The sequence below is a fragment of the Falco cherrug genome, chromosome 5, assembly GCF_023634085.1.
Source record: "Falco cherrug isolate bFalChe1 chromosome 5, bFalChe1.pri, whole genome shotgun sequence".
In the NCBI taxonomy this organism is placed as follows: Eukaryota; Metazoa; Chordata; class Aves; order Falconiformes; family Falconidae; genus Falco; species Falco cherrug.
Genome location: NC_073701.1, coordinates 22434183 through 22677975, shown reverse-complemented (window position 1 = coordinate 22677975; position 243793 = coordinate 22434183). Strand labels below are relative to the sequence as shown.

Genomic DNA, 243793 nt, shown 5'->3' with positions numbered 1-243793 from the left:
CTGCAGGCTTAGGTCTCCAAGAACGCAGTAACAGCCCAGCACACACAAGCACTTTGGCTCTCATCACAAGCAGTCCCACCCTCGTCCCGAGTTATCGAGCTCAGGAGCTTAGCAATGAGCACTTGCAGGGCCCTTACTTACAATGATAAGATATCAATATTAAAATTGTGCTTGGTTTGGGGGTTGTATTTCTGTATATGTTGTTTTTTCTATGTCCTGTATGTGCGATCATAAACCAGGAGTTGGGTTATTCAGCTCCCCAAAAGGTTTTTAGCTCTGTGGTATGACACAAAGCGTCTCTGATCGTTAAAGCAAAGGGGGTAGGAAGGCATGGCTGAAGTGATGGCCCTGGTGGTGAGGGCCAGGGCTACCGTGATAGTTCCCTAAATTCCTACAATCGTGGATTTAGACATATTATAATCATTTATTCACAGCAGGCATTTACAGGTGGCTCCTAGTCATAGGACGAAAAAGGCCCCCCGCTAGAATTCAACTCTGCGTTCTTCATAGCTCAGATTTCCAGTAGTATCTCCAGGAAAACTATGGTATTTGTGCCAGTTTGTTGGCTTCAAAGTTTCAAGTCATGGAATTCAAAAGTTTCTCTTAAGTGAAATTCAGCAAGAAGGAAGCAAACTTTACTTTTCATGATGTCATTTCCCCAAAGCAAAATCAGTCTTTTTGAAGAATTTAAATGGAAAAATTACTTGGAACACTGAGTCTGGGATGCTTTGATGAGGGCGCATCAAATTTATGGTAAGTCTCTAAAAAAAATATTTGCTTTCAGCTTTAGGTAGTGTATACCTGCTAGCTCCCTGTTGCACTGAGATTGCAGGGGCTGGTGGCTACGCTGGAACGAGAACCTTCTAACATTCAGTTTTCTGTTCTGACCATCAGCATTCCTTAATCCTGTTTACTTCTCCGCCTGGATTCTTCAGTGCTTTATGTTCTGAAAATCTAGGGGATGGTAAGATCCAGTAGAGATTTGTCGTTTCTTCCTAAAAAGTGTCACTGCCTCTTTTTATTTAGTAATTGATATATAGGCTAATAAATTCTATAGTTAATGGAATGACCAAACAAGGATCTTGTTCTCCTTTGCTTAGTAAATCCTGCAAAACAAAGTTACATACATGTTGTATGTATTACTTTTAACATTTAAAACCATCACAGCCATACCATGGAAGATATCTGGCATTAGAAGTTTTTGAAGGGTTGCTACAACAAAGAAAAAAGGTGCCTTCCAAAAACAAAGGCCACTTTTTACTTCATCACATAAAGCTATGAAATTTATAACGGCACTAAAATAATTATGATTGCTTGCTGTAAACCTGCATAGATTTGGTGCTCTTTTTTTCCACCCCTCTCATGCTATAAAGATTAGTTTACTGTCTGTGGACTGAATCCTTCTTGCATTACACATGTGACTAAATCTGTGGGGCCCAGTGGCCAGAAAAAAAGACCCAGAAAGGCATTAAAATAGTTCAGCCCATTCAGAGGCAAAGTCATCTTACACATATTTTCCCCCTAACTGGTTTTGTTTATATTATTGTCAAATATGAATCTGCAGAATATCTCTGGATCTGGAATCCTGTCCCCTTAGAGGAAGTCAGCAGTCCTCCTGAAGCCTTGCTTAGTGGCTCGTACATGCACATGTGCTCCTAGGCAATAATTTTCGTGTTTATTTTCACACTTTCTTAATTAGTTTATGTAGCTCATTTGTTTTCAGCCTCAGTCTGCATCTGTTCTTTCATTTTTTAAGCTGTCTGCATAATTGGGGAAGTTATCAATAGTGTGCAATCACTAAAGCAAAAAAGAGATTAAGCTTAGATTAATTTTTATCATGGTATTCAAAGACAGTGAAAAGTATTGGTCATAATATGTAGACGTAGATGCTTTTCATAGTAAATGAAACAGTTTTAATGTCTAGATAATTAGCTGTATACCTATAAACTAAACCTGTGTATGCAACTAGTCCAACTTGCTAAGGATCATCATCAAAGTTCTGAATGCCTTTAGAAGTTATTTTTCAGAACACGGATATTCTATATGTAACTCCTGTTGTGCTATTTGAAATGGAAATGGGCTGTGAAGCCTGCCAACTCATCTTTCATGTGCCTTTCCTACTGGTGTCTCTGCAGAATCAAGCTTGCACAGCAGAGTGTTTCTGTTCCCTTTTACATGTGGTCCTCGTTAAAAAAAATACAATGATGTTTAGCTGTGGTGAAATTATTTATTTGATTTTTTTTTTTTTAACTGGTGCAAAAAGTAAATATGTTTACTGTGTCCCTTTCCATTCAGTGTATTTCCTTTTTTAAGCTTCATTTGTGTTCAACAAGACAGCCTCTTTCTCCAAGATTAACATTTCTTATGATTGTTCCTGACAGAGGATTTACTTTCAGAGGCCCTGCTAAGGATAACCAAAAAAGGGCATGTAGCAAGACAGTTTTGGCAGCTTGCACGAATTTTCGGAGCTTTTTAGGTCTTGGTTTTCTGATGAGTGGCTTCCTGAGCATGCCTAGGGAATGACAGGCATCTCTGCAGGCAGGCTGAACCCACCTTGGCTTATGCGTAGCCATTGGCTGCCTATTAGAATAAATTGAGGACAATGCATACCGCTGCCTGCCAATTGTAAACATAAGGGATATGTATTCACTTAGCATTGACTTTTGGGAGGGGCCAAGGAAAAGCTGTAGTTTTATTGAATAGGGCTGTGTGTGAGGCTGCTGGTGTGCCTTTCTTGCTGTGCTCCTGCCCAGGCAGCTAGTTATTCATTTCCTTCCTACTAGTTGAAAACTTTTCAGCCAGAGGTAAGGACTTAAGATACGTATTTGTTTGGGAGTAAGCTGGTCTGACTGCATTCGCGTTATGACTAGAGATTAAGTAGCATGCAAAATCTAACGAGCTGTGGAAATAGTGCGAAAGTGTCGGATGCTATTTTTATTCCCCTCCTCTCTCTGTGCCCCCCCTCCTTTCCAGATGTTTGTGGTGAACTAAGGGAAATATCTGTGCTGGGCGGGTGGAGGGGGTGCATGCTTGCCCACCCCAGTGGACCCTAATGAGGAGATGCGGCAGAAAGCTTTGGGTGCAGAGCAGGATCTGTGCTGGTCCCACTCCATTTGAGATCCTGTAGCAGGCTTGTTAGTGGAGCAATCTAGCTGTCCTTTTCTTTTTTCTCCTTCTTTTTTTTTTTTTTTTTTTTTTTTTTTTTTTAAAGGAGTTGCAGTGAAAAAGTTTTTAGTATGGTAATGGCTGGTGAATTGCTTTTAGTTTTGCAACTTAATACCTGGCTTTCAGGGCAGCCTGACTATAAAGGCAGTCTCCCTGCGTAATTGATACAGATACAGTAAAGCTCTGGTTAATGTAACTGATCTGATACTTGCTGAAGCAGATGTCCGTCATGGCAGCCTTTCACAGAAGTATTGTTGACAATAGATGGCATCCGTTTTTGTCTTCAGCCTTCAACTTGCACAGCAGCATATTGCCAGAATGTTTCTTGTGAAGTTGTCTTTCCTGTTAAAACGGGGAGGAAAAAAAAAAGAAAAAAAAAAAAAAAGAAAAATGCACTTGGGTGGGACCGGAGCTGTTAAAAGTCTGGGTCTGTGTTTGTGTCATTCAGAGGGCTGCTGGGGAGAGCCAGCAAGCAGGCTCTGCTTCCCGGCTCCTTTGACATGCTCGGGCAGTTTGGAAGCATTGTGCAAGGCTGGCTGCTGATAGCATGATATTCTGCATAGCAGGGAATTTCTCAGAGAAGGAGCCGGGAAAATGAAGGGAGGGATCAAGTTAGCTGCAGATGGGTACTTGGGAGCCCCAGACACTGACCAAACTGCTAACCTCTGGCCAGACCTGCTGCAGCAGAACTGATTTTTCTCATATATCATGTATTGTTTGGAAGAGTGGGCAAGATAACTGTTTTAAAACGACTTTTTGTGGGGTGTTTGTTTTCAGAGGAGTATTTGTTTTCAGAGTATGCAGTTTTTATGAGATTTTGCCTAGCTGAAAAGGCTTCTCTTGCTAAAAGGCGTACAGGAGAATAATTTGTGAAAATAACACATTCTGTCCTTGGCAGCAGCTCAAAGAAAATAAGGAGGCGGAGTGTTTCTTTTGTGAGAACTGTGTATTTATTACAATTTGTCTATTTTAGATACCATACTGTGAATGATTGTGCTTGTATGGTTTGCCATCAAAGCACCCTGGGACCCTGCCTCCATTCTTTCTTTCTGTCGTTAAATGTAGCCGTAGGTTCTCTGTGAGCACGTGCATCTGCAGACGAGTTTCATACCTTTTTTCCCTGCCATTGAGAGAGAATGGGATCCTAAAACTACATGCACCAAAACCTATGAAATGGACTGTTTCAACATAAATTATGAATGAAGTGATGCTTCAAGGAAGTAAGCAGTCCACTTGTTTAATTAAATTGCTTTAAAGTGGGGCTGAACTTTTCTCAATATATTTGAAGAAGTATAGGTCTGCCTTTCTTTGGGAGGCTTTTTTAATAGGTAAGTATCTTAGTCAATAAACCCTACACACATCAGTGTAATATGTAAATTGTGATGGCAGGGGAGAAACATTAGATAAGATGCCTGTGAACAAGAGACTAAATTGAAATAATTTGTATTTCCTGAAAACTCCTCTTTGTTGCAGCACGCAATGACAAGAGGATCAATTCCACAGCCTTCATTCACAGGATTAGTCTTGGTGAAATCAATACCATCATTAATGGATGCAGGATCTGATGCAAGGGGAGTCCTGTGTACTCTGAATACGCTTTGACAGTGAGTGATGTAAGCATGTATTAGGAGAATAAGGGATTTTCCACAATTGCTACTTCATATGCTCACAGCATTATTCTGACATGCAGCAGCCTGAGAAAGGGGTAACTTCCCTTGTGCTTTTATTTCTTGTCCAGCACTGATACGCAATGCAATAGTGGCACTGGAGGCTAGGTGATTTGAAAGGAAAGGGTGGCTGGAAGTTCCTCTGGCTGGCATTAGAGGGAAAATCAAAGTGCATTAAGACAGGAAGATTTCTTATTCCTGAAAGCCTCATTTATGTGGTCACACGTGGCATGGAGGCATGCTGGTCAGCATTGATCCAGATCAGTGCAGGGTTAGGGTGTAGTGCTACTTATTCCAGGTGCAGAGACTAGAAAGATAGGGCAGGGCTTTTCTGTTGGCTGCCTGCTGGGAGGTGGCTTCTGTCATATAGAGAAAAAGATGTCAGGAAGGGTCTGTCCAGAGCCTGGATACAAATCCTCTGCGTTTCACCCTTCCCTGCATGCAGCTGGAGTGGCCCTGCCTATGGAGGTGATCTTTTCATTGCAGAACAGTGAGAGCCTGCAACTTTTCCTTCCTGTGGAACAAATAGGATTTGAATGCCCTGGGACACTTTAAAATACTCTGGTTTCTCAGTAGTTGCTTACATGAGACCTACTCTGTTGGCTGCCTGAGTGTCGTGGTTTGTAATTTGTATTAAGGATCAGTGGAGCTGTTAACCTGCCAAAGGCACATCTTGGTACATTTGATCGCCGTGTGTGAACAAAGAGGGACAGGAATCCATATATGCCTAAGGAAGAGAGGGCCAAGAGAGCAGTGTTAGCTGCCCATCTGCAGTGCTTGTCTGGACTCTCCTGGCTATCAGAGAAAGCGCCAAAAAAGGTAACAGGGCAGAATGGGAAGCGCAATCCAGTGAACCTTTCGTTGCCTTTGAGAGGAGCTTTATGGGGAGTTTGCAGGATTGGGCTCCAGGTGTACAAAGCCTGAGGCACAGAGGCCTTTGACTGCAAGGAGTGGGAGTCTATCTTCAAAGCAAGTTTTCATTCTTTAAAAATTGTCTCTTCTTAGTAACTACCCCCTGGCAGCCAGTTAATAAGAAAGCTGCTTCCTTGCTAGAGCTCTCACTTTCAGAAATGTGCATGTGCAGGGGCTGGTTTGCTGGTCTGCAGTTCCTGGGTGGTTTAAAGCCCCATGACCTGGTGAGAATGGATTTTGGGGGCAACTGTACTGGAAACAAGACACCTACCTATGTGTTGGCACTTACCCTTTGGTCACTGGTGCTCTCTGGGAAGCTGTGGCTGTTGTATGCCTCCAAACGTTTTGCGGAGGATTTGGCTAAGGTTGAAATTTGACTCGGAGGCATTTGAAGATCAGATTAGATCTGACCTTTCTGGATGAAACGCTGAGGTCATAGGACAGTTGAACTATGTAACAGTTTCTTTTTGCCCTTCCTGATGCTTTTGTGCAGTTCAGCTAGCCCAGCGGGGAAGGATGCTCAGTACATTGTAATTTGGGATCCCTCCCACCCCCGCGGGAGCTTGCTTCTACTTTTCTTGAAATGGATTTGATTAACCAAAAAGGTTAGGGCATGTAACACTCTTACTTAGCTGCTAGCCCTGGTATGTTAGCTGTATGGTTTACATCCAGTGTAAGAAAGTGCTTCTTTTCATGTGCTTTTTTTCTTTGGAACCGTGCTCCGCGGTGTGGGGCTGGCAGCCAAGTAGATACCAGCATTAGCAGGGTGGTCCCTAGTGCGTCCCTCTCCCCAAGCATCACTAGCTGCCTCTGCAAGGAATGCAGCCTTCTGGACTTTCTCACTTGCACTCACTCTTGGCTACTGCTTTGTCTTGCAGCAACTGCAGCAGTGCCAGTCGTGCTGGGCTCCCCAGCGGTGAGGCCAGTCAGCTCTGAGCTGGGGCACCCACCTCCTCTACTTGTGGTCAGGAACTGCCACCACTAACTGATGCGTCTTGCCTCTCCCTGCCCCTTGCGCCTGCCCTTCGAGAGGGGAACGCTCTGTCCATGAAGCATAGGACATCTCTTGACAAGAAGATTTCTGCCTATATCAGTGCTTATACGGCTTTGGGTTGAAGTCAGGAAGAAGTGCTTGTGGGGACGGTCCTGCTGGCTTGCGACAGGAGAAAATAACTGAGGAAGCAGGGGGAAGAGAGAAAGGGAAAAGGCGGCTATATCTTAAGCTACTGGAGTGATTTCTCCTTTGAATTTTTTCCTGTCATAAATACCTGGTGAGTCACTTCATGGCTGTGTGTCTGTTTCTATATTTTCAAGTAAAGGATAATCTGTGCCTTTTTGTATTTACTCCATGGAGCTCCTGGGGCTTAATTCATTAGTGTTTATAAAGAATTTGTAATACCAAAATGCCAAGTTTAAGCACTGGCTAAAACCTTGTTTTTGACTGATTTCCCAGCAAGAACATACACATCTCTTTGTTTGCTTGTTTGTTCACACTATTCTGATCTACTAAAAAGTAACTTCTAGACTCTTGGGTTTAGAACTGCTAAAGCCCCGTGAATGAGGTGGAAGGTGGGCCAGGCTCAGCAGTGACACTGCACTGACATGTCTGGAGGGAATTTCTTGGGTGCTTGCAGATTTAACTGCTCCTGCTGCATCTGAGGCAGAGCCCTGCTGTGAAGTTGTCAAGCACGTACCAAAAATGCTGGATGACAGCTTTTGCTTACAGACTCGCCATAGTGTCATAATCTGGAAGAGAAACTACTATGCAAGCTGCTGAACCTTATCTGCTTGTCCAGTTTCATGTTGATGAGAACATTTGAAATTGTAACTCCTGGGGCCAGGCCAGGCTGCAGTGGGGAAAATATTAGGGAAAGATTTCAGGCAATGGAAACAACATTACATGTTTCCACACCCTTTTGTGTACAGAATACAAATAAAAAGCATTTTCCCTTGAGACTTGCTGTGGAGGGTGTGAAGCAAAGTGGAACCCACCCGTTTGCACATTTTCTGGTTTATGTCCTTAAATGGCAAAAAAAATCTTTGGAATTTAGCTCATAGAAGGGTTATAAATAGATTTGTGGAGATAAAGTTTTGCTGTAAGTGCTTTGGTTTTGGACCTATTCAGAAGAGTAACTCTGTTGGCAACAAATATGAAAAGGGGGGTATTGCTAAGTGCAAGAAGACAGTTTCGTTGCACATCAATGTGCATGTACGTGCGTGTGGGTGCATGCACGCCTCTCTCCACCTTCACTGACCTTCCCACTGTTCCTTTAAGTGTGTGGAGATCTAAGGGGCATGGAAATGGCTGTGTGCACTTCTCAAAGTTAAATAACTTGGGGTGAGGGGGAACGAGCATTCATGATTCATCAGATAGGTTCCGGCTCCCGTAGCAATGTCAGCTTTGTAAACAAAGGTCCTGAGATTTGTTGGCAGCTTGTTTTATGTCATTCTCCGAAGCAGCTGGCTCTGGCTAGGCTGAAGCTGTGTGGGGCTGGACGAATCCTTGCAGAGTGAGTGCAGGAGCAGAGCAGTGGTTCCTGTGCTCCTTCAGAAGTAAAGGTTCTGTCCTGTAGACTCGTGCCGGTTGGATTCCAGTCATCTTCAAAGGGAGCTCTGCCCAAGTGAAGGAGCCTGTGATCAGGCCCTTGTTTGTTTCTTATTTGCAAGGCTTTGATGTTCCCCTTGCTTTGACTGCCACAGGGCTCGTTACTACCCTTTTCCCACTTCATTCTTTTCTTTGACAGTGAGCTCTCTAATGGTGAGTGGTCCTCCTCCCTTCCCCATTTTTTTTTGTTTGTTTGGGTTTTTTTGTTTTGAGCCACAGTGTTCACCCTGGTAAAATAGCTCTCATCCCAGAAGCAAAGGCAAAATTTTTTAATTCTTCGTTGTTCCAGAGGAGCTAGCAGTGCTTGTTTGATAGCCTAGGTCACTGCTTTCTAATACAAGCTGTTGTACGGAGGACAATTCCTGCTCAGTCTTCTGGGATCAGCTGCAGATGGAGCAAAGGCTAAGGACATTCTGTCTGCGTCTTCCTAATGACCTAGTGATAACCTACTTTCAGCAATTTCAAAAGCTGTTGAGCTGGGGAGAATTTGGCTTTGCTCTGGCCTAGTTAAAGTTCCTAGGTTTGGAAAATAAATTCCTAGATCTTGGCTAGAATGTTTGGGAATGGGAGCGGGTGGGGTTAGCTCTGAGCTCTGGGAGTTTGGTCAGCTCTTACCTGCGTAGCTTACCCTGCTGGTGCTGCAGGATGCCTCTTGTCAGCATCCTTCATGGGAGGCTTTGAGTGCTGCACCCCAGGGTCCTCAGAAAGGAGAGTTTGCTGCTTTGTGTGGCTTTGGGAACAGCCTACCCCCATACACAGAGCCACACCCCGGTTATGAAAATGAGGAGTTTCATTCAGATGTCTGATAAGCCACAGCTGTTGCTTTGCCACTTCAAACAAAACTTGGATTATAAAGACTGAAGTGCAGCATTTTAATTGCTATAAATATGAATAAGAGTGTTTAGGCAATCCAGATGATACTGAGCCAAGCATTTCTGTGGCTAATGTATATTACACCAACAAAAGCAAGCCAGCTGAGAATTTCCCTACCACTGTCCCAGTATTTAAAACATCAGTTGTCTGTTTGCTGCTGCATTGGTGAAAATGAGGGAGAAGTGTTAACCTGGGCATCAGCTGGCCTGAATCTGATCTTGCTTTTAGCAGCTGTGCAGTGATGTAAACTGTATTGTTAAGTTAAAAAAAAAAAAATTGAGTCTAATCTCAGTTATCTTGGTGCAAATCTGTTTGATTTCCTCGAGTTATTCAGAATTCACAGTGGGCTGCTTGCTATCAGAAGCTGGCCCTTTTTATTTGGCTTTCTACACATCCCCTAAAGGACAACAGCAGCAGGAAATTGGGTCAAAATCCCAGTAATGAGCATTCACTGGGAAATGATATTTCATACAAGAGAGGGCACTGCAAACCCAGAAAGCCAGTAAAATTCCACTGCTCGTTCGCTCCCTGGTGATTAAAAGGCCCGGCCATATATGGGAAAGGTCTGAGCTTCATTCACTCCGACCACAATAGTAAATGGCTTGTTCGCTGGACACAGTATGCACTCAAGGAGCAATGACTTACGACAATAAAAAGGAAAAGCAGCAACTGTTTCTTGCAGTTTGTTTGCAGTTTTCTCTAAATGCTCTGTAACTATTTTTCCCTTGTTCCTTTATTTATATCCCTGTAGACTGCAGTCAGTTTGGTTTGCCACTTAACCCTCCCCCATAAAACCAGACACACCAGCTTATTTCCTCTCCTTCCCCCTATACAACCCAAACAAGAAAAAGACATTTCCTCTACTAGTATATATAAATGTAGCTCCTCTGTCTTTCAGTGCATCTATTGTGGATTTATGTGACTAAATGCTGGGATTAGCAGATAATCTTATTCTCACCCGGTATAAAGCATGAACTCTAACAAAAGCAATGATTAAATGCCAGTATTTCAGAGAGTGATGGGACCACAGGAGTGAAGCAAATAGGAAATGTGTGTGTATATGAATAGGCATGAGTTTTGGGAGATGAAGGGAACAATGTGGTTTGGATGGGAGTTGCAGAAGGGGTCTCCAGTGCTCCACACACCCTTCAGGGATTTTCCTTCCACCACATCAATTTCTGCAGTGAAACCCTACACAGATGACATTAAGACACAAAGTCATTGGAGCACAGTTGTGTTTACATTCTTGCTTTTCAGTTTATTTTCTTTAGGGATTAGTACTCTCTCTACCATCAAAATTAGGGGGACAAAGCAGTTGATCTAGTTGCATTTTATTTCATAAGGAGAAGGACGGTTAAGTGACTGCAGCAATGGAGCTACGTAAGGTTCTCTGCTTGCTGGAGATTTTCTGGAGTTTTAACTGTTTGTTTGGTTACATCGAGTACCTTAGAAATAGAATGTTTGTGTCATATTGGTAGATTTAGAGATTGTGTCTGGGATTCTACCCCTATGTAATTTTGATGAAAGCGTACATCTCTGTGGCCAGGAGGGCTGACTGATCCGTCTGATCTCCCAGACTAGATGCCTCATTGCACACCATCCAGTTACTTATATTTTGAGGCCACTTAAGCTGATGCAATTAAAATGGATGTTGTAGTCAGCTGCAGGACTGACTGGTTGGCTGGATTTGAAGCCAGTCTTCTGCTCCTCCAAAATGTTATGCCTCCCAGGAAGGACCACAGCTCTGACAGAGTTGTGGTTCAGCTTCTATTTTCAGTCACATCTGGGTGTCTCTGCAATTTTCAACAAGTATAACTGGTAATACGAATTTTTGTCCATGTCAGGAAAGCAGAATTTCTTGCAGGTGACCTGTCATGAGGTGATAGTAGATTTACCTGGCAGTTTAGGCTAGCTATTGACTGGCAGCCTTCAAGTGGGTTGGCTTCTCAGTACCAGAAAATTGCTCTTTGACACATGGCACTGCTTCTCTTTTCTAGTGTTGAGGAAAACTGACCTTTCTGTTTGGTACTCCTTCATGTCTGATACCTTTCTTCAATGAGAAGAGGTGTGGCTTTGGGTTTTTAATTATTTTGCTAAAGGTGAAACTGGGTACCTTAACTGCACCTGAAAGGTCAAGATCTTTTAAGTCAAAGAGTGGGATAATGTAAATTAGGCCTGCTTTAAGATGTTGCTGCTTTTAATCTCTGGATAGCAGTACTTCTGTGGAGATGCCATTTGACCATTATCATGAAGTCACACTAAGACCTGCCCACTGAGGAACCCTAATGTGGCCAAAAGCAGCACTGTCAGGTTGTGACAGCTGGGTAATGCAATAGTAACACATACAAATGCTTCTGCTTTCCAGCTCTTAGAAGGATCAGGGATAGCCAATTTGGAGACCAAAATAACTGGATATCTAATCTCCTTCATATTTCTTCATTCAGGATTTTGATTGTGAGAAATGTTGCATTATAATATTGGCTTCTTAAATGGCATCTGGAGCCTCTGGAAAAAGCCCTTCAATAAGCAGCATGTTGAATGTAATAAATATTATTGCATGGTTAAAAAACCTTTTTTATTTCTTCTATTTTTACCATCTTTAGTCTTCTTGAGCCTAAATGCAAGATGTGAGACTGCTTTGGTTTTCCTCTTAAATGAGGAAAGCGTGAACGATGCATGCACTGAGTAATTCCCTGCCCCACTCCCATCTTTCCTTTTTCCAAGTGTTTTGTGGCCAAGCTTGGTGCTTGTGCAATCTTGTTCTGGCTACTGGTAGAGAAGCTTTGCAGAAGTTCATGTTCAGCTCTGCCACTCCACGCTGGCCGCAACTGGGAGTTGCCCTTCCCTTTGTTTGTTGGGGTCCTTCAGCAGAGGCCGCCCAAGTAATTTTTCAAGATAAGTTTTTTGATTTGCCTTAATGTTCTTTCGAACACCACCCTTCCCTGTGAACTGCCTTCAAGCTTCAGTCCACTGTCTAATAAAGAACTTCCATGGTCGGTAAAGATGTTTATTGCTTTACTTATCAAACCAAAAAGTTAGTTTATCATTCTTGGGCCATCTGCTCTAAAAACCCAATTGATTTTGAAAGTAGGCAATATTATTTTTTTCCTGTTCACTACCTTCTGTAATAGAGGTGAGCTCCTTTCTTGGAGTCAATATATCGCAAGCTTAACAAGAGGGCAGGGAGTAATGGTGTGTTCGCTTTCTGAATTAGGGTATCTGATAAAAATCAGTTCATCTTAGTAAAAAATGAAAGGAATTTACTCTGTATAGGAAATATGTTTTGTTATAAATGAACAGGTTGAAGCAGTGACAGGCTATGAATCTGACTTATATGACAAAATACAGTTATACAGTTCTGAAAGCCTGGAGACTGGTGTGATGAACTGGAAAAAACATTATAATCTGAGTACATTATTTCTGTCTCTCCTGTGACCCTTCAAGGCAATGGAAAGTCACTGATGGAAAGGCTGTGTTGGCATTAGTAGGCATAGAACTGTTCTCATCAATCTTGGTTCAGCGCTTACAGGTCACTGAGGCTGAATTTAAATATTTAGATTGAAGGTTTTTCCCTGATTTAGAATTAAATACCAGGAGCTATAGGCATAAAGGAAAAAAAAACCCTACAAAACCCCACAACAGCAAATACAAAACTAAAAACGAAAACCTGGGAAAGACATATTAGGTCATCTTGTCCCTTTCCTCTAGGCAGTGCAGGATGATTCCCTAAAGTATTTTCACACGTGTTTTGTCCATAAACACCTCTGTTTATTAACAAAATACAATAAGCTGTAATTTTTCAGTGAGGATTGGGATAGTTTGCTGCACTTTCTAGTTTTTAGCAAGGGGAAATAGCTATCATTCTAAAATGTGTTTCTTGGCCCACGGATATTGCTCATGTGAATTCAAGCAAAAAAACTCTAATGAATGGAAACTTGTAGAAGTTAACAGCAGCTGGTTTTATTATGGACCATGGCTCTGACATGATCTCACGCAAGTTTAATACGAGTGTTACCTCACTGACTTCAATGGAACTGCTTTTCGTTTGCAAGGGAGTAAATGAGGCCAAAATTAGACAGAGACCTAAGGAGACTCTTTGGGAGAGGATTTTAGTTTGGGGAATGTGCTTTACATACATATAAAATATATGAGCATATCTGCACATTGCAGTAAATGTGTCGGGCCACCTGGGAGAAAGGGGCCAAATTCTGGTTTGAATAGCACCTGTGTAAATCCAAAATGAACTGTAGGAGTAATGTGCCAGGGAGGGCCAAAGAAGTATCTAATTTTTCTGAGTGCTGGGCTGAGTTTCTTTCTCATTGGATTTCTGATTTTTCCTTGGTAAAGTGGTTAGGAAATATGGCAGAATAAGACTGTTCTACAGGGAGCTTCAGGTTTTTTTGCTGAATAACCATATCAAGTTAAAAGAGAAGTTGTGTTGACTATTGTGAAGCCATCTCAGACAAAAGCAACCACATGTGCGGTGACTCTGCCTCAAAACTATCAGAGGAAGCAGTGAAGTAAGAGCCGTATATTTCTTGACTCAAACCTCTCTTTAGAATTGTGCAATATTAGATCTTCCTTCAAGCCCAGCCTTCAGCCTAACTAAATCTCACAAAATTGTGGGAAAGTGGCTGTACTCTATTGAAAGTGTAGCTTTGGTCTCAAAAAGGGAAAGGAGCTTTAAAACTTCTTGAAGTCCAGCAGTGTTATTTAAAGTAGGGTACTTGCATGCTACAGCAATAGTTTGCAGCCGTGAGATGGGCTTTGCAGTTGTTCTGGGTATGAGCAAATACAGTTGAAGACATGACAAGTATCGATTAAGAGTGAAGAAAGGTCAGGGAGAGAGGTTTTGTCATCTTGGTTTCTTGCTGCTTGTGTTTTGGTGGTCCTGCTTGCTGCTCTCCCGTACAGCAGCACCTGAGATACAGGCACATCTGGAACCAGAGCCTGCAACCTCTTCAGTGTAAGCTTTGAAATACGTTTTGGGCCTACAGTTTAACACAGCTCCCTTGATTTTAGCAGGATTTCCCACTGGTGTAAACACCGGTTTCAGATGCTTTTTGCTTTGCTCAGTCTTTGAAATGGTGATGTTTATGGGTGTGTGGTGTAAAGGTTCATTGTAATGTGGTTTGCAGTGTGATGCTGTGCACTCCCAGTGATGGAAGGAAAACATTTTAAGACTACGGGGTTATGTAGTGTTAACTTTCATTTTTACTTTACTTGAGGTCTTGAAGGAAAGCAGAATGATGGTAATTAAGGTTGATCTGTAGGCCAAAATTGAGGGGAGGGGGAAGGCAGTAAAGTATGGGGAATGTTTTAAATGGCCCTATCCACTTGTTCTAAAGGGAGCTCTTATGGAGTGGGCTTACAAGTTTCTTCTCACTGTTCACCATCTGAGCCAAAGCCAATTATATTGTCCCCAGAAAAAGTGCAGCAGAAGCTAGTGCCCCTGTGGTTCATACAATTGCTGATTATTCCTAGTGGTGGTGCAAAAACCTGTTCTTACAGACATGGTCTGAAATCACCAACTTGTTTCACGTGGGATGCTGTCCTGCCATCAGACAGAAATAACTACTTCTAGCTGCAGTGCTTTGCCAGATTCACAGTGGTGAGCATGATGTAGAGGCCCTGTTGACCAGAGGATTTGTGATGAAAGTTTTAGTCCTCTCTGGATCTTCCTCCTTAGTGAATCAAGTGCTGCTGAGAGAGATGACTTCCAGTGGGAGAGCTCTTGTTTGAATACAGCACAGAAAAGTTTTCTCCTGCTTGTCTCCAGTGTGCTTCTGTCCTATAAAACCCCTGCATCCTATTTGCAGCTTTCCTATGAACACAGACTGAGCTCAGAGTTGGGTTTTTTCAGCCTGGAGAAGAGGAGGCTCTGGGGAGACCTTAGAGCAGCCTTCCAGTATATAAAGAGGGGTTATAAGAAAGGGGACAGATTTTTAGTAGGGTCTGTAGCGATAGGACAAGGGCTACTGGTTTTAAACTAAGAGGGTAGATTTAGATTAGATATTAGGAAGAAATTCTTTACTGTGAGGGTGGTGAGGCACAGGAACAGGTTGCCCAGAGAAGCTGTGGGTGCCCCATCCCTGGAAGTGTTGAAGGCCAGGCTGGATGGGGCTCTGAGCAACCTGGTCTGGTGGAATGTGTTCCTGCTCATGGCAGGAATGACAGAACTAAATGATCTTTAAGGTCGCTTCCAAGCCAAACCATTCTATGTTTTTAATACTGTCTTTAGCTGAACATAGCTTGCCAAATTCAACCTGGCCTGTATATGCTAAATAACATTGTACGTATTGTAAGTGCCTTCAAAAAGGGGAAAAATGGCCAAGGTTGTATGAAAAGTCAGTGAAAAAGAGGTAGGGACAGAGACCAGGACTCCTGTCTCCTACAGCAATATGCACACCTCTAAACTATACTGTTATCCCAGGGCATAATATTCATAGGTCTACTATTTGCTTTTTTTTCACATAGCTCTTGGTACTACTGTATTGACCACAAAGGATGAGACAAGTAGGCAGGGGAATTTTTGCCTGTGAAGAATGATTAAAATTTTAGAGCAATTTAAACAAATTTAAACACATTTAGAGTGTTTAAAGAAAGAGGAAGAAGAAAAAAAAAAAGCCCAAAATACTAGTACGGGGTTATCTGCTGAGCATTCTTCTGTGTGAAGAGGACCTAAATAGATGTTGCCTAGTGACTTGGATGTCATGACATCATAGAAATATAAAATCATTTAGGTTGGAAAAGACCTTTAAGATCATCAAGTCCAACTGTTAACCCAGGACTGCATTTTAATATATGCTGAATTTCTCCTTTGCTATTTAGTTAAGTATAAAATTATTATGGAGTGTTATGGTATTCTGTCCAAAGTAGCCAGGTCCTCCTTGATCAATTTTATTTTTGATCAATAAAAGTACAGGGTAAGAGATGCTGAACCAGATTTCTGCTGCTGGACACTTGCTGCTGCCAACAGTACTAAGATGGTCTGTAACAATGGAGTCATATTAGTACATGCTTATTGTATTGGACTACTTTAAAATATTTTCTTTTTTTCATAATTTCCTGGAGATATTCTCAGTAAATGGGCAATAAAATCTGTAGGCAGTGCATCTGTCATGCTGGTTTTGGAAAGCATAGGTGGCACAAAATTCTCTGGCGCTAGAACTGGACTTCAGTGTAGCAATGAAAACTGTGGATTGCAGAAGCTCAGATAGATGGTGTTTCATCCATTTTTGCCATGCCTAGAAGTGTTGTTTTAGTAGAAATTAGTCTGGCAGAAATTAACAATTGTGATTTTATGCTGAAATGTATCTAAGATGGAGGACAGGAGGCTACATGAAATAGCTGCGTTCCTCATGCAATGTTTGTGCTGCCTGCTTCACAAGCAGCATAAAAGTATCTCTCTGAAATACCAGAAAGAAAAGTGTTATGTACCACATGTGACTTTCAATTTATACAGGTGCAACTGGCTTCAACTGAAGGGCCATTTTGATGAGAGATGGAATGTCTCATTTATCATCAACATAAATTACATTTTGAGATTTACATGAGTGGCAGAAAACAAACACACTCTGCTTGTGTTGGTGTTCTAGTTGTGTGCATAAAAGAAGACCTGTCCTCCTTACCCGTATGCATTTTCTGTAAGGTCATAATGCCCCTATTCAGTATTCATAAAGACGGTAGCGGCTACCCAACTTGGCTGCTCGATGAAGAGAGGCAGTTGCAGAATTCCACCCAGCTGAAATCACTGGTTTTTGCAAATGGAAATTGTTTATACATTTTTTTACTTCATTAAAAAGAAATGCAATTAGTGGTTTACAATGTTTATATGGATAGCATCAGCTGAATCTTGTTCCAGTCCATTGCATGCTGTTCTAACGTGACCTACAATATGCATTATGCAAAAAATCAGACTGGGATGCCCAATGTTAAGTGTAAGTTCCCAATGCAAATATGGAGCTTTGAATTAAGCTTCTTAAGTGATATCAGGGTTTTTCTTTAGTTTGTTTCTTTCTTTTTTTGCAAGGAATGGGTAGGGATGGAGGAGACTGAATGGAAGTAAAATGGTATGCTGTAACTCTAAAGGATCAGGTCTTGAATTAGAGTTGTATTAAATCTATTGACTTCAGTCAAATCACTGCCCAACATTCACCTTTTCAATTCAGTGATCCCTAGAAACTGTGGGGAGCCAGCTGTACTGTCAGCAAATTTCTTCCTAACAAGGCAAGGGTGTCAGGTCAAAACTTTTGGGTGTGCCAGCAGTACCAAGAGGGCATCAAGCCTCAAACATGCTGGTTTGTATGAAACTGAGTCACAACACTATCCCAGATTGCTTTATTTTGTATGTGTTTTGCTTCGCTTGAGCTTTATTGATCAGATGTTAATTCTGGTTTATCAGCAATTTTCTATTTATACAGCAATAAAAAGCTTCTGTGCAATTGAAGTCGCTTTTGGGCAATTGTACTGTGGTGTTTTATTGCTTATTGCATTTGAAACCTGAGCAGTCTCAGGCCAGGTTTGCATCTGAAGTTTATCTCATTTCTAACCACTTGTCATACTACAGAATACATCTTGAAGTGATGCAAAAAGAGCAATTGGTTCCCCTCTCCCTTGAGATTAAAACAAGCTATTGTGTTCACTAGAGTACTAAAGAAAGAGTTTACTAGAGAAAAATGCCTCTGAAAATCCCCAGCATATTATTCAGAGATGATCCATCCAGACTGTGAAATACCTTATCAGAGTTGTTACATATCTGAAGTGGTAGGTACTTTCCTGTTTATGCTCTGAGGCATGGTATTTCCAACAGCGTTGGTAAGCAATCATTCCAGTTTTGGGGTGTCCCATGACACGTGCACAACAGAATCTGAATTGTCCCAACACAATGCTTTAGGAACTTTTAATTGTTATAGTTTGGATTGGGGCCTACTCTCTTAAAAGAGTGGTTCCTTGGTGGTTGCAGGGTTTTTTGTCAATGGCTGTTCAATTCTGTTTCAGCGTTTTTTCTACTACTATCTGATGTTGACCACTCAAAGAAATGCATGCTGCCTTTGACTTCTACCCATCTGAATGTGGTCAGTGGCTTTACAGTTCCTAGTTTGCAGCTGTGCTCACCACTGGTGACTGAGAGGAACAGAACCTGCAATTTTGATTTGAATGCTGCTTTGCCATCAAGAGTTCAGTCACTGCTTTATTGCCAGAAGTACCAGATTTTGTTAGGAACCTCAGGTGTTGACTCAGAATAATGTCATTGCTTGTGCATAAAATTATGTGGATTGAAAAAACCTTAATTTAAAGGAGACCAAAGATTTAGACGGTTAGGTAATTGCTGTGTAATTATCATAGCCTTGTTAATGTGATGAGAAAAGAGAAAGGAATATAAAGTACTTTGAGCTAGCAGATAAGAAATATAGATCCTGTACTAGATGCTATTTCATTTTTTAAAATGTGCGTATGGTTAGCAGCTTTAAGCATGGGATGCTGTCTTTGATTATAACAGTGCTGAACTTTATCTGCAAAATTGAAACCTCTGATTTTCTACTGCATCAGTCAGTGAAACCTAAGCACATGTAATCTGTAAAAATAAATGTAATTACTTTAGCAAATGTGTTACAGCTGGCCAGGTTTAACATTAAGATACCTGTTTCTTATGGCTGACTAGTGTCAGAAGACAGAGGTGATGGCTTCAGCTGTGCTATGCAGACAGAATGGAGGATAAAAATTATTGCCTTGCATTCTTCTGTGTGTACATTAAAGTGAATTAAACTGAGTTGCAGTTCTGACCTTTGACATTTCTTCCCACAATTTTCTTCTGTTTAAAGCATCTTGGTGTGAGAGTAGCTTTTTTTTTTTTTTTTTTTAAATTTCAAAAGCTCTGGTAAAATTGTAGCTAAGTGGACTGCTTCAAAATTGAACACTTGATAAAAATCTTGAAAAACGCCTCAGGCATCTGAAAGCTGTCACCGATCTCTTTCAAGGTGGTGGTGTGCTAGGGCAGGAGATGGGACTCTGTTGCACTCCATTTCTAGTGCTGCTTTGGTTTTGCTTAGGCAGGCTTACAGGCCTTGTTTACTTAGCTATAAAATGCTGTTTCAGGTTTCTGTAGTAGCACGGGGTAAAGGGCTGGCTGCAGCAAAGCACTTCAGTGTTGGTCAGTGATTGTTATGGTGATAACAATAAGCCCATGAAAGACTCAGGAAGCTCGTTTTCTGGTCAGGCGGCTGGCACAAAGCACAGCCTGCATGGGTGTAGCTCTTTTAGTTATTCTCCAGATTCTCCCCAACAAACTTTGGTGTTTCCTATTGTGGGTAGTACCTTATTCTCTGCTACAAAGGTATACTTATTTCCTGATCTTTTGGAAAATTCAGCAGCTAGAAATCCTGTTTTTCACAGGAATGTTTCGACTTGAGTCTTAATTAGTGTCTACAAACTGTTTAGAGGTCCTTTAATGAAAAATGCCCTGGAAGTGATAAGTAGGTTGTGATACTGTTAACTAAAGTGATGCCCACAAGACTCAGGGGCTAGATAAGGCTATCATCAACTGCTAAGCTTTTTCTGTTCCTGCTCTTTGATCTTGCAGGTTTCTAATTGCTTGTTTTCAGCAGTTTTAAATTCCCCTTTGCAAGGAATGCCTGTTGGTGAAGTAAGGTGGACCAACTGATTTTGGGCCACCAATCCAAACAATTGGAGCAAATTATTAGGTTTACAATTTCAGTCTCAACTTAGACCACTGCGGTTGTGGTTTTTTTATTTTTTTTAGAATTGCACTCTGGGAGGTTTAATATGTAGAAATTACTACCTTGAGTAGCCAGTGTAGGTTACAGGACAAGACTACTAATAAAATAAGTAAGTTACTCCATCGATCAACTAAAATATCACCACCACCCTAGAAAAACAGTATCAGATTTAAACCAGTCAAGGATCTTGGTACTACAGCCAGGTCCAGCTGTGGTGTGACAGCTATAGGAAAAGAGGGCTCAGAGGAACTTCCTATGCATTTCAGACCACTGCAAGAAGCAGCTTAATGTTTGTACTCCTGTGGAGGGGGAAGCATCACTCCTGGTGTGTGGTCCATTCTGAGGCCTGGGTGCAAGGAGTTGCAGCCAGTTCACTTCCTACCCCTACAGTAATTCTGTCCCCTGAGGAGGTTTTTGTGGCAGTAACGTAAGCAATAACAGTCCTTAGGGGGCCCTCTGTCTCCCATTCAGGGGTGCGTAAGTTGCTACCTCTCTGTCTTTGCTCCAGTCTTGGCTCTAGGACCAATATGAACTTGGCCTCTAGTCTGTTAAAGTTGAGGCGTGTTTGGCTCATCCCTCTTTGGGCTACTCTGTGTGGGGAGTCAGCAGAGAGAGAGTACACATGGGACCTTGCTGGGAGGCCACCTCATTCTTGTACTCACATATTCTGGTCTTTCCAAGAGTCGTTTTCCTCTGGTGAGATGTTACTGGGAGTGTTTTGTGGCATTAGTAGCAGCTCTGTGTCTTGATCTTGACCCCTCTGCCTCTCATGCAGCATCTGGAAAAAAGAGCTGCAGTGGAGGCTTAAACTTCATGGGTGTGTGGGGTTTTTTTGGTATTGTTTTGGGATTTTTTTTGCTTTGCATTGCCTTTTTTTTTTTTTTTGAAGAAAAATTGTAGTTTTTGAATGACCTGCAGACATTATGTGGCATAATTCCTGCTTCAAATGTTTCCCATGGTACTCTGCATTGTATATGGCCCCTAACGCCAAGCAACTTGTAGCTGAGATCTGTTTTGTTTGCTTGCAAAAGAAAATTAATGTATCATGATGGGCAATGCATGGCACATAAGTCAAACTACACAAACAACTGAGGATTTTCATGTTCTTATAACTGTCCATGGATAATATTTAGAAAACAAAGTCTTTTGAAAACCTTAAGGAATTTTGGCTGCCTTTCAGAAATGGTAGAGTTAAGTCAATAAAATGCTTAGTAGAGATTGTATGTCCCCAAACATATTTTATCTTGACAGGTTATATACTATTGAGAGCTGCAGCCATGACTTGAAGCCAAGTTAGCAAAAGAACACTTCTGTTACAGAGCTGCATTTGATGGGAATCTGAGGAGGGGAAGGGAGAGAATAGTGTGTGCTCTGAGGACGCCAAATGCAGAAAGCTTCTCTAAGCTGAACTCCCAGGTTGTATAAATAATTGTAACTCCACTGGCATCAGTAGGTCTTTTCTGATTTACATCTCTTGGGCATCTGGTTTGCTTTTGATTTTACACAAATCTAACTGCTCTGGATGCACGAAAGCATGGGTTTCAGTAGAAGTTATATTGATGGGTAGTAGCTTGGCGTTGAAGTATTGAAGCTTCTAATCGGTATCTTTTGCCTTAAAAAAGAAGAAAAAAAGAATTAATAAAATGGGCAAATGGGGTAATGTCTAGCTTCCAAGACCTCTGCCTGAATCAAATTAATATACTCTCTTTCTCTGCACTGATGTGGCTTTATGAAGTTTGCTCATCAAAAAGCTTGCTTTTATGCAAGAGTATGACTGGAAAAAATAGGCTTTCTGGGTAGGAAACAGGGAGTTACTAGTTCTGTGACTTTAGAACAGATAGTTTATTGCCCTTTGGGTCCTCCTGTCTGAGAGCAACATGGAAGAATTCATTCTAATAGCAGGAATCCCCATAATAGCAGATCCCCATTGAATTAAGCTCAATACGTCTAGTCACACTATTGCATGGTTATAACTCTTTGGGTGTATAGAGTCAGAAGAGTGATGTCTGTAGCAACAAATTGCCTAATCTCTGTTTCGGTATATCTAACCTGCAAATTAGTAACGTGAAGGCTTGCTCTTTTTTCCCCAATGAGAGATTTTAATGTAAGGGTTGTAGTCTGACACTGGGTGTTGTATCTATTGATGGGAAAGTGTTTACTCATCTCTCTCTCATTTAATTATTTATGTATTTATTTTTTAGGAAGATGGAATTAACTTTGCAGGTACTATAGGAAAATTATATGCAGGCACCTTAGAATGCATATAGGTTACAACAGCTTACTGTTGAGGGTAGGGAAGTGTAACTCTGAAGTGAATTTGGATGGTACCTTTGACCCACTTAATTAGCAGAAAATGGAATGGTTTTGGGTTAAAATAGTGAAAGAATTACAGAAGATTTAAATTTATTTCTCGGTCATCCTATCTAAGTGCTGGCAGGGCTTCAAAGAAGGGAGTTTAAAAAGTGTAATTTTAAGAGACTGTGCTCCTGAAACCCTTTGGTGCTTTGGGGAATCTTTAGCATTTTTAGGTCTTGTAAGAAGACACAGTGGACCACTGATGGCTGGTGACTTCTCCTTTTGCCTGTCCCCTCAGAAGCCTGACTTCTAAAAGACCCTGAGCACTTACTGTAAGGAGGGGTTACAATGGGAATGTTTATTAAGTTGAGTGTCTTAAAAACAAGTATGACCGTAAGTCACACAGCACTATGTGCTGCCTTATAGAGTTATGTGGAGAAGTTTGTATTTAAAAATTAACCAAATGATAATTACATGTGTAGGCTGAATTGGTTTTCCTTCATGGAGATACCTAGAGATAATGTGGTTTTGTGTCGCTACTATTAAAATAGGTATTTTTTACTTTTATACTTCATTTGAGTTAAAAAAAAGTTGGAGAACTGTTTATTTTTTCCTCCTTAGATGTTCTGTCCTTGAGGCAATGAACAGTGGTTTGAAGCTGATAGGGGATGCAGCTGAAAATGCAGCTGTTAGCTGCAGTAAGGAAGCAGCTGTTCAGAACTAAACACCTTCGAGGTCTAACACTTCAGCTGGGGTAGGATGGCAATAGATTTTGGTGGCTTTGCAGTGTAAGTCCAGTGCTCGGTAGAAATCCCTTCATTTTCAGTTCTCTCACTTCCATTTAAGGTTATATTATGATTTATATAGTTAGAGGAACTTGGTCTCTTGGAAATCTGCTGCTGAGAAAGGCCATAAGTGACAAGCACCTTCTCTCTCTGCTGCAAGTTTCCCAACAAGTGACCTGAAGAACTACCAGTGTCGTCTTTTTTTTTTTTTATTTATTTTCTTTTTTTCCTCCCACACCCTTCCCCACCATGGCTATGTGTGTTGGGCTGATAGAAGATTTTATCTTTCCCTAGCAGTCTTCCTTTACTCACCTCAGTTCAGTCAGATAAATTATATTGGGGGGGAAGTTTGCACATAGTGAGATTGACCACTGTGAAATAATTTCTCCCCTATGCAAGAGGATAAAGCAACACATATGACTTGGAAATGCATCTGAATTAAATATAACACATACTCATTCATTTTTTTGGGGATGGGAGGCATTCCCAAAATTGATTCAAAGCAGGATCAATTCCTTAAGATCCAGGAGTAGCAATTATAAAGCATAGCATGTTCAACAAGGTGAAAGCTACCTTTTTTAACTTCAAGGTCCTACATTTGAATTAAGAACCTCTCACTAGCCAAACACTTTATTGAGTCTTCATGGGGGGTTTTTTTGTTGTTTTTTTTTTTCTTCTGATGAGTCTCAATCTTGAAAAATATTTGAGTTGGGTAAATAAAAGATATTAAAACATGCCAGCAGCTTGTAATTAGATACTAGTTTTGATTTGTGTTCCTGACCTCTACTTGGAATGGCTCATTTTTAGAGAGACATCTGCTGAATGAGACTACATGATGTTGAAGTTTTGGGGACTGAATGGCACGATGTGGTGCAGAATTGTAAGGTCAGATCCAGCTGATGTCGGAACAATTACCAAAAGTTGTTGCTGTGTGACAGCTTCACAGTAATTTAAGGCATGCAGAACAATATATTCCAGCAATGTTCAGGAAATGCTTTTCAGTTGAGTTCTTGGGACATATTCTTCCACTACACCTATTTATAGTCATTCTAGTTATAAGTAGATTATAGTTTAGGATTTAGTTTTGTCTTTAGGGAAGCATAATGAAATCTGCATTGCTTAGCCTCTGCCATAAGTTCTTCTAAATAGGGGACTTCACCTTCAGGGCTGTCTATCCAGCACCTTTCACCAGCACTGAATTCACTTCGTTTGTCATGCTGCAGTAACCTCTGAAGCATGCATGTTCAATGAAGTTGTTTTGAACATTGTGCTGAAAGAGTGAAACATGCAGTGCTATGACACAGTGATAGAAAGTCAGGCAGGTCCCCCAGAGAGAAAGTAATTTATTATAATGTGTATACTTAAATAGACATACATACAACATGACTGGCTGCTTTGCTTTTGAAGCAATTTACTGGTTTTTTGTTTTCACAGTGCCATTTGGACTAATTCCTCTGAATGCAGAATCTTCCATTGTTTGACAAATTTTGCACTCAGCTAAAAATGTACAAATATTATCTGAGGCTTTCATTCCTTCATTTTTCTTCTCCCTAGTTGTTGAGAAATTGCATGATGTAGACTGGCTGGATAAAGAAAGTCTGAAGTAAAAAGGCTGCAGTGAATGATTGACACATGATTGGTACAACATGAAAATTGCCACTATGAACCAGCTGAAGGTAGTGCTGGTATTGCAAGTACTACTGAAATCAAGAACCAGTTCAAGTGAAGTGGCATTTTGGGTGTGGAGTCAGGTTTTCCAGAAGTCACACCTCACCAAAAGTAGACATTCTTTTTTTGCTTTCACTGGTAGAAATCCAGATACATGTTTTAAAACTGGGTTTACTCTGGATCTGTACTCAAATAAACAAAGAGAGAATATTGGTCCAGACGGGGATGCTTAAATCACCAGCCCATATCTTCAATTCTCTTCTTTGCCTTCAGTTCATCCTCCCTTCGAAATCTTGGCCATCCAAGAAAGTTTCTCAGTGCTGTGATCTGGAATATTCTTTTGAAACAATACCTGCAAAGTTATTTTAGATTGCTGATTCATTGCCATCCTTCCTAGGGTTTTTAGTTTTTCAGTTCTTTCTGCAATGATTCTTGATTGTTGGCAAGCCCAAGGTAGTAATAAAAAGCAGCAGCTACTCTTTTGCTCAGTACTTGGTTGTCCTATATCCTCTAATTTCCCTCATGGCAGAACATGCTAATGGTAAGGTATCTTTGTATTCATTCATATCATGTTTCTTTAAAAATGTAATTTTATGGAAGCATGCTTATAAGAAGTGCTGGATGAGCTTTGCTGAAATTAAATTAATTTTCTTTCTAGAAGAAGATAGTCTAAACAGCAGCTTTTATCAGAATTCTCTCCTGCACTGAAAAAGCCCAGCTGTTAGGAAGAAGGGATGTGTGCAGACTTCATACTCATGCAATGGTTGACTTTTTTTTATGTTGACTGTCAGTAGGGCTGCTCGTTTTTAAAAACGATAGTTGTTTTTCTAGTCAAGTAAAAAACCTGTCAGGGTTGTGTCTAAGGAAACGAGGTTCCATTGGTGCAAAGCATCATCAGGTGTCATGAGGTAGATTAGAAAAAATAAATTTGCAAATTTTTCCAGCTATTTAGCCCTTGACTGTTATTTTAAAAAGACTACAGATACTGAAAATACACATTCTGTTGGGTTCTCTTTCTAAATCTGAAAAAACAAATAGTCTATCTAAAGCCTCTTTAATGGAAAATGATTCCCAAGGGAATAGAGAGCTCCTGGTTCTTTTCCAGTAACTAAGAAGTTAACATTGAAACAGGAAGTATATATAAATATCTACTCGGCAAATAGGCTATGCATTTATATAGTTAAGTGTAGAGGTTAAGAGTGTCCAGTTGGCACTGGGAATGCTCCAAGTTCTCCAGGCTTACAGTTTCATTATTGTGTTTGAAACCTTAGGGGAAAAACATAAGTACATACCAAATATTTGCATTTATCCAGCCTCTTGCAAATCACTTGCAAGAATGATATTTTAAAGATTTCCTTGAGCTTACTTGGTGGTTGTGGAAATTCTGTGGTCTGCCCTGTCCCATGCCTACAGCTTTTGGGGTTTGCTTAGTTGTTACTTTCTTGATTTCCAAAATAATTCTTTAGAAAAAGAAGAAAAACTAACACGCTGGTGCAAGGAGAGAAGCAATCTTGCCATGTTCCTTACTGAAAAAGGTTTTTATAGAGCGGGGGTGGTAAGAGAAGTGGGTCTTGGAAGCTTTGTACAAAAAATCGGTGGTGGGATATATTCCAAGGTCAACAAAACATACTGTGGATCTACTTCTGTACCCAGTAACTTCCATAAACACACCCTTCCTATGAGAAAAGTACCACAGCTCTGGTGGGATTATTCAAGTGAAATGGGTTAGCAAGGGAGGTTTGGCTCTTTCTGACAGTAGTTCTGTTTGGTAATCTTAAAGCAGATGGTCCCTCTGGAATTCAGACGTGATTTGGGGAAACATGCATCAGACATGCTAGTCTTTCTTGAACATTTATTATGATAACACACCAGAATTGGAAACCTCAGGAAAAAGTGAAGTGAGGAGCAAAAGTTAAGGAGAGCTACTACTGGGAGATATTACAGCTGCTGCTACTTATAATTCAGATAAAAAGCACAGATGATACCAGGATCGGGGTGGTGGGGGGATAGTGAGCAGTGATGAAGATAAGGCAAATGTATGGTGCAATCTGTATCACTCAATAAAGTGAGTCTATTCAGATAAATTGTTGTAATGCAGCCAAAAGCAAAATCATATATCCAGGAACAAGAAAAACAGAATGAGGGATTGTACCTTCTGTGTATGAACAATATAGAAGACTCTAATAAAAATCAAATATTGGTACCTCCTTGGGGAGAGATATTGGCTACTAAGGGGCTCTCTGATTCTAGCAGGGAAAATCCTATCTAATAGTTGCAATCTGAAGCCAGACAAGTAAATTAGACACACATTTTTACACTCAAGATGATGAACCACTGGAAGGATAAGGTTTGTTTGATTCTTTGTCTCAGAGTTGTTAACAAAATGCGACATCTGCTTTATGTTTCAGTGTCCCACAGCTGGTTTTTTTCTTCTTTCTTTCGGTTCAGTAGTCCCCTCAAGTGTGCTATGTAAAGGTTGATTTGGGGGCTACATGTACACTAGGGTCATGAGTCCTGCTAGACAAGTTAGAATCTTTGTGATTGCACCTGAAGTGTGAGTGTGTTGTAACAGGAGTGTTGAGCTTGTTTAATTAAAACTCTGATAGGAATACTTTCTTACAGTGATTAATAAACTGTTCTATAGAGGCGATCTGGAGGATATCTTTTTCTCACAGAAAAGGTGTCCAGAGACATGTGGAAAAGCAAGAAACACGCAAAATGGAAAACAGCCACTTCTTACAGAATGAGCATGAAGGCTGATACTGGCCTATTGCAAAATGGCTGAGGGGTCCTGTGCATTAGGGAACCAGCAATTAGGAGCAACCAGCAAGGTACATGCTGGAGGTTTTTGTGAATGGGTGCTCTCATGGGAGTTTTTTAGACTGGAATTTACTCTAGATTTAACTTCACATTAATGACTCAAGTAAATTTAACAAAGTTAATGTGAGATGTGCTGCTCTGCTGCACCTCCAGAATGAGAGCAAGCCAATTTAATAACTAATAGTGATATAATACCTAATTACAAAACACTTCAGTAGACTTCAGGTACCTCAGTGACATAATAGAACAAGAAAATGTCATTTAAAACTTTAATCTACAGCTTATACAGTGTGAAATGAATTCACTTTGAGCTATCTGTGCCTTTCATATTAATTTTGCTTTTAGGAATAAAGTATTACTGTCTCATACTTTGTATTTATCACTAGACCCAATTAGTGACTGCTGATGAACAGTTCTATAGCACAATGTGGGCATGACTTAAAAAAACCAAAACAAACAACCAAAACCAAATCACATTCCTTTTAGAATCTTTATATACTGTCCAACTTTTCTGCAAAAATTGGGGCAGATGAGGTTTTTTGTAGGTTTTCATGTGTGATATGGTAGAAAATGGCAGGGTGTGTGTGAAAAGGAAGGCTAGTTCTGCTGTGACATTTACTACAAAGTAATTGGGAAGGTTGCAAAGGAAAGTAGCTATTCAGAAGAGCTGGCAAAGTTCGTGGGTTTTTTTTTTTGTTTGTGGGTTTTTTTTAATATTTATTTAAGTTTACATTCATACTCATGAGGAAGGCTAAGAGAAAAGAAATGAGGGAAATGGCAGTGGAATTTAGCAAGAGGCTGTTGAATTTGGGAGGAAAGGTGAGGAAAAAATGAAGATAGTATTGAATCTGCAAGTTTAGGAGAGAGGAGGGAGGACAAAACTGTCAAGAGTTGATTAAGAAGACAGGCAGAAACAAAGGTTGGTGTGTTTTTTTAAAGAATCAGTCTGAGACGGTGCTGTGTAAAAGAGGGTAGGAAGGAATGAACCGAACATGAGCAGGTGATTGGAATGATACAGTTAATAGAGCTGAGATCAGAAATACCAGCTCTAGGCACTACTAGAGGTGACAAACTACAACAGATTTTTGAAGGCTGTTGTATTTCTATTTAGGTGTGACACTATTTAGTGAGTTGTAGCCTAATTGTGACAATTTTGTTAATTGTGGCACTGTTCCATCTGGTAGAAAAATATTTTTCTTGTTTAGTGTGGACACATCACATATCTGATGGTAAAAAGTGATTCTGAACGGAAAAAACCAAACCACCCATATTTTATTGGACCAAAAGTGAATAATACTTTCCAGTCCTGGAAAAAAAACACTGTGCAAGACACCTATGTGATATTAGATATACGTTTTTATATAAATTCCCTGCTCTCTACTCCAAAAGGTTTTGATGGTTATACACACTATCTTCTTACTCATCATCAGTCTTTTGTAATGTACATTTGTGTCTTGTACTTTTCTGCAAACTCATGTTGTTTGCCAGTGCATTATAGCTACATGGTTTGGAAGGAGCAGAAGCAATCACATTTTGTAAGTCTGGAACAGCCTTTGTCCAGTGGAGCAAGTTATTATTTGAATGTTAGAATTTCCTTTGGTGTCATTTACCTGGTTACAACTTGAGTGTGGCACAGTGGGCTTGCATTGCAATATCATCTGTGGTTTGTGGTTGGTGATAACTTGCTGTGCACAAGAAGTTGGAACAGATAGGCTTCTGATGAGAGAAACTGGATACCATCAGTTTTGTCCTTATATCTCCTTAGTATGATGGAGCTAATCCTTGTGTTCAGTGTTATCTGTTATTGCATGCTTGGTGTATGTAGGCAGCAGTAAGACTTGCTATCTTCTGTGTCCGGTTTGTTTGTAGTGCCAGTGTTTGTTTAAGCTCAGAAAAAAATTATTGCTAACGCTCTCGTTACAAAATTTTAGGGCTTCCAGCTTTTTCTTCCCTTGAAAAGCACTAAAAGATGTACAGGCTGAAATGTAGGTTAAATCTATTTCTATGAATCTGGCCCCAGGTCAATGTTCCACTTGATGTACTGGGCAGGACACATCACGACAGAGTATGTCTCCTACTCTAACTGGCTGAATGTGGACCTCATGCAAAGTGACAGAAGGTGGATCTGCCATCACATGAGACTTCAGAAGTAGGTTCTCATCAGAGGTGTTTTGGGTTAGCTTGAGATAGACGGGCCCATGTTTAATGTATAATTTGTTATCATCTTTGTATTTTTCAAATTTTTGCTTCTATTCTCTGCCCACGAATTTGAGGCTTGACTTCTCAATAAGACTCTATGACACATTTTTAAATTGTTCTCATGACTCGACTCTGTATTTTGAAATGAGTGCTTGTATAGGCTTCTCTGTTGCATCTCTCATCACCTTTTCTTGATGCCTCCCTGTAAATGTCAGGCACTTCATCTCTTCTATGACTTCATGTACCTTCCTGCAAGGCTGGTGACCCAGGATGTTCTGCAAGTCTGCATATATCTTGTCAACACCAGTTGTGCTTTGGACCGGGCCTGCTCCTAAGTAATGTAGACAGATGGTTGGGATCGATTTCAACAGAGCCCTTGTTCTGTGCCACCCCTCTGCCTAAACTTGCCTTGTTTGTTTTACCTGCTGTTGGATCTGATAGTGCTAGTGTCCCAGAAACAAGGGCAAGGGGAATATTAGCCTCCTGTGAATGTTAATTGGTTTCCGTGTTTCTGAAGAAGTTTCTGGCTGCTTCAAGTGTATCACCTCAACATCTTTGCAAGACCTGTCACTCTCTTGAAACTTGCAATGCATTCAGGTTTCTGTTTGGCCATCCTGCTGTAATCTCTCTGTTTATGAGGATTTTTTATCAAGATGATTCATCTTGAATTCATTGTGTGCCCTCCTCTGTGGGGTTTCAGTAGGCCATCGCACAACGATTGGCAGGACTACCTGAGCGGTAACAGTGTGATAAGATCCATCTGATCAGCACTGCTCAGGTTCATGTGGTCACTCTTGGCATTTCACAGAAAGCTTGGATGTCACTGTGCTCTCTTTGAGTCTTAGGTAGCTATATGGCCAGTTGTACTGTCAAATTCTCCTCGTTCTGTTCACGTATGGCCAAGCAATAGTAGAATTTCATTGCCTTCTCCTAGTTTATGTAATATTTCTGGGTCTATATATTATGTTACATTGTAGTATATATTACAGATATATACCTTTCCAAGCCTTGTAGGCTGGCAGAAGCATTACTGCAATGTGGATTGGATGGTGGTTTATTGGGTTGGATGTAGTGAATAGAGTGATCATGTGAGGCAGTGTTCTTCCCTATAGTTTGTTAGTCAGTTTTGGCAGTGTTGTCTCAACTTAAAGTAGTTGGCAAGTATTTAATCATAGAATCATTTAGGTTGGAAAAGACCTTTAAGATCATGAAGTCCAACTGTTAACCCAGGACTGCCAAGTTCATCACTAAACCATTGGGCCGGACTTTGGGGTGAATGACTGACATGCCCATTTTTAGTGGACATTTAATTATAAGGGGTGAAATGGAGAAAGTAGTAAGGTAAAAGATGTGATTTCCCTCTGCAGTGGTGTTTTTCCATTCACATAGTTGATGCTGACTGGAATTAAGCCTGGATTAAAATTTGGATGCTAACTGCAGTCTACATGCATGGAAAAAAATAGAGAAATAAATTCCTTCATGATAGCTGATTTTTGCAGAAATGCCTTTAGGTTGAAGTACTACATGCATTTTACAAAGTTCATGTACCTCTGCAGTTTATTTTAAGAGATCTGAATTTATTTGGTGTAGATTTATTTCAATTATCTAATCAGAAGCAGACACATAACTTCTTAGGCTGTCAAAGGTATTCAGGAATGTATGACAAACTTCAAAGGAATGCATAAGATCTCGCTACACATCTTACCATACATTTTTATAGAAAAGAGTTAATTAAATTTTCTCTTTCTGCCCAGAAATTACTTTTAGGCTAAATTAAGTATGTGGGGTTGTAAGGCTTTCGAGTGTTCTCTTTCTGCTTTAACTTTGTGACTGATTAAGCAGCCAAATGCTTATCTGGATCAAAGAAGTAATAAGCAAAGGGGCATCCTTAGGCCAGTTATCAGTTGCAAACAATCTTAACTGTCACGTATCCAAGTTCTAAAGTGCATACTCAACTGAACGGATAAAGCAATGGGGACTGTGTGTAATACTGTTCACTTGTAATGAAGAAACTTCCAGGGGGAAAGGAGTGCTGTTTCCTAGTGTATGTTTCTGCAGGCATGGGTTTGCTGGAGAACAAAGTGACTGTACCACCCTTGTGAATCCTGCCTGGTGTGGCATGTGGTCCCAGTCAGATGAGGCATGAGTTTCCTTGTTACAGTACAGTCTTTCCCCCTGCCGCCAGATTGGGAATGCAGCTTATTCTTGGGTTATTTCCTGTGGAGGCTTAATTTATGTTCACTTGCTGGGAGGGAAGAAAAAAAGAGGTCTAGTTATCTGAATATACAGCATTCAAGTATGTTTGCAGGGACAGTATTTCAAGTTATTAGTCTCAGCAATTTAGATAAGAACATGTACTTTCCTATGAAAGACAAGGCACAGTGTCTTAATATTAATACCTGACACAGAGTAGCCCTATGTGATAAAGTACCTAGATAACTCAACAAGGGGTGAATTAAAAATGCCTGGGAAGATATATGATGCCATTAGTAAAACATACAGATTTATGTGTGACGTTAACATCTCTAAGGCAGCAGAAGCAGAATTGTACTACGGAAGCTGCATAAATGTTTTGCTTCCCTGCAGATGCAACAACAAAGAGATCTCAGAGAAAGTATTATCTAATGAGTAAAGCAGTGCCTATGATTTGACTGACTTAGTATTCCCTTCAAGTTTTCCTGTGTCTCCTCTGGCAAATGCCAAGGATTCAAATTTTTGAAATTATGGCTGATGGCCGTAATGATAGTGGCATTTTGGGTGTGGTTGAACACAAGAGTTGGGTTGCCCTTTCTTGATGTTTAGGTATCTCAGGATCTGATGGGAATGCCTATGCACATCATGGGGGAAACTTAGTCAGAAAATACGACCCCACAGGAACAGGACAAGCCAACAGCAAGCACCAAGAAGTAGAGGTCTCCTGAAGTCCACTTCTTGAGCTCTTCCACACCGGTGCCAGGAAGCAGATGAATCTAAGTCTGCTAGTTGGCTGTGTGGCACGCTTTATCTCTGATGGCTGCAGGATCAGGGGGATGAGAGAATTGCCGAGTCCTCTCTGGCTGAGCCCTTTGCTGTTTTATGTTGACTGCTGTGGCTGTGAATTACGCATGTTCTTTTTGTCAGGCCCAGTCAGGCTCTGTTTTGCATAAGCGTAGAGTGGGTCAGCGTGACGCATCCTCATTCAGCCGCGGGGCAATCCTGTACCTCCTGCCCAGAGGGAGGTTTCATTGTCTTATAATATATAGAGATGGAGCCACAATTATAATACTCCCACAGCCCTGGAGTTTGAAACTGTTCTCATTCCTGTTGGGAATTTCTGGCCGTACAAAGTAAATTCAGTTGAGCAACAACTTATTTTTTAATAGATAACTTTTCTACAATGCAGAGAAGGAATTAATGATCAAGGATTGTAGTTCTTACTTGTTGAGAGCCAGTGTGAAAGTCAGCAGTCTGTATTGCCTTAAAAACAGAGATAAGAAAAGCTGTCATGATGCCTTGAGTACAGAAAATTTAAGGAACAGCTTTGTTTCCCAGTAGAGAAGGCAGGTTTCTTTTGAGCAGACCATCAGTGTGTAGTAAACTGAGGCATAATTATCCATTGAAAATTTTTATTCCTCCTCTTTGAATCAAATGTTAGCATTTATATATAGATAGAAGTTCTGCTGTTTTTGAGGTAACAGAGTTTAGTTTTGATACAAAGTATTGTTCGTTTGGGGGAAGTAGGTGTTGTGGTAGGTGTGCAGCATAGTGAAGAGTTTTGTTGAAGCAGTTGGTTAATGTCCCCAGAAATGTGGGGATCAGAAGTTAAAGCTGACCACACCTTTTCAATCCGACAGTTAGCTGAAGGTAAAAGAACAAAAAAATGCTGCTTGTAATAAATAAGAATAATCTCCTGGTGCTGAAATGCAGAATCCTTTTACATTTGGTCAAATGTCATTAATAATACATTACATGTAAAATCATTTTTCATCTGAAAGGTCTCAAAGATCTTTACAAAAGTGTATTTTGTGCCAAACTTCATTGAAAGTATCAGAAGAGACTGTGGCATAGTGAGCCTGAGGATTTTGTCTTAATTTACACATGAAATGGGAAAGGGAAAACTAGAAACCTGACGCAGAGCTAGTAGGCTAGATACATGACAATCTTTTGTGTTTTTTTCTGTCAGCTGGAGAACCCCAATATATGCAACTGCTGCATATAGAAAGGCTACAGATACTGACAAATATCAGAAGTGCTTTGTTAATTTCTGATGCATTTTTCATTTTTTGATGAGGAATGTTGACCAGAAACATCTCCATGGTGCAGAACCCTTTATTGTTTAGGTGTTAATTTGTTCCATTTTATTGTTCGTGGCATATTTTTTTTTATCTTGTAGTCTAAAATGGATCAAAACCTCACTTTTATGATGTGTAAGCATGTTTTTTACATTTATTTTCATAACTTCCAATGTAAAGAATCACTCCAAGGAGCTTTACTCACGTTAATAAAGCTGGAGTCTGAGGATCCATGGAGCAGGGAGGTCCTTTAGCTCTCTTCCGTAGCATGGACGGTCCTGGCTGCTTTACAGAAACAAAGATGTAAGGGTGTAATTTGGCAGCACTTGTTCTCAGTAGTTGCAGGATGAAGGGCCTGGTGGAAGGTCTTCAGTGAGTTTTGGATCAGATCGTGAAATAGTTTGCCTATGAAACATCACAGAATTCAGATTTAAAAATAGATTTTATTGGAGACCAAGCTTCTTACATAAAAGAAAGCCTTCAAAACTATAGTTGGAATAAGTGGTTGTGATTCCTTTAAAATCGAGAAATGAAACTGTTCTAGTGATTTCTAAGAAAAGTGAAAGTTAGCATGTAAGAAACAGATGCTGAGCTTTTGGCCTTGTTGAAATTGATGACGAAGCTTCTCTCCTATCCAGTTGTAGTCCGTTCTCAGATTTGGCAGTCTCACTGGTTTTTGGCTGTTGACTGTTTTTAGCAATAATCTCCGGGTTTCTGGAAGTCTAGTACCCTAGGCTACTAGATGTATGTAAATCCTCTACAAATGTTTAGTGCGTAAATGCAGAGCATTTTGATTTCTTACCCTAGTAAGCCTGGTGCTTCAGATTGATTCCAATTGACTGCAGTGTCAATCAGTGCAGTAGATGGTAATTCCAATACAGAAAAATTTCAGATCTACTTATTTTGACTTGTCATTGTTGGAAGTTTAGAGAACTCTGCACAGCAATTGCAATGGTTTAATCAACAGTCACCATTCTTCTAGAGTAAAATGGATGAGCTGAACAAAGACCCCATATAAAAATCTTGACCCCACCAGAATGAGTGTGCATGCATAATTTAAAGCTCCCAAACAGTCTTGCTAAATTCACATTTTATACTGTCACAGACAGTCATGGGATGTAAAACAATAGTCTGGCTCTTGCGATAGGTCAAAGGTCTGTTTGCTCGTTCATATTTCTCCTTACTTAATTTGGCAAGTGGGCACTCTTTCTGTCAAAGAGAAGAGGCTAAAACAAAGGGCATTTTTTTTCCCAAGTTATTTTTGAAATGCCTTGATTCTTGGATGCCCAGTTAGGATATTTTAGACCTGGCTGTCATTACCCTGGAAATCAAATGCTCTTACAGCAGCCTAACACAGGCAGCCAAAATCATTAAAAGCTTTTGGAAAAAAAATCATCTAAACATACTGAGGTTTATGTTCAACTGCACAAAACAGCAAAGCACTAGTTATAAGCTTAACAGAGGATTCATATCTTCTTTCTTACATATCAATTTTTAACCAAAATTTAAAAGTATGACCTTTAAAGAGCTAAAGATGAGGTATAGTGTTTTCTCCTTTCTGTTGTCCTCACGCACATCCATACATTTTTTTCTATACAAGGAATCTTTCTGTGCTTGGGTTATTTCCTCTTTTATGTATATATATAATAAGCCAAATAATGAGGAGCTGTGTATTACGCTTAGCTGACATTCACACAAGACAGGAATTAAATTCTGTGGGAGCTTGAGCAGCTGCAGGATCTAGCTCACTCTAACAAGCTGGACTGTGTCCTTCCCCCGCTTCCCAATGATAAGGAGTGTTCCACTGCGTGGAAGTACCTTATTTGGTGTAAATCTCATCAGCATTGTCAGGACCCTAACAGAAGAAGCTCCTGTGAGCTTAGGTCTGTCTGCTTGCAACATGGATCCTGTGTGACCCATCAGCAACATTGCTGTATTCAAAGAAGGAGACTTGCAGCAGTTCATTCACTTTTCTTTTTTTTTTGTGCTGGTCCTCAAATGTCAGCCTGGGATTATTCATGATTTGTCACAGACCTGGCAGCACAATCCCTTCCTGTGTTTTCAAGTAAAGGTGATTCTTTGAATATATTGTTCCACAGACATTTTTTTTCCTCAGTATTTCTGCAACATTTTGCTTTCTTTATCTGCCCTTGGCATAAAAACATGAAACTGAACAACTCTAATCAGAATTATTTGTTGGGGAACTGACAAAGCAACAATTTATTTGAGATGCTATATCAAACTCTTGTAGACCCAAACCAAATGATACAGTGAATCTTTGGGTTAGAAAAATTCCTATACACTAGTGCCAGTTTATCTCACTTCAGACTCCAGTAGGTAATCTTTCCTGGACTCATGTTATCTACCTGCAGAGAACAGATGGTTATTCTCAATAACTTTCAACAGTATGTAGCAGTAAGATGTTAAATAGCTTTCTTATTATTTATTTTGAAAGAAATCTTTAAAAGATGCCTTCCTTCTACAGTGTAAAATGGCATTAAGATCACGCTGTCAGACATTCCTTTTTCTCTGTTGATTTCAAAGTTCTTTACGAAGGAGCTTGGCATTGTTTTCCCTTTTGTCAGTCTGAGAAACTGAAGCACAAGAAAAAAAAATTACTCCTGCGACAGCACCAGACTGGAGTTGATGCCAGCCGAGTGCTTTGTCCACTGTGTTATGCTGTGCTCTGAAGGGCACTAATCTCACAGTCCAACTAGTATCAAACATGCTACTAAAACCATTGAAATATTATCCATGAAGGAGATGGGTGGGATACAAAAACAGGAAAAATTCTTTTTTCAATAGTCCATGGCATCATAGAGCTGTAGCAAATGACAAATCTTTTGAAGAGTCCAGCAAAGGGCAGAATTAGATTAACTTTTTAAAAGAAATTCAAGTAACAGCATAACTTGTGCTCTGTCACACAACATTTTAGCGTGCACAAGTGAGCCAGACAAGTATGTTGTTTTAACCCACATTCAACATTCCTATCAGTAAATCTGCACAAAGGGCCCCATATCCATATCTTGTGCAGTACTATCATTAAATCTCTTTTTTTGCTACTGCCTGGAATTTCATTATGAACCATTAGTGATGTAATGCTAAACCTATGGAATCTTAAACGTGTCTTAAAATCTGTGGAATAAACTAGGCTCGTACCAAATAAAAAAGGCAGTACCAACAAAAAATGCTGCATCTTTTTCAAATGGCTCATTAATATTTTTCCCCAAACACGTTTCAACTAAAATGTCTCAAACTTGCTTCATTAGTTCTGTTTTCCAGTAAAAGTTGTCACTCTTTTCTCCCATCCCCTGTTCCCAAGACACTATTTGCTGGTTCATTTAAATACAAAATGTCTGTTGTATGCTGCCCTCTTTTGCATGAAGAGTGTTTGAGTTGCTTCTGGTTGCTGTAGGAGCCTGCCTTTGAATTTTTCCTGGCATTGTGGGATTCTGTGAGACTCTTTCTCACCTTTATATTCTGAGATCTCCCAACATTTCATTAATCAGTTATGTGAACCATACCGGTCTGAAATGAATAGAGTGAAATTTGCATCATTTGGGAAGATCCTTCGTTCATAAAGGAGGGTGTGATTTACACTGTGGCCACTGGTAAAAAGAAGAAAAAAAATCTTTAAACTCTAAAACTGTACCTTTAATCATATGGAGAATGATTCAGGGATGATCAGGCTTCTCTGTGAGATGTTTAACTGGCTTAGAATCATGCTTCTATCAGAAATAGGAGTAAAAACTGAAGCATGTGCTTTAAAAGAAGCAGATCTTCAGCAGCCAAACAAGGAAAGAACTGTCTGCTTCTGAGTTTTAGTCTGTAGAAAGGCATGTGCTTGTGTTTTGCTGGAAGTGCTGCAGAAGCTGTTCTGCTGGAGTTGATGTTTAGCTTTGAACCAGTGCTGCCTAGAGGTAGAAAAGCAGGATGGGGGGATACTGGCAGCAGTGCAGTATGCTCGGAGGGTGTCACAGTCCTGCTGACTGTGGGGAGACACTGCCCCATGGGCCTTCCTTGTACTGTGCAAAGATGTGACCAAGGACGGACCATCGGGCAAGGGAGTGCGTCCTGCATGCTCATGCGTATGCTTGGCTGCTAGGATTGATCAGGAGCTATGCTAAGGAGAAATGACTCACTGCTGGCTCCCTTACTTGTAATGTGTGGGAATCAGCTGAGGGCCAAAGCGTGTTCAGCTAGAGTGTGATCCATTAGCACTCAGTCTTCAGTGTGCTCGCTGCCATATCTGCTTGTCTAGCTGTCCTCCTCACTCTGGAGCAGCAAGTTGTAAGGCTTTGCTATCAGTCTGCTGCCTTATCTTGGGATGTGCTTTTATGGCTAGATGCATGGCTTTGACAGCTTTGTGACAGTGTTGTACCTTCGTATTGCAGACACAGCCTTCAGTCCCATCCAGCTCTTTGCCTGTCCTGCAGCTATGCTGGGTGCCTGCTGTCAACACAGCATTTGTTAGAATTGTTTGATGCTCAGTGCATTTTCCACTTGTAGAACTATAATTGTTTTACTGATGCCTGTAAGACAACCTTTGCTTCAAAAACCTCGTATTTTTATGAACAAAGGCTAAATTTCAGCACTGTAACAAAGTCTCAGCCTGGGCAAAATGTTGTTTGGCTTGTATTTTATTCCTTACATCAGCACAGATTGAAACTCAGAGAACTAAGTTAAGAAAATAAGGGATGAAGTAAAAATTGTGTTTTATAATCAAGACTACCAATGGTCAGTTTAAATGCGCAGGGAGCACTCATTAGGTCAGCCAGTGTGTACCAAAGAAGGAATAACCCCAGGGACAGGAGCTGTAGTATGCGTGAGGTGTTTCATCGTGGTGTGACTGGGTGCTAGAGATCCTTCAGAGCAGATGATGCTTTAAATTCCACTCTTCCTTTGTGAGCCTGATGACAAACTTGTCGAAAACAGCTTTACAGATTTAAACAACAAAACCAAACAAAACCTCCCTCCCATAAACCCCTGTCTCTTCAGAGTTTTCTTTTCTTTGAGCTCTAAATTCACTGCTGATACTGGCTTAGGAATTGGCTGGCTGCCCAATACAGTTGTCCCACAAAAATGTATAGAATCTCTATCTTTCAGTCTTCTATAAAGAAAAACATGGAACAAAAATGTCAAGGGAAAAATGTGTAAAATAGGACACGACCTTCTTTGGAGTAAATATGTAAAAAACTTTAAGGATCCTCAAAAAAGCCATTCTTTTCTAAAATTCAAATATTTCTGTTGATGACTGATACCAGAATTGATAGAGGCAGTAGGATAAATGGGTGAATGGTGGGAGTTTTAACCAAAAATGTCTGATCAGAAATTTTAGAACAGGGTTCTGCCTATATGTGTAGCAATCACGCATGTGCTATGTTTTTTGTAGGCTGACAAGGAAACAACATAACTTGCATTGCTTTTTTTCCTACTGAGGATCACACATTGAGTTGTCATCAAATTATTAACAGAAATTGCCAGAAATTCAGCTTTGTTTTTGAGTTATGAAACAGACTACAAGCTGTACTTCTAGCAAGGTTATGGCTACCTGTACTTTTTCCCATCAGTGGTGAAAAATACTGTGAAAAAAGAAGTGCTACTCTTAGTTCAACCAACAGGGAAAACTACTTTAGTTCTTTTTTACATGCTATTAGAGGAGAAATTAAAGCACTTATTTTAATTGGTAAGATAAAATTGTAAAAGAAGTTACCTTGCTGTGGCAGGGAGAATTATTGTTTTGCTATTTTAACTATGTCCCTTTAACTAGTCACACACACACACATACATATATATATATATATATAAACCTTGTGAAAAATGGTATCTTAAGGGAGATTTGCAAAAGCATTCAAGAGGCCTATAAGCTGCAACTATTGCACATTACTGCCACGTTTCTGTCTTCAACCTGATCAGGTGTAAGAGTTGGGGATTTGCATCTGAGGATGGCTACCCTACTGAGCATTTCAGATGTGGTTCTGTATAGGTGTGATTCTGCACTGTGGGTTGCTTGCTATTAGGACATCAAAGAGGAGCTGCTGTCTGTGATGGGTAGTGGTTTTCGTGTTGTCTCTTCAGGTGATCATAATTGGAAGGTGGTGTTGCTGATTGCACTGAAAGATATTTTTGCCATTTGTTTCCTTTAAAATGTCTGTAGCCCAGATCCATTGGGTTGTGATGTCTTTTGATCTCAGGAGCGGAATAGAACTAGGCCAAGTAATCCCTGGGAACTTCTGCAGCCAGAATTGCTGAAAAGCAGGGTAATTCAGTACCTATAATGCTTTCCGCTGAATCAGTGCCATACCTGATATGGTTTCAATGAGTTGCTTGGCTGTTTTTCATGCCTCCTGCTTTAATAGCCCTGAGACAGAGCTCTGAAGATGTTCAGAAATCAAAGTTTGATTTCTGTAGGTATTTAGATGTTTGTGCCATAATGGGTGGGGTTGTCCTCAGCATTTTGGCCAAACAAAAATTCAAAGTGTATGGCATTTCATGGGTGTGGCCATGAAGTAAGGTGTTTTGTTTCATTATTTAGCTTGTAGAAAAGAGGAACAAGCCCCTTCTAGGAGAATGGAAGTAGGTAGCCTGCGGTGCCATGGTTTTCTTTGCTAATGGAAGCTTTACCATCTAAGTGCTCCCACAGTTAATACCACGGAACAGGCCCACCAGGATTGCCCTGCTGTGAGAGACTGTGATGCCTAAACCCAATTCTCAATCTGCCTGTAACATCCGGACCTTACTACTTACTGATGTGGGAAAGGACTGGTCCATAGGCCCCCACCTTTGTGAAATGGGATGTGTGTGAAGCCCTGCAGCTCATCTTCCTCAGCTCAGGCCTGATTCTACAGCTCCCGTGCCCACATCACTTGGGTTGACCTGATCTCAAATAAGTGTAATAGCAGTGTAACAGTGAGTGAGATCTCACGTTATTTCATGTCATGAAAATGGCCTAAACCATGAAAAAGTTGCACTTTATGTCAATCTGGACAATTTACAGGCACTCCAGGTTTTAAGGACTAGCTCAGAAAACTTACAAATTCTTTTGTAGTGTACCATTAATTTTATTTTGAGGAAGGAGAGAGATAGACAATGTATACTTGGTCATTTTGCTTGACCTACAAAGAATATAGTGCTATACCGTGTTTACATAAAGCTTGCTCCAGTATGCAAAAGTAACCCACAGAATCCAGCTTGCTTATTGTAGTGGTCAAGTTAAATTGCAGGGAAGGGATTTCTCAAAAATGTTAGACTAATGCCTTGTGATCTAAGCTGTAATGACTTTTTTCTGAAAATGATTGTTTTCCCCTTCCTACAGAGAACAGTTTCATCCTGGAAAAGAGCAATGGAAAAACATGCTTTAGTTTGTTTATAAAAATGTAAATGGCCTGTTTCTCAGTTTAGAAGTAGCTATCTCTACCTATAAAATTAAGAAAGTATGTATTGACAACTTTAAGAGGAAGCTTATATTTCCACAGCTGTTTGGGTCTGGTACCCATACCTCCATTTCCCCAATCTGGTGATTAGTTGATCAGTATGTAAGTAAATATATTAATGAGATGATCGATAGGAAAGACTAAAGAAATAATAAGGTAATCCATTTGTATCGTACTTTGACCTCCTTTAGGAAAGAAGTGCAAAATAATTGTTTCAATTTTTCTTTGTGTGTCATCCAGAGATTGCTTGAGAATGAAACAAATAAATTAGTTTTATACAATCTTTTTAGTTGTTGGTGTCCCTTGACTTTGATGTTTTGCAGGCTATATGATATAAACCAGTATAAAAGTATATCAACAAGTGGATAAAACACTTCTTTGCCTCAAATCCTGCCTAGTCCTTAGTGTTCACTCAACAAATTTGTACCTCAACAAATGTGTGCCTAACTTCAAGAGGGCAAGTAATCTTGTTTGGTTGGTGAGGAGCATGCTGAAGTACCTTGTGAATGTGAGCACTTAAGAATGGCTTGTTAGTGTATGCCAGGAAAGAAAGCTAAGTGAAAGCCTTAGAATGGAAATGAGATGTTCTTCTGATTAAACTAATGCCCACCTTTGCCGGAGCTTTATCTCTGAAATATTTCAGCAGTCAGGATGTTACAAAATTTAATGCTGTTTACTATATTGTACCTTTGAATTTTTGTTATTTTCCTCCTCATACGTAAATCATAGTGTATTTATTTTTTTCATGGCTACAGTAAGTTATGTAGGGTGAGCAGTGTAAAAGCTGAATCCCTAATTGAAAGAACTGGATCACCTCACATAGCTACATGACTTCTGGATGGCATGTCAGTCATTGGATTTTATTAATGATTGGAGCAGTTTTGCATTATACTGATAGAAGGATAGATTTAGTTTTTTCTCTGCATTAGAACATTCAACTGCTATTGGCTTTAATGGGAATTTTATTGAGGCTGTGATAGCCCAGAAACCTGGATCTCTGCAATGCTCAGGAGAATCTGTATTCCTTTCACTAGATCTCCTGGATTTGGCAGACCTCAGAAAAAGCAGAGCTCTTCAGCCCTGCTGAAGAGTAAGCTGTGATGCTTTCTTAGGAAGGTCCAGAGTAGAGTTTCCTGTAGGAACTGCCACCTCAGCTGGACACAGCTGTGGTTTTCCATCATGGTACTTCTTGGGCCAGCAAAGGTGTGTGTTGTTTTTGTAAAATGGGATAAAAGTTGTGTTTAGCCGTAGTGGGGCACAGCACTATATGTGTTGTGGAGACTTTGACTTCCCCACCATCCCATCACATTTTGTCTTTGTAAGACCTTGTTTGACAGGCAGTATAAAATTAAACAAACCCCTCAAAATTCCCTGAGATAAGCATCACTACCCTTCAACATTACTGCTTAAAGATTTAGAAGAAATGGTGCAAAAATGCAGTGCCACTTGTGAAAGCATGATATATTTTTCCAGAGCTTGGTCAAATCACCTCCTCAAGCCAGTTATTCTAATGAATATTCTTAATCACATCTGCTGATTGTGTTGATTAGATGGACAACATGGAAGGTAAGCTGTATTTGTGTAATTAAAGGCTGATTGTGAAGCCAGCTCCTTTTTGAGATGTACTACTTCACCTGACTTAACAGATAAATAACATTTCTCTGTAACTTGTGATACCAGCCTTTTGTCTTTTGAGTATATAGACATTCGGAAGTTTTGTCTTTTTACTGCCTCTGTAGATGAAAGGGGATAGGAGCCACCAGGGCCCCTGAACATCTTCCCAGTGGGCTTATTTTACTCCAAGTATTCCCCCAGGAATTCCCTCCAGTTCTTCTGCTGAGACATCACTTGGAGGCAATTTCCAGTCTTCACTGCACACCACCCAAGCTGTTATCACTTATTCTGGCTATTACTCAGAGGTGGCTGTTCTACCACTGTAACAGTCACGAAGCGGCTAACTACATGTCGAGGCAGACAAACAACCTGTCACCAAAACCTGTGTAAATGCACTCCAGCAGCTATGCAGAAATAGCCAAGTGTTTTTGCATCTTTGACTGGCATCAGCCAGCAAGCAAGGAACCATGCTGGTCTACAGCCAAAACAAATAGGGAATTCCCTCAGATACTTTTTGTGAAGTGAATAACGGGGGCATGATCAGGTTTGGCTCCATATTAATCAGTGCAGTTTGGCTATTAAAATTCTCACTTCTGTGGCTGATGCTTCCGAGGCTGTTCTCAGGATTGTATTACATTGTGATTGGGTTACAGTCGCAGCAGCAGGATCAGGTGAATGGAGCAGTTTTCCCTGCAAGTGGAAGCAACTCTTTTCCCTTAATGTGACTTCGGATGCATAGTGCGGTCTGCCCCATTTCACTTGAGATTTTCTACTTCCTCACCAAGTCGTCACTGGAAAAAGAAAAGGAGCTGTAAGTCAGCTTGGTCACGAGTGCAATAGCACCTAGCAACTGCAGCAGGGAGTCACGATCTGGTCTGCTTTCTAGATCACCCTTACTGTAAAGTTCTGCCTTTGCCCTCTTCATTCCCACCTATAAACACTTCTGTCTTTCCAGCGCCTGTGATAACCATTTGGTTACTCAGAGAATCCCTTGGGAGCTGAAGAGGCAGCATCGTGCAGGCTCAGGGGCATCGTAACTGGTGAGATATGCTATTAATGCTTATATATATATATTTTTTTTTTTCCTGGAGGTATTTTGTATTCAGTTGAGACAATTGCTCTCATGACCAGCACTTTAATGTTAACTTAGTTTGCTTTCCACATCAGATCTTGAGTTTCGAAGAGGCCATTCTGGTGGTTAGTATTCAGTTTAATTTAACACTGTTGTCCCTGGATATTACCTGAATGGGGAGGGAGCATTTCTTCCTTTGAGAAGGCCTAACTCTTAATAGTCTTTGTCATTAAACTTTCGCGTGGTCATCTTTGCACACACACATCAGTTGTACACACAGGGTAGAGACTGAGGTGATTATTTCAGCTCAACAGCCATACTAGTTTTTATCCTGGTGAAAGGTTATGAATATGGAGACTATTATATGTCATTAAGATAATAATGTTGCTGAGTATGTTAGTAAAGTCAATTACTATATTCCCTAGGTGTTCTGGTTTTAGTTTGATAGGGACATGTAAACCAATTCTGCTTGCCAGGTGGGAGGAAATTTGCCTTTCAAAAGGCTGTTGCTTCAGCACTTGATAGGAGTCTTGCTAAGCAGTGGTAATAATAATAAATGTTCCCAGGCTACGCTTGTTTTATAATTGCTGTTCAGCACAAATTGCTTCAAGTGAGGGAACTCCATCATTCTGACTACACAGGTGGAGGTTATGATGTCATGCGTAGCAAACTCACTGATCCAAAAGGATGGGACGTTTTTTGTAAAATACTAATTAATGTAGACTTACGGTAACGAAGACTAAGGAAAACAATTAAAACGGATTTAAAACTTAAGTGAAGAAGCCAACCTCGATGAGAAAGTTAGGAAAAGACTTGCATTGACTTGTTACCCTGTTTGCTGAACACCTCTCTGAAATGACTGGCCACTATCAAGGGCTGTGTCTTGGAGGAGGGATATCACAGATCTGATCTTGACTTTTCCCATGAGGGTAGTGTTTTGTAAGTGTCCCAAGAAGTCATGGTCATATACATGGCAGAACTGACGGCTATTGTGTCTGCGTTAACTTTTAGCAAGTGAACAGCAGATAACGGCTTGCCTTTGAGTCATGTTGCCAGTCTTGCACCATTTTTCTACTCTGTCTCTTATAATGACTGGTGTTCATCAGGCAGATCCAAGAGTCCCAAGCAGGGCAGGGTCCGGAGCACACACTGAGTCTGTGTGGTCAGCTGTAGCTTGCCTGCTTTTCTGGGCTCTGGCTATCACAGCTTGTATCAGGACATAAGGGGAAAGAGAGGCAGGGTAAGCTGGAGCTAAGGCTAGGAGTAATAGAAAGCTAAAAGTCATAGTTTGTTGGACAGTGTTATCTCCAAACACTTTTCATTTGCAGTGTAAAGGCTCCAGTTTCAGTCCTTGGGATTAATTATTCTTTAAGAAGTAGAAAACAATGCAATATGCAATTGGTGAGCCGTCCTGACCAAAGGCATGCCAGAGTAAAATTATTTTTTGAGGCTGTTAACTATGCTGACTAACAGAGAGTTGGTTAATTCTGTAAGGATAATGTTTTGGGCAAATTCCCAGCCTCCAAATGCCTGCAGGCAAACTTGCCCATGTTTGTGGTATATTTGAGGTCTAAGTGTCCCTCCTTTGGGCCCTGTATTTTGAGAGGAAATTTTAATGGAAGGAAACATTGTTGCAGAGCAGCAGCCTTTTGCACTTTCCAAAGAAATATTAAGGCCAAAGGTCTTGTTTTTTCAGGGCAGAAGATGTGAATCATCTAATATTTACTTGGCTATAAATAGTGATGGGCAAGGCTCTAAGGATGGATTCCTGGGAGATTGCATCAGGATGGTTGTTCCCCAAACTGAGCAAAGGCAACAGTTGTCTTTACCTGTCACGTCCTCTTTGACACAGAGAACAGCATTATTGTTAAACAGACTAGCAAATAATTGTAATAAATTTGTGAGTTTTGCATTCCTCTGCTCAGGTGCCTCTTATTTCTCTTCAGTCCTGACAAGAACAAAAATGTGTCTTATTTCTAATAAGAGATGGCAGTTTTACACTGGGGAATCTTCATTCCAAATGTTCTGATTCTCCAGCCTCAGCAGCAGTGATGCAGATTATATTAGCTTTAGGACTGTGCAGATATTAGGAGAAAGTGCAACCCAGTAGGAGAAAGCACTTAACTGGGATGCAAGAAGTGCTGCTCTTGAAATGACCAACTGGACTTGGGCAGGTAACTGCATTTATCCGTGCCTCTCTTGCCCCATCTGTAAACAGAAGGGAAGAGTATTACTTTTCTTGGAGAGCTGCTGTTTCAAAATGTGTTACTTTCAACTGAGAACAAAATCTGCTAATATCATTGCTAATAAATAGAAAATGCCAGCTAATGCAATTAACAGATTAGTTTGCCTCCCACAGTGAAATTCAGCTTCTGACAGTGCACGTCTAATAAAGCTCAGCATGCAATTTATGCATCACTAAAGAGTTAACGTGAAACCCAAGGGATGCATAAGCCTTGCTTAAAGAGGCTGAAGGCCAGATCCTCCATAATGCCTTGACACTTCCAGACAGAGTTACAGCATTTGAGTTGTGTTTATAGACTCATGGGTCTGCCTGGAACCATGTGGTAGTCCTGGTGCATGTGAAGCATCTGCCTCTTTCATATGTATCACCAGGAAAATAACACATAGATGTAAAATTCTGAAAAATAAGAAAATACATAGCATTAATTCTTAGAAAAGGAGTGCAGTTGCTGGGTTTTTTTCCTTATTTTCTGTATCAAGAATGAATTTATGGTAACTAAACTAACTGGAAAATGAGTCTTCCAGTAAATGCATTAGCTAAGACATCAAGTAGCAAAAAAGCCACCACTGAATAAGTATTTTTCAGGCACTGAGGTCATTTTGTGTAGTTGTATGTTTTCCTGTTAGTACTTATAGGAGAGGAAAAATCAAAATTGGCTCCCTAGTAGTTACCAGGTATCATTCCAAAGTCTTGCAATGAAGCATTTTTTTCCCCTTACCTATGTAAGACAGGTATTTAACTTTGTGCAAAGTTGTGGCTAAACTCTGTAGGATGCTTTAAAGTTTAGGGAACCTAACAGAGATCCCATTGTAGCCTGTTGTGTGCTATCTACACCAAGAAAATTACCATTAATACTTGTACTCAAAAAAACCCCAAAACAAAAGTCGTAGGGATTATATGACAGAATTGCTGCTTTGTTTTTGGTTGTTGTTGGTACTATCATATATGCTAAAGGAATTTCAACTAAGAGCATGTGGCTGTAATGGAATTTGATGTACAATCAGTTTTAGGGAACAGCCTGTGCCTTGTTAATATAATCCATAAAAGGCTTCCAAGCTTCCTGAAACCAGTCCCTTCTGTTTTCAAGTCTGCGTATGATCTCATAGGAAATGATCTGGGAGAGGCTGGCTAACCCTTTTGCATAATCAAGGTATCATTGTTCTTTTAATGCCTAAAGTGACTTGTTTCACTGATACAAGCTCAACAATCCATTTTTCTCTGTCACCAAATCCCTGTTATCAGCCTTCACAATGATTTCAGTGGCATTAGGTTAAAGAGTGAGAGGACTGAAGTGTGACTTAAAGGCTGGCCTTGATAATATAATTCATTTGCTTTGTCACCCTTTTAAAACTGTTTTAAAAATCCTAAACAACTTGTTGCCCAGCGAATGCAAATACATAACGTGAGTGGGCAAGGTTTATTTTGCAGTGGGCTCAGAGGCAGGGAAGCAATCTGCGCCTTGCCAAGTTTTGTAAATGGCAGGAACAGCAAGACAGATAGTGAGGAAAATACTGCCCTGCATATAGATATGATATTGTAAAACCTCCCACACGTACATTAGCAATAGATATAAAAAGAGTTTTCTTGTATCGGAGCCCTTTAAAACCTTCACTTTCTGGGATGTTTACACAAACACAGAGTGCCTTGTACAGTGCATGTTCTTTTATATCCTCGGGATACCCAGGATTTCCTTAATATATCTAGCCCAAGAAGGGAAACACTCCAGTGAGCTTCTATCTCTGAAAGCCGTGTACAGCAGCTAGAATTAATCTTCATTGGCAAGGGAGAGAGAAGAAAAGCATCTGGGTTTTGTAACTGTGCAGAAGTACAATTATGGTGTAGTTCATGTGAAGGGGTAGTAACTGCACGGAGCTGAAGTTACAGTGAGCCTAAGCAGAGGGCTCTGTGGCACCCTGCTTAGGGCAGAGCTGTGAAGTTTGGCACTCTGCTCTGGGCTCCAGTCAAACATTTTCTTGTCCATATTAGGATATATGGAACTTGGCCAACCAGCAATAGACTTTTGATGTACTTATTGTTTGTGCTCATATTTTATGGAGTAGACAGCCACTGCTTTTCTCATGAACTAGCAGGTTTAATAAAACAGGACAAATAGAAACCCTTCAAAAATTGTCATTAAAATTTGGTAGCAAATAGAAAATAAATAATCATTTCCCAAGACAAACGTTCCCAAAGCTAACATTGTTATGACACAAGTTAGTGGTTCCCTTGTGATTTTCATCCATAGAATTTGATCACTCTGTAAATCAAATCCCAGTAAAAGCCCAGTAGTTAAATAATATGCTGTTACTCAGGTGAAAAACAGGAGTGCAGTGAACCTGACTGGCTGAGGCACAAGTATACCTATTCCCTTTGGTAGCTCCCAGCAGAGGTTCCAGGTGAACGAGTGGATTGGTGACTCTAAACTGTTGCAACAAGGTTAGCTTGAGTTTGGGAGAGGGAGCCTTTTGTGTCCAGATGGACTGTCAACAAGGTCCACATGTGCCAGTCCTGTTTCCTGGAGAAAACAAAGAGGAGAAACAGAAGATAATAGATACTGAGTTGCTTAGTTCCATCATAATTGCAAGTTATCCCAAAGTCAAATAGAACAAGATCTGGCATTTATTTTCATGGTCGTTCTTCAGGATGGTTAGATGAGAGACAGGAGCCACTGGTGAATGCCCCATTTGGGATGTTGATCATCCGTACATGCAGGCTGGTCTACTTGTGTCAGGGAGTTTCTAGTCAGAGCTGTAGCTTATACCTGGGGTAGTGCAAAAGCAATGAGCCCGTTTTTGCAGAACAACACAGAATAACAGGTCTGTGTTGCTTCAGGGTTAAGGATATCTGCAATTTCCCCAACCAAGGATAGAATATTCCACTGGGGAAATATTAAAACTTGCTTTCAACTTGAAATTTCAAAACAGAGTGTTTTCAGGATTTAGCCAACAATTTTTGTGTTTGCAAAGGACAAAAAGTTGAGAAGCGGTAGTGTTGGTTAAGCACATTATGACTTTTTTAATCAATAAATGTTCTCATAATTTTTAATTTGCTACTAGTGTCTGTATCTGTAAACTCCTGTTTCACTAAAATGATTCTTTGCTCTTGCTGATGCTCTTCTAATACTTGTAGACATTTGTCACGTCACCTTCTTAGGATTTAGTCATCCTTAGCTCTTTTAATCTCTCTTTGTAAGTTAGCCCCTCTCTGCTTGCTTAACATTTTTATGGCTCTCTCGTGATCTTCCTCTGGGTTGTTATTGTCATTCAGGAAATGAGTTCTCCAGAGCTGAATGAAGTATTCCAGGTGTGATCACCACAGAGCTGTGTAGGGGTTATTACCTTTCTGCCCTGTAAAGTTGCCTTTTGTATTTCATTTAATATTATTTGGACTCTTTCTGCTACCACTTTATGCATTATTTGACTTGTACTCCCAAGAAACAGGATTAAACAAGGCCAACTTTAACCCCTGTGAGCCTTTTGATTGTGAAAAGTTTGGCAACATCTATCAAAGATGCAAAAATGCCTGAAGTCGTGCCCGTGGTTTGTAGCTAAAGACAGGACTGTACTGCCAGGAGGCTGGAATCATCTCCTGAGTTCTGACCCTGCTTTTTGCTGGTGATATGTCTGATCTTACACAAGTCATTTGACTTTTTAAACCCTATGTCTGTATGTGTTAGAGGAGGATAACACTACAGTAGCTGCATTTGGTAAGGCTGCTGTGAGGGTCGGTTCAAGTTTGTACATGGTCTGGAAAATATAAAGTGGAAATGTAAAAATATTTGGGCAAAAGGCTGCAGCAAACACATTAAATGACCTGTAAGCTTATGTTGTCCAGGCTTGTGGAAATTGAGGAGGACTATCATTAAAAACTCTTTTTGAGCATAATCATTTGTCACCTTGTTTGCTAAAAGAAGAGGGGAACTAAATCAAATGAAAAGGGTGAACTTTATATTGAGTGTAACCTCTGCAAAGTTCACTTAGAAATCCATTGAGAATATGGTTTTAACATGTCCAGATTTGCTTTGTTGTTTTGCCCAGCTGTTGACTTTCATACTGAGACCTGAACAAGCAAGTATACAATCAGCTGAAAATACTTGGAAAAGGAAGTGAGCCTGTCTTTTGTTTAGATGTGTTTATATCAGTGCAAAATGAATGCCATATCATAAAAAAAAAAAAAAAAAAAAAAGTAGCAGAGCTAGGTGTGGAGCATGGAGAAAATAAAATGGTATTTTTACATGTACTCTGAACTCATGTAGATGGTAAATCACAAATTCTTCTTCTGAACCCAGGCTGGTAATTCCCTCACTGGTACAGTATATGGATTTACTGGACTAAAGAAAAATGCATCATACCGTGCTGCATGAAGCAGATGCAGCTGGAGGTAGATTTGTCCAACTCTCCTGTGCCTATTATCTTTGTGAGATAAAAGCTGGTAACAGTTTCACTGCAGAAACATCAGTTGATGTTAATTTGTGAGGAGCTGGTGATTATTGGTGTTGTATACCTGGTGAGGGGTTCTCTGAGTATTGTAGCATATCTGAGACCCAGGGTGACTTACAGTCTCTTTAATCCGGTCTAGTACTGCTTATGTGAGTTGAGAAATTTGCAGTCATAGTCTCTGAGGTTTACAAATACATCCGTGATTTATAGTTTTAGTAAGCTAAGTTTATATTTGGAAGCGAATGCTCTGAGGTGGCTGAGGATAAACGTAGTTGAAAAAAGATGTCTTAGTGTTAGTTGAATTTTTCACTGTATGTAGCTGTTTATAGAATTTGGTGATTGAAAGATCACAAAATCATTTGTGTAAAAGTTACTGCCCCGGTGAAGGATTTTGCCATAGACTGGAGCCATGGATGAGGACCGAAAGGTGTGCAGAAGGTTTGAAAAGTGCAAGGAAGGTGTGCAAAGGTGTATGAGCTCTTGGAGCAAGAGTAAGGAGGTTCTTGGTGACTATTTGTGTTCTGCATTCCCACAACACATCAGACTAGGGCAAAATGGATTGAAATGCAGCCTCAGCACTGCATTCACTCTAGAGAAATGGGGAATGGGTAGTTCCCATTTTAGATCCAGTATAGAAAGGAGCTCTGCTGTAGGGTTGTAGTTCAGTTCTTGCAAGAAACATTTCTATGGAATTTTGGCCTTGGGTGGACTTCCCAAGAACAGCTACTGTCCAGAAGATATTCCAGCTAAAGTCTTCTGAGAGCAGTTTTAAAATGTTGGCACTGTTTCATCTGAACTCTGATCCAACTTTAACTATGAGAAGAACATAATAGGTTGTGATTTGGATCTAAATGCCTCCTCTTGACACTCTCCAGCTTGCACACAAAATGTGCAAACAGAAGAACACCACAACCAAGCAACCGTACAAATGGCAACATATAAAGAATATGAAAGTTAAAAAGTTGTACAGAATTTGTATTTGACTAGACTAAGGCATAGTTTTAACCACAGATAGTTACAAGCAAAGACAGCGTCTTCTCAGCAACGAGAGGGGAGGTTGTGGCAGGCTAATGTGGCACAGAAACCAAAGTGACCCACGCTGCACTTGCTGAAAGTGTAGCCTGTGTTTTTGCTGGCTTTGAGCAGCCTTAGCAGACATCCTTGCTGCCATAGGATTGTTGTTGTCAGCACCACAACTAATTCAGTTGTTGCTGGCATCTGCATGTGGACCTTTCCTCAGTTTAATCCTAAACCACCAGGACAGGGCTAGTGGATGAAGCTGTGTGAGAAGACACGGGAATTCAGCAAGATGCCTTGTTTTTTCTATACTTGTTTTCCTATAGGGAAGAATCTGACATGGCAGAAACAGATTAGGCAACATATGCTTGATCGGGAGTTGTGATTGTATGTCAGTGCCACTATACAGCTCCATTTATGTGAATATTTAGTGAGATGAAATTCCTTCCTGAAGTGTTTCCAAGTTAAAATAGACAAAAATAGGCATGTGCAGAGAGGGAACAGAGATGTGAACTGGCTTGTGTAGGGATCATAGCTTGTTTAGAAGAGGACAGAGTTTGGAGCCTGGTCCCAGAAAGGTCTTCCAGTGGCTGTCCCAGTAAACCCCACTGTGGCCTAAATATTAACTACCCTGATACAGGCAAAAGACAGTTCTGGTTTGAGCTAAGGGGGTCTCGAACCCTCAGAGCTGGTTCCTTTTAAGGACAGGTGACTTTGCTAAAAGAATTCACTGGTACGAAATGAATAGCCCTGTGACATCAGGAAGGCTGGGTTGGATGGGCTTACAGAGAATTCAAGTCTTTCCCAAGCCTGAGCGTCAGTCTGGATGAGCTGGTTACAGCCTGGACCCAAACTTCAAAGCTTTCCATGAACTTCTAAATAACCCAGAAAGAGACTTTTGCATTTGATTTTTTTCCCTAGAGGTGAGCCAGCAGTATGAAGCTGAGATCTGGTTGTGTTCTGGATCCAGCCTCCTGTCTTACGTGTATAAAAGGCAACTGTTTTGAAGCACTGATAGATTATGACCCACCTGTGTTCTTCTTGGGACAGAATTATGGTGTTGCTTTGTGTGTTGCTTTTTCTGTATGCTTCCTTCCATATGCCTGCGGCACGTAACAGAGTGAGCTAATGTTACTGATATATTTACTTGTGTTTTGGGGAGAAAAGTCTTCCTATTACTAATTTTTTTCTCCCTCCTATCTGTTCCAGAATTTTAGTTAATCATCTTGCCAAAAATTTGATTAAGTAGCTTGGATATAAAAAAAGATTTTGTTTTATGACTCTTAATAAAATGTGTAGATGTGCCTGTGACGTTAAAAGTAAGCAGATCTCATGTTCCAGAGTGTAAGCTGAATGCTGAGGGATTCAGAAAAAAAATTCACCTGTCTTATCCTGCTTGTTATTGCAAGATTTGATTGGAGACTTGTGGATTTGTACATCTTCTTATGAATATCTCATAGCTACTGCTGGGGGCAGAATGCTGATGTTGGTGGATTAGCAGCTACAGCTGGTTTCACTGGTACTATGCTTATGATCCACACAAAAATACAAGTTCAGAGGTCTATAATAATAGGAAAAGGAATTTTATAAGCAAATGAAATATGTGGGGAAATTAAAGTGAAAATAATAGTGATTAGAGGGAGCGTTTCAAGGATGGGAAATAGGCACTCAGTGAAAGTCAAAGCTAGTAACTGTCCGTTGTATCTCTTTAAAATCTCTCTTTAAATTCTCAGGTTCAGATTTTTTTGCTTTAAGCAAAAGAAATTGAATTAATGGACTTTAAAACCGTATGCTTGGCAAAAAGTATTCGGCATCTTGAGCTCGTTATACTTATTCAGCTATCCCATTCTGGCTTTAGATTTGGGGTTTGTATGTTGATATGATTGTTATCTATGGTTAACAGAATGTCCATAGTCAAAAGCATCTTGGGTTCTGGTTTTGTTACATCTGTCATCGATTTTTGATACCTTTTGGCTATGAGGATATGCTGACTTGCCAGTTGAATCCTTAGGAATCTTTCTCTGCAAGTGCTTCTGTGGAGAAGGTAATGACTGTGCACCTCCTCCTCCTTCCTGTGGTCTTTTGATGAGCCCCCGCTTACTGCTGTTCTTGTTGAAGACACACATAGAGCACTTATGCTGAAACCGGCAGGTAGTATTACAAAATATAGAAGGTAGGCCAGAAAAAATGTTGGCAAGTAATCCAGTCCATTCTATTGGCTGAAACCAGAGGTTACTACTTTAAATAATTTTTGAGTGGTGTATTCTGTTCTGGAAGTGTCCCATGCAGAGCTTTACAGTTTGCCTCAGTTGACCTGTAACAGTGCTTAATTATCCTTCTCTTTACACAGTTTCCCCAAGTGTCTTAACTGGCAGGGAAATAGCTAGTGTCAAGGGAGAAAATCAGTTCCATTGCTCCATCTTAAGCACATTATATCTTGTCCTGCCCTCAGTGAATATGAAGAGTTTGTCATCTCTTCTTTAATAGATGCCAAAGAGAATTACCATGTCTTTTAGGCTTAGCAAACCTGACCCTCCAACTTCTCCATGGAGACCATGTTTCCCAAAACTCTGAAAACTTTCACTGACTCCTTTTGGGCCCTCTTGTAATTGGTCTGCATCTTTCCTGAAGTGATGTATACCTGCAGATGGACATGGAATTCCAGCCAGGAACTGACCAGTACTTGAGAGGAACAGGGTTCTGTTTGTAATTGCTCTGTTCCCGTCCATATGACATTGTTCCTACATCGATTCATTATCAGCCCTGGGTGTTGGTTTTTTTTTCCTTTTTTATTTTTAAGAACTAAGAATTACTGCCTCATTTAGTAAATCACTATCTAGCATTTGTGAAAGCAATTACCAAACCACTATCATGATTTTTTGAGAGATCGAGCCTGCAAGTTTAGAATGATCAAAGCTGAAAATAGCCTGGTTTTTGCATATTGATGTTAGTCAATAGTGCCTTCACTTGCATTTCCAACTTTTATGTTATGTTTAAGCTATTAATATCAAAACCTACATCAATGAAGAATCTCGATCTTTTTGATCGATGACTTGGGCTACCTAATATGTTCAGTCACATTATGACCAGGTGGCTTCACAGGATAGGTCAGGCTGAAAAACAGTAGGCTGAAATGAGGCAAGTTCTAGAGCAATGAGGAAAATAGAAACGCATGTGTGAAATGCTTCAATGAGACTTTGCAAGTGATTAGAACAGCAGTTAGAGAAACACTTTAGGGAGAGCAGGATGGATCTGGAGCCGAGTTTCTTCAACACCTATGGGTGTGCTTCATATTAATTTTTAATATCTGGTTTTAGAAATCTTGAGAATGAAGAGGCAGCACTATGACAGAAGAGCAAACACGTTTTGTTGAAAGTGGAATGAGTCCTGTGGAAGATGTCGTGTTGTTAGGGTGGAAGCCACATGCCTTCCATATAAGATGAACAGCTTAAGGTGAGGTGCTTGTTCCTCTAATCCTCCTTGCTACCCCATGACTGAAAGACTTTGGAGTCTTTGAAGTGAATTTACAATAGCACTGGGACAATCATCCAGAGCTTCTCAAGCCTGGTCTTCTGAAGGTTTTCTAGGTGCTCCGATGATTGTTAATGAAGAGGACAGCTCTTATCACATTCATCCCCTAAAGTAGTAAATTGAGAACATCTACGTTAGTAGTAAAGAGATTATCTGTTCCTAGCATCCATCTGCCATGGTTTGAATATGCTGAATTCAGAATAACAGCCTTGCAGGGAAAGGTTCATGTATGTTCTTTAATGCTACAGAGCCATTCATTCAATTCAAGCCAGCTTTTTCTACTTTGTAAAAGAGAGGTGCAATGAAACAGAGTGTCTGTCAGTATAACTGCAGTAGGGAAAAAAGCTTTGGAAATGCAAAGCTAAAGAAATATAAAATTGAGCTTGTTATTGTAATGAACCATAATGGTAAGAGTTCACAATGGGTCTGTTACTATAATCAAGCAGAGAAAAGGCTCTAATCCTTTGAAGAATACAAGTTTTTTACATTATTTGCCCAGGTGTGGTGGTTGTGATGGATGGGGCCAGATGTCTCTGGTGCAACTCTGTGGGGTTGGTGTGGGTCAAGCTGAATCTGGCCAATATTCTCAGAAGAGACTTAGTAAAGTGATAAACTTTCTTGTGTTGGTGACTACCTAGCTACAGTATTCACCTTTAGAAATACCAAAATTTACCTCTTAGGGTGATAACTGATACGCTGTGGATTTTTGCTGTCCTAGGAATAGGAAATAACTGCTGTTTCAAACTTTCCCATGCACTGAATGAATAAGGACATATGTTTTAAGCTCATCACCTTGTCTGTCTTTTTTGAAATTGCTTTGAAAGTTTTCTGTCTGAACCTAGAAGTATCTTGTGCACATTACTGTGGTAGGGACATAGACCTCAACCGAGTGCTAGGTATTGTTAATAAAATTCCATTTGTGTATTATGCATATTTACAAATTCTTAATTGAAATTCATGGGAACATGAAATGGGCTTTCAAGTAGGTTTTGGGACAGGCTCTGAATTAGAATAAACGTATTGGTAACAGTCTGTTGTGCAAAGGTAAATACTTTTTCTCCTCTCCACAGTGTAACAGGAGTGGAAACACTTTGAGCATTTATTTAGTAATGTAATATCTTATTTGTGTAGACTTATGAAGAAAAATCAAGTGTTTTCCTTTTCCCTCCCCGCCCTTTCCTCTGGGGCAACATTCAAGCATATTTGATCTGATCCAAACGTAGGGAACTGAAACAATTTCTTTCCACTGACTCGATAGGTTTTGATCATTCCTCCAAGGCTCAGGCACATTAGTTGTGTCACTTCTGTTCTCAGAGATGCCTTTTTAAGAGTTTGTTTCTTACAAAAAGACCACAATGGATATTCAAGAAACATTTAAATAAAATTATGGAAGCTGAAGTCCCCATCTCACAAGTCATGTGTTCAGTGATAAAGTAAATTGTGTATTAGGGCTCCTAGTAATCGATAACAAATATTGTATGCAACTGTGATACAAAATCTCTCTGCTGATTCCTGTTACTAGCAAACAAACTGACAGGTTAACTTTATACTGGCAGGATTTTTGGTGTATTAGGTATTGCCTTTGCTCGCAAAGCAGTCACAGAACAGGCACAAAGGTGTAATGCTAGTGCAAACTCCATAAGCTAATAGGACAAAAATGTGATCACAGATGATCAGATCTGCAGGCTTTGGTCGTATGTTTGTGCACAAACCTAGTGATTGTGAAAACTCAGTCTAAGTGTAACTGGTCAGCCAGATATGAATTCAAAGCTACCTTAGTTATCCTTAGAATTACAGGTTAACCAGTGCACTTTCAAGAAAGAATGTGTGAAAGAAAGAAACTGCTTGCACTTCACATTTTTTATGAAGGCCGCTTCCATCTCTGTCCTTCAAGCACTGTAAACACCTGTTTAAAGTCTTGCTGTGTGGCACCAATAGTATATTTTTAATGTTATTTTTCATTATATAGCAGATGTCTACTCTTGAAATCTGGTTCAGATGACTAAAATATACATGTAAAAATGGAAAAAAGGAGAATCATTTTAGGTATCTGAGGTCTCACTGTTATAATTCATAAGATATTAGTATTCTTGTTTTGTAATTTATGATCTTAAAGTTGCTAACTTTATCTGTTAGAACAGGACCTCACTGTGCTAACGTTAAGGGATTGCTTTTGTCAAACTGGAAGTGTTGTCTGTGCTCTTCAATAGCAATGGTGCTAGGATAAAAAAGATGAGTAGTTTAATGATGTTTAGGTAAGGTTGACATTAGACCTGAATATTACAGCTCCTATGGATGTGCCTTGGCCACAGGATTTTCCTGTCTCTAAATACAAATAAAGTGAAGTCAGCTGAAACACATGGCCAGTTAGAACACTTCCATGATGGAGTGTATCTTGGCAAATAGAGAACTGGTTTGCATCTTAGAGGACCAAGGTTATCCTCTTGATGTTTTGTACCTTTTCCATCTCTCATGTGGGAGGGCTTGAGTAACTTGTGTTAATTCCCTGGGACCTGCTCCTGTAACGTGTCTCAGCAAGAAGCAGGTTTCAGCATGTCGTGTTACCAAACTCTTAATTTCTAGGTGGATCGTACAGTGCTGGTGTGATTAATCCCGAAGTTTGTTGCAGTCAGGCAATCTTTTGGTTAGTATGTTGGATGTTGCATATTTCATGGTTGATTTAGCTGGGTTCACAGAGCTTTCCATAAACCATGCAGTTCTAGAAAGAAATTTATGGGTTTGAATGAGTAACCAGTTACACAGGGCAAATGGCACTGTCTCCGATTACCATACGAAAGGAAGTTTGGGTTTACCGCTAAATGCAGATAAAAATTAATATTTGCAAAGGAGACATGTATGATTTATTTATAAGTGTTTTCTGTTTCCATAATGAAATTTCCTTTGGGTTTAAGTACCGTCATTTGGAGGAAAAAGTGGAGGTCTGTGGCTCATTAGTTTCTGGTGGTTGTCAGAAGCCATTAATCAATTGCCCCTTTTACCAACATAGGTCCTAATTCAGCAAAGCATTTAGGCACATGCTTAACTGTAAGCATGTGTTTCAAAGCACTTTGCTAAATCAGGTCTTTAATGTGGTTCAAGCTTGCTGCATTTCTTTCCAAGTCTAAGGTTACCCTGAAATGACAGTAGCTAATACATCAGCTAAGGTGCCATGTACCTTCCTCACCTGTCTGTCTTAAAAAGTCATATGCAAGGGGAAAAAATGGGTCAGTTTTTTCCCCTGTCCCCTTTCCATCGCCCTCTCCACATCCTACCTCAAATGGAGGCTTCTGTACTGGATAGCAGGACATGTGAAATAGTAGCAAGTCAGGAGCAAGGAGAGCAAAATGAGGGGAAAGCATTTTCCACTTGATTGTCTTGAACTCTCCAGTCTGTTTTTAGTAAAGCCCTCTTGACTATGTGGAGGAACGGGGAAGGCAGCAGAGTTATGTTCTGATATGGCCAGGTGAATCCTGGTGTGCAGGATCTCATAAGCCTAGGTAGGGTACGCATGCATCATCTATAGAGCAGATGTAGAGTGAGGGGAACTTGAATTTCATTTTCCCAAGCACTTCTACTCTTGTGAAAATTACAGTGGGACTTTCAGCAGTGATGAAAGGTCAAGACTGAGCATTATGTTCTCAGTCCCAGTCTTGTCCACTTTGGTGCAAAAAAGGATGAAATCCAACCACAGCTGTCCTGCAGAGAAATTCCCTGGCACAAGCAACATCCCAACTGGCACAATGCCAGCATAACTGGACCTCATGCCCACCCTTCCCATTTTTACTCCAGTAAGAGAATGCAAGGGACCTAAGGGCTGTTTTTCTTTCTTTATTCATTCATGATTCATAATTTAGTAGATATGATTAAGAGCTGTCAGAAATTACAGCAGTTACTAGACCAATATGATTTTTATGTATCAGCAGGATGCTGGATGCCTTGAGAGTAAGGGAACCCGTCATATAGTCCCTTCAGGATTTGTTTGGCATGGGAGAGAGTATAGCCCTTATGCACTCTTCCCCCTGTTCTATGAAAGTCAAAGCTCCCCAGCAGCCATGTGTCACACAAAGACCTTGATTCATTATGGCTTTTGCAGTAGGGATGCTGCCTGTTGAATCATCAGCACCGCTGAACATCATTTCCTTTGGATTTCCTCCTCTCAAATGTTGCTGCCACTCAAACTTGTTTTGCTTGTGAAATCTGACATCACCCCAGCCTGAGGTTTTATGTGGGAAGGAAAATGACTTAATTGAATCATGTTTCCATTTTCTTCCCTTTCCGTATTTGACAGCAACAAGAACAATATGATGGAACATTGCATGTAAACCTTTGCTATGTGCATTACATAGATTACACTGAAGCAAAGCCTCATTTGCTCATAATGGACCTTGACTCTGCAACATGCAGGCGGTAGATTAGTGTGGAAAATTTTGCATGCTTCCTTTGACTTTCTATTGACATTTAATCTATCCCAGAGAAAAGAAACCAAACCACTTTCTATTATCTGTATTAACAGTTTCGTACCACACTTGTGAGGAGCTCAAGCACTGTTTATGTTGAAAAGCATTCCAAGACCTCCAGACTTAAAATCTCACCAGCTGGGAATCAAAGGGCAGCAGGGGAAGGAGCAGCACTGAGGCAAACTCCTGCCTCCAACCTCACCTTAAAACCTTTCCCCAAATAATGTGACAGAGTTAGGTAGATGAGTCTTGTCTTGAGTCTTAGGTAACAGCTTTTCTGGTAAAAGGATGTCTTTTAAAGGTTCAAACTGTTTTCTGTAGCTTGACTGATAACTGTGAAATGGCTGTCTCTTCCTCTGGGACCCTAAATATAATTGTTACCCATGGCAGTGGTGGAATCTTTTTGATAAAGGTTGTTCTGCGACTCTAAGCATGAGTTACTGAGGAAGGTAAAAGTAGAGACTCTTTCTATGGTGCTTTTTAAAATTTGGAGTCTGTTCCTTTGAATGATTTTAGTTTTGGAAAGCCAAAGCAACACTTATGGAACTTTTAAGATCATTCTCAGTTTTTCTTCATGCTTTGATTATGTCATTGCTTAGAATTCTTAGTTGCCTTCTAGTTTTCTAATGTGCAAGAGGTTTAGGGGGCTTCACATCTGATACCTCTGCTTTATGGTTTGCTGAGCACTGTGTGTTTGGGTCTTGCAGATCTGATGGAGCAGAAGCTGTGGGCCCTGTGCAAAACTGTGCACAGGGCAAGTCAGTCCTTTAGCCTATGTGCGTATACAACTTTGAATCAATCACTTGTTGCTGCTCGATAATCCTTGCTCTAGAGAAAGTGGCACATATGAGGAAAAGGATCATTAATAGTAAATTGATTAATTATTTGTCAAGATAAATCATCCAGTCCTGACAGATGCTGAGCAGTTATAGGTGGCCCTGGAAAATGTAAATCCTTAGTCATCCATAGAAGATACTCAGCAACAGTAGAGATGTGATCTTGAATAATTACATAAAATGTCTGTATTTCTTTCTAGGCCATGAAGTTTAGCAAAAAAAGAAAAGGGAAAGGATGGACAGGGAACAAAAGGAGAAATAGTGGATTATGTGTGATTAATACAGATTTAACTTTGTTGCCTGTGATGACAGTATGCAGTGATGAAGTGCATGTGTTCTGTGATTTATTTTCTTCTACTTTAAAGTAGTGGAGCTCTAAAAATGACTAATGAACCCCCTTTCAAGGTTCATATCTATGACCTAATTCATATGTGCAGGAATCTTGTCTTCCACTTAACTGCAGCAGAAAGTTGAGGGCTGCTCATCCAAAGAGCGTTAGAGGCCAAAGCAGAGACCCTGGACAAGATCCAGCACAAATAGCTGCATTCCAGCAAAAACAGGAATCAGATGTACAGTGCACATGATAGTATAATTGGCAGATGCTATTTACCATATGTTAATTGCAAGCTGTATTGTAAGTTATGATGTTGATTAAGGCAATAATTAGAGCAGTTCCATGTAGGATGCTGAGTTGCAAAAAATAGTTGTTCTGACAAGTATTTTTGTCAGGGTACCATCAAGACTTATTCTTTAGAACAAAACCTTGTTAGTGTGCATTGTTCATAACCTCAGTTGATGCAGATTGGAATATGTAGGACTAGTTTCCACAGAGAAGTTACTATCTAAGGAACTGGCCTGTTGTACTTTATGCTATGGAAGATAGTATGTTTTGTATGTTTGCACATTGTGTTTTTGTGTTACATATATTGTAACATGTATGAGTTTATAGTTATCGTGAAACTGTACTGTAAATGCAGAATCACAGAACTGCTGAGGTTTGAAGGGACGTCTGGAGATTTTGTAGTCCACCCCTGTCTGGTCAAAGTAGGGTCAGCTATAGTAAGTTCCCCATGCTTGTGTACAGTTGGATTTCGGATGGAGACTCCTTGACCTCTCTTTGCTGAACTTCTTGAGGTTCCTGTTGAATCATTTCTTCAGCTTGTTGGGGTCCATCTGAATAGCAGCACAATCATCTGGTGTATCAACCACTCTGTCCAGTTTTATGTTGTCTGCAGACTTGCTGAGGGTGGACTCTTCCATCGTCTAGGTCACTAATGATGATGTTACACATTATTGGTCCCGGTGTTGACCCTGGTGTACACCACTAGTGACTGGCCTCCCACTGGGTTTCATAAGGCTAATCTCAACCCTCTGGGCCTGACAGTTCTTCTGTCTGAATCTCTTAATAAAGAGATTAATTTTTAATCTCTTTGTTTGTCTATACAGATGTTATATGATGAGAGACAAGTATCAAAAACCTTATTAGAGTTGAGATAAACAACATCCATTGCTCTCATGATCTCAAAATAACCTCCAAAAAATTAGTCTACTTTGTCCATGCTTGGAGTGTTATGTCATCTTTAAATGCAAGCGGGTGTAACTGGGAATAAAAATTAAGTTATCCAAACCTGATTCTTTTCAGTCTTTGCTGAAGGCAATAGACAGTCTCAAAGAAATTTTCAAAGATACAAGGTACATAAATCCTATTAAAACTTAACAGGCTAGGGCACTTAACTGTTATTTATGGCTTTTCTTTTTTTGTATTTATGGCATTATTATGGCCAAATATTATGGTGAAAACCAGAAATCTGTATTTTGTGTCTCCCTAGGAACATGCATGTTGGCCAAGCCAAATACTTGTTTGTCAGAACTCATTTTGGAGCTCGAGCGCAAGGCATGAGTGGGCTGCAATCTTGAAGAACCTCTTCCAGGGCTCTGTGATCAAAGCTTGTCCATTAAAACCACTTTAGTACTTTATTTCCAATTTTTTTTTTTAAAGGGCTAGGAGGTGATCACAGGAAGTTACAGTCCAGTTACTAATATGTATGATATATCTTACAGGTACCAGTGGAAAATAGTGTTGCTTATTAGTCATGGTAACTAAACCCATTACCATGCTGATTTCTGTTTAAAGAATATGTTCTATCCCATTATAAACAGTTTATGACTAGAACCCTGATAATTCTTAGTAGCTTGTTTATTAATTTTTAATATTAGCGTTACCTGTGTTTTGCTTTCTATTGCATTTCTGCATCCAGAACAAAACTCTTGAGAGTTTGTCCATATTTACTCTGGTGAAGTAGGTTGAACTCAATCATCTTAAAGGTCCTTTCCAACCTACATGATTCTATGAATGGTTACCTGTAGGGAGGAGAGTCTGCCGGAGTCAAGAAACTACTCAATATAAGTTATGCATCTTGCTCAATTTTATTAGCTTCCAACATTTCTTATATAGCCTAAATACACTATCATGCTTTCAAAGCTTAATCATGATTGGAACAAGCATTCTATTCATGCAGCTATTTGCGTCAGCTATGTCTCGGCCTTGTGGTTTGTTACTTCTTCTATCTACCTCCTGTTCTTGGTTTTGCAACAGGATTCAAGAATAGATCAAAGTTACTTTCTTGTTAACTTCAGCACACTTCTAATTCCAGGCCTGGATTGTGCAGACCCTCAGGGGTTCTGTGGCCACGCTTCTGCAGCCATTCTTCTACAGTTACCCTGGTTTTGGTCTCCTTTAAAATGTCTGATTATTTGATGCAGCCATCTATAAGCATAAACAGGGATTGTTCTCTTAGTTACTAGGAGTGAATATTATAATACGTAGATCACTATACCCCCAGTGGGGATGCTAGTATATAAACGGAGTTTCAGATTGTCTTGTTGACAAATTTCAGTTATGATCTGGCGGTTGAAAATCAATCTTTGGATTGTGCAAAGCATGTGACAAGCCTCTTCTGTTGTATTGTCTGTGTGGTGCTGGGAATTTCATAGTAGAGGAAATAATAGGGGGGAACTGTTGCAACAAGAGAATCAAAATGGGTTCTTATGCTTCATGCCAATCCAACAGGAGCAGTGCTGTAGTTCCTTTCTAGTACAGAGTGGTCCCAGGATTTCTTCTTCTGGGAGGTCCAGCTGCAGCTATGGCCATGGTAGTTTGTATTGTTCAGGCTGAGTGGTGCTTCAGCTATACCTCACTACCTACATTCTTAAAATGACTTCTGTTCAAGTAGCTGGGCTGGCCACCTTCACATGGGACACATAAAGATATCCCAAAGGGAACAGAGCTAATCTTCTGATGCACTAATGAGCACGGTGGGGGAGGTAGCAGAAAGTGCAGAGGCAGAATTCTCACATGACTTTTATTTTAGTGTACAGTCTTATTACCAAACGTACTGAAAATCCCACTGTTGGCATATGCTTGTGGGTACAAGAGTACTTGTCATGTGTCACCGCACATTCCTTATACCACAGTGCTGTGGTTTCCCTTTGCGTTGAAATTAAAAAGAAGCGGACTTTCTATGTTCTGTAGGCAAGTAGTCACCCAGCACCATGTCATTATAACAAGTTTTTAAGCTATACCAGCAGACGTGAGGAAAAAAAGCTCGTTTTTCTCTACTTAAAAAACCCAACAAAACCAAACAGTGCTTCACACGATCTAGTGAACAGTGTGCATTGCTTTGGGAGGCTGGTTTATATCCATTCTCTCAAAGTGGAAGGAACTCCAAGTAGGGAAAGTTGCCATGTTGAAGGGTAGGCTACTTTGATTTAGGTCATCTTCAAAGTGTTTGGACTTCCAGTCACACTCTGAGCTCTCAAACTGAAATAACTATGTCTACCCAGGGATTTGTAAAGGCTTAGCTGCATCTGTTCAGAATTGTACCTCTCATTGAAGTAGCGCAGCTTTTTCTTCCTAGAAGAAGCTGTTTGCATCAGCCAAAGGCTGCAGTTGTAAAGGCGAGATTGAACTTTGAACTGGTGAAATTTTTTGCAGTGCTTTTTTCGGTTTGTTTGGGTTTTTTTTTTTTTTGGTGTGTTTTTGTTTTGTTTTTTTTTTCTCTTGCTTTCTTTTCTATTCTAGGAAGAAAGTTTACTTGGTGTGGTCCATGATTACTTGGCTGTGGACATGTTATCAGAGAGGTGATGCGTGCGACAGCAGGAGAGAGCAAACAAAGCTGCTGTGTTCAACCAAACGGTCTTTGTATTGAGGCAGTTTGAAAACAGTGACAGCTCAGTCCACAGATATCTGCACCCCTGAGAATTCAGTCATTTTTGAGTGTTTGTCCTAAAAATGGGAGAGCTTGGTTTGCAAGTGGTTGGTCTGCTTATGAGTCTTAGGCCATGGACACCTTGTGGAAGAGGTGCAAATACTTCAAGAAGACTCGAGATTTCGTGTCAGAGCATAGATGTACATACCACATACTGCTTCTGAATGCACTCGAGGAATACCTTCCTCTTTAAAAGAATGAAGAAAGTAGATAAGAGGATACTTTTTAAGTCTTGTGTCCTGATTTCAAGAATCCCAGTGAGGCAAGAACCCTTAAGACTGTGGTATATAAGTAGAAATTTTTTATTATACACAATTTTTCAGCTTTCTCATGAATGCTTGTCTGAAATTTTACCTGCTGTATCTTGAAGTGAGAAAGCTGCACAGTTTGCAGGTTGATAAATCGGTCTTTACATTAACCATCTAGAAATTTTTTACCATGTATGATCTTCACAGATGTTTGGTCAATTATCAAGCACAGGGGATCCCACTTGCAGTTCTAATAGGGCACCAAAGATACTGTTGCTGTTTTGTATGCTTAGAACAAGACAATACTTGGGGCTTGTCTGAAACTTCCTCTCTTCTCCTTCTTCCTCCCATTATTTTTAATGGTTTGGATGTCATTTATGAATGTATAAAGAGGCCCTTCAATCTGCGTGTGTGCTTTGCTCCTGGCGCAAACAAGGAAGTCGACAGCAACAGAACTGCTATTTCTAGGGAAGGCAGCAGTTTAGCGCCCTCTGCCACATTTCTTACTTCCCTCTCTCCCTTTTCAGAGAATACTACTGAAAGAATTTGACAGAAACCAGTTTTGTGTTTTTAGGAAATGAAGAATTTGTTTCTTTCAGGGAAAGTTGCCACCTGCACCCCATCCCCACCCCCCGAAAGGAAACCAAATGGAAAAGGAAAAAAAAAAAAAAAAGCTGGTTCACTGTTTGATACACTGGGAGGCCCCCCACATAAGGTTACAGTCAGCCTATTGTAAAATGAGAAATGAGAACAGAAATTACTCATTTCTTCATAGGTCTGTTGTGAGACTGAAAACTGTGGGAAATCATATGCATGCCATAGAAACAAAAACTTTACTGTGGTTGAATGTTGACTAAAAGTGATTAGGGATGTATTTGTGCTTGTGTATTGCAAAAAGCCATACAAACCTAGCCAGGGGAAGAGATAGTGTATTGCCTGAAGCCTTCCCTGTGTGGAGTTTCAACCATGTTCCTCTCATGCTGGGATGTAGTTCTTTTGATTTCCCATAGACATATAGAGGGCAATGGCATGGAATGGAATGGCATGGAATCAGTGGCTTGTTACTAGAGGGATCACTAAAGCTACTGTCCCACTCTGTCCCCCCGGATGGAAAATCAAAAGTAGGCAGACCTTAACTGGAAGTTAGTTTGTGCCTAACTGGGCTGATACAGCTGCCACTGCTGTCACCAGTACTCTTTTAGCTTTGTAGATCAGTGAAAGACTCCATTCTATGAGACTGCTATCCAACACCCCTTAGAAAACCTCATAATTACTTACTTGGTTGCCCCCCTCCCCTTTAAATTCATCTTAGAAACATGTTATTGCTCACATACAGAAGTGGGACTATACTATTAGTTTTCATAGCCTTGCTGTCACGTGATTGAATTTGGCATTGTGGCTCAGAAGGCTAATTTCTGCAGCATGGAGCTGGCATTCCAGGCATTGCTGTGCAATAGCAAGGTCTATGGGAAAAAGTCGAGGAGCACTATCTGGAGGAATTATGTAGGCCAGTCCAAATTCCAGCTAAGGAATCCCTAGATGATAATTATTTAGAAGGTTTCTGTTCTCTAGTGGGTAGAAGTCAAAATTAGAAAAATATCTGAGATGATGAATGGCTTGGAGGAGAACAATCTAATTGTTTTGACAAAAGCTGTTTTGTAGATCAGACTCAGAGCTACAGCACAAGCCATCTAACTTCTCAAACCCGTGTTCTTTCTCTCTCTCTCTCATGTCTCCTTCTTTGATTATCTATTTTTAATCTCCTGTTTCTGGAAAGATAGATAGAACAAGCCCAGCTGCACAAAGTATTTGTTATCATAAGGCTTTTTGTGCAGTCCTATCTGACAGTAAATCAAGACAGATTCCTTCTCCATTGGTGTGTGGGCCGCTTTTCTAGATGCAGAATCAAGCAATGCAGATCATCTGTCTTTTTGGTGTCTGTAGAGGGGACAAGCACCACTGAGGATACCATAAATATAAAAGAATAACGTGATAATGTCTTGAATGTCATACCATGTAGCTGCAACAAACCCCAACCTTAAACTGGAGGACCTGTAAGAGTTGCTTTGAGCCTCTAGTGTAACGGACCTTGCACAAGCCTATTGCTAAACTTGTACCTGCTTCTCAGGTTGGTCTCATTCTTTCTGTGCCAACCATTCTCCCATCTTTTTAATCTTCTTTGCTTCTGTATCACTGCTGCGTTTCCTTTGTTTTTAACATTCTCTTTCCCATCGCTTTAGTTTTCCATGTCCCCTTTTCTTCCCTGTGTTTTTTCTTTGGGTGTATTTTTCATCTAAAACATAGGGCAGACTTCTTTCTATAGCTATCCCTTCTGTCAGCTCCTTTCACTCAACTACCAGTGGTAATGTTATTTTTAGTCTGCATGAAGTAGATGCAAATTGTAATAGATAGGGTGGCCTAATAGTTTAGAAAGAATTGGGACTGTAGAGATAAGAGTTCATCTCTTTGACTTAGGTCAAAACAAATGAAACTAAACTGGTGCTAACTTAATGTCATTGTCATGATGTGACACTTATTCTGATGGAGTAGGGCTCTGCCATTCCAGCTAAATAAGTCAGGCTTGGCATCCATTGAATGGATGTAGATAGGCATAATTTCATATATATATGAATATAAACTACTCATTCCCAGATGTTCAACAGGACCAGGAAAGGAAGATGGAGCATATTCAAATGGGAATGTTCTTTGGACTGTGGTTTTTGTATATTATATGATAGGAAAAATTAGTGGAGTGTGAGACTATTGTTTAGGTTTGTATATTTCTACATTTTTAACATCAAGGAAATCCTGAGGCTGATGAGGGGTTTGTTTTGAAATAAGAAATACATAAAATTTAAACATCAGTCATCTTGAATTCCACTAGTGAACGAATCTTATTGTCTATATGATATTTTGCTGTTTATTAGTCTAATGTGACCCTTATAGGAAAGTTGCTTCGGACAAATGGCATCAAGACATAAAATTAATAAACTCTACATGAGTGTTGTTAACAATGAGAGCTGACAATAGACAACATCAACTAGTTTCCCATGAGAAACAAAGAAATATCAAAGGGCTGTGAATAGCATTCCATTTTCTGCTTGCCAGATGAAGATGGGACATGTGGATGGTCTTAAATGTTTTGCCCATTTTGGCACACGCTTGCATTTTTAGTGCCCTAGCTTCTTGGTCTAGGATTTAAAAGACAAAATAGTGCTATTATCATGTGACAAGAAGAGGCTCCCAGCCTTTTAAAACACAGCAGAATCATTGAGTGGTTCTTCACTGATATGACTGCTTTTCTGAATAAAAAGGCTGATGTCATTTTTAAGTGATTTATTACAACTCTTTCCTACTAGGCAGGTTTTCTTATCTTCCATTTGTGTTTTTGAGTTTTATTTTGGTTTCCCTATCCTCCTCGGTATTTCTGTGATAATACATACCCACCTGCCATTATACAGGCAATAGAATAAACCTCCTAAAGCTTTTGCTTTGTTTTGGTTTTTAGATTCAGCTGTTGCAGATCTTGAAGAAAGCAAAAATACCGTGGGAAGTATAGTAGAATCCCCTTCAGTAGTCAGAATTAGGAAGTTCCTGTTTTGATAGTCAAATTGTCACCCTATCTGGAAAAGGAAGAGTTCAACTGAGAAGCCTCTCTGTCTTCTCTATTTTCATGCAACTCAGACTGAAGCAGCAAGTGACCATCTGAAAGATAAAACCAAGACTCCAACCATGTTTAATTCAGCTAAGTTCTATTCCTACATGGAATTCAGTGTACAACTCAAGGAGGCTGAAGCATAACATTTTTAGGTTCTGCTAGTGCCAAGCTGTTCTTCTCCAGCCCTTATTTTCTAATGCTGAATCCAATTTTGTGTTGCTACAAAAGCAAATTAATGTTTATGGAATGTTTCAGCTCTGCTTCGATGCTTAATTAACCAGAAAAGTCATTCTCTGTTGTGTACTGTTGGTCACTGAGCTGTTGAATTATTTACATTTGGTTGGGATGAGGAATAACATTTGAGTTTCAAAGGCTTTTTAATGTTGTGTGGTTGTTTGGTTGGGTTTTTTTTTGTTGGTTTTTTTTTTTTTTATATGGTTTGGGCAACAATGGCTTGAACTCTCACTAGTTGCAGCAACATTTCTTTGTAAGCCAATGTCCTTGAGAAAAAACAAATACATTGCTTTGCCTAATGCGGTTTTCTTTCCTCTTCCAAAAAATATGCAAAGCATAAAGAAAAATGTTTTGCAACCCAGTATTCTTTCTCCTGTGCTTACTGTTGCATCACAAATAATATGCATTATGCTATTTAGTTAGCTAACCTTATATTCCGTGGTAAACCACAAATTTTTTCTGGAGTCAATGGAAGATTCAAATACTAGAGGAATCTGGATGTGAGTCAGCAGATACTGACCAGAGCTGGGTAAAAAATTATTTCTGTCTTGGTCGCAGCTTATTATTTCACAAATTCAGAATCTTTCTGAAGATGTGATGGGGTGCATAGAAAGACCTCATAAGGTAGAAAAGCAGACAGGGAGACACTTCCAGTTTAATCTGTTGGCTAGGTCTCCTTGTAAGATTGAAGCTAAAATACCACTCTGCAGCTGGGATGGAAGTTGGGTCTTTCTCTTGTTGAAATGTGGGTGCATTGACCATCCTGTACTGTACCGTTCCTGGTCAGGAATTTCTCTTTTTAGATCAGCTCTCCACCGAATAAGTAATTAAATATTCTATTCCCTTTGTCAATGGACTTTTTAAATGCAAACTGGAATGACTTCAGATAGATGCAAGTGAGTCCTTCTCCAGAACAGCCCTTAGGCTGGTGACTTGCTGGGCATGACGGTACTTACTCCTGAGATGCAGGAGGTATATGCAAGTATTTTTACTTCACCTGAATTCTCTTTTCCTGCCAGTCAGCTCAATGACTAATTATTAGATAGATCTTTGATTCAACCAGAACAGATATTTTCTATAGCAAATTTCAGTTTCATTGATCTCTTCTGGAGGAGGTTTGCCCCATCAGCTCTTATGTGTCTTAGAACATTTGCAACTACCTCTAGATATGTATTTCATATGAATTATGGCCTAAAACATCTTAAACAAAATGTAAATAACTGGTAAAGCAGATGGTGAGAGAGAAGGTAAAAGCTGATTAAGCAAGATAGTATTCTGAAATGTGATGTGGAAGCAGTGTGGAGAAATAATTGCAATAAGGCTGGTCTATGGTTTAGACCTCTGTAGCAGAAAGCTTCTCTGAGGCCAGGCACAATAAAAGCACACAAGAAATGTATAAGATAGATGAATGAAAAACATAGGAGAGAGGCACTGATGAGGTAGTCGGCCTTTAAAAGTAGTTAGCCTTTGAGTCCTTGGAATGTATTGAAAAACCTGAACTGAGTCTTAGATTCTTTGGTTTTTCTCTGCTAATAAACTTCACCCTCCTGTTTGTGAAGTGAGGACTGCACAGAAACAGTGTAAGACCTCTAGTGGTCTTGGACACAAGCAAATTCCATAAAAACGAGGACAAACCCCTATCCAGGCATGAGTAAAAGCTGCATTAGTACTTGATTGTTGGAAGGGTTAATATGGGTTGTCTGAAACCTTCATTAAAAGGGTTGTCCAAAGAGGGCCTTTATAATTTACACACATGCAGTTTCGGGTTGTGCAGTCATGCACACTTGTATAGCTAGCAAGGAGGCCAGCACTGAAGACAAAATAATTAACAAAATTAAAATGATACTCTGACTAATTTTAATCAAGGAGGCATTCATGTGAGAGAAAAAGAATGCTTTAAAAATAGGTGGTTCTATGGGGTGCTGCATGCTGACCTAAATTTTATGACTGTGTTTTTTCTACAAAATCTATAAATACTTTTTTTGGGGGGGAAAGGAGGGGGAAGAAGGGGGAGGGAGGTTAGGAGGGGAATGAGAGTGAAGTAAAACAAAATTCCTTTATTTTTTTCTTTTTAAAATGGAATGCTAACCAATCCCTTGGCAACAAAGCCCATGTTTATTTTTAATTAAAAAATAACATAGCTGGGTCGACTTCAGTTTTCCCAGCTGCTATTCTTCCATCACAACAGCTCTCTGGCCTCTTTTCCCTTGCTGATTTCTTTCATCATTTGCACTTAGCTTGTATGTGTTTCATGGATTTTATGTAATATTTCCTACCATTGAAAGCAAGGCCAACAGTCTAAACAAGTAGCTGGGGCTCAGTCATCTAGATTTTCATCTACAGTACCTGAGCGTGCACTTCCTTTTGGAAAAGTAATAGGTGTGACCAGGATAACTTTTTTTTTTTTTTTTTTTTTTAATGTGCACATTCCTTGCTGTTTATATGGTTGCCAAGTGAGGAGAGATTTAAACTGCATATTGAATTATGAGTTGTAGGTCATTAAAATAAATGGAGTGAGTTTGGCGAAGCTCAGGTATCACTGAGTACACAGGTAGTGTTTGAAGGTTGACAAGCAGACTTGGTGGTTTTTCTTTAGATGATCGATTGCAAACTGCCAGTTTTTTGTGTTTGCACGTTAGGTGAAAAGTTAGAAAATATACATGCTTCCCTTGCCTTTTCCAGTAACTTCATTTCCTCTGTCTGTGGGGCAGAACAGGAAGAAGTCAGGGTGATGATGCATTTCTCAGCATGTCATGACAGGGCTGATTACTTATATAGTGGAGAAGATGATGTCCATCTGTAACAATCAATCTGGTTTCCTGAGTGGACTAAAATTTAATTTTTTTTGTGTGGACATTTAGAGGCCCTTGAATGTTCAGAAGTATCTGGTACTTTCTACAGGCATTTTTCAGCTAATTAAATTTGAAATAGAAATGCTGTAGCCTTAAAGGTTGATGTACCAGTCATCCATACCAAACATTGTCAGCAGCAGTGGGAGCTGACAGCATCAAAGCTATAGATACTCCCAGACAGAAATGTAGTAGCTAGAATAAAAGTAGTGGTTTCTTGGGTCACTGGAACCAGACCATGGAAGAAGATATATCTATTAATCACCGATAAAGTTACTACAGGGACAGTCTTTGCAATTAGTGATTTGCAAGCTTTCCATATATACTATAGTCACTTGAAAAAAAGTTATTTGCATTGGTTATTCCTGAATAAGTGGCAGAATTTCTGGTGTACTATGATATTTTTCTTCTGTGTAAGTTTAGCTTTGCTCATCTTGCCTCAGTTAAAAGCCAGAAAGTCAACGCGAACAATTATAATCTGAAGAAATAATTTTATCCAAGCATTTTTAAGGCTCAAAAAGGATTTGACACTGTTTGAAGATCTCTGGAAAAACTTATATGATGACTCTTACTTTATCTGGACCAGTTTGTTCTTCCTTTGTTGTTTGTTGCTTGAGAAATGAATAAACAGGTGAAATATAAATAAGATGGTATATGCCAATCTGTGCTAAGGTGTATCTGTCATAATACATGGAATGGTTGACATCTGTTGTGATGCTACTGTGAGCCTTACAATGTTCTGAGAGTTCTAAGTAAATGATTCAAGACTTCTAATTTATTTATGATATCAGCTGAAACCAGGACACTGCCTCATAGTATTTGCAAATATTTCCTTTGATCCAAAATGACCATAGTGAAACTGAACACATACCTTACTTAAGAAAAGGTGTTTTCTGTGATAAGCTTCACAGGTGATAAATTTTTCTGTCATGATGAACTATGGGATCAGGACAAGAAACTGAGAGGTAGTGGATACCAGGAGACTAGCAATAAGCAGTAGGAGGATGCCGGACAATATGATCTGGGGCAAGAAATTGGTTAAATTCAGGTGTAGAAAGAATGTGAGCAGGAGTGAGTACCAAAGAAGTTGGAGACCAGTACAGTGGGGGAGGCACAATGGATGTGAAAGCAGAAGAGCAGGGAAAATATAGGGCAAGAAAGTGAAAGTATGATGCAAATCAAGTGTATGAAAATTGCTGGTAATAATGCTGTATCTGAATTACTTTGTTATCCTGTCTTGAGGTAGGTGATTGAGAGGGATGGAGTAAGTGGAAAGAATCACCTTTTTTTCTTCTTTTCTTCCATTTCACAGCTTCTGGGAGATGGTTCAGCAAACTGGTGGGTGCTTCCTGTGTCAACTGGGATGCTGTGGTCCTTCCCTTGCTTTTGCAATAGAGCAGCATTGACTTATTTCCAGTTTGTTTTGGCATGTAATGCTTTACCCCTTCTAAAAGATGATTTACCTGGGTTAGTACTGAAAGATTTGACAATAATAATGATAATTATAAAATACAATGCTTGTGGTCAGTTTAGTAATTTGTCCCAAGTCTTTAGAAGAGATTAGAGCAGCGAAATTGCGTTTTGGGCTGAGTATCACTAGGAGAATACTAGATTATCTTAGTAGGAAGGCAGTATGAATTGGAAAACTAAAAGAAACAGGTATTCAGTACAAATCTGAAATAAATCCCAAAGCAAAAGAAGTGGAACCAAATGTTCCCCTCCATGAAGTTTGGGAACATTCATTCTTCGAGTTTTATTTTGGCTCATTATAGAAACCTTCCCCAAGGGCTAACCTAGAAAACTTGAATCCAACCTTCTGCACCCGGGGAAGGGTGTTCTCCAGGGACTTTCTGCTATCCCATCTCCATGGAAAAACCCATGTGAAGGGAAGCTACAGAAGAGGTTCATGTGAACCTTCAGTGCTGAGGGACTGCCTTCATTTGCACAAAGCTCTTTTCTGAACAGCTTTATTTTTATGGGAGCTGTGAGCTCCAGGATCCACAAATAGTAACTTTTAGTGCTGGCACTAATCCTGTCAATCAGAATTCTTCTCAGAAATACCATTAATTAAACTTCCCTGGAAAGGATACAGCTTGGAGAATTTTTCCTGCAGCTCCCTCTCTCCTGAAAACCACCCTAGCAGTGTGTTTACGTTCAATAACTGAAGAAGACACAGGAGAGGAGAAAATCAGAGCTTCCACAAGAGACAACCTTTTTGTTATTACAGACTTATTTTAGCTGCCCTACTCAGCTTATTTTGAGCAAATTCTTTCATTTGTTGTGTTGAATGATGCTAACAGCTGTCAAAATATGTTTTAAAGCAGCCAGTTTCCATTTGCTGTCTGCTGCAAGCAACTATTTTCTGAAGTATTATGCAGTATTCTTTATGGATTATTAATAATTCGGATTAGAGCTCTAGGATTTTTGTAAACCTTTTCTGAAAGGGACAATGAATTTGCAAGGAATTTGGGATTTCTTATTAGCAGTAAATGGTTTCCTTCAGTAGCATGTTGTGTAGCAGACATGCCTGTATCCACTGCCAGTGATGTAGCAGAGCTTATTTTCAATCTCCAGATGATCAAGAAGGGATATGGCAAGCTTTGTTTTTTAAATTTTAATATGTTTGTTCTTCCAGATCACAACTTGAAAGGGGAAAACCCTTGAATTGTCTTTCCATTGCTGTTGCACAGCTTTATTGGGAAGATAGGTTTACATGAGGACAAATGGCTATTCTGGGACAGGCTCAGCCTGTTCTTGCTGCCACTGATGTCCATGCGAGAGCAGCAGGCTCGGCATGGAGCAAGTGAAGAACACAACCCTGTGTGTTTATTCCTGTGGTCAGTAACTGCTGATCAAAGCAGGAAGAGACAAGGAGTCTGGTTTTCTGCTAATATGAATGCCACTGCTGTGTGGTTAGCAAATGGTTTCTGCTTAGTAGCATGAACATGGCCAAAGAAGGAAGCAAGTGCTATATTTGCATGGCTGAGGAGGATGTTCCAGCCCACATCATCTCAGATGCACACATACTTCACTTATTTGTTAGCCTCTGCTTTCAAGAATAACCATGCAAAAACCTTGCAATCTACTTCCACTTGGTATGAGATGTATCTAATCCTCCTTTTGGTTGTGTTTAACCTCAGGAAGCAGTTCTCCTCCTTTCCTGTCTTATGCCATGATGAGCGGAATAAAAGCCTCTATGTAGGGTGGTCATTGCGTCTAGAAGATATTCACTTTTATTGAGGGAGTATTGTTGTGTCTGTGAGAGGGGTGACTGTTCTCCAAAGTATTAGGGTGCTCTACTGCTGCGGTCACTGTAAGGTTAACTGGCATCTTAAGATGGTGGAGAAGAAATATGTCATTTTCTGAAACTGTAGGTTAAATGAGTTGTTGTTTGAAAGGATATTAGCAGCTTGCTTGAAGGGAAGATACAAATCTTTCCTTTTCACACACTTTCTCCCCTAATGTGTAAGGCTGTCTGGCTTTATTTTAAAGACTGATCATGATGATAAGCTCTGATTCAAATTTGTAATTAAGAACATTCATTGAACATCTTAGTACAGGGGATGGGGTATGCCCAGGGTGCCCTTGAGTCCCGCTCTGGAGAACCATTCTGGGTACTGCTACATCCATGTCATTGGGAATGGATTGAAATTGAGGCCCAGCGGGCCCTCAAGAAGTGAAACTGCAAAGGATGGGTGGGTGTTGGAGGAGGATTTCTTTCCTCCCTGCTTTTCAGAACTCTGATGCATTCTGCAGCTGGGCCGGAAGAGGCACTGCTGATGGCATGCTTTTCCTCTGCCCAGCTGTTTACCTCCAGACCCTGCACATCTGGCCAATCAGGACTACCAGCCCTCTGTGTAATGCAGCCAGTGTGGTTCAACAAGAAAATAGGATGGGGTGGGAAACTTCATCCTCCAGCTCGTATTGTCCCTATCAATCTGTACTTTCTGATACTCTTCAGCATCACTGAAGTCCTCCTCAAATGAGGCCACAGAAAGATGAAGCTGTAATGGTTGAGTGCTTCCTAACATTTGAAAACTAACAATGATATATACATGTAGCTACATGTTTCAAAGACAAAATTATTTCCTTGAAGATCTGTGGCCTGTGCCTTAATGGTCGTTCTACAGCTGAGATTAAGATGGTACCTGAACTATAAACCCTTTTAAAAATAATATATTAGCATATATAACATAATGTTATATTAAGTTCATTGAGAGTAACTATTAGATCAGAAATTTCTAATGGGTAGCTTCGTCCCTCTTGTACCTGGATAATAAATTCTTTGGGAGTAAGAACTACCTTTTCGTCCGGCCGTTTGTATAGAACCCATTGCTAACTAGGAGATGGCTGGGAAGTAGAGCTCAGGTACAGCAAACTGTCCATGTTCAGCAGAGTGTGTAAATATGTGCTCAGGCTGAAGTCAGTGTGCTTTGACTGTGTTTCTAAAATTAAACTCTGAAGTGTGTTGCTGCATGAGGGGTGTTTTTATTTACTTTGAATGCTGATGTTTTGTACTGATAAGCTGCTTGTAAGTGGTTAGGCGAGCAGTTTACAGAAGGCAACACACCTCCTCTTTTTAGGTCATCCTAGAAAACAAATTCTTTGGGTACCTGTTTTAAATAGTAATGGATGAGTTTGAGTCTTCCTGTTCCTTTCCTCTGTTGGAAACACTTGTTTGCCAAACACTGTAATGAAAAACCTTCTTTGTGTGCATAGCACACCTCAGGTAAAGTTTTATTTAAGTGCTTTCTCTGTCATGTCTTCCTAAGTAAATAAACATGGCAACCCTCACAACATAAAAATCAAAAGCAGAAAAGGGGTTCTGGAAGAAATGTGTAAACAAAGGAATACTTCACATAAATAACTTTTTTAAAAGGTGGTTTCCTGCTCTCATTTTCATGACTCAGTGGAAAAAAATAATTTGCACAAGAGCCAATACTGAAATCAATGGGTAAAAATTTCTACCTGTAACTGGAATGAAATTAGAGTTTAACAGCCGCTCTATGGCTGTCACACACTGTGACTCTGTGAACTATGAGAGGGATGACAACAAAAGACGGAACCAGCCTCTTCTCAGTGGCACCCAGTGAAAGGACATGAGGAAAGGGGCACAAATTAAAATACAGAAAATTCCATTTAAATGTAGGGAAAAATCTTATTACTGAAGAGATCAACACTGGAACAGATTTTCCAGGGAGGTTGTGGAGTATCCATCCTTGGAGATATTCAAACCCCATCTGCACATGATCCTGGGCAGCTTGCTTTGAGCAAGGAATTGGACTAGATGATCTCCAGAGGTGCCTTCCAGCCTGTGATTCTGTGAAATGAATTGCTATTTTTAAAGATTGGAGGGAGGAATCCTTCTTTTATCTAATAGATTACTAACTCAGAACCCATTAGGTAGGCTGGGTTACCTCCTTTGTCTAAAAGAACTGTAAGGTGCACTTTTCAACTATTCTTTATGGCACTTCCACTCTCTCCTAGTGATGTTCTGTTTCCTTAAATGATTAAATATGTAATTGGGACTGAAACCCAGGTGTGTTGTTTCCAAAACAGCTTTTTAACCACCTTGCTGTTGGATAATTTGGGATTGCTCCATTATATGTGATGCAATGAGGAATACTTCCTATATACATACCACAGCTAAATGGCAGAGCTAAGTCCTAGTGTCAGTCTGAAGTTTTAATTACTTGTCCAGTGTGAGCTATATCTTCACATAATTAAGTTGTGGGACTCTCTGTTACGGGATTTTGCTGAGTGTTGGCAGCTACTGGAAATAATAATGGAAAAAAGCTGCCGTGGAGATCAGTAAATATAGAGATTCCACCTTTGACTCAGACATTCTGGAAATTACAAGCTGTTGTAGAGTATTTGGGGGAAGCATTATTATATGCTTTCCCTATTTTATGTTCTGTCCCAAGCATCTGGTATTTGCCGCTGACAGAGACAGTATATAGAGGTAGTTGGATCTTCAGTGGGTTACAGTTCCCCTTATATCCTTAGCACCAGCAATGGTAGAAAAGGATGTGGAACATCCTAGTGCTAGAGTGTCCTTTGAAAGATCTAGACTAAATTTCCTGCAAGAAGAGATGGGATCTGAACCTTTGTCGTGGCCCTAGCTGTTGAGCTATTGGATAAAATTAAGCACCTGCAGCACATAGTTTTGATAACTGGGCTCCATAACTTTATTTCTGTTCAAAGCTACCTGGTTTAATGGAACCTAATTCATTAACAGAATAAAGTGGAGTGAAACCATGCTTTTCTTTGTGTGTGTGCAAATACTTTTAATCCAAACCCCACATTTAAATGTCACAGGTCCAGCTTCTGTGAATGTCCTTGAACGTGATTTAGTTTCCCTAGTTTCCATAATCAAGATGGTAACTTCTTCATTTCTTAAGCCACAAAGTATTTCTGATAAAAGCATTTGCAAGAACTTCTGATGAAAGCATTTCTGTTACTAAAATAGTATTTAATGGATACTGACCTATGTTAGCTGAGAATCTAGCACCTATGTTAGCTGGAAACTGAGTTCCACCGTGTGTTTGCATGTGCAGTGCTGGGTGCGTGCCTAGGTCTGCAATGCTGTTAATGCCATTGCATGAATGAGAGCAGAACATGAACCCAATATTTATGGTCAGGGGAATTCAAAGGGCTGAAGAATCAGTAAAAATTATGTCAGTTTTACCACTGAAGATTACAGCTCAAAATGTGTCCAAACCCTAGTAATGTTTCTTAGATTGGAGGGTTTAGATTTATGGAGTCTGGTTTTTGACCTGGACCTGAACTTCCTTCATGTTGAAGTTGTATGGAAATTTTCTGTTTGTTAAATTGTTCTTAGCCCTTCACAGTCAGCTCACAATGGAATTGTGGTGTGATAGAGGTACTTTTGGATAGCAAATAGTGAGAGAGCATGTTTCAATCACTTTATTGATATTACAAATTAGGTTGAGCTCAGTTCAGAAAAATGTTGCTTTAGGACAGAACAAATACAAGAATAGCAGAAGAGGGATTTGTGACTGTGGGAAAGAAAAAGAAAATCTTTTGGGGGTTGTCTCCATTTCTAAAAAAATTTTGAAGGAACTGAAACAGAGCAAACACTCTGAAGGAGAAAAAGACTTTTAGACCCAGGATTGTCCTAATGTATGATCTGAATATCATGAAGTTATGCCTGCTGAGAGTCAAGTGGGGCACACTAAACAACAGAAATAGTCAAAGTCAGCTTTTCAAATTAGTGAAAAAGTTTGAATTAATTCAGTGACCTAGGGCTTTCATGCTGTTCATGAGTTGGGGCTCTGTGAACTGACAGAGCCCAGTCTGCTTTTACTGTAAGCAGGAGTAACCAGTGAGAGGAAGGTGACTTGAAGCTCTTGGTTGCTCATTTCAGACCTTGATGATTAGGGACATCCTCTTACATTGCTCTTTTCTGCCGCGTGATGTGTGCATAGGAGCGCTAAGCATCAAAAGGGGTTTAAGATCTCTTTTGAATCTAATACTGAAACTTCTAATGGAGTAAGTCAAAGTCTTGGCTTTGGCCAGCCCAGGGTTTTCAATAATAAAAATTGCTGACAGGTGTCTGTAAAACTTAGAGGCCAGACTGTAAAATTGTTTTTGAAATTGCTGAGTAGTAATTTACATCAAAAGTCCTCAAAAGTCTGTGAGCTTCCAGTGAATAATAGAAATTAATGCAAGTAACGGCCCCACACTATGATCTTAAAGTTACTGAAAATAAGCTTTGTTAATTTTTAAAAAGACCCATTTCCTCTGTTGGGAGCAGGATGTTCTGTGTGAAGGTTCTTGGCTCTAAAGAGAATGGACCATTGCAAGGTTCTCTGAAGAAAGCCTGCAGCTTTTATTTTCACTCTGGTGGGTCTGTATACCAGTGGTATACAAGTGGTAGCTGAATGCAGAGTGAGTCTTCAGGGGAAAAAGTATCCCATTTCAATGAAGCTCATTCTTACTGTATTTCCTGGTATCCATTATGAGTTTCCACTAGATCACCCACAAATTGTTGCACTGTCTTTGTATAAGTGTGGCAGCTCATTTGTTCTGCCTCATCTGCTTTCATCTGTTCAATATAGAATTGTTATCACATCAGCTCAGACCAAGGGTCCATCTAGGTTAGTATCCTATCTCTGACTGACGGTCGCTTACAGTAAAGCAGGTGAAAGCAGTTGAGTGTGGAATGGCTCTTCCTTTAATGTGCTCTCCCAGAGTCTGGCAGTCTTTGCTTTGGGACTTTCTAAGCTAGAGGTCACATCCAGACTATCACATCTCATTATCTGATGAAACTATCTTCCTTTTTTTTTTTTTTTAATTCCTTCTTGAATCGTAGTTCTTGTACAACAGTAAACGACATTTGCTATTTAAAAAACATTCAGGACCTTTCTTATTATGCTCCCTTAATCACCTCTTTTTCAAATGGAAGAGTTGTACTCTTGATTGCCTCCTACATAGGAACTGTGCCATAGCTCTGATCATTATTGGTGTCTCTTCCTGTGGCTCTTCTTGAGAAAAAGTAAACAGAACTTAATGCAAAACTGAAAACATAGATATACCATATACTTATATATATGACCTAGACAGAACTTAGATTTTTCCCCTAATGATTCTTAACTTGCCTTTTGACAGCTGCTGGTTAGTCAGCGAATATTTTCAGAGAGCTCTTCCTCAGACTCCAGCATGTCTTTGCTGAGTGTTATTAGCTCCTTTAGAGTTGATTGCTGTGTGTATACAGATATAGGAGTTTTTTCCCCTGTACTTTTACTTATGAACACTGAATTCAGTCTGCCTATAGAAATTTATTACTATGAACTCTGTCCCCAGTTTGTTGTATTGACTTTAGATTTTAGTATAATGAATAGTTTTGTAGCATCTACAGACTTTGTCTTCCCACTGTTCATCTGCTTTTGCAGAATATGTTGAATACTAAAGGTCTCATTACAGATCCTTAGGGGAGGTACTCTGGAAACCTTGCTCTCTTGTGAAAACTCACTGCAGGTCTGACACTTTGCTTAGTCCATCCTTTACTAATTACAAGAGAATGTTCAGTTTAGTCTGTATCAGCTTTACATCTTAAAGAGGTTTTAGTGAGTGACTGAGATATTCTGGCAAATCAAATTATGCTTTGTCAAACTTAATTTACAGAGCTGTTGATAGTGGGTTTTGTTGGTCTCTTGCAAGATTTTTCTGTTTTATTCCATACTTCAAAGAACATTTGTAGTTGTGTTGTTAAAGAATACTTTACCAAAGAAAAATGAAGAGTGTACAATAATTATGCCATTGCTAAACAATGTTCTTTATTTCCTATTTCTGTACAGTGATCACCTCTCTTTTCTGGAATCGTCATTTTGAATTTATCAGCAGTTGGTTTGAAGTGAAAAAAGCTCAGAATATTTCCTCTGTCTTCTTGTGAGTATGATCAAAGTAGTTACCTCAGATTTCTTTGCCTATGGTATTCAGAAGTTTTTTTCTATATTGTTTTGGTGGGTTTTTTTATTATTTTTTTATTATTGGCTTTTAGACTGGATTTTATTTTTCCCCTGTGTGCTTGCTTGCTTCTTTGGGGGCTGATCTAAATCCCTCTGAAAATCAGTGGACAACTCTGCAGCCAAACCCTTGACTCCTGTTCCTCTGGGACCACTGTCACCAGAGATTACTTTGTTCAGAACTGATAGGAGATGTAAAGGATTTAATCTTGAACTTTATCTTCAAATCAAAATCTGTGAGTTTTGCAGTAATCATTTTGTGGGTGTATGGCCATTCGTTTAATAGCTATATGTTAAGGTCATGTGTTGGTGTGTCACTATCCTGTTGTGTCTTCTGTCCTTTTTAGAGCACACCAGGCTTTGAGGAGTCTGTGAGAGTTCAAGTAACCATGTTTACTAACTATTTACAATGTGTAAGACTTAGACATTTTTTACAGACATTGTTCTTTCACTTTCAGAATAAGTGAGGGCTCACAAACCATTTAGAGGAAGTGTTTATAATGTGTGTTAACCTTAGCCCCTCAATATACGGAAATTCCAGACTGGAGACAAACTGAGGACTGGCTCTAAGTTTAAGCAGTGCCTGTGACAGCAGACTGACAGGGTCAGAAATATTGTACCAGGGTCAAGGTACTCTTTTTAGATACCATCATTTTCAGTTAATTCAGGGTGCAATGAGCTGCTTATTCTCACTGAGGAGTGACCATGTTCTCTGTGTGCCTGGACCTCCTCTGTACCACTGCTTCATTCCCACTCCTTTTGGCAAGAGCAGTGTGGAAGAGGAGAGAGACATGGCAGCAGGCTGAATCTCCAGCAGCCTTCCCCCTTCATCAGGAATGCTGGGGCTGGGCCCCTTTTAGCGTTTTTGTCATTGCCCTTGGGGAAGTGAATTTAACTCTGCCTACCCTTCTGAGAAGGTTTGTGCAGGTGCTGAATGGGCTGATAATTGTTGCAGGCTGTTCTCTGCCCTTGGTTGCTGTTTCGGAGTTGTGCGTTACTGTCGAGCCTTTGTAGGGGGAGTATTTAAGACTGAGGCCAGGTACAATCTGGGATTTCCAGTTTGTGGAAATGCTGATATCCCAAAATTAGGATTTCTTTCTCATTCAGAACCAGCCTAAATCTTCTAAAATTTCCCATGAAACACTTCTTCCAGTGAGATCACTGAATTTAAGTTCCCATGCGCTTCCTCTGGGGTTGCATTTGAGGTATGCAAGTTCCTTAAAAATTTGACCTGAGGAGAGGGAGGCCATACTGTCCAAAATGGGATCAGAAATGCAAGTGCTCTCCCCTTGTGCTTAGGATAGGATATTGAAAGAGAGCAGTGACTGCCCTCCAGAGTTCTTCTGACAGCCTAGCAACTGGCGTTGTATCTGTAGGCATGCCTGAGCCTGCAGACCGTGGTGTTGAAAGAAGGCACTTCAGTCCCTCAAAACTGAAACTGTGTTTCAGTGTATTCCTGCACTGATGCTGGTGTCTTATTTTGATGCATAAATTGCATCTGAGAATCTGTCCTTGAGGGACTCATTCATCTACTCCAACTGCAGGATGTTGGATGAGTGTCATCTGTCTCGTGCCGAAGTCCCCATGGTGCTTGCACAGCACTTGTCAAAGCAGTGGAAGAATTCTGTCACAAACAAAAGGCAAAATCTGCTAATACCTTCCATGCTTAACCTCTTCTTTCACATTGCAAGCCTGGCCAAATAGGAGGATAGACTTCAGGGGACATGAATGAAAATACCATGAAAAAGGACATTAATTGCCTTTAGAAAAAATATTAAAGCAAATGGTGTGGACCGATACACTTAATTGGAAAGGGAAAAACCAGCATTATCTCTGTAAACTATTGGAAACAAGGCTCATCTCTTTATCTGAGTATAAAAAGCAGTAATATAGTTTAGTATTATCATGACAGTCCTGTAACTCTTCTGTGAGTTCTTGAATTCAGCCAAATCTGACTTTGGAAGACAATCTGAGACATGCTTATATAAAATGCTTTCAAAAATAAGTGATGCCCTATAAGGTTAAGTTTCAAAGCCGCTGGCTAGTGATGACTGGCTTTTATCTTCCTTGGAAATGGTCATTTTGTTAAAAGTCAAGATGTCTGCCATTAGGAAACATTGTGTAAGAAAGGTTTTGGTCAGCTTTTCTCTTAAATATTCAAGACTGAAAGCATTTCTGTAGAGTCTCTGAAGAACATCTTTCTATGGCTTTATTGTGATGAATTAAACTGAGATGACTGTAGGGTCTTCTTCTCTCATCTGTCTTCTCTGCTGTTTGGAAGAGGAGGTGCAGCACTCAATCTTGCTTGAGTTTCCCTGTATCTTCTGGGACTTCAGGTGACCTCTGTGTGCAGCCAGGGCATTTCTTGCTAAAAGCTCTTTTGTGAGAGATGAGAACCCGGTGGGTTTTGTGTTGTTGGATTCTTGAAGAGGTGTTAAAGACAACCATTTGAAGTTTTGTTTAGGGTATCAGGCTAGGGGATCAAGCTTGGGAAGCAGTAGTGTCCTTCTTCCTGATGCAATTCACAGTCCCACAAAAATGTGATGGCTGCCTTTGACTGCTGAGTAGCCCAATTGATGGGCATCATTTGCTAGAAAAGTCTATTGCTTGTAAGAAATTTGGAGCTAACAGGCCACTGAAACAAGGTAAACCAGAGCATCGTTTAGATACAGAAAGTTAAGCTGCATGTATCCATGAAGGAAACAAGTAAACCAAAAGTTTGGATGAAGGACATTTTTTATTTTCCAGGAATTACACCACCTAGGAATTGTAAAATTGACACATTGAGTAGCTGAAGAGAAATCTGCCTCTAATAAACCATGCTTTGCCAGACAGAGGTTTGAGAATATTTAAAAAAAAACATAAAACTGAACAAGCACAAGGATCATATGTAGGGGCAGGGTCACTGCTGTACTCCAAGTGAAAGGAGTGGAGTTGATTATCTGCATCTTCCCAGTAGGTAGAGAGCAGATATAGCTCGCTGGAGAGGATGTGGCAGGAGCATGCTGTGCTTTGGCTCTGTTCACTGGCAAGGAGTCCATCAGAGAGCATTGCCAAGCACAGCTTAGGCACAGCAGAAGTTGTATCTTTCTGTCTTCTGCACAATATTAACCTTCTAAGGCAGGAAATGTGTGTGCTGACGGAAAGATAGGCTGGGAACTGGGATTATTCAGTCTTCATTGACAACTGCTCTTTCTCAGGTCTCTCACAATAAACTCTCCTGTCACTTTAAAACTGCATTACTGATACTGCTGCTTTGAACTTCCCCGGGATGTTGTTCACTTGGTGTATGTAAGTTTACAGAGCAGACCAATCTCCTTCTGATAAATGGGACCATTTGTCCGGAACGCTGATAATCATTATACTGTGCAGCATTAAAAAAAAAAGAAAAAAAATTCCTTACTTCCCAGAATATTGTGAGCTTTTCCTTGCCTACATTGTGGTGATGCTTTCAAATCATGGAATGAAAAGAGCTTTGGTCAAATACTTCTAGGTCATCTGGAAGTGGGAAGTAGCTGAAGTCTCAAAAGAGTATCTGTTGGAGACCCAGGTGCTGTGGAGGGTAGCCTCAGAAGCACACCAGCACTGTTAGATGTTTTTCTGAACTGAGCTTGAACTCCCAGTGTCTGGAAGTTCCCCCATGCCTGTTTTCCAAGAAGAGCCTGATATTTGCAGCGCTTTCTTACATGAGCACTGCAGGTTTGGACCTGTTAAGTCTTTGGCCTGACTCTCACTTTCACTGAAGTCCCTTTACACAGTTCAGGCATTCAGCTTTGGGGATCTTAAAATGAAAGTAGATGACATTTAATAGCATAAATGAGAAACAGGTCCCTTAAAAAAAAAAAAAAAAGTTAAATTGGTCTTCCCTAAATTGTTGAGTGCTGACCTTGAAAAAGCCCTTAAAGTCTCTGCAAGCAGACTGAATTTTTTTTAGGAGAACAGATACCCCAAACTGCAAGACATTACCTGAGGCAAGTAAGTTGTGGGATTTTTTCTTTTCTTTATAAGAGAAAATTCTTTTCCATTACACTTGGTACCCACATGTCTGCCTTAAAGCACTATTTATTTTTCACAGAACTTCAGAACTGCTGGTGAAATTTTCTCACCCTTCATTTGGATTCTTTTTAAATTTACTGGTTTTAAAATTTATATATATTCTCTTTATGTGAAACGTGTTAAAGATTCCATTTTTATTTTGAATATTTCAGTTGGTTTTTTATGTGGAAGGCAATGTTTAAATGTTTGGAAAAGGGGGGAGGCAAGAAAAGCTGTCATCCATCAACTGGTATTAAGTCCAACTTTGACAGTTTGATACAAACTGAATCTGACTGTTAGTGCAGACATGATACAAATTAGCTGTGACTTTATGATACCAGCTGTTTCTCTGACAGGGTAAAAGGGCACATAACTAGAATAGCATCTTTTGTTGAAAGCAGTGTTTCCCTTTGTTAAATGGGGGAGCCTCAGGCAAAAAATTGTAGCCCTCAGTTACGTGACATGTGCAGTCTGCAACATGTTCACGGAGCTTGGGGGGCTTTTTACTGATGTTTTTCAAAGACAGGGTTATCATAAGTGTTCTATTTTTGCTAATTTTATCACTGAAAGACAAATCTCTGTCATGTTTTTGCCTTGTGTTAAAACTAAGGATAATCTAAGTGCTATTTTCCTTACAAGTACAAAGAAAATACTGAACAGCAAAACTTGAGAAAAGTTTGCAAAGAAGAAATCACAAATCTCAAAGTAAAATGTAAATTAATTAATTATTTTTATTAATCGATTGCCTACAGTTATTTTTTTCTTACTAGAATTTTTAGGGGTGTTTATTCCATACAAACTAAGTCTTCAAAGTCTTTAACAAACTGACAATCAGCATTAGCTGAGTACAGTTTATTGAGGCAGCAGATTGGTTGTGATAAAGATGCAGGGACACAAGACCCAGCTGTCTGCAGTCATGCATTGGCTCTTGACTCATTTCTGGTGCTAGGTGGCTGCGTGCAGCCTCCCTACTGTGTCCAGCACCCAAGTAAGATGGGTGCCAGAAGCCTAGGGGGGATGGAAACACAGAGTTGACATACCTGAGGAACTTTGTGTAGGCGCAGCTGGGGGGTTCCCTTGTTACTAGAGCTCATAAAGCCTACTCATAAACTGAAATGGTTCTGAGCAAAGCCATTTGGATGACTTTACATCACTGTACATCTGCGTCCCCGCTGTGTATCGGTATGACCTTAACATATCCACTGACTACCTCAGGCAACATAAAGTTGGCTGTAGCATGTAACTAAACTGAAACAATGTGATTTATTAAGCAATCAAATTAATCTTACTTCTGACACTTGATTAATAGCCAGTAAGATTTCAAAATTTGTTAGTACAGGTAATAGACATACTCCATTTAAATTCATCAGGAAAGGGGCAATATTAAGAATGGAGTTATGCTATTAGCATACTAGTGTCTAACTAGGAGTACTGTGAGGAACAACATTGATGCTAGAATTACCAAGAGAAGCAAAATTTCAGCTGAATATCTTATAAACTTTCTTAGATTAATGGTTATCAAAGCTGATGCTAAACTGAAAAAGAAAGTGTCTTGAAAGAGGAAACTTTCAGAACTGGATTTTTATTTTTAAGGGGCCATGCAGTAACTTTAGGACTATAAGCATTGTGAATGGGATTGCTCCTTCCAAATTTTAAGTGACACTTCACAAAGGAAGGATGCTACTGCTAATGTAAAGGTGGGAAAATTCTCAGCAAACCATAACTTCTATTTCAGACAAGTGGAAGTTCGAATGACTTGGTATTTTGGCCGTGGCAGGAATTATCACGAGTCCTGCATGTCTTTCTACATGGAGCAGAGAAGCCTCTATATAATCCAGTATGTGAGATGGTAAAGCAGACAAACCCAAACTGTACTGAAGATGCAGAGAACTAAAAATATGTCAACATAGAATTGTAGCAGACATATGACTGAAAGGGCAGAGATGAGCGTGTTGAAGAATACTAACTTCTACTCATGAACTTGGAGTAAATTTAACAAATAAATGCATTTCAAAAAGAAAGTTTAGGATGTAACCCTTGTGTTTTTCATGCATTGCTGGTGATAATGTGAAGCACAAAATAAAAAAATTCCAAGCATTAATAAATAGGTCTTGGCCATTTCTGTTACAAACATGCAATTTTACTGTCTAGCATCTGTTTCTGAAATTATGTGAAGTATTTATTTAAAATATTTTGCCATCACAGTCTAAGTGACTAGAGAACATCTTGTTTTCATGAATGTGTAGAGTGGTATGTCAACAAACAAAGGTCCATACATGACATTTTAAGAACAAAACCCAGCCACAAGAAGTTCTACATTCTGAACTGATTTTTCGTTGATGTAAAAATCCCCTTGGCCAGTTTTCTGGTTATGGTTATACTCCTGTAAGCCTGGAGTATCTCCAAAGAGAGCTTAATGTATCCATTCCATTCATAAAGCCAGGCTGAATATGGGAGCATGGGGCTGGCTATAGATGCAATCAAAGTAAAAATCTGCAGGAGATGCTGGAGAACATGTTTATCACTAATGTGCAGTAACCATCAAGAGGAAAAAGATCACATAGAAAACTTAAACCTGTAGCAAGCAAATGATGTGCCGTCAAATGATGATAGCAGCAGAAGCCATCATGACAGTTAGATTTTACAGCCATGATGTCAGAAGCATCACAGCCTCTTGCAATATCATATTCGGAACATCTCATTATAACTTCAATAAAAGAAGGGATGCTAGCCCTCAAATCCCAGAGTTTAAATTAATCTTTTTGTTCTTTGAGAGTACATTACTTGTTATGAAAATTACATTCTTCCTCATTTTGTATTTAAACTGTTCAGTTGTATTGTTCTGAACTTCAATCGAGTTGTCATGTTTCTCTCCAAGATGGTTACATTCACTGGTGAAATAATGTTGGCTCCTTTGGGTATTTGAGAGAGACCAGACAATATGTTGTCCTTGGCTGGGCCAGCTGCTTCACATCCTCTGAGGGCAGAGAAATGTGCAGTAACTGAGTTATAGTCAAATACTTGGGTACCATTTAAAGAACTCAAGGAGGCCTGGAACTGCAGGAGATCTCTCTTCATCCACTTGCCAGATAGGAGGGTATTCCTTGTGTTGAGTTGCTCTGGGATTTACAGTTTATGATAAGAAAAATCCCTTTGCTTTAAGTGCTTGCTGTTTTGTAGATGCTAATCATGCTAAATGACTCACTGTGAGCTTCCTGCTGTTACCCCTCTGGCTGGTTCATTGCTAACCTCATATTCCTTTGTGTCTCAACTTGATTAACTCATAACGGTCAGCAACAGTTTATTTTTTGTGGTTATTTAGTACCACACTCTGTGACTTGTCTTGTTGGAAAACTGCAGGCAAAACTGCTATTCTGGATAAGTGAAAGGAGCAAAATTTGACCTTGAAAGTGAGTAAACATTAAAAGGCTTGCTTCTGCCAGATAGTGGCACACCGAACATTAGGTTCCTCCTTATATAGTTGTGCTGATTATATGGGTTCTTTTCTTTTTCCCTCTTCTTTCTTTCCATCTCTTCCTTTCAATTTTCTTTTTTCTTTTACTTCCACCCAGCCCAAAGAAAAGACCTATAAGCAACGGTCTTGTTCAAAGTATGGAAGCTGGCTCCAAAACCAACGAGATCTAACCTTGCTTTGGTTTTAAAACCTTGCTTGAGGGAGCCAGAAACCCTTTGCTTAAATGACTTAATTTTCAAGCAGTATGAATCATGCAGCAACTGCACAAGCTCTGGCTAGAATATATTGTACATATGTTTGTTCTTTAGGCAGTAAGAAGAGAATACAGAACTGGAGGTCATTTGAGTTACAACTACTTTGGGGGATTTTTTTTTTTTTTTAAACATTCCTTCTAACAAATGCAGTTTAAATGGGTTTGTTTATATGGCGTGGAATTGGAAAGGCCCAAACTAACTAAGCTTTACACAATGTGGCCTTCTTCCAAATTAATCTAAAATATTTTAATCTCTCTGGAGTTTCTTTATCCTCTGCATCTGTGCTATAGTGGAGACACATTTTTAACATTTCTTTGAGGAAAATTACCTTTCTTTCCCTCCAACTGTACTCAGCAAGGTCAACGGAGCACTGTTATATGCTATTTAAACATCTGAGATTCATCATATATCTCCACAACAGAACGAATCATCATAAAAGGTCTAATGAATTCCGACTGCTAGCCAAGTGAGGGAGTCCCCTTATGGATACCGGGTATTAGAAATAAAGAATACATGCAAAATAGAGTTTTTACACTTTGGCTTTATACAATTAAGAATTATACTGCCCCTCAAGAAGGGGGCAGGGAAGCTTTGCCCCCCCCCCCCCCCCCCCCCCCCCAATAATTTTGGCAAATCAGACTCAGACAAATGCTGAGGCCATTGTGTGGGCCGGGATGGCTGCTGGGCCTGCCTGTGGGTAAGGGGCCTGCTCACCCTGTGGGACCAGGCAGGGCCTGAGCAGGAGCCTGGAGGAGCTTCTTGCTCCTGGGGAAGGAGATGTCTGAGCCATGGTCAAGCTCCAGAGCTGGCCACCTCAGCCTCTGGCTGCATGCCTATACTTGGTTTTGAGGCCTTTTTGTTTTCTAGTGCAGTAGCAAGTTATGGGACTGAACTCATTTTACTACCCAGCAACTGAAATACTGAGGGATGCCTAGGTGGTGGGGTTTTTTTTCTATTTCAATTTTTATGAAATTATTTTCCAGGCATTTCAAAAAGCAGTGCTCCTCCTTCAGCTGCCTGTAGTTCCAGTCAGTCTGAAATGGCCCCAGGGAGCAGATACAACTCTGATCTTTCGGAATTTTTATCTGGAAAACCATGATAGGGGGCATTTTTATCTGAAATGCTGTTGTATAACTGCTAGAGATGACGCCGAGGTGGTTTAATACCAGAGTTTATTCTAAACTATTCTTCCTGTGAATACTGCTAGGTTGTGAAGTTTGGATAGCTTTAACGAATTTCAAATAAGCATTTGAGCCTCTGAAGGAAAAATTATATGCTGAAGGCCCCTGTTCTGTGAAGGCACAGGGTTTTGCCACGTTTTCTTGGTTTTGTGTTTTTGCTTATCACTGAAAACCTGCAGGGGCTGCAGAGAAACATGCTTCTCTGCCAGCCTGTTTCAGGCTGGTGTTGGCCTTGTCCTTAATCTTGGTGTGCTCCCTTTTCAGCTGTGCTGTGCAGGTAACTGCTGTTCTCCTGCACGAGGGGCTGCTGGGCACGGCTTGTGGGGTGGTGCGCCAGGATAATGATGGTCTGAATGAAATCGTCCACCAAGATCAATCACCTCAAGCTGTCCCTGCTTTTGAATGAAGAACCATACCTACCCCAAACACACTTTACCCATCTTTTCATGTAGTCAGAGGTATTTTTGGACCATTGCAAGCCATACAGTAATGGAATAAATTCCAAGTGCAGCAGGAGACCACATCGAAGGAAAAAGTCATTAAGTGCCAAGGGCATTTCTTTTACTTTTCTTACTGGGACTGGAAAATATTCCCTAAATAATACATCTGGATGTAGAGGAGTAGAGAGGGGAAAAGATGAAAAACAATCCTTTAAATTCAGTAGGAGCCTACTTTAATGGCTTGTTTAATCTGCCAGCTGGCACAGCGTTGACTTCTTGCTACACATACTTTAAGGAGACCTATGTAGTTCTTGGAACCAAGTTCATATTAAGTTGTAGAAACTTAAATATTAATAAATTGGCAGAACTGCTTTTTGGTACTTAATAGAAATCAAGAAACTGCTTAGTCATCTCCAAAGATATTTCTGTCTCCTTTTTAATGTAAATACCAAAATAATATGGACTTAGTTGCAAAGGCAGTAAAAATTCAGATCTATTCCCTATATGTGCCCTATTTGAAGTATGTGCACATCCCTCAGACTCACAATCATATGTATTTCCCATACAGCACTTTGCTTTGAGCAGTCTTTCTAATGTCACTTGTGACACCATTTTGTTTAAAAGAAGTACATAATGAGTTTGTGTCTTCTCCAGCGCTCCTTGGCCAGGAGAAGAACTGGTGCCACCTTTATGTGGATTTTTTTTTAGGTGTCTTGCAAATGTTTTCACTTAATAGGTGCTCTAGGGTATATTACACGTGTATTTTATATGACTGTAAGTGTTCATGCTTTTGTTTTTCACCTGGCTTTGTGTGAAGTTATATGGGTACAACTGAGTGCAAACCTGAAGTGCAGCGTCAGCTGTATAAGTAGCATTTATACTTTCTGTTCCTAAAAAGTTAGGCTACATCAAGAAACATGCCTTCTGTTTTCAATTACTCTCAGTATTGGAAAAGCAAAGGAGAAAAGATTTAACTGCAGACCAACCTGTCTTTTATATTTAGGGAATCCTTTAATAATATCTGAAGTGACACTTGTCAGTATTTACAAGGTGTAAATGTTTTATTTGGTCCAGGTACGCACTGAAAAATCTGCCTAGTTTACTTATGTTTATTTATGAATTTCAGATCTGGCTTTTATTTTATTTGTTCACCTTAAGGGTGTAAGTTATTTTCAAGATTTTTATCTGGGGTATAGATTGTAAAAATTCTCCAAGTTTGCAAGCATTATGGTCTGGGATTTTAGTTTGATCCATCTTTGTACATCTTTTCCAAAGTCTGTTTCTTTCTTCAGACCTCTTTTTCCATTCTTGCCTCTGTTCCCTTGCCGCCTTAACATTTTTTTCCACATTTAACATGGTATCCTTGCAGAGATTATCTCTATAGTTGTACTTCACTCCTGTAGAGCCATCGGATCTGGTGAGTTCTGAAGCACCCACTTTTAGAAGGCCTCAGTGCACATATGCCAGCCTTAAGTAGTGCAATTATTTCTGCTTTCTTCATTTTGAAGAAGGCATAAGATTTGAGGGCTGAGTTCAGTATTTATTTTTTTCCAGCTAGCCCATAACTAAAGATGAAGTGACTGAGTTATGGAGAACAATTTGCTTAGTAAACATAGGCTGCTTTCCTATTTGTAGAGCATTTACAAACAGTTTGGAAGTTGTTCTCCCTTCTCTCCCCTTCCACCTTTGTGTTTCTGGTCTTGGCCAATGCTTTGTACACATACAATCCTGTTCTGCTGGTTGAGTGTGAAAAATGTGCTTCATGTGCCTTTGGTGCCCAGAACTTGGACTTTGACCAGCTGTACGTGCTCTGTGTCTCATTCTGAGCTGGTGGACCTAACATGGCAGCAAGGGAGACTGGAGGAAACCTCATAGGGGTTTTGGATCTTTATGGAGAGGAATTAAGGAAAGGTAGCAGATAATGCATATTACAGAGATTTAATTTTTTTTCAACTTATTTTTGGAAGGAAAATTAAACATTTTCTTTTCTGGACCATGCAGACATTGTCTGAGACACTGTTCCTAAAAAAAATTAAACAACAACTGTAAAATGTATTGTCTTGATACAGTGCTCAAGTGTAACTTTCCTTTGTTGAGTTAATACAAAGTATGTCTGTCTGTGTGCTCTCAGTATTTAAGTGCACAGGAGACTCTCAGGCCTCACCTGTCTCATTCATTTGACTTTGTTGGAAGCTGTGACGATGCTGTTCCCATGCAGGGAAGCAGCGTACAGTCACATACAACATTACTGATGTACCGTACTGATGCATTGCTGTTGTGGTGTTTGCTGGCAGTAAGTATTTGTGCCTGAATGTCTAGATAGCAGTCAGATTATTGTCAAGATTATTTAACAGCTTCACTGAGCTCATGAAGAGAGTTGGCAATACCGTAATCTTGCTGTGTCAGGTTTTATGCTGGCTCATGCACAGCATGTGAATGTGCCATCTTGCCCATCAGTTTTTTTGTTGTAACAAAGCCTCACTGCTTTTTTTTCTTTTGATCTTCTGTTTTGGTGACACTGTTCTGTTAGTGTTTCCTTGCTTTCAGCTAAACTCAGCAGGAAGGGGGTCTATGATATAAACTTCAAATATGGCAAATGGTTTAAGGGGCATCTATTTTGCAGTACCTTGTTTGAGCTGTCCTGTTGAAAGGCTTTGCATTTTTGTTGTCCTGCTTCACCTCCTTAAAGCTGGCACTGACCTCATGCTTCAATTTTCAAGCAAAATGACACGGAATTGCTGTTCATTACAAATAAATTGTTATAGCTACTTGACAGGAAACAATCTGGGTTTAATTTGTAAATATGACTTAAATATGACTTTAAAAGTGTGAGCTGGAAAAGTCCAGTATAAATTTCTGCAGCTTGATCCATTCCTGGTGGAATTCCACAAATTTCCATGATGCTCTGCCATGGAGTAACTGGACTTTCAGCTGCAGTGTGTCTATCGTGGTGACATGCACTGTGTCTGTGCACAGTAATCCTACAGGTACTGAGAGGAAAGATGAGTTAATTAAGGTTCAAGAGCCGAGAGGCAAGACTTGAAAAGATACAATTTGTTTCTTCTGAGTAACAGGTTGGATTCAAAATACTTAGTGACTTTTAGGGTACAACTAGTAAGATCTGCAAACCAAAGTACTTCAGGGGTGGTTTTTTATAGTATTTCTTTTTTCTTTAAAAATTAAGGGATGACGATTAAAACTGGGTATTGTTACTTATTGCTGGTTCAATAGAGCAAGCAAGAGAGACCCCTCAACTCTCATTGGAGTTTATGAAGCCCAGCACTAGGCAAGGCTGGATACTAGGGCTGTATGTTTTAACAGGAAAAGAAAGAGAGTTGAAAATACAAAAGCGAAGCCACAGTAAGCTGGCTGCATTGTATCTTCATATTATTTTCTATTACTTTTTTATGACTAACTATGTAGCTTAATATATCATGATTTTGTATTTTGAAATGCGTTCCAGAAAACATGTGGAGTTTGAAGTCTGGCTGAGTGAATATTGCTGTTGGAACCTTACCTTAGACTTGCTTGAACATTTTACTATTTTTAATGGCATTACCTTAGGTTTTTAATTCAAGACCTGAGAGATGCAGAGAAAGAGTTTGAATAGAGTGATAAAACATTCATAAAATCTACCTGGACACAAATAAATTCAGACAACTGGCTGAAATATTGCATGTGAACAATGAAGGTCAATGTGATAGTGCAAGAGTAGGAAAAGAGGGGAGCACCAAATGACGGGAGCAGAGTAATAGAAGGCAGAGAGGCAGATACTTCCCATCTTTGATCATCTCCTTGCCTGGAGGGGGAAACCCTTCTCCCTAGTGGACAGGGGAGGAAAGTATAGAGGGCTGCATTGCTGCTTCTAGCTTCCTTGCCAGTTGTGCTGCAGAAGAAATGCTCCTGCACTTGGACAGAGCAACATCTTCCCTGCCTGATGCCTGCCCTTCTCCTAGCCCAGACCCTCTACCTATTGCCAGAGCTGTGACTGCCATTCTCAATGTGAGCCTCTGCTTGTTATGATGTACACCAAACTGCCTTGTCTTGTGTTATCCCTGCCTACATCATCGGGTGATTAACTCCACTAGGCAAGAGCTCCCAGCATACTTTCTGTTCCTGTGGCTTGTCCTGCTTCACACCACTGTGGTGGTACCTTGCTGTGTGGGATGATTGTGGCTTTGCACATTGAAAAGAGACTAACAGCATCATGGTGATTAGCACTCAGTGCATGGTCATCAGCTCCTGTGGGCATTTCTGTCCCGGATTGCACCTCCACTGCACCTAGCTCCAGTTCGGAGTCAGGCTCTGCCCCTCTCTCAGACAGCTGCTGTCCTTGCTGACATGTGTCACTACATGTCTGTCCTGACGCACACTCCACTGGGCACACTCGCAGCTACGCTGTTTCTCTCAGAGAGGAGGCAGCTTGCAGGATCAGGGCATGCAGTGCATCTGTGACATCTGCCAGCTGACCTAGTGTGAGTCTCCCTCCGCAGCGGATGTGAAGTTGGATCAGAGAGTATTGACAAGAAGAGTCATTTTTCCTTTTCCCTATACCTTCAAAGGCACAAACTGAATGGATACAATGTGGTGGTTTTATCTCTGTTGTCCAGAAACTGAAGACTGGCTTTTCCACAGGTGTGGCAGCTTCTTCTGCCTGTGTGGTATTCTTTCCCATGCTCTGATTTTTTTCCACTAGAAACCAATGGGAAATTGGCATTGGCATTGCCATTTATAGGGCAAGAAGAAATGCATTCTCCTCTTTAGGATGTCTTGGTCACCTGACCTGGACCATACCTGTTTCTTGCTGATGTTTGTTCTTTCCTATTATTAAGAAACAAATTGCTCCTGACTGGAAGGTGGTGGCATGGGCATTTGTTTTCAGCACTTAGAGATTTCAGTGGGAGATGAAGTTGACCAACATCTGGGACACTGCCACAAGTTTCAACAGTCAGGCCACAGATTTGTGACAAAGCGCGCAGGAGGACTAAATGTGTGATGTAGGCATTCTTGTGATTAGATTAACATGGTGAAGCTGAAGGTCTTCATGGGTAGAAGCAGATAAAAGACAAGGGCAATAGTGCATGATATTCCATGAGCCTGCTTCCCAGTGTTTGAATGCAGAGAAAAAGTGAATGCAAGTCAGAGCTCATTTTGGGACTAAGCACTTTTACAAGCTGGTTTGTGGACTATAAAATGCCTTTGATTTCAGTGTGTTTTGTACTTTGAGATGGAGGCCTCATTGTCATTACCTGGGATATCCTCACTTATGATTAAATGGTAGTAAAGGGCAATGCAATTTTCACCTGCCCTTTGTATCTGCAGCAAAGGCAAAGTATTTCCTCAGTGATAACGGTATGGGTAAAAAGGATTTGTTTCGCAAAAGTAAAAGAAATTCAGCCTTTGTCTGTGTATGCACAAAGGTAGGAGAAGACAAAGCAGCCTATATTGGCTCACACCAATTTCTGACATGCAGGGTATGCTCACTGATCTTTTGTACTGTGTATTAGATAAATTTGGCCTGTGAGGGTGGAATCCAGTCCTGATTGAAGTCTCTGGGAAGTCTGCCAGAGATTCCAACAGGACCAGGATTTGAATTCTAGTCTGTATATCAATAATATTTCAGTATCTTCTGATCTTTAGGGACAACATATTTGAAATGCTTCAGATGACACTTGAATGGGAGAGTCAAGGGTCAATCCTTCTAACATGAGAACCAGTGGCTGTGCCAGCAGCTTCCAGCTATGTCTTGTTTCTTCCTTTGTCTGCTAATGGGAAATGATAGACAAATGTCACAGAGATCAGGGGTGGGACCAGTGTATGCAAATCCAAATGTCAAGAGAAAGCTCTGCCTGGCCCTTGTGTCAGTGTGCAGTAGGAGAACGATGAGGAAGGAAGTGGGAGGAGTGGAAATGGCATACCCACACTCACCCTGCCCAAGGGAATAAAGACAAATGGGGACTTTCCATTGCAACTGACTGGCTCTGAGACGATAGGTCCTACTGCTGCATGCTTAGAAATGTATTGCAGTGCTAGCAGCAGCACACTAGATGTTTGCACACCCCTGGAATGGTGGAGAACTCTAATGCTCCTTCCCCAGTGCTGAATTAGATAATGGATATGAAAGGGGGACCTGAGCAGCTGTTTAAAGCTATGGATCTTTTAGTTGCAAATCCAAGGACTGAACTCTGTGGCAGGGACAATGTCCTATAAAAAGGTCCCTGTCAGCACTTTCATGTGGTTCACTCTGCAGCAGCAGGAGCTGACACAGAGCCTGGCACCTGCAAGAACATATGGGGCACTCACTTGTGGTAACCGATGCTGTAGCAAGGGTGGGTGAAACCTGTTCAGCACCGATTTGAATCAAGGGCCTGGGCCATGGTGTGGTCCTGTGGGCCATCAAGAGTCTTCACGGCACCAACTGGGAATCTCTGTTCTACATAATGACTGCATAGTTTTGCTCAGGATGCCACAGAGATGTTAACTAATACATTAATCAGATTTTAAAATGTCCCACCAATGCACATAAGATTTTTTTACTCCTGTGAAAGATGAGGTGGAGAATGTACCTTATGCCACAAGCAGAGATTTTAACAGATGTTTTCTTTTACTTAGTTGTCGAAATTCTAGGTAATTCTCTGCCTCCTTCTCATAGAGTCAGTGGTTGGTACATACCCGTGTAGATGGAAATGGAATGTTCTGTGAATAGAAACTGGGACTTTGAAAAATCTCCAAAGTTTGATTTTCTCATCCTAAGTATGAATTGAACACAGCTGGTTTGCCATTGATGAATTTTCCTTGGAAGTCCTAAGAAGCATGATCAGATAAAGCAAGGTACAGGCTAGGTTGGAATAAAACTGTGTGTTCACATGACCCAATACATTTATTTTGCCTCAAGTCCCAAATAAGCTATTCTGTTTGGGAAGGAGTAAAGCTGCTTGATACCACTGCGTGTGTGTATACATATATATATACACACATACACACACATATACATAAGTTCATTATCTGCAGTCAACATGAACACTTGGCCAAGTTTACAGTAACAACTGCAGATGTGGTTTTACATGAAAGGAGCCTTAAAAATGAATTTATAGAGCAAAGAACCTCTTTAAATGCAAGCTTTACTATTGGTGATATATGATTGCCAGCAATATCCAACATGTTGGAATGAAGAAAGAGCATGCATGAGGTGTGAAAAAGGAAAAATCAATCTATTGAACTCCACCTTTTGACTTCAATGAAATTGTGCCTGTTTCTGAAAGACCTGAGTGGCACTGAATGCTTCTAATGCAGAGTTTAAAGGGGAGTGGGAAAAATAATTTCCAATGTTTTCTGACAGATTTTCATAGAAAACAGATTTATTTGTTTTGACTGAAGATAGATTAAGGAACTGTAATTCTTCTGATATTGCAGTAGAATGCTTGCCATACCTGCATTTCATGGGTGCCAGATTAAACAAGTCAAGCTTAGACAATGAGTGATGCTAGCTGAGCTGCTGTCATCTGCAAAGGACAACGAAGAGGTTCTGTTTTCATTCCTGTGGTGGAGGAGGTAGAAAGAAAAGGCAGTGGTAGTCCTTGGGATACAGTGGATGTCATGGTATGTAGCCAGCTCAAGCAAAATATTCTTTATGCTTCTCACTGACCGGTCCTTTACTGACTTGAAAGGTCCACACCTCTACACCAGGGTTTTGGAACAACTGAAGTGGAGACAGATGGGAAAATGGCACACTTGGATTAATAGGGTACAACTCACAAAGCTGCTTGCAGTCTCAGTTTATGTCAAGCTTTAATGAGACATTTGATCCTTTTTGTGGGAGTATTTAAAGAAAAAAAGTGGACAATGACAGAAAAACTTAGATCTTGTGTTACCATCTGATCCTGCAGTGAGGACCGGTTGTAAGTCGGAGGTCCATCTGCACGCATGTAGACTTGGAAGCCATTCCTTTACTACCCCTCTGTAGGAAAGGGTCAGAAAGAATTTCCCTTTATCACCTTTCAGCCCTTCTCTGCAGCAGACATTTCTATTTTTAGGATTTGGCTTTTTTAGCATTGATGTTACTGTTTTATCTAGAGGGCAGGGCTGAACTTGGGGCCTGGTTGTGTTTTAGCCATCTGTAAATGCACAGTGAGAAGAATTTGCAACTGGTGGAGATAACATAAGGACTAAGAGGCACAAAACTGACTAAGGCTCAGTCCCTAAGGCCACAAAGTAAATCAGAGGTGTGGAACCAAGCAGGAGTATCCCCAGTTGCTGGGTTCACCCTGAATGCTAGGCTCTGGGCCATGGTATCTCATTGGCCTCCCTGTTCTGCCCTGGGTTACTTGAGTTCTTCTGGAAATTCTGAAGCAGTTTCTCTTTGCACTGTGCCTGCCTCCTGCTTCTTGGGATAAGGAAGGGAGGACAAAAAGGGAGGGAAAGGCTAAGGTCATGGGTTTTTTTTCATGAAGAAACCTGATATTGTCCTTTTTACTACTGTATTTGGTTTGTGTGGCAAGGTTTTTAGTAGTGAGGGGACTGCAGGGGTGGCTTCTGTGAGAAACTACTGGAAGCTTCCCCTATATCCGATAAAGCCAGTACCAACCAGCTCCAAGATGGACCCACTGCTGGCCAAGGCTGAGCCCACCGGCGATGGTGGTAGCATCTCTGTGATAATGTGTTTAGGAAGGGGGGAAACAAAATGTGTCTGGGCAAGAATAACTGCAGCTGGAGAGAGGAGTGAGAACGTGTGAGAGCAACAACTCTGCAGACACCCAGGTCAGTGCAGAAGGAGGCAGGAGGTACTCCAGGTGCCACAGCAGAGATTCTCCTGCAGCCTGTGGTGAAGACATGGTGAGGCAGGCTGTGCCCCTGCAGCCCACAGAGGTTAACAGTGGAACAAATATCCACCTGCAGCCTGTGGAGGACCCTGCACTGGAGCACGTGGATGCCTGAAGGAGGCTGTGAGCCCATGGGAAGCCTGTGCTGGGGCAGGTTCCTGGCAGGACCTGTGGACCTCTGATGAGAGAGGGGCCCAGGCTGGAGCAGGCATGCTGGCAGGACTTGTGGCCCTGCAGGGGACCCACACTGGAGCAGTCTGTTCCTGAAGAACTTCATTGCATGGAAGGGTCCCATGCTGGAGCAGGGGAAGAGTGTGAGGAGTCCTCCCTCTGAAAAGGAAGGAGCAGCAGAGACAACGTGTGATGATCTGACTGTAACCCCCATTCCATGTCCCTCTATGCCACTGCAGGGAAGGAGTAGAGAACTTGGGAGTAAAGTTAAGGTGGGGAAGGTGTTTTAAGATTTGGTTTTATTTCTAATTATCCTACTTTGATTTGATTGGTAATGAATGAGACTAAGTTCCCCAAGTAGAGTCTGTTTTGCCTGTTGTCGTGGTTTAACCCTGGCTGGCAACCAAGCACCACGTAGCCGCTTGCTCACTCCCTCTCACCCAGAGAGGGATGGGGAGGAGAATCAGAAAGGAATGTAAAACTCAAAGGTTGAGATAAGAACAATTTAATAGATAAAGCAAAAGCCACGAACATAAGCAAAGCAAAGCAAGGAATTCACTACTTCCCATGGGCAGGCAGGTGTTCCGCCATCTCCAGGAAAGCAGGGCTCCATCATGCGTAATGGTTACTTGGGAAGACAAATGCCATGATGTTGGATGTCCTCCCCCTCCTGCTCCTTCCCCCAGTTTATATACTCAGCATGACATCATATGGTATGGAATACTTCTTTGGCTACTTTGAGTCACCTGTCCTGGCTGTGTCCCTTCCCAATCTCTTGTGCCCCTCCAGCCCTCTTGCTGGCAGGGCCCAAGAAACTGAAAATTCCTTGACTTAGTATAAACATCACCCAGCAACAACTACAAATATCAGTGTCCTATCAACATTGTTCTCACATCAGAGCCAAAAGACAGCACTGCACCAGCTACTACTGAGAAAACTAACTCTATCCCAGCTGAAACCAGGACACCTGTGATGGTAATTGGTGAATAATCTCTCCCTGTCCTTGGCTGGACCCTAAAGCCTTAAGTTGTATTTGTATTTTCTCTTCCCTGTTCAGCTGAGGAAGGGCAGCGATAATGTGGCTTTGGTGGGCACCTGGCATCCAGTCAGGCTCAGTCCACCACATTTTTTCTGTGCTTCCTGTAGGTCCCAAAATTTCTACCAGCTCCCACAGAACTGGGGTCCTACAGCGTGCAGGATGTGTCTCTGTTGGTAACCCCATTTCAGTTGACCAGTGTGAGAGGCTTGTTGGGCTAAGGAAGGAAGGGAAGGTACCTAGTATACAGTGCATGCAGATGTCTTTAGATAAGAAGGGAAATTTAGCAGAAAATCTGTCGTATTCCAAAGAAATTGAAAGCCAAATCCCCTTGCTCTCACCTTCAGGTGAATGAAGCTATTTTCTGCCCTCATTCTTTAATGAAGAGTGGGTCAAACTGCTGAGAGGGGGTCTGGCAAGAGCTCTGATGGATCTGCATGGACAGTCATCACAGCTTGCAATCTGCCTAGCAGTTGTCTGTGTGAAGCTTACCCTGGGCATTCATAACACTGGAGCAGTGAGCGATCCTGTGTTAAGGAAACAGGCATGACCTTCAGCCTTTTTGGGCCTGAAGGTCACCAGGAGGAAATTTGCAATTGTTTCACTGTACTGGGAGGGATGCAAGATGGCATGTGCTTGCACCATGCTGTCACCAGACATGGCCAGCATAAAGCCCTGTGCAATATAAACAGCCATACTATATTAGGGAATATGCTTTGGCCTGAAGTTTATTGGCTCAACCAAGTTGAAGCTGGTGCAGTGGCTCAGCATAAACATTGCAGACTGGGAACTCATTCAGTGTAATGGAAAGGTGACTGGCAGGTCCTGAAACACAGACATTTCAGTTTGTTAAAGACCTGAGCAGAAGTTTGCATTTTCATTTGCTTGTTACCAAGTCTAGCTCATCTGTTTTTAAGGTCCCCCAAGTGCTGAGTTGTCTCTGAAATCAGTGCTGGGAATAGGGTGAGGACAGTCTTAAATCTGACCCAGATCAGGAAGTTATTTTGCTCTCCATGCTGGAATTATACTGGTATGTGGTTGTGTGTGTATTTCTACCTAGCCAATTTATTGTTTGCTTTCAAAGAGCATATTCCCATTAATTGCTATTAAAATACTTTGTCATATATTTACAATTACTGTGCATTCTTCTGATTTTACCTTGATGAAAGCCGAAAGAAGACAAAATTTTAAACTCTGTCATGGGATGAGGCATAAAGGGAAGTGGGATTAGCATGTGTGTGTTTTGTATCAGGAGGGATTAAATATGACTGTCCTTGAAGGAAGCAGTTTTTAGCAAGACAATGAAAAATGCAACAAATTTTAGCAATAAACATAGTCAACTGAAGATCAATGACATTACGCGAAGTGCAGAGATGAAAAGGAGAGGGAGAGTCTAGTACTGCTTTTTAAATGAAAAGTGTTTTTGTGAGGAGATGGTATTTGCAGGGCACATACTTTGCTGGTAAATATAGGTAAATTACTTTGCTTATCAATCTCTTAGTCTTAGCATGTCTTCAGGAACACCACAGGGTTCATCAGAGATCACATTATCTAAAGGTTCAGTCTCAGAATCAAAAGAGATAGGGACCCTGAGAAGACACTTGTATGTGAGGCTGTGGAAAATCTAAGGGTCTGAGCAAGAATTATCCTCAGTAGATTCTGAGAGGTATTTAAAAAAAAAAAAAACAAACCAAAACAAGAAATAAGGTCAAAGATCTCTGTACAATTTTTCCCTAGGTCCCTCTTCTGAGTCTGGTGGTGGAAAACTCCTGAGAGTTCACTTCAGATTTTTTCAGTATTATTTCAGTTATGTAAATGTTGAAAAGACGCTGAGGGTCTTGTTTTGAGATAGAAGCAACAAAATATTAATTTTTATAGTCCACCCTTTCACAGTGTAAAACTAGTCCATATTCCAGTAATTTGCATATGTGTGTTGGATGTCAGGGGAATGGTGCTGGTCAAATAGTTTCAGAGATCTACTTCTATTCGCAAAAAGAAAAAAATAATTCTGCTTCTTTAAAATTTATTGATGACTTCTGGTTGAATTAGGTGCAAAACATACCTGGAAATAATTTGGAGAAAAAAACTGAGATATCAAAACATTTTCCATTGTACTTTGCAAACCAAAATTTTTATATTTAAATTAAAACCAAAGAGCTTTTCATTTTCCCCCTGTGGTTGAATGGAACATTACTTTTGATTTGAAGCAGTTTTCCAAGGGACAATTTCCCTCTTTTCAGAAAAGTGAAACTTCTTTTGTCTGACACCAAATTATTAAAAATGTGTAACAGGGGGAAAAAAAAAGCAATCAGCAAGTAAAAAAATAAAAATAAAATCGCTTTGCACACCTGGGAAGGTCACACAGTAAGACATTTTCACACATGGCTCTGAAGGCAGGCCCTGGAGTGGAGCTGGATGGAGTGTTACGTTTTATCTCAGGATGTTTTCACTCATGAACAATTTTTATTTTAAAGAGAGAAGCATCAAAATGTGCATGTTCCTGAAAATGGTTTGTAGAAAATACTTCAAATAATTGGTACCTTCATCTATAAGCAAAGCGATTTTTAAATCTTCTGAGAGGCAAGAATTCTCTGAGAACTCTGATTTTATATTTTTTGTGGAAATAAGAAGCTATTTTAGAGACATACATGAAGTTATTGCCTAGTAGTTTTTAGAGGCTGAAAGATAAGTCATTTATGAGAAGACAGTGAACAGCACTGAATTCTTCAAGAGGACCTGATACGGCTTTGTTAACTAAAAGTTGTATGGTTGACCTGAACTCCACTTCCCAAGTGCCTTCCTCATTTTTAAAAAAAAGTGATTTGGCTTGCAAGTCATCTGAGTGCCATGAAGTGGCTGGACCTCAGTCCTTCAAGAGGAGATACTATAATAAACCCTAGACATTCTCCCAAGAAGTCCATCCATCTGATCTTCATCAAACAACAGAAAAGCACCCTGTAGATGGAGGAAGGTTGCTGCAGCAGGGAACTCCTCGTGACTGCTGTGCAATCTCCTCTGTGTTCCTGGGAAGGAAAGAGGAGAGGAAGAACAGAAATAGTTTGGGTGGTTGTTGTTATGCTCCTCAGCTTTCCTCATGAGGAAGACAGCTTGAGCTTTTGAGGATGAGTGATGGTGCTGAGGTCCATGTAGAAAGGGAAGGGGTGGAGGTACTGGCTGGGACATTTGGGGAGGCGATGGGGGAAATGTGAGTGCACAGAGTATGGAGCTGCAGGAAGAGAAGGGAGTGAGCCTTAGTCAGGAGAGGTGGAGAGTGGGATGCACCTGGCTGGGGGAGAAGTCATGAAGGTGCAAATAAATCAGGTGTCAAAGCATGGATACTTTGGGGAGGTAAAGGGTGGAAAAAAACTGGGATTCTCAGTTCTAGCACAAGAGGTGTCAGTCTAACAATCAGCGCTTTATATTTTAAATTCCTGATGATGACCGTACTCTACAAATTAAATGCTGCTGCCTGTTGCAGTCTTGGTTCCTGTGGACTCCATCATCTGCCCTCTATGCACAGAAACCCAGCATGCTGCTTCAGATTTGCTCCGTGTAGTCTACCATTCCTCCTTTGATATTCATCTCCCAGCCAGGGGGGAACCACATCAGTCCTGCAACTCATGAGCTCTCTAGCAAAGGAACTGGTGCAGGATTTAGCTGTACACGTGGGCTGAGATGAAAACATTTCTCGGGAGAAACCAGCAGATTTGCTGTTCTGTGTCCTTCTTACATGGTGGTAAGAGTAAATAAACAAAAGATTTGAAAAAATGTCTTGTTACAACTTGCTTTTTATATAATTGTCGATTTGTGCATTAAAAAAAAAGCAGCAGCAATTATAAAGTCACTATCAGATTTGCAAAATTAATGTTTCCTTTGAACCTCCACAAAACAACCCCAGCCAGCCAAACATGAAGAAATTCACAACAACAAAGTTTTAAATCCCTCAATCCAGGAACAAATCAGAAAGAAAAACACCCCCAGGAAAAAGTAAACTAATAAAATAACCTTCACAAAACCCTTGCCTTCAGCAGTGTTTTAAACCAAAAAAGGGGGCAGAAAAAGCCACAGATACCCTTAAGTCATGAGAGGCTTTGCTATTGCCAATGATTTTATGGGGAGGGTGCTTGGATGCTGCACCAGTGGACAGGAATATAAAGCCACAGGGCAGATCTACATCTGCAAACGGGGCACTTCAAATAGTTTACAAATGCACCTTGGCTTTGTTTCCCTTAAACTGCAGTCCATAAGCCACCTTTGAAAATTTTAGTCTGCATCTGGACGCTGGCTTTCTCTGTGGAGTCAATGGCTGGTCTTGTACTAATGGGCTGGAAAATGTTTTTTGGGGGGGACGTGGGGGGGGTGGAAATCCTCCGAGTGCAGCGCCTAGGCTAGAATTGCAGAGGAAGCTGAGGCCTCCAGCCCTGCACAGGAAGCAATCTTAGAGCAGGCCTTAAATGCCAGATTCCAGGCAGAGTTTAACTAACCACTGACAGCTCTGTAAACAAAGCAGGGACAAAAAGAGAACAGCTTTCCCTTTTCTGGTAGTCATTTTTGGTTTGGGGGCTGCAGGGGAATTCTGTAATGCTCGGCTTGATAGGATATAAACCAAGGCTGGAAAGGCTTTGTATATGAAGAACTGTAAAGGGGAAAATATTTCATGGACTAAATCATAAAGAAGAAGGTAGGGCACGGGGAAAATGCATGGATTAAACTACAAAAAAAATACTGCTACTTTTGGTTCTTTGAGCAGGATTTATACACAGTTTGGCTCCTCCTGGGTGGTATTGAAAAGCTGTGGCTTATTTTCCTTCTTTTCTCCTTTCCTTCTCTCTTTTCTCTTTTCCTTTTCTCTCTTTTCTCTGTTACTTTTTCTTTCTTTTCTCATTTTCTCTTCCCTTTCTTTTCCCTTTTCTTGAAGGGGGGTTGGGAACGGACAGACTTTTGCAAAACTTTTAATTATCTGTTTAACTAAAGAAAATCTGTTGTGCAGCGTTTTTACTGCTTCCAGTGAAACTTGGAAGCCTGAAGTTAAAATCCTGCTGAATTGTTGCTTTTGTTTGTAAAAAAGACCTGTGACTTTACAAATAGCTAGTCTGCAGCGAGCAGATGTATACAGTCCTTACTTAAAGCATGTTGATTTAATTTTAACTAGGAAACTAAACGCAGGCATGGGCTATGTTTATCCTACAAGGCATTTAATTAATCTTCTTTATCTCAACAATACTGAGGAATAATTTTTTGATGGAGAATGAAAATAGTTGCAGTGAAGTTAAGAAAACAAAACATAACTAAATGGACTCAGTTGCTTAAACGCATCCATTGTGTTTTCTCTCTCATCTAAGTGGTCATCTCCCCTTTAGATTTGGATCTCTCCAGAGCTCCGAACGCTTGAACACCCACCATGGATGACTTTGAACGCCGCAGAGAACTCAGGAGGCAAAAGCGTGAGGAAATGCGCCTTGAAGCAGAGAGGTGAGGTATTACGTATGGAAAATGGTGTTAGTGGCTTGCATTTGATTAGCAATGTCTTTGAGGATTTTTGTTTTAAATTCGAAAGTATGTCATAGCTAACCAAAGACTCTTTACTAACAATATGTGCTGTAAAATAGCTTTAGTTAATATTGTGGAATAGGCTGGAAGTCAGGGGTATCTCGTGTCTAATTCCATTAGGCTGTTGTAAATGTTCTAGCTTCTAGTTATTTTGTTATATGGATAAATGTAAACAGTGAAGGTGGAGTATGGCCACATGAAATTATTGATAGGAAGACTCATGCTCAGATGCCATGTGAGTGAGTGTTATGCAGAAGGGATTGTGTTTGTGTTTCCAGACATAGAACTAAAATTGTAAGATATTGATCAAAAGCTGAGATATCCTTGGTATATGTAGTATAGTATATCTGTGAATTGTCTGCCATTACTGTGAAATTGCTGTTGTATTTGTACTACCTGTCAATTTTATTCATTTACAACCACTTTATGTAATCAACAAGGGCAGTATTTGCTGTCAGTTATTACAGATTTCCTTTGGTGCAAATGAGAGCAGAACTTGATGTGGGTATGATGATGTCAATTTATGAGAGCAGCAGCATGAAATACTGGGAATTACATCTTGTTAACTAACCCCATTTTACACCTGTACAGTTCTGTTTTCTTTAATTGATTTTTGTATGATTTATGCTGGAGCAAGGAGAGAGAAAGTCAGGCCCCATATATTTTTGTAATGTTTTCTTTGATATAAAGGTTTGATTTAGTTTATTAACACTACAGTGATTTAGAAAATAAAAAGGAACTTGGGTTTAAGCAGGTTTTGTATTTAATTTTTGATATAGACTTCATTTTTGTTTCTAGTCTTTCCCATGTGCTGACAAAACCATGGTGTTTCAGGTTCTGTATGCTGTAGGAGAAAATACATTTTTCTGAACAGTTTTAAATGGAAGTCAGCAGAATGCAATGTATTTTGTATGCCTGGTTTGAGCTTTTTAATAAGGCCCTGCTACATCAGTAGGGCTTTCTGGTGGAAGATGATGATACTTGGGGTAGAAATTCCAGGTAGGTGAGATGCAATAGCTGCCTTTCTTTCCGAAGGAAGTGTTGCCATGGAGAACTGGGTAGGTAGGCTCTCATCAGGCTATAAACTGAACCTGTGAGCTCTGGAAAGCAGCAGTGTTGCCTGCAGATAAATAAACTCATGTGAAACGTGGTGGTCAAAGGGAAATGAGGTGGCAGCCTCCTTTGCAAAACACAGCTGTCACCTGGTTGGTGACCTCTCCAAAAGGCAGAGGAGCAAATGTGCCATGGTGCTAAACTGCCTTCTTGTTCCAGAAGGTTTCCCCCTAGGCCTGGGGCGCAGTATGTTTTTGTTGGGCAACAAGTGAGGGATTGTGGAGCCTGTGCTGATCCACGGTATAGTACATGGTATTCATATACTTCTAGTGTATTTCTGCTTTAAAAAAATATTTTTAAGGATATCTTAGGGTTTGTTGCTAATAGAGGCCTTGGGTGGCCTGTGGAGGATGCTGGGGGTGTAGTTTGGGAGGTGTTTTCTACTATGAAAATATGTCACTTGAACTTCCCGTGAGGGCATCCAAGCTCTTGTGTGTGTGCAGAGTCTGTGGGGTGGTCCGGACATCAGTGATGTAGCATGGACGGCTTGCAGAGGTGTGACAGCTGCAGGGGCTTGGAGATAAGAGGCTCTGCCCATGCCACCACGGAAGCTGAAATCCAGGACTTCAGGGGTATCCATAAGTCACTGTGTGGCCTGAAATTTTACGCATGGTCCCTGATCATGCACAGGGAAACTGAAGCCCTGGGGAGGCAAAAGCTGCAGGCAGCAGCTCACCGATGTCCCTTGAGGGTATCCTCCCTGGGGAGCACTGCAAACTGATGGTGATACCTGCCCCTGGGTGATGGGGAAGCCAAGGGGTTGGACCAGGGAGTGATGGCTGCTGACGTGGGAAACAGCCTGCTCCCCACCCACTCAAGCCTGCTTTTGGGAAGTGTTTTCACCAAATTTGGGGCAGCTTTGCCAGGTTTTTATGTGGGTTACCTTTGTGGAGGAGGCGAGCTTGGTGGCAGCCCATCCAGAGGAGAAGGTCTTGGGCCCATGCCCCTGTTTTTTGCTGAATCGTTGCAGAAGTGCTCTGTGCCCTTTCCCACACATTTGAAGGCTTTTAGCAATAAATTGCTGTATGCTAAATCTTGCTGTACTCCCTTCACTGTTGCCAACTTCAAGCATTCAAGCATCATGAGTCAGACCCCTTAAAAGTCACAAGACTGCTTTAAAAATCTTGAGATCTTAAAAATAATTTAGTCTAGCCTTTTTATTTTTGGTTTGCCTTAACAATAACAGAGCCTTTTTCTCAAGTTCAGATGTGACTCTGGGAGCTGGGACCTCCCAAAACCTGCCCCAGCAGGGGCAATCCCAGGGAGGAGCTGAACATCCACACCCGTTGCATTGCACTGCTCATGTTGAGCTAAAAGCAGCAACATTTGGGCAGTTATTAACAAACAAATATATCATGCTAGATTGTTTTTGGTGGATTCAGATTTTTAGGGATTTGAGGATCATCTTCACCTTTAAAAATATGTGTACAATGTGTTTGTGTACATGTCTTAAGCCACAGCAATTCACTGGCCAGACCTCCTGCTGTCCAAACACTTTCAGGTGTTTTATCAAGTGAATCACGTTGTCCTAAAGAGCGGTATGAAAGCTGAAAATGCTCCATCAGCTCTGAGCACTAGTACCTGCTGCTCAGGCACAGGGCATTTCCCTGTATCCTCCCATCAGTGGGCTGTAGCCTTGCGGTAGGGAAGCCACTGCTGGTTGTGAGCATTTCTGCTGGGAGATGGATGGATGGATGATTATGTGTAGGCTATAACATGTTTGCTAGTTCTCCCAGATGCTGTTCAGGCTTCAAGTTGAACAGCAAACTTAGAAGTGCAAGCGGCTATATCAAACAGCGGTATTTGTAACTCAGCCAGCCACAGTGATGCATTTTGTAATTTTCTGGAATTCATAAAGGAACATGGAAAGCCTGTCTTTCTAGCCTGATGCCTGTGCCCAAGAGAGACTGAGGGGTGAAGATGCCTTGTAGCAGCATCAACTCATGCACCACATACCCAAGAGGGAGTGACTTGACCTTACTGTGTCTTCCCCAGGAGCCAGAAACTGTGTGAGGACTGGTCAGGATACATGTGCCATCAATTTTTCAAGTGTCTGTCATGCTGGAGCTACTGATGTCCAGTCACTTCTGTGTTGTCTTTGGAGATATTTAGTGCAAGTTCAGTTCTTGAGGGCTGCTGCTAGGCTTTGTGGGATGTTTTTTTTTTGTTTTGTTTTGCTTTGGTTTTGTTTTTTCCATTAGAAAGCTGTTGGAAATTATGCTTTATTGTGCTGTTTAGCCCTGGCATGCTGGGATGATATGCTTAGGGCTTGTCCTAAGGAGAGGCTGGCTTTGTCCTTTAAAAACCAACAGTGTGGCTCACCCCGGCATGTGCTTTGGCTAGTAGTTCATGCTGTGGCAACTTAGATATTGATTGTCACCAACTCAGAAAGCTAGTGTTTTTTTGGCATCTTTAGCTCTTACCATTTCAAGGTATCCCATATGTTCCCATGCAGACTCATTGCACCCACAGAAATTTTGCCAGCCAGAATTTTTTGACTGATTGGTTTTATCTGGGATCTCTGGAGGCCTATTAGCATGTAATACTACTACAGACCTGTCTAGGAGGTATGTGGCCAACAGCAGGCATATGGGGCTTTGCCCAGCTTTCTCCCAGGCTGTCAGACTTATTGCATGTGCTCAGGCTGGCAGGGACACAGCAGCTCTTGTACCTCATGGAATAACAAGGCTTTCAAGGCATAGGCTGGGAAACCCAGGACAAAGTATGGCAGTGTTAACTGTGCCCATCCACTAGCATTTTGCATGTGGTTTGTACTGATCAGGTGTGAGGTCAGATAAAATAAGACCCCACCAGCCATTCTGGCGATGGGATATGCTACATCTCTAATGGCTCTGCAGCAAAGCCAAGGCTTTATCCTGCTCCTCGGAGGCAGAAAGTGTCCTGTGCCTGGGACAGTGGTTGTACAAAGCCCTGAGGTCCTGGTCCAGAGCTGGCTGAAATCTTTTTACTGGTTTCAGTGGGTTTTGGATTAAGCCCTACCTGAGTTATTCCAGCCAGATGATTTATGAGACAGTCTCAGTGGCAGACATGAAGGAGCTGGAGGAATGCTTTGCCTTCCCAGCCACAGGGTACATACTATGCTGGAGTATCGGGGCCCTCACAGAAATGGGTTACTGATTTAACTGTCAGAAATGGGTAACTGACTTAACTGACAGGAAAAATCCCCGATATAATTGAAGCACGGGGGATTGACTTCTTTCAGCAAGGGAAAAAACAAATGCTACCTGCTGCTTTGTGCCTCTTCCTAGACAGTGAAAGATGTTTTGTTGAACAAAACCATTGGGTTTTGTCATTTTGATGTTGTAACTGACACTGGAAGAATTTAGCCTGGGGCTGGGTAGAGTGTGTGCGTCTGGAGGGGTGGTGCTTTGTATCTTGCTGATGCACTTTAGTCTGTCACAGCTGCATGCAGCTGCAGTGAAAAAATGAGGTGAAATAATTCTTGAAGTGACAATAGACCTATTTCCTTGACTTAGAGCACAACTGAGAGCAAAAATTGCCCCCTTGAACTGTCTAAAGAATAGCTCTCAGGTTAATCTATTTAGCACTTAAGTCACAATTTTACAACTGGCTGACTTGTTGCTGCCCCAGCAGTGTATTTTCACCTCTCCATGGTGTTGGGGCTCTCTTAAAAATTATACTAGGAAGCTGATCCAATTTGCTTCATTACCATACCATCACTACTGCAGGCTTCAGGAAGGTCTTGGGGTCATTGTCAGACTGGTCCTCATTTAGCTGAAGCTTAACTGAATCTGAACCACAGCTTTGCTCAGTGTAATGCCCTCCCCTAAGGGACTGCAAGTCATTTCATGGGCAAGGAACGGTATTGATCAACCTGTTGTAAAAATACAGCAAAGAGAAGTAGCTATCTATCATCAAATCACAAGTCACTCTCTAAAACCACCATACTGTTTTGTGGGCTGTGTAGGATCTCTTGACAGGGGCCACAGCTGCCCTGACTAAAGGGCTTATCTTCTTGCAGACCAATCAAATATTACTAAACATATCCTAAAAGGGTACGTAGGTAGGGCATACTGAAAAACACTGCCATTAAGCTTTATAGTTCCTGGTAGCATTAATTACTAAAGGCAGTAGGTAAAGATTATTAAAACAAACAAACAAACAAAAGCTTCAAACAGTTCAGTTACAAACCCTCTCCAGCCTCTCTTTTAAACAGTTTTATAAGACAGTGATAATAAGGTTCATGTTCATGGATGTAGATTAGGGAATGCTCATAGAAGTAACTGAGCCTGCAGATCAGAGATGGCAGTGTGAAAGTCTCCTGGGGTGGTAACTTGCTCAATGCAACTTCAGTCAAAAAGTGACACATGTTTGAACCCAAAACTTACCTTGGTACAACTGAAAAAGAAGTCAAGTGAATTTCAGTCCAGACCTGTGAAGGTAAGTACAGAATCAGCAAGACATTTAACATGCCTTTTAATGTTTTAGTGCTCCTGTTGAGGCTGGTGTTGCTCAAGTAAACATACAAAGGGCTGAGTCACCAAGTTAAAAAGGTAAAAAACATTAGGATCAGACAGGGTACATCTTTGCAGGACTTAATAAGAAGCACATTGTTTATCTTCTGGACAGGTAAGCCAGGACACATTTGTTGCCACATCATCTTAATGCTTCTTGAGAACAAGGAAACGTCATCCTTGTCAGCCACAGAAAGTGGACAATTTCTACTCTCCTGTCCAAGACAGTGAGGGTAAGTGAGTGCTCATGTTAGATCAACATTAAATGACCACAAATAGCTTTTGAAACTGCTTCTTATTCCTGCAATGGAGTTATCTCTGGTCTAGAGTGTACATTAGTGACAAATGTTAGTGTTGAGGGTTTAGGAATAAACATAGATGGTTCCTTTTTAATTACCCCCTACTTCTTGAAACACTAGAACTTGCCCATGTCTGGTTACATATTTAATAAGTTTTCAGGCTTCAATTCAGCCTTGTGTAACCAAATTAAGAATATGACCTTAATACAAATTTTCAAGGAATGCTTGTTTAAACATAAGAGAAACTGGCTGCATATGCCTAACAAGTTGCTTCTCAATGTTCATGATTTATTTCAGAACAATACTTCAAAAATGTTTGGCCTCTGTCCTCTTGAGGGCTATGCCCTTGTTGGGTCCAAGCCCCTTTTGCTACTTAAACAAGAACTACAGTGGTTTTATCTCTCCATGAACTTCATATATCCTGGAATTCCAATACTTTGAGGGTTTCCGCTTATCTTTCTGTAAAATACTCACCTTCTGGTAGAGTTGATACATATCTTCTGCCCAGGAGTCAGGTATTAAGACAATGAATAAATAAGATTAGAATTGTGTGAGGGTTGAGAACAAATTGAGGAAAAGTGCTCCAGCTGTTAACCTGTTTTCAAAGGTACCTTGAATTCCAGGACTGACAGCATGTATTTGGATTGTCAGGTTTGGCCCTTCACATTGCATTGATCACTGTTCCTGCAGTTCCTGAAGCTCATTGTTAATCCAGACAGAAAAGCATGACCTAGTGGCTCATTAAAGCACACCCTACTGCTATCACTGTCAAGTGAGGGTGGATACTGGACAAATCTTTGCTATTGTAGCAATTCAGATGCCCTGAAGGAAATAAACCATATGCAAAGCTGAGTAGAACCTACCACTTAATTTTACAGATGTTGTGTGTTTTGCAGATTATATTTTCTTTAAAGTCCTTATGGAGAAATGATTTATAAACAAAGCTTTGTTCTTTCAAATAGCTAGACATACAGTATATAAACTTTGCTGAGCTAACCCCACTGCAATTCCTAAGCAGACAACAAAATCAGCTCCTTAGTATTTCAGATATTAATCCCACATGTATGTTAAAATCATTCTGTAATCTCTGTACTACATCTACTACACCAGCCAAGCTTTTAGGAGGACAGCCCAAATCCAGCACCCAGACAACTGGCAGAACGCCCCATCTTTCACCTCTTTCAACAGAGCAGCAGGTTTGCCTTGGGAGCACCAAGGAATTTGGGAAATTCGTGGGTGAAAAGTACCCCCTCCAAGCCTGTAACCAGGTAATGCACCTACTGCCAAAACAAAGTTTTCCTTTCTGTTTCCTACTGTATTTTTATTAGCTTTAACTAGACCAAAGTCCTTGATGAACTGAATCTATTTAAATATCTGTCTAATAACTATGGGCATTGAGGCACAGCTTTTGGTGCTTTTTATTGACAATTTGAGCATGCATATTTTAAAGGGCATTATATAAGAAGTAATACAACACGGTATTTTATCATGATTTTCAGAATTAGACTGAAGCGTAGGCACCACACAAAGAAGCTGAAGGAGCCTGAAGCAGTGTAGCTGGTATAGTACAAATAAGTGTCAATGGTTGTCCTGTCACATTTATATTTAAAAAGGATATCTTTTTAATATCTTATGTCCTAATTGGCAGCATGCGGTCAATTAAGACAAGGTAGCCTGCAGTGCTCTTGCAGCTCTGTGCATCTGTCATTGTACCTTCAAATGGTGTAAATCATATGTGCTATCAGAATTTTCTCATACAAAAGACCAGAAACTTGAAATACAAAAAGCTACATTAACTGAACGTTCACCTAAGGTCTGTGAAGCCACAGAGCCTTCAAACTTCCTGTACCAACCACAACGGAGCAGTGTGGTGTCTGTGACTTATAGGTATGTATGTCCTTTGGAGGCAGACACTGCACCTCAGTTTCCCCAGCAGCATTTTCTGTCCCTTAGCAAGGTGTACATCAGCCCTCCACGTAGGTTACCTTCAGTTAACTCAATATAGCAGAGACCAAAGACACTGTCCTAGAACAACTCAGAATAAAGGAGGTTTAGTTCTTGGTCCCTAGGTCTACTTTTGTCAGTCAGTTTCTCGGGCAGGGCAATCCCCCATCTTCATTTATCTGGACAGCCAATGTCAGTTGTCAGAAAAACCCGCTCAAACTGTTGCTAAGTTTTATTAGATTCCTAATCGAGTCTCTTTTCATAAATAAAAGCAGTTGATCTGTATTTCTTTCTAGACAGTAGTATATGATGGAGCTCTCAGCTGTTTAGTCACTTCCCATGAGCCTGATATCCATAACTAGCATAAGAGGCAGGACTGATTTAGTTCATTGTATAAAGCCTTCTCAGGCTATAGGATTGTGCATACCTTATCACACAAACGTATGCTTGCAAATGAGTTGGCTGAAAATTCTACATTAACTCTTCTTTTTTATTATTATTAGAAATGCCTTGTTATTAATAGTAATGCTCTGCAACAAATTTCATTTAGTTTAAAGAAAAGCAAAATGAATACTGCATTGTTCCCATACGAAAGAAGCTGATGGTTCAATATCCCTATATCTCAAAAGATGTTCAAAACAGTATTTTCAGGCAAATACATTATTCATTGACTTATTCACCTGCAATAATATATTCTATAGCCTGCATGTTCTTGTTGTAAGTGGCTGATGGTATACATCCTGGTGGTCCCGCCTGCCCACTGAAATGGGCCATATGGGGTTTTGATGCTTTTTTGGACAAAGGGTCATCACGTGCTGCTCATCTATCTGGTTACTTCTCACAGCCCCTGCCACGATGTTGGTTGCCAGTGCAGCCCTGTTTGCTGTTGCCTAGGGGGGAAGGTGGGAGCAAAGTGAGCAAGGCTACCCTGCACTGCCTCCCTGCCACAGGACCCACACCCTGGTCCCTGAGGCTAAGCAGCTACTGATGGGTAGTGCATATGGGGCTGGACCCAACTGCCGAGGTGTGAACTGCCCTGTGCGTGTGGTGGCACAACATTGCATCTGAAGGAGGTGTTGAGCAGAGGCTGCGGCAGAAGGAAAGCATTGCTGGTGTTTAATTTGCTCTTTTGCTCTAAACAGAAGAGAGTAACTGATAGTAGCCTCTAAAACTTCAAATTTCAAGATTTGGATAGGTGTGATCTCTTAGCTGTTACATTCCACTGCCTTCTTTTTAGCGAATAAGAGCATTGTTGAACTTGTTGCTTAATTGTGTCACTATTCTTCAGGGTATTCTGGGCTTAGAATGATTAAAGTTATTAGGCGTGATAGAAACGGCAGTTATTACCCAACTGTGAGACCCGTTAAGGAGTGACATGAAAATGAGTTTAGCCAGTGGGTTTCTAGGAGCATCTGCTTCTCAGTGTGAGTTTGCATTTTATTAACATCTTTATGATCTAATATTTGAAATTAAACCAGATAATCAGAAGATTAGATTTCTCTTTAAAAAGCTGACGCCAATTAGTTTGCAGGGATAATAGATTAAACGAAGTCTAACACTAACAAGTTTTACACACGAATGAGCATAGTATGTAAACGCTATCAAATTGCTGGCAGCCTGGGCAAAGTCACCCTTCCACAGCTCAGTTCAAAGAACTATAGAGGAAAAATGAGATTTGCAAACGATAGTCCAAACTGATTTCAACTTGCAGAAGCACTTCATTTGGTCAATTAGCTCCTCCATTTTTGGCTTTGTGCCTTGAAACGAAGTTTTAATTACTGAAGATAAATGTTTATAAGCAGCTTTATTTCTCTCATCTTAACCTACTTATTAGCTTGTACTAAACAAAGAAAATCCCTCTTGCCACCAGATAGTCCTTCTGTGATCAAGATCTTTCATAGAATGAAGGGAAATATCAGGTGCTGTGCTTCTTGGACAACTTAATTCATCAGCATATAACTCAAGAAATATTCCTGATCAGAAATAATAATAAAAAAAAGTCAGTGAGCAACTGCTCCTTAGGAAAGAAGTCTAATGGTGATGCAGTCCTCGGGGGACGCTGGCAAGCAGCCTGACCAGACGGTCAGGTTAACAGAAGTGATACAGCTACAGATTTGAAGGAGCAGTAGTTGTATCAGCCTTGCAGCTGAGCCCTTCCCTTCCTGGGGAGCAGCAAGGGTGATGGGAAGTGGAAAAGTAAGCAATATGCTTTTCTTTTTGTTTATCGGAAACTATAAACCAATGGGAGTGTATTTGACAGTTAAAGGTTAGCCTCATTTTGGTTGACATTAAGAAAATGTAAATAGATGTTGTTTTTCTCCCCTTTATGTCAAAACCCGTTGGCTGAACTAAATTAACTTGCTTATTAATAGCCTTTGCTGGATAGTCTGTTGAAAAAAGGCCAGCCAGTGTGTCATGCTGACAAAAAAAATTCAAGGGAAGGCTGTAACTCAACAGCTAGTTGTGACTGTCTTTTTGTTTTTTAAAAAAATATTTATCCACTTTTTTCTCTGACACTTGCTGAAAAGGTACCTTGGTTTCATTTAAGTTAGCTTGTGACCCATTTTGATTGTGGACATTATTTAAGCCAACAACAAGGTCTGCTCTAGCAAGAGGTTATCTTCTAGGCAGACTGTGTTCTTGTGCTGAGCTCATAAGAGAGGTGCTGAAAATTGGCACTCAAAAGCAAAGCTTCTTCAAAGGTTTTGTGAAGTGACTTCTCCATACTAGTACCTCCCTCTTCTGCCAGCAAGACAACATCTTATTTACTGGTGTTTAAACCGATTCACTTGAACAAGTGCTGCCTTCTTTGTGAGCTCTCTTTGTATGATTTAAACCTGATGCATATCATAGTAAATTTTTAAGTCAATTAAGTGCACACAGTGGAAAGTAACCAAATTACCATGACTTGATTTACTGCTTGTCAGCTGAGCCTCTTGCAAGGGAGGTGTCTTATTGTGAAACAGCGGGGGAGGGTAATATCCTTTGAGTTTGAACTGGGAGGTTTGCACAGATTTAATGCTCTTGGTTTCAAACCAGATTTGAGGTAAACTTCTGAAAATTCAGTGTACAGATAAGGGCTTTGTGACTGTGGTGAAGCGCATTGGTGCAGCACTCCCTGATGAGGAATTGATCTTCACGTTCCATGCAAATCCTGCCTCTTACAGCCACTTATTTCTGTTGTTAACATGGCTCCGCAGAGAGATGGGAGGCACAGGTGAGGATAGACAGGGAAGCTCAGACAATGACCTACCTCCAATCCCTTCATGTTACATCATATGAAGTCAGGTACAGATCAGGGGAAGGCTGGTGTTAGGTGGGTGAATCAGATGTTACACACATCCACCAACTGCTACTGACCACATGTCAAGAAACGGGACTCGCTGCAAGCCACTGTGGAGTCAGCAAACAGCTGCAGCTATTTCTGGTCTTGGCAGCTGGATTCCTTGCACTATTACATTTAGTTGCTTCAAAGGAGTATCCTGCAAAGATGAATAGAGAGAGAGACTAGAAAGAAAAATCTGAGCAACATCACTTTTAAAGTGAGAAAAACCCTGCGGAAGTGACTGAGGAAAACAGTTACTTGTCCACAAGATGTACAGTTTCTTGCCACAAGAGGGGTTCCTGTGTGTAATAGATTAATTCTCAGAAATACGTCTTTTGGGGTTGGAGGTGGTGGGGATGCTTTTGTTGAATGAAATTCCAATAAGCAGACAGTGCTTACAGGAGCAAGCTGGTTTCATTTATAAAATTGCCAACCCTCTAGTGATAAGGAGAAAATCAGATACTCTGTGTTTGAATCCTGGGTATTTCTGAAAGGCATTGTTATAATAGAGTGGTGAGAAAAATACAGGGGTGAAGCTGGCCCCAGAGCAGAATGCTTTCTTAGTATAAAGGATAAAACTTTTTCCATCTGTATTTTTGAACAGAGAAGAGGAAGAAGGTGGTGTTAATGGCTTTTAGTGAAATGGACCTTTTTTTTTTTGGGGGGGGGGGGGGAAGGAAACTCATAAATTTGTGGCCTTCATGTGAATTCAGAAAATTTTTAGCAAAACCTAGCAATCATATTTTCATAAAAATGCTTACATTTGGAAAGTCAACAATCATAAAACACTGTCTCCATCCCACCCACTGAGTGCTTATCATCTTGTGAGAGGACCAGAGCACAGTGAAGACTGGAGAGGAAAGCCCTTCTGATGATCCATATACAGATGATTTTTTGTCCTTATGCCTGCTCGTGAGATAGTTACACAGTTACATTCATATACCACATCATGCCATCCCTCAAGATGAAGTTCTTGACATCCAGTCTGTTTTCTCCTTTTTCTCCCATGCAGAAGATATTTATGACTGGATTGAAGGGAAAAAATCATGTGTATTTCCACAGGAAGAGCATGACTGGTTTCTTTAGAATAGGTTTCTTTTACTAGCCTGAAACTGCTAAACTGAGCAGTCCTCACAGCTTTTTCAAGTTCATCTTCAGCCAATACAAAATGATGAGTTTTTTCTAGGCACTGTTGCTCAGAACATTCCTGAGATTTTCCAGCAGCTACTACTTCAGTGTCTTAATAAGGCAGCCATAGCTGGGAAAGACAAGGAGATGGCTTTTCTAAACACTGTCTACACATGGCTTCCTTTTATGGTCCAGCTTGCACAGCAGGGTATTCCTCTGAAGGTCAGTGACACGGGTAACAAAGTGCTTCCCACTACAGCTTACTTTTTGAGTGCAGGCATCATGTGTCTGGTGCCACATGTTCAGCCTGCTTTGAGAAGGGGGAAGAAGAACGAGTTGGGTAGGGAAATGTAGAAAAAGGGGAAAAAAAGCAGAGCGTGAAGTGCTGTGTTTTTGTATCGATGCTATTGCTGTGCTCACTGTGGCTGCAGGATACAGTTATGAATACCGTGCAGAGAATATTTGTGGATGTGCTGGGCTGATATTTCATAAATAATGCCCCTAAGAAACATCTCAGTAGGGTTTCAGGGTTGAGGTCATCCCACAGCAATACCAAGGGCAAATTTTCATGTCATGTCCATGAATTTGGCTTTTCATTCTCCCAACAAAATGGGATAGAGTGCTAATGACCTTTTCAAACCAGTGAGTTATGATGGCTGGAGGGGTTGTCTGTGCTGGAATGTCACAAGATGAATTTGTTTAAGGAAAAGGTTTAAGTCCCCTTCCCCCCTTCTCTCTTGTACTAGCTAGTGAGTTTTTTCTCTCATTAGAATGTAACCATCTTATACTGGAGGGATGTATAAGTTCCTTCAGGGCTATTGTAATCTTTCTCACCAAATTTTTTCATGGAATGGATGAATAATTTCAATATTATAAAAAGAAGGAATATATTGGTGATTAATTTAGTATGAGAAAACCCCCTGCTAAGTAATGAAAATCTCATTATGTTTTGTCAGGCCTGAATATATGTACAGGATATACATAAAATGAATAAAGAAAATATATCTTCAAGGCAAACGTGAAATGTTTAGGCATATTAAATGGGTCTGTAATCTAATTTTTCATTTACTGATTATTGTCAGATGGACTAATACAGTACCTAATAAACTATGAAGACAATGAAAGACTTTAACTGTGTCACCAGCTCTGACACTGTTTGAGAAAAGAGAAATGCTTGAAGGTGTTGTTTTGGTGACTCACATCTTGAAAGTCTAACTTTCTTCATCTGTTTCCCTGTTGCTTCGCTGGCTCCATCCTGATTTCACCTATCGTGCTCACATCAACTTACAATGAGATCCTGATGTACCAACTTTGATATCATTATAGGTCTTGCATTCTTGTGGTTATGCTGGCTTTGGAGGGAATGTGACTTGTCAGTCTGTTGGCTGCGTGGTTTTGCTGGATATAATATGTTGCTTTGAGGAGATAAAAGCATAAATACACAGAAGTCGAGCAAAGATCACAAAACATGCAGTTTGGTTGATGAAAGCTTTTAAACTGTTGTCAGTGCTTGCTGATAACAGAAGAATTCTGAAATAAAAACAATTATTAATTAATATCTTTTAAAGCAGGATTGATCTAGGACGAAAGGGTTACCCCCCAGTTAAACTCCGAGGACCCATTTAACAGGCTGTGTCGTACTTTCATAGCTGTTCCATGTTACGTTGCATTCAGTGTTTTAAGGCTTGCTTTTACTCATTTCACTCTGAATCCTGTTTTCAGCGGCTGTGCACGTTTAGCAATTACTCTGGATTTAAGGGATTGCTATAACTGAGAGCAGAGATCATCTGTCCTGTCCTCATTATGCTGCTGGAAGAAAATACTCGTAAGATGTCTTGGTGACTAGGAATGACTTTTCCGTCACCAACCCGTCTTCCTTTATTTATTGGTTGTTCTTCTCTCTACTTGGGCTGTACCCTGTCATCAGTTTTTAAGCCAAATTCTTTATGGAAGTCAATAGGGAGTCCTGCGCAAAGGGAAATGACATAATGTTGCCCTTTAGTCCTACCTACAGAGAAGCAGACTTGGGAAACATGCACATTTTCCTAATTACCAAGCACTGAATTTACAGCATGTGTTCATTTTCTAGCGACATCCGGCAGCTACCCAACATATTGTAAATTGGGCCATTTGTATTCAAGACAATTGTTTTTAATAAAAATATTCTTGAGTGTTGTCTTTATTTGGATTGCATATGGTAAACGTTGAGATCCTCACTGCTTTGAGGTAAAGAATGTGCCATTTATATGGGTAGCATTGGGTGTTCGTAGCTAAAATGTCTCCTTGTCCCATTGGAGTGCATGATTTTGTAGGCTGCCACCTTTTACTCAAGCAGTAACTTCATTTTTCTAGAGGTGTGTGTCTCTATAGTTTGTAAAACACTTTTGATAAGAAAGATGCTTCTGTGAATGTAAGCAGTTATCATGTGAACTGTCAGCTTTTGCAGGGGATGGGTTGCAGGTTCATGACCACTTCTATAGTGCCTTCAAACTGTTGTTCTGCAGGGCAGGATAAACAGAGTTGCAGAAGGTGTTTAAAATTAAGACCTTTTTCAATCTTTTTACTAGTTAGAATTCAGACTCTTTAAACCTCAAGTACTTTTAGTTAGATGAAGTAAGGATGTAAGCAGAAGGGCATAAAAACATAAAGAAATTTGGCCAGAGGAGACTGCTTGAAAGGTAGCTGAAAGTGATTCCTTCTGTTGGGAACAGTAATGCCATTTGAACTATTTTTACTCCTTCCTTTACCGCTGTAGTGCCTCTTGGAATATGAGCTGCTTTGTATGTCCCCATAACCAGAGCATCTGAGACCTTGTAAATTATTTACTAAATGTGTATATCCCTTGTAATGTGGTAATGCTGTTCCTTTAGCTTTGCTAATAGGGGTGAAGAAGGACTCAGTGGCACAGCCAGAAACCTGTCAGAGGGGATGTATGAATTCTTTTTGCTTGCCTATTTATTTATCAGGTTTTCTCCAAGCTGCAGTGCAGAATTTGGAGAATGATGTAGAAATCACTCAGGCCCACAGGTTTTAGTACCATCATTTTGGTACAGGCCATTTTTAGAAGGAGAAGCTGTGAAAAGCAGCTTTGGTGGTAGCCTTCAAGAATCCTCCTCCGTAGATTTCAAGATCTTTAGATTGGATCTTGGCCCACCTCTGCTGATTACATTTAATAAGAAGTGCGTGTATATTTTATTGCATGGAAAGCTGGATGTGGAGCCTTTGTTTATCTCTGCCACTCACTGTTGACTCCTGAATGTTGATACGGAGATACTACAGTGCATGTGCTGATGACTTCCCCTGACAAGGGAGGATGATAAGGTTGACAGACTGATAATACTGGACTTGTTAGCTGTTGGGTGGCTGACACTGAGATGGCATGAGCTGATTTGCATAGCCTATCGGGCTTTTGCGGAGCAGCTCTGTTTTAATTCAATAAACAATTCCAGAAGCTGGGGAGGAATAACAGCTCCTCTGTGTAGCCTTTTTTTCACTGGATTTTGTGGGATTTCATCTGTTATAGCTTTTGCTTAAAGGTCAACTGAAGAGTCTTTCAAATGCCTGTGCAAGCTTTAGAGTCCATCTTGAATGGTCAGTGGACAGGGCACTTTAATGTGTTGCTGAGTGTCTGTGTGAGAGAAGGACGTGGAAGACATCTGGAGACTTGTTCTGGCCAAAACTAACAAATATGATGCTGATTTTTTGGGAAAGCAATCAGAAAATAGGGCAGGAGTAATACCAGACCCTTCAACTGAAGGTACTTTTCTGCCATTTGTGAACTGGATTCACCATCTGGGATAGCAGCTATGGCCATATCAGATTATTATTTTTTCCCTGCTTTTGTCTTCTGCCCCATACCACCCCTTCACCCCCCACCTAAACCACGTCCTTGTTTCTTGTAAACGTGCCTTTGTCATCACAAGTTTAGGCTGTCATAATACATTTTACCTCAAGTCCCATCTTTAGTCACTTAGTGGCAGACTTGGAAATAGAAGCCATGTCGCAGCCACAGGACTGCATCGTCTCTCTAAGGCAGAGAACAGCTGTAATCTTTCTTACGAAGAAGCCTGCTCTGCAATTTGCTTGTGAGCTCTGTTTTGGGCATCTCATAAACTAGGGCAAACACAGCTTCACCTTTTAATAAAGAGTAGTATGAGTCTCAAAAGACACAGGACTGCCTGCACCCTTATTTATGCAGAGAAAGGGATCATGGCAGTTGAGGCTGTACATTTAGTGAACATTGTGAACAGATAACAAATTAAGACTTTTAGCCTGGGGGGGGGAAAGTCACTTATGTAACTGAACTCCATTTGCTAGACTTCCTCCTCCCTAGCCCCACTCCCCATTATTTATCAGTTAAAGATGCTAGGAATAGTGAGCTGGTGACCACAGAATAGGGGAGGGGGTGGGATAATAGTTGTTATCCTGTTCCAAAAACCATAATACTGGATACCAGAAAGAATGAGAGTCAGATGTAGATGATGCTGTTGAGTTGCCATTGGTAGAACAGAATGTACTGTACTATCCAGCTATGGTTGTTGCTGTGTCTAAAACCATATACTATGAATGAAATGTGGATGTCAGTCTGCAGCGCTTGTGTGGTTTGTAGGCTCCTCATTATGTTGTTAAACTGTGTGCAATAGATTAAACTACCATTAAAATTCCATGTCTCAAAACAGCTTATTTTGCTGCACTAATTTTCCTTTGCTTCCACAGGGAGTTGCATGCGAGTGAAGAGAGTCTTATCATTCAGACAGGCAAAGGTTCCTGTTTGACATTCCTTCTGTGAGCAAAATTCATACTGATGTCACCCTTACAAAAAATGGATTAAATGCTTGCATTGTTTATTTTTCATGAAAACCTGTATTGGTAGAAGCTTTCAGTGACGGGGATCTAGTAGAGTGCTGAAAACTGGGAAAGTTTATCCCAAACACTTTTTTTACAAATTAAATTATGGAGGAGGGGAAGTTCTACATTTCCTGCAAGGTGACAATGAGCAGTTCTGGATTTCTCCAGATGGAGAACACTCTCTGCAGTGGTAAATTATTCCATAAAGAAATAAGGGTGGAGGCCTTGCATCCTAGTACTGAGCTGTGAACCATGTGTCCTAAGAGGGCTTGGGAGCAGGGCAAAATGCTCGCTGTTTCTGGCAGAGGGCACAGGGGTTGATGTTATCATTGTGAAACATGCACTGCTGCGATGTGAATTGCTTTCCTGCTTGGCTTCTGTCCTCTGCATTAGCTGAATCAGGCTTAACAACTCCTCTTTTGCCTCTAGGTGTACTTAACTTCAAATCAGTGGTGTTTGAGTACTCTCTGGAGTCACACCTTAGAAACCAGCACCAAAGATTTAAACTTGAAACTAGTTTAAGCTGTTGTTCTTTTCTTGAATTGCAACTCAGTCCAAATCATTACTTAAAAAAAATCTCATTTTAATTCAAATCTTAAGTTGAATTGAAAGCACCAAACCAAAGCCAACCTGAAGCTGAGCTGAAAAGTAGACATTAATTGAATTTTATGATCAGAAATATACTGCAACGTCCCTGACACATACACAGTGAAGAGAAAGACCTCTGCTTTGAAATTCTTGCTTTCTTAATTAACACAGTGTGGACGGTTCATTGACAGAGAAGTGGCAGAACATACAGTGAGGCAATTACAGATAACAAAAACTGTGGTCACAACTCAGCTAATTAACTGTGAAGTCATTAGCAAACGTGACCTAGGCACATTGATTGCACTGAAAGACAAGCTTTATAGGGAGATTTGGAAGGGGACAAGGCAGGAATGCTCTCGCCTACCTTTGCACCCCAAGATGCAACTGCTTACCTGAGACCAGGAGATAAAAAGAGAGGATATAAGGACTTCCTGGGGAGAGTTAAAGTGGGTTGTTATCACCCTGTTAGACCCATCTAATGGGACACATGCACTTTATCATGTACAGGTAGTGGGGGTACAGGCCCCTTCCCCCCTTCATATCACAGGTGTACCCTGACCTAAAAAAACATACCAGCCGTAACTGCAATCTGATATCATGAGGTATCTCAGCAAAGCTTCCCATGGATTTCCAAAGTGTATTCACAAATTACTTTTAATGTTTTTATTATTATTATAATTTTTTTTGCCTAGTTCAAAGCTGAAGGCAACCAAAACAATAAGAATATATGTTGGCAAGTACTGGGAGTGATCAGCTGCCTCTTTCTTTCAAGCTCTACATGTGATCCATATCCTTCCCTTCCTCTCGGTTTCCGTTTTGAATGTCAAAACCACTTAGGACTCCCAGGAACTGGGGTCGGAGTCGTCCATGTGAGCCAGTGGCTGCTTACTTTTACACAGCTATCTTCACCTTTCTGAAGATGTGTGGTGCTTTGGGTTCTGTTTTCTTCTAAATTAAACACGCTGCAGTTATTTCTTAGCTCCCCCACCCCCAAAGACCAACACTAGTGAAGAACAGAGTAGAAAAAAGAATGAGCTTTTAATGCATCTCCTGTGAGACGAGTTGCTAGCAAACTGTGCCACGTGATTCTGCTCTGGGTGGTTTCCAGTGGCACAGGATCATACCCACGGTGCGTGGCTCACACAGGAACCCCAGCATGGTCCCTCCCTAGGTTGGCCTTCCTGGGCTTTTCCTGTGGGGGAACTCCTGGGCACCCATGGAGGTGCTGAGCAACTTGCACACGCTTTATTTCAGCTCACCACCTCACCTTGCAGGTGCTCAGATGTTGACTTTTATGAGAATGGGCATTTGGCTTGTGATAAATGTACCAGAGTTTTTTTCTTCCCTCCCTTTAGTACTTAATGCTCAGTTGTCAGCATCCAGGAAAGCCGTGTTTAGACTGCACTGGAAACAGATACCGATACGGCTAGCTGACACAAGGGTGGTTTATTTTCCATTTTAATAGTTCTTTAAACAGGTCCTGCATTTGTATACAGCTCCTTTGTTGGAATAAAAATCTTTGTCATAGGCTACCAGACAGCTATAAATAGCCATCTTGAGTATTTATGCTGAGGGTAATCTTAGGAGAAGGTATTTTTAACTTTGCACATTGTTTAGAATAGGAAATTCTTTTAATGCCCACATTTTCCATTCCTGGTGCCATTAGCTAACCCCTCCAGCCCCCCCACCCCCACCCCCACCCCCACCCCCAGTGTGTGCCTTGCTCACTCTTTCTCCCTCTCATTTCCTTTAGAGGTTCAAGGTTACAACCAATCTGCTCCAGAGGCAGACTTGCATTTTTGGGGTTATTTTTTAAGTAAAATGCTAACTTTGGCCTTTTGCAACTGTGTGGGAATTCAGATCATTTCATATGGCTATCAGAATGTAAACGAGATATCTCACTAGGCTGTCACCGCAAATTGGGTAATGAATGAGCACTTTATTTCTCTTGCACATGGAACTAATGCGCTTGTTAGAATAACAGTGGCCAATCTATTTTATACTCCCACAGAAAGTATTCCACTTTTTTTGGCAAGTTTGTGAGAGCTGCTACTTGTACCAATACTCAAGTTAATGCTGGACACACACAAGCAAAAAAACCAGTACTATGCTGAACCATACTTGTAACTTAAAAATACAGTCCCCAGCAAAACTTGTTCTCACACAAGTCAGTAAATAATTGCAATCTACAAAATCATCAAATATTGGGTTAACTCGAGAGAAAATGCTTTGTGGGCTGTGGGCCAGATTCAAAGCAGGTATAAACTGACACAATTTGAAGAGCAGCCTTTGAGAGAAGTTTACAGCTGACCTGTGATCAGCTGTGCAAGCTAGTCAGGCCTTTTTTTTCTCTCTCTTTTTTTTTTTTCCTCCTTTTTCCTTTCTTTGTTTTTAAAGATTGTTTTGTATCTTGAAAGAGACTGACACATGCAAAGCCTTGGAGTTAATGGGAATTAGGTAGCTTCTAGATAGGGGAAACCTATATCATCAGTATGAAGTGTTAGCTAACTATTTGACAGCTAAAATTAGATGAGCTATGTACTGTCTGGAGAGTCAGAATTTTAAAAGTTATTTCAATGCCGCTCAATGCTTGTCTTGGAAATCTGTATTGATCTCTAGTGGGGGTCCATGCAAACCAGTCTGTGTGTGCTCTTGGAAATGTCACCCAAGCTCCCTGTCACTGCCAGTGGCTCTAGAGCATCCTTTTAGCCCCTATGCGAGGGGACAGTGTTTTTGAAGGTGAAAGATGGATGTTTCAAGCCTTGCTTTCTCTGCAGGGCTGATAAGGATAGGATTTGTGGCCTGTAACCCACCATCCTGTTTGTAAACAGTGCTGTTGACTTCACAGGAATTGTGTTTGTGTTTTTGACAGCTTGTGTTATCGTGAATTTGGCTGTTAGATTTGTGTTTGCCACATAAATATGTAGGTAGATATGTACACATACCCTGCAGTTTTGAAACACTGCTCTGTCTGAGGCAAGGGCTGGTGGCCACACAGCCCACTTGCTGTGCTAATGACAAGGAAGACGAAATTGGAAGGACAGGAGCACTCCTGCAAATCCTTTGTGGTGCAGACTGCACCTTGATTTGACCTGCTGAGTGAGCAGTGTAATGTTCACGAAGATCAGAGCTTAATTTCCCAACTGTAATGTTATTTGCTTGAAGATTACAGGTTATTAAACATTACTATTAAACAGAAAATGTGACCTTAAAGACTATGTAAATGTTAGGGAAACACACTTGCTGCTTGGTGACCGGAGAGAGGCTGAATGCTTAGATATGCTCACTGGAGAAACTGCAGTATATGTCAAGTAGGCAAGCAAAGGGGCTGGGGGCTTCTGTGCAGAAGCGCCTGATGACCTACTCTAGGCAGATTTTTGTAGTTTTGGAAGGTCTTTACTGAAAACCACCAATGATCCACCTGGGAAGGAGCCCTGGCAAGTACAATAATGAGTATGCAGTAAACTCAGCTACCCTGGGGGGACTCCTACCCTGTGTGGGCAAAACCCAGGGGCAACAGCAGCAACCAGATGGAAACAGAGATCAGTTTCATGCTTTACACCAGGGTCAGTACTGGCCATGTTATTCCAGCAGGGAGGCCAGAAAACATTAGAGGTCAGCAAGAAGAAAGGTGATGGATCACAGCCACATTGACATCTCGATTGCCAAGCCAAAGAAGGCAAGGTGTGTCATGAATGGAAGTTTTCTGCATGTACCATAGCCTTGACTGAAGCGTCTTTGCTGAGTTAGCTTGCAAGGGTGCCAGGTGTAATATGTCCACTAAAATCTGTCCGGTGACCACCAAGTTTCTCATTCTCAGTTTATGGGATTTAGTCAAATGATTTCTTTCACAGTTACCTTGCCTTTCTTATCTGATGAAACCATGGCTTTATTCAATCAGTATTTTTCTCCTTTCTGTGTTGTCTAGAATGTGACTAGATCAAATTTCCCCCTTCTGTCATGAACATTAGTAGCTTGATATTTTTTTTATGTGAAGTTTTTTTCAACAATAAAGTCTCTCCCAGACTGCAGTTACATAATATTCAAGGTCACAGTAATCATAACAGAATCCGTCTCACTTAGTAGGGTTGTGCTCATGGAAATGAAAATGCCCCAGCAGGATTTTTTGCAGGATTTGGCTACTGCACACATAATTTGTGAGACTTGATCCGTGAAAGATGACGCCATTTTTAGGCCCATTGCATTGAGCTGTTTCGTATCTTAAATTTTTTAGTTGTGAGGTAGAAGTAAAAGGCATTTGGCCTGTTCTCTCGGAGCATAAGGGACAACATTGTAACTGCAGAATCAATTTGATATTGGTGTTCGCTTATTCTTAAGGGGCTTTGAATCTAAAGTGGCATGAAATTAAAAATTAGCCTATACATAGGGGTACAGGGTCTTCTCAGAGATGTTTTGTGCTTTCATTCCTTGTGTTCCCTCTATTTCTGCCTCATTGTCTTCTCAGCACCATAGTCTTCCATCTCTAGTTCACAATCATCCTCCAAGGAATTATTCATGTCAGGGGAAAAGCTTTAATGTGCCTTTGGTGGTTTCACTGTGGGGGGAGGAATGGCAGCCTAGTGCAAAGCTGACCAACTGTAAAAATCACGGCATTTTCTTCATTCATATTTTTCTATATCTGATATTCTTTGCCCAGGATGGCTGGAAATGTATTTTATCTTTGAAAATTGTGAGGCCATACATGACTATTTTCAGAGAATGTCAGGACAACAAATTTGGTGCGGATTCACTGAGAGAAGAACCTGTAGCTAAAGGGACCTCCTGTTCAAGCGAGACACGGTTTCCTGCACGTAAAAATGCAACTAAATCCTCAGTATTGAAAAATACATTGTAAACAAAGAGCTGTGTCCACTCACTTGCTGCTTATGGGCTCCACTCTGTGAAGTAAACGCCAGATATGATTGCATGTGGACACTGTCAATCAGTGAAGTTACACAAAGATTGAATGTGGCTTGGTCTTTGCCAGGGACAGTCTCACGTAGCTCCTTGCTAAAGGTGACTTCAGCAGCCACATAGATGCCACTGCTTGATCAAACCTTTTGTTTCGAGTCTTCAGGAGCCATTAGGGGTGGTAGTAGTTGATTTAACAATTCTGGGGTATGAATTTTTGCTACAGATATTCTTCTGTGCCCAGTCTTTATGGGGAAGGGGAAGGAGAAGTCCTTGGTCAGTGTTATCACTTTAGCATAAGCTATAATAGCTTGCATGGTTATCCCTGCAATTCTTCGTGTTCCTACAGCCAACGTGGCAATGGTCCCTTCAGCACAATCTAGAAGTCTGTTAGAAGTCTTTCGCTGCTGTTGCTAATCCAGATTGAGCCTTTCAACTCTTGTAAAAATACCAGCACTTTAATAGCAGACATAGACGTGTGCATCTTTGGATTGCAATGTGTTGTGAAATGTCAATATCATTACCATGTTTTCCCTGGGTAAGGATGCCTTCAAAATTTATGTGGTCGTTTCTAATCCACCTGTGTGGCCTACAAGACTTGGATGTGTACACACTCATTGCTGTCAGTAGGAGTGAAGGAAGTTTTGGGGAGCTTTGCTGTGTCAGGGCCTAAATGATTTTGAAGTGCCCCCTTGCATTTCTGCAGGAAATCTCCATGAGATTAGTGTTAAGTTTTAGTTTGTTCAGCCTGTTTTGAAAAAAATAGGTGTTATTAAATTCCACTGATGGAAGTGTGAAGGGCATATGATTTCTGGCACTGCACAGGTGTGCTAGAAGAGGCGTTAGATGTGGGGAGTCTTCTCCATAATAAAGCAAGGTGCCAGCATACTATGCAGTGGATGGAAATTGCTAGAGAATAGAAACACTGCCAGAATGAAAGAAATTTTGCCAGCTGGTCTGTTCAACAGGGATGTCTGGCTCTGCCATCCTAGTGCAATAGGGAGACATTGTGAATTTCTTAAAATTTTGCATTAAATTCTGAAAATACAATCTTGGTGACTACATCAGCTTATAAAGTTCTGTGTAATTTGGTGGTAATTCACAAATTATTTTAAAAACGTGCTTGACATCAGTGCATATGCTTGGGTTTATTCTCTGTTCAAAACTTGTGGGTAGCTTAACTTCAAAATTAAATGCAGAATCTTGTAAATATAGATAAAGGTAAAGACACAGTACAGTATCACAGTAACAAGATTCAAGACTGTGCCAACAGTGGTTAATTTTGAAGGAAGCATTAATTTCCTTTTCCTGTTTTTCAAGAATTTTTATGTGTAGGAAAAATGCTTCTGCTGCATGAACATTTTTTAAAGTAATGGCTTTAAAGGGCACAAACGAAAGCCTGAATCCAAATGTTTTGCTAGTACTTAAAGAATATTTATCTCTTGCTTTTTTCTTTTTGTTTCCTTTTTTTTTTTTTTTTTTTTTTTTCCCTACAGTGTGGCTGGAGCCAGGATCAGTATAGGGCAGATGTGGGCAAAAACCAGTGGTGAATCTGCCTGTCATAACCTGTTCTGTTCTGTTTTTCTGGCTAGTATTTTAGCCAAAAAAAGGAGCCATAGCAGCAAGAGGAAGGATGATTTTCTTTTTCTGCCACAGATACAAGAACGTGAATGAAGATAACTAGTGATTTGATATCCCAGATTTGGGTATGCTTGTCAGAATATTTACGCTGGGTACATTTGTCATCCAGATTCAGGGGGAATAAAGACAGCAGGTGATGTTTCTGAGAATACCATTTGGAGGTAGCAATCACATTTACTGGGCATGTGGACTGCATCTGGCCGCCTGGATAAATAGAGGAGCACAGTTGGTCTAAACTGGGGCTAAAATAGACCCATAGACAAGAGCTGGACCACCTGAATACTGCAAGGTGATTTGACACCACTGGGTGTGACAGCAAACAGGAGTAACTTCACTGTTGCTCTTCACCATCAATAACTCCTTCTTCAAACAGACTGAGATAAATTGCATTTGGTGGAATAAAAGGAAGTTACAGAAGTAATAAAATCCTTTATGTGCTCTTTCAGGCTAGCTGATGGGAAGGTGATAAAATCTATCATCCAAAGGAGAAGAACTTGATCCACCTGGAACTGCTCTCAGCCATACCATTGCCGGCGGCATTTGAGCTGATATGCATATTTGTGGGTGATGAGGCCATCCCTCTACTTTCTTTTGCTGCATCTGGCAACTCTTTCTGCCACAGATGCAAAGTGCTGGAGAAACCTAGCTGCTATTCTTTGGTCTTAGTCTGAGTCTGCAGAATGGGTAGTGGGTTCTAAACATGAGCTCTGGGACTGACTGGGACAAAAATGTGTGTGTAGGCATCCTAACTTTTTAGTGTCATAAATTTATTCAGCTGGTAAATAGTCCAAATAAATACTGTGTGCTAAGTTGTGAGCTGTATCAGTTATTTTCTTTTTACTGCACTAGGTATATTGTTCTTGAAGGGGGCTGTTGTCAGATACAGTAGTGCACACATGTAGAAATAAGGCATGGCATCTAACTGATTATCATGGCTTGGTGGAGAGATGGATTGGAAATGCCATTATCCAGCTTACCTTTTAGGGAAGAGCCACACCACATGGAAGGTGATAGCTGGTAATTTGTTTTGATTTATTCAAGCAGTCCCTATTTTCCAACCTGTATTTGTAAGGTGTTCACAAATGAAGAAAGGTAAAGAGAATATAGAAATGAAATTACGAAGTTCATTTTAAATAATGGATCTTTTCTGAATTTCTGTGACATGTCTAAGCCTCTTGCAAGAAAGCAGATGGAGTGACTCTTAACATAAGGTAGCAAAGATCATGCTTATTGTTTAGATCTTGGTCCTGTCTCCTTTAATCCTGATTCAGTAGCACAATTCCCACAGCTGAGGACACTTAAATGAGTAATGATTAAGTGACCTTTTCATTGCATGCAATTCTGTTAGAGGCCTCTGCTTGGTTGTGACAATACACAACCAAGATCTTGGGGTTTAGATGCATTTAAAAGATGGGAATAAATTGTTTTTTTCTCCATGCAGAGTTCCTCGTTTGCTTATCAAAAGTTTAATTACATTGTTGAAGAATTTGATAAGTTTTCCCCATTTGTTTTCAAGATCTCTGTCTGCCACTGTTCAGGGAGCGAGCATTATTGTCTGATCCCAGTGTTGTCTTAAAGTCTATAGGAAAAAAGCTGTTGCTTTGAGGTAACTTCTGTGAAAGAACTGCCCTAAATGACACTGCCATAGAAAGACAACGAATAGAGGAACTGTGTTTTAAGCTGTGACTTTGCCTTATTACTGATTCTTGTAATCCATCACGTTGCATACATCTGGGTTCATCAGGTAGCAAAGCATTGTAATGCATCAGGCCAAGACTGCAGATGAAGAATGCTCTGGCAATCCTATTTTGGCATGTTGAAGCTATATTCTTACCATAACAGGTTTTTCTCCTTTCCTCTATACTTGGCTTTGCAGACAGGCATGTGTAATGACATATGCCAAATTGACACAAAATAATACGGATTGTATGTGCAAGGACTACTATTATAAGCATGGAATTTGTATATGTACATGAAAAGAGCTTGTTATATCTCTAGCCAGCCACACTCTGCAATTATTTCTGATCTAATAGTTGCACATGCAGGTTGCATTTGAGCTTTGTGTGTTTCACCTCTGGATGAAAGCTCCCTTCTTTAGTCAGTATTAGTAGGCTCCAAATTACTAGCCTGTGCTTGTTTTGGTTTTGGTTGTTTTGTTGGGCAGGGACTGAATACTTTTTATAAATTTCAGAATTCTTGCCTGTAGAAATTTTTGGACAGAGAACCTTTTTATAAGGTTCTAACTCCTACTTGTGTTTCACTTCTAAGTGAGGTAAGTACTTTGGGAGAGTTTCACATAAGTAATTATCCTGTTATATATTAAAGGTAGTAAGAGAGAAACCTGGAAGTAACTTGTTGGAAGTGGTGTAGGTAGAGCATGCTGTAGGTTGTAAACCACAATGCTCTCTCTAGGCCCTTCAGCTGCTGTTTAATTTTTTAATAATGTTTGCTCTTCCTTGCATTGTGTTATTTTGGCACAACACATGGATGGGGACCACGATAATTACTGCTTAATTTAATAGGTTTAGGTTATAAACTGTAGTTTAGAAGGTGATGGCATAGAAAAAGTAGTCCTTTGGCCCTCTCTTCACTGGGGCAGGGAACTCCTGGGAATAAGGAGAGACCACTGCCTGTTTGATGCCAAGCATATGGCTGGGATGCTGTCTAGTCTTTACATAGACCATGCAAGATCGGGCAAGGCTCTGAACGCCCACTTCTTTAACTGTGCTTTTAAAGAAGGATCGTGAAGTATCTGGCCTTCAGCTAGAAAGTTAGAAGGCAGGAAATGCCTTTGCACGTAGCATTTGCCAACTGTGGTTTCTGGTATGTTGGTGGGTGGGTTCTGAACATGGCCATCTTGATAAGAAAATGCCTAAAGCCAGACCCTGTTCATCATTCATCAAAGGATCATTTTCTTTATCTCTCATTTCAATTAAATGCGGAGTTTCTAAAAACAAAAATGCGCCGTACTCCTCTCAGAACTGCCTTTAACATCTTAAGCCTCATCATGTGTATCAGGAGTAGCCAGGTCACAGTTAAGGATCAGGCTTATCTTCCCCCTCTAATCAATTTCCCTTGACTTTCTCAAAAAAATTTTGTATCCTCTGAAATTTTGCATGTCATGTGTTGTCATAGATAGAGTTTTTTTCTGGGAAGATTTTAGAGGAAAAATAAAATAAGAAAAAGGTTATTTTTCCCAAAGTGCCCTGATTTGATTTTGTAAATTATAAAAATGTAGATATAAAATTATTATCCTGTCTAGGGATTATTATTCTTCATATTTTTCCTCCTAAGGAAGAACAGAGAAAGAAAGCATCCCATAAATTGATTGGGTTATTTGAGAGGTATATTGTCTAAGTTTTGTTTTTTGAAAAGTAAACTTTAAAAAATACCCACCCAAGATCTGTTTGGCTTTGATTATGGTGTCCTTTGCACAAATATCAATGTCCTTGGTGGTTTTAATGAGTATATCAGGAGTATGCGTCTTGGCTCCTTTCCCCCTTTCTAAACATGTTGGGAAAGCCCAAAGATCCCCGATTGATTTAGAGTTCCTTGGAGGCTTTAGAAGTCCTCACTGAGATAGCGTCTAGCTTATCAGAACCTGAAATGGTCTCTTCAAGAGCTCCACATAAAAAAACCCTAAGTTTTATCACAGAACATCTCATCAATAATCAGCTTACTTGTTGTCAGATTGCAATGAATTCAGTTTAAAGTTTCCATTCTGCTTTTTAGGTTCTACCTTGGCATTTGGAGCTGATGGGATCTTTCTACAGGCCAAAGCCTGACGTCCTTGCTTAGTTTTAAGCCTAGAATTTCACAGCAACTTTAGTGTAAATGAATGAATGCCGATGAAAAAGCTGCAAACCTTTATTAAAAAAAACCCACATTTTTTTCTCAAGTATTCAAAGTGTTTGAAACTCTGCCAAGTTTCTGAAAATGCTTCCGGTTTCTGCTTTCATACTTTTCTGAAATGTTTATTGGAAATATGATTTTAATAGCTTTGAAGTGTTTTAGTGAACTACAATGTCTAATGGCTGTTTTAGTGAGATGCTGCTAATTATTACCATAAAAGCCTTGAAATGCTGGTCTGAAGTTCTCTAAGTGCAAAGATGGTGCTCTGAGAATGGGTTTGTCTCCAGTTGCCTGCACTTCGAAGTGATAGAATACGTCCACTTTCTGAACATAAGTTGTTTAGATTGGAAGGGTAAGTTTCTGTTATAATGACTTATTTTAGGAGGAAGGTTGTAATACTGCATATGCATTAATCTGTCCAGAACCTCTAAATCCCGTAAGAGCCTGTGGAGGAGTTCCTGGAATCCTTCCCATCCCATGAAGTTTATTCATAAAATGTGATGCTCTGAAGCCTTCTCTCAGGGCACAAAACATCATTAGAAACTATAGCCACAGCTTTAGAGCTCAGGCTGCAGCTTTTGGCAGATCTGGAGAGAAAGTTTGCCATTTGAAAATGAAAATGATTTTTCTTTCTAGTTAGTGGTCGATATTTCTTTATGCAAGTTGGACTGCTACTGACTCTTGATAGTTACATTATTTAAATCTCCTTGAAGACAAGTCTGTCAGCTGTTTTTGGGGGAAAGTTATGTTTCTCTTAAGCCACTTATTGAAAGTTTTTCCATTTAGTATGTGGAACTAAATGGAAAAGGGAGACTATTAGTTAGTGGCAGATTGCAGAGGATACAAGACCATCCCAGCTGGTGAGAGCTGTTAAGGGCTTCTTTTACATTCTGTAGTGACAAAGGGGATTTGCCTGTTCTTTGCCTGGCAAAAGAACAGATGCGGTTCAGTCCCTTTCTTCACCATCTTGTAACATGTCAAAAAACTTTACTGGCTTAGTGCAGATTTAGGGAAGGGGTATTTTTGTACCCAGTTCAAGTCCCAAAGAACACTGTGTGGTGACACGTGAGATCCAGGAGAATTGTACAGGGATGCTGATCCTTGTGAGAGTGGTCCAGTAATTGCATTTTGGAGACTGTGGGAAGGAAATAATTACATATTTGTCAGTTTCCCTTAAACACAGGTGAACACTCACATTAGATCTGATACTAGGAAAAGGAATGAGGTGTTTTCTCACTCACTCTTACCCAGCTGGCTGGCAAACTGCTTGGATGCTTACCTAGGCACATGGTTAAAGTCCTCATGCAAGCTCCTGTGTTACATCAGCAGAAAAGAAGAGGTGAGGAATGCATGCATCCCCACCTGTGCTCAGGTGTCTCTGAGGTTACCCTCATCATACAACCTATGTCTCCAACCAATGTTAAGAAATCTTTAGGGTGCTGTGGTGATGGGTAGGTTTCGAAGGAGACATGTGACGCTGCTGTGACAGGGAAGCATGCCCAAGTTGCAGTCTTGCAGCCTAGGGACTTCACCTGTCACCCACATGGTGCCACTTCATCACTCAGTCACTGGCTGCTGGCCTGACAGGGATGCTTTCCTAGCTCTGTTAACAATGGTGAAGAGTTGAGACAGACTCTGTCTTCAAACAGAGAGCACTGCACAGATGCTTGTTTACAAATGCATTTCTTCATGGATACCTTACTGTGTAAGATGTTTTAAAATGCAAACCAAAGCAGATCTAGAAAAATAACAAAACCACCCACGTACAGTGTAAGGGCAGCTGCCCCCCTTCCTTCCCATGGATCTGTCTCCTGAGTGGCTCACAGGTTTGTGCCGGAGGTTTGAGTGTGCTCAGCAGAAGAGGCTAATCATCTGGTTAATGATTCAGGTGCTAAAGCATTTAAGCCTGTGGTCCAAGGCTTCCCATACATAGTGCCTGCTGCTGGCCATGCTGGGCTGTGCTCAGGAGGTGCTGAGCTGAGGTGGTTGTTTGTAATGGTGCTGGCACTTATCTCCACCCAGGGCATCTTGGAGGTGTGGAGCCTCGAGCACAATGGGCTGTGCTGTTGCAGTCAGGTTTGAGGTTTAATATGGATTTGAGGGTGCACAGTGTAGATGGGAAGAAGTCATGGTCTTGAGAGTTTGCTCAGACTGGGCCTATCCTGAAAGTGTAAAGTCTGACCCAAGAACCATTTTCCAGGAGAAGCTAGGAAGTAGATACACAATGCCTTAAAGAGTGGCTCACATGCTGCTGTTACTAAATTACAATAGATTTCAGGTACTTCAATGCAGAAATAAGTATTAGCAGTTGCATATGCAGAGAAATAGCAAAGAAAAACTTTAGTTGGGTCTTTTATTACACTGGAATAATTTAAGTCCCCAGATCATTATGCCCTGATGCACATGCTGTGATGTGAAAATACTGAACATTTATGGTGATTTCATTTTAACTTCTTGATACCCTTTTATGTGTATTACCCTGTAATAAATTACTTTTTTTTTAAAGACCCTGCAGTGCAGACAGCAATGCCTGCACATGGCAGAGCCCCAGCTGCCTGCCTGCAGGGGGCAGAGAGGAATTTTGCTGTGCAGGGAGAGCTTTGCTCAATGGACCAGGTGCAGTGTGGTGTGGTTTGCTTTTTTTCTTTTCCCGTTGCTTTCCTCTAAAACATCAGGCATGAGCCACGGCTGGAGGCAAGAATCCAGCCTTGACGGAGTGCCGTCCTGATGTGATATGACAGGCCTTGTGGAAGCGTTCAGCCTTGATCCTTTGTTGCTTTCAGGAGGGAAATCCCATTAGATAACAACTGTACTGATGAGACTGGAAGATTTTGTATTAGATTTCCCTAAGACCTGAAGAAAGTGAAGAAAACCCCCTTTTCTGTGGTTTTGTTGTTTTTGGTGTTGTTTTTGGTTGTTTTTTTGTTGTTGTTCTGATCTCCTTCAAGAAAGGAGAACTGTTGAAAAAATAGATGTTGGATGAATCGTGTTTCTTGAATAGTCCACAAAATGTTACACTTACAATGCTGTTTAATTTCCTATTTGGTTCCTCCCTGGAAGAAGTTGGAAAGGCTTGCTGTAGGGGGAGAGTAAGCTTCATGGGTTGCTAGGTCATCTTGAAAAGTGAAAATGGATTGGGACAGGAGCGCTAAGGAGATTTATGAGACAGTGGGAGTTGTGAGTGAGTCTAAAAGTTAGGATAGAGATTAGTGTGCTGAAGAAACCTCTGTTGTGAACCATAGAAGTGAAGGGATAATGGGGGCGGTTCAGATCCACTCCTTGCCAGTTTGCTAAAGTGGATTTGAATGAAATTGAATGTATAACTAGCCCCTAATTTCCAAAGCATTTTTGTGTGGGTTTAGCAATCTGATTCCTGTCAAACCCAATGACTGTCATATTGACGCAAATACCAGGCAATATTTAGAAAATTTGGGAAAGGTATTTTGCCAAGCAAGAAAAAAAACACCCTTGCTTTTAACATGCATTCCTATAGGAATCAGAAATATAGAAGGGGAAAAAACATACTGACGTGTTGACCATTCTAACAAAAATCATACAGTACTGGTCTTTTTTTGGAATGTTTTTTGAAGTTTTCCACTGGCTGGAGGCTTTTGAAGTAAAAGAAAAGAAAAGACTCATCTTCTGTCTTGAATTAACTTTGTTAATGATTAACAGAGCAGTGCAGTATGTGTGGTGTGTTTTAATTAAATCAGAGGAGACATGATTTGGACAAGATTTTAGTTTCACTTTGAAAGTTATTAAATAAACTGACACTGTTTGCTCTCCAAAAGTTCCTGGGAGCATCCAGTTAGTTGGTAAGCACTGTGCAGCTAGTGAAATAAAGCCCCTTCCAAAACACCTAAGGGCCATTACCGGGTACTAAAATGAGCGGTCTAGTCAGACAGGGGTGTAACAGGGGTGTAACTGACCATCAAACTGCATGAGGCAGGGCCCGGTCTGAGGCTCCAATTTCATATTTTTAAGCTAAGTTCAGGGATAAGAAAGGCCCAAACTGAGTATTTCTACTCAAAGTCTGCATTTTGAATACCTCTGAGAGCTGTTCTAGTGGCATGAACTCTTGAACAGTCTCTGCCTTCGGCAGAATTCAGACGGCTTTTGCTAGCTGAGTTTATTGGGTTGTTAGTGAAGCTGAGATCCTGACCGGGGCTTGGATTTTGTTCACCAGTAAAATTCAGAGTATCATAAGATAGGAGCTTTTGGTACAGGAACGTCTCCATAAACTGGCCCAGCAGGAAATGCTCTTCCCTTTCCAGAGCTACGTGCGTGTGTGCCTGAGCACACGTTTATATAAACTCTTCCAGCAGAGAAGGATCAAGCCTGGAGCCTGGAGTCAGACTATGTCTTCAAACTGAAACGAGACAGTGGATGCTCTCGCTGGTGTGTGGTGGCACTCATGACTAGATCCCATGCTTCACGCTTTATGAGTTTACTGTTTACTGGGGTGTCTGCTAAGGACTTTGGCTTAGGCTCCCACCCGTGCCCGCTCAGCAGCAAAATTAAGGCATAGACTGTTTTGACTAGAGATGCCTCTATCCTCTGTTTTTATCACACCTACCACATTGTGGCTTTTACTGGCTTTTGTGGCTAAGTTTGAAGTGAATAGTAATGTTTGGAGCATGTCTGTTAATATATTAAAAATAACATTAATAATTTTATATAAAACCTGTTGTTGACAGTGTTGTTGAAATTAACTATTGCCTAAAACAGCTGGGGTGGAGAGAACTTGCATCTGCATTATTGGCAGCTTATTCAGCTTTATGTTTTGTGAACTCTGCAAGTATCGTACAGGACTGTAAGCAGAAGTCCTACAAGTCCAGACACAGATTTCTGGGCTTTGACTACTATCCCTCACGTTTCAAAGCTGAAATTTACTAATAGCAGTTATTGTTCCAAGCAAACTACAGTTCAGGTATAAATGAGAGACAGCAAATCTTAAAATTTGCCAGCCAAAATAATAGATTGCTTTTTATTGCTGTGAGAGTTGACATGTGTCCCTGAAATGCATAAAGCACAAAAGAATGGGCGCGGAATTGAATGGGAAATGGTGGCCCTTCCCTCTGCTGCTGCTGGTGGCTGGAGAGAAGCAGGCTCCTGCTCAGAGCAGGAGGGGACCAAAGTCTGTCCCTCACTAGTGACAGTGCCAGGGCGTAGGGAGAGGAGGTAAAGATAGCCTTTGTGAATGCTTCCCTCATATGCTTTCCTCCATTTCAGTTGTTCAAATGACCAGAAGGTAGCTATATCCTGGCTGTTACATGGAGACTATTGTTTGGATCTTAGTGTTTATTTGAAAGCAGTGAAAACATGGTATAAAACAAAAGCTGTGCTTTGGTAGAAATAGTCTATCACACCCATGGAATATTATGCTGCATTATTTCTGGATTGTGCATTGCCCCATAAGTAACTGATAGAGAATGCAAACACCAGCAAATATGTTTTTCTAATCAAGTTTCAATTTACAGTGGAGGAGGTTTTCCTTGGAATATCATTTTAACACTTGTATTGGAGTTTGTTTTGTTTACTGCTAAGCCATACATGCAGTCAGTAACTTTTCCATGTGAGAAGCAGGATAATGTTAATACCTCAAGAACTGAGGACAGTCAGAGAAAATTAAATTATCTTCCCTATAAAGGACCAAACTCCTGCCTGTGCTACCCAAGGCCAGCCTGTCCCATCAAAGCAGGCATCAGATCGGATTGAGTACTGCATGGGCTCTATGTAGGTTTGCAGTATCTGGAAATACACTGTGACAAGTGTTCACAATTGCAGCATTTTTGCAGTTTGATGTACTGGTTTTGTTCCCAATCCTGCAGAACTTGTCTATGCAAATAGTTCTGTTGTCTGCTAAGGCATTAGCTATACATGATGATGTGTCCATGTAAGCATGCAAGACTCCATGATTTGCACATGCCTATGTCCAAACTCAAAACTATGTATTCCAATGAGTATGTATTTTAATACATGTATCTACTTATGTGGCTGGGTAAATATTACTCACAGGTTTCATTGAACACATTAAAATTTTTGGTGCTGCAGCTGTTTATAGGCATCCAGGTAGATGTAACTGTGGGTTACAGCTGCATCTATAAAAAGTAAGAGGAGGAAGAGATGTTACAGCTATAGAATGGCTACTTAGTACTGAACCCTGTAAGAGCATAGAAGACTTACCACTGGGAAATGGCAGAATCTCCATTACTTATTTAAAACTGGACTTGAAAAAAACCCACAACATAGTAAGAGACAGTTCAGCATTATTTGGTGAAGTACACAGCCTTGTTTTTATAAGTACTTAAGAGATTTACTTCAAGACCTTATGTATGGGTTGCCAGACTTTACCTACTGCGTATGATTTAGTACGCTAAGTGCTGTTCCTCTGTGAAACAAAAGTGCTTGCTCACATGCCTGTGTCCTAGAGTGAAATCTCATAGGAGGGTGAATGCAGATGCTTTTTGCCCTGTGAGATGCATACACTGAGTTCCCTGCAGTGAACTGCATTGGGGCATTTCAGAACAGATCTTAAAAAAACCAACAGTTTGTCTACTCCGTGAGAACATGAAAGAGACTGTGGCATCCTTCATTTTCCCAGCGAGGGAACAGTTAAAAATATTCTTCAAACAAGGAGCAGATGTTAATGTCATTAGAATGAATTTTCATAAAAAAAGAGAGTTCTGTTTCTCTTGCAAAATGCCAGTAGCTTTGCAAAGTTCTCTACAAGTCTGCCGACTTATTTCAGACTAGTGGCACGGGGGAGAGGTGGTGCAGGGTGAGCTGTTTACTGTCTCTGAAACAAATCAGATACATTTCTGTAAGTTATTTGCCTATCCATTGTAAAAATGCTTCAACTTGGAAAAGCACTACACAAAGAGCTGAAGAAACATGAAGGTATTTGAATAACAGGACAAGAACAGTGATCAGCACAGCAAATCTGCTGTTGACAAACAGGTATAGAAAGGAATGGGCTACATATGGAAAGGCATGGTCTGGATGGTGCGTGTGCCTCTGTCAGAAACTAAATTCGCTATAATCTCAAAAAGGATTCACAGGCTATTGTGATCAGCTCAATGAAAACTCCACCTTGCATGCAAGAATGGTTAAAGTAAAAATAACAAACAAAATATTAATTGGCTCTCTGGATGACCTCTGGACATTCCTATTGTTAGTGTGAGTAGGTGTTGGAACCTCCCAGTAATAATTTCCTTTTGGAAAGCTCTCACGTCTTATTCCTCCTCTTTTTGCTGCTTTTAATGCTGAGAATCTAGGAAAGGTCCTGTGGTTCCTTTCAGTGTTGTAATAGATGAGCCTACACTCCTGTAGAGCCATTTGACTTGAGTCCATTGGAGTGAGTGACACCTCTCAAGTGCCCTAGTTTAGTGTTTGTTTGCTTAGTTTTTTCTCTTTCTAGTGCCTTCCTTAGGGGTTTTGGTGTTCTAGAGCCAAGTAATAATCTCTGCAGCATGAGAATTTACCAGGAAAGCAGGTTGAGACATGCATCTCCTGCCCCCATCGTTTTTCATGCTTTAGATGGCCATGCGAATTTTTCAGATTATCTAGGGGAAGGTGATTTGCCTCTTCCTACTCTATATGCAAGATCTTCACCTCAGGGCCACAGTGTACTGAGAGTATCAGTTAAGTTACTGAAGGAAGTAAACGCTAGCCATTTGGCTTTGAAATAATAAAGGGATTATTAAGTACAAGGATCTGTAACTAACTTGGATCCCACTTCTTTTTAAGGGGGTTGCAAGCACGGCAAAATCTTGGCTGTGTCAGCCTCTTTCAGGAGAACCAGTTCTGCATTGCTGTAAACTAATAGAGCTGCTGGGTTGGCACCCAACTGAAAGTGAATGCTTGGCATTGGGCTGTATGGAAGTGCTTGGCCATGGTGGAGCCCTCTTTCGTGATGCAAACTGAGTCACAGAGTGGTTGGGGTTGGAAAGGACCCCTGGAGACCATGTAGTCCAAACCCCCACCCTAGCAGGTTCTCTTAGAGCAGGTTGCACAGAATCGTGTCCAAGTGGGTTTTGAATATCTCCAGAGAAGGAAGCTCCACAGCCTCTCTGGGCAGCCTGTTCCAGTGCTCCGTCAGCCTCAAAGTAAAGATTTTTTTCCCTGTGTTCGGATGGAACTTCCCGTGTTGCAGTTTGGGCCCGTTGCCCCTTGTCCTGTTGCTGGGCACCACTAAAAAGATTCTGACTCCATCCTCTTGACATCCGCCCTTAAGATATTTGTATGCACTGGTAAGATCCCCTCTCAGTCTTCTCCTGGCTACACAGGCCCAGCTCTCTCAGCCGTTCCTCAGCAGGGAGCTGCTCCAGTCCCCTCATCATCTTGGTAGCCCTCCAATGGACCCTCTCCAGTTCCTTGTTTTTCTTGAACTGGGGAGCCCAAGCACTCCAGATGTGGCCTCACCAGGGCAGCGTAGAGGTGGAGGATAACCTCTGTCAACCTGCTGGCCACGGTCCTCCTAATGCACCCCAGGATCCCCATTGCCCTTCTTGGCCACACAGACACACTGCCGGCTCACGGTCAACTTGTTGCCACATAATGTCCCTGTAGCTCTTGTTGAAATAGTGATGTTCCTCAGCTGAATGGGCCTTATGTCTTAAATGATGGGCACAGCTCTCAAGACAGCTGAAGGTGAAGCCTCCTGGGCCTTCACCAGTGCAACAGTAGGCTGTTCATGTGGGTTACCCAGGTCCACTTGGCAGTGTGCTCATTGCCTGTATACAGTGGATTAACATGCCTGCGTCCAGAATTGCACATTTGATCTTGCAGCTAGATGGGAAAAATAAATTAAAATCAACACTAATGCTGTCAAATTAAAAATCAGTATGTGGGACACCAACCTGCAGAGTATTTCAAGCAGTTGTTGGCAAGGATACCTCTCTCAGATTAACAGTGCAGACAGTTGGGCAGAGAGACTGATACTGTTCAGAAGTGGGATTTGCTCTCCTTATTTATCTTCAGTTTTTCGTTTGCAGGCAAAGATGGCACATGTGTTGAGGATCGACTTGTGTGGCCAACATTTCTTATTGCTCATTCAGTAGGCAAATGACATCTGTTCTCAGTAGTGCTGTAGAGGTATGGGCAAGGTGATGCAATTTGGGGTTAGAAATCTTGCTCCAAATGAAAAATAGCCTGACTATGTGAATCATTGTGTTTCATCTAGAGTGAAGCTCTCCTCCAGACTTTTATAATTCAAAACATTATTTGGAAAAACAGAAAAAGAAATTGGCTTTATTATGACTGTCCTAGCCTAAGGGGGACATTTAAAAATGGTTCTGAGGTCTACTACAAGCACAAGAGACTTACTTTGTTCCTAGTGATCCAACAAATAGATCAGATTTGCCTTCTAGAGCCAGAATCTGCATGACAGTAGTGGGAGATTTTTGAAAAAATCTGAGACTATTTTTGACTATTCTTTGAAAATGTAGAGTGTCGTGCTTTAAAGGATAGCCAATTTGCTTTTATTTTTATCCTGCGTAGAAACAGTTTTGTTTGTGACCAATGCAATAACCTAACTATTCCAAGATTAATAGAAAAGAGTATAGAACGCACTCAATGGGTGTGTGTGGGGGTGTGTGTGTGTGTGTGGAAGTTTCTGTGACACAGTAGTAAATACAGACCTGTATTGGAAATCTGTAGGGCTGCCTTGGAACCCAGTTTATAGTTTCATAAACATCAACTCTTACATCTGGCATCTGATTAAAATGTATATTTTGGCAGAACAGTGATACAATCTCTGTTTAACTAATGCTCTTCCAGAGGGAAGAATTCTGCTTCTGTAATTCCCCAGTAGTAGAAATGCCTTTTCCAGGAAGAGTCAATATGACTCCCTTCTCACCAGCATTTTTAAAGGACTCTACACGTCCACGTTGCCTTACATGCCCTCTTTCCCTTGAGGTCAGAGTAGAAGAAATGGAGATGGCCTGCCTGCTGCACCGTCATTTCATTTCCAGATCTCTCTGCAATCACAGAAATGGAATCTATGTTTTTCTCCCTATGCAGTCAGCACTATTGGCCTTTCCTTGCTCCAGGCAAGAATCCCAGTATATTTTATGCACTAAAAGGTAGGGTTTTTCATGCACTTTGGAATGAGGGGCTGGGCCTGCAAAAGGTGTACATGAAGATACAGCAACATCTTGGGGTATTGTAGACCAGTTTATGAGTGTGCAAGAAAACTCCTGAGCTTGAACATTGCATGTGAGCCATTCACCTGTCTATAAAGCACAGAACCTTTTCAAAAAATCTATCTCCTTGAAACTATAGAGGGGGGTTTTGGGAGGAAAAATCCACCATTATTGACTGCAGGATTTGAGCAAAAACATAAATGAGTATCAGTGCCTCAAGCAAAGTGCAGCTGTTGGTTTCTTGCAAGCTGTGAGAAAAAAAAACTGTCAAGGTTGATGCCTCCTTGAACATCCAGCATCCTCCATGGCTTCATGTAGAGACGATTGCCTCGGTGTTCACTCCAAGGTAAGAGTGCCACCTACTGAACCCACACACTCGTTCCCACAGAAGGGCGACTTTGCAGTAGAGATTTCCCTTTGGAGTATGAATCCATCCACACCCACTCTGGTAATTTATCAGATTTAACAAGATCAGAGCCTGGGGTAGAATGGCTGGAGGACTGCACAGTAAGCTGTTTCAGTTTACTCGCACATGCGGGCTTAAAGTGGTATGAGAACCAGGCATGTGAAATCATGGTACCTGATAGTGCCTTCATTTAAATCACTTCGTTTGCATTTCTGTTTTCTGCCTCATTCACTGGATTAGATGGAAGAACATAGAGGAGAGTCTGTTAGACTGGATTTAGGTCCAGCCCTGATTTTAATCCCTTTGCTAAACACAAGATGGTCTTACCTTAACTGCAGTTGAGCTTGCAGCTACTTCCCATCTCCTTGGATTTGTTCCTGTTTGGCAGTCACCCTCCAGTCTTTTGAGCTGTCTAATCCAGCTTGACCTTTCACAAGTTAGACTGGATGCAAGTGCTTGCAAAATGCTTGGGCAATGATTTATCATCAAAAGAGAGGACTGTTTCCTGGATCATTGTTTTATATTTGTGTCCTCTCCCCTGCTCATCTCTCAGCAGGCTGGAATGTGACTTTCCTACAAGCAAATACTTGTGAAGGCACCTCTGTGCAGCGCTCAGGCTGCTGGGTGCTCAGGCAAGCTTGCTAAACAGAAGCGCTTCTTGTGAAAGCTGAATGGGAAGCAAGCATTTGTCGGTCAAGTTGAACAGCTGAGAAATCTGCAGGAATTTCTGTTACAGGGGGCCCAGACATAGCAAAGAGGATCTATTAGAGAGAATACAGTAAAAAAAATAATAATCATATGATCACAGAGCAGAGGGGGGTGAAGGGAGGGGAGGAGGATACAAGATAGATAATGAGCTTGACAATAGGCAAATTGTGTCATTACGGGAGCTACAGGACCAACCAAATGGTTAACCTGTGGGGTGGAAAGAACATCCAATGAGTCTCGCATGCCTGAAAGGATAATGGCATTTTTATTATCTCATTCCACGCCCTGATCATCCATCCATTTGCTCCCTGGAGCTGGCAGCAGTTTGCACTGATTCATATGCTGCAGACATGATCAGCAGATCATACTACAGGCAGAACTTGTCAAGCCTTTCCAAGTGAGTTGCCGATTTATTATGATATCTGTATGGATTTAGCCTTTCGGTGTTGTGTAGGAAGTTCTGGATGGTGGCAATGGGAAAGGGAAACAGAATGGTGTAACATGCAGGGAAGCTGGTTGAACTGGGGAATAAGTGTTGGATGCAGACTGGTTTTTTTAACTCTTCTTTTTTGCTATATTGTGCTCTATTTTCTAAGGGAAAAGTCTTTGCATTTTTGCATTTCTCTTACCTGAATTGCAGAATTTAGATTGCTTTGTTTAGTGGCAGGAGCATATGTTGGAAGTATTGGTTGCTAATCAGAGTTCTGTTAAAGGGAAGGTTGCAGAAGTTTCATAGTTTGTATGAAAGCTTTCACATAACTCAGCTTAATTCGCTGTGTAAATAAGTCCTAATGGCACATTCATCCCTGAATGTGGGAGGGAAGCAGGAGAAGAAAATCAATTAGCCTGTGTAACATCGATAAAGAAATTATGTGCTTTATTTGGGTCCTGTGTTGTTTTGTCTCCTTTATAGGGTGAGGGATGGGAAACAGGACACTACTATGTTTCTAAAATACTGTGACCTATATCAGGGTTTTGTTTAAAATTTGGGAGAGGTTTTGAAAAGCAACAGGGATTTCTGGGTGCCTGTTTTTGGTTTCCAGCATGAAATCCTATGCTCTTGGGGGGGAGAGGGAGCTCAGGGATTTCTGAAACTCAGCCCCTCCGAGAAGTCCCTTCCAGGAATCTGAAATCCTTCATCGTGGTTTCAGAAATTGGGCAATGAATAATAATTTAACTAAGAGTGTGTCAAATGGGTTTGTTTTGTGTTGGTTCATGGTGGAATACGGCCACAAGCCACAGTAGCCAGCCCTCCCGTACTGCTGTATGAGCATGGGGAGCAGCCGTGGCGGAGCACCAGTTTCTCTGCAACCATATTGAAGGGAAAGCAAGGGAGGGGAAAAGGCAAAGTGGGTTAGATGTGAGCAGTTTAGTGCTGATATAACTGGTGGAAACCTTGACTCTTGATACCTGCTGTGGGGAGCTGGCCCTGAGTGCAGTGACCCAGGCTGAAGCCTCTGAGGTGACTTTTGGACCCTTGCACTTTTGCGTTGGGGCCAGTTTAGCTAGGTGTCGGTCTGGCTGTTTTGCTTAAAAAACCCTAGAAACCATTGGATATCCTTGCTGAGAGAGATTCTGCTCCACTCCCATTTGAGTGAGAGAGGGAACCAGCAGTGTACTAAATTTATGCCTGGCACTCTAGGAGGAATGCCCGAGCTTGTGTGTGTTGCAGCACCCACAATTACAATATGTGAAGTGAGTTCACTAAGTCAGTGAAATTATATCTGAGTGTAAACAATTAAGTCCTTTTCTCTTGTAGCATGATCAGCTACTGTACTGTAGGTTTCCTGTGTCTTGGGAGGTTTGTGTCCTGTAGCACCTTCTAAACAAGAGCAGATACATCTTGACAACCAGACCTGGGTTTTCTTTTGTCCAGACTCACAGTAGCATATTTGGGGAAGAAAAGGAAACCTCTCTTTGGCGAGGACTCTTAAGAGAAATCAAATGTGTGGCCAAAATTTGGAAACTGATTTATTCCCTTTTTAACAAACATCTCCATGACCTCAGGCCAAAAGTGGGGAAGACACCTTTAGCATTACCCACAAAAGCTTCTTCAAAGCATTGCTTAGTGAAACACATGATGAAATACTGCCCTTCCCAGGCTGAGGCATAATGTAATCATTCCAAATGCTCATGTCTACTCAGGAGATTGCAATGGAAAAGCAGTATTAAAATCCTTATAACCTAACTCTATGAGGCTCTCCAGGGAAAAGGAGGCGGCTGTTATTGCAGTGTTTTGAATGAGGTACAATATGATTGTTAACTTCTTGCAAATGTCCCCTAACGGCCCCTTTATATGATTGTTTCAGCTGCATAGTTTGAAGATACTCTCTACGCTCTCAGTGTAGTTATAGTATCTGTAGAAAATTTTGTAATTGCTAAATAGCTGAATATAATCCTGTTAGTGTTTGATACACTGGAAATTAAAAGCAGAAGCTCTCATCATAGCCAAGAAATCATTCTGGTTGGCCTGAAAATATAAAGACTGCTTAATAAATGTATAGTGATTGAATTGGCTCACTCTGCTGGACATGAAAGTGTTTACTATGCAAGTTCCTAGGGAAGGCAGAAGTCATCTTTGCCAACAGGTAGAATGTTTTCTTTTCCAGCAAATTATAACTTTTGTTCAGACTTCACAGATCATTCATAGGCAGTTTGGTTGTTGGAAGTTCACTCCTTCACAGCATTTTGTTCATATTGTAGCTTATCTTTTCTGTTTGATGATGGATGTTCAAGACTGGTAATCAGCTAGTTAGGACAAGAGAAGGGTTGAAGAGGACACTTCTCCATAGACAGCAGCGGTGTTGGTGGCACTGTGTTAGCTGGTTAATTCTGCTCCAAAAATTGATGCTGTTCATTTTCACGTGAAGACATCTCTTTCCTTTTTTTCTGGTCTTCTCTGTTGGCCATGTGTTTCATTCCTGTTCCCCAGTGGGCAATGGCCTGAATCCTTAATTTGTAAAAGCCTTTTTATATTACTGAGGTAAAATAAGATGGACATAATGTAGCTAAAGATCAGATGTACAAAGATGTTAACCTGTAGTGAGCCTATTTGTCTCCATTTGAAAGCTAAGAATCCCAGTCAATTTCTGAGTTCTTCACCAGCATTGACAAGTGTAACATGGGCCAAGAAATAGGCACTTTTCTTACAACGTCCTGTCCATTTGTGATCTGTAATGTTTATATCCAAGGTGCACTTCAGTGCCTGTTGTCTAGGAGTGAATTCCAAAACGCTTGGGATAGTAAGTGAGTGTTTTTGATGCAAATAAGTTTATCTGTGGATGGTCCCACATGTTTATGTAAAACACTGTAGTAACAGTCCTCTATGTATGTGAAGCGTTCTTGAGGTATTAGCTGTCAGCACCTGAATGAAATACATGTGCTTTGGTGTCTGGTTTACACATCAGTAGGGACAGTGGCTGTTGAAGACTGAATGTCCAGTTCAAGATTTTATAGCTAGGTTTGGGAACTCTCCTCATAGCGGATCAGAAGAAATTTACTGGAAGAGCTGAAACATTTTTGAGTGAGATTATCCTTGGTGGAAGAAACATAGCAGAGAAAGGACAGGTCTGTAAGGAAGCATCTCTGAGATTTCACAGCCTTCTTGCCTCAGTGAAAGATGTTTTTCTTTTTCCAGCATAAGCAAGGTATTAGCTGTCAGGAGTACAAAGCTGGATTAATTTGTGTAGAGTTTTGGGCATCCACCAGAGTCTGAAGTCATGACTGTGAGAATCAAATTTCTAAGATTTTGTCAGAGAACAAGTGACTCTGGAGAGTTCTGTGAAAACCCTGAGCTGAATTCTCCACCCTGTTCAAGTCAGGACAGTGGTGAGAGATATCAGACTCAAGCTGGTACTGCTCTCTGTGAATCCAAATGCCTGAGATGTGGTGAGAATTGTTTCTGATTAAAGATAAATTTAGAAAAAGCAAGAAAATTTGGGAGAGTTCTGGGGAGAGAACTAGTTGGGAGTTCATGTCAGAATTCTGATATTAGCTTTGTCTAAATGAAAATGAGAAGAAATACTTTTTTAAAATTAAAATGCTTTTTTTGACACTTTCTATATAAGAAATGACTGAAAAGCATCTCTGCAATTTTTTTTAAATAAAACATTCTGTTCTTTTTTGAATCTTTTGTTTTAAATTAACCTACATTTTAAAGAAAAAAGTTAAAATAATAAAAAGATAAAATAACTTAGATGATGGATTTGCTTTCTTGTTTCAGGCTGCATGAAAATAAAACGGCCCTGAACATTTTCCATATCACTTCACTCTGACAAGGGTTTTTTCTTCTGCTTCAGCAAAACTAGAAAATTCATTGTTAGTGCAGATCTTAAATGCAGATAGCTCCTCCACAGCCACACTGTTGGCATAGGTGTTCAACCACTGCAGGATGGAGGCAGCAGAACTTCATCCTGCTTCTTCGTATCCCTGCCTTTCCCTTTGCTGCCAAACCTGCGGTCCCAGGCCTTCCCATCCACCATGTTCCCAATTCAGAATAAAACAGGAAGGTTCAAAAGAACCAGGGAAATTTTCTGGTGATTATGTTAGGCCCCTGGTGTTCTCTCCGTATATATGCATATGTGTCCATATAATGCAGATGCAGTAAATAGATAATCCAAAACCATTCGTTTAAAAATCCAACCAAGAAAAATACTTCTATCTGTTGTTGAAAAAATTCAGAGACCTGACTGTAACTTTTCACTCCTTTCACTTTTTATTTTGTTAAAACAAACATTAAAACCCCCTTTCTTTTCTCTGTTTCCATTTACTGACATCTGATTTATGTTTTGAGCCATGTAAACACTTAAGTGTACTGAAAAAAAGTCTCTTTGACTTCAGTAAGGCTCCTTACATGTATAAGTAGCTGCAGGGCCAAGTTTATAATTATATGTTTGTATAATGTTAGCCTTCATACGTTTATCCATTCCAATTTTAATTCTCCATTTCATAAAATCTATGATCAAATTTTGGAGCCTGAACTAAGCTGATGTCGTCCCTTTTAATTTAGGACTCAGCCCTTTTATTCTCCTCCTGTGTTTTATTTTTATTAGTTGCTTTCTTTTTGTGCTGATGTGCAGCACATATTGTAAAAGCCACTTATTAGAGCCAGAATTTTACAGCATGGAGACTGTCCTAATAAGGAAAAAAAACCCCTAGCCCTTTATTGGTGAGGTAAGAGAAATCAGGCAGTGGATAATTTTTTTGCTGATTGAGAAGGATAAGGTGCGGTTTGGCAGGTATCACATTGGTTTGGCATTTGCTGACATGGTTCCTCTTTTCTGCAGTTCAAATCTTTTGCAGAGTAGACAATCAGGGAGGGCTTCCCCCGCGCCCTCCTGTGCCTTTCCCTCCCCTCTTCCTTCTCTTTTTCACAGGCGTTCAGTGTTGCCGTGAAATCTCACTCTGACACACAAACTGGATGCGGTAGCGAGAAGTTTCTGCAAGTCTGACAGTGCCATACTGTAATCACCTTTTTAGGGAACAGCGGGCACGTTGGAACAGTTTTCCATGTGGGTTGTTCTGTATCTAAAGCATTTAAACAGTTTGTGAAGTTGTCAGAAAAATCACACTTTAGTCCAAGGTATTATAAATCTAATTTCTTTCTTCTCAAAAATTTGTCATTGAAGAAAAGTACTAACTACAAGGTTTAGTTGATGCTTTAAATTACCCAGCTGTTCTTCTTTCAAATTGCTTTGAAGGCACATAGTGAATTCCGAAGACATGTCTTTAAGCCCATCCTGGGCTTAAATACAGGCTTCAGATCTGAAGTCAGTATAGTTCCTCACATTTTAAACTGAATTATGATGAGGAAAGTTTCAAGCAAGAGCAGAAGCTAGCATTTAAATTCTTTCCTTCCTCAGCCTCTGTCTCTTGGTAACTGAAATATCAAGCCAAGTATCGGCTCTGTTTGAATTCACTCTGCCACACCAGGAGACCAAAAGTGATGTAAAGTGGCTGCCTCCTTCCCACCTGCTACTCCCCTGTGGTTCTTTGACTGTAGGAGGAATAATGGTTAACCTGGTTACTAAATGCCTAGTTTTCTCTGTCACTCATTTATTTGCTTGTGTCACTTGTAAAGCAATAATACATACACACACACACACAGAGTAAATCTAGAGTACATATCCTGTTATTGTTGAGGTTAGCTTACTGTAGGCAAAAGATGTGAAAAATAAACTTGGATGATAATAAAGCAGAAAAGAAAAACAAACAGCATTAGTAGCAGGGATTGGATTGTACCAGTTCGCATTAAACAAAGCATACAGATACACCATTAGGTGTAGGCTACTGCAAAAGCTTGCTGCACAACCATCTTTTTTGGGTTTGGTAGGGGTTTTTTTGTTTGATGCCTATTTGTATTCAGACCCTTCCTCCTCAAAGTCAGAATCTGTCTTGAAGATCAGGGACTTAGCTAACTTCATAGTCTTCTTTTTTTTAATTTCCACCCACCACATTTTCATGTACCTTGATAAGCAACACTGAGAAATATTCAGAATCTTGTGAGCAAGAGTGACTCCAGCAGAACCTGGCATGCCAACTGGGAAGGATCAACTCTATACAAGCATTTTTGATTCTGAACTCTGAATCTTTTTCAGATCATTTTCTATCTGCTTTATACTTCTGCTTAGGTGGATCTGGTCCTGCTGCAGGTCCTCCAGGTAAAGGTTTGTGTATTACAGAGCAAAAAAAGATGATTCTTGCTCCAGACAGCTTAAAACCTTATTCAGAAAGTACCTCCTAACTGGCACACCGTGCATTGCAAGAATTTGAGAAAGCAGCCCCTGAGGAAGCAGCCCATATACACTTGTTTTCCTTCCCCTCATACTCTAAGAAATGTGGAGGCCTGTCCTAGAGGTGTGTCCTTGAGACCAATGCACTTGTCGCTACAGGATGTGAGATTTTGGCTTCTGTTTGGTTAGTTGTAGACAAATTGCTTGCAGATTTATTTTAACCATAAAAATATATTATGTGTTTCAGAGCAGAAGATTTTTTTGGCTTGCCAAATTCCATCTGTAATACGTTCAGCACTGGAGTTGCTTCAGTGTAATTATGGAAGTACCTTCCAGCATCACAACTGTTGCTGTCCTGGCACAATCATTTTATGTGTATGTTTTGTTTTGTTGATTGTTTTTTTGGGGGGGGTGTTGTTGTTTTTGGTTTTTTGTTTGGTTTGCTTTGTTGGTTTTTTTTATTGGAGTTTGTAACTCGGCAGTAGAATCATGGGGTGAGTGAGCCTTACAAGGCTCAATACACTGCATGTTTCAGCATCCACAAATGATATGGACCATCATCACACGCTGACATGGCGGTGGTGGAACCTTTATAGTCTCTTTGTTCATATTGAGGTTGTTCCTGGCTTTCCAGCTGCCATGAGCTACAGTGGCCTTTCCTTTGCCATGTCCTTTCTTTCCCTCTTTCTTTTTTCCTTCTCTTTCAGGTCTCTCCTGCTGCTGTGTTACATGACATTTTGCAAAGCCCAAAAAAAATGTATTCTCTTGCATACTGATTTATTCAAAAGTAGCCTCCCATTTTTGAATTAGTGTTGAATAATAGCCTTGTGTATCTTGTGTAACACCCATCTTTCCTCTGAAGCAGGACATTTTTAGGATCGTGCTCTCACAGGAGGGAAATCACTGACATGGATTCTGGGTGTGTACGGTAGTATTGTGCATCTTGGCCTTAGTCATCTGCCTCCTCCTGGAACAGGAGTGGTCAGACACATTGTGTCAGCAGTTTTCTTTGTCAGGATTTGAAAATGCCCCAAAGCCTAATTAACAGAGGTCACATCTGCTTCCAAAGCTAGTTAATTTTTTACTTCAGTTAGATTAAGGCTGAGGACTAACTTTCTTCCAGTTAGGCTATAGCAGAGCGGTTTTGAAGTTCTTTGCAAATGCAGCTTTTCCTCAAGACTTACCAACATGCTAAAAAGCTCTCTTAACACTATATCAATGCTACCTTGGTATTCCCATCAATCTTTATCTATACGGCCCTGAAAGCTTCTCACTGACAGCATGTGCATTAGCATGAATTTGCAGCCCATCCAGCTGAGAATAAATACTTGTGTATATCTGAGAGCTGTATTTGGTCCTTTGTCATTCTGGGATAGCCATGGGGTTAATTCCTTACTTGATTTCCTGGATTTTCTTCTCTCAAGCTCACTCAACGCCCTTTGGAGTGATGGGGTAGAAGCAAAAGTCTGGCTTGGTACCTTTCACCCAGTCCTATGCTTGTAGCCCCTGAACTTAGGTGAATGCTCTGAACCTATGAAACAATATTTGTTTCTGTTACACTCTCTGTGTGCTAGTCATTTCTTGTGCTGTTCTGCCCTAGCAATTGTACCAATATGTTTTCTTTTCCCAAAAAGGATATAATTATGGTTTTCACAAGATTATAGCAAGCAGGGATTTTGCTGTTTAGTGCCTAGTGCCTGGCTTTTGGTCCCTTCCAGCACTTCTCAAGATGCATGACATCATTTTTGCATGACATAATTTCAGTGAGTCTGAGTCCTGAAAAGAGTGATAGTGTTGCAAGGGTAGGCAGTAGGGAGTTTCAGGCTTGTGAGAGTTTAAGGCACAAGGCTCACAGGTGTGGGGGAAGAAGATGGAGACACCCATTAAAATGCCATTAGGTGAGGAGTGACAGGGGCAGCCTGGAATGTGAGAAGAAATCGGAGAAGGAACTGGAAAAGATTCTGGGGAGCTGAAACAGAGGAGAAAACCATTTGAAAGTTTTCTCTGTAACATAAGAAAGTAGGTAGTGAGGCCTCCCCTGGAGCTTCCCAAATCTTTGGTAATTTTGTGGAAGTATTTTGAGCAAACTTTGGGCAAGGATGCAGAAAAAACTATATATGTTTATAGCTATGGACTAACACTGACAGCTACTCTGTCTCATGCTCACATTGAGCTGGCAGAAGCACCTATAAATACAGCCAAGATCACTTCATTGGCAGAGGATTGCTAATGTTTGTTTTATGCCTGTGTTTGCGTTAGACCAATGGGTTTTACAATACCTTATTGATGTAGGTAATGCCCATCATGCTAGCCTCTGGATCCTCCAAATGGATGATTTTTTTCACTGAACATTCCTGTGTGTTAGTTGGGTGAGAAATGAAGCTCAAGGGAATTTAAGTATCTCACACAGGAACCTGTAGCAGAGAGGGGCCAAATTAATCTAAATCTTGTATTTAGCATCTTAACTACCAGCATGTTAGCTTGAGTTAAAAGCAGGCTTAACTTATTTTTCCATTTAGAGGATTACTGATCCTCAAACTCTTTTGTTACTTCATAATTGTTAAAGTTTATCTTCTTCAGACAGTTAACTACCGTATTCTGATTTACTCAGCAATCTCAGTCAATTGAATTGTGGTACAGGTTGGACCACCTCTTTGTGAGCAGGAATTCAAATTTTCTTATGCTTGTCATATCTTTATTGTGCCCAAATATTCTGCAATTTACATTGCCAAATCATCGCTTACCAAATGTTATATTTTTGCAGGAGTATATTAAACATAGGTTTGCTATCCAGCACTTGGTTTGTGCCTTTCAGGATGCAGGACTTGAATTCAGTGAGAACTTTCATAAAGGGGTAAATTGATTTGTATCTCTGTTGCAATGGGCTTGTGTATCTATATGAATAGTTATGGATTGCTGGGAAGGGGATACTTGGATGAACTGTGGCATATGTGAGTAAGGCCTAAGGTCTGTTCCCTGGTGTTATTATTTCTAAGGATCCATCTGCTGTGCAAATGCCTTGTTACAAGAGTCTCGGTGGCTTCCTAAAACACTCTTCCGTCTTGCAGTGCAGGTGAGACAGGAAATATTTTGACTTTTAATCAAGATGAAGTCCTGCAAGAGCCAGTATTGGAAGGGCTGGCTGACGTTCAGGTCAGCCCCATCTACACTGTGGGACTGACGAGGGTGCAGTGAGAGCGGTGGTGCACAAAAACCTTCCTATGTGTTGTCTTCTACAGTTTCTGTAAGACTGAAATCTCTGGTGTAGAGCTGGTGTTTACTCAATCACCTTTTGAGAGTCCTACCTCACAAAGTTGGCTTTCTGCACCTGTTGAAGCTTGAGAAGCAGAGGGGTTTGGCAGCAGGTTAACTCCTTGTTTCCCAATGGTAGGGTGAGGATCCTGCATCCCATTTTCCATACTTTCAGACACTTAAGTATATCTCAGCTCACAATACTGTGCTTCAAAAAGGTGCCAGGCTGTGTTGAGGCATGCTGCCCCCTGTGCAAAGCCTGAGGTGCTTTTGCAGTGACATTGCTGTGAGATTCGTGGGCTAAACTAGCTTCTCACTCTTTCTTTCCCATTTCCCAGAAGGCATAATGCTTTTTAAAATGTAAACTACTGATTTGGAAGTACCCGGTAACACAAAGCATTACGCAGAGGAGAGGCAGGCTATCACTTGCTTAGAGAGAGCTCAGGGGAGGATGTCTCTTTGTTCAGTATGCCAGCAAAAAGACGTCCCAGGATAATAAATTCTGCCAGTGGCTTTCACACGCTTTCAGGCGCAGTGATGGAAGTCGGCATGGTGCAGCTGTTAGAGATGGGGTTGGGAGGAAGCAGTCCATGTACCTGCAAAAACTTCCTTTGGAAGCTGCTGGAAAAGCTCCTGGTAGTTTCCACAGGTTTTGGAGCAGGCATGAAGTAGTTGCAGTCAAAGCAAGAATCTTATCTGCTGCATGGTTTAGGCTAAAAGGAGTGTGTTCATCTATGTCTCTTTTTGCATTCCATAAACTGACATTATATTAGTAATAATACCCACCAGGCAGAAGTTAGAAGGGGTTGCAAGGATTAATTAACATTTGTAGAGCACGTTGAGGTCTTTTGATGGGAAGAAGTTAGCAAGTGCCAGGTACTAATACAACAATGAGGGAAAATAGCTATCCGTCTGCATTCACTCTTGGAATGTAATGGATTATACCAGGAGCTTTGGCTTAAACATTTTTGTGTGTGTGTGTTTAAGGATGAATTTTTTTTATTACCTTTTCTTTAAGAAGATCAGTTGAATCTGTAAAAAGGCTTTGTCTCCTGGTGATCAAAACTTATAATCTCTTATATCCTCTCACATTTGGAATTAGACTCTCTTTTGCCTGCAGTTGCAATCTGTTCCTGTTAGCCGTATTGCTTTCTTACCACAGCACCCCTTTGCTATCCTCATCTTGATGTCCACCTCCTTTCACTTTCCTTCTGCTGTTGGTCATACCTCTCTCTTCATTAGTCCGATCTACTTTGCTCCTTCACCTTTGCTGTCCTGGACTCACATGACATTTCTATTAGCAGTATGGTGAAATGCAGATAAAAGAAAGTATGTGTTGTGTGGCATCAAACCAATGCTTTGCAGACCAGTGCATTGGTCATGGTGTGCAGAGGCAAGGGCAATCACAACACAAAGTAATGCTGTGCTTTCCAACAAGGGCACACTCATCACTATCTGGAAGCAACCCAGAGCTCATGGGTCCAGCCCAGGTTAGTGCTGCTCACCCTTTCCTGCAACCCAGGTGCCAATGTGGGAGGAGCGTGACTGTATCTTGCCTGTTGGACGGGCTGGAGCTGTGACAAGGACTGAAGGCTTGGGGCCAGGATTTGTATCTGATGAACATGAAGCACAGAAGGGGCTGGGGGCAGGCCGACCAGTTAAGGCAGAGGATGTCTGTTTGTCACTGGAAGATTTGCCAAAGAACCAACAGGACCTGATCAATTGCCGTGAACGTACAACTGGCACTAACAGCTCCCTGTGTCTATGCAGGGCTCATCTGTGTGGGGATGCTACCAGTGTAAAATGTTTTGCAACAGCTATTATAGACTGATTCCCTTGGTGGAACTGCTATTCTAGAATGAAATTGAAAATAAAAGGAAAAAAAAGTGTACCATAATAATTGCTGTGAATTGGAAACATGCTGTGTATTGCAGAAAAGCTCCTTACTCTTGGCACAGGATCTCCAAGGGCAGTTCCTCTGTGTTAGGTGTCCTATGTCTCTAACAGCTGTGTATGTCCCATTGGAAGTCCACAGACCATGGGCAGTTCTAGGGCAAGCTAATTGTTGTTTTCTTCCATTCCCTAGTTTTTATCTGGATGTTTTCTGTGAATAACTTATAAATTGTAGATAATTTGCTAGTGAATCTTTGAGATGGGAGAGGTTTTTGTTGGATGCTAGAGTTCTGTGGAACATGGGGTTTTTTTTACTATTTAAAGAACAGTGGCTTTTAGATTTGTGTTTTCAGTGTGATTGATCTGCTCTCATAAACTCAGCCAGCTTTCACAGACTTTCTCCAATAGTTTACACTGACTTGTTTGGAATTTTGTCATGAGTAACTTCTGGAATAAGGATCACAGTGGAGCAGTGTAAAGGGAACAGACGTATCTAAGGGAAAACTAATTGAAAGGATAAAGCCAGGGTATTTTATTGTGTTTATGCGGGTGTAGTCATATGATGTCTGCAAATCATTGTAACGTTACTGTGCTGTTCAAAGTGCTGTACGTGACCTTGCATATCTGTACAGGCCTGTTTTATGGAAGGGTTTTTTTACCTTTCATGAAGGTGAAAGACACATTGGAATTAGCTTTTGGAGAGATGCATGGAATGTATCTGCCCCTAATCCTGTTAGCAAATGACAGGATCTGCACTTGTAGTTCTTCTGCTGTCTCACTGAAAATGTCTCCTAATTGCCTTGGCTGTTGACAGTAGGTTTCTTAAACACCTGAGAAAGAGACAGATGTTTGTCCATGTTAAAAGGGAACAGCTATGAATTTCCCTTGAAACCAAATCTGCACCTGCACAACATCCGTGAGTTGTGTGCGTGGGGAATTGGTACCGGAAAACTTTGAGACACCTGATATTCATTATTTTTTTTTCACGTTCACCATATGTTGTAGCACTGAATGTATTTATAATGCTGTGTCCCCCCTAAAGTGGTTTATTTCAGTTAGCATAAGGCTTCGTGGTCCACTCTGTTTTGGTGCATGTTCTGCTCTTACATTTCAGCTGCTTTCCTGCTTGCAGCCTTTATTTCAATATTTAGTCTGCTGTGGTGTGTTAAGGCTGTGTCCTCCTCTTGCATATTTTGTGTCAGAAAGAGTGGATGAAAAAAAGGTTATTCTGTTGTTATCTGAATGATTATCTGGTAAAATTATTTTTCCAGGCTCCGTGTGTGCAAATAGAAGCCTTGTACTTTGTTCGTCAGCACAGTCTTTGCTGTATTTCTGAAAGCTCCAGCAGACATCAGGGACCTGTCTGGCTCTGAGCAACAGTCATTTAGTTACAATCTCTAATCCCCTGGGAAATACAGAGGAGTTCTGATGCTTCACAGAGCCCAGCCTAACGCTAACACCCATACTTCTGATGAATCGAGCAATACAAATAGTGGGTTCTGACTGTTAGGCTATTTCAGGTCACATAAAGTTTCAGGCAAGGCCAAAGGAGTTACTACTGAGTGATGTGTGGTCTGAGTAATCACAACTGGTTATCTTACAGTTTCCTTTCTCTCAGTCAGGGAGGGCCTTGGCTTTCCAGGCCCTGGACAGCCATATGAATCTGGCTGCATGTTGACGGCAGAGCCACTTCCCCAGTCCTGGTGTTTTTGCTGTCCTTCCTACTTCCCAGCTGATTTCTTTCCCTCTTCCCAGTCCTCTGAATATTTCTCCATCAACCTTTCTCCATTCCCTATCTCATGCCCTGCAGGGACGGAGGCTCCTCATCCATTGCTCTGTCTGTCTCTCCTCTCCCCTCTCCCCCTCCCCAGCTCAGGGAGACATCTTGTTCTAGGCTCCTTCCAACAGCCCTGGTCCCTGTTTGATCCCCGCTTCCACATTCCCCCTTCCTGCCCCGCTGGTTCTCTGTCCCAGTCTTGTATAAATCCATAATCAATTTCAGTGTCAGTCCTAAATCAGAGACTGATGTTTTGGTTATGGAATAGCTATATATAGTTAGGAAATAACAATAGCTGTAGCCTATATGCTGATCCATCCTAGGCGCAGCTGCATTGCAGTGATAGATGGATCCAGCACTATTGGCGGGTGCTGTCCCTTATATCAGTCGATGTGATGCCTTGAACTTTCTTGCCTTCAGGATTCATCCACTATAGGCTCCTGGGCCCTGGTTCCTCATTACACCCTGCAAAACCTGGCAGGCAAGTGAGGAAAAAGCATGAGTGCAGAAGGGGACTCTGCTCATAGAGATTTGTCATCTTCAAAAACCAAGGCTTTGTTTCATGTAAATTTCATATCTTGTTTTGGCAGGGTGGATGGTGAATAGGTATATGCTGGAAATTGACTGTGAGTAGATTGGTTATGGTGATAGAGGATTAGAGCGTGTGACCGAGATTGGTTTGGATGTTAATGAGTCCAGTGATTCTGAGTTAAATTTTTTAGTGTTTGTCCCCATATGATATTTGGTGGAGCAAGTACAGGTTGAAAATAAAGCAGCTTCCCGTGTATGAGACCAATCCTCATGGTCCTACACTTCCTATTAAAATACAGTGCTCTTACAATGCAGCAATCCTGTTAATCTTTGTGGAGGGAATGAAATACAAGTGTGCCTTTGTTATTTCCTAATGTGATGTGTTAAACAAGCCTTCAAAGCAGGTAACCGGGGTGAAAGGAGAGGAGAGGAAATTGAAGGCTGGGTATCCAGAACAGCGATGCATACATAACTTAGAATAATTCAGTTTGTGCTTTCCTGAAATTGTAGCTTTGTTCCTGTTTGCTAATTTAGGAGGATGCAGCATACTGTTTTGGAATAAGAAAATAACACTATAAATAATGATTTATAAAGAAAAAAATTAAACTTTTTTTCTTCAGAAAACATTACCTGCTGCAGTTACAAGGCTAAACTGGACACTGAGCAAAAAGTGAAAGCTGATTCTCCTTCCATCCAGTTTCCTTGCCTTTGTCTCTATAATGAGAGCTTGCTAAAATATCCCTTGTTTCTGTCGCTGCTGTAGCTACACTAGGGTGGAGGCAGTCTCTACCCCAAGCACCATGTTCTGTAAATCTGGTTTTGGCTCACCTAGCTGAGGTGGTGCTTACAGTAGCAATGCTTGTCTGGAAGGGCTGCTTTTTGCCATTGCTGCCCTCAGAATTGAACCATTAGGAAAAAACACTGGGATGCTGTAAAAAGCCTGATGTAAAAAAATGTTGAAGCTGCTATTGTACCCTAATCCCAAGGATAAGAAACCCAAAAGTGCAATTCAGCTGGAAGGTACTTATATCCGTCTAACAAGTAAGCTGAATCTATTGTATTTTACCCCTCTTTATTAATTAGTTTACCTCTCTCAAAGTATATCCTCCAGGTACAGAACTAAGACAGACCCTGTTCTGCTTAATCCACAACTTTGAGTTGCACTTTGGGAGTCCCAGCTGGACGAGATACAACTTTGTTCAATAATAGCACTCTGTTGCATTTAAAGGGAGGTGGTTACATCAGAAATCTTGGCAAAACCAGACCATTGCTATAGGTATAGGGAAAGGGAGCAACAGTAAATTTGGGAATCCTCTTGAAATGGATTATAACTGTTGTGCTTGAAGAAAAGAAAAAGCTTCACTTCTTAATGACAACACACTTTCCACTCCAGCCTCTGGTGGAAAAAATGTATTACATGTGATGCGAGTTTTTTATTTTTAAATAGAAAGAAGAACTGTTTCTCATATTCACTGCTGAGAAAAAAAAAATTATATATGTATGCATATAATATATATAGAAAAATTGGTCTCGGGCCATGAAAAACAGTGCTGTACTCTTGTTCATGTTCCTTCCCATAAGGCTGCACAGTTCCTTGTGTGCTTTTGCTCCAGGTTCCCCACAGGCTGTCTGATGGGGTGTCTATCCCTGCCTATACCTACCTCAGTGTCCTAGTTTAATGACATGACTATGAAGGATGAGAAAATGGCCCATTAACCCAAGTCCTCCTCATGCCTGCCTTCCCTCCCTTGCCTTCATTTAAAGACCTCTGATAGATATTGTAGCTGACGACATGAATTTTGCACGAGTTTAAAAGATGTTTGGAGGAAATACAGAACTTTGTGGCTTGAGCGTGACACATTGGAGACATCAGTTTGTCTAAAGGTGCCTGTAAAAAAATACACGTTTCATTCCTCAAATCTTTTGCATATTTCTAGGAAAACCACAATTCTCGATATGCAGAAGAGCTTTTTTAAGATACAAATGCTCGTGTATGTCTTCATTTTTAATTCCTTTTGTCTTGAGTAAATGTCTCAGTCATGAGTTGGAGTTTTATTTGCAATGAAATATAAAAAAGGAGGAGTTAGATCTTAACTTTGTATACATTCAGTAAGCTAGCAATCTGAGTTATATAAGTGCCTCGAAAGCCATACTGAATACAAGTGCCCAAAACCACAAGAAAGAAAATTTCTGATTTGGCTTTGTAGCAATTGTGGATTGTATATTCTGGGGCAAAACCTTTAAGTCCTTACTTATGCCTCAGCTAGGCAAAATGCCCATTATTCTCAAGTCATATGCCTGAAATATTACTGGGTAAGGCTGTGGCATAAATTATTTTGGTTTTTATATGCAATAAAGCACTAGAAACTGGAGGTGGTGCAGCAAGCAGAAAGCAATTTGTTATGGAGTCAACAAACACCACATCAACCACAGTGGTATGCACAGCGATTGGGTTTTGCTCCCACTTTTAAAGTTTGAAAAATTAGGCTTGTTTTGTACACTTTTTTGCATGTTTTTCATCTGCCAGGGTTTCACCAGATTTCTGGGTGAATTCCACTAAGCTTCAAGGAAAGCAGTAAAAAAGTAATAGTTATCAGCTAGAAGGCACTTGGCCAATTATTGTTTTCTGCCCAGTTACTTTTTCTTTTTTTCCTGTGAAACTCCTAAATTAAAACAGGTTAACTATACTGCACTACTCACTGACAGGTCAATGTCAGTCTATTGTGGATGAAGTAGAGCATTGCAGACTTCACATATTGAGAGAATTACATGCTTTTCCCTGGGACATTTCCAACGAGTGCTTTTATCTAAATATAATATATTTCAGAGGCAAATTTGACATTGTTTCAGTAGCTGAAGGTTTTTACCCTTCATGTTAGTGGCCCTGCATGCAATTTATGCTGAGGTACACAGAGGCGACTTACCAGAGGTATTTGAATGTGGTTGGAGAATCTGCTTGCATTTCATATTATGAAACAGATCATCAGTTTTCAGCCATGAGGAAAGAAAAAAAATAGGCGCACACATGAGTCATTCTGCCTTTGTGCAGAATGATGCAGTGATGTTACAGACTGGCTCTAACGATGAGGCCCAGATTTTAGGGCTTGAATCTAAACCCAGAGCAACAGTGCTGTTATGAGCAGAAAACTGCAAGAAATGAGACAAGGCATTGGAAATCCTGGGCGTCTATGCAACTGAAACATATATTTTCAACAGAAACTAGTAATCTGGGAAGCCAGAATCTGTCCTAGAGGCTTCAGTGCCATGTTCAGCAATGAAATAAAATCGCTGGCTACTTTTGGCATGAATTACTTAGTAGTCACCAAATACTTTTGTTGTCAGTGTGGAGTCATTTTCCCTTGGCTTGCATATCACTTTTTATACTTCATTCTTCAATGTGGATTACTTGTACATTATTTTTTTAGAATCAAACTGTTAAAGGGATGTGTACGTTCTCTTTTCTTACCTGTGAAAAAACCTAAATGTCAAAAACATCAAAAGGAAAGAAACCCTAGAGAAGAATGTACAGAAGCCAGACCTCTCAGAAGATCTTTTCTTTCCCATACTTAACTGTTTTGTCATGCAAACAAAATAACAATCTCACAGCCAGATCCTTAACAAATATAATAATCTAATTATTTTCCCTAAATGAAAAAAAAAAAAATTGTTAAAATGCATATTGTTTTGTCTTTTAGGTATTTTAGATCGAGGTTTAAAGTAGGAGAAAGTCTTCTAAAGGTATGGCAGGAAATTAAGGATGCCCGATCTGAAAAAAAGAACATTCTTCTGCTAACCCACTGAATAAGTGGTTATGCAGCAGAAAAATAATGATCCTTGAACTCTTTGGAGCTATGAAATATAAGAAAGGATATTAGAAACACACAGTATGAAAATGATGTTAATGAGAAGGGAATACATCGAAAGGTGTGTCAGTCTCTTCATTTTTCCCAGAGAACTATATGGATATCTGGGTAATTTGCCTGCTCAGGAGCGTAGCTCCAGAGAATGTGTGGGTGAAAAGAGTAAAGGTATTTGTGAGTCAGAAATAAATTATGAGCAGAATGAGAAGGCATGTACCTTCTGTAAATGGAACACTGTAGTATCTAAGTCCAGCAGGTGCCACTGTATAATCTAGTCTGACTTTTCATACCTAAGAGACAACGAAATTTCACCAAGTTGTGTCTATAATGAGCCCAATAATTGGTATTTAACTGTGGTATAACTTCCAGAAAGGCATCCTTCTTAATGTGGAGATGCAAGAGATGGATGTTGCATCATTTCACCCTCACTGTTAAAAACATGTGCTTAATTTCCAGTTTTAATTTGTCTAGGTTTAATTTCCAGCCATTTGTTAATTTTATCCACTTGTCTCTCCTACATTCAATGTGAAAAAAATGGTGCATGTCAAATTGAGAAGTATGTGAAAAATATGGGTGTTAATAACAGCATTCATGCACAACATTGGACTGAGAACTGTGGTGGCATGTCTGCATGTCTCCAGCATAATCCCCTGTTTTCACTCACTACATCTTTTTGAAACATGAGCATTTTGGACTGAAATTCTGCTCATTCCCTTGTAAAAATGAATTTTCTTGAGCAGGTCGGAGCAGCATGCTGGCAGCTGTCATTGAATTATGGAGGAATGATTAAAAGAAACAGTTTTCCCCACAAGTGCCCCCCACCATTTACCACATTTTTAGATACGACTTGAACGAAATACAGCTGACATTTGACACGCAAGCTTGACAGAGGCATAATCCTCTGGAAACATGTACATTTGTTATGTTTTTTTGAGGTGAAGATTGATCCGTTGTTTATACCCACATTTTGAAGAGTGCCTATCATAATACAAAATAAATGAACAATGAAAAAATTAAAAACATATGCAAAAATAAAATGGTACCAAATATCAAGAGTGACACAAACGGCACTCCCCAGTGGGTATAATAATGGAGTCCATCCTCACCCCACCCATCATTTCGGGAAGAGCCTGGGTAAATAGAAAGGCTTTCTAAGAGTGCAGAAGGCCAGTAAATGCAGCTTCTATAGATTGAGTCTGGCAGTGAAATTTGTCATCAAGGATATTTTACTGACATCCTCCGTCTGCCATCAATATGGAGACATATGAGGCAACATATGTCGCTTCAACTGCTGTGGTGTTAGGTAATGAAGGGGAAGGGCCTTAGAAGTGAAGGTGCAGCAGTTTGATACGGAATGAATGATCTCATTTCTTGGGGTGGACCACAGCGAAAATCAATCTGTAATAGATGTAAAGGCTTCTAGATAACGAAGTTGTGGGGGAAAGAGCTTGCTGAATAGGTACAGTTGTGTCTAATTGAGGTATGTGTTGGGAGGGAAGTGCTATGAATGCAAGGTGTTTTTGCAGGCAAGAGAAAGGGAAGACAGAATGGCATTTTACTGAATCGTGGGGGAAATAAGAGGGAGATTTGGGCTGCCTGTTTAACTGAAAAATCTAGTCTTAAAGGCTTTTGTTCTGTTCAGAAATTTTTCACATATTTTTGGCACCCTTCATGTGGAGTCAAAGCTCAGATCCATAGCTCTTCTTTCTTCCTGCCTCCTCTACAATGGAGGTTTTTTTAAGCAAAAGTTTAATTTAAGTGATCCGGCTTAAATTGGACATATGCTTTTTTCCGCTCCTGTGAAAAATGAAAAAGAAATAAGATTCATCACGTTTAGCTTACAACTCACTGAGAGCAGGTAGTACTACAAATGATTACATTTCTCTTTAATCAGAATACACACTGTTTAGAGATCTCCTATCTTTACAAAATGCCTACTGTAGCAATCCCCTGAGCCTGATCAGGAAATTTCAGTGCTGTCATAATTCAGACAATAATAATAATGTTGTAGTACTGGGCAAGAAATGCTAAAACCAAAGTGCCTTAGATAATGTTTGAACTGATTTGTGGTTTCAGCTGGAAACCAGCTGAAGCTGGATTGTATGAAATGGTTCCAGCCCCACAATCATCCTAGCTATAACCAAGTTCCTTACTGGATTATAACTATTTAAATTCAGTGCTCGACATAAAATAGAGTGGGTGCCGAATTGAAGAAGTTCTGAGGCAGATGGCCCCATCACCTATATTCCCAATCCAGCAGAGTTAATCTTCCACTCTAGGCTGTAGAGTCACCCAACGCAGTCTGAGGGTAATGTTTTAGGCTTGTTCAAATAATCAGGAAATTTGTTGCTGACTTCAGCAGGTTTGGGATTTTGGTCCTGGAGATAAGAATCTGTCCTACCCACTCAACAGGGCAGAACGTCTGTTGTTACTTGTTATCCCTACCTAATGTGGTGGGAAATGTCCTCTCACATAGATGAGATGCTCAGTCTCCTGCACTTGAGTTGTGCTGTGTGGGAAGTATGATAGACTCAGCACTAATGCTTTACTAGGCCAATAACACTGATTTTTCTCATGTCAGAAACATAGAGAAGAGGAGAAGCTGCCAGCACTCTGTTATTTTTGTGGTTTTGGTTTTTTTTTTTTTTCCTATTATTTGGCATTTAGACTGAGAGCATGTTATCTTTGGTGACAAGGTATAGGACAGTTTCCAAGTCACCATCTTTTAATCTGAATATTTAATAAATGGTGTTGCCTATCAGAAGGCTTGGCTTACCTCTTTGAGATCACACTGTGCCGTGCTCTTATTGCCTGAGATAGCTGGAACAACTAACTGTAGAGAGACATTTGCCTGCAAAGACTTTGAACAGTTATGTGGAAGGTGACAAACTGATATAGGGTTAGTTTAATGTATTTGTGGTGTGTGTGTGGTGCATGCTGGGCAGCAAGGCTGTTCTCCAAGGGTGGAGAAACAAAACAGGCCAGCATGGATAATCAGATTTCCATCTGTCTGATATACAGAGCTGAAATCTTGGTCATACTTTTTATTATTTGTTTACTCTTAGTCCAAAGAATTCTGAAAAATGCAGGCAAGTGGAAGAGCTCCCAGATTGATTTTGCTTGTAATGGGTGGCTAGAGAGAGCTGTAACAGTGGGAGAGTGAGAGTTAGTCTTCCCACTCCCGGTAGGGAGGGTGCCTGAATTCATGTGTTTGCCTGTGGTTTACTTTCTATGTGAAATTAGTTTGACACCCTAGGCAGCAGAGGAGGAAGAGGCTGCTTAGATAACTAAGGGAAAGAGAGTGATGTACCAGCCAAGGCAGGCTGAATGAACCCAGTGCATAAGGATTGAGAGAATGGTGAGATGAACACTGTAGTCAGAAGAGTGTATTTTTCATGGGCAGAAATGGCATTTGTCTAACTTGCACCATCTTTCTTGTGACTGAATTTCTCATGGAAAGTCAGTGGCAGTTAGGGTGACTGTGCTGAATCATTTCATAAATGATCCTGCTGTCAGTTTGCTCACAGCCTGGTCATTAGCCTATTCATTAACGTAGCCAACCTGAACTTGCATTTTCAGCCTGCTCTGCTGTCAGTCTGTGGCAGCTTAGTCAGGTCCACTCTAGCAAAGCTTGTATTTCCAAGGCAAGACAAAGCAGCCTGTAGAAGTACAATCTCGGAAGTAGTGTTAACGTAATAGTAGAGAAAATATGATACAGATCTATAAAATGCATCTATTAGTTGGTGGTATGACTATTTCTAGACTGCTGGGGATGTTTCGTGCATCCATGCTGGTGGCATAGAATTGAATACCTAAGGTGATCCTTACGGGTGGAACCCATACCTGGTGTACTTGCTTGCTGTAGGAAACCACTGTGATATGCAGTGAGGCAGTGGATACACTTTAAAGGATATTGAGAGAGATTGTCAGCTTTCTTAACATATGATCTATATAATAAGTGTGCAAGGACAGGAAATACATATCTGTCATCATTTGCCTTATTTAATGGGTACCATTAAATGGGAGGTTTTTGCTTAGGGTATTTCTTTCTTTTTTCTAGTTTTCTGAGAAATTGATGGTTTTAAATAAAGGCATTTTAAAGAGGCTTTTAAAAGCACTTGCTCTCCTTGCTGTGTAGGAGTGTTCTGTGTGGGTAGAGAGAGCAGGATAAACTACTTCATCCTCCTGTGGTGTCACTGCAAAGACAAATCCTGAGCCATAGGCACTGGGAATCAGCTCAGTTGTGGCCATTATCCAGCTGCCAACAGCGTGCCCTCTCCTATGCCCTTACATTTGGAGTTCAGAGCTGAAAAGATCATAGGCTTCTTGCAGCCAGAACATCTTACTGAGTGGGCTTTCTGTAGTCAGTTTGCTAATGCAGTTCATTCCAGACAGTCTCTGTCTTCTGCAAATTAGAGACCCCATCGGTTTATTATTGTATTTCCTATGCTTTCTGTTCTAGACCTAAATGATATGTTGACCCCCCATTAAATTGCTTACAAATGACAGGACATGCTTTTTCTTGCCTTCCCTGTGTCACCTCTAGTGCTTTTAACTAATCTCCTTCCTTTCTTCCTCTTCCCCCTACTGTGATCCTTCATGGCCATGCTGCTCATGGTTTTCACCCTCTTTGAGAGGAGCTGTTTCTACAAAGAAAAGGTTGCAAGCTCTTGAAGCCGAGCATGAAAGTAGCAAATGAAATCCTTCAGTGCACTGAGGATGAAAACACTGTTCTAGATCTGGAAAGTGGCTCAGTCATTTTGGGTTTTTAACTTCCATTTCTAATTTTTAAAGCAAAATTGGGATAATTGAATCTCTCCTGAACCTACACTTTAACCCTTCTTTCTGCAAAGGAGAAAAGTAGTACTAGAAGAAAGTGATGGTAGAGGCTTGGACCCAAAGAGTCTGATGCATGACCAAATCAAAATGTTTTACTTGCATTTAATGTTAGAATATTCCTTGAAATGCAAACTTTAACTGTGCTTGTTTTTACTCGGTACAGAACTCTTTTTTTTTTCTCTATGTGCATGGCTGTACAGCTAGCTGAAATGCATACTTGTGCAAGCAAATGTGACTTCTTCAGCTTTATGTACCAGACCGTTGCTGAAAGCAAAGTAAATGAATATCCTGACTGGGCCTGGCACATGTTAACTTCCTATTTCACTTTGCCTGCACAAAAAAGATAAGAGGAATGCCAGCCTTTCCCTTTATCTCACGCAGTAATAATGCACCTCAGCAAAGATTTGAATGGGCCGCAGGATTACTAAGATTGTAATATCTTGCTTTCCTTTTCAAGTAGGATGAAACTAAATGTAATCATCTGTTAGGTTAGATGAACACAATGGGTTCTCAGCTGTAGGCTTTCATCACAGCAGTGATCTTGTATGATTTGGCCTGGCAGGGCTATGGGCTCACAGACATTTTGTTGGTGTCAGGTGTTTGGCACTCAGAACCAGCCACTGAGAGCGGTTGTTATACTTGTGTCTCCTTGCTTCCCAGTCTTTCAGATTTAGAATACTGTCACCATTTTCGGTGTGTGATATTTAGAGGAGGCTAATGCAGAGGTGATTGGCTAAGTCCAATTTCATTTATGCGGGCTTGAGTGATAGTCTACTCAAATGCTGCCTTGCTGTGTGCATTCTGGTGGGATCATGGTGCAGTCTAGCAGGATGTTTGCTCAGCTACAGAGCTGGGCTTTTATGGTCTTGGTATTTTCTAAGGAGCAAATCGACAGTGTGGTGTGGTTGCTGCCTTCATTGTGGCTATTTTGTCAAATTCATTTCTGAAAAAGAAAACAAACCCAAGCTTTGAAACTATGCATCTCAACACCACAGCATATTTTCTAAACAGCATATGGAGCAGCCACTGCAGCCATGCTTACTGTGCTCTGGTCAACTGCTTTTTGTAATTTTTCAGTCACAGTGTCCCATGTACTTTGTTTCCCTATCCCTAATGCTCTGTTGGCAGGCTGTCCTACCAGAGAAATGATGATGATGAGGAAGAAGCAGCCAGAGAACGTCGACGACGGGCTCGACAGGAGAGGCTGCGGCAAAAGGAAGAAGGAGATCTATCAGGAGAAGTAATGGAGAAATCGGAAGTTAATGCCCAAAACAGGTAAACATCTGATGTTTACTGACAAGTCAATAGTAATTTTTGTTCAGAGTAGAGAAGTATCCTGAAGAGATCTGTTTTGCTACTTAAATTTCAAGCACCAGGTTTTGTCATCCTTGCTCTAAAGAGGACCTAAGACTGAGGAGCACCAGTGGCTGTGTCTACTCAGTGTGATGGGAGCATCACTGAAGCTGGAGTTGAGGCCATGCTCATGACCCATTCCCAGGTTGTCCTCAGGGCTCTCTATGGGGCAGCTCAGCTGGGGCTCATGGAGGGAAATACCTCTGATGCATCCTGCTGTCAGATCCCCTCAGGCATGACTGGGTCTTGCCTTACAAACCTCCACATCTTTTGCCCTGCTTATAGGGGCCATGGTGTCATGAAACCAAGGCACGTGGGACTGGTGGGCACCCAGGCCTCAAGCTGCAGCTGAAACATGCCTGCAAGGTGCTGGGTGTAAGCCCTAGGCCTCAGCCCTCATCTGGCACTGCCAGATCATATGGCTACAAACAGCAGAAAAGCTTGTGGAGTGAGGCACCATCATTTCTTCAGTTTCACATAGTCACAAATAATATATCCAGATTTCCAGTAGCCATAACACAACTGGTAGAAAAGAGCAGAAATTAACATTGTGATATCAAAGGAACAGATACTGAGCACAAGTAGCATTCTATTAAAAACAAGGAGAATGGATATAGATAGGAAATCAGCAGCATTTCTGATTGTAGATTATAATCTTTTTCCACAATAGAAGAGGGGATACCCCCCACCAAAAAAAAACCAACCAAAAAACCCCAAACAAAAAACCCCAACCAAACAACCAACAAAAAACACACTAGAAACGGGGAAGAAACCTGCACATAGGAGAATTAAACAGCTGAATTTTGAAGGAGTCATAAAACCTCCAGGGACTGAGAGTAAGATCCAGTCCTGATGCCTACAGGTGTTGAATAGCATGTCTTACATTAAGTGCTATGCTCACTCTGTTTTCTAACAGGTTATTGTCATTGTACAGACAATCACAATGTCACTGCACCCTTAACTGCCAGGCTATCCTGTTATGGGCTGTGGATGTTGTTGCTGAACAGGAGTAGCTTCTTGTTGCTAGAGAAGTCCACTGAAATCAGAAAGTATCTTGCTCGTGTGGCGTCTTCAAAAACTTTGCCTGGTGGGAAGACTGTGCATAAAACGTGTATGCCTCATGGCAGGCTGAAGGAGGCCTTTTAATGCAAGCTAAGGTTGTCCAAGTGTTCTGCTGCAGGCTGCAGAGAGGGAAGATAATTTTTTCGGGGCTGTTCATATTTCAGCTGTTCCAAGTGCCAGGGACCATTCCAGTGCCTACTGAGGTCAGTGAGACTCCTGGGGACTTCAGTGGCTGTTGGAGCTGGCCTGGAAGGGAACTTTTCCAGGCTCTGACATTGTGAAATACCACATTCCTATACATGTAGAAATGCCAAAATTAATCCCCAGAACTATTTTGCTAGATTTTGAAGTATGCAACCTGTTGTGTTTTTAAACCATGGAATGATGTTACAGCAAGTTTTTTTCCTAGAAACAGTTAAGCACATACATTGTTAGAAAGATATTTTTTTTAAACACAAAATTGTCACTTTTATGTAGTGTGACAGAAGAGGAAACGAAGCGTACTACAACCACTGGGGGAACAGATGATGAAGCTGCATTGTTGGAGAGACTGGCAAGACGGGAGGAGAGACGCCAAAAACGTCTACAGGAAGCCCTGGAACGTCAAAAGGAATTTGACCCCACGATCACAGATGGGAACTTGTCACTGCCCAGCAGGAGAGAAGTAAACAATGTGGAAGAAAATGAGACCATGGGGAAAGAGGAAAAGGCTGAAACACACCGAGGACGCTATGAGATTGAGGAAACAGAAATGATTACCAAATCATACCAAAGGAACAACTGGAGGCAAGATGGGGAAGAAGAGGAAAAGAAAGAAGAAAAAGACAAGGAGGAGCTACAGGATGAGAAACCAAAGGAGGTCCCCATAGAAGAAAATCAGGTAGATATGACAGCAGAAAAATCCACAGATAAAGAAGAGGTCATAGAAACAAAAACTCTAACTATAAATGCAGAGGAACACAAAGCAGAGAATGATACAAATGCTGTACTGGAGAGGGAGCAGAGTATAACTGATGCTGCAGATAAAGTGAAGCTTAAGGATGAGGAAGAGGCTGAGGAAGAAAGGAAGAAAGCAGAAGAAAGGGAGAAACTTGAGGCAGAAGAAAGGGAGAGGTTAAAAGCAGAGGAAGAAAAAAAGGCAGCTGAGGAAAAACAGAAAGCAGAGGAGGAGAGGAGGGCAGCTGAGGAAAGAGAGAGGGCTAAGGCAGAAGAGAAGAGGGAAGCTGAGGAAAGAGAGAGGGCTAAGGCAGAAGAGGAGAAGAGGGCAGCTGAGGAAAGAGAGAGGGCTAAGGCAGAAGAGCAGAAGAGGGCAGCTGAAGAAAAGGCTAAGCTAGAAGCAGAGAAATTAAAGGAAAAACAAAAGATGGAAGAAAAGAAAATAGAAGATAAACAGGTAAAAGAGAAGAAAGTACAAGAGGAAAAACCTCAAGCAGCTTTCCTAAGGAAACAGGTACAGTAAACATTTTGCACCAAAATAAGACACCTGTGGTTTGTGAGAAATGTAATGCAAGAAAAAAGATTGAATTGGAATTTCCTCACAAATCTATTGCTGCATTGAGACGACTGATACTTGAGCTCTCTCCCTTGCTCTTTCCTTTAAAAACTAAAGCTCCTTTACTTCTGCTTACCAGTAATGCAGTGCACAACATGCCTGACTTCACCCCATAATTCAAAGAAAACTGCATGTTCAGACCTCTGCATGTTTTTTGCTGCCTTTTTTCTGAGCTGCTATAAACTGGCCTAATGCAGTAACACATGAGGTGGAGGCAGACACATCTTGACACAAAATATTATGAGCACCTGGTAAACTGTGTGAGGAATGTATGTGTTAAATGCAATCACAGGAGAGGGCACTCTGCTGGGAGGTGTGAGCATGATGCCATGCAAGGGGGAGAGGCCCAGAAGGGGAATGGGAGCATTGAGAAAGGGTGGAGGGGGCACAACTGCACACGGAGATGTAGGCACAACAGCATATGATGGAGATGTGGCTGCACACTGGACTGCTACATCAACACAGTGTGGAGAAACAAAAGCGCAAACAGATGCAATGTTTTCATATTAAAAATAATATTAAAAACCCAAAAACAAAGGGAGAAGAAAAAGAGGTTAAAATGGAAGCTAAAAAGGAAAAGTTACCAGATGAGAAGCTCCAGACTACCTCCAAAAAAGATCAGGTAACTTGCAAACCATTGATTTGGATGTTGTAAGGAAACTTGAGATAACAAAATAAATAAGAGACCTGTAACTGAAAGTTGCTTGTTCAGCAAAGTACTTAAGCACGTGCTTCACTTCAAGGATGTGGGTAATCCTGCTGAAATAAATAGGGATAAAGCTACTTATGTGCTTAAAGTTAAGTAAATGCTTAAGTATTTTGTTCTTTTGGGGCTTTAGAACCAAGTCCTATTTGTCTTAAAACAAATATTTCAGGAAACTCAGTTTGGTCAATAATGCAAGGATGGTTTGCGCGCTAGGGATAATTTTTTTCAGAACTGTATCAACTAATCCATCCTTCTCTGGTTTCCTTCCACTTTACTATGACCTTTTTCCCTATGACTGAGACCTACTCTTACAAAGTAATAATAAAAATAATAATCTAGGCCCTTTGACCACCTGACTGCCTTAACTAATGATTTTCCCCCAAACTGCAACGCCTTATGGTATAAACTGTGCATACCCAAGATTCTTCTTTTGTTTTAAAGATAAAATCTACAAAATTTACTGCATTGCATTTCCACTGTAAACACAGGAGCTGGTGCCATGGTGTTTTACTGTATGGTAAGTAAATAAGATTTGGAGACCATTTACACTTCAGGTTACAGCTGGACACAGCCATGCTCAATGTTGTGTAGTAGCTGTGCTTTTGGGTCAATGCAGCAAGTATCAAAAAAGCCCCTGTATGAAAAAAAACAACCTAATCAGATGTTGAGACTGGTCAGAGTCTTGGACGTTTGGACCCATTTGAGTTCAGCCAGGTCTATGTGGCTTAAAGGGAGCCACAGCACAGGGCTCTAGTAACAGGCAGCTTGCTGCCTGCCCAGCTGCTTGGGAGCATTGAGGGTTATAGAGGGTCTGTTCCAGGGTCCTTAGTTTTTGGATTAATTTGAAACATGCTGTAGGTGCTTAGCTCACCCTCAGAGAGTGATGAAGGCAAATCATGTTATGAGGTTCTATGTCTGGTTGCCTGGCTTGCATCATCCAAGGTACCATGTTTTGAGTAAGGTGCATGTGAAATTGAAAAGGGAAATGAAGTGATGAAGATGGTTAGAAGAAGGGTTTGTAATGAACAGGGAGATTGGCAATACTAGAATAAGTTACTCTAGAAAGGGGATAAGTTGCATGAGACCTAATGGCGTTGCTTTAGAATAGTGCACTAGAAAAAGTAAACAATCACCCTACCCTAAATCAACCTGACTGTGAAAGCAGAAGAAAGAGCTGTACAAAAAGTAAGGAATAGATTATATTAAACGTTCTTCATAAGATAGAATCGGCTTTTAATATTCACTGTTGCGCACAATCTTTGAATATTACAAGTAAATGTAAAAAAGAGGCTGTAACTGACCACAAATATTGATTCTGGGTGGGACTTTAGATGCAATCGTTCTGCTTGTGTTTATGTGGGAGTTGTCCAGTCAACTCCCACTGGAGCTCTCATCATGCTTTTAAACCATAGCCACAGGGTTAGATTTTTCCAGGAAATTAGTAAGACTTTGAAAGTGACTTGTGATTTTAGTGCTTCCATTTTTGGATGCTCAAGCTGAGACAGTTTAAGAAGTCCCACTTTTAGTGCAACACTGAATGCCCACCCACTGAAAGGTAAATCTTTTGCATGTGTATTAAGCTTGAGCATTCAATGTGTTTTGTTCTGTTTTGAAAATCGTAACTGTTGTTTCTTGGCTTGTGAAGAAAAATCGACAGTCTCAGACTCCAAACCAAGTCAAGATCAGGCTCCCCTCTCCACTTCTCCCTGCCCTCCCTTCAAAGACATAAAAGTTCAGTGAGGCCTATTTCTGAACCATGTATGCAGTTAAGAGGACGGCAGTATATCCTGAACAAGATTCTGAAGGAATACAGTGGATCTACATAACCAGATTTTGCTTGTGTGGTTGTGCAACACAAGCGTATGTTATTTCTTTATGTGACCAAAATCTGGCCCTCGAAGTTCAGGTTTTGATCAAATCAGCAAGTAAAATGTGTCTCCTTTTCTGAACTGCTCCACAATTTTTGGTTCTCAAAAGTGGCCTGGAAAGTTTGTAAGAACAAGCTTTCTCATGATGTGAGACTCCTGGTATTTCCTGCTTCTAGTTTGGCTAGACGTGCTGCAACAGTTGCTGTTCTCATGGTATTTGGGTATGGTAGTTGGCTCTAAATGGAAGCCCTAGACCCAGATGCCCACAGCTTTTAAGTCACCAAGTAATTAAGCCCAAATAAGGAATTAAATTTGCCAAATGGCTCCAACCTCAGTAACTGATTCACTGTGGTCTGAAGGTGTTCAGACTCTAGATTTAGAAATCTCAGCTCTCAAATATTAGCATAACACCCTAACAGGAAAGAAGCAGTGTAGAGAAATATTAAAATATAAATAGATAAAGCTGGAAATTAGCTAAACATACTTTTGGTTGTGTTCCATCTTGACTTGACGGTCAAGATTTGTGAGTGCATGTGAACTGTTTTCAGCAGTTCCACGTAATACCACCTGTTTACTCCAACTGGAGTCAGTGTAGTCCTTTTTACTGAATTTATCAGAAGCTGAATTACTCTGTAATTTAGGGAAGCACTGAGACAAGGGAAAGTACTTTTTCTGTTACCTGCCTTTGGAATGGGATGTAATGGTTTCTGCTTCTGTGCTAATGGATCTCTGTTTTAGCATTAAAATTAGTAGGAGAAGTATTGGGCCCAAAAGCTGTGTAATGTTTCTGTAATATCTTGTTTTATCATCTTTTTGAAAAAAGAGGCCAAGCTGTATTAGTGGTTTTCTTAAATGCAGACACATTGCCATAATTCCTAGTGGTTTCTGAAATGCTATTTCTTAACCTATTAATTTTTAAACTGTATTGTTTTAATATTAGTTTTCTCAGTGATTTCAATTAAGATGTAAGAGACATGACCATCCCCAGTGGACTTCAATACATCAGGCAGCTGGAAGTATTGGCTTTTTCATGAGACTTAGAAAGGTCTTGATGAAAATCTCAGCAAAGGAAATCCTGTGCTCTCAAACTCCCAACACAGACATCCTGGCATGTGAAATCTTGCAACAATCAACATCGTCGGTTTTGGTATCACCCTGACTGGGACTGATGGGTTAGGAGATTGCTAAGAGGCAGCAGAGATTTTTGCTGTGAACATGATCATGAGCTACAATCTTGGCCAGATTTGGGAGCACCCAGAAGATGTTACAGTCTGGTGGCATTCATTAGGCTCTGTGAATAGCCCTGGTTGTCTCAGCCCAGCTCCTAGAAGAAAGAAAACCATTCCTTGAGGCTGCTAGTAATAATGGTCTTGTTTGCTAGCAGTTGCAGCATCATGGCCAAAGAATGCACAGTCATGGAAACTGAACTGCCTTTTGTCCATCAGGGCACCTCTGCCAGGTCATGGCTAAAGCCCGTTGGCAGGAGAGAGTGAGGAAAGTCTGCATTGCTGCTGCCTGCTCTCAGGACAGAGCAAATGCCTGTGTGGGTTGTGTCCAACATCCCTCATCACTGGCAAATTTACTCGAGTAGTTTAACGACCCAGTACTGACTTGTAATGTGTGCCACCTTGGCATTGTCTGTCATATCAGTTTCTGTGAGCAACCAAACTGGCTTCATGTGAAGTCACAGGCTGATTTTGGGACTTTACTCAGCAGCTTCATTCAATGCCTTAGGAGGATCTTGACTTTGAAGACTCTGAACTCATCCTTTATTGATAAAGATATTACATCTCTGGAAGTTCCTTTTTGATGAGAAAGGATAGAAATATGACTTGATTTGGATGTGGGTGTGTGCATTCATTTTTTATTTCAAGATGCATCTTGGAGCACCATAAAAGAAGTTGTGTTGCAGACAGGACTGTTAGAGAAGTTCTTTCTCTTTCTAGTTAGCAAAGGAGATGGCAAAAGCCTTCCAAGGCAGAAAAGTATTTTTTTTCTAAAGGTGTTCATATGAATTTTTCACTGAAGATATTTCTTACTGGCCAGCTACAATATTCCTCCAACACAGTAGAGCTGGGGAAAAAAAAAATTTTTGGACATAAATATTTCATCTACTGCAGTTGACAGTTTGTTTAGGCTCGTAATCTAGCTGAGTGGGAATAATTCTACTTGAGCATAAAGAACTTCAATCAGTTCATATCCTTCTCCTCTTATCAGCATCTAGCCATGACTCAGCATGCTGATATCAGTCCATCTGGGGTATTGATAAATACTTCAAGCTCAGAACTCTGAAGCAATACTGGAGAGTGAAGTCCGTGCACTACACTTGATTACTATTAAGAATTTTATGACAAAACTTTGTAGCTATAGAGGGAATTTTTTCGCTAGTGTTTCCAGAGAGAACATTTGCTTCTTCATAGGTTTAAATATTAATGTCTGATAACACTATCCATGACTAGCCCCTGGCAGGACTGTGCCTTTTTGTCAGGGCAAGTTTTACTCTGATATAAAGAGAATTTTGTGTTTTGGCCATTATTCTTACAATACTGAAGTATCCATCTGCTATGACACTGGAAATAATATGAACTTTGTCAAGCAAACTTGATTGGTGAAGGTTATGTGTTATTTCTGCTGTGACAATGCCCTAAACCTTGTACCAAGAAGGTATCAACAAACCTACTCCCAATGAGTTTGCAACCCAAGATCTTAATAGGCAACAGATGTATGATGCTGCAGGAAGAGGGGTGGGGTGCAGTTGCAGAATGAAGCAATGTGGGAGCATAATCCTATGGCTGCAAAAAACCTTCACAGAAGACTGATAATTTTATTCGAAATGTTTTCATCTTTAATTCAGGTCAGGACAGCAGGGTGGTGGTTGGTCACAGTTTAGAGCTTTACAGACTACTTCTGCCATAAAGCACATTAACATTTTGAATACACTTGCTTAGGTAATCATTAATACCGAGAAAATTGTGTTCCTCACCTGTTACTTAGAATGTCTCATTGCAACTTATTTTCTTTTTCTTTTTCTTTTTTTTTTAAATTCTTTGTTTTGTTTGTTTCTTGGTTTTGTTCTATGATTTGTGGTATCTACTGAGCAGGTAAAAGATGACAAGGATAAAGTCAAAGCACCAAAAGATGAGATGAAAAGTATCTGGGATCGTAAGAGGGGAGTTCCTGAACAAAAGGCACAGAACGGAGAACGTGAACTCACTGCCTCAAAACTTAAATCTACTGAGAATGCTTTTGGGTAAGTTCCAAGTAAGCATTGGGCTTGCTTATGTTATAGCAGAGCAGGGGGCCATCTCTGGGTCTCTGCTTAACAGCCTGGTAGCGGCTGAGTAGAACACTTGGGTTGGCAACCTCAGAAGAGGCTCTAGCATTCATTGGGTTGTAGGTATGAGTTAAAGCTTTTGGCCTGTTTTCTAATGAACTGCCCCCACATTGTTGCAGTAACAAAATGAAGTACAGAGAGCAGATGTAAATAGCCTTGCTCCCTCACCAGAGACAAGTGGCTTGTTTTCGCTCTGCTGGGGCTTTCCTTCCTTAAAGGATATTTATTTCTAATATCTGCACAGAGGTCGATAATGACAACAGCCTAGGTTTTGTGTTCTCTAATTTTTTGTCAGATCTCAGCCTTTACTAATTAACCTATTTCCAGTTACTCACCTGCTTTTAATCAGACTCTGCATGTCAGTACGGAGCACAATGCAGTTCGTAACTGTTGAAAGAGCCTCTCCCTTGATTTCAAGGCAAACCTTGGAATTAATGACTTCTTTATAAAAGTAGTTTTTCAGTTAGGCAAAAACCTCTCCTAGCCAAAGTGTTCTACTTTTATCTTTTTTTATAAGCTGTGCCACAGCTCAATTTTTATTTTTTTCCTTTTCAAGGAAACATTTGCCTTGTGGTTATACTGGGAAATTCAATGAAGGTGGCAAATTTCTAGTGAAAAGTTTATTAAAAAAGGATTCTGCCTGCTAAGAGGAAGGGGTACATGAAGCAGAGCAGAAGTTCTTCCTTGTAGCAGAAAACCAAGAATGAGTAGGTTAGAAATCTAATCTTTTTTCCTTCTGAACCTCTCTTCCTCTTACTTTGATACAGCCAGAGAAAAGGTTAATCTCTCCAGGCACTTTGAGAAATCTGTGCATGGCAGATGGGATTTGCTGTTGTATCTCAGCATTCCCTTCATGATTCTTCCGGGAAAAACAAACTTTCTCAAAATAAAATGCGGTTCAAAAGTCCCTGGAGACACCCTGACCTAAGGCCAAAAGACAGACAGAGGTGGAGATGGAATAGCAGGAAATTGGCCTTGCTCAGAACTGTCCTGCTTCATGACTTGGGTCACATCATCAATAACATGAGAATGGTTTTCTAAAAATATTTTTGTTGTGTTTTCATTTGCTTTACTTCCTGTGGGAGACAGGCCTTAGTGGCAACATGTAGATTTGAGTTTCCACTCTTTTTTTTTTCTTCTGTTTTTCTTCTACTATTTCCCAAATGTGGGAAGAAGCCTGTTAAATAGCCTTTTATCAGCTGAGTAGAAGACATGGGTTGGCAATGTCAGCAGAGGCTGTAGTGTTCATTGGCGATTAGGTATGAATTAGAGCTCTTGGCCTATTTTCTAATGAACTTCCCCCATGCTGATGGGCTTTGTTTGGAACTGTCTTTATTCTTGCTTTTACGTGAACATATCAAATACTAGTTAGGAAGCATGTAGCTTGGCTAACTGCGGTGGTGAAGACCTGAGAATAAAATAGGGTAGTGGAGGCTAAAGAAAAATCTTACCTGTGTCTACTTCAGTCAGTAAGAGAAATACAGAATAAAACTCCATTTTATGCATCACAATTTCTCCTCCCTAACTGTACTTGCTCCAGAAATACGGCCAAGCAACCAAGACCAGAAAAAGACATGATGAAAAATATTTTCCCCCAAGACAATCTGCAGAAAGAGAAAGCTTAAAGAAAATGAGCAGTTGCAGAAAATGAAAATGTTGGTGTTTTTCAACTGAAAATTGAAATCATTAAACTCAGGGAGTTTTTTTTAGCTTACCGTTCCCATCTCCCCTCCCAGCTGCCTCCCTATGCTCATACAGGACTACAAAAGCCCTAAATATGATGTAACATGGGGTTTTTTTCCATATTATTCTGACATTTTTGGCTCCCACAAGCCATTGCTTTCCTTTTCCTCCTTGTCTGAAAGCTGGAACTCTTTCTCCACCCAGCATCTCAATATTGATTTCCCAATGTCAGCAGTAGGGAACAGAGATTCCCAGAATCTGTTGAAAAGAGAGGAGTTTGGGAGGTGGAGAAAAATAAGAAGAATGACGGCCAGTTTGTTGATACTATTTTGAATTGTGCAGAACCAGTAGGGAAAGTCCTGTAAACTGCATGAGAATAAAATAAACTAGAAACTTTAAAAGTGCTTCTTTGTAAGGAGAACAAAATAGGCAATTGAGGTCTCCAAACAAAAATGTTAAGACTAGGTTCTACCTTTGGCTTCTATCAGTTGAAAGCTGAGAATAGCTGTTAAATTCATTGAGGCTATCTGTACTGAAGTCATTGAGGATTAATGTTTCTTCTGTGCTGATATAAAACAGAGTGGCTATTTATTAAGAAAATCTTGGCAAATGTTATGTTCTTAGCTCTCTTAGTTCTGAGGTCTGAGTATTTGCCCTTGCTGGGGATACCATTATGTCTATCAGAAGTGACCTTTTGCATCTTAATTGTCCCCAAAGCTTGCAGGTCTGGGTGGGCTGGCAACACAGACTTCAGAGCCAAGAGACAAAAATAATTAAAAATTGAAGAGGTTCCTGGGATGTTTGCTATAGGAGATTACAACCTTGCAATGAAGCAGGACCATCTTAAAATAGCTAGGGATTTCTCATGGCCTGTGCAGGATAGATGGACTGGTTCCTTAGAAATACTTAGTGCCTTATAGAGGCGTGTGGAACATTTTGAGTTCTCGTTACCTCTGCAAACTGAATCAGAGGTATTTCAGGCTGGACACACGAAATCATACTTCACACCTCAAATATTGGTCCTCACGTTGTTTTTGAGTGGGTTAAATAAAATTTCAAATAAAATTTCCAGTGTTTCCTCACAATGCTTTAGGTAATTATGTATTTATTTGTCATTGAGAAAGCTTGAGTTCCTTTTTTTAATTAGGCATCACTACGTGACGCAAGCCCTTATTTGTGATCACTTACATTAACTTGACGTTTATGGTAAAGGGTGATCTTGTGGTTCTACTTTCATGGTTTAAGTGATTCCATTGCAAAAACACTTTTAGGAATAGGGCCTGGAACAGAAAATAATTGTGATAAGGTGATATTATGGAAATATACATTATATACTTGTAACTTTAGGTTAGAAAATCAGATATGAGAGTGTACTGAGGGTACATACATTCACAGACCCCTGGGACATTTTTATTTTTTTTTCTTTAGCCTGACTTTGCGATGTTACACTCTTGCATAGAGAAGACACTCTAAAACCATGTAAACACATTGCAAAAGAAATGCCAGGTCCTACTACTTTGGTGTTGAACTTGCATAGATGAAGTACAGCAGCTGAATTCACATAATAGCATCAATTTGGTTATGCTACTTTGCCTTATGGTTTTTAACAATACAATTCCTAAATCATGTATGCCATGCTAGAATCAAATTTCATCCAATGTGGTAAAATCACATGGGGGCAGAAAATTCTGTTAGTAGATTCTATTGTGATATTGAAACCACAGATAGTTCAATTCTGGTCCTACAACCTCTTTTATATGGTTAGTTCCATCTGGATGAGGTGCCTATCTGAAAAGCAATATTGTAATATTGGGTGTGATTCACCAGACTGAAAATTTATGTGGTATTCTTCATATTGTCATCTCTAATCTGATCATCTCTAGCAGTTATTGTTATTGTTGGAATGCTTGATTCGTACTGTCTTGTGATACTATACTCTACAGCGCTCTGGTTGCGTTAATGAAGTCATTAATATCCAGCTTTGTTAAATGCCAAAAGAACAGAGCAGAAAGCTTTTTTTAAAAAAATCCCTTTCTGTCTCTTGTGAATAGCACACTGATACCTCTTAGGTACCTATCTCCTTGTCAGCAGTAATATTAAACGCACTCAGGGAGCAGACATTTGTCTAAACACTGCTGTAGTAATTGTTTAACTAGGTGATGCTATCTGACTCTGTTGAAAGTATGCACTTCACCTATGCAGATTCTTTGGGGTTTGGGGCTTTTTTGGGTATTCTTTCTGTCTCATATATTACATTTGGTTGGAAAACTTCTGTTTTCTCTGGTGGAAAGTTGCCATAAATAAATAATTTCCAGTTCCTTAATAAAGAGTCATACTTTCCCTGGAAAATCTCAGCAAAAGATCTGATGAACCTTTCTGTTCATACAGGCTGGGATAGTTAAAGTGATAGGTGTTATAGATGAGATAGGAACCTTTTTAGGTTTTCAAAACACTGTTGAAGCTGTAAGGTTCTGTCCCCTCTCTTATCTCCTTCTGTTTTTCCCAAGTCAAGTAATTTGTTCTGTCCCCAAAGATGCTGTTTTTTTTCTAGAGGGTTTATAAAAAAATACTTGCCTTTGAAAACAGAGGATTAGTGTATCTCTAATTATATAGAACATTGCATAATAATTTTGCTATGATTTTTTTCTGTGTAAATTTATCTTATTTAAAATCAACAGAGAGCGGTTAGTTAGGGGTTTCCATTGTTTTGTTTTCTGTATGAAACACAATAAGCTTTTGGAAGTGTTTCCTTTGTACACAAACTGCAGAGCAGAGGTGTGAAACTGTAAGAGTTTACTGCATACCATAGAGATGCTGATGAGATATGATACCTCTTACTGAAGTTACATGAGATGTTAAATATTTCAAGCTGAGTTACTGAATTCTTTTAAAAACGGAGGTGTCTTGAGTTCTTAGGCAGGGTGGCACAGCTCATGTGCACACAAGCATGAGACACTCCTTCCTCACTGACAGTGGATGGGAGAGGTGCTCCTTTTAGTATCCCAGCCTACCAACTCCTGATGAAAATGTTTTGGGCCTGTCATAGTTTGCATGGAACAAAAGGTCTTATAAGGCGATATCTTTATGTGCCAGGCTGTTGTGTTGCTGTTGAGCATGTGGCAGCAGGTGGCTCTGGCCAGGAGGGGAAAACCTGTGGTGCATCACCTTCTCTTTCATTTCTTTCCCAGCCGCTCCAACTTGAAAGGGACCACAAATGCAGAGGAAGCAAAGCTGGGGTCTCAGGTTGAGGCTGGAAAGTGGCTAGAAGATCAGCGCCGTCGCCGAGGTGAGAATGAGGAGTTTGAGAGGCTGAAGGAGAAGCAGCAGGAGGCAGCAGCAGAGCTGGATGAACTGAAGAAAAGGCGGGAGGAGCGCCGGAAAATCCTGGAGGAAGAGGAGCAGAGGAAGAAGCAGGAGGAGGCTGAGAGAAAAGCCAGAGAGGAGGTAAATGTAAAATACAAAGTATTTGACTCTGGTTTTATTCCCTTGTTGTTACTACTTTACTTCCACTGGCCTTGGGTTAGTTGAAGACACTTTACAGCAGTGTCTGCGCAGACACTTTTAGGCAAAAAAGTTGGTGGCGTTGGATGTTGGTGGGTCTGTATTTAACAAGAGGGCAAAATAAGGCCAAGAGGGACTGACTCATAGGTGAGAAAGAAGCGTGTAACAAAGAAGGTAAGACCAAACCCAAGCATACAGGCCAAAGTGTGCTGCTTCTTGCATCTAATGTTACTGTGTGGAGAATGGCTGCTGTGACTTTGCCTCATGTTACACCCTTTAACTGGGCCCTCTGGGTTGTGTGCTTTTCTGGGCATTGCTGTTTCTTAGTGTCTGTCAGGAGATGGTCTGTTGCCACAAATCTTGATTTCAAATATGCTACCCAGCATTAAAATGGCCCCATTTTCTAACCCTCAGATTTAACTACAAGTATGCCATATTTGATATCAAGCGACCACATCACATAGATGCTCTAGGGAGGACCTGAGGTAAAACGTACAGTCATCCAGCATAGAAGGAAGTGTTACAGTTTGAGCCTTGGGAAGGGCAGGGCTCTAATATATGTCTTCACAAGTCAGGATTTCACCTGCGGTAGTTGCAAATTTCTTATCTTCTTGGGGATGGAAAAAGTTGGGGGCAGTGTTATAGCCACAGAGTTTGTAATTTATTCAGGGTGTCTTTTTGAAGTTACACAAATTTAATGACAAAGTACATGTCAATATTCATCTGCTGCAGATGAGCTGGAATGCTAATGTTATGTATAGTTGTGATGGACTAGATCTCATTAGGAAGATATTCTTGTCTAATTAAATATTGAGTACCCAACCACATCTGCTTGCTTGTACTTCCTCTGCCAAGGGACTCTATAAATAGGATTTCCAAATCTCTGGTGCATCATTTAGGAATCTTAGTTGTTTGGAAAACAAATGGTAGATGAATAATAATAGTATGTGGCAGCTGAATGCCAACTGCTTTAATATATTAAGCTCTTTACAGTAGAACTCAATAGAGGCTGAGATTGCACAATACCTTGCTGGTCAGACCCTGCTGACCAGTGCTCGTAATGGTTGTGCTTTGACTTGTAGTTTATGAAGTAAAAACTCATGTTATCTCTTTGGAGGGAGACTAAACCTTCAGGGTTTGTGGCACCTATTGATTTTCCCTTGGGAAGTATTAATCTTGGCACAAAAGTGCCAGAGTAGATGAATAGAACAGTACAATGATGATACATGAGGATACAGAGAAAGTGAATTTGTGTATGTTTATAAATGCGGTTTTTTTCTCTCCTTAAGTAGCACTATATGGCAATAAATCTGGTGACCTCACTGTGAGGAGACACTACAGCAGCACAGACTTATGTCTTCACTGCTTCCTTAACACTGTGATGGATTAACAGCAGTATATTCCTGCATTTCAGATAGGTCATTGAACTTTTTTTGACTGACATAAAAATCTATTCTTAGAAGATTTGGTAAATGTTTGCAGGATTGCAAAGCTCTGTAAAGGTGATGTAGTTTCTGAAAGAATAAGTGACGTTTCATATTTTTTAAGGAGGAAAAGAGGAGAATGAAGGAAGAAATTGAAAGAAGAAGGGCTGAAGCTGCTGAGAAACGTCAAAAGATGCCAGAAGATGGCATATCTGAAGACAAGAAGCCGTTTAAGTGTTTCAGTCCTAAAGGTTCATCTCTCAAGGTAACTCCTCTACTAACATCTATGTAGTACAAAAAAAGTAATAGGGGTTGCAGTCCAAACCAACAGCCAGACACCAAAGCAATGTGAAAATACTTGAAATCAGACTTGAGACAGTGCTCAGAAATAGATCTTAGCCTGAAACTTTTAGCTGAAAGACTTCATTCATTGGGGTGATTGAAAATTAGAGATCCTCTCTAAAAATAGAATCTAGAAAAAAGTTACCTGTTCTTGTTGATGAAAAACGTCTGAAAAGGATCTTCAGCTTCAAGAGAAAATTATTTTGGAAATTTAAAGCTGTATTACTGCATCGATTTTCAGCGTTGATTTGTTACAGGAGTGCTTTGTGAACTGGATAAAGATCACAAATGTTCTCTCTCTCTTTCTCCTTCTGCATCCACAATTACTTTCTTCCTTGCCAGATTACTTTGTCTTTAACCATATCCAGCCCAGTCATCATTAATTGAAACTGCCCCATATGGGAGTTCTAGTTTATGTCTAATCCCCCTAAAAATAACATCTAGAAGTACTGGGCTGGATTTCATTTTCTTATGTAACAGGGAAAAAAACAAACCCTTCTGATGCTGCAGGAATTTCTAAGTGGTCTTTTGTGGCCTGTTTTATATTGGAAGTAAGATAAATCAATTAAATGGCCTTTCAGCATGGAAGAGGAATCCTGCCGCACTGAAATTATTGGGAACTTTGTTTTGGTATTCAGTCCAGTTGCTTTCTCAGCTTAAGCCCAAACTTCAGAACTATTAATTGTTTTCAGCTATCTTCCTTTTCTCATTTTGTGTCGTTAGTCATTTAAGAATCCAAAATGCTTGTCAAAAAAAGACCCCTTAGTGAGCACCAGGAGAGGAAAGAACTGGGCAGGAAGTTATCAGGTAGGAGCTCATTGAAGCATGAAGTGGATCTCCATAGGATTAAGAACTGTATTTTTGAATGACAAATTTCTTTTGGTCAAAATTACATTTCTGCTCACAGAGAGCTACACTTTGAAGCAGCCTGGAGCTTCATCCCTATGCTGTTTTGGGTCGAGTTCTAGCAAATACAGTGTCCAAATGCTTTTGACAGGACTTGCCTTTGACTTCTGAGGCACATCTGAACCTGAAATACAATGACAGAACACATACAGCTGTAAACAAAGATTGCACTTTCATGACTTGCTCCTATTAGATAAACCTGGTCAGACACTATAAATGTGCAGCTTCTTCCCAGCCCTCCTGGGAGGGCTTCTTTTTCTTCCTTCTGTTTATTGAGATGCCTTTTGTGACATAGATTTGGAGTTTTAATTCACAAATGACTCAGAAGAGAGGAAATTATACTTGAAAGCACATAATAGAAAGATATAGATCATAATTTTGGAGAGAGTGGGAAAAAACACTGGATTTGGCAGGAGGTTAATAGCTTTTAGAGAATTTTTGGAGTGATGCTACACTATTTTACTGAGTGTATTTTTAGAGGAAAGCTGGAATTTTCCAAATGTCATTAAGCATCCAAGGTCTATCTTTTTTATGATGGTAATTGCTGATGGTTTTTATGGCTTGTTAGGTAGAAGTTGTTTGTTACAAAATCTGATATATGCAACTCCGTGCACATTTTTTCTCCTTCTCTGTTTCTCTTTGAGAAATTCGTGATACAGTACACATTCCAATCCGATGTCTGTGTGGCCAGAGTAGATGTAATGCTGTTGAACTTCACACCCTGAACTGTTTCTTGGATTTCTGTGGTCAATAGCTGAGGAGAGAATAATCTCATTTTAATAACCTGATCTCAAATTTGGTGTCAAACTCCAGGTTTTAGAAGACAGTATATTTTGTTACCTTTCATTAAGACAGACTTCTCAGGCTGGTCTAACCTGGTTGGTACGCAGCTTTCTCATTGCCTGTTATGCACTGCCCAAGTTATCTTTTGACTTGTAAAACATCTGGCACGTATATTTTCCCTTGATGAATGTATCATCTGGTTAGATGTGTCATGAGTCATGTGAGAACCCTAAATGCACAATTGTGGGTGGGCGGTTGGAATTAATAATGAAAAAAGGGACGCTTAGTATTAAAATACTGTATAATACATGTGCACATTCTGAATTCTCCTGTAACACAGTCTGGCAAAGCACCTTTTTCTCCTTCCTTGTCCTTCTTGGGGTGATAATTTTTGGGGAAGAAAAGTAAGTTCCTGGGAGTGACTTAGATGAGGAAAGTAGGGCATGCTGTTTACCAAGTGAACTACAAGAACAAAGGAAAGAAGGGAAATAAACTGAAAAGCAGTGTGGCATATTACTTATGGACATATATCTTATGGGCATTGCATTTATCCATTAGGCATGGCATGGGCTAGCATGACATGCAGACTCAGAACTGATGTGCAACTCATCTCCATGTATTACACGGCTCATGGAAGCACATATATAAATGTATGTATAGCAACACGGGCATAATGTACATACGTGGTTATATTTAGAAAGAACTACTGTGATTATCTAGTCTGGCCTCTAAGAAATCACAGCCTGCACAGTGCTGATTGTTATTTTAACTATCAAATACAGTATTATTACTAACCCCCCATGAGGGCTGGTCCTTGCAGAGGAGACAGTGAAGAGGAAGAGTGCAAAGTAAATACAGATCAAGTTCATCACTAGCTCAGGGACAGAAGCAGCTTGGATTTCTCAGGCCTGGTGGAGTCCCTGTGGGCAGCAGCAGCAGTACCAAACCTCTGTTCGACCTCTGCCCTCTCTCTTGTTTGTTTTTTGTTTTGGTCTTGTTTGTTTGGGTGTTTTTTGTGTGTGTTGTTGGTTTTTTGTGTGTTTAGTTTGGTTTTTTGGTTGTTTTTGGGAGGAGTGTGTGTGTGTTTGTTTGGTGGGGTTTTTTTTAATAAAGACAAAGACTGGAACAACTTCTGCTGCTTTCCCATCCTGCTCCAGCTCATGCTTTCCCTACTTTAGTTCACATATAAATGGTGCTGCACTAGAAGAATGAGATTTCCAGCATAATCTTTGTTCATTTTCCTTTTTAGACAAGTTCATTCCTCATGTTTTCTTTGGGAGGGAGTATTATTGACTTCTTGTATAACTATTCTCTAGGTTAATCAGGAGAGAACAGGATATTTCAATACTAAGTCTCCTTTTGGGGGTAAGCTCCACCACTACAGAAATGCAAAAGCAGTTAGGCACTGAGGGGAGGAAGCAATGGCAGGAGGCCAGGAGCCTGGGATATCTCCTGTCTTTGCAGAAAATGTCTCCTGGGAGTCACAGAAACACAGGATTATGTGGCAGCCTGTGCTCTCTGCAAGGCAATGCTGACAGCTAAGGCAGAAGACAGGACTTTTCAGGGCTTGAGATTTTTTTTTTAATTTTCTTAAAAGCCTGTCTTGTCCTATCTTATTATTGCTCTCAATACCTGACAGCTGGATCAGTGACTGGAAAGAATTAGACTCCACACAATCAGTTCTTCCTAGATGAGCTACTCTTGCAGCTGAGGGAAGGTACAGTGGTAAGAATAGGATTTGTGACATTTGTTTTTCCCCGTCTTTGATGCTGATGGCAGCACTCTGGTGTGGCAGGTAAACTGGAGTAAATTGGTGCACTCTGCACAAATGCTGCTGACAGCAGGAAAAAGCCTAACTGTGCTTAATGAAGCAAAAGAGCACATGAGCCACTCGGGGAGGATAAGGAGAAGCTACATTACTCCCAGTGACTACCACTCCAAATACGTTTCCACTAGGTTCTTCCACCTGTTGGATTACAATACAGAGACTTCTGTTTTCTGTGTGCATTTCTTATTCCACTTCCTCCTTGACCCATTCTTTGAGAAGAGTTTTCCTATATATCAGTTTACAACACTTTCTTCGAATAATATCTAATACCCAGTTTAAAATTCCTAAGAATCATTTAATACCGTTGTATGAAAGAAATTTTACTGGGCACATCTAGATGTTTTTAGTTTCCCAAGTCACTGGCTCAAATTGTGTGTTAACTCATTCCTCTTCCATTCTGTTTCTGTTCTCAGAGAATGTACAGGCGGAAAACAGAGCACTTTGACACCCACGTTTTAACTGCATTTTAATAGGCACAGTCAGCAATTGCACAGTCAGCAAACAAAACATATCTATATAATATTGAATGTGGATAAATGCATACATATATCTCTGTATAACACCTTGCTTAATTTATTCCTTGCCACCTGTATGTGCTGACCCTGTTGAGTAAGGCCCTAAACAGGTGTGAGAATCCATATGGTTTTGATTTATGTTGATTGGTTTCATTTTGCCTGACTTTACCAGCAGAAGGGTAGTTGTCCATCTAAGCATTTTGTTGTCTAATCTAAGCTTCATTGGGAGTTAACATAGCAAGTGCCACCCTCAGTGGATAAGCAATCCCACCTTTCCGAGGGTGAGGTGAGCTTTTCCACCTCTCCACTGACTATAGAGGGAACCAAAATGAGTAATTTTAACTAAATGCTTAACTTTCAAGCAACTGAGGTTAGGTGGGAGAGATGCAGCCTGAGATTCTGTGTTCTTTCTATCTGGTCATAATTTCATTAGAGGCAGGCAGGTTGATTTTTTTGCAGTACGTGTGTATTCTGTGTCAGAGGCTTTGGAAAAGTATTCCATGGTGACAAAACATAGTCCAAGTTATTTAACAAGATCCTGTAAAATGAATGCAAGCAAAAAGATTATTCTTATTTCCTGTTTTCAGTTTGAGAAAATATCTTGCATTTTGCGCTAACCACTTTGCTTTGCCTGTTTCTCTTACAGATCTATTTTGTAATACTGTTTACCGTATGTGCCAAACATTTAAAAATCTTTGCATGGAGTTCGTGTGGTGTGCAGTGCGTAAATGACCTTTAGATGTTGCTGTGCAATCTAAATGTATTTGACCTATATGCTGAATACAAGGGTGTTTGTTCTACGTGTATTCAATGTATGCTTCTGTTTCATGCATACTGTGTGTTGTGGAAGATGCTCTAGAACAAATTCTTATATAAATGTGCAGAAAATGTGTTATCCATTCACGCAAGGCACCTGTTTCCTTGGGCAGAGGATCATGTTCAGCTCTGAGGGCTGCTTCCTAACTCTGCTTTCCTATTTAATTTATTTTCTGGTTTGTTTCCTCACTTTCCTGTTTTGAACAATCCCTGACTTATTCCTGATACCATAGCATGTGCTCTGAGGGCCATTCTTTCCAGTGGGTAAGGAATGAATCTTTGACTTTTTACTACAACCCCAAGAACACATGTGTCTCTTGCCCCCAGCCTGTTCCCCTCTTACACCAATGCCTACTGAGGCCAGGTTTTCCTTCTGTGTAGAAACGTCTTTCCTGCTGCTAAACATTGGAAGACTATTAGGAGTCAGTACTGTTTGCATCATTTAAGATCTGTCCCTTTTGTAAGATTTCAAGTGGATTCTCAGTTCATATGAACTAGAAGATGCTATAAATTATTAGATGGCTACCTCGAGTCCTGATTCTTTGAGATAGTCCGTATTGTTTGTCCTTGCTGCCAGCCAGGGTTTTACTGGTGCAGTTGAGGAATTACCCATTCATACAGAGCAGGGGAGAAACCAGTGGCACTTGTTGGTATAACTCATCATTTTGATGCATTGCTGGTTACGATCCAGAGCTCAGCGTGGTGGGAAACTTTTCCTACCCTACCATAATCGAGGCGAGGTGACGTGGTTTATGTTACCATCGTAGATCTGTTTAGTGACTTTCAATCAAATAATGTACTTGCTCGTTTTATGGCAATGCCGGCTGTATTTCCTCTGGGTGAAACTAAGTTATAAACTGTGAAGTATGGCAGAAGAGCTGCAGCTCCGGCCCCGGGTGGGTGTGGGTGTGCGTGGCTCTTCAGCTCCTGCTTGGTGTATTGCTGCCGCCTTGTGACAGCAGTGCATTGGGACCGTTGGTACGTACCCGAGCAAAGCCCATCATCTCGCTCAGGACTATATGTAGATCACATACTGGCAGCTGAAACTGTTAATGTAAATTAGTCTGTAAATTGTGTGTGTATATACGTATTTATTTAGAGCAGTAGAGGTGCCTTTGAGCTGGATTGATGCTAGCTGGAGTTCCTCTAGTGAGCCTGTTTGGCAAATTCTGCGCTGATACTAACTGCCTGAGTTTTTGCTTGTATGGGCTTGAGAAATAAAGCATTCATGCCCTTTGATGGGATGGCTGTGGGGTTTAGTACTCTGTTACAGCCTGGATGCTAAGGGCACTGAGGAGAACCATTTAAAGGAATGGCTGTCATTGCCTTATTTTAAAGGCACGAATGCCACAGCAGTCACTGTTTAAATAATTTGAAAACGGACAACCCATACTGAGACTGGGGAATCCCCAGGAATCCACCCAGGCTGATTAATAGTAATTTCTATCCTCTGGAGCTGCTTGTGTATATTTTACTCTTAAGTGAAACTGTAGAGCCTGGGACAAGAAGTGGAACAATGCAATGTGGAAGAGGCTTGAGGAAGTTTGATTAAAGTATTTCTCGACCCAGAATGCAAATAGTCCCCTCACACTGTGGAATGTTTAAAAACTTTATTCAGGGATGTAGTCTTTTTCTTTTCAAATTATCAAGAGATTTGGCCTAAGTCTTATGAGACATTAATGATTCTTTTTTCCTGGAAACATTACAATATTTTCCTATACACAGAGTAGAAAATGATGAAATGTAAGATATTGGTTTGTATAATAACAGCTGGTAGATATTGACTCAGCAGGGACCCTGCTTGAACATGAGCAGAATACAGTCTTGACTTGTTTTTTGGACCTCAAATTAAATTGTCAATGTCCTACAAAACCATGCATGAGATAGGGCATGTGGCTGACTCCAAACCTAGCTTAGTCTGATGTCTCAACTCAGAAAAACCTTAATAAATTTGCTGTCTGTCTCAAGAGATACATACTTGCTCTTATACGGGAGATATGAGGAAATTTGACATAAATTTTGTGAATATCAACCCCTTTCGTAAGATTAACTTCTTCCCTTTTCTCCTTTCTGTATTGGTGGTGTGTTCTCTTGTTATAAATAAGGCACTGAAGAAATACACAAGATGCAAACATTAATGAAGAAAATATATCCACCTTTATGAATCTGTAGCATAACAGGCTCCTAACTATAAAACCTTTGTGTGAGTCTGGTGATTTCTGTTGGAGTGAATCTCTTTCAGATTGACCTTTTGATGTTTAAAATGGTGTTTTAGCCTGGCCTTGTACAGGCTGCCTTTCTATTAACTTTAAACTTACAGCTCTTGTTTCTCTCTTCTCTAGATAGAGGAGCGAGCAGAATTTTTGAACAAATCCGCTCAGAAGAGGTAAAGCAATAAAACAGCAGGTTCAGTCAAAACAGAAGTGTTTAATTGGATGGAATAATAATTTATTTCTCTCTTTTCTACTCCTTACAGTGGTATGAAACCCACTCACACAACAGCAGTTGTGTCAAAGATTGACAGTAGACTTGAGCAATACACTAGTGCAATTGAGGTAAGTTAATTCTGGGTCACCGTGGGTCGAGCTACTAAAGGCTTTTGGGACTTTCATCAGTCAATGTTTTACTGTTCAAAAATTGCAGGGATTTTTGGTCACAAACATTTTTAATGCAACTTCAAATAAAATACTTGAGGCACGCCTATAACCAACATCTGGATATATATCTAAACAAAACCTCAGATTTGTGTCCTCCCTTTCACGCTACAATTTACTCTGTCTGCTTTGTAAGCTTGGAGTAGCTCTTGAAGAACTCAGTCAGCATCAGAGTGACAGTCTCATCCTCTTCTTGGCTGATGAGAGTACTGTCAGCAGAGGGCTGGTAGTCATCCTGGGCAAAGCTGACTTAGCAGCTTATTTAGGATAGCAAGGAACTGGGACTGTGTTGCTAGCTGCCATTTCAGAGTGAAATTCCTTGGCAAAGAAAGACACTTTCGTGAACTAGGGAGTTAAGTTGTAACTAAGGAAAAACAGGATCAAAATAAAAAGCAGAATTTGGCCCTAGGTGATTTTGACAAGTAGTGGCTAGTAATTCGCCTTGAAGCCAGAACTGAGGGCTTTTTTTTTTCAAGGACCAAGGAAAAATAGATGTTTGCTTTTTTAATTTGTTTTGGGGATTTGTAGGTATTTTTATAACTCAGTGAGTAAAGGCAATGTGAAAGCTACTGATTAATATAGCAGGCCAACTGGACTGGCTTGGTGTCATGGGACTAAAATAGTATAAAAAGGGATATCATCTTGATGGCTGTGATTAAAATCTAGCACTTCTTCATTCCCTGCTGGATTTTGTTTTCTCTTCTTGTTCACATATAGAGTCCAAATATGGTATTCCATTAACTCCACTCCACTGGTTAGGAGTTATTATCCTTTAACTTAAAGGAAACCTTAGTAATTAAAGATCAATTAACAAAGGCTTTTTTCTATGACTATTGCCTGTTTAAGCTTTCTGCTAGGCAGCCTATCAGCGCTGGAGAGTTTTATACTCTGTGTGAGCTCTTGATGAAAAAAGTGTATCCATGACAGTGCTGAAGGCTTGGGCTTGTCTGCAGCACCTATGTCAAGCTGAAGGTAGCTCAAACCCCTCCATTAGAGATGAATGTCAGCATGGCACCTGGTAGTCTCTGTGTCATCAAAGTAGGAGCATAGAGCTTCTGTCCTCCTGCTTCACTTTGTGCCTTTTCTGGAAGAGACATAACAACCCTAGAAGTGACAATGGCTTTAATTTGGCACTGGGGTTTGATGGTGAACTCCTCAAACAGAGTGGATGGATGGATTGGAGGTACAGCTCTGTCTGTCATAAGAAATATATGTAATAGTGAAGTCAAGGTTTGCCGACCCATAAACAGTGAACCAGCCCACCCACCAGCTTACATTAGGTTCTTCAGTATATTCAGTAGGGCTGTGCTAAGATCCCAAGTCTTTATGCTCTGTTTAGATATTAAAAAGCATAGCTCTATGGCAAAGGGCAGGCAGTGCACCTTCACAGCTACATACAGCTCCCATCTGACTGGAAATTATTCCTTTGTTGAGTTTCTGATTTTTCCAGAAGCTGCCAAACCTGACTTGCTTTGCAACTACAGAGGCAAAGACTCAGCTTGTACAGGTTCCTATTCTCTTCAAATCTGTCTCAGGTAAAATGAACAAGAATTTTGAAAAGAAGGAACAGGAGCAGTTTGGTAAGCTGGAGTGTTTTTGGTGACCATGCAAAACACATGCTGGCAAAAATACCCAAACAATCCCCATCTCTTTTAAAGAACACCTCATTCCAAATATACTGTAATTGCTTGAATCCAGAGCTGTGAGGTTGTTTTCTGGGACAGATGAAGCAGAGTCTGATGCTGAATGATAGGGCAGCCTTTTCCGCCTACTTTTGTATAAGGATTTCCTTAGCTGTATCCCTGAAAGAGCCATGCTTACAGGATGCAGGTGCTAATACTTGAAAGAGGAAAAATGCAAGCCTTGGAGCAGTTATGTGCAGAGCTGTGGTTTGCCACGAGCTTTAGAAATCTAACAAATGCAAAAATCTAAGTGATTGCAGTTTTCATCGCCAGTCGTGTCAAGGGCGCAACCGCAAATCAAAAGGTGGAAAGTCTTAGTGGCACCTCTTGAGCTGGGTACTCCTTTCCTTCTTTGTGTGATCATTGCTAAAACCACTTACAGCTGCTGCATTCCTCAGCATTGCCCCAGAGTCAAACCATCCTGCAGCTCCAGTTCTTAATGCCAAATGCCAACTGGCCTCAATTCTTCTGCAGGGCACCAAGGCTGCAAGACCAGCTAAGCCAGCAGCCTCTGACCTTCCAGTTCCAGCTGAGGGTGTCCGTAATATCAAAAGCATGTGGGAGAAAGGGAATGTTTTTTCATCACCCTCTGGGACAGGAACACCAAATAAGGTATGTGTTTAATTTTACATAGTGATTATAAAGAATTATGTTACGGACCTGACCTTGCCATTCATGTTCCTATGAGCAAGCCTGGCTGCTCCTCTTGACATCAGTGGTGAAGAATGTCCCAAAAGACTCTGAAGTCCTCGAAAACTCACAAAATTGTGTGGCTGCAATATTGAGTATAATGGAAGAATTCAGTGACATACTGAGCTATGTTATGAGACATTCCAGAGCCACATCAGATTCCTTAGACAAATGTATCTGGGTACTTCAAGTGATGTACAAAGAAATTCTTTGCATTGGGAAAGATTCTTTTGGGGCACAGAGGAGGATTAAACAGGCAAGATAATAATGATGTTTTATAGATAATGCATTAAAGCATTTTTGAGACACATTCTTTTTGTAAAACCTTAAAGCAACATTTCCTTTCTAGAAATTGATGTGAGTTGATGAGCATTCATCATAGCTAAAAATCTGAGCTATGAGTTGAAGGAGGTTTTTACAGATAGCCATGAAATTTCAGTAATTTGCTCTAACCTTTTAAAGATTGATTTTAATGATTTAAATTTTAAGCCACTTAACTCCTCTGTTATGTACTTTTTGGAAAAAAAAATAGTTTAATGAAACAAAAATGTAGACTTAGACTGGTCTCTCTTCTTCTAGGCTAAAGATCTTTTTTCCCGTTGGTCTGGGGTTATGACAGAAACAGCAAGTTTAAGTATAACATTTATTCCTGGGTTAGCACTACAGTGGATATGATTTGGTCAGCCCACATTTATAATTCATGAAAACTAGAGGGTAGTAGTACTGTGTACTCCATAGGGACAATATCTTCAGAGCACACACAGGATGACTCTTAGCTAGCCATAGTCTCAGTGAGGACCTCTATATTAAACTCAGGCTTGGCTTTATTTTTAAATCTAAACCATGGAAAATACAGCAAAAGCTATTCTGAAAGTCTTCTGATTAAATTTTATTATTTTGCAGGAAACTGCTGGACTGAAGGTTGGTGTCTCCAGTCGTATCAATGAGTGGTTAACTAAAACCCCAGAGAGCAACAAATCACCTGCAAAACCTTCCGTAAGTAAACTTGGGACAACCATCTCTTTGGTCGGTGGATTCTCTCCCGGGCCAGAGGTGCTTCCTCAACTGAATGGTCATTGGAGGAACCTTGCTGCCTGTCCTCTCTTGGCAGCTCACAGAGGCCCTGTGGCTGCTGACTCCTGGCTAGTCGGAAAACAGGGGAGATGAAACAGGGCAGTTCTCACCTTAAAGCTTAGGGGTGCTCTAAAAATACAGTGCTCACAGAAGTGCTTCTCTGGTAGAGAAGGACATTAATTTACCATCTGTAAAAGCCTTACCATTAATTTAGAAATTAATGGCCATAGACCTTGGATGAAACACTTGTGCTTTGGCTCTTGCCCTGTAAAAATCTTCCAAGTATATTTTTAAACACAACTGAAATACTTTAATCCTCTGAGAGTCTAAATGTCATTTCTAATGAAGGCCATTTAGCATGCCCATTACTTAAGCAGGAATCAGAGCAGAAGATGCTGTCAGAGTAATAAGCTGGGATTGTGGGAAGCAGCAGTGTGGAAGTGGGAAGGAGCAGAAACAGGTGATAGTGAGCTGGGGAAGGGTATGGATGAGGAACTGGAGCCGTAGGTGTCCATACTGGAGGATGGCAGGGCATCATTGGTGGTGTTAATGACGCAATTTAGGATTTTATTAAAGAACTGGATTCTTCCCATCTACTTGTGTAGTGTTCTACTGCCAGTCCACTTGCCCTTTATAAAAGATTCAGCCTGAAAAACACATTCTCAGTTCACAATCTCGGTTGTCCCAAAATGGAGCTTGAAATTTGCAGCGTTGTCCCTAATGTCAGTATTTAGTGATAGCTACATGGAGGTTGTGTCCTTATGGACATGAATCATTTATCTCTCATTTAAATATCCTGGTTGGCCCAATGAGACCTGTAACCCCAGTTGATACCCTGTGTGTACCATCATCACAGCCAGAATCAACCAGTCTAAAAAGAAAACAACTTTTTTTTTTTTTTTTTTTAATATCCAAAAGAAGTAATTTGGCTCTTCAGAAGTTATGCAAATATAGCTAGAATATAGTGATAATACTAAAAAGGTTTCAATTTCCAGGTTATGAGATGCCCATACAAGTGCTAAGCAGACTTATCCTTGTTAATTCAATCAATTTTTCTGTGTATGTAAGTGTTCACTCAGATGATTAAATAAAATCTCATAGCTAAATAGTATGCCTGCGTTCTACTACTACCAGTAGAAAAGTCAGGCATTCTCTCCTCTTTCATTCAACAGTAAAGCACTCTTATTTGCAAAACAAAAAAGCAACGAGTGAGAAATTGAAATCCTGGTGTTGGTTTGGGGTTTTTTTAACTGCTCAGAGTAAACTACACAAAAACAGCCAGTGGTTTCTTCCCTGCCAACTGATTATGCAGCCATGTGGTTTGAAAGCTTGTATAGTTCACGTAAGCATGCCTAAGATCACAGGTGACTGTGCCTTTGGGGCTAGCATGATAGTCCTGGTGGACCAAGATCTGATATTCTTCCCCATATATCTGGCCCTTTTTTCCTTGTTAACTATAGGCAAACTTCCCTGGGTTGTGCCCCGATCTGTGGGTTGCAAATGGTGGAGCTGGGCAGAGCTGGCCACACATGCTTCAGCAGCCTATTGATCAGATTCCAATGGAATAAGGGACTGCAGAGGATGGATTTTGGATTCAAAACTCCCTTTTGCAGGGAGAACTAACGAATATCTTGAGTTATGTATATTTAACATGAAGGTGTGACTCCAACAGAGCATATAAAAAATGTAATATTACAGTGACATTTTATAAATGTTTTTCTCAAAGTCATTTATTTGTCTTTTTGGTCTCAGGACAAAGTGCCTTCTTACCTTGGAAGTAGAGCTGTGAATGATCCTAAAAATCTTATGCTGAAATAACCCTAAAAATTTTATTTTGATTAATGGTATGTTTTATACTGAAACTCAGAAGAAATTTACATATGTAAGAATATTAGAATCAGCATAGGAGTAACTGGTGATAAACTAGTATATATCAGCTGAAGAAATGGCCTCTCTTTATCATTTAAAATGAGGAAATATTGGTGAAAAAAAATCATCTAATGTTGAAAGTGGAAATGTAAATTAGGTGTATGTTTCTCTCCCTCAATTACAAATGGCATTCAGACATCCATCTCAAATGGGGACTGTTGTGCTGTACACATCTCAGGTTGGATGAGATTAATCCTGCACAAAGAATGGCACATTAATAAATGTCTCAAACTTCCTCAATGTTGTCCAAAAAGAGCAGGCTGGTGATCACCATGCCAATCCTGGATCAATGCACTTTGCTGTAGGATAAAGCACATGGTATTGGTGTCCTTTCTGAGCCTTTCAAATTCACCTCTCACTGTATACTTCTCTGTAGTGTAGAATTCAGTTTGCCATTGAGGCAACTGAATATACATGACTACATAAGCATATTTACAGGTATGATAGCTGTCTGCATTTCCGTTATAATTAATGGAAACCTAGTCAGTGCCATCAAGGGGCGGGGGTGGGGTGGAGGGAATGGGGTGTATAGTTTAGCTGTCAGCTTGCTAAAATCTAAGAATCTACTGTTATCTGAAACACATTCGGGTATTTGAAAAATTTACGTGGCTCTGGCAAATGTGATGCTTCACTGTGGGATTCTCACGTTATTCTGGAGCAAGAGCTGGAACACTAGTGGGTATTTCAAATAACACTAGATGTGGCTCTGTACACAACTGAAGCAACTCCTGTTTACCAGTTATCTACTGACTATAACAGGAGTGCCTAGGGCTCACCTAGATACCTCTATGAACGTACCTAAAGTTAGTTGTCTTCGTCTGGAGCTCAATGCTGATGCATAAACAGTCATAACTGAAGTGTTGGGGTTTAGTTCTGAGTAAGATGCTCTGGAGTATCTGAAGTCTGCAGGAAGCCAAGGAATATGTAAGAGATTAACACCTTTCTGGAGCAGCAGCTGGAGGTCAAGTAAAATACTTCACAGAATCTAAAGAGCCATTAGACTTTGAGAGGATGGCATGCTGCTCTACAGCAGCTTTGTCCGTTTGCCTAAAGACAGGCTATCTGAGGCACCCCAGGGTAGTGTGCCTGATCTTCAGCTACTGTCCGGAGTGTTCTGTGAATTCTGTGTAGTATCTGCCAGCCCCACGGGGCTGTGTTAGAAGCCCTAGGGCACTTGAAATGGCACTAGACAAATGGCCACAAAGATGATCATAGGGCTGGAGCATCTCTCCTATGAAGACATGCTGAGAGAGTCGGGGCTGTTCAGCCTTGAAAAGAGAAGGCTCTGGGGAGACCTTAGAGCACCTTCCAGTGCCTAAAGGAGGTCTACAAGGAAGCTGGAGAGGGACCTTTTACAAGGACACGTAGTGATAGAACAAGGGGGAATAGCTTTAAGCTGAAAGAGGGTAGATTTAGCTTAGGTATAAAGGAAGAAATTCTCCACTGTGAGGGTGGTGAGGCACAGGAACAGGTTGCCCAGAGAAGCTGTGGATGCCCCATCCCTGGAAGCGCTCAAGGCCAGGTTGGATGGGGCTCTGAGCAACCTGGTCTAGTGGAAGGTGTCCCTGCCCATGGCAGGGGGGGTGGAATTAGGTGATCTGTAAGGTCCCTTCCAACCCACACCATTCCATGATTCTATGATTCTATGAATATGAAAACAAAAGTCATCATTTAGTCACTGTATTTAATCACAACTGCTGAAAACCGGTACGGAATCTGCCTCCAGTTTTTCTTCTCTTTTATTTTTTTTTTTAAGTTGCATCTTTTAGATATTATAAAACTAACCTCTTGTTTTCCCCTCAGCCAACTGTTTCTATCTATGTCTTAATTTCCTTCTTTCTCAATAGATTGTTTTTTCTTCTTTCAATATCTCTGCTTGAAGGAACCTGCCCTCCTCCTAGTCTTCTTTGTGGGTCTGTTTGCTAAGTTTGTCAGGTAAACCTGTTTATAATTGACTATGAAGAATGATATACATCTGTAATGTGTGATTTTTACGTTTTTTACCAGAATAAATCATAGGGAAACCTAGAATTTGTTAGTTAGCAAATAACTTTATACTCCCATCATATTACACCAAAATAATCATTTGAAGCTTTTGTGACCATCAAGATTCTTGTGGTTTTTGGAACAACATTCAATTAAAAGTAGAAGGAGCAAAGATCACAATTAGTTTTGTGGTGAACCTATATCACAGATCCCAACTGATTTCAGGATTATGAAATTGGTTTTGTGATAAGGTCCACTGCAATTTTGCTGTTTTCCTCCTTCCTTCTTCTGTTACTGCTGAACTTGCTTTTTTTGAGGTACAGAATTGACTTGGCGACAACCATCAGCAACCCTCTTTGGCTGTAAATTATGACCAGTTCTAGAGCATCTCTGTTGCGTGCAAATACGTCTTCCAGAAATCACAATTCCATTCATCACTGGGCATTTTTCTATCCCGAGTTTGAAATTCTTATGTGCTGAATCTAATGGATGGCAAGAACAAGATCCTGGAAACCATGCAGGACTTGGACAGTTTTTGAAAATGAGAGTACTTATGCCCAAAATTGTTTCAAGTCTTTTGTTTGCCAATCACGGAGGCAGATATCAATCCATCTGTCCTTGAGCAGGTGCATTGCATATAGCATATATTACCTTGATTTGTAGCCCTGCTTTCCCCCAAGAAGCAGCTTGACTTTTTTATTGATTTTTTCTTAAAGTTTCCATATACATTCATTTTCAGAGGGTTTTATTATTTTTTTTTAATGACTTTACCTCACCTTTTTTTTTTTTCTGTTGGGCTATTGATCAGTACATGCTAAGGTTTTAAAGGATGTAATGGAAAATCAAATGGATATGGACAACTACAGTGTTAAATTCACAAACCTATATTTAAGAATGCAGAGGAGGATCTGATTTTCTATAGTATTAAAGTCCTGCTCTAGTTTTTTAGTTTTTTAAATTAAATATTTTGACTCTGATCTAAAATAACTGAGACAAGCTACTTTTGAACTCCTCCCTAACAGAAATACTATTTCTGAAAAAATATTTTTTTCTACAAAAGTTGGAATTGTCTTTCTTAAAAACCCAATGGGACAGTAAATTCTCACTGTACTCCCTGGGATTAACGTACCAAGTTACGGCCAGTCTGTGCAATACGAAATAGATGCAGCAGGATTATTTTGTGTTGTGTGTGGAGTCATTATGTGAAGTGTCATTCTGAATAGCTTTATAATTGATAGACAATGCAACATTTGCCACTGGTGGATGTTCCTCAGTTTTTCTTATGAGGAAGTCGCATTCTAACCTTTTCTGTAACAAATTAAAATAAACCTGAACTAATGTTGGTTTCTGTTCTCTGACATTATTTTGAAAATACAGGATTTAAAACCAGGAGACGTATCCGGCAAACGTAATCTCTGGGAGAAGCAGTCAGTTGAAAAAACAGCTTCTTCTTCTAAGGTAACACTTCAGTGTGTTGTTGAAAGAATAGTATCTCTCTGAGAGGCTTTCTAGGGTGAAGGTGCTGTTTGCCCTTATACAGTCAGGCAGCTGAAATTAGGCCTTTATGTGTTTTTTGTTACTAATCTGCCTTTTTATCTATAAAAGTAAGTACAATGAGGTGCAGAAAGCTATGGGCAGTGTGCAACTTTTATATTCGTATTTGGCAGAGCTGTGTTGCACATGGAAATCTGCCCTTTGCATGGGGTTGGTTTTTTTTCCATAATAAAAAGCTATGTTTTCCCATATTCAACTTTAGTAATGGGTTATTACTTTTTCAAACAGGTATCAGCTATGGGGAAAAAATCAGAGGCTAATGGTAAGTAATTCTAATAATACACCTGCATCTTAAATAGAAACAGTGCCACATTTTTGCACAGGCATATCTGTGTTTTAAAATTCTACACCATTAATGTTGATGGAAAAAAACCCACTTCCTTTACGATATCATCAAAACAGGAATGTTTGAGAAATAAATCTAAATCATCTTTCTAGAGGGACTAAGGACTAGCAGTGCTCCAGCCACATTTGCAAAGCCTTGTTCAACTGATGCGTGCAGCATGTTTGCTGTAGCTGGAGACTATCATTAAACTGGGTGAGGTCTGGGGAATGGGATGGTCATTTAACTAATTACAGCAAATGCAAGGCATCTGGGAAAGGCTTTTTAAAAGGGCTGCAGTGGCAATGAATATGCCTTTCATGAGTAGAGAGGGAGAACCCAAAAAGCGAGGCTGTTGCAGCATTATTTGAGCAGAAATGGAAGACTTCGCTACTATTGAGAACTAGCCCTGCATCTGATGTTAAACACTGTCACAGGGTAATGGTGAAGCCTGAGGAAAATTCAGCAGCACTGATTTTTAAAAGTAAGTCTTCTGGCTGGTTGTGATCCTCACGTGCTCCTGCATACCCAGACTGGACTGGAGTTCAAACACACCTCAGCAGCAGCACTGCTTTTGCTGCAGCTGTGCATTGATGTCTTCTCAAGACAAAAAAGTCTTATTACCGTCATACTATCATTTTGAAACTACTAGTTTGTGAAACACAACCTAGTTGTTTAGAAAGAAATCAGAAAAATTACCCTTCTAGCTTTTTTAATTTTTCTTTTAATCTAAACCACTCCAAATAAAAGCAATTAAAGGAATTACATGCATAGGGACCAGTGGGGAAGAATGCAAATTCACTGATGAATTTAATAGCTTTAAAGATGCCTTGCAACATCCCTCAACCCCTCACTAGGAATAAAGCAATCAAATATTGAAAAAAAAATTGTTTTCTATACATTAATATGTGCACACATTTTTCTTCATAGTTGTATGTGAAGCCAGAGGTGTGGTTTGCCTGTGAACTTTTTTTATCAGTTTAGTCATGCAACGTGGAGTGGTCTTCCTCCTTTTTTAAGCTGAGCTGCTAGGAGAGGGATTTTCAGGCTCGGTCAGCATTAGGCATCCATGGAAGGTGTTAGCAGTCGTGTGTTGTCACCCACAGGACACCGCCAAGCTTCTCCCCTAAGGCTGAGCGAGATAGGGGCTTCAGCAGAGGGGTTGCAGGAGGCGGCCCAGCCTGCCTTAGCATGGCAGCCACCCACAGGAGGCTGGGGGGAGCGCTGGGTGCAGCACACCTTGCATTTCTGGGTGGGAAGCTCCTGAGCTGCTTCCCGGGGCTGTCAAGAGATGAGAGGTGAAATCCTGCTTATTGTCTTGGAGATCACCGCAGAGCAATCCCAGTACACAAGCACAGCAGCATATAGCTTGTGTCCTGCCTTCCTACTTGCTGTTAAATCTCGAGCCATGCCTTCTCTGTTTTAGATATGTTTGGGTTATTTCAAGCCATCTTTAATCTTTCTCTTTCTCAGCAGGTTTGAGACAATTTGAGAAAGAACCGTAGAAGGCCACTAAAGATGCTGGACCAATCAGTTGGGGGAAAAAAAAAAAAAAAAGAAAAAAGTGCTAAATTGTTCTTTTTATATTTATATTTACCAAAATGTCTTTTTGCATTATCCCAGTTAAAACCATGTATATTAGCACTATATTTAATAATCAGCCTAGACATTCATCATTATAGTACTGCCTTTGCACAAGAACCTTTCTTCCTAAAGAAACCCATGCTGTGAAATATATAGATTCTCCTACTGACAGTCATAACTATGTATCTGAACAGTGATTTCAACTGGCATAAGAGGTCAACCCAAAATGCATGTAAAGTGAAGTTGCTTAAGAAAGGTGTGCAGTAAACCTATAAAAACAATGGTTACTTTTGTAATACAGAAGTCTTTCTTTCTGCACTTTAGACTAAGGCATGGAAGAAGTATCTTTAGTTGACAATGTAATATTTTCTGTAAGTTGCCCATGTCATGAAAAATACTGCATCAATAATGTGTTTTAATTTTTGTTTTATACTTTTTTAAAAATACCAATTTTTCCATTCTAGTTTAAGTTAATACCTAAATTTGGATAATTATGTTAGCTGACAGCGGTACTGATATTTCTTTTTGTTGTTAGTGACTAGTGATTGAATGCAATTTAGACTATATACACACATAGCTTTACAAAGTTTAGCCTAAAGGCACTACTAATGGTAGAATGCTTTAATACGTGCTAAAGTATTATATTTAGTAATAAACATACATAATTAGCCAATATCACAGCTTAAAAAATAAAGACAAAATCACACACTTTTCTATAGTATGATTTCATAATTGCCATTAGAGGTATGGTGAGATAAGTATTAAAAAATTTTAAATGTCAGTTGCCCAGTAATGGGTAATTAAAAAGAAAGTATAGTTTTTAAAAGAGGAAAAGGTGAGGGTATAGAGGGTCAAAAATAGGTCACTTGTATAAAGCATTGTAGTTTAATTTATATAAAACTACCATAATTAAAAAGAAAAAAAAAACCCTAAACACAGTTGGAGCTTGTTTCAAATGACTGTACACTAAATCTTGCCATCCATCAGTGCCGTACACTAAATCCACCGAAAATGAAGTAAAGCTCTATCTTTATAGTGCTTCTTTTTAACTCTCTCTCCCGAGTATCTTATTTACAGATGTTTTCATTTGTATATAGTAAACACATGGCTATAAGACGTCAGCTTGGTTTGAATTTACATGCCATACAGTTTAGCATTTACATCCTACAGTGTATGGGTGGCATGAACTGAGCAACTGAAATAGCCCCAGAGCACATTGTTAACAGCTTTGTTGTGCATCGGAACTACCAGGATCTCCCTTTTCACCACTTCCATCTCTTATAGCATCTGATTCTTTCTAAAGAAGAATAATGTTATATTTCAACCCAAAGATGAGCTCCCCTGCTTGGCTGAAACATCTTGTTTACATGTAGAGATGCACGTAGTTATCTGTAGGGGGTGAAACTGTGCCTGACATTGTCTGTGAGTTGTGTTTTTTGTTTGGGGGTTTTGTAAACACTCCTCTGAGTCTTTCAAATACATTCGATAGCTGCAATAAAAACGATTTGTTCAAACAATGTATTCTGAAACTGCATCCACAATAAATGGAATATTTCCATCAGCAGCCCCCTGTTTGTTAATGAGTAGGAATGAGTCAGTTATAACTGGGATAGGAATCGTACTAAGGCTGTGTAAGATAACATGTCATTGCAAAGAAGCTCGGAAAATGTCTCTCTTGATGTGCTATCCATCAGCGGATAGAGAAGCTGTAAAATCAGCAGTTTTCATCTAGATACTCTCAAGGGGAGAGAAAAAGAAGTCTTAATTGTCATGTCTATCAGTACAAGGCAGGAGCTGTGCATCATCCAGAAGTCAGCATGCTCAGCCAAGTAGGTTCTGACCTAGCAGTACAGCCGTCTGCTTAACTGCTCTGAAAAATATTTTCTGTGTGAGAGCCATCGTGTTTCCCCTCAGTGGGATGTGCTTCCAGGCTTGGATCATCACAGGGACCAAGGCGGGGGAGCTGCTGGCTCTCCCATCGTTCTCCTGTCATCTCCTCCATTCTTGCTCTAGCAGCAGCACAGCATGTCATACGCTGCTCTAACCAGGTCATGGTCATCCCAAAGAGGCCCCCCGGGCTCCTGCCAGCTCCACGGGAAGCAATGGGAAGGCCGCAGCGAGCACAGCTCTCTGAACTGCTGGGGGAGGAATAATCAAATGCTGCCTAATTTAACCTGAAAACAGTTTGTATGCTGGAACATGTGCCTGTTCCGCCTTGCACTGACAAAGTACATTGCTACAGTTCTCTGCAAGCTTTGCTGAAGTGTCACTTTTCCTTGTTGATGTAGGTAAGTTTCTTTTTCTCCTGGTTATTGCCTTTTCTGAGGGCATGCAAGTTGCTGGGCACAATCGGTGTTACTTTTAGGAAATACTGTAAAGCAGCTTGTTCCCACCAGCTGGCACCACCTCCTGGCAGAATTCACCGAAGACAAATCCCGGCGGCTGATTAAGCAGTGCCGCAAATTTTTCTGGCATTTCTATACCATTATGAGGTGATGATTTTTCGGATAATACCAGATTGTCACCTTAATTTCTGATCATGCTTTCCTGCAGCTCACTCAGCATCATAGCCAGACTTTTCTCATCAGTGTGCAGAATACCACAAAACAGCCTTATTCAAGCCTGCCTTTACTTTAGCCTGGCACCATCTACCTGAAAACACTTTAAAGCAGTTGTGTGTCTACCTCAGGCTTTGCTTTGGTATTTTAGATAAAGCCAACCCCTGTCTGGATATATTGTTCTGAATGCTGCCAGCAAAGGTACAAAAATCTGATTTTGTGTTTGAGACTTCCGGAGCAAGTTGGTCTGGTGTACACAGCCCTTATGTTCACATGCAGATTTTGATGTGTGTTATCATTGCATATAATGTTGTCTTCAACTTTTCACCGCTTAATCACATGAATTCAATTTCTAGCTCATGTTCAGAGGGAGGACTACATGAGGTACCAGAAACAACTTTGTTCTTTAGGTTCTAGCTAGAGCATAATCCTTTTTGATGCTTAAGCCACAAAGTAGTCTCTATGTATTGTCCTTGTATTGGACTTGGAGAAGCTCATTTTTATCTGTATTAATATTAAAAAAAAAATCCCAGACTTCAGGCATGTTTTTAAAACTCATTTTATGAAACAATCTAAGCACTACATAAGATTAATAATAACACAGTTTTGTTGATACTCAAACTATTCATATAATTTTTTTTAAGCATTAGATTTTCACACTATAAAAATCACAACTATGTAAAAAGCAAAGTAATTAAAGAGAACATTCCTTAACAGCAACTCATGAGCCAGTAGGCCTGACCACACTGGAAAAAACATATTAATTAAAAAAAAATATCAAGCCTGTAAGTAACCAGAGTTTTTTAAACACGTCTTTAAGTAAGACAAGGAAAAGAGGAAATGAAGAGACATTGTCTTTTTACTATTAATCAAAATCAGATGTCTGCTAACAGTCTTTACAAAAGACCCATCCCTATTGATGCGTTTTTATACCAGCTAGTGGTCTCCTAAAAAAGGATGACAAGTAACTGCTGGTAATGATTGTCAAGTACAGAAGAAGAAATCAAGACCAAGCTACATCTTCTAATCTGGAAGGAGTTATGGAAGGAGTTACATGGAGGTCTTGCAGAAACCACTGGCACTAATACTCTGCTTTGAATGGGTAATCCTTGTGATTGACAGCTCTGAAAAGAGAAAGAACCAGTTAAGTAGTGCAGAAAGTATCTTCAGCTGCATTTCCCTACTGCAGTCTCCCTCCCCCACTGCCAATGTATTCAAGCTTTGCTGGTGTCATTAATTTGAACACAGGCTTGTGAGCAAGCACATGCCACGCCAAGATGCTGAAGGGAATGCCCTGAATGAATTTCCCTCCCAGCATCAGTTCCTGGACACGTTTCATTACCTGGGGTCCAGGGTTTAAGATATGAGCTCTCCCTGGTTGTGCTCATGTATGTTTTCAAGACATAGGGGATGAAAGCACAGATAGAGGTAGGCCTAGTGGTCAATAAGGAACATACCGGAGCACTGGGACTGCCCTCCAGTTCCTGTTAAAGCTCATGATGACATCCATCTCCTTTTCAGACAGTTCAAAGTCAAACACCTAGCAGGGGGAAAAAATGCCCCAAACCCCAACAAAGCCTTTTTACTTAGGTTCACGAGTGTGAGTAGCTACTAAGTGTGCTTCATGCATTTATGACTTGAGTTAGGAACATACTGCATCCACACTAAGCATAGTTAAGAAGTGTTCTTATTTCTCAGCCAAATACCAATTTACCCTTGAAGTAAATCAAGACAGTCCTTTTCTCTCCGAGGTGCTGTTCATAGCAATGTCTTACAGTCAGTTCTGGGTGGCTGAATGCAGCACCACCGCAGTTTCTGCTGTAACACCATAGAAGACTTTAAGGTGCTAAGGATGGATTACTTGATGCATCACAGATACTGGAACTAGCAGTAAATATTTCTGCTACAACAGAGGAGTACTGGGTACCAACTGCACACAGTTCTCAGTTAATCAATCATGTAAGAATTCTTGCCAGTTCATAGGAGAAACAGGCAGCATGAATTGAAGGTAGCACAGAGACGTTATCACCTAAGATGCCATGCGTTACGAGTAAGCATCCAGCTGAACCTCCCTGCCAAGGGGAACCAGAGCCTCAGAGACATAAATTATAACTGGTCTGGTGTTTGAAAGCTGTTCCTTTACACCCTAAAGAGGGGCTCACTAAGCATCTCCCAGAGGGGAGATCTAAAACGGGGATTCCCACTCCAGGGCAGCAGAGCTCAGACCACCCCGGTGTAACCCATTTCTCTCCTGGCAAAAACATAATGCTTTTCCCCAGAGAAACAGTGCGGATGGTTAGGTAGTGCTGAGCTCCTGTCTTTATATCTCTGTGCTGCCCTTTCAATGCTGCTTAGAAACATGGAAGAGACATGGGTGTGGGTGCCTATTCTGTGTAAAAAGGTAGGAGCAGTCCCAACGGAAACTTTACCTTGATGTTTTCCTCAACACGCTGTGGTTTGTCAGACTTGGGAATGACAATCACATCTCTTTGGATAAGAAACCGGATCAGAATCTGGGAAAAGGCAAGGAGGAGCATGAACACAGGGGTACCAACAAATCTGTTCAAATGTATTTTTGTGTTCTCTTGCCCCTTTTTTATGCCCCCCCCCCCCCCCCCCCTTGCACAAATTAATTTCTTTGTCTACGACCACATTCACTCTTTCAAAGACTCTACTAGTTTGCACACAGGGGTTTGATGTGCCAGCATTTGCATTCAGTCTACTGACAAACTATAATTGTTTCTAGCCTATGTTGTTTCTACATATTGGCTTCTCCAAGATTTGTTTTGTTTTCATTTTGGGTGTGTGTATGGGAAATGATGATGCTTCTGGTTTGCATTATATATGTGGTCAGACCAAATGAGCATAACAATACTGCAGATTATTTCAGGCTCACAGGTAAGTACCTCGCCCAGGTTAAGCTTTTTGAAGTCCTTAAAAGGAAAAACATATTTATTTATATTTATAGATTTCAAAATCTGTGTTGTCCCCCCTTTCAAAAGAGGACTGTTATATACAGTTTTGTATCCTGCTCTGCCCATCTTAAAATACGACAGTGTTTGATTGCTTGTGAACATGTTGGTTTGTCTGAAGCGCAGTTTCTGTACAACCTGGGCATGAACTCATTTGTGTTACCAAGCAACTGATAAAGAGAAAAAACCCTCGAATAATCAAGCAGCTTTCAATGATTCTTCATGAACATGAGCAAACAGGGAGCAATCAAGTAAGTCCACAAGTTACAGGACTTCTCTGAAGAACAGCTTAGCTAGTAAAAGAACTAACAAGTTGGTTTGATGATTTGTAAGTAAATCTCAGAGGAGAGGGGTTCTCCAGGAGCAAGCACTTCTCTCTGGGAGCAGAGGAAACGTCCCTAGGAAGGTGAACACCAAAGGTAAGCATGTATCACTGCTGATCAGCTCCCGCTGCCGCCCTAAACTCAGTACTCAAGACCGCTTAGAAAATACCAGCATTCATATAAATTATCAGGTAATAACTGGGGCAGTATCAAGAGTCAAGTGCAGTTCAGCCCCCCTATGCTGTATCTCTAGAGAAGGCCACATCTGCTAAGGCTAGCTACGGGCCTGTGAAAATGTCTGAAGAGGAAGAATAGTTTGCCTTGACAACCCCACTTACCTGGGCAGGGGTTTTATGATGTCTAACTGCAATCTCTTTAATCCTGGGATCATCCAGTAGCACAGGTTCCCCTGGCTTGGCCCTATTAAAAACAAAAGCTAGGATATTGATGGCAGTTAACAGCTTCCCTGCAGGAATCCTGGCATTTTGCATGAAATAATCTGCAACAAAACAACAGCACTTTTCTCAGTGTACGTCATCTGCCTCAAAGATTCAAGTTGCAAATGCATTGTTTCGAGTGCAGAGAGGCTGCAATGCTTTCTTACCTGCCGTGCTTTCTTACCAGGGGCGGTTAGGAGAGCCAAGGGGGCTGTACGCAGTCACAGCAATCCCTTTGGATTGACAGTACTTGATCAACTTTTCCTGGGTTAGGTATGGATGACATTCAATCTGCAAACACAGAAACATGGTTGATACAGAAGCAAACTGCACTGGGCTCCAGAGCGTGACATTTTAATTCCTCTTGGGTCACAGAAAATGTGAAGAAAAGACTCCCAATATCATGACTAAAATCTATCTTACAAAAAACGTATTAATGTCACAGCAGTATCTAGAGGCCTAGCACAGTGAATAGGGCTTCATCATGCTACATATTAAGACAGTGCGAAATAGATGAGAAGAGTGAAAGTGCCATCTGTGTTGGAATTGGGGAAAAATCAGTTTTCCTGGACTAGTGCGGGGAAAAATCAGTTTTCCTGGACTAGTGCAGAGCAGGATTGCATCTTCAGAGGGGCAGCTCAGAATACCTGAAGTTTAGTTTCTGCTCCAAGTCACCCAACCTCTCCTCAAGTTGTCTCTCAGATTCCTGAACTAGCCTGGGGAGATGAACTTCCCTAGGTTAGCTCAGATCACGTTGTGACCTGCCATTCAGACAAGATGTCCTTTAACTGGACATGGGAGCCTACAGAGGGATGCTGCTCAACTTGCCACAAGCCATAGTGTGACCACAGGGGTACGTCTACATTGCATAACATGGCACCATGCACATACTCAGCTGTTTCTAAATACTATAGTTTTGCTACCAAGCATGGTGACATGAAATCTATGTGCAGTAGTTTATTTAGACCTAAGCTAGATTAGGCAACTACTGTTATGACTGTGTGGCACAGGCACACCCATGGAGAAGCAAGCTAGAGTCAAAGACTGAAGTTCTTTATAAACTGCTGAAGTTGGTATGGCTTTTAATGTGGGGGTAGTTGGGTTCATCCCCACCAGAACTTCATAAACCCCAATAAAAATACTTCCAAGTCCTATGTTCCCCTTGTGCTAGGCCTGGCCAGTGCACATGCTAGCCCCAAGCCCAGCACCGCAGTACAGGCGGCACTACACCTGCACAGGACCCAGTGTGGGCATTTCCCTGGATATTCTCAAGCTGGCAGAGATGGACATTCAGCACTCTCGGCCAAGCGCAAAGTCGTTGCATATGGAAGAAAGGTCTCAACACCTCTACTGTCCTGGTGATTTCATTCATGAAGTATGTGGTGAGAATTTGTATATAATTGTATCCTTCAACCCTCCTTTATAGAAAGGAGTTCAGTGAAATGGCTTACATTGAAAAATAAAAAAATCCAGTGAATGGCTTTGAGCATTCCTGTACATTCCCATGCCTGTGCAGTAGCTCGTGGCAGAGGTTTTGCTGGTTATCCAGGGCTGGAAGAAATAGGCCATGGCAACTTCAGCTGTGACATCCAAGTCCAAGCAGTACTTTGGAGTATGAAAGAGGAGGTGTAGCAGAAAGTTGCAAAGTCACGGGTATTTTTGCTGTTTTCCAACGTCTAAAAATGAAATATTCTCATCTGTTTCATATTACTGTGATATGTAGAATCCACACTGATTTGTATGATATTGCTCTCAAATCTCCACTGCATTATATACACACAAGCCTAACAAAAGTTCTTCTGCTGAGATACCTGTCAGCTAAAAACCATCAAGACTGACACCACACCAAAGCCTTGCATTATCACAGGCAGCACTGATCTGAAGGGTCTTTCAGACAACCAGAGATACCTAGTGCTTTGCGAGATCTTTTCATGGCACCAAAAATATTTAAAGGTCATGGCAAAAGTCAGTTTTAGAGCTGAAGTATAGTACAAATGTATTTAGGAATATTCCAAGGTTAGCTGACATCAGTAGAAATAAAAGTCTTACTTGATTATTTACTGGCTTGTATTTCAGTCCCGGCTTGTTTAAGATTCTCTCAATCTGCTCATGGTTAAAGTTGGAAATACCAATGGCTTTTACCAGACCGCAGTCCACCAGCTCTTCCATGGCCTAACGAGTAAGGACAACCAATGTATGTTATGAGGTGGTATTGCTGTCAACTATCACTAGCTTTAGGGAAATAAAATAGCGTAAACCAGCAAACAACTCACACTAGATTAAATAACTATCTGAAATAATATAAAAAATAATCTTTACAACTTGTACTATCTGTATCTGCTTTATATGTCCCATTGCAGATGGGAAAGTAATATAAGAAGAATGGCTTGGCCAACCTTTTTGTAGTGGAAAGCAAAGTTCTTTTACTTTGGCTTCTTTGGGGGTCATTTTACCAGAGATAAAAACCCAAGGAACACCCTTCCACCTCCTCCCCTGCCTGCACACTACCTCTTTAGTTGGAAGAATACAGCCAAGGATGCTACCTTAAACTCAATTACCTGCAAATACTTTCTTGCATCTGTAATCTGATATTGTAGAAAAACCTTAATTCCCAGAGCTGCAGCACCATGGAGGTGCAGGTAGTAAAAGCAGACCTTGAATCCTCTCAGTCCATGAGGAAAAAGAGGACTGAAGGACAGCCTGTGATGCTGATGCCCAATGCTGAAAAGTGTGAGAATTCCCTATCTGTGTGAAACACCCAGTAAAGTAACAGCCACATCTGGATTAATCTATGCTTTGGTTCTATAATTATGTGGATTCAAATATTATTTTAGTGACAGCACCTACAGTATTGTGTTGATAGCTTCCTCCCCTTTAGTCTTAAAACATTCCCCTCTTGCTCCCCAAAACAAGAAGTAGCAGCAGCCTTGCTTGTTCTGGTCACAAAATACAATGTTGTGACTATCCTCTGCACCCAAACCTATCCCTTCATTTCATCTTGCACACAGATCTCTGCTCCATCTTTAGTGCTGACACCGGCTCTAAAGAACAAACACTAACTTACCTCCCATGTGTCCAGAAAATCTGTGTCACTGGGGATAATCATACCGTTGTCATCCACAGGATGCAGCTCTTCACCAGCCTGTTATTTCAAGGCAGATAATACACAGACTTTTTTTTTAAGAGTCGAATTTCCTGCTGTTTACTAGCACTTCTGACTGGATTTATAGGCAGCAAGCTAGCAGGTTATTTAAACATAACTGGAAATTATGCATGTTCATTAGTATTCTCTTTTGGACAAGGGCCATACTTCTAGAAATTAATCACTGCGTGCCAAAAGTGGGGATTATTAACAGAAGGGAACAGATGTCCCCCCTCACCACCTTTATTCTAGGGTTTATTTTACACAGGTGTAGGCTGGGGGGAAAAGAGGCATGTTCCTTCCGTGCTGTGCTTCATTTTTCACCGTTCATTGGTCCACATCAAGCCAACATTTTCAAAACTCAAGATGTCCACAATGTTCTGGCCCAGCAGGCAGCCACAATCCTGGACTGCACCATCCTGTGTTCAGTTATAGTTTCCCTGAAGACCCAGGGGCTCTTCAGCAGCGTTCACGGCTTTGACTGCCTTACTCCAACAGCCAGATTCACATGCTAAAACATACCACTACTAGTTAAGGGACTGAGTGCTTGCTACCACCAAATTCAAATGAACTACAGCATATCCCAGCTGCACAATGAAGACAGTCACAGCGCAGATAAGAGAATGCACCATGTTTCTAGCCAGGTAAGGAAAAGAAGGATGTAGAGCAGGACTACCTTGAATCCCATAGGGAAGTGTATCAGGTAGAGGTCAAGGTAGTCTAGTTGCAGCGCAGTGAGGCTCTTCTTGCATGCTACCTTAACCAAGGATCTCTCATGAAACGTGTTCCACAACTGTGGGAAGAAACCAAGCCCAACTTTTACTATACAGCTTCCATGGTTCAGACCAAGGGACAGAAACTTCTCCCTTGGCAGTCTGGGAGGACCAATTCCCTCCACACCCCCTCAGTGCATGCTGAAGACAATGATGCCAATATTTTAATGATAAGGTAGGACAAACATACCACAAATAGAGGAGTCAGTCATGAAGGTGAATGGTCAGTATTCCTACTCATGAAAAGAGATTCTCAGAAATAAATTTAACACTCTGCCAGATATATTTGACAAAGCAGAGCTGTCAATGTCAAAATTCTTTTTTTTTCCAGCCTAAGTTTTGAGTCTTGAGCAGCTCAAAGCTACCCCCCTCCTGTCCCTTTTAACTGGCCACAGTTAGCAATTTTACTTCGCTTTTGAAATGAAAATTCAAGTCATTTAAATAGAAGAACTTGTAAGTATAGTTCAAATTAAAACCTGTTCTTTAACAAAAAGAAAGAGTATGTGAAAAAGCTTAGTTATACTCAATGTTTTCTGGCTTTGCTGGTGAAAAACCCAAGGCCTAAGTTTTTTAGTTGAAGTGTTTTTACTTTTTGGTAAAGAGCATTGCTGACACAAGCGGATGAGATAACAGCAGGGAGAAAATACACATAATATACTTCAGACTGAAGTCCCCTGCTTTAATTTCTATTCCCTTTCAGGCTTACATTTTGTACGTGACACCACTTTCACACGCCAAGCACACCGGTAAGCTGCACAGCACCTTTGAATTCAGACAACTATCTTGTCTTTTTTTTTCTAATCTCTCTAAGGTGTGTGCAAATGAACCTTCAGTGTAATTGACTTAATAGATGCAAGGAAATTATTAGATCAGCAGCAGCCATGCTACCTTTCCAAACTTGTCCATGGTCCCTGACAGAGCTCAGTCTGAACTGCAAATAAAGAATGGCATTTATAACACACAAGACAACTGTGAAGTGAGTGTCAGAGAAGGGAATAGGTCCTTATGTTACTTGACGGATGGAACAAGAGTTTCCCTTTGAGAAAAATTAAATGCCCCCAAAATCCTGTGGCCCTGTACCTTTGTGACAATGAAGAGTTCTTCCCGTTTCACAGCCCCCTCCTTGATCTTCTGCTGGATTGCATTGCCTATTTCATTTTCATTCTGATAGAAATAGGCACAGTCAAAGAGGCGGTAGCCGGTATCAATAGCAAACTTCACCACCTCTTCCACCTTTCCTGGAGGAGCCTGAAAGCAAACACAGTCAAACCAGGAACTCTTCCAAGACCTTCTGCCAGCACTTGCTGCTGTGATAGCTCCACAAAGTCACCATTTCCAGCTGCTGCTGCTGCAGTTCCCTTGTCACCTGCATTTAAACCGAGCTTCCACTTTCCAGGGAAACAGCGGTTTTGTAGGGAAAGGGCACAGAGCAGAAAGGAGCCAGTTTCTGCAACACACTTTGACTCTGCCCTTTCCAGCAGCGCAATGCCCACCGCCATCCCCCCTCCCTGCTCCCAGAGCCGCCCAAGCGGTGTGCCCGCTCACCCCCGGCCCTTCCCACAGACCGCTCAGCGCCGCGGGGCGGCCGCATCCAAGGACCGCTGCTGCGAGCGCCGGGCCGGGCAGCCTTGCGCAACCTGGTGTTGGTTCTTTTTTTTCGTTGGGTTCTTGTTATGCGTCCCCTCCTTTAATTTTTTTTTTTTTTTGCTTGTTTGTATTTTTTCCCCTCCCTCTACCTTCCTTAGCCCCTGTTTTGGTTGTTTGGGTTTTGTTTTTGTTTTTTTTTTGGAGGGGGTTTTCCGTTTTTCCTTTGCTTCTTGCTCCCAGAGCCCTCTTCTCCCCACCCCCCCCCGCCCCCGCCGCCTGGCAGCCGGCCGGGTTACACAAGCGAGACCGCCCGCCCGGCCCCACGCAGGACGCGGCTGCCGGCGCCGCCGCAGCCCCGGCTTCGGTCGCGGCTCTTCCCCTCCCGCTCCCCTTTCGTCTTCACAGCGCCCGCCGGCCCGCCCGGTACCTGCCAAGTGCCCAGCCCCAGGGCTGGCATCTTCATCTTGTTGCTCAGCTCTACGAAGGGGCTCGCCATGGCGTGCTGCTGTCCCAGTGCCCGCCCGCGGCGGCCCGAGGGCGCTTTAAGGCGCCGGCCCGCCCCGCCTCGGCCCCCGCCCGCCGCCCCGCACCTCCCTGCCGGTCCCTCCCGGCCCCCCCCGCACCTCCCTCCCGGTCCCTCCCGGGCCGCCTCGCACTTCCCTCCCGGCCCCCCCGCACCTCCCTGCCGGTCCCTCCCGGGCCCCCCCTGCACCTCCCGCTCGGTCCCTCCCGCCGCCCCGCACCTCCCTGCCGGTCCGTCCCGCCGCCCCGCACCTCCCTGCCGGCCCCGCCGCGGTGCCCGCCGTGTGAGGCATGGCTGCCCGTGAGTCTGAGGTGCTGGCCGGCTGCAGAGGCCTGGCGCTGCGGAGATGTGCCTGGTTGGTGCTTTGTTCCGGGGTTGAGCAAACTAAACCCGAATGCCTTAGTGATGGACCGGCCAGTTCTGCGGGGAGAGAATTGCTGCGTGGGGCAGTGGGTGTCCGAGGTGTCGATGAGTTGCCAGGGGTGTTGATGGCTGTCCTGGTACTCTCAAGTTGTGACAAATGGACTGAAATGTCCATCTTTTACCCTAGAAAATACTAGGCTCACCTGCTGTTTGCAGAGGAATTCGTTAAAAAAGGAATGTGGTCTTACCTTTACATAGATTCCACATTCCCTGTCCTTGCAGGGGGGTGAGCTCCCATCGTGCTCCCCACAGGACGGTCGTGTCAGTCTGTGTGAAGGCATCAGTCCCCTGTGCTCAATCGAAATGTCAGCCAGCATCAGTAGAGAGCTGGAGGCTGCAAAAGGGATTTGTGATCCCAGCTTCTCTGCAAGTAGTGCTTTAGTACAAATAACCCCTCTGCTTTTTATTTGGGGTCAAAATGCACTCAGAGAGCTGACACTTAAAATCTGTGGGACGTTTTATAGGAACAGAGTGCCTCAGAAATCAAGAGCTGGGGGCCTGAGAGGTCCTTAACTGACAGTTGTCTCAAGGAAAAGGTGTTTCACATTAGGAATCTTGATGTAATCTCCACAACCTCCCCTCAGGCATCTCACATATCACAGAGCCTGGGCTTTGTGTTTCTTAGAGTAAGGAGTCTCTGTTTCTTGAGTCTTCTTTTTTCTTCTGCTTATATTGCTGTAAACTCCTCCTTGCTCGCTATTGACCCCTGACTACCAGTTTACATGTTGTACAAGTTCCACAGGTATCGTCTTGTCAGTTGTACAGTGTGAGAATCAAGTATTTTATGCTTGGACTGGTAACATTTCATATTGAAATACAGAGGCAATTGTACATTGTTGTGCCACTAGTGCATTCTAACCACAATGTTTGATGTGATCTGTTAAAATGTTTGTACACTTGCATTATTTAATCTGCTTTTACAGGACAGTATTTTCAGTTGATTGGCAGGTTCATGTGGTGAGTATATATTTGAACAAAACCTCTTCCTGCTCTCATGGGCCTGGTTTATAAGCTCCATTCATTGGCTTAACCAAGCTTTATTGTCATCTTTCTGCTGCCTTGGATGTCATCACCCTTTGCAGAATGAAAAGGATGCCAAATTGATGTGAAGCAGAGAGAAAGAAGCAAAATGGAGGCAGGGAAACAAAACTGTCAAACTGGCATGACAACTCCAGTATGCTTAAACTGGAGTGAAGAGAGGAAGTCTCTTCTAGTGAAAACAAATACGAAAAAAGCCACCAAACTAACCCCTCAAAAAAGAAAAAAACCCAAAGCTACTGCAAGAGGTGTGAAGAATTTGACAGAAAAGAGAGAGCAAGATCTATAGAAAAAAACCCAGAAACAGATCTGTAGAGATTTTATAAAATCAATAACGGTGCATTGATTTTAAGGCCAGAAATGATCACGCTGCTCTTCTGTACTGACCTCTGATTATACTGACAAGCTTTTACACCAACCCTGTGACATACACCTATTGCTTAAATTCTTATTAAGGAAGCTTGGGTGCTACAGCAATAGGAGCTGACTAAAATCATGTAAAGAACAGAATAGAAAATGTTGAGATTGAGCTACAGCTTGCCTTTAATTACATCAAATCTTGGTCTGAAAGGTATAAAAACCAACCATAATTGTGCCCCCCCCCCCCTTTTTTTTTTCTAACCAGGTGCCTAGACAGAGTCTTCAACAATTTTCCTCCCTCTGAACCTTTCTTCTAAGACCTTAATTATCTTGTAATTACTTTCCTAGGGGCCAGGGAGGAGCGGGGAAACATTTTGGCAACTCAGCCACAGCAAGGGCTGGCAGAGGATATCTGGGAAGGACGCAGTTATGTGTACATGCTTTTCTGTTTAGGCGTTTTATTTCCCTGAACTAACACTAAGGAGCCTGTCACACATGTCTCCTCCTGCAGAGACAACCAGGAAGCCACATGCGGTAAGGAAAGGGAACAGGAAATGTGTTCGGGGTGTGGGTTTGGGTTGGGTTTGTTTGAAGAAAGATGTGAAGAGTCAGTTGTGTTAGAGAAGAAATGTAAAGGGTGGTGCAACACCGTTTCAACGTATTGTTTGCAACAATAATGAAATGGCAAATATGAAATAATGAATACCAGGAGGGTAGGTTTTGCCATTTGTATTTTAATAAAACCTGGGGTTTTTTTCTGTGAGTCTAAAAGCCTACTGGGCATCTTTGCAGAATTCAGTATGGTTGAAGGTTGAGACATAGCCACAGAATCACAGAAGGGTGAGGTTGGAAGGGACCTCTAGAAGTCATCATGTCCAACTCCCCTGCTCACGCAGGGCCACCTGGAGCAGGTTGTCCAGAACCGTGTCTAGATGGCTTTTGAATATCTCCACGGAGGGAGACACCACAACCTGTCTGGGAAACCTGTGCCAGTGCTTAGTCACCTCACAGTAGAATAGTGTTTCCCAGTGTTCAGAGGGATCTTCCTCTGTTTGAGTTTGTGCCCGTTGCCTCTCCTCATGTCACCAGGCGCCACTGAAAAAGCCTGGCTCAGTCCTCTTTGCACCTTCCCTTCAGGTATTTATGTACATCCATGAGATCTCACCCCACCCCGGAGCCGCCTGTTCTCCAGGCTAAAAAGCCTCAGCTCCTTCAGCCTCGAGTCCCTGAACGCTCACCTCAGCCTGCCTCTGTGCTTCAGCTGAGTCACGTCCCCGTCCCACCTGGGCCGCCTGGCCCCGCTCGCCCGCAGGCTGCAGCGTGTGGAGGCAAGCAGGGGCTTACCCACCCCACGGGAACGGCAACACGGCGGCGCCGTTGGTGTGGCTGTCACTTCACGGGGTGCTCACCAGCAACTGGTTTTGAGCTTGTTTGCCAGGAAAATGGCTGCCGCAGTCCTTTGTGGCCGGCGCTTCAGCTGTGATTTTGGCAGGCAGGAGCTTTGCGCTCATTTGGAAATAATGAGTATGTTTTGCTAAACATACTCGACATAGACAAGAAGCAGCCTGTTGCAAATGGATGAAAAGCTCAACATGGCCCGGCAATGTGCACTTGCAGCCCAGAGAGCCAAATGTGCCCTGGGCTGCATCAAAAGCACTGTGGCCAGCAGGCTGAGGGAGGAGATTCTCTCTACTCTGCTCTCATGGATCCCACCTGAAGTACTGTGTTCAGCTCTGGGGCCCCCAACATAAGAAGGACACGGAGCTGTCAGACTGAATCCAAAGGAGGCCCACAAAGATGATCAGGAGGCTGGAGCACCTCTCCTACAAAGACAGGGGTTGTTCAGCCTTGAAAAGAGAAGGCTCTGGGGAGACCTTAGAGCACCTTCCAGTGCCTAAAGGAAGTCTACAAGGAAGCTGGAGAGGGACCTTTTACAAGGGCACGTAGTGATAGAACAAGGGGGAATGGTTTTAAGCTGAAAGAGGGTAGATTTAGCTTAGGTATAAAGGAAGAAATTCTCCACTGTGAGGGTGGTGAGACACAGGAACAGGTTGCCCAGAGAAGCTGTGGATGCCCCATCCCTGGAAGCGCTCAAGGCCAGGTTGGATGGGGCTCTGAGCAACCTGGTCTAGTGGAAGGTGTCCCTGCCCATGGCAGGGGGGTTGGAACTAGCTGATCTTTAATGTCCCTTCCAAACCAAATGATTCTATGGCTCATTCTAAATCCCTTCTCCTGCAGCAAGCATGGGGAGCAGCAGCCATGGACCTTGACAGCACGTTTCCTTCTGCCATTCTGTGTCCATGCTGTTTGCATAGGAATTTAACATTGCTGAGCCCTTCCCTGTGCTGGTTGGGAGTTTCCTTTGAGCAGCTTTGTGATGCAGCCTGTGAGGTGTTTTGGGGTGTCTGGAGGATACCTAGAGAACAATTAAGTAGTGAGCAGTTCTTTCTATCCTCTCCCCATGTAAGATTCATCTCTTTCTGGTGTGTGTTCAGAGACATCTGGAGGAGGTTGGCCTGTGGCTATGAAGGAGATGGTAATGTAGTTTTTTGTGTGGTTTAGGCCATCTGTTGCATTGCTTTAAGGAGAGCCTGAGCTGTATGGAGGCAGGTGGAGCGGGTCTGTCTGTCATGGTGCTTCGGTGGCTGGGGCATACTAAAGGGGCTGCAGGGATGTGCTGGACACCACCTGGTGCTGGGGATATTGCAGCAAGACAGGTCTCTGGGGAGAAGCAGGGTCTGGCCAGCAGCTAGTCAGGCCTTGGAAGGTGATGAAAAGTGCTTCCTAGGGATGAAGGCACAAAGTCTAATGTAACTCAGAAAGCTACCGAGGTGGCAGGGAGTGGCATAAACTTGTCTATAAAGCCTTTACACTTCTGTTCTACCTAATTGCCTTATCTCTATAGAAGAAGATAAATATTGTTGTAAATACCTTAATAAAACCTGTCTATATGGGCATCTAAAAGCCTTCCAGGCTTTTTTCAATGCTCTGTATGGGTGAAGATCAAGTCACCTCTGTCTCGGTGCTTGAGCTGAGTCACATGGTTCCCTAAAGCCTGGGCATCCTGGCATCCCTCCCGGTGCACCCAGCCCTGTGCATCCTGAAACCGCAGCCTGTGGGTGCAGGCATGGCAAATTTGGCAGTGGTGCTCAAAGTGTGGCTGCCACCTTGCTGAATGTGACTGTTTTGCAGGTGGCAGTCAGTAGAGCCAAATCACTGCCCTTCTATGTTACACCCTGACACTCCCATCTTCATTGTGTTTTTGAATTGTTTTCTACTCTCAGCCTGTCTTTAAAAACAAAAGCAAACAAATGCTGATAACTCATAGCAGGAAATGTCTACTCTAACTGAAACAGAACTAATTCCATCAATCTTATTTGCACCATGTCATGTGCAATGCCAGTGTGAAGCGGCACATCACTGGCGATGAAAGTCAGGTATGTGAGACAGACATACCTAAAGTGCTTTGATTGATTCTTGGCTCCTTGAGTCCAATGATCAGCACAAAAATTTAGCAGCAAATCATAGATTTCAGCTGCCTTTGGTACCAGCCAAAGCTGCAAGACACCAGTTTTACCAACACTGAAGTGAAACTTTTCACCAAAACTCTTAAGACCAGGGTTAGAAAGTCATTGGATCTGAATCACCAGAGCTCCACTGATTCCCAAGCCAAGTATGCCATGTTCCTCCAGAAGTGTGTACTTAACTGTGTGAAGAAGAGCCTTCTGTTGAATCCTGTGAAGGTTCGAGTTCAACAGCTGTACAGTCTGACTGCTGCCTATTCCTCGCTTTTAGGGCCCTTCCTCTCTTCCTTTCCTCCTTTAAATTTTGGAGCTCCTCCATTGCAGTTCACTTTAGAAAAGAGCTGAGGCAGCATCTTCGCTCCAGATAAATACCTTGACAGCTCCGATTGTCTGAGCTAGGCATATGAAGGAGACAGCAGTGGCTGGTCGTGGAGGAGAGAGTAGGAATGCTGTGGTCGGTGGGGAAGTGTGCTGGTGTGTCAGCAATCCAGTTCGCACTGTGGAGCGTTGATAGTGATTATCAGATACCTGTCAGCTCAGCCTCATGCAGATATTTCTGAATATGAACAATCAGATATGCCTGGGTGGCATTCAACAAATTACCTGAGAAGGTATTTACATGTAGTACCTAGAAGTAATTGATTTTTAAATGGCTTAGATGATGGCTCATCTGAGTTAACCACATTTATGTAAACAGAGTTGTTTGCTTTTATTACACTGTTATACTCAATTTAAATTTTTATTTTCTTGTTCTATAGACTTTTTTTTACACCAGACTTTCCTAGACTCTTAAACATGGTTAGCATTTGAGTAAAGAGGAAGGGTCCTGTAACTCTCTGCAGATCTACTTCCAACTGCAATTTTACAATCTCATTTGGCAAGAGAGGACAACGATGTTCTGAAGTCAATTCAGGATAGGTATTATGACAATTTCATTTTCTTTTACTCAAGAAATCAAATTATTAACAAAGCTGGACCATGCTAACAATCCCATTACACAGAACTCACCTTTTAAATAGCTTTAGGAAGAACAGCCAACTTCACCATGTTTTAAGTGAAGAGATAAAAACTGGGATTTTTTTCTAAGGAAATTATTTTGCTTGGCCACAGTGAGTGGCTTTATGCTTCTTTTGTCAGAAGTATAAAAAAGCTTGAAAAACTTTCTGTTGTTATGAAGGAATGAAGATCACAGGCCCTACCTTTCCCCAGATCGTTGGTAGGAGATTCTGCCATTCTTCTTCAAATTGTTTGTAATTTATTCTTGATCTTTAAGCTATTTCTTTAGCTGGAGATATGTTCAAACCTTCCTAATGTATTTATGTGGCCCCTGTAGCATATTAGGATTACCTGGGTATCAACTGTGTACTTTTAAAAAGAAGGTATTACATTTCTAGGTCTTTTGGTTGTGAAAACTAAATTGCAGTATTTACACCTAGTTCGTCTTATCTTCTAAGTTTTCTGTGCCTGAAAGTCATAAAAATTGGATTCTTCCTTACCCTGATAATCTATAAAGCCTGATAACAGCATTTAAGAGAATGCTTTATTGCTGATCTTTAGTAAATAGGGAAGAAAGTGGAAGCCTAACTGGTAGGAAAACCAAGGGAAGACAGGAATGGCTTCTTTGTAGGAGGTGCAGGGTATGAGATTAGACATGCAAAATGAGAGAAGCAGAGAGAATGGAGAGAGGTAAGGAAAGTAGGGAGGTCATACTTTTAAATGTAAATACGTTTTTCATCTGATTACCACTGAAGGCAACAAAGTACTTTAAAAATAAAAAAATCGAAAGTGCAGTTACTCTTAAAGATCATCATGTTTTATCATAGATCTTTTGCTGACATTGTTTTCTTATTTATGTCAATGGAGGTTTCAAAATCAATTGAAAGCAGTTGTCTGTTTTAGATACACATTGAAGTAATTGGGAGAAGTGGTATACAATCTTTCCCTGGAATACACTTGACGCGGGTCCAATGTGTCTTTTCATCACAAATTTTTAGCATCAGTCACTGACTTTGTATTTGCTGCAGTGTAACATGTAGTAGGGCAGATGTATCAGACAAGAGTGCGCTGGTAATATATAACTTTACCAAATTCATCAAACTCACTTTCATCTTAAATACAATATTATTTATTTTGCTCTTTTGTCAGCCACTGTCAAGATTTTTCTCTTTTAATATTTTAAAGGACATCTCCCTTTTGAAGAGATAAAGTTCACACTCCATTGATTTAATTTCTTATATCTGTTTATATTGATTTTTGTGCTAGTGTATTAGATTGAATGATTTTTACACAGTGAATTTTCATTGCATGATTACACTCATATATTTGTTAACTTCCAATATTGACTCCATTTTTTTAGAATATCGTTCCAAAGTGACATGGGAAAAGGTGTGCTTTACCTGAAATAATCTTATCTCTACCAGAAATTGTGTGATTGCTGCAGTTTTTATGGTCTTGCCATGTATGGTCAAAAGTGTCTCATACAGAGAAGTATGAAGAATATGAACTAGTATGTGAAGGAGAAAGACTGTCTAACAATATATAGTGAAGTACAAGGTGATTATATTTAGGTGAAGCTAAATATGTTGTAGGTTTTGGTCATTTAAAACCCCTTTCTTCTAATATTTCCAAGTAGTGAACCAAAGAACTTTGCCTAAAGGCCTGTGGTCACTGCAAGCACCCTGAAGCCAGTTAGCAGGGTAGTGCTCTGTGCTCAGCTGGAGTGCGAAGGGAAAAATAGATATCATATATGGCTTGAATCTTGAAGGGGAGCACTCAGGAAGCTCTGAAAGGGGCAAAACAGCCATTCCCACATAAGTGCAGCACCCATAAATAACGGATTAAAAAACCCTACAAAATCTGCTGTTGCTGGAACTGGAAGTTATGCCTGTAGCTACGTATTTTATTACAGGATGGGTATATTTGTAGTTTCTTTGTATCTTCCTGGACCTGCAGAGGGTGCAAAATCCCCACGTAACATGGCTCTAAAGAAGCTGAATTACTTCTTCGTTCTCCTTGTATGTTGTGCTTTTCTGGTAGCTTGTAGGAACACTTCACCAGCAGCAAGATTCTCGTCGGATGCTTAATGGTAGAAAAAGTGGAGATAAAAACATTTATTGTTGCAAGTAGGGTTGTTGCCATTTCATTTGCAGAAATATTTTATTCTTCAATGTCTAAGCCTACTGTCTCAGCCACTGTCTCTAGCCTTGTGTTATTCAGTCCGTTACCATCTTATCTCTTTCCCTAATTATATGATTTCTCTGTGTTGTCTCCATTTTTATTCTTTTTCTCCAGCCTTTAATTTTAATGTCTCTATTTTTTCTGGCTAACAGCTTCTGTTTGAATGCTTGCTTTCAGTTCTGAACTGTTTCATGCACACCATGAACATAGTGGAGATAAATGGCCAGCTACAGGGCTTTGGCTACACATTTTATTTTCATGTGATCTCAACAGTACATAGAATAATATCTGAGACATTATTATGATTTTACTTCATTGATTTTCACTGATTTAGCAGAGGTCTTCAATGTGAGAAAGTGTGAAGCCAATGATTATGGGGAAAACTTCTTTTAAAGTTTTGGGGTTCCTGAGATAAAGCTTATCCGCTAGCAAAGAAAGCCATTCTCTTCTGCAAACTGAAACAAATGCTAAGGTACCATTCAATTAGAGCAGTATTATTAGGAAAAAAAACCCTCAAACTTAAAATACTTGGCAAGGGACAGGCAGGAAAGGTTTTAGAGTATGGTGGTAAAACTTGCCTAACTTTCCATTGTCATAATAAGTTTTGTTGTGTGGTTTTTTTTGTTGTTGTTGTTTTGATTTTGTTTTTTACTTTATAGTTGGCTCCATTCCAGCTCTGAAAGAGCTAGGTTACAACAGGGTTGGATATACAGCAGCCTTTCAGATTGCTAGGATTTACATGATAGAGCTTTACATAGGAATGAATGGACATTTAAACTGAGTCTTAAAATATCCCTGTACAGGGTCAAGGACAGACTTATGTGCGTATTTTTTCAAACAAATCACATTAGTTTTCTGGCTGTAACAAAAACCTCTTTTGCAATGACCTGCTTGTATGTCATCTTCGGGCCGATGGAAAAATATCAACATGGATGTCAAAAGGTAAAATGAGTATCCTAAGGCCCTGCACAGTTCATGTTCGGCGTGGCTGCAGATGATGGTAATACCACAGAGAGTGAAAAGACTGCCTTGAGGCTAGTCCTGATCCCACTGAAAAACAGTAGAAGCTGAGCTATTGCATTTAAGAGACAGAGCTGCATAATTTGATTTTAATAGCAAAGTGTTGGGAGATGGGGATGTTTTTTGTGTCTTTTATAAAACATATTCAGTTAACAGTTGTTTGATGTCTCTGTCAGGCTTGTGTCCTGTGGAGAGCAGTTAAGAGGTACTTTACACTTTACTGAGTAAGGGTGAACACATATTTGATGGTTTGTTTCAGCTGCTGTTTTAAGGACTGAGAAATAATTTGTTACATGCAAAGAATTATTTACCTGTCTAAGACCTGACAAAATTGTTTCTTATAAAACTATGAGTTGGTGTGAGAATACCAAACTAGCAGGAAAGTTTCATCTTGCCTCTGATACTTATCTAGTGCAAGTATTTTTGTCACTAGTTTCAAAAGTAGTTGCCTAGCATAGTATAATTTGTATTTGAAGATTTTTAATAACTAAGTATGAACACGCAGTTTTCTAACATGAAAATGATTAATTGTAAATAAGATGTTTGATTTAAAGATACTATTAGGATAACATTGTAATAGCTGTGTTAACATCATAATGACAATCTTGTTATGTTCTTTGTAACCAAGAATCACAAGATTTAGATCTGCTAGAGAGAACACAGCTTCAGTGATATAGTTTGGTAAGGAAGAGGAGTACTACTCTTCACAAATGAAGGATTAAGGGCTTAGGGCCTATGATGTACCTATATGCAGCTTTCTTAAAAACCAGGGATATTTATCTTTGAATAATTCGGAGAAAGCTCTATGAGTAGCTGCCTGCCGCTTGTGCAGTATGGTGGCCACCTTCTAGGATCACAAAGCTGCCAGCTCCCAGTTGTAATAATATGCAATAACGTGGGCATGCAATGCAATGTCATGGAGGAAACACTAATGATACAGTTTATTGCAATCCATGGCACAGTAAGTAATAAGGTAATAGGTAATAAGGGCCTTAGGATCAGGGAATTATTTTGCAGACTTCCTTGTTCATTAATTATAGATACAGGGAAGTACATGAGAGAGCCTATATACAGTCTAGGACAACACTACAAATAATGAAGAATAAAATAGCGCCTTTAGATTTATTTATGTGCTAGGCTGAGATGGTAAGAGGATCACCTCCCTGAGCAGCACAGCATTTCTGTTGGTTTTTGGCCGGAATGGAGGTGGCAGGGGTGGCTGGTTGGAAGGGTCTGGTACAGCGCAGAAGCCTGGTGTGGACCTGCTCACAGCGGTTCATGAGGATGCAAGGGTGGTGGGATGCTGATACCTGCGCTGGATATAGCTCCAGGACATTATTTTAAGGAGAAGTTTAATGTGTGTTTATTTCAACATTGTATTAACTAATGCATAATTAAGCTCAGAGTGGTAAGAAGAAAGCCATAGGGATTATCTTTGCCCTTGGGAAACTTTTCTCTGTATGTAGGACAATTTACTGTTTCCAAATATTATCATAATGCCCTTTGGTAACAGCTCACATTTTTAGAAATCTGGCTGCAGCATTAGTTTTATTTTCCATGTGTCCTAGGGCACGATAATTGGAGGGCCTTGCCATAAGAAAAAAACAACATCAATTTTAGTCCTTTTTCTGGTGTCTTTCATTCTTTGATTTCCGTATTAAAAATGTACCATTTTAATAAAGAGACTGATAGAGCTTCATATAAAATTGACAACCTGACATGCATCAAAAGTGTAATTAGTAACAGACAAGTAAGATTTTTTAAACAAAGAAAGATATATGAGAGACTGCTGAAGAAAGGTAGAGGAAAATAAAAGTTTTATTTTGCAATCTATTCCAATTATGCTGCCTCCAAGGGACTTAATTAAGCAATGAAGCTCTTATTGCAAGAAATTATTTATAAAGCAGCAAAGTTTCTTTTCTGGTACATCGAGTGGTGTTCTTGCAATGAATTTTCCATTTGAAAAAACAGCCATTGTTTCATGTTTACTTGTGTTTATGGAGAAGAATAGGTGAGGAAGGGCCCTGAAAAGACAACTTTATGGTAAGACAGATGCTGGTGTCAGCGGAGCCCTGTTGTTATTAATGACAGCTGTAAGCACAGAGATGTAGCAGTGTGGATTGTTAAACTCATTTTTTAAAAACCCATTAACTGAAATTTGAGTAGGATGGGGCTTCTTAGGTACAGGATTTTTAAAAGATTTCTTGCCTGCGTAGTTTATAATGATGCAGAGAAGCCCCTAAGCTGTGAAGTTCATTTCTAGAACTGGATTTGGGCACAAACTCTCCTGGATACATGGAGGGCAGGATCTGTGGGACTCTGGTCGGTGTAAAGCACAAGATCTGGACAGGGTTTTAAACACTGCATTTCTCTGACTGGCATTGTTAAGAACTTTTTAGCTTTTGTGTTTTCCCTCCTCTATAAGCTACTCAGCACTGCATATGGGCTCTTTTGTATACGCAGATAATGTCAATTCTTACAAGGAAGTAGAATTCAGTGAGAAGCAATTTCTTCCCCGTATGCAACTTCTGGCTCCATAAAGAGAACAGTTTCAGGTTTGCTTCACACCCAGGAATAGCTGGTTTAAAAAAAAGTTTGGCTCTTTTTGTGGCAAGAAGAGCCTCTGCAATATGCCATGACCACTGGATAAACTGAAAGGATTAAATGGCTGAGAGAATGCATTTTAAAAATGACATTTCTCTGAATAAGAAGTGAAAGAAGATCTAATATTTTATAATTAGGCAAAACCAGGGAAGATTCCAACCAGGACCCTGCATTCTGAAAAATCAATGTATGGTCAGCGGAACAGGGGATCATCATTTCCAGGCATTGGCCACACGCTCCGGAGGGCAGGCGGACAGAGCAACCTTTGTCCTGTGAGGCAGAACGGCTTATGGAAAGCTGACAGAAATAGGTCAGCTTACAGCCTCCCATAGCTCAGTGTGGATAAGCCCAAGCGTAACTGAGGAGAGGGAGTACAGGCGTGCGTTTAGGAATCTCCAGTTTCCCTCTTTGAATCTGGAGCTTCCTTCCATCCTTCCTTCTGCCAGCCCGTCATTAAACAGTCTTGTTTTGCCACTTTGCTGTCTCCTCATGCTTTGACAAAGGCAAAGGAGATCACCTGATGTATTTTAGAGGTTAAGGAGTCCAGTTCAAAGCAGGACTGCCTCTTTTTCCTATAACTGCTGTGATTAGCTTCTGGCTTACAGATGTGAGAGAAAGAAACAGAAGTCTGCTACATCCCACTTTTTTTTTTCTTTTATTTTTTTTTCTGTAAACAGCTTTTGTTGTTTGTGAAAGAAATTATATTGAAAGCTCTAGAAATCTGAAATCCTTTCAACAGCTTCAGATTAGATACATCAAGGCATTCTCAGTGTGAGCTTCCAGTTCAATCTGGTATACGACTCCTAAAATGACCTGACTAGTGTATTCCCCGGCCTGATTTCATTTGGGAACGCAACACACATGGCATGAAATAAAGCATTTTTCGGAACCTTTTATGCTGGTTTTATTATAATCATTCAGTCATGATCTTTTTGCAGTTCTTTGCAAATACAGATGAGAGCTTTAGTCAAATTCTCATTTGGGAAGGCATTGTCTTAAATCAAAATACACCATTTTTTTCTGCAGAAAATAATTGAGTGTAGAGAAGGACCAATTCCTGATTTATCTCTACAGGTAGGGAGATAAAGCAAGGAACAGTTTGTCTTCTCAAAATCCAGAATGCTTCTCTGGCTATGTTTTTAAGTGAACTGATAACTCCTTTTAAAGAGAAGGTGAAATCCTCGTAAGGTGTTTCTTACACACAACAAGCCTATGAATTTTAATAATATCAGGATATACAAACCATCACCAAATAGAAAAAGGACTTATGGGGTTTCTCATCAGAGCTACAATAACATTTTTCAAAACTTTCATTTTTGTGTAACTTCAGAATCCAGATGTTCTCTGAAATGCTTCTTGAAAAACAGATTCACAGGTATCTGAAGCTGAAATACAACAGCTCCTAAACACCTGTATTGCATTTATGACAAGGATTATCTGAGGCTGAGTTTTAGTTCTCCCTGGCCGTGGCTGAAACCCTATGAAAATCAGGGCAAGTGTTTCCTCTGTGTTGAGTGTGCTTTGAATCAGGCCCAGAAATTCCACTTACTTGTTGACTGTAGCATCAAAGATGGCTCAAACCAGCCTAATCCTGTGGCAATCTGGTCCTTTAAGATTCTTTTTCCACCTGCACTTCTTAGTGCACAAAACATATTGTCGATGTCCATAATTTGCCAGCCCCCTCTGGTGCAATTTGACCTTTCCCTAGGAATGCTTTTCAGGGAATACTCTCAAAAATAAAGATTGGATTAGGCTTCAGTACCTTTTCTCAAAATGTAAAAATGCTTCAAAGAAGAATTTTAAGCTTCACTATTTCAAGTCTTTGCTGATTTGGAAACCTCTTGCTAGCCTTCTGGTGTATGATCTATGCTCACTGATACATTTCGGCTTTAGATAAAAGTGGTGATATGTTGGGTGAGGTATTTTCATTAAAGTTTGAGGGACTATTAATGCCATTAAAAAGCATAGCAAATCCTTACCTGAAATGCTACGTACACATTTAGTCACCCATGTTTAGAAAGGTGGAGTGTGAGTGGAATCAAGTTGGAATAGATGTAGGGAAGTATGGCTTGTGTTACTAGAGGAGGGTACAAGACCCTGCCTTTTTGAAACAATTCAGAGAAAGACAAATAAAATTAAGCGACATGCCAGGGATGGAGGAAGAGCTATTAATTTAAAGTTGACTTGAGGACAGCTTTCGAACAAAGTAAATTTTTGGTCTTTATTCAACAGCTAGTTCAAAATGGGAGTAGCCCAAAAGCGAGTAGGTGTCAGTTCAGTTGCAATGATCAGCCGAACTAAAACATTCACTCAAATGCAGCAACCATTAGCTGTTCGACAGACTTGACAGAGAGGAAGTAAACTGGATTAGAGCAGGGAGGGAGAAAATGCACTTTGGCAGTGCATTTGCTAATGAAAAAAATAACTTCAGAATGACTGGGTGGTAAAATCCTAATGCAGAGCAGATGGTAGTATTCACTTCAGTCAAGAAGTCAGTATAAACTCTCATGTCCTTTACAGATTTTATCCTAACTAAATAGCTTACATAAAACCAACACAGGTATTAATTTTAATTGAATTTTGACACTGGATTAGCTATCTAGAATGAAGCATATTTTATCTCTTTGTGAGGATAAACTCTTTGTAGTGCCTTCAAATAATGACAAGAGTTTTGGCGTGTTCGTTTCTAACCATCACACACAGCACCTTTTTTTCCCAGCAGAAGGAACTACCAGTATCAACTGAGAATTTTTGTTAAAAAAATGAGAAAACTTTAGCTGTTGAAGGAAACTCCCATTACTCATGCTGCTACTTTATGTCCTCTGAATAACAGTTGTTCATGGCTTTCAGGTTTTGAACATTGTATAGGAAGCAACTTCTCTAAATCTAAAAATAGAGTTCTGTTATTAAAAGGGTAATCATCTTTCTCCCTTTCACTCTAGGAATTCCAAAGGAAAAGATTATTGTGTGAAAGAGAAGCCATTTCCTTGTTCACTTCATGTGCATCTCAAGGGGAAAAAAACCCCAAGGAATAAACAGAGTGTACTTCCTGCAAATGTTCTGAATACTAGACCTGCTCAGAGTCTTGCTTATCTCACTGACACTCAGGAAATGCACCCGAATGGGAGATCTCAGTTGTGTGTCCTGGCAGAGCTGAGAAGAACTCGCAGAATTTGTCTCTGCTGAGCTGCTGCTACGAGATGGCACTACAGAGCTCTGCAATGGCTTTTCTTATATGATCTTGCCTTGGTGGTGGAGACAGTAACTTCATTAAAAACAGCGTCCTCATCAAACTTCCATTTAGTTATTAACATCTGATATGAATTAAAAGAAAAAAAATCACTTACAAGCCTCCTTACTATCAACTGCTGAAATTATAATGACTTAAAAATGTTGCTGGTTTACACTCCAGCAAGCTGAAGGAAGATTATATTGTTCCTCACATTTTATCAGAGAGTTACAAATGCTACTTTGCTGAATTCTTGTGAAGAAGCTTGTCTGATTTTTCCATAAATAATTGGTTTCCCCAAACACTGGATGCAGTTTCATTAAAGCTTTGTTATACTGTTGCTTTTATTTCACACTGGTTGAATTTACGTATGGAAATAATTTCTTCTATGCTGCTGATTTGCAAACAAAGCAGATTGCTAATTTGACAAGTACAAGAAAATTAGAAACTGAGCTGACTTAAAATACCTGACTGCTTCCAAGTGTTTTGTCGTACATGCTACTAAACATCCATACAGTAAGGTGTGTTAACCAGAGACTGGTGCGTCATTTTGGAAATGGAGTCCCTTTTAATGTGATTCTAAAGTACTGACCATGTCACCACAACTGTGACTGTAATTCTACTGTTGTAACTTGTCTGTAGTATGTGTTATTACATTTTCCATTTCACTGACTTTCATAGCCTGGTTAGCTGGCTCCTACTTATAGTCACATGAAAATATACGCACAAAGGAAGATGTTTGATTTTTAATTTATGGAAACTTTTGAAATTGCCTTTTTCTTATCCTCCTTTCCTTTTGTTCTGGTGGGCTTACTGTTTTTAAATTCTTGCCATGTCAGTATAAATCACAAGTCTTCTCCCTTGACTAATCCATCTGTTCTCTGATCTGATGGCATAAAGTTAAGTTTTATAATATTTATATAGTCTGCTTTACAATGGTCAACTTCAGAATGATTTCTCTAACGTTAACATTCTTCCCTTGAAAATCGTGCCAGGTTTTTCCAGCGCTCGTGTAAGAACTCATATGTGCCAGCATGCAATTATTATTATTTTTTTAGTCTGGTCTGAATCTTTCCAGGCTGCAGTCAGACCCACAGAGAGTAGAAAAAGTACATGCATTTTCATTTCTGGTGATGGCAACCTTGATTGTGCTACCCCACGCAGCTACCAGCTATTTGCAGAGGTGACAACTATCAGTATGGTACGTGGGTAAGGAAGATGAAGGAGAAAATTATTAAGTAGCTGAAGTCAGTAAGAGTCTTTCCTGACCTCTAGACCCACGATACTACAGCTCAGCCTGTAGCCAACATTCATTTTACACAGAAGGGTCCCCCCAAAACCTATTCAAATTTCATTTCAGGGGAGGGTTGACTCTAAATGATCGTTGTGATCAGGGTCCTTTCTTGATGTTCTGCTAGGAATACAAACCTTTTCCTTGCCCCTTAAAATAGGCCACTTTCACCCCAGGTTTTAGCATATTTTTTTTCTGTCAATTCTTTCTTTTGCTTAATGCTCTGAATTACATACTGTTGTGAAGATTACACAGCAAGGTAACACAGAATGATCTGTTGTCTGTGCTCTCTGTTAAGTAATAGCAGTCTGTGGGAGGTGCAGTCTGTAATTGCTATGAGGGAACTGTACCAGCTGCTGAATGAAGTATTAGTCTGGTTTGTTAATGACTGGGTGCAGAATGTTGCTCTGCCTTGTTGTCTTCATCATTTTGTATAAATACCAGACTACAATTTGACGACCCTCATGCAGGGTGTTGCTTGCAGAGGGTGACTGGCCCTACAGCTGTGCTTGGCTCTTTCTGTTGTTTTATGTTCCACAAGATGCATGGCTTCAGTGGTGGGAGAAGCTTTTTGAAAGCTACAACTGGAAAAGATCTTCCAGCCAAAGGACCTTCCAGCATAGAGGATTTCACAAGGGAGCATCTGCAGCAGGTGTGAAGAGCTTGTCAGCCAGTTGGATTAGATACCTTTCGAATTAGAGTCTCTCTTGCCTGTACTTGCAGTCAGTTCCCATTAGCCGTATTGCTTTCTTACCATGGCATCCCTTCGCTATCCTCCGCCCTTGCTGGCCACCTCCTCTCACTTGTCCTCTCCTGCTAGTTGCACTCATCTCCTCTGCAGTCCCATTTGCTTCACCTTTGCTGCTCTGGACTTGCTTGTTTCTTCTTTTAGTTTTACAATGAAACACAGTTAAAAGAAAGAGTATGTTGCATGATGTCAAACTGATGCTTTGATCGTGGAGTCAGTTCCTACCCACAATGGAAAGCCATGTCATACGCTTTTCCACTGGTTTAATTAAAAGCAGCAGAGCCAGAAATAGATACCCTAGTTTTGTTTTGTTGGTTTTTTTTTTTTATCTCTTTTGCCTGTTGCTATTGTTTTCTCCTTTCTTGTTATAAACTCTCAGGGGCAGGGACCCTGGCATACCTAAATTAAAAAAAAAAAAAAAAATAGCAGCAAGAGGATGGTCATGTTATCAGCCTGGCTGTGACAGAGTAGGTTCATGCTTGGAGGACTCAAGTCACGGGGAGACCAAGCCCTGTCTTGTCTTCCTGCTCAAAGCAGCCAGCATCATCTCTTTTCTGGCACATTCTTGTTCTCCTTCTGTCCCTGTGCTTCTGCAAACCACTGAGAAATTAGTCACTTTCTAGATCAAAATTACTTGAAATGCTGAATGTTTCTAAAGATTAATAGCTGGCCTGGGTCTCCACTGGGCATCACTTTCATTTGGCTGCTGATGCTCTGAAGATCCAAAATGCCTCAGCATATGCGTCATTTGCAGTCCTTGTTGCTGTGAGTCACAAGAGCTGACTTAATGTGTATCATGGGTGCTTTTTCACACAGCCCAAGTAAAAATGTGTTCTTTTCTAGCTGTCACGCTGAAGTAAACTCCTACATCAGGAGAACACAGGGACTTCTCTGCTGTAATCAGATTGGATTTTTTATTTCAGAAATAAAAGGGAATACATTGTTTGTTCCTGTGCAGTTACCTTACGATAAGTCAAATGTTGATAAACTGGTCATTTAAGATACCTAAATCAGGGTCCTGTGGGCACAAATAAGTCTTAATGGCTCCAATCAGCCTCACCTAGGGTCTTTCTTATACCCCTGACTATTTAAGTGTGGTGTTCCTAGGAGCTAAGGTCAGTCAGGCACAGCAAGGTCTGCTAGTACTATCACAATCCTGATAATTAGGTTAGGTTATTTGTTTTTTTTTTCCTTATCCAATAACAGTTTCTAAAATTGCTGTATCTTTCCTATACTGTGTGCTGACTTAATATGTTTTTTTCAAAGAAAACAAAACCAAACAGCATGACACAAACATCCTCCTGTATGTGAGCTGGGCATTGTGAATGTCCTAGGTGGTGAGCTTTTGCAGGTATTGCTTCAGAAATCCCATAATCAGAAAGTAGACAAGCCTTTTAGCTTGTATTAAACAGTTGATAAGTCTTTTAATTGGTGCATAGCTCAGAGAAGACAGAATATAGCCAGCTATTTTTCTAGTTAATGCTGGGGTTTTTTCCCCCCACTGTTGCCAGGGTCCATAGCTAAATGTATCTGTGTTTTATGTACAACCTGTTGCAATAAGCTTATGATGACACAGGTTAGCTTTAAGAGAACATTTAACATTAACACTTCGAGTTATCAGCAGCAAATGTAATATTCTGATTTCTTTGCATCCAATCTGGGTTTTGAAAAGATAAGTTATAATGCCATACCTGCAAATAGTTTTGCTATATATTTTATGATTAGTGTAGCTATCTATTATGGTATCATATCACCCAGCCACAGCTTTTGTATTTTAGTGCTTTTTGTTTTCTTGTCTGTAACTTTACTTACTGGACTTTAAAGTGTAGACACTAAGGTGAATTGAGAGACTCTTCTTGGTTTTGTGTCTTCCATCCTGTTGCCCAGTATTCTGAAGCGAGTGTCTCTTGCTCACGTTTCAGTGTCAGATGATGCAAGGTATCAAAAAAGTGGATTAAATCTAAGTTTAAAAAACTGGTTGGGTTGGAGAAGGAGAACTTAACAAAAACCGTTCTGTGATCCCTCTGAAGTTTTAGCTATTTTGGTTATCTGGTAGTAATGGTGAGCCTGAGACAAAAGGGAGAAGGTGCGGATGATGTGTTGTTATGTGTTATGCATCTGAGTCTCAGAAATTAAAGTCTCTGTAACTTGTCCAGTGTCTTAATGGGGCTGTAACAGCAGTACCTTGTCATTAGCTCCTATTAGCCTCGGAGTTGCAGGTTTCTGCATTATACCTGAATGAAAGTGTACCTGTTTTGTGGTGGCTGAATGAGTGACAAAGCATCAGTTGTCTGGGCTGGTTTGGTGCTAAAATCAGGTTTCATCATTGTCTTAGTCTCATGTGCTACCAGCCCTGCTTTTCTGACTGCTTTTGCAGCTTGAGAAAATGGCAAACAGTAAAACTATCTGTCTTGTCAGAGACTGCTAGGAAAAAAAAGAAAGAAAAAGCTAGAGTTTACTTCCTTTTTTTTATTTCTTTTTTTTTTTTGTGCATATCTGTGCCATCTCCAGTCAGTTTCTGTTTCCTACTTTCTGCCTGCCCTCCCAGATCTGTAAGCCTGCATGTTGTAATACCTATACTCTGGTGTTAAGTGTGACTTAGCCTTAAAACAGAGTCAGCCCCTCTCCTAGTAAATAGCTGATCTGGTCTATTCTTTAATTGGATGCAGTCTGTAGCACTGAACTTTAAATTTTTATTAAAAGGCATCTGAAAGCATCTTCAATTAAATTCAGAGTGCTGATCTCCTCAGAATTGCAACCATCTACAGCTTTTATTACAAATACTTGTTGGGGAAAACTATTTCCAGTGTTAATGGAGGTGGATAGGAAGTAAAGCAGTTGTTACAGTTCAACAGGCAGAGAAAATGGTTTGTTTGTCTGCTTTTCTTACTGTTGTTGCTTTCATTAAAGCAATGCTCTTGCTGGAATATCTTAGTTGTAATACTTGCCAAAGGAATGATATTTCTTTATTACAGTGTAAATCAACTCTGAGCACATTTTTGGGTATAAACACAAGTGAGATGCTTAAAAAAAAACCAACCCTGAATGTAAGCTAAATTTTCTAGCATCACATTTTGAGCAGAGTTCATGTGGAAGTAATGAACAGGGGACCAAATTTTATTCCAAACTTTCCCCTGGCCTGAAGCCAGAATTGCTCCTCATGCTGGGGATACCTTGCCCAAGCTGCCTGGGCTGGTGGCGGGACACCAAGGAGGTCTGAGAATGTGCTTCAAGAGGCCAGATCATGAAGGATGGTTTGGGGAATGGGAGGAGGGGAAGTCTGCCAGGACTGCACAGCAGCTCACTTTCTTGCTCTCAGAGGCACCATGTTTTATAAACCCTTTTATGAACTTGCTGTGAATTTATGAGTTTTTATGTGCCTTTTATGAACTTGCAGAAATTGCAAGCAGGCATTCATACCCCAAGGTTTCTCTATTTAGTTGACTAGCCTAGTTAATTTTATTAAGTACCAACTTCCAATTTATCAAATGTCACCTTTTGAAACAGAAAAGTCTTGTTACCAGTATTAATCAATTTTTATTTATCTTTTAATTTGAAAAAAATTGAATTATTGGCTCAAAAATTATTTTTGCAATGTTTCTCCTAAAATATCTTCATTGCTTACTGCAAGTAAAGGTATCAAACATTGTCACCTCCTGTGGGCTGTGATTTTTGATGAAAAACCTTGCCAGTTCTCATGGTGTGGGACTTGGTGGTGTCTGGAGAAAAGGAGGCTGCGGGGAGACCTTATTCCTCTTTACAGCGACCTGAAAGGAGGTTGTTAGTGAGGTGGGTATTAGTCTCTTTTCCCAGGTAATAAATGATAGGACAAGAGGAAACAGCCTTAAGTTGTGCCAGGGGCGGTTTAGATTCGATATTAGGAAATTTTTTTCCACTGAAAGCATTGTCAAGCACTGGAACAGGCTGCCCAGGGAAGTGGTTGAGTCACCGTCCTTGGAGGTATTTAAAAGACGTGTAGATGTGACACTCGGGGACATGGCTTAGTGGTGGACTTGGCAGTCCAGGGTTGTTCATGGTTGGACTCAATGATCTTAAAGGTCTTTTACAACCTAATTGATTCTGTGATTCTATGACTCATGGGTCCTAGCACTATGGGTAGCGGTCAGACCTGTTGGCCATGAAGGCCTTGTCTGCCATATTCCTATAACAGAGCCAGCAACTGAAGAATTGCTGCGGCGTGTGTGCTCAGGCTGGCGCGGGGCCGTGGCAGTGCCATCCTTCCAGCGCTCGCTGTGCACGGCTGGGAGGGGGGTGTACCCGCTCTTGCACTAGGAGAGCAAACAGATGGGATCTGTGTATCTGCCTGCCTGGGTTCATAGGTATTTTGCAACTAAGATAAGTAAAAACCTAATCACAGAGATTCAAGATAGAAAATATATATATCTGATAATATTGTTCACTACCTTGGGGCCAGCGCAAGATTTTTTCCTGTAAAATAGTTCACTGACTTCAGGAGAAGTTGGGGTCTATAAGCAACATGCAGGCTCAGGCTCTTATTGAAGAGCTGCAAGGCTTGTATATATCTCTCGATTAAAACTTTCATTAAATAAAAGAAAGGCATTTTCATGCCCACTTCCTCTTGCAGATTTCAGGACTACTCCCTTATTTCTCTGTGATAAAACCACATTTATTAGTTTTGTGTGCTGAAAGGGTAGTAGAAAACAAATGCAAGATGAAGTTGGAAATGAGGAAATACTTGGCCTTATTAAGTCAGAGGAAGCCTTCAGGTGGCTTGGAGTTTCACCCAAAGCCTCACCCTTTTTCCAGCTTATTTCACTTAAACATAATAGCTGTAAAAGAGACTTACTTTGTCCACCTTTTTTCTAATTTTAAAGTGGTGGCATATAATCCATAAATATATTAATTTTCAGGGTAAATGAATCTTTTCAGTCATGACCAACATGGAGTACGAGCTGTTTTAGTTGCCATAGCTATAGTAAGAAACAATAGACACTGGCTGCTCTCTGAAAATCCTTCAGCTAAGTTCACCAACATATTTTTTCCCCCTCTCTATCCTTAAGTTACGAACCTTCAGGAAATACACTTTGTCATTTTTGTCAGCCACAATACAAGCTGTGATCCTATATTGTGCTGTCTTTACAATAAATATTCCTGTGCAGGCTATCCTAGATCTTGCTGATGTGGAGTTGTGTTAAGGCTATGGTATTATGTCACACCAGACTGAAAAATATATTCAAATCCCTACCACCGAGCCCTGGCAGTCCCAGGTGCACTTTCCACATCTGGCTTCCACATCTACCCACTCTTGGGTAGTAGAGCTATTAGAAATTGCCGTACCACCTTCAAATGCAGCAATGGTGCTAAGATTTCTGAGTAGCCACACTCACCAGTTAATCTCTGGCCTAAAGCAGTGAGGTCCTTCCCTTTTCTTTCATGTCACAAGGTGCATGTAATCACCCAATGCAGCCTGTAAGTCGCGTACTGAGAAGCTCGGTATCACATCTACCAAAGTTTGATTGTTCCTAAAGTTTAAAAAGGAAACAAAAAGCAATACAACACCTCTGCTATGAGCAACACCAAGGCACCCTGTTGCAAAGACTGGATTAAACGGGTGCACCCACAAAACCCTTTAGGTAACTTGGTGAGGTTGAAGTCCCTGGCTCCATGGTTCTGCTGAGATACTCTGAACTGTAGTGTTAGGTGGGTACATGAGGGCAAGAAGCCTGAGGACTTGATGAGGAATAGATGTAAGAAAGTCATAGCATGTCTGAAAATTAAGATTCCTTCTCTCCTGAAGGAACCTGAAAAAAATTAGCAACTTCAAGTATCTCTCTTTCTATGTGGAATGATGCAGGAGAACAATATATTTACAACTTTGCATATTCTCAGCCTCACTGAAGCTTAAGAGTGATAAATGATTTGCAGCAAATTACTTTCATCTCGCTACTAGGTGAAGCTAGCAAATGGAAAGTTTTTCTCTACTAAAGCGTTATTGTGGCTGGGATGCTACATGTAAGGCCAGAGGTTTCAGGTTAAGTAATATTGTGGTCAAACGCTGCCTCTAAGTACTTGCAATGAGGCTGTCTCTGAAGCTAGCAGAAGGCAGAGCCAGTATGCCTATCCTTTTCAACTACGTATGATGCATTTTGGCATACCAGCTCTCTGAAGCCCCATCATACAGCAGGACCAAAGGAGAGCCGTAGTTCCTTTGTGTAGTACAAGGTGGACTTGATTTCTTTTCATGTTGAGGTAGAGGGCTGGACTGCTGATGGAGAGAGTTCATTTGGATCATCAGCTTGTAATTCATATACTAAGAAGCTTCCTCCCATAATCATCAAGGTCTGATTGTTATGAAGGTTAAAATTAAGTGCCTCTGCTGTGAGCAACAGCAAAGCATGACACCAGAATGGTGTGGCACCTGCTAATGCTTAATCTACTATGTGTCAAAGGCAATTTCAGGCTCAGAAATCAAGTCTATTAACCGAGCAAACTTATTAACTGGATCATTTCCTGCAACCTGACAAACCAAAAATATCACAATCAAGCAAGGATTCGTGACCTTTATAATTGGTTATAATTGCACAAAATTAATAAACCTACTATACATAACAGCACTGGAATTAAAGAGTTTTGCTCCTGATTCTTTTCAGTATCTTGGACCTCAAAACTAATTAGAGTAGCTTGATGATTCAAACTCATTTTGTTGTGTACCAAGGTAGGCATGACAAGTTACTGTTATTTAGAGTAACTAGCCTAAGTAAAGTTTTTGTGGCAGTTGAAATAGTAATGGCTAAGTGAGTGTGTTATAAAGTCATTCTCAAAACCTTTTGAAAACACTTCCAGTACCCATTGGAATTTTTCAGTTTGCTTTAGTGATTCTGTAAAAAAGCCTGAAAAACTTATTTCTCTGTTCTCAACTGGAACTAGTTCTCAACTAGTCAAATAGTTAATATTGACTTCTGCTTGTAAGGTTTTTGTTTGTAAATTTGTTGAAGAACAATCTCCTCTCTGTGATGAGATAGTGGTATGCTGAGTTATACCAGCTAGGAGGCTGGGCCAAAAGGCTCCTGCCATAAGATGTCTTCACAGATGATGGTGATGAAAAAGCAGAACTTCTAGATGTTATAATACCAACAGAACTAAGTTAGAAACATTGAGCCTAGTCTTAGTGACTCCGAAAACAATGAAGCTAACATCTGTGTGTGTTCCAAGACAGAAAAACTCCAAAACTTCATAATGAGTCTTACTGGGCTCAACATTTCTGCTGTTCAAATGAGCATACCAAAGGAATAAAATCTGGCATTCACCTTTCATAGCTTATAGTAAGTTTAAATATTGAGGCTGGCTTAAGAAAAACACTAACTGAAGCTGTGAAGAAACATTTTGCTGTACTATTAAGCTTTACATTTTTGTTAGCTTTAGTAAAAGGATAAAATGGGAATAATCAAAAAAAAAAAAAAGGACCGAAAGCATATAATTGCAGGTTCTGAGAAGCAAGATGTTTTCAAGTGAATTCAGCAGTGGTGTCTAGGATTAGACATATAAGTAAAGTTTCCAGTTCTGTTGTGAACATTTTCTTTATGAAATATAGTGCTGCTAGGACACCATTATAATGGCTGCATCAACCAGGAAAAGGTTGGATTAAGACTTCTGTGGTGATGGGAAACCACAATGCTCTGATGTCCTTGAGACTTCAGGCCTTCAGGTGCAATAAAGTGTATTTGCTAGTTGTTCGTGTTGCACTTCTGTCAGGCGGTAATTCTCGGTTGTAAACAGTGTGCCAGACGGAGCTTCACAAGGCAGGTACAAGTCTGGCATTACCACTTCGGGTTTAACTATGCTCTTAAAGTTTAAAGTAAAAGCGGAAAGACCAAAAATCAATTCAGGCTAAGTTTTATTCCTGAAGTACTGTCTTTTGGATTGTCCCAGCAATTATGTTTTCTGTGCCTGCCTCTAGTTCCTTTTCTCATCTTTGCAGGAGACTCTCTGGCCTGTTTTGGGGCTGACCTGACATGTTTTCTAGGGTGACAAGTATAGGGTGAGGACTGTACAGAAGAGAATACAGTCCTAGGTGATGTGTTGGAAAGGAACAGGGGACAGGGAGGCAGGCTTTGAAACCACGTAGCTGCATCATATAGCACTGAACAAATTACCATTTTTTTTTGATCTGGGAACTTCTGAACTTTTGAAATATGGGCATGTGGTCTACATGGCATGTGTTGGAGTTTAATGTGAGAGATTACATAGGTTCACTGCATATAACGTGCAGCAGACCCAACGTGTGTGTCTTGGCCATCCGGATGCAGCATGTGCAGGAGGTGATAAGCATGTTTTTTTCTCTGTGCATGCTCTACACAGAACAATGCATGTGTGGGGAGCTTCTGGTGGTTCAACACCTCACCAAAGGTAGCGCTGAGGGAGGTGGAGGGAAATGCTTGGTCCTATCAAAGTGCTGACCATCTGTAGAAGAATGAAGGCAGTGGGTTGATTTGCATTGATGGTATGCAGCTGTGTCCTTGCCTCAGAGGCAGTGGGTTGATTGATGCAGATGACATGCAGCTGTAGCTTGTTCCAGCTAAGTGGTTAAATAGCCCTGAGGACTGTGGGATAGGTGGTTGAGTGGGGGAGGAGGGGTAGTGTGGTCTGGCCTCTGGAGGAAGGAGATACAGCATGGACAGTAGAATCTGACTGATGGTAAAGCCTTGTTGCAGCCTACTGGTTTGTTTGTGCTGCAACAACTATCCTACCTGTGTGTTTCCTATTGAATCTGTGCCTGCTATACTGTTCCAGCCTGAGGAAAGGACCTGCACACTTCTATGCAGAAATCAAGTACCTTATACCAGGTAAGACCTTGTAAATCAAATTCTGTGTTTTCAAAGTGTTTCATCATTGGAAACTTTCTATGAAAAATACTTCTGCTTCAGCTATTTTTGTGTTTTAATGTTTAACTAATGGACTTGCTATGATTTTTTTCCAAACTGAAAAAAGAAGTATGAAGAAAATTAATTTTAGAAGGTCTAAGCAAGTTTAAATGATTGAAGAGGTTGTAGTTGGAAGAAATGCTTAAAAGCATTTGGAAAATTGTGTTGATGATCTGTGAACCATGCAGTAGTATCTATATTCTAGATATTATAAACTGCCAACAGCTCAGCACACTTCTGTCCCTTGCATGGTCAACACAGTCAGTAGGAAGGGTTGTCTGGTTTTTTGCTGAACCTGTGTGGCACAGTCAGGTCATAGGTCATGTCAAGAGCTAAGAGATACCTTCAAAACTAATCACAGAACATTTCTATTACATACAATACCTAAAAGAAAAGGCTGGAGTCTGTAAGTGCTGCTATAACAACAATCAGTAACAATAATGAAAGCAAGTCTTTTTTAAGTAATGAGTATGTAAAAGTAAGGATTTAAAATGAAAATTGGTAGGCAAACCCAACTACAACTGACTCTGCCAGGTGTGTGCTACAAATTATGCTCTCTAGGATTTGTTTATGTATTTACCTAAGCGTCAACATAAGCTGATAAATATATTTACACACAAACATGTGCAAAAACACGTATATTAATTTAGAACTACAAGGAGGATTTTCAGTATGTAGAATATTCAAGAGAGTCATGTGTCGGCAATCAGATTCTAAACCACTGGCTACTGCCAAACTACAGGAGAATGAGATCTGTAGAGCATGAGGAGTTGAGACCTTTCTTCTGATTTGTCTCTGTAAGACAAAAACTGAAAACATGGTGAGACTAATGTTGCATAGGATCTAGGATTTTCACATCTGGGTTTTGTTGCTGTTCTGAACTTAGAATAAAATCAGAAATAAAAATGTTGTTCTGGAAATTTTTTTTGAAAAAAAAATTTTGGGAAGGCCAAGAACATCTTTGGCACTTCCAGGTTGTCAAAAGAGATAGTGAGCTTGTTGCACACCTAGCTTGCTGTTTAATGGTTTTTCACTTTCACTGATGTGTTACACTCAAGACCTGCTGAACTGGACACTTAAGCAGGCCGAGGATGTGGAGTGCACACAGCCCATGAGTTGTGCAGCCAGGAAGTCAAAGGTTTTAGAAATAAGTATGTTTTTGCCTTAAGCTATGATGTGGTTTCTGTTACGCAGATCTGGCAGGTTTAAGATAAAGCCCGAGCACTTTCATTCCTCTGTGCCCTCTGAAAATGAAGAAATAATTGGATGGAAGTAGATTTGAATCTATTGAAACTCTTGAAGAATACTGGGATTTATGCATGTGTTTGTTTTACAGTGAGTTCATACCACTAGTCAGCTTTCTTCCTGACCATAAAT

General features: G+C 40.7%; 2 protein-coding genes across 17 annotated transcripts; one reads left to right on the top strand and one right to left on the bottom strand.

The window, feature by feature from the left end:
- The first annotated feature begins 2521 nt into the window (after window positions 1–2521).
- On the top strand, window positions 2522–205348 carry CALD1 (caldesmon 1). Of its 16 annotated transcripts, none has more exons than XR_008732325.1 (17): window positions 2522–2804; window positions 44002–44086; window positions 81221–81311; window positions 106160–106271; window positions 169765–169911; window positions 171529–172501; window positions 173142–173225; window positions 178279–178427; window positions 183383–183638; window positions 185244–185384; window positions 192652–192695; window positions 192786–192864; window positions 195120–195257; window positions 196239–196331; window positions 200186–200273; window positions 201702–201782; window positions 202107–202140. XR_008732325.1 is itself a non-coding variant. In XM_027807573.2 (17 exons), exons 4-17 carry the CDS (start codon window positions 106201–106203, stop codon window positions 203703–203705), a joined length of 2319 nt encoding a protein of 772 aa, XP_027663374.2. In that variant the 5' UTR covers window positions 2522–2804; window positions 44002–44086; window positions 81221–81311; window positions 106160–106200; the 3' UTR covers window positions 203706–205348. The 16 variants fall into 16 exon arrangements, 15 of the variants coding, with proteins under 15 accessions (XP_027663374.2, XP_055566887.1, XP_055566895.1 ...); XM_027807573.2 differs by lacking the exon at window positions 200186–200273 and adding an exon at window positions 203677–205348; XM_055710912.1 differs by lacking the exon at window positions 200186–200273 and adding an exon at window positions 203674–205348.
- Window positions 205349–206883: 1535 nt separating this feature from the next.
- Window positions 206884–216143, bottom strand: LOC102053012 (aldo-keto reductase family 1 member B1-like). Its single transcript, XM_055710923.1, has 10 exons — window positions 216004–216143; window positions 215070–215237; window positions 213893–214009; window positions 213139–213216; window positions 212124–212246; window positions 210259–210365; window positions 209976–210057; window positions 208772–208855; window positions 207800–207882; window positions 206884–207466 (listed from the first exon to the last, which is right to left on the bottom strand). The coding sequence occupies exons 1-10, from the start codon at window positions 216070–216072 to the stop codon at window positions 207424–207426; spliced, it is 954 nt and encodes a 317-aa protein (XP_055566898.1). The 5' UTR covers window positions 216073–216143; the 3' UTR covers window positions 206884–207423.
- Between the last annotated feature and the right edge of the window lie 27650 nt (window positions 216144–243793).

Bases quoted from the DNA above. Each gene is read 5' to 3' on its own strand.
- CALD1 (XM_055710913.1), top strand. From the start codon at position 106,201: ATGGATGACTTTGAACGCCGCAGAGAACTCAGGAGGCAAAAGCGTGAG. The intron at 185,385-192,651 runs GTAACTCCTCTA...TCTCTTCTCTAG, and splicing joins CTAAAGGTTCATCTCTCAAG to ATAGAGGAGCGAGCAGAATT. The intron at 195,258-196,238 runs GTATGTGTTTAA...ATTATTTTGCAG, and splicing joins GGACAGGAACACCAAATAAG to GAAACTGCTGGACTGAAGGT.
- LOC102053012 (XM_055710923.1), bottom strand. From the start codon at position 216,072: ATGGCGAGCCCCTTCGTAGAGCTGAGCAACAAGATGAAGATGCCAGCC. The intron at 210,366-212,123 runs GTAAGACTTTTA...CTGTGTTTGCAG, and splicing joins ACAAGCCAGTAAATAATCAA to ATTGAATGTCATCCATACCT. The intron at 207,883-208,771 runs GTAAAGTTTCCG...TCCCCCTGCTAG, and splicing joins GTGTTGAGGAAAACATCAAG to GTGTTTGACTTTGAACTGTC.